The 288,358-nt window shown below is 45.0% G+C and overlaps 1 protein-coding gene across 2 annotated transcripts; it reads right to left on the bottom strand.

The window, feature by feature from the left end:
• Positions 1-32,805: 32,805 nt before the first annotated feature.
• On the bottom strand, positions 32,806-229,614 carry LOC122926611 (solute carrier organic anion transporter family member 1C1-like). 2 transcript variants are annotated; one of them, XM_044278035.1, is made up of 15 exons: positions 229,553-229,614; positions 167,287-167,417; positions 115,387-115,528; positions 115,176-115,308; positions 110,998-111,113; positions 110,158-110,304; positions 80,810-80,908; positions 59,958-60,173; positions 59,605-59,769; positions 51,351-51,546; positions 51,105-51,270; positions 38,464-38,648; positions 37,409-37,473; positions 35,964-36,082; positions 32,806-33,190 (listed from the first exon to the last, which is right to left on the bottom strand). In XM_044278035.1, exons 2-15 carry the CDS (start codon positions 167,401-167,403, stop codon positions 33,098-33,100), a joined length of 1,959 nt encoding a protein of 652 aa, XP_044133970.1. In that variant the 5' UTR covers positions 167,404-167,417; positions 229,553-229,614; the 3' UTR covers positions 32,806-33,097. The 2 variants fall into 2 exon arrangements, with proteins under 2 accessions (XP_044133970.1, XP_044133971.1); XM_044278036.1 differs by lacking the exon at positions 229,553-229,614 and adding an exon at positions 167,658-167,707.
• Between the last annotated feature and the right edge of the window lie 58,744 nt (positions 229,615-288,358).

A 288,358-nucleotide genomic window follows, 5' to 3' on the forward strand; every position in this document is an offset into this window, starting at 1 on the left:
TTTATAGAACAAACCTCTCCTTCCCCATGGGTCAATGTGCAAAGCGCAAATCGCCCAAAGATGTGGCGAAGTGCGTTATGCACTTTGTCCCATGTGAAAGGAGACGTTTGCAGCAGCAGTGAGTGAATGGGCCCTAATAGCCCTGTGTGCCTGTCCTGGTGAGATGATCCCTATGCTAATAGTGTACCTGTGAGTGGTACTTCCGGAAACACTCTCCAAAGCATAGGGCAGGGTGGTCCGGACAGTCAGGACAGAAATAGCGGGTGTCACGCCTTATTCCACTCCTGCTACAGACACGACATCTTTTTCGGGGTGACTGTTGGGTTGAGGTACCAGGAACGACATTGGGGGAATGTCGCTCGTGTAGACGGCTAACTACACTGGTGGTTGGGGCCACGGAACCTCCTGGATACAGGAGGTTCTCGATGATCTCTTCCTGAAATTTGAGGAAGGATCCAGTTCTCCCAGCCTTACTGTAGAGAACAAAACTATTGTACAGAGCCAATTGAATTAAATATACAGACACCTTCTTATACCAGCGTCTGGTGCGTCGGGAAACTAAATACGGAGACAACATCTGGTCATTGAAGTCGACCCCTCCCATGTGGAGGTTATAGTCATGGACTGAGAGGGGCTTTTCAATGACACGGGTTGCTCGCTCAATTTGTATTGTCGTGTCTGCGTGAATGGAGGAGAGCATGTAAACGTCACGCTTGTCTCTCCATTTCACCGCGAGCAGTTCTTCGTTACACAGTGCGGCCCTCTGCCCCCTTGCAAGACGGGTGGTAACGAGCCGTTGGGGGAAGCCCGCGCGACTAGTTCGCGCAGTACCACAGGCGCCAATCCGTTCTAGAAACAAATGCCTAAAGAGGGCCACACTTGTGTAAAAATTGTCGACATAAAGGTGGTACCCCTTGCCGAATAAGGGTGACACCAAGTCCCAAACTGTCTTCCCACTGCTCCCCAGGTAGTCAGGGCAACCGACCGGCTCCAGGGTCTGATCTTTTCCCTCATAGACCCGAAATTTGTGGGTATAGCCTGTGGCCCTTTCACAGAGCTTATACAATTTGACCCCATACCGGGCGCGCTTGCTTGGGATGTATTGTTTGAAGCCAAGGCGCCCGGTAAAATGTATCAGGGACTCGTCTATGCAGATGTTTTGCTCTGGGGTATAAATATCTGCAAATTTCTGGTTGAAATGGTCTATGAGGGGCCGAATTTTGTGGAGCCGGTCAAAAGCAGGGTGGCCCCTGGGACGGGAGGCGGTGTTGTCACTAAAGTGCAGGAACCGCAGGATGGCCTCAAAACGTGCCCTGGACATGGCAGCAGAGAACATGGGCATGTGATGAATCGGGTTCGTGGACCAATATGACCGCAATTCATGCTTTTTTGTCAGGCCCATGTTGAGGAGGAGGCCCAGAAAAGTTTTAAGTTCGGAAACTTGGACTGGTTTCCACCGGAAAGGCTGGGCATAAAAGCTTCCCGGGTTAGCGGTGATAAATTGTGTGGCATACCTGTTTGTTTCGGCCACAACTATGTCTAAAAGCTCTGCAGTCAAGAACAGCTCAAAAAATCCCAGGGCCGAACCGATCTGAGCCGTCTCAACCCGAACTCCAGACTGGGCAGTGAAAGGGAAAACTACAGGTGCGGCTGAAGTTGGGGACTGCCAATCAGGGTTTGCCAGCACCTCTGGGATTCTAGGGGCTCTACGGGCACGTCTTTGCGGTGGCTGCGACGGGGTCACTACTGCACGTGCCACCGTACCAGCTTTAACTGCCCTTCTGGTGCTCGCTACTTCACCAGGTTGTACGGCAGTGCTGGTACTAGGTCCAGGGAGGGCTGGGCTGCTGGTGTATGCCTCACCACGTAATCCGACAGCACCAGCCCCACTCTGCTGCTCTTGAAGCGGATCCTGCGCAACCTGCGGTCTAGCGACACGGGGCCGGGTACGCCTGGTGGTATCAGGGACCTCAGCCTCCTCGTCCGAACTTTGGGTCAGAGAGCCACTGCTTTCTACAGGTTCGTATTCTGACCCGCTGGATTCATCAGATGAGGGTTCCCACTCCTCATCCGACTGGGTCAGAAGCCTGTAGGCCTCTTCAGAGGAATACCCCCTGTTAGACATGTGGGCAACTAAATTTAGGGGTATTCCCTGAGACTACCCAAGAAAAAAAAAAGCAAGCCTGTCTTACAAAGGGGAGGCTAGCGAAGTACCGGAGGCCGCTGCGGTTGATAAAAAATATCAAAACTGATTTTTTTATCGCCGCAGTGCGTGTAAAGTGAATGTGCAGTGATCAAAAAAAAATTTTTTTTTGTCACTGCGGTGGGGCGGGTGTGGGCGAACGCATGTGTGGGCGACCGATCAGGCCTGATCGGGCAAACACTGCGTTTTGGGTGGAGGGCGAACTAAAGTGACACTAATACAATTATAGATCTGACCGTGATCAGTTTTGATCACTTCCAGATACTATAAAAGTACAAATGCTGATTAGCGATACGCTAATCAGCGAATAACGGACTGCGGTGCGGTGGGCTGGGCGCTAACTGATCGCTAACTACCTAACCAAGGGACCTAAACTATACCTAAAACCTAACGGTCAATAACAGTGAAAACTTGTGATTGACAGGGGTGATCAAAGGGGTGATCAAAGGGTTAATTGGGGTTCAGGGGGGTGATCAGGGGCTATAGTGTAGTGTTTGGTGTACTCACTGTGAAGCCTGCTCCTCTGCTGGATCCAACCGACGAAAAGAACCAGCAGAGGAGCAGGCAGCCATATAGCAGATCATATTTACTAATATGATCTGCTATCTGGCACTTTGATTGGATTTTTTAAAAATCAGCAACCTGCCAGCCATGATCATTGGCTGGCAGGTTGCTGACGAAATACTGCTGTGCGAAATGCCGGCGCGAACTGCGCATGCGCGCGCGCATATTCGCGTCATCTCGCGTCTCGCGAGTTGACGCGTATATGCGTGACTGTGCGCAGCGCTGCCACCTCCGGAACGCACATGTGCGTTAGGCGGTCCGGAGGTGGTTAAGGGGTTCTATATACCTGCTTCCACAAAATACTGATTGAGGAGTTTGATATACCTGCTTCCACAAAATACAGATTGAGGAGTGCGATATACCTGCTTCCACAAAATACCGATTAAGGGGTTTAATATACCTGCTTCCACAAAATACTGATTGAAGGGTTCGATATACCTGCTTCCACAAAATATTGATTCATGGGTTCTATATAACTGTTTCCACAAAATACTGATTGAGGGGTGCGATATTCCTGGTTCTACAAAATACTGATTAAGGGGTTCTATATACCTGCTTCCACAAAATACTGATTGAGGGCTGCGATACACCTGCTTCCACCAAATATTGGTTGATGTCTGCGATACACCGGCTTCCACAAAATACTGATTGAGGAAAGCAATATACCTGCTTCCATCAAATATTGATTCAGGTGTTCTATATACCTGTTTCCACAAAATACTGATTGAGGGTGCGATATACCTGCTTCCACAAAATACTGATTGAGGGGTGCGATATACCTGTTTCCATAAAATACTGATTAAGGAGTTCGATATACCTGCTTCCACAAAATATTGATTCAGGGGTTCTATATAACTGTTTCCACAAAATACTGATTGAGGGGTGCGATATTCCTGGTTCTACAAAATACTGATTAAGGGGTTCTATATACCTGCTTCCACAAAATACTGATTGAGGGCTGCGATACACCTGCTTCCACCAAATATTGGTTGATGTCTGCGATACACCGGCTTCCACAAAATACTGATTGAGGGGAGCAATATACCTGCTTCCATCAAATATTGATTCAGGTGTTCTATATACCTGTTTCCACAAAATACTGATTGAGGGTGCGATATACCTGCTTCCACAAAATACTGATTGAGGGGTGTGATATACCTGCTTCCACAAAATTCTGATTAAGGGGTTCGATATACCTGCTTCCAGCAAATATTGATTATGGGGTTCTATATAACTGTTTCCACAAAATACTGATTGAGGGGTGCGATATTCCTGGTTCTACAAAATACTGATTAAGGGGTTCTATATACCTGCTCCCACAAAATACTGATTGAGGACTTTTATATACCTGCTTCCACAAAATACAAATTGAGGGGTGCGATATACCTGCTTCCACAAAATACTGGTTAAGGGGTTTGATATACCTGCTTCCACAAAATACTCATTGAAGGGTTCGATATACCTGTTTCCACCAAATATTGATTCAGGGGTAGGGTTTAGCAAACCGAAACTGTAAAGTTCGGGTTCGTACCGAACTTTAGTATTTTCGATATACCTGCTTCCACAAAATACTGATTAAGGGGTGCAATATAACTGCTTCCACAAAATATTGATTCAAGGTTTCTATATGCCTGCTTCCACAAAATACTGATTGAGGGGTGAGATATACCTGCTTCCACCAAATATTGATTAATGGGTTCTATATACCTGTTTCCACAAATTACTGATTGAAGGGTTCAATATACCTGCTTCCACCAAATATTGATTCAGGGGTTCTATATAAATGTTTCTGCAAAATTCTAATTGAGGGGTGCGATATACCTGATTCCGCAAAATATTGATTAAGGGGTTTGATATACCTGCTTCCACAAAATACTGATTGAGGGGTGCGATATTCCTGGTTCTATAAAATACTGATTGAGGGGTGTGATATACCTGCTTCCTTCAAATATTGATTCAGGTGTTCTATATACCTGTTTCCACAAAATACTGATTGAGGGTGCGATATACCTGCTTCCACAAAATACTGATTGAGAGGTTCTGTATACCTGTTTCCACAAATTACTAATTAAGGGGTTCAATATACCTGCTTCCACCAAATATTGATTCAGGGGTTCTATATAACTGTTTCCTCAAAATACTGATTGAGGGGTGCGATATTCCTGGTTCTACAAAATACTGATTAAGGGGTTCTATATACCTGCTTTCACAAAATACTGATTGAGGGCTGCGATACACCTGCTTCCACCAAATATTGGTTGATGTCTGCGATACACCGGCTTCCACAAAATACTGATTGAGGGGTGCGATATACCTGCTTCCATCAAATATTGATTCAGGTGTTCTATATACCTGTTTCCACAAAAAACTGATTGAGGGTGCGATATACCTGCTTCCACAAAATACAGATTGAGGGGTGCGATATACCTGCTTCCACAAAATACTGATTAAGGGGTTTGATATACCTGCTTCCACAAAATACTGATTGAAGGGTTTGATATACCTGTTTCCACCAAATATTGATTCAGGGGTAGGGTTTAGCAAACCCGAACTGTAAAGTTCGGGTTCATACCGAACTTTAGTATTTTTGGACCCCGGACCTGAACCCAAACATTTCAGTAAAAATTTGGCTAGGGGTTTGGTGTTCGGCGATTTCTTGGCGCTTTTTGAAAGGCTGCAGAGCAGCCAATCAACAAGCGCTTAACTGTGTGCCCTTAGAAGCCATCACAGCCATGCCTACTAATGGCATGGCTGTGATTGGCCAGTGTGGAAAAAGTTGTGTTTTGCCAAGATATTTCTCTCACCCAGCATGGGTATATGTAAAATGACACCCCAAATCACATTCCCCAACTTCTCCTGAGTACGGCAATACCAGATGTGTGACACTTTTTTGACGCCTAGGTGGGCAAAGGGGCACACATTCCAAAGAGCACCTTTCGGATTTCACAGGTCATTTTTTACACATTTTGATTTCAAACTACTTACCACACATTAGGGCCCCTAGAATGCCAGGGGAGTATAACTACCCCACAAGTGACCCCATTTTGGAAAGAAAACACCCCAAGGTATTCCGTGAGGGGCATGGCGAGTTCCTCGAATTTTTTATTTTTTGTCACAAGTTAGCGGAAAATGATGATTTTTTTTTTCTTACAAAGTCTCATATTCCACTAAGTTGTGACAAAAATTAAAAAATTCTAGGAACTCACCATGCCCCTCACGGAATACCTTGGGGTGTTTCCTTTCCAAAATGGGGTCACTTGTGGGGTAGTTATACTGCCCTGGCAATTTAGGGGCCCATATGCGTGAGAAGTAGTTTGAAATCAAAATCTGTAAAAAATGGCTGGTGAAATCCTAAAGGAGCTCTTTGGAATGTGTGCCCCTTTGCCCACCTAGGCTGCAAAAAAGTGTCACACATCTGGTATCGCCGTACTCAGGAGAAGTTTTGGGGTGTCATTTTACATATACCCATGCTGGGTTAGAGAAATATCTTGTCAAAAGACAACATTTCCCATTTTTTTAATACAAAGTTGGCATTTGACCAAGATATTTATCTCACCCAGCATGGGTATATGTAAAATGACACCCCAAAACACATTCCCCAACTTCTCCTGAGTACGGCGATACCAGATGTGTGACACTTTTTTGCAGCCTAGGCTGGCAAAGGGGCACACATTCCAAAGAGCACCTTTCGGATATTACCAGTCATTTTTTACAGATTTTGATTGCAAACTACTTCTCATGCATATGGGCCCCTAAAATGCCAGGGCAGTATAACTACCCCACAAGTGACCCCATTTTGGAAAGAAGACACCTCAGGGTATTCCGTGAGGGGCATGGCGAGTTCCTAGAATTTTTTATTTTTGTAAGAAAAAAATAAAATAAAAAATAAATCATCATTTTCCGCTAACTTGTGACAAAAAATAAAAAGTTCTATGAACTCACTATGCCCATCAGTGAATACCTTAGGGTGTCTACTTTCCAAAATAGGGTCATTTGTGGGGTGTTTGTACTGTCTGGGCATTGTAGAACCTCAAAAAACATGACAGGTGCTCAGAAAGTCAGAGCTGTTTCAAAAAGCGGAAATTCACATTTTTGTACCATAGTTTGTAAACGCTATAACTTTTACCCAAACCATTTTTTTTTTTTGCCCACACATTTTTTTTATCAAAGACATGTATAACAATAAATTTAGTGAAAAATGTATATATGGATGTCGTTTTTTTAGCAAAATTTTACAACTTAAAGTGAAAAATTTCATTTTTTTGCAAAAAAATCGTTAAATTTTGATTAATAACAAAAAATTTCAGCAGCAATGAAATACCACCAAATGAAAGCTCTATTAGTGAGAAGAAAAGGAGGTAAAATTCATTTGGGTGGTAAGTTGCATGACCGAGCAATAAGCGGTGAAAGTAGTGTAGTGCAGAAGTGTAAAAAGTGGCCTGGTCATTAAGGGGGTTTTAGCTAGCGGGGTTGAAGTGGTTAAATACAGGGGTTCCATTCAGGTATTTGAAATACAGCCATTTTGGGCAAACAAATTTAATTGAGGCCTAGTCTAGTTCAGGGCGTGTGAGACACACCCTGTACATACTGTTGTTCTATTCTACTATTAATTAAACACCCATTTAGGGCAAGATCCTAAATTCGAGAAATATGAGGAGAGCGTCAAATAAGGAACGTGGCCCAGGTCGTGGTGGAGCTCCTTTTGCAGGAAGAAGACGTGGTCGATCTGTGCCAGCTACACGCACAAGTGAAACCACCTTAGGTGCGAGTAGGCGACAGAACTTGCAGCGGAATTCGGTCGGGCCTAATGCGGTTCTACGAATGGTGAGGCCTGAACAAGTACAGGCGATAGTAGATTGGGTTGCTGACAGTGGCTCCAGTTTATTCATATTGTCTCCTACCCAGTCTCCTGCTGAAATATCAGAGTTGGCACCTGCAGCCGATGTCCATCAGTCTTTCACCTCACCCCCTTGCAAATCAGCCAAGCAGTCTGAGCCCCAAGTCATGCAGCAGTCTCTTCTGCTTTTTGATGACTGTTAGCAGGGCTTCCCAGGGCCATCCACCTATACCTGCCCCAGAAGTGGAAGAGATTGAGTGCACCGATGCCCAACCACTTATGTTTCAAGATGAGTACATGGGAGGACCATCGCAGCACGTCTCGGATGATGATGAAACACAGGTGCCAAATGCTGGGGCTTTCGAAAGTGTGCAGACTGACAAGGAGGGCAGGGGTGAAGACTGGGTGGAAGATGATGTGGAGGACAATGAGGTCCTCGACCCCACATGAAATCAAGGTCATGCGGGTGTAGTTCGGAGGAAGAGGTGGTGGTCGCACAGAGCCACCAGAACAGCAGAAGAGTGAGCAGGGTGCAAAAGTGGAGCGGCCATTCCCTAGACTGTACGCCTGCTACTGCCCACTGCAGCAAGGGACTGAGCACACCAAAGCTAGCTCCAAGGAGTTCCCTGGCATGGCAGTTCTTCAGACAATGTGCTGACGACAAGACACAAGTGATTTGCACGCTGTGCAATCAGAGCCTGAAGCGAGGCATAAACGTTCTCAACCTGAGCACAACCTGCATGACCTGGCATTTAAGTGCAAAGCATGAGCTGCAGTAGAGTAGACACCTCAAAAACCAAGAAAGGTCTCTAGCTCCTCCTGCTTCCTCCTCTGCTGCAGTCTCGGCCTCTTCATCCACCTCTGGAGTGACAGCGTTTAGCTCTTCATCTCCCAAACACTGGAGCGGCAGAGGAATTACCCCCCTACCCACCCACGATCCCTGGCCCTGAATGACAGCATTTCTAAATTACTGGCCTTTGAAATGCTGTCATTACGTCTGGTGGAGACGGAGAGATTTAAAGGCCTTATGGCGGTGGCTGTCCCACAGTACGTCGTGCCCAGCCGCCACTACTTTTCCAGGCGAGCCATCCATTCCCTGCACAACCAAGTGGGGGACAAAATCAGGTGTGCACTGCGCAATGCCATCTGTGGCAAGGTGCACCTCACGACGGATACGTGGATCAGTAATCACGGTCAGGGACGTTATATCTCCATAACAGCACACTGGGTAAATGCAGTGGCGGCTGGGCCTAAAGGCGGATAGCAGTTTGGCGCATGTCCTTCCACCACCGAGGATTGCAGGGTGCTTTAGTTTGCCTCCTGTTGCTTCCTCCTCCTACTCCGCTTCCTCATCCTCTACCGGCTCTTTATCGGTCAGCGTAACACCTTCACCACCAACTTCAGCACAGCCAGGGGAAACGACAGCAGGCACTTTTAAAACTTATCTGTTTGGGGCGCAGGAGCTGTGGACGGGCCTTGAACAACAGACCGATGAGTGTTTTTTTGCCAGTCAGCCTGGTGTGCGATAATGGGCGAAATCTCATAGCAGCTCTGGGACTAGCCGGTTTGACGCACATCCCTTGCCTGGCGCATGTGCTGAATTTGGTGGTGCAGAGATTCCTTAAAAATTACCCCGATATGTCAGAGCTGCTGTATAAAGTGCGGGCAGTCTGTGCGCGCTTTCGGCGTTCTCACCCTGCTACTGCTCGCCTGGCAGCACTGCAGCGTAACTTTGGCTCCTCATATGCGACGTGCCCACAAGGTGGAACTCCACCTTGCACATGCTGGCCAGACTGTGCGAGCAGCAGCAGTCGATAGTGGGGTTTCAGCTGCAGCACGCATGGTGATTCATTCGGCGGAATAGCACCACTTCACCACCAATGACTGGGCCTCCATGCAAGACCTGTGTTCCTTGTTGCGCTGTTTCGAGTACTCCACCAACATGGCCAGTGCCGATAACGCCGTTCTCAGCGTAACTATCCCACTTCTATGCCTCCTTGAAAAAATGCTGCTGGCGATGATGGAAGAGGATGTGGCACAGGAGGAGGAAGAGAGATCATTTCGTAGGGTTTCCGACCAGTCATTCACGAGTGGCTCAAAGGGTGGGTTCCTTCTCCCACAAACAGCAGGTATACAATTGTCCTGCCAGGGCACAGTTCTGGAGGATGACGAGGTGGAGGGTGAGGAGGAGGACATTGAGGAGGAGGAGGAACCATGTTCACAGCAGGGTGGCACCCAGACCAGCTCATGGCCATCACTGGTGCGTGGCTGGGGGGATACAGAGGACATCAGAGACGATACACCACCCACAAAGAACAGCTTTTCGTTGCCTCTGGGCAGCCTGGCATACATGAGCGATTACATACTGCAGTGTCTCCGCAATGACCGCCGACTTGCCCACATTCTAACTTGTGCTGATTACTGGGTGGCCACGCTGCTGGATCCCCGTTACAAGGACAACATACCGTCCTTAATTCTGTCACTGGAGCGTGATTGTAAGATGCACGAGTACAAGCGCACGCTGGTTTCATTCCCACCTGACAGCGGGGGCACAGGGATGCAGAAGGCGTAGGCAGAGGAAGAGGTCGCCAACGCAGCTGGGGGACCGCCAGCACCTCAGAAGGCAGGTTTAGCATGGCCGAAATGTGGAAAAGCTTTGTCAACACGCCACAACAACCAGCACCACCAGCTGATATGGAACGTCTTAGCAGGAGGCAGCATTTCACCAACATGGTGGAGCAGTATGTGTGCACACGCCTACACGTACTGAATGACGGGTCTGCCCCCTTCAACTTCTGGGTCTCCAAATTGGGCACATGGCCTGAGCTTGCCCTTTACACCTTGGAGGTGCTGGCCTGCCCTGTACATTTTCTAGTAAAATTCTGCAATTTTTGGTTGTGATGTACCACTGCTATACTTATTAGAACGTTAAAAAAAAAATTGTCAGTTACATTTTCGGGTGAAATTCACCAATTTTTGGTTGTGACTTACCACTGCTATATACCTATCAGACTGGTAAAAAAATAAAATAAAATTGTCAGTTACATTTTCTGGTGAAATTCACCAATTTCTGGGTGTGATGTAACACTGTTATACCGAGTAGACAGGTAAAAAAAGAAAATCAATAATTTTTCTTTTATATTTTCAGGTGACAATAAACAATTTTTTTCTGTCATAGACCCCTGCTCTACCAAGTAAACAGTTTAATACATTTCTGTAATTTTTCTGTTACATTCTTGGGTTGACATTATACAATTTTAGATGTGAATAAACCCCTGCTCTGCATAGGTGACAGGGAATAAAATTTCTGAAATTCTTCTTTAATTGATGCGCACCACCTCCTTTGATTCAATGCTTAAAATTTAACAAGTTGTACCACATTTGCGCTTCAATAATTTGTCCCACATTTCAGCTTTACTCTTTTGTCCCACATTTGCGCTTCAATACTTTGTCCCACATTTGCGCTTCAATACTTTGTCCCACATTTGCGCCTCAATAACTTCTCCCATATTTCTGCTTTACTCATTTGTCCAACATTTGCGCTTCAATACTTTGTCCCACATTTCTGCTTTACTCTTTTGGTCAGCATTTGCGCTTCAATAATTTGTCCCGAATTTCCACTTTACTCTTTTGGCCAACATTTGCGCTTTAATACTTTGTCCCACATTTCCACTTCACTCTTTTGGCCCACATTTGGGCTTCTGTAATTTGTCCCACATTTGCGCCTCAATAACTTTTCCCATATTTTCGCTTTACTCTTTTGGCCCACATTTGGGCTTCTGTAATTTGTTCCACATTTGCGCCTTAATAACTTTTCCCATATTTCCGCTCGATCCAAAAAATGTTTTATAAATTTATCTCCCTTAAATTTGGTCTCTTTTTCTCACGCTCCCTCTCTGGCGTGGAACCCTGATTCGCTGATAACCGTGATCAACAAAGTAGGCTCAGAAAATAACATCGAAAGTTGATAGAGAAGATATTCAAATGGATGGTGGATGTCACTGGGGCACCTCTACATAGGTGACAGGAACATAAATGTAAAAAAATCGTCAATTACATTGTCAGGTGACATTTTTCAAATTTTGCCGGATAGAAACCCCTGCTCTGCATAGTTGACAGGGAATTAAATTTAATAAATTCTTCATTAATGAATGCGCGCCACAGCCTTTCATTCAATGCTTAAACTTTAAAAAGTTGTCCCACTTTTACGCTTTAATAATTTGTCCCATAATTCCGCTCTATAATTTTAAATTTGAAAAAATTAATCCTCCCTTGGATGTGGTCTTTCTTTCTCACGCTCCCTCTCCGGCGTGGAACCGTGATTCCCCGCCACCCGTGATCAACATGGTAGGCGCATAAAAGAACATTGTAAGTTGATGAAGTGCAGATATCAAATTGGATCGTAAACATCACGGGGATGTGCGACATGGTGGGGCAATAAGTGTGCACACGCCTACACAAATTGTCTGACAGGGGTCTGCCCCTGCAACTTCTGGGTCACATGGCCTTGCCCTTTACCCCTTGGAGGTGCTGGCTTACCCTGCAGCCAATGTTTTGTCTGAACGTGTGTTTAGCACGATGGGAGGGGGTTATCACAGGTTATATTTCCCAATGTTTTGGGATGTACCCTAATTTAAAAAAATAAAAATAAATTTAAAACCAAAAAGCAGTGTAGGCACCCTCCTCCTCCTCCTCCACCACTGCCTCTTCCACTTACACTGCCACATCTACCGCCTCCTCAACCTCCTACTCCATATGGCCCTCGTCCTCCTAGATCAAGATTTTATTAATTTTTTTACGTATTTTATGTTATTTAAAGTAATTTCCCTATCCACATTTGTTTGCAGAGCACTTGCCATGCTCTTAACCACATTTTGATGCCATTTGTAGCCCTCTAGCCCTTTCCATTACATTTTTACTGCCATTTTAGTGCTCAAAAGTTTGGGTCCCCATTGACTTCAATGGGGTTCGGGGTCAAGTTCGGGTCCTGAACTCGAACTTTTTTGTGAAGTTCGGCCGAACCCGTCGAACCCGAACATCCAGGTGTTCGCTCAACTCTAGTCATTTTCAAAATGATCCAAACATGAAGTAGACATATGGGGAATGTAAAGTAATAACTATTTTTGGAGGTATTACTATCTATTATAAAAGTTGAGAAATTGAAATATGGAAATTTGCTAATTTTTCCAAATTATTGGTAAATTTGGTATTTCTTTATAAATAAAAATGTAAATTTTTGACTCAATTTTACCACTGTCATGAAGTACAATGTGTGTCGAGAAAACATTCTCAGAATGGCCTGTATAATTAAAAGCATTTCAACGTTATTACCACATAAAGTGACACATGTCAGATTTGCTAAAAATGGCCTGGCAGAAAGGTGAAAAATGGCCCGGTCCTGAAGGGGTTAAGGGCACTGTTTAATTTACCATGTCTGTTTTGGGAAAATGGGGAAAAAAATCTTTGTGGGTTTAAATGGAAAAAAAAACCATACTATTCAAAGGTTTTTGCGGTTTTGACATCACAGCGTTAACTGTGCGCTAAAAATGACATAACTTCCTTATTCTGCAGCTCAATACGAATATGGCGATACCAAACTTTTTTTTTCTTACAACTTTAAAAAAAATTAAAACCTTTGAAAAAACAATATTTTCTTTGCATCACCATTTTCTGACAGCCATAACTATATGAGGGTTTGTTTTTTGCGGGACGAAATTTATATTTTATTGGTACCATTTTAGTGGCGTGTGTGATGTTTTAATCACTGTTATTAAATTTTTTGGGGACTAAAAGGTGACAAAAAATGGCAAATCCAGCGCACAGGAAAAAAATTTACAATATTTTCATAGTTCCGACATTTTCAGATTCAGCAATACCTAATGTTTTTTTTTATTGTTTATATATTTTTACATGTATAATGGGAAGCTTCAAAAGCGTCCAGACTGCCATGATAACCGATTGGATCCTCATAATTTCACTGCAAGGGCTCCGTTTGGAAGCCAGATGGAGCCGTATCCCTCTGCCTTACCTCACAGATGCTGCAATCAGTGTTGATCGCTGCTTCTGAAGAGTTAAGTGACAGGGATCGGCAGGATCACTGTCATGGTGGTTAAAGGGGTTAGATACTCACAGTTACTGCCACTGCGGCTGCTGCCACCACTCTCCCTGATTTATAGTGATTTGTGACAAATTAATTTGTAACAAATCAAATTTCTTGTCAAACTTCGGAGAATCAGCCGAATCTAATTTTTCAAAATTTTGCTCATCTCTAACTATGACGACTACCGTAACCCCTACATAGTAACTACTATTGAATAAAAACCAGTGCACAAGGACCAGTATTACCACCATATAATAATAACCATAACGTGGTAGATACAGTTCTGCCCAAATGATGTACAGATTTAATATATGATTACAGTACAACTAGAGTTGTTCAGTTTTCCTATCTTTTTGCATCTAGCATGCAGCACAGTGTTGCCAACCAGAGTTTTTCTTTTTTCTGGACAATTTATCCAGAAATCACGGACAGACATTTTTTTACGGACAAATTGGAAAAACCATTACGAATGATAAAAATGTTAGTAATCCATGTCTATAGCTCAATATACTGATAAGACGTCATTAACAGCATTTACTGTGAGTTGTAAAATGATGGTAATTACCACCAAAATAATCTAGTCAAGTAACACCAGCCTCAAAAAAATCACAGACACATCTATTTTTTTTCACATACACAGGAAAAAAAAGTCACCTATTTTTACAGACTTTCCAGAACTTTCTGGACGGTTGGCAACCCTGATGCAACGGTTTGTGTCCCGCTGATTCTCAGAATTTTTTTGCCAGATTGTGGTTAACATCATAGTTAATGGGGCCGGCAGGCATTCTGTTTGCATCCAGTAGTGCCGAATCCAGTGAATTCCAGCAGGTTGTTCTCTGCTGGAACAGCCTGCCAGAATCACTAACTCAGATGTGAAAGTAGCCTAATACAGTGCCACATATCTCTTACATCGAGCGAGGTCTCTTTTGATGTTGATGTTCTCTGTTCTCATCTTCACTAGAGTTGAGCGAACACCTGGATGTTCGGGTTCGAGAAGTTCGGCCGAACATCCCGGAAATGTTCGGGTTCGGGATCCGAACCCGATCCGAACTTCGTCCCGAACCCGAACCCCATTGAAGTCAATGGGGACCCGAACTTTTCGGCACTAAAAAGGCTGTAAAACAGCCCAGGAAAGAGCTAGAGGGCTGCAAAAGGCAGCAACATGTAGGTAAATCCCCTGCAAACAAATGTGGATAGGGAAATGAATTAAAATAAAAATTAAATAAATAAAAATTAACCAAAATCAATTGGAGAGAGGTTCCATAGCAGAGAATCTGGCTTCCCGTCACCCACCACTGGAACAGTCCATTCTCAGATATTTAGGCCCCGGCACCCAGGCAGAGGAGAGAGGTCCCGTAACAGAGAATCTGTCTTCATGTCAGCAGAGAATTAGTCTGCATGTCATAGCAGAGAATGAGGCTTCACGTCAGCCACCACTGCAACAGTCCATTGGCATATATTTAGGCCCAGCACCCAGGCAGAGGAGGGAGGTCCCGTAACAGAGAATCTGTCTTCATGTCAGCAGAGAATTAGTCTGCATGTCATAGCAGAGAATGAGGCTTCACGTCAGCCACCACTGCAACAGTCCATTGGCATATATTTAGGCCCAGCACACACACAGGCAGAGGAGAGAGGTCCCGTAACAGAGAATCTGGCTTCATGTCAGCAGAGAATCAGTCTGCATGTCATAGCAGAGAATGAGGCTTCACGTCAGCCACCACTGCAACAGTCCATTGGCATATATTTAGGCCCAGCACACACACAGGCAGAGGAGAGAGGTCCCGTAACAGAGAATCTGGCTTCATGTCAGCAGAGAATCAGTCTGCATGTCATAGCAGAGAATGAGGCTTCACGTCAGCCACCACTGCAACAGTCCATTGGCATATATTTAGGCCCAGCACCCAGGCAGAGGAGGGAGGTCCCGTAACAGAGAATCTGTCTTCATGTCAGCAGAGAATTAGTCTGCATGTCATAGCAGAGAATGAGGCTTCACGTCAGCCACCACTGCAACAGTCCATTGGCATATATTTAGGCCCAGCACACACACAGGCAGAGGAGAGAGGTCCCGTAACAGAGAATCTGGCTTCATGTCAGCAGAGAATCAGTCTGCATGTCATAGCAGAGAATGAGGCTTCACGTCAGCCACCACTGCAACAGTCCATTGGCATATATTTAGGCCCAGCACACACACAGGCAGAGGAGAGAGGTCCCGTAACAGAGAATCTGGCTTCATGTCAGCAGAGAATCAGTCTGCATGTCATAGCAGAGAATGAGGCTTCACGTCAGCCACCACTGCAACAGTCCATTGGCATATATTTAGGCCCAGCACCCAGGCAGAGGAGGGAGGTCCCGTAACAGAGAATCTGTCTTCATGTCAGCAGAGAATTAGTCTGCATGTCATAGCAGAGAATGAGGCTTCACGTCAGCCACCACTGCAACAGTCCATTGGCATATATTTAGGCCCAGCACCCAGGCAGAGGAGGGAGGTCCCGTAACAGAGAATCTGTCTTCATGTCAGCAGAGAATTAGTCTGCATGTCATAGCAGAGAATGAGGCTTCACGTCAGCCACCACTGGAACAGTCCATTCTCAGATATTTAGGCCCCGGCACCCAGGCAGAGGAGAGAGGTCCCGTAACAGAGAATCTGTCTTCATGTCAGCAGAGAATTAGTCTGCATGTCATAGCAGAGAATGAGGCTTCACGTCAGCCACCACTGCAACAGTCCATTGGCATATATTTAGGCCCAGCACCCAGGCAGAGGAGAGAGGTCCCGTAACAGACAATCTGGCTTCATGTCAGCAGAGAATCAGTCTGCATGTCATAGCAGAGAATCAGGCTTCACGTCACCCACCACTGCAACAGTCCATTGTCATAAATTTAGGCCCAGCACTAGTGTTGAGCGGCATGTCCCATATTCGAATTCGCGAAATTTTGTGAATATTCGAAAGAATATTCGTAAAATATTCGCGATTATTCAAATTCGTTATTATTTCGCATATGCGATAATTCGAATTATCGCATAATACATATGCTATGCAAAATTCACATGTGCGCTAATGAAATCGCCTTACGAAGATTCGCAACTCAATTCAATCACTAATGTATGAATGCAATGCCCTTTGCCTCTGTTCTGGGACAAGTGTAGATATTCGCATGTGCGCTAATAAAATCGCCTTACGAAGATTCGCACCTCAATCACTTTCTAGGGAATGTGAGACTTTTGGGAATCAATCGAGATACAGTGGGGGGTGATGACAGTAGTTGACAGAGTACAGATCAATGTAATCTGTAAGGTGGAAAGTAAAATAAAAAATACGAATATTCGTAAATCGAATTTTACGAAGTTCTACGTATTCGCGAATATGGTGCTATACTATATGAATGCACAGGCCTTTGCCTCTCTGTTCTGGGGACAAGTGTAGATATTTGCATTTGCGTTAATAAAATCGCCTTACGAAGATTCGCAGCTCAATTCAATCACTAATGTATGAATGCAAAGCCCTTTGCCTCTGTTCTGGGACAAGTGTAGATATTCGCATGTGCGCTAATAAAATCGCCTTACGAAGATTCGCAACTCAATTCACTAATGTATGAATGCAAAGCCCTTTGCCTCTGTTCTGGGACGTGCCGATATTCGCATGTGCGCTAATAAAATCGCCTTACGAAGATTCGCGCCTCAATCACTTTCTAGGCAATGTGAGTAAGATCTGAGCTGTTGGACCTTTGGGAAACAATCAATTATATGTGTACTGTAATTTTGTGGGGGGGGGGGGGGAAACAAAAAACGAATATTCGTTTTTACGAATATATAGCACTATATTCGAAATATTCGCGAAATCGCGAAGTTGCGATATTCGCGAAAAAAATTTGCTTTTCGAATATTCGCGCTCAACACTACCCAGCACCCAGGCAGAGGAGAGAGGTCCCGTAACAGAGAATCTGGCTTCATGTCAGCAGAGAATCAGTCTTCATATCATAGCAGAGAATCAGGCTTCACGTCACCCACCACTGTAAGAGTCAATTTTCATAAATTTAGGCCCAGAACCCAGGCAGAGGAGAAAGGTCCCGTAACAGACAATCTGGCTTCATGTCAGCAGAGAATCAGTCTTCATATCATAGCAGAGAATCAGGCTTCACGTCACCCACCACTGCAACAGTCAATTGTCATAAATTTAGGCCCAGCACCCAGGCAGAGGAGAGAGCTCCCGTAACAGAGGATCTGGCTTCATGTCAGCAGAGAATCAGTCTGCATGTCATAGCAGAGAATGAGGCTTCACGTCACCCACCACTGCAACAGTCCATTGGCATATATTTAGGCCTAGCACACAGGCAGAGCAGAGAGGTCCCGTAACAGACAATCTGGCTTCATGTCAGCAGAGAATCAGTCTGCATGTCATAGCAGAGAATGAGGCTTCACGTCACCCACCACTGCAACAGTCCATTGGCATATATTTAGGCCTAGCACACAGGCAGAGCAGAGAGGTCCCGTAACAGACAATCTGGCTTCATGTCAGCAGAGAATCAGTCTGCATGTCATAGCAGAGAATGAGGCTTCACGTCACCCACCACTGCAACAGTCCATTGGCATATATTTAGGCCTAGCACACAGGCAGAGCAGAGAGGTCCCGTAACAGACAATCTGGCTTCATGTCAGCAGAGAATCAGTCTGCATGTCATAGCAGAGAATGAGGCTTCACGTCACCCACCACTGCAACAGTCCATTGGCATATATTTAGGCCTAGCACACAGGCAGAGCAGAGAGGTCCCGTAACAGACAATCTGGCTTCATGTCAGCAGAGAATCAGTCTGCATGTCATAGCAGAGAATGAGGCTTCACGTCACCCACCACTGCAACAGTCCATTGGCATATATTTAGGCCTAGCACACAGGCAGAGCAGAGAGGTCCCGTAACAGACAATCTGGCTTCATGACAGCAGAGAATCAGTCTGCATGTCATAGCAGAGAATGAGGCTTCACGTCAGCCACCACTGCAACAGTCCATTGGCATATATTTAGGCCTAGCACACAGGCAGAGCAGAGAGGTCCCGTAACAGACAATCTGGCTTCATGACAGCAGAGAATCAGTCTGCATGTCATAGCAGAGAATCAGGCTTCACGTCAGCCACCACTGCAACAGTCCATTGTCATAAATTTAGGCCCAGCACCCAGGCAGAGGAGAGAGGTCCCGTAACAGAGAATCTGGCTTCATGTCAGCAGAGAATCAGTCTTCATATCATAGCAGAGAATCAGGCTTCACGTCACCCACCACTGTAAGAGTCAATTTTCATAAATTTAGGCCCAGAACCCAGGCAGAGGAGAAAGGTCCCGTAACAGACAATCTGGCTTCATGTCAGCAGAGAATCAGTCTTCATATCATAGCAGAGAATCAGGCTTCACGTCACCCACCACTGCAACAGTCAATTTTCATAAATTTAGGCCCAGAACCCAGGCAGAGGAGAAAGGTCCCGTAACAGACAATCTGGCTTCATGTCAGCAGAGAATCAGTCTTCATATCATAGCAGAGAATCAGGCTTCACGTCACCCACCACTGCAACAGTCAATTGTCATAAATTTAGGCCCAGCACCCAGGCAGAGGAGAGAGCTCCCGTAACAGAGGATCTGGCTTCATGTCAGCAGAGAATCAGTCTGCATGTCATAGCAGAGAATGAGGCTTCACGTCACCCACCACTGCAACAGTCCATTGGCATATATTTAGGCCTAGCACACAGGCAGAGGAGAGGTTCATTCAACTTTGGGTAGCCTCGCAATATAATGGTAAAATGAAAATAAAAATAGGATTGAATGAGGAAGTGCCCTGGAGTCCAATAATATATGGTTATGGGGAGGTAGTTAATGTCTAATCTGGACAAGGGACGGACAGGTCCTGTGGGATCCATGCCTGGTTCATTTTTATGAACGTCAGCTTGTCCACATTGGCTGTAGACAGGCGGCTGCGTTTGTCTGTAATGACGCCCCCTGCCGTGCTGAATACACGTTCAGACAAAACGCTGGCTGCCGGGCAGGCCAGCACCTCCAAGGCATAAAAGGCTAGCTCTGGCCACGTGGACAATTTAGAGACCCAGAAGTTGAATGGGGCCGAACCATCAGTCAGTACGTGGAGGGGTGTGCACACGTACTGTTCCACCATGTTAGTGAAATGTTGCCTCCTGCTAACACGTTGCGTATCAGGTGGTGGTGCAGTTAGCTGTGGCGTGTTGACAAAAGTTTTCCACATCTCTGCCATGCTAACCCTGCCCTCAGAGGAGCTGGCCGTGACACAGCTGCCTTGGCGACCTCTTGCTCCTCCTCTGCCTTGGCCTTGGGCTTCCACTTGTTCCCCTGTGACATTTGGGAATGCTCTCAGTAGCGTGTCTACCAACGTGCGCTTGTACTCGCGCATCTTCCTATCACGCTCCAGTGCAGGAAGTAAGGTGGGCACATTGTCTTTGTAGCGTGGATCCAGCAGGGTGGCAACCCAGTAGTCCGCACAGGTTAAAATGTGGGCAACTCTGCTGTCGTTGCGCAGGCACTGCAGCATGTAGTCGCTCATGTGTGCCAGGCTGCCCAGGGATAAGGACAAGCTGTCCTCTGTGGGAGGCGTATCGTCATCGTCCTGCCTTTCCCCCCAGCCACGCACCAGTGATGGACCCGAGCTGCGTTGGGTGCCACCCCGCTGTGACCATGCTTCATCCTCATCCTCCTCCACCTCCTCCTCATCCTCGTCCTCCTCGTCCTCCAGTAGTGGGCCCTGGCTGGCCACATTTGTACCTGGCCTCTGCTGTTGCCAAAAACCTCCCTCTGAGTCACTTCGAAGAGACTGGCCTGAAAGTGCTAAAAATGACCCCTCTTCCTCCTCCTCCTCCTCCTCCTCCTGGGCCACCTCCTCTTCCATCATCGCCCTAAGTGTTTTCTCAAGGAGACATAGAAGTGGTATTGTAACGCTGATAACGGTGTCATCGCCACTGGCCATGTTGGTGGAGTACTCGAAACAGCGCAACAGGGCACACAGGTCTCGCATGGAGGCCCAGTCATTGGTGGTGAAGTGGTGCTGTTCTGTAGTGCGACTGACCCGTGCGTGCTGCAGCTGAAACTCCACTATGGCCTGCTGCTGCTCGCACAGTCTGTCCAGCATGTGCAAGGTGGAGTTCCACCTGGTGGGCACGTCGCATATGAGGCGGTGAGCGGGAAGGCCGAAGTTACGCTGTAGCGCAGACAGGCGAGCAGCAGCAGGATGTGAACGCCGGAAGCGCGAACAGACGGCCCGCACTTTATGCAGCAGCTCTGACATGTCGGGGTAGTTGTGAATGAACTTCTGCACCACCAAATTCAGCACATGCGCCAAGCAAGGGATGTGCGTCAAATTGGCTAGTCCCAGAGCTGCAACGAGATTTCGCCCATTATCACACACCACCAGGCCGGGCTTGAGGCTCACCGGCAGCAACCACTCGTCGGTCTGTTGTTCTATACCCCGCCACAACTCCTGTGCGGTGTGGGGCCTGTCCCCCAAACATATGAGTTTCAGAATGGCCTGCTGACGTTTACCCCGGGCTGTGCTGAAGTTGGTGGTGAAGGTGTGTGGCTGACTGGATGAGCAGGTGGAAGAAGAGGAGGAGGAAGCCGAGAAGGAGGAGGTGGCAACAGGAGGCAAAGAATGTTGCCCTGCGATCCTTGGCGGCGGAAGGACGTGCGCCAAACAGCTCTCCGCCTGGGGCCCAGCTGCCACTACATTTACCCAGTGTGCAGTTAGGGAGATATAGCGTCCCTGGCCGTGCTTACTGGTCCACGTATCTGTGGTTAGGTGGACCTTGCTACAGATGGCGTTGCGCAGTGCACACTTGATTTTATCGGATACTTGGTTGTGCAGGGAAGGCACGGCTCTCTTGGAGAAGTAGTGCCGGCTGGGAACAACATACTGTGGGACAGCAAGCGACATGAGCTGTTTGAAGCTGTCTGTGTCCACCAGCCTAAATGACAGCATTTCATAGGCCAGTAGTTTAGAAATGCTGGCATTCAGGGCCAGGGATCGAGGGTGGCTAGGTGGGAATTTACGCTTTCTATCAAATGTTTGTGAGATGGAGAGCTGAACGCTGGCGTGTGACATGGTTGAGACGCTTGGTGACGGAGGTGGTGGTGGTGGTGTTGGTGGTACATCCCCTGTTTGCTGGGCGGCAGGTGCCAACGTTCCTCCAGAGGCGGAGGAAGAGGCCGAGGCGGCAGCAGCAGAATAGGCCGAGGCGGCAGCAGCAGAAGAGGTAGCAGGGGGAGCCTGAGTGACTTCCTTGGTTTTAAGGTGTTTACTCCACTGCAGTTCATGCTTTGCATGCAGGTGCCTGGTCATGCAGGTTGTGCTCAGGTTCAGAACGTTAATGCCTCGCTTCAGGCTCTGATGGCACAGCGTGCAAACCACTCGGGTCTTGTCGTCAGCACATTGTTTGAAGAAGTGCCATGCCAGGGAACTCCTTGAAGCTGCCTTTGGGGTGCTCGGTCCCAGATGGCGGCGGTCAGTAGCAGGCGGAGTCTCTTGGCGGCGGGTGTTCTGCTTTTGCCCACTGCTCCCTCTTTTGCTACGCTGTTGGCTCGGTCTCACCACTGCCTCTTCCTCCGAACTGTGAAAGTCAGTGGCACGACCTTCATTCCATGTGGGGTCTAGGACCTCATCGTCCCCTGCATCGTCTTCCACCCAGTCTTGATCCCTGACCTCCTGTTCAGTCTGCACACTGCAGAAAGACGCAGCAGTTGGCACCTGTGTTTCGTCATCATCAGAGACATGCTGAGGTGGTATTCCCATGTCCTCATCATCAGGAAACATAAGTGGTTGTGCGTCAGTGCATTCTATGTCTTTCACCGCTGGGGAAGGGCTAGGTGGATGCCCTTGGGAAACCCTGCCAGCGGAGTCTTCAAACAGCATAAGAGACTGCTGCATAACTTGAGGCTGAGACAGTTTCCCTGGTATGCATGGGGGTGATGTGACAGACTGATGGGGTTGGTTTTCAGGCGCCATCTGTGCGCTTTCTGCAGAAGACTGGGTGGGAGATAATGTGAACGTGCTGGATCCACTGTCGGCCACCCAATTGACTAATGCCTGTACCTGCTCAGGCCTTACCATCCTTAGAACGGCATTGGGCCCCACCATATATCGCTGTAAATTCTGGCGGCTACTGGGACCTGAGGTAGTTGGTACACTAGGACGTGTGGATGTGGCAGAACGGCCACGTCCTCTCCCAGCACCAGAGGGTCCACTAACACCACCACGACCATGTCCACGTCCGCGTCCCTTACTAGATGTTTTTCTCATTGTTATGGTTCACCACAACAACAAATATATTATTTGGCCCAATGTATTGTATTCAAATTCAGCGGGATATAAATTTGAGGCCTAGTATTTAGGCGCTGGGTGACCGGTATGGATTTAGTGACAGAATTAGACTTGGAAATGCACAGAAGCGTGTGTGTGTGAAGTTATTCTGAATGACCCAATGTGCACCTTGAATATTATATACCCTTTTAGGGATAGATTTCAAATAGCTCTGATATAGCAGAAACCACTAAATTATGAAATTGCTAAATTGGGAATTGTACTTCAACCCAGAACAAAAAATGTGCTTTGACGGACACTAAATATCTTGCCCAGCAACAACAGTACAACGGTGGGTAACGAGAGATTTAGAGGGAATTAAATTTGAGGCCTAGTATTTAGGCGCTGGGTCACCGGTATGGATTTAGTGACAGAATTAGACTTGGAAATACACAGTAGCGGGTGTGTGTGAAGTTATTCTGAATGACCCTATGTGCACCTTCAATATTATATACCCTTTTAGGGATAGATTTCAAATAGCTCTGATATAGCAGAAACCACTAAATTATGAAATTGCTAAATTGGGAATTGTACTTCAACCCAGAACAAAAAATGTGCTTTGACGGACACTAAATATCTTGCCCAGCAACAACAGTACAGCGGTGGGTAACGAGAGATTTAGAGGGAATTAAATTTGAGGCCTAGTATTTAGGCGCTGGGTCACCGGTATGGATTTAGTGACAGAATTAGACTTGGAAATGCACAGAAGCGTGTGTGTGAAGTTATTCTGAATGACCCAATGTGCACCTTCAATATTATATACCCTTTTTGGGATAGATTTCAAATAGCTCTGATATAGCAGGAACCACTAAATTATGAAATTGCTAAATTGGGAATTGTACTTCAACCCAGAACAAAAAATGTGCTTTGACGGGCACTAAATAACTTTCCCAGCTACAACAGGACAACGGTAACGAGAGATTTAGAGGGATTTAAATTTGAGGCCTAGTATTTAGGCGCTGGGTGACAGGTATGGGTTTAGTGACAGAATTAGACTTGGAAATACACAGTAGCGGGTGTGTGTGAAGTTATTCTGAATGACCCTATGTGCACCTTCAATATTATATACCCTTTTTGGGATAGATTTCAAATAGCTCTGATATAGCAGAAACCACTAAATTATGAAATTGCTAAATTGGGAATTGTACTTCAACCCAGAACAAAAAATGTGCTTTGACGGACACTAAATATCTTGCCCAGCAACAACAGTACAGCGGTGGGTAACGAGAGATTTAGAGGGAATTAAATTTGAGGCCTAGTATTTAGGCGCTGGGTCACCGGTATGGATTTAGTGACAGAATTAGACTTGGAAATACACAGTAGCGGGTGTGTGTGAAGTTACTCTGAATGACCCTATGTGCACCTTCAATATTATATACCCTTTTTGGGATAGATTTCAAAGAGCTCTGATATAGCAGGAACCACTAAATTATGAAATTGCTAAATTGGGAATTGTATTTCATCCCAGAACAAGAAATGTGCTTGAACGGACACTAAATAACTCGCCCAGCTACAGCACTAGGGACAGATTTAGCTGGATATAAATTTGAGGCCTAGTATTTAGGCGCTGGGTGACCGGTATGGATTTAGTGACAGAATTAGACTGGGATATGGCCAAAAAATGAACAGACTATTGCTGGTTAAATGCACTTGGTGTGACAGCTTCACCCTGATGTAGGCTTTAGCCAAAAAACAACCACACCATTGAGGGTTAAATGCACTTGGTGACAGGCGCAGCTTGCCCCTGATTTTGTATATGGCCAAAAAATGAACAGACTATTGCTGGTTAAATGCACTTGGTGTGACAGCTTCACCCTGATGTAGGCTTTAGCCAAAAAACAACCACACCATTGAGGGTTAAATGCACTTGGTGACAGGCGCAGCTTGCCCCTGATTTTGTATATGGCCAAAAAATGAACAGACTATTGCTGGTTAAATGCACTTGGTGTGACAGCTTCACCCTGATGTAGGCTTTAGCCAAAAAACAACCACACCATTGAGGGTTAAATGCACTTGGTGACAGGCGCAGCTTGCCCCTGATTTTGTATATGGCCAAAAAATGAACAGACTATTGCTGGTTAAATGCACTTGGTGTCACAGCTTCACCCTGATGTAGGCTTTAGCCAAAAAACAACCACACCATTGAGGGTTAAATGCACTTGGTCGCAGCTTGTGCTGGCGCACCACAAGACACAAAATGGCCGCCGATCACCCCAGAAAAATGAGACTGACAAACGGTCTGTGCAGCCTAAAAACAGTGAGCAATTGAGGATCAGCAGCTCAATGATCCACAGCTGCAGATCGATCAGTTAATCAAGTCCTTTGGAGGAGTTAATCTGCCTAATCTCGCCCTACTGTCGCAGCCGCAACCTCTCCCTACGCTAATCAGAGCAGAGTGACGGGCGGCGCTATGTGACTCCAGCTTAAATAGAGGCTGGGTCACATGGTGCTCTGGCCAATCACAGCCATGCCAATAGTAGGCATGGCTGTGATGGCCTCTTGGGGCAAGTAGTATGACGCTTGTTGATTGGCTGCTTTGCAGCCTTTCAAAAAGCGCCAAGAAAGCGTCACAAAAGCGCGAAGAAAGCGACGAACACCGAACCCGAACCCGGACTTTTACGAAAATGTCCGGGTTCGGGTCCGTGTCACGGACACCCCAAAATTCGGTACGAACCCGAACTATACAGTTCGGGTTCGCTCATCCCTAATCTTCACCTTTCATACCAGACCGCCATGATGATTTCTCTTCTCTTTGCAGAATTTGACAGACAGACATCTTAGTTTCCTACTTTTCCATCATCCTCCCACCTTCTGAACATTGCATCCTGCCACCCCCAATACTGTGCTCGCTGTGCTCCCTAATACTATCCTGCAGAAACAGTCCATCTGAAAAATTTCTAATTACACACAGATAGTACCACCTTCAGTAATTATTGGCATACAGAGACCTAAAAAAATAAAAACTGCACCCAGAAAATAGTGTCACTGACACTAATTCTGTAAACATAATGTTCCCCAAAAATAATTGTGCTAAGCTGATACTGGGCCATGGTGCCCCCCACAGTAATAATGCTCCCCAAAGTCCCACCAATATAAATAATTATCTGCAAAACTGTACGTAGTAGTAATAGTGCTCCTACAGTGCCCCCAACAGTAATAATGTCCCCACTGTGCCCCAAAGTAATAATGCTCTCATAGTGCCCATACTAGCATTCATGTTCCTCATAGTCCCCTAACTGTAATAAAGCCCACTATAATGCCCCCAGTAGTAATAATTCTCTTTATAATGTGTGACAGTAGAAAAATGCCTTCTTATAATGTGTGCCAGTACATAAAAATGCCCTGCTGTGTGGAAGTATAAAACAATACCTCCTCTTAGTACCCCCGGTAGAGCCAATATCCCCCATAGTGCTCTCATACTGTGTGCCAATGCCCCCCTACTGTCTGCCCCCCAAAAAACTCAAGGTACCCCCAGTATAAAATACTCCTATATTGTGCCCCATAGTGCTCCTCCCCTTGTCCTCATGGTGCCTGAGATAATGTTCCAGTATAAAATGCCCCCATAATGCTCCTCTCTCCCCTTTACCATAGTGCCCCCACAATGTGTGCCAGTTAATGCCACTATATAATGCCCTAATAGTGCTCCTCTGCCCCTTCTCCATAGTGCCCCCCATGTGTGCAAGTATATAAGATAGGGCCCCAATAGTGCTCCTCCCCCTCCATAGTGCATCCTATATAGTGCCCTCTCATATTTTATAGTGCTCCCCTCGTCCTATATAATGTCTCCTCATCTTATGTAGTGCGGCTTTCACATCTGCGCTTTCCCTTTCCACTATTGAGATCTGTCCTAGGATCTCAATAGCGGGGGGAAAATGCTTCCGTTTTGTCCCCATTCATTGTCAATGGGGACAAAACTGAACTGAATGAAACGGAGTGCAACAGAATGCATTACATTCCGTTTGGTTGTGTCCCCATCGTGGACAGAATAATGCTGCAAGCAGCGTTTATCTGTCCGCGATGTGGTGCGGATCAAGACAAATCTGTCATGACACGCAATTAGAGATTAGCAAATTTTTTTACAATTTGGTTTGCCAAATTTTCTGGGAAAAATTGGGTTCGATCCGAATATATTCGCGGCAAATTACGTTAAAAAACAGCTATTTCCTGGCTGCTGAGAGCCTTTATAGTGGTGTAGAACATTGTGCCTTGCAGTAACACGCATAGGGAGTCTGCTTTAGTAGTGAAACAATACTGTGAGTCCGTATGATATGCAGATGACAGGCGTTGCTCTTAGAATCACTACACACTTCACTTAACTGACCAAATAACTCAAGCACAGTATTAACTCAGCCTTACAGGTCGATGTTAGCGCCAAGAAGAAGCGCACTCCTTTTACAACGTCACCAGCTGATTCCACATAGATGTCTACAGAACCTGTTCTATTAAACGCGTATACAATTAGAGTCCCCCAGACAGAGTGGAGAGGGTGTCAGCAGTAAGTTTGTGTTGACGTCACTGATTAATTTGCCCTTTCTCTGATCTGTCAGAACAATAACCCACAAAAAATGGATCCTGTCTGTGGAGCATACGCCTTCACTCGATCAAGCATTTGCTCAATAATCCATCAGTATTTCTAATGCCCAAAAAAAACAGGAATGGATCTAAAACAGAGATGACAGGTGAAAGGAATATTTGCATGTCTTCTGTGTTTTGTACCCACTCCTGCTTTTGGCTACCAAATCATAAGCCAATTCTTATGGGACCATACAGGCCTTACAGCTGCTACACAGGCAGGATACGCTGTGCTTGTCATTTTTCCTTCCTTCTGACAGATCAGAAGAAAGGTCAAATAAATCATGATATCAGCCAGGCCGAAAGCCAAAATAGTGGACCAGTCATGAAGTGGGGAGGGTGGGAACAGCATGATAGGTCCATGATAGGACCTATGACATAGTGGTGAGCTGGAAGTAGTATGAGGAGGCCACTGAGTGGCACAATGTCAGAGTCTGGAGGTGGCAGCAGCATGAGGAGACCACAGAGTGGCACAATGTCAGAGTCTGGAGGTGGCAGCAGCATGAGGAGACCACAGAGTGGCACAATGACAGAGTCTGCAGGTGGCGGCAGCATCAGGTGGCCACAGAGTGGCACAATGACAGAGCCTGGAGGTGGCGGCAGCATCAGGAGGCCACAGAGCGGAAGAATGACAGAATCTGTAGATGGCGGCAGCATTAGGAGGCCACAGAGTGGCGCAATGACAGAGTTTGGAGGTGGCAGCAGTATGAGGAGGCCACCGAGTGGCACAATGACAGAGTCTGGAGTTGGCAGCAGTATGAGGAGGCCACCGAGTGGAACAATGACCAAGTCTGGAGTTGGCAGCAGCATGAGGAGACCACAGAATGGCATAATAACAGAGTCTGGAGGTGGCGACAGTAACAGCATCAGGAGGATACCACAGAGTGGCAAGGTGACATAGTGTGGAGATGGCAGCAGCTGCATCAGGAGACCACAAAGTGACTTGGTGGCGGAGTGGGGCAGTGGGTGGCAATACCAGTACCTGCTGACGAAGGTGGGTGAAAAAGGAGCACTTGGCATCAGGTGGGTGGCAGCATCAGAGTAGTAGCTGAGGTAGGTAGCCAGAAGAAAGTGTCAAAGTGTTGGTGTGGCACCATGGATGATCTAGTCTGGTGCATGAGGAATTGGTGGGTGGAAATCCTGGCCGATCCACGCCTGATTCATCTTGACAAAGGTCAGTCTCTCCACATTTTGGGTGGACAGGCGAGTTCTCCTTGGGGTAATTATGGCCCCTGCCACACTAAACACCCGCTCTGATGCCACACTACTGGCCGGGCAGGACAGCTTTTCCAGGGCAAACTCTGCTAGTTGCAGCCACAAATCCAGTTTGGCTGTCCAGTAGTCCAGCGAATCTTCTGTGGGTTGGCAGGGTGCTGTCCAAGTATGCCATCACCTGCTGGTTCAGGTCCTGCTCCAGGTCTACCTGCTGCTGCTGGTGAGTAGTTTTTTCACTATGCGGGTAAAGAAAGCTACTCATCAGCGACTGTAGACTCAAGATGCTGCTGATGGAGCTGGTACTGCTCCTGCCACCCCACCCCTCCCCAGCAGCTATGGCAGTGGAACGTGAGCGCAGAGGCCCCCCCCCCCCCCCCCGGTCAGACCTGCAAGATGATAGACGATGGCACAGATAGGCAGCGGCCAACTGACTACATGGGATGTCTCTATAGTAGTTCAGTTTATCCTCCCTCTCAGTGGGTGTAAAAAAGGCCCCCAGTAGAAAAAACACCCATTTCGCTACACATTGCCTGTGCTCCAATGTCCTTCTCCCCTTCTCCTCCTCTTCCAGTTCAGCCCCCACAGGGCTCATGTGGCCGTGAGATCTAGGCGCCATGTCTCCTGTCCCCTGACCAGCCATTGTCGCCACCATCTGTTACAGGACATGAAGCAGTGGAATGACGTCATTCATCCCGTAGTCCTGGTGACTGACAAATAACGTGGCGTCTTCAAAGGGCCTGAGCAAACAGCAGGTGTCACGTATGACCTGCCACTGGCTGACATGGAAGTTATACAGGGGAGTACTCCTATCCGCTTGCATCATCAATAAATTGTTGATGGCCTTTCTGTGTTCCTATAGTTGGTCCAACATATGGAGGGTGGAATTCCAACGGGTGGAATCATTGCATATCAGCAATGGGGATGCCAAGGACTGGCCCATCTTCTGTTCTACATATTTGTGCAGGGCTAGTACTGCCTTTTTGGCATAGAAATGACGGCTTGGGACTCTCCACCTCGGCTCGGCACAAGCCATCAGTTCTCTGAAAGGTGCAGAGTCCACCACTTAGAAAAGGAGGGACTGCAGCACAAGCAACTTGGACAGGAGCACGTTCAGCTTCTGCGCCGTTGAATGCATGCATGCATACTGCTGTCTCTTGGCAATCGCTTCGGTGATTGATTGCTGACGGAATGACTGATGAGGAGTAGAAGGAGGAGGAGCAGGAGCATCTGGACCAGCAGAAGATGGGAATGACATCTTGATTGGCTGAAAACAGGGGCATGCCACTGGGTGATGCAGCAATTGCTGCAGCAGGCTGCACCACCACATCGGAGCCACGGTTCTCCCAGGCCACTGTATGGCGATGCTGCATATGTTGACGCAGGGCCGTAGTGCCAACATTGGCACCCTGGCCACACCTCACCTTCTGCCCACAGATTCTACATATGGCCATGTTCACATCCTCTGGCGGCTTAACAAAAAAACTGCCACACCGCAGAGTAGGTGATTTTTCCCCTAACATTTCGCATTGACTGACTGCTACCGCCACTGCCTCCGTGAACCCCTGCACAACTTCCTGGGCAGATAGGTTGCTGCAAAGCAGGTGGTCTACCCCAGGCACGCTTGGCTCTCGTCCTCCCACTGCTACCACCCTGCTGACTCCCGGCCACCCTATCGACTTGCTGACTCCGCGGCTGGCTCACGGGCAAGCTGCTACCCTCTACTCCTGATTATGATGAAGCCCCTTCTGCACCCAGCTCCCAAGTGCGATCGGCTTCATCATCATCGAGTAGTGTCTGCACATCACTAATGTCCTCCTGAATGGTCTCTGGGTCATGAGCCTGACCGCTCGCAATACCACCTCCCACGCCACTCTCCTCATCACTACTTGCCCGCCTAGCGGAGGAAGTCGCTGCTAACTGTCCTCGCTGAAAAGTGGAGCAGAGCCCACAGCATATAATACTTCTCTGGGTGAGGGAACAGAAAAGGACAGAGGCAGGTTGAGGACAGGTAAGGGCACAGGGCCTGCTCCTGGGTCATGCCAACTAAAGGTTGTGTCTGACGAACCCACCGACTGTTGGCTGGGGTTGTCTGATGTCACTTGGGATGAAGTGGATGAACGAGTTAACCAAGAACCGCTGGGTTGCTGGTCAAGACACGACGGCTAGATGACACCGGGAACTCAGGCCTCTTGCTGCGACTCCTGCTGCCATGCCCCCTTACTCTGCTGCGACTTCTGCCTGCGCCAGAAACATTTATGCCTCTGCCACTCCTCTGTGCATGGCCTGGCACTTCTCTGTCTGACATACTTTTAGCAGAACTAAATAAATTAAAAGCAAATTAAAACACCCCTAAACACCCCTTTTTGTACTGAAATAGGACACTAAACACTTTTGCCACAAATAACTACACCAGTGAAGTGCGTATATATTTATCTTTCTGTACTGAAATAGGCCACTAAACGCTTTGACCAGAAATAACTGCACCTGTGCAGTGCATATATATATATTTCTGAAATAGGCCACTAAACGCTTTCAAAACATATACCTGCAGAAGTGAACTGAGAATATATTTTTATTTTTGTACTGAAATAGGCCACTAAAGGCTTCTCAACGTAGCACTTGCATCCCAAGAACAAATTGATGGCATGACAGAGCTGTATAATGGCTATTTGGATCCCCAAATAATCTTTCCCTGCACTTGCAAATCGCTTTTCTAGCACTGTCCCTAGTGCCTTCGGACAACTCTCCCTGCACTAAGATGCTGTGAAATGATTCCTCTCTATATTTTTCCTGCACTTATAAATCATTTTTTTAGTTTCTTTGTACACAATGAGGTCTTTCCTATTCCTGTCCCTAGCGCCTTCTCACGTCTGTCCCTGCACTCAGAACGCTGGAAAATGGCATAATCTAAAATGGCTGCCATATTTATAGGGCTGTGACTACACAGGGCTGACTGGCTGCATGCATGCATGTCAATCTGGGTGATCCCTCCTTCCCAGAGTTCCTTGCCCCATGTCCTCAGTCCTCACACGTGTAGCCACCATTTTAGGAAAAATTGCAATTCGTTAACACGAAGCGCAAGGAAATTCGCATTCATTGCGAATCTAATTTTTCCAGAATTTCGTATCGAATTCCACTTCGTCTGATTCAATTTGCTCATCTCTGCACGCAATGTAAGTCAATGGTGGCAGATCCGTTTTCTCGGGCACAAAAGAAAACTGATCCATCCCCCATTGACTTACAATGGTTTTAGAGACGGATCCGTCTTGGCTATTTTAGAGATTATGCAACCGGATCTGTTCAGATGTCATGCAGATGGTTGTATTATTATCATGGAAGCATTTTTGCTGATCCATGACAGAGCCAGCAAAAACGCAGGTGTGAAAAGAACCTTATATATTATAGTGCCTCCTCATATGTTATAGTGCCCCTTCATCCTTTGTAGTGCCTCCATAGAAAATAATAGATCTTTCTTAACTGAGCTTAATCCCCCAATGTGGTGCAACTGAGGCATATTCTGGCTTTTGGAGTCAGCTGTCAAATGCAGGTGTATGATGCAGTGATATTATTGTGCTTCCTCCTCTGGAACACTGACATTCTGGGTGCTATGCTGCAAATGTCCATGCTGCTGGTCTTAAGTTTTATGACTCCCTGGCCTTCCATATGTACCGGTATCTACTGGATCAGCATCCTGAGGATGCTGATACAGTTGAAAGTGACGTTTGGCTCTCACTGTCATTTAAGGGATCCAGGCAGGTATCCTGTTTTCTTCTTTTTTTCCAAACTGGATGATCTTTCAACAACTGGTTCGGGAGAACTGGCCAGATTCCTCCTCTACTCTTGCATGATATAAAGACTGGGGCTCCCCCACAGCTTCCACCATTACACATATTTACCTCTTGGAGTCCTTGGGGCATAACAACTACCAGGACTGAAGGAGGCACAAGGAACCTGTGGACTCCTGTGAAGTTTATTGGGACAATCTGTTAGAACATGTGATATCTTGAGTCATGTGACCATTAGACATAAGACAACTATTTTATCTACATCATCTCTCTACATGTACATCTGGGTAATGTCCTCATATCATTACACAACAATATTACAGATTCAGTGCCTCTCATGTACTACGAGATTGAACACTACATTAAAGTCTGTTTCTCTATTTCAGGAGTGTCGTATACTCCTTTTCTGCCATCTTCAGGGTGTGCTGGTTCCTTTGCGCCGTTTTCTTGCTCATTCCTTTTTTTCTCAGGAAACTTTTTCTTTACCATAAATATAAAGCAGAGAAATAAGATGACGGATGGGGCCCTTAACCCGGCGCTGAGGCCCAGGTAGGTGTTCCTGCAAGGAAAGAGGAGGCTGACAATTATGGAATGTCAAGTGATATAAGGACCCTACTTGCTCCCATGATCCTTCTTCATACCCTCCAACATGACCCCTCCAACCTTTATAATATACTCTGAACCCCTACTCCTCGCCCCTTTCATCATGAATCCCGCAACCTTGAAATTAGCACTCTGCCCCATTCATTACAGACACCCACCCCATGTGACGTCTTAACTTTATCCATAATACCCTACCCTCCAAATCCATCATGATGCTATAATGTATAATAGTATCCCATTCTTTACCAATTATTTTGCCCAACCCCTTTATTATGGCTGGATTTCATTCTATGGTTAGGAGATGTGCCTGGCTTAGATATATGATTCCCCCTGGCCACTCCCCTTTATTATAGACCTAGTGGATATATATATATATATATATGTATATATATATATATATATATATTGGATATATATATATATATATATATATATATATGTATATATGTATATATATATATATATATATATATATATATATATACATATATATATTACACCACAGTTAATCTTAGTCCACAGACCACCCCAAATTACATAAAATATATGTAGAATTTGAGGACAGTTATTATAAAAGTTATAGTTATTATTTAAAGCACAGGGTAGAGCTCTCCATAAAAGTGCAAGCAATGACAGCTAATACGCAAGTCAGTTTACTTACTTTACCAAATGCTCAAACGTAATATGCCAGTTTTCTAAGGGGAAATATATAGGCTAAAAATAAATAGTAGACAAAAGGGCTGGCACAACTAACAAATGCAGGGTGCTACATACCCTCACCATATGTATGTACATAAAAAAAGCTGAAGTACAGAGAACAAACACAACTTAATAAAAGCAACATATAGATACATTTTATACAGTATACATACAAAGAGCAAACATTAAAATTACCAAAAATGTGAAACATTATTAGGCACAACCCTAAAACCCCATAAAAATAAATTAATAGACTGCCGAGCAGGATAAGCTGATTATCAGAACATCAATGTAATAATACAGATCATGCAATCATGCAAGTACTGTGCATATGGGCAGACTGGGAAGTTGAGATTTGGGCCACAGCAAATTAATTCAGGAGGGCATGTGTAGTCGCTGGTCGGGTACAGAAGTACTCGATTCTCACTGCCTTCATTACTGCTCATTACTAGTGATGAGCGGCAGGGGTCATATTCAAATTCACAATATTTTGAGAATATGTTGTAGAATATTCATAGAATATTTGTGAATTCGAATATTCGTTATATTCTAAAAAAAAATTGACTCGCAAAATCGGAAAGGTAATGATCGCATAATATGCAAATATTACGCGATCAATACAGGTGTGGCTCAATAACGAATATATAGCACTATACAATTTAGTGCTATATATTAGTTTTTTAGAATATACGTCTTTTTTTCCATCTGAAGTCATGATTCCTCCCTGCTTAAGTTACTTAAGCAGGGATTCGCAGGGAGGAATCATGACTTCAGATGGAAAAAAAAAGACGAATATTCTAAAGATCAATATATTCGATATAGTGCCATGTATTTGTTTTTTTAAAATACTCGTAATATTCTTAAACAAGAATATATAGCAATATAGTGAATATAAAAAAAAAACGAATGTAGAGCAATTTAACTAATATAGTGCTATAATCTTTTTTTTTATAGTTGTAATTTTTTTCCAATCTGGACTTCAGATGAGAAAAAACTATTAGACTAAGAAGATTATAGCACTATATTAGCTAAATTGCTCTATATTTGTTTTTTCGAATATTCACTGTATTGCTATATATTCTTGTTTTAGAATATTACGAATATTCGAAAAAACAAATATATTCGATATAGTGCTGTATATTCTTTTTTTAGTATATTCTTTTTTTTCATCTAAAGTCATGATTCCTCCCTGCTTAAGTTACTTGTGGGCCAATGACTCATTGGCCCACAAGCAAGAACCAGGGAGGAATCATGTTTTTAGTAGTGATGAGCGGCAGGGGCAATATTCGAATTTGTGATATTTTGTGAATATTTGGGTGAATATTTGGCCATATATTTGCGAATTCGAGAACTCGTTATCTCCAGTCATTATTTTCTTGTTTGCGGAAATGGGCAATTGAAAAATGAAAATTTGCTATCAACACTACTCCTAAAGTCAAAGATACTGCAGCCTTCTCATTGGCCCACAAGCTGGAAGCAGGGAGGGATCATGTGTATTGATTAAAAAAAATATCGAATATTCTAAATTACGAATAGATATCACTATATTCTAAATATTTTCCAATTCTCGAAGTGCCGATATTCGCAATAAAATTTTGCAATTCGAATATTCGTGATCAACACTACTCATTACGTATCTGGCAGACGGCAGATAAGAGGGCTTGGGTGGCCCCCAGGGAAATTTCCCTGTATGGTCTATAGCTAGTCCACCCCTGGCTGAGAGATAAAGTGGTAGACCAAACAAAATAGCAAGGTAGTAAAAACTGCACAAAGTCAGATACAATCCTAAGAAGTAATTCAAAATACTACAAAAATAAAATAGAAATATACAGCCGAGCAAGGAGAGTGGCAGAAGTGCTCCACGTGTATCATCAATCAAGTTGGCTTAATGAGAGCTCTACCCTATGCTTTTAATCTATATATGATTATTTTTTAACTTTATCCATTAAAAGTTAAGCTTTATAGTAACTGTCCACCAATTCTATACACCCTTATTATGGGGTGTTTTATGTTTTATAAGTTCTCATTACCTGAAAGAGTAGGGTATCATACAAACGACACGCTCCCCTCCCTCCACAGACTGTTGTCCCCCACTTAAGACAGGTTCTGTCAATAAGAGCCCCAAAGTAAATCGGAGCTGGGATTCCAGCTGCAGAAGAACAAAATACAGTGTAAGATTAGAGCTGGTACTTTCTGAAATGGCCATACCCCTAAGTAGAGGGAAAGCTGTACCTCTTAAAGGGGTTGACCAGGTTCAGAGCTGCCTTAACCAGCTGATAAGAGCGATCAGCTGGGTATCAGACCCCCAGCAATCTGAAATTGATGACCTATCCTGAGGATAAGTCATCAATATTAAAATCCTGAAAACCCCCTTTAAGGGTCCATTCACACATCCGTTTTTTCTTTCCTGATCTGTTCCGTTTTTTGCGGAACAGATCAGGACCAGATCTGGACCCATTCATTTTCAATGGGTCCTGGAAAAAATCGGACCGCACAATGTGTGCTGTCCGTTTCCGTTGTTCCGTTCCGCATGTCCGTTTAAATATAAAACATGTCCTATTCTTTTCCGCAAAATTCGGAATCCTGGTACAATACAAAGTCAATGGATCTGCAAAAAACAGAAGACATTCGGATGTCATTCCGTATGTCATCCGTTTTATGCGGAATCCGTTCCTGGAAACACATAACAAATATTTTTCTTTTTTTTTCTATTTTTTTTCAAAGAAATCCAAACAACTTTATTTGCTTATTGAAATTTATACATGTTTCCGTTTTTTGCGGATCCGCAAAAAACGGATGACATACGGATGACATACGGAAACATTTTCAGGAACAACGGATCCACAAAAAACGGACCGAAAATCGGGATATAGGAAAATACTGACGTGTGAATGTAGCCTAAGGGTGTGCTAGGGCTGTCGCTGTTATCGGGGTACTGTGGATGTCACAGCTATGGGAGCTATGTGGCTGTTACTATTATGGGGTTCCGTGGCTGTCACTGTTATAAAGATACTGTGAATGTCATTCTTATGAGGCACTGTAGCTATCACTGTTATTGCAGCATTGTGGCTGTCACTGTTATGTGAGCATGGTTTCTCAATAATTACTGTAGGGGACCTGGGCTAAAATCTAGCCGAGGTCAACATCTGCATGGAGTTTGTATGTTCACCAAGTGTTTGTGTGGGTTTCCTCTGGGTACCCAGGTTTCCTCCCAAATTCCAAAAATGTATTTAGAGGCAAATTGGCTTCCTATGAAATTGACCATAGTGGATGTTGAGGATGAACGCTTATAGGGTAGCCACTGACTTCCCTGCCTCACAAGGATCCCTGCTCCCTTGTGTGAGAAAAGCACTTTACAAATGTTTGCCATTTGTTGTTGTGGCACTGTGGCTGTCATTGTTAACGGGCATTGTAGTTGTCACTCCTTTTCACAGGTATGTGACCTCCATTATTACCACTCATGACATCCACTTACCTATTACTCTGATCAGTAACATGTAGACACCGACAGCCAGAGACCGCAGTGCTGGAGATACGCACCTGTAGGGAAGCAGAGAGGAGTTAGAAGAGATATACATATTCCGCGGTCCCGGCCACCAGAGCGGTCTGCACTTTCTTATAGTGTGCAAGCACAACCACCACTGCTGGATCGCAGGGTGGTCGTAACTATGGAAATGAGCAGTGTATAATGTGATGGAAAAATTAATCAAGCCAGCAAATGAGACAATATGGACAGTCACAATACATTAGTAAGTGCCTTGCATTAATTTTGCCTACATGATAAATGCCATTTGCTGAGACACTCCTTTAAATGAGGAAGGCACAGATAGTACTGTCTTCCTTTCTTTTCCTCTCTCACTGTAAATGATGTAGGTACTGATTGTACTGCTTCCCTGTCATTCCTTGTAACTGATGTAGGTACTGATTGTACTGCCTCCCTGTCATTCCCTGAAAATTATGTACGGTAGGTACTGATTGTACTGCCTCCCTGTCATTCCTTGTAACTGATGTAGGCACTGATTGTACTGCCTCCCTGTCATTCCCTGTAACTGATGTATGCACTGATTGTACTGCCTTCCTGTCTTTCCCTGTAAATGATGTAGGTACTGATTGTACTGCCTCCATGTCATTCCCTGTAAATGATGTAGGTACTGATTGTACTGCCTCCATGTCATTCCCTGTAACTGATGTAGGTACTGAAAGCACTGCCACCCTGTCTCTCCTTATAAATAATGTAGGCACCGACAGTACTGCCTGCCTCTCGTTCTGTGTAAAAGATGTAGGTACTGATAGTACTGCCACTCAGTTTTTCCTGTAAATGATATACAGTATGTACAGATAGAACCACTTGTATCTTCCTGTAAATGGTGTAACACAGGCAGTACTGCCTGCCTATATTTCCTCGTAAATCATGTAGGTATGGTTAGTGCTACCTTTCCTTGTCTCCTGTAAATGAAGCAGGTACCAATAGTTTTTTTTTTTCCCATTCCAGTGACCAAGAAAATGTCCTTTATAAATGCTGAGACTCACCAGAGAATAATGACGAAGGTGGCACTTCCGCTGAATGACAATATAAAGGTAGTGAAGACTTGTGTGATCACATAGATGAGAAACATTGTGTCACAATTGTCACCACGAGGACACGAGCCAAGCTTCATGGATGAATTTACCGATGGGAAGCCCATGGATTCAATACACGAGCAGTTCTGATAAACCTGTAATAACCCAGAACATTATCATATACAGCACACAGTGTATTATGTACACCACCCTGATTATCGCACCTAGCAGACTGATTTGCACGTATCACACTGAATATTGTACACATCACACTCATTATATACATGATTAGTACATTATTCTATTATACACATAACTTTAATTATTACACACATCAAACAGTATTAAACACATCACAATGATTATTATGTACACCACACTGATCACACTGATTAGTACATCACTCTAATATTATGCATATAAAAAAAAAATCGCCTGTCATGTACTGAAGCCCTTTGAATATGCCAGTAGAGACATGTGCGGAATAAATTATTGCATTATCTTAGAACAGATGCTCATGCTGATGCAACAAGGGATAATGGTGAAAGAATCAAAGCTTTTGCATCTTGCTGGCTGCCCTGTAGCTCCATAATGAGAAAGTCCCAAGGATGATGAAGATGAGGATGAAGAGCTGCTACAGAAGGAGAAGAGAGAATCAATGGTGGAGGAGCAGGAGGAGGATAATGAGGTTGACAACACCTGCCACGATGGCCAATCATCTGAGTGGGGACTGGAGCCAGAAAGGAATGGGTCCTCAGACACACTGGCCAGAATAGCAAGTTGTATGACAGGCACATCATTCGCATGAAGAAGTCTGATGATTTCTGGATAGCAATGCTTTTGTACCCTCACTATCAAAGCAAAATGGGAGACTGTTTTCCTCTTGCAGAAAGGGAGCCCAAATTACTTTATTACCAGTAATAAGCAGTGGTAAGCAGACACTTGCCGTCTGCATGTCTGAGGCCCCTCTGCACCCCCTGCAGTGTCACATCTACACCTGTGTCACATCTGTGGTGCCACAAGCAGCAGAAGTCGTAGCAGCAGCCAGTTCAAGATCATCAATATGATGGATTCTTTCATGTGCTATGCAAGGCTGATTCAAATCAGCGAATAGAGATGTACCACCTTAATACCCAGGTTCAGTCTTACCTGGACTGGCCTTTCTCCAGCGCATTCTTTGTTTCCTGACCACATGAACTTCTGGGCAGGTAGACTGGAACACTGTCCCAAATTGACCCAGTATGCTCTCTATATTTCTCTTGTCCAGCCTTCAGTTTCATTTCAGAGAGGGTTTTCAGCACAGCACGGGCTGTGACACCAAAGAGGAAAAAGTTGTCCTCTGCCACTGTACAAAACATCACTATTGTCAAAATGAGTCATGGATCCATGAGGAGTTTCACACTACTCCGGCTGAGGGAGATGAATATATCTACCCTTCCTAATGGTGCCCTATCATGCCACTGCCTCTGTCTGTCTGCCCGATGTTTTGTATCATATGGCATATTTTTTAGCTGCTGCCACTACCTCCATAACTTTTATTCCCTACTGCTGATCCCCTACTGCCACTTATATTACCCCTACTACAACTACCATTTCTGCTACAGAGAGTTCACCACTACTACACTAAGACACACATAAATGACTTCCTTGTCTAGTCCATGCTGTGCTGCTGCTGCTGCTACTATAGTGGCCACATGCCACAATCATCCTACCATTTCGGCATCCACACTGTACTGCTGCTGCTCCCAATTAAAAGAGAGAATTTTCCAGGCTTGTTTAGAACAACACACTTTTTATTCTGACAATTAAAAGTTCTGAAAAAAATAAAATAAAAATGTATATATATATATATATATATATATATATATATATATATACAGTGCTGCCAATGATTATGCATACCCCTGGCAAAATTCACTAATTTGTCTGTTACATTTTCAGGTGAAATTCACCAATTCTGGGCTGTGATATACTCCTGCTCTACCTAGTAGACAGGTTAATAAAATTCACTAATTTGTCTCTTACATTGTCGGGTGAAATTCACAAATTTTTGGCAGTGAGTTACCCCTGCTCTACCTAGTAGACAGGTTAATAAATTTCACCAACTTGGAGTGGGGAAGCGTCAACTGGCCGTGCTGAAGCTGATATGTTTAGGGGACAAACAGCACACTGCCGCAGAGTTGTTGCAGGGTAAAAGAGACCAAACTGAGCTGTGGCTCTTGCCACTCATCCTACAACCAGGCATGGTTGTGTCTGAAAATGGCCGTAACTTGGTGGCGGCTTTGGAGCTCGGCAAGCTCCCATGCCTAGCCCACGTGTTAAACTTAGTGGTTCAGCGGTTTCTCAAAACCTACCCCAATTTGCCTGAGCTACTATTGAAGGTGCGCCGTGTATGTGCACATTTCCGCAAGTCATCGACAGCTTTAGCCGATCTGTCAACGCTGCAGCAGCACTTGAAATTGCCAGCTCACCGGCTTTTGTGCGACGTGAGCACGCACTGGAACTCCACGTGTTGGCCAGACTTTATGAGCAGTAGAGGGCAGTAGTGGAATACCAGCTGCAACATGGTCATCGCCTTTCCAGTCAGCTTCCGCTTCTGCTAATCAAAAGTGAGGAGTAGGCATGGATGTCTGACCTCTGTGAGGTTTTAAGAAACTTTGAGGAATTAACACAGATGGTGTGCGGCGATAACGCTATTATCAGCGTTACCATCCCACTTTTGTGTCTACTCAAACGCTCGCTGCTCACAATTAAGGATGACGCTTTGCATGTGGAAGAGGTGGAAATGGGAGAAGAAGACATTTCACAGGGTCATAGCCAGACCACCCTCCGTCCGTCTTCTCAGCACGAATTGGACGATGAAGAGGAGGGGAAGGAGGAGCAGGAGACGGTTGCCTCCGCTACAGAGGGTAGTACCCATGAAAGTTTATTTCCATTTGTTCAGCGTGGGTGGGCAGAAGAGGAGGAAGAGGATGAGGAGATGGACAGTCATCATCCTGATGACAACAGCGAAGTCTTGCCTGTTGGTACCCTGGCACACATGGCTGACTTCATGCTAGGCTGACTTTCCCGCGACCTGCGCGTTATACGCATTTTAGACAACACGGATTACTGGGTGTTCACCCTTCTCAACCCCCGCTACATCTCTTATTCCTCTGGTGGAGAGAACAAGCAAAACGGTGCAATACCAGAAGGTGTAATGACCGGCGTCACGCACAGGGAGGGAAAAGGGAAAGCCCTGCCCAAGGGAGAGGGAAAGGTGGTGACCCCTGACTCACCTTGCGGCTGGCACCTGACTGCCCTGACGTCCCTAGACGGGTTCCTCACCCGTGCGGCGATCACGTGCCTAAACCCTGGCTTTCCCTAAAATGAGCCCTAGATAGTGAACGGGATAGTGGGATCGCTAGCCCGCACCACTGACACTAAGAGGAAAACACCAGGGAGAGGACAGACAATACAGACAAACACATAAACCCAGGTGGGCGACCACAGCAGACCACCAAGGTCCAACAGGGATCCAGAGGGAAACGTTCTGGACCAACAACCAGAGAACGCAGCAACACAGCTCCACTGGGTCAGTATAGAAGTCCAGGCAGGAAGCTCTATATCTGGCAACCAGAGAAGTGTGAGAGGGGAATATAAGGAGGTTGGGAGTGCTGGACAAGGAACAGCTGAGGAGAAGGAGCTACGGATCCCTGAGTGAGCCAAAAAGGGTTGCACACTGGGTGATGGTACACTGGGTAAACGTTGTGGAGGCCTGGCTGCTGGCACCAGACTTGCCCTCCAATAGAAAGTGTACTCATTCCAATAACAGGGCCTTTTGTTATTTATCATCACTACTTTCCCGAGTCGTGAGTCGTGAGTGGGTAATTGCCACGCGCCTGCTGCCTTCCTTGGACACTTGTGCTTTAATAACTTGTCCCACCCTCTCTGGGTGGTTCACAATTAGAAAAAACAGCCAATCATATTTCAGACATTGTCCTCCCTTGGATGTGGTAGCCGTTTCTCAGGCTCCCTCTCCGGCATCAAACCCTGATTCCCATTGTAGGTTCAGAAAAGAACATCGAAAGTTGATAGGGCAGACATCCGAATGGATCGTCGCCGTCATGGGGACGGGCAATCGCCCAGAGGTTATCTAGAGTCACCAATGTGGCAGCAGGTCCTCGCCCCTAATGTTTTAGATGGTCAGATCAGCAGGCCCTTGCTCCAAATATTTTTAAGGGTCACCAGCAGGTCATCAACCCTAATTTTTCAAGGGCATATATGATGCCCTCCTTTATGTTTAACAAAGGGTGTTTTGGAGTGCCGGTTCCTTTTTGACAGCCCTTTCACTTAGTGCATAGGCTTTATGAGTGTAGGAATCCCACTACCTGAACAATTATACCACAATGTGATCGAGGCCCTCCATTATGTGATATACAGGTTGTATCGGAGTACCTCTTGCTTTGTAATTTTTGGAAGCACTTACACTTTATATACAACTAAATATACAGGAAAGAATGTTTTTTTTCCCCCGGTTTTGTGCGTATTATTGTCAGTCTGTAAAAGTGGCATACTACTCGGACAACATGGTTCCCAGCAGCAACCTGGGAGTCCAAGATGTATTGAGACATCCTCCCCATGCTGTTCCTGAACCATTTCGGTGGTGTTTCCATCAATTTCTGACCTTTACCTATGAACCAGGCACCCTCCTCTCTTCTGAGCAGGGGGTGCCTGGTTTAATGCTCGGGTTCTCCCATTGACTTCCATTATACTTGGGTGCTCAGTAGAGCACCCGAGCATCCCGATGTGTTCGGCCAGAGCACCCGTGCACTTTGGTGCTTGATCAGCACTAGTCCCAGCTTTAATAATGGCCCCAATGTAGGACCCCATCTTAAAAAATTTCCCCCATGGTTTAAATAATGCCCCCATAATGGCCCACCACAGTTAGTTTTTTGGGGATTTTCCCAATAAAAAAAGATTCAGGTCTGTACCGAACTTTGTGAGTTCGGGTGCCCGGACCCGAACCCAAACTTTGCAGCAAAAGTTCAGGTTCAAGTTCGGTGTTAGGGCATTTAATAAAGCTTGTTTGAAAGGCTGCAGGGCAGCGAATTTCAAAGCCATCACAGCCATGCCAAGTAATGGCATGGCTGTGATTGGCCGGTGCATCATGTGACCCGGCCTCTATGCAAGCTGAATCAAGTGTAGCACCGCCCATCAGCTCTGAGCAGTGCAGAGACAGGAAGCAGGCAGCTAAAGTAAGGGAGAGTATTAGGAATCTCATCTGTCTAGTTTTTCTGTGGGTGACCTATAGTGATTTTTTTGTGGGTGCAATGCACCATCTTTGCACATCTCACACAGAAATATAATAATTAATCTGGCTGTTAGTTTGGTGGGTGACATATACCCATTTTATGTGTAAGGTACACCTACACTGCATCCGTGACAGGGAAATTAATATAGTTATTCCATCTGTTAGATCGGTGGGTGACATATACCCATTTTTGGTGTGAGGTACACCTGTCTGCATATGTGACAGGAAAATTTATATAGTTAATCTGTCTGTTAGTTCAGTGGGTAACTTCAAAGAATGAGGAGAGCATCAAATAAAGGACGTGGCCCTGGTTGTGGTGTTGCTGGTGTTGGTGGAGCTCCTGTTGCAGGGAGAGGACGTGGTCAATCTGTGACAGCTACACACCCAAATGAAACACTTTCCTCAGGTGCACGCAAGCGACAGAACGTTCAGCGTTATTTTGTAGACCCGAATACCGGTGTACGAATGGTGAGGCCAGAACAAGTAGAGACGGTAGTATATTGGGTGGCTGACAGTGCCTCCAGTTCCTTCACATTGTCTCTCTCTCAGTCCCCTGCTGAAAGTGCATAGTTTGTTTTGATTACTCTGCTGGCAGGGTATCCGTGGGCCATCCACCTAGTCCTGCCCCAGAAGTGGAAGAGATTGAGTGCACTGATGCCCAACCACTTAGGTTTCAGGATGAGGACATGGGAACACCACCGCAGCACGTCTCTGATGATGAGTAAACACAGGTGCCAACTGCTGCGGCTTTCTGCAGTCTGCAGACCGACAAGGAGGGCAGGGGTAAAAAGTGGGTGGAAGATGATGTGGAGGATGATGAGGTCCCAGACCCCACATGGAATCAAGGTCATGCGAGTGACGTCTACAGTTCAGAGGAAGAGGTGGTGGTCAAATAGTGCCAGCCGCACAGCAAAAGAGGGAGCAGGGTGCAAAAGCAGAGTGGCCGTCCCCTAGCCAGTACGCCTGCTACTGCCCACCGCACCTAGGGACTGAGCACACCAAAGCCATCTCCAAGGAGTTCCCTGGTATGACAGTTCTTCAGACAATGTGCTGATGACAAGACGCAAGTGGTTTGCACGCTGTGCAATCGGAGCCTGAAGCAAGGCATAAATGTTCTAAACCTGAGCACCATCTGCATGACCAGGCATCTAAATGCAAAGCACAAGCTGCAGTGGAGTACACACCTCAAAAACCACAAAAGATCTCAGGCTCCTCTTGCTCCCTCTTCTGCTGCAGTCTCGGCCTCTTCCTCCCCCTCTTGAGTGATAGTGGCACCTGCAACCCCACAAATAGAGGATGTAGCAGCAACACCACCACCTCCACCACCGTCACCAAGCATCTACACACTGTCCCATGGAAACGTTTATCTGTCCATCTCCCAAACACTAGAGAGAAAGAGGAAGTACCGTCCTACCTACCAGCGATCCCTGGCCATGAAAGCCAGTATTTCAAAATTCCTGGCCTTTGAAATGCTATCATTCCGTCTGGTGGAGACGGAGACTTTTAAAAACCTTATGGCGGTGGCTTTCCCCCAGTACGTGGTTCCCAGCCGCCACTACTTTTCCAGACGAGCCATCCCTTCCCCGCACAACCAAGTGGTGGAAAAAATCAGGTGTGCACTGTGCAAAGCCATCTGTGGCAAGGTCCACATAACCACCGATACGTGGACCAGTGAGCATGGGCAGGGACGTTATATCTCCCTAACTGCACACTGGGTAAATGCAGTGGCGGCTGGGCCTGAGGCGGATAGCAGTTTGGCGCATGTCCTTCCGCCACCGAGGATTGCAGGACGATTCTTGTTGCCTCCTGTTGCCTGCCCCTCCTACTCCGCTTTCTCTTCTACCGCCTCCTCATCCGGTCAGCGTAACACCTGCACCCTGAACTTCAGCACAGCCAGGGGGAAACAACAGCAGGCTGTTTTGAAACTCATCTGTTTGAGGGAAAAAACCCACACTGCGCAGGAGCTGTGAATGGGCATGGAACAACAGACCGATGAGTGGCTGGTGCCACTGAGCATCAAGCCCGACCTGGTGGTGTGCGATAACTGGCAAAATCTTGTAGCAGCTCTGGGCCTAGCCGGTTTGACGCACATCCCTTGCCTGGCGCATATGCTAAATTTGGTGGTGCAGAGGTTCCAGAAAAAAATACTCTAATATGTCAGAGCTGTGTCAGAAAGTGCGGGCCGTCTGTGGGCACTTTCAGCGTTCTCATCCTGCTGCTGCTTGCATGTCTGCGCTGAAGCGTAACTTCTAACTTCTGTCTTCCCGTTCCCCGCCTCATATGCGACGTACCCACAAGGTGGAACTCCACCTTGCACATGCTGGAGAGACTGTGCGAGCAGCAGCAGGCGATAGTGGAGTTTCAGCTGCAGCACGCACGGGTGATTCGCTCTGCAGAACAGCACCACTTCACCACCGAGTGAGCCTCCATGCGGGACGTATGTGCCGTGTTGTGCTGTTTCGAGTACTCCATCAACATGGCCAGTGCCGATGACACCATCCTCAGCGTTACTATCCCACTTCTAGGTCTCCTTGAAAAAACGCTTTGGGCAATGATGGAAGAGGATGTGGCACAGGAGGAAGAAGAGGGATCATTTCTAACTAAGAGTTATCAGGCTAGTCATTCACAAGTGGCTCGGAGCCACGGTGGGTTCCTGCACCATCAGAGGCCAGGTACACAACTGTCCACCCAGGACACAGTTCTGGAGGAGGAGAAGGAGGAACAGTGTTCACAGCAGGGTGGCACCCAAAGCAGCTCATGGGTATCAATGGAGCATGGCTGGGGTGATACAGAGGACACAGACGATACACCTCCCACAGAGGACAGCTTGTCATTGCCTCTGGGCAGCCTGGCACACATAAGCGACTACATGCTGCAGTGCCTGCGCAACGACCGCCAAGTTGCCCACATTCTAACCAGTGCTGATAACCAGGTGGCCACCCTGCTGGATCCCCGCTACAAGGACAACGTGCCATCCTTAATCCCATAACTGGAACGTGATCGGAAGATGCGCGGGTAGAAGCGCATGATGGCAGACGTGCTACTTATGGCATTCCCACCTGACAGCGAAGGCTCAGTGGAAGCACAAAACAAAGGCAGAGGAAGAGGAAGAAGTCGCCAATGCAGCTGGGGCACCACCAGCACCTCAGAAGGGAGGGTTAGCATAGCCAAAATGTGGAAAAGCTTTGTCAGCATGTCCCAACAACCAGCACCACTAGCAACATGGTGGAGTAGTATGTGTGCACACACCTACACGTACTGGATGATGGGTCTGCCCCTTTCAACTTCTGGGTCTCCAAATTGAGCACGTGGCCTGAGCTTGCCCTTTAAGAGTTGGAGGTGCTGACCTACCCTGTGGCCAGTGTATTGTCCGAACATGTGTTTAGCACGGCGGGGAGATCAAGCACCATGTTCTTGAAACGTAGAAATCTGTACATTTTTCTTGGAAATGATGTAATTTTTGGCTCCTTTTTTCTGGCTTATTTACTCCCTTGTCATTGTACATATAAAAGGTCAAATTAGCCATATTGTAATAATGAAGATACACTATAGAAGTTATATAGCACATCTGGGAGGAAAGAGGAATTGTGAGGAGGAAGAAATAGGGTGAGAGAAAAGAAAAGTATAGAAAAAAATACAGGAAAAAAAGGTCATAAGAAATAAAGCATATGAGATACTAAGAGACATAAATCCACAATAACATATTTACTATCAACCCAACATGAAATAGAGGAAGCCATAGACACAGGAAGGTTCTCTACTCGCCCCCCTTGCCCCCCAATCTGGTTTAAAAGGAGACCTCCTAGAGTTTTAACAGTATAACAAAACAACCACTATATGACCTTGCATGAAATAAACATAACTACTAATTTGGTAGGAGACCAGCAAATATAGTATATAAAGACTGTTATATTAAGTGCCGTCACAAAGGAAAGCATAGTGTTAGGAACTATATGGCAGATATCCAGAAATTGAGCGTAAACTATATATCCATTTGAATTCAAAAGGCAATCAGGAACCATTAGGTAGGTACTGTAAGTGCATAGCCCCATCCAGGTCATCATGAGGACCACAGTATTTAGCCCCTTCAGGTGGCAGTAGTTGGAAGGTGTCTGCAGTGATCTCTCTGGCATTTAGGACTTGCTACTTGCTCTCTGTGCAGGGACAATGTGATGTAGAGAGGTATTAGTATGGAAGCTGTACTAAGGGTAATAACAGAGATCCCAAAATGACCTGAAGATTTCTGTTTTTTAACTGGCAATAAGTTGAAAGGGATAAGCCCTTTTTTAAATGCAGCAAGGAGTGGTTTCAGGGCCTTATGTAGTTATAAGGTATACTGTCTGGTCAGGTCTGGTAGGATGAGAATGAGTACACCCATAAACTGAAAAGCCCTACAAAAGATTGGTTTAATAAAGCATCTTTATCTTTAAAAAATGAATTCTGCAAGTTATGTCTTTGGGGTGGTTTGGGTCCGTAGTCTTGAGACCTAGAGCAGAAAATCCTATTTATTTTGATGGTATGAAATGCAGAGTGCTGGAGAAAGTCACAAAAAAACTTTTATTAGTGTTCAGCGCGAATATTCAAATTGCGAATTTTTTTCTCGAATATCGCAACTTCGAGATTTCTCGAATATTTAGAATATTGTTCTATATATTCGCGAAATCGAATATTCGTTTTTTTTTTTGTTTTTTTTTAAATTGTTATATTTTTTTCTTTCCCACTTCCCTAAAGTTGTTCTTACCTGTCCTTTGGATTCCTGGCTTCCTGGCTGCTCCAGTCAGTGCCCGTTGCTGCTTCTGCCGACTGCTGTGCTCATGGAGCGTCCCCATTACCATGGGAACGTCTCCATATACTAGAATGTACTGTCGGATTTGAGAATTACGTTGAAATCGCAATCCGATTCATTCAAGTTGTAATAATCGAATTGCGATTTCAACTTAACACTGCTATATTCCATATTTGTTAATTCTAGCCTAATATGGAATATAGCAGTGCTAAGTTGAAATCGCAATCCGATTAATTCAAGTTATAATAATCGAATTGCGATTTCAACTTTTTACGTATATTCTTAATATTGCTCTAACTTCGTCTTTTAGAATATTCGCAATATTCTAAAAGACGAAGTTAGAGCAATATTACGAATATTCTAAAAGACGAAGTTAGAGCAATATTACGAAATTTCGTAAAATACACATATTAGCCTAGCCATAGTCAATTAGTCATAGGAACGTTGCCTTATACTATCAAAAGAAAAAATCGCAATACGCGATTAATTAAATCGCATATTATTCGCAATAATTGGAATAATTACGAATATTCGATTTCAACGAATATAACACGAATATTCGCGAAATATCGCGAAATCGAATATGGCACCTCCTGCTCATCACTAACTTTTATGCACATGCTTCCAACTGAGAAAGTTCAATGTCCTCACACAGGCCCCTAATTTTGAGATTATTCCTCTTCTGGTGATTTTTGCTGAGGTGGGTGAGAAAGTCAGCAAATTGAGAGGAATGGGACTGAAGGACTAGCTTGTATAAGTCCTGAGTTTCAAGACTGTCTCCTAAGTGTCCTCCAGGTCAGCCACCTGATTGCTATGTGGTGAATGTCCTTTTGCAAAGCTTCCATGTGCCGTTTACTAGAGGCTTCTAAACAGTGAAAGAGGCCCTCCATTTCCTGTATTGTTTGGATGGCTTTAATGTGGGCCTTCTGATCACACTTATCCTCCTGAGTGGAGGACTGGGCTCATTTTCAGCCCCCATGGCTCTTCTTGGCCCCCAAAAGAAGGAAGTCCAAGATGGCATTGCACTTCCCAGTTCAAAATAAATTGTGTTGAAAGCGTTTCTACAGGGCCTACAGTTGCTATGTTAGCAGTGCTCCTGGGTGTACCTTTAGGAGATCCAGAGATGGCTGAGCTGGCTGCCAGTGAAGATTGTAAACTCTGAGAGTGACTGCTGCTGGATGACGGTGAATAGGCATTCATATGTTTTGCTGCAGGCTGTGCCCCAGATGGCTGAGATGAAGAAGCCATGAGAAACTGTTCAATTCTGTCAGGGTCACCTTCTACTGTCAACTTGGAGGTAGGGGTCATCTTTGCTGCACCATTACCCAGGCTGATTAGTTGAGTGCCTGGAAGTGCTGAATTAGCAGGGGGTTTTGAGTGCTCAGGAAACTAGCATCTCACCGCACCATCAGCACTTGTTATTATGTACATTACACTGATTATTAAAGATACGGTATCATCGGGTGTACATAGAAGTCAATGAGCCCCATAGCAAGAATTTGAACTGGGCCTCCATGCCCTGTTTCTAGCCCCTCCCACTATCTGCCCAGGCTTTTTCCCTGACATACCCCTTTTCACCATCAAGGAAAGAAATAAACGTACCATAAATAAACTAATCATAACCATATATCAGGCTGATTTTTAGACACATTACACTGATTATTATACAGGGTGGGCCATTTATATGGATACACCCTAATAAAATGGGAATGGTTGGTGATATAAACTTCCTGTTTGTGGCACATTAGTATATGTGAGGGGGGAAACTTTTCAAGATGGGTGGTGACCATGGCGGCCATTTTGAAGTCGGACATTTTGAATCCAACTTTTGTTTTTTCAATAGGAAGAGGGTCATGTGACACATTCAAACGTATCGGGAATTTCACAAGAAAAACAACGGTGTGCTTGGTTTTAACGTAACTTTATTCTTTCATGAGTTATTTACAAGTTTCTGACTACTTATAAAATGTGTTCAATGTGCTGCCCATTGTGTTGGATTGTCAATGCAACCCTCTTCTCCCACTCTTCACACACTGATAGCAACACTGCAGGAGAAATGCTAGCACAGGCTTCCAGTATCCGTAGTTTCAGGTGCTGCACATCTCGTATCATATGCTGTGCAGTACCTGAAACTACGGATACTGGAAGCCTGTGCTAGCATTTCTCCTTCAGTGTTGCTATCAGTGTGTGAAGAGTGGGAGAAATTCCCAATAAGAGTGATGTGTCACATGACCCTCTTCCTATTGAAAAAACAAAAATTGGATTCAAAATGTCTGACTTCAAAATAGCCGCCATGGTCACCACCCATCTTGAAAAGTTTCCCCCCTCACATATACTAATGTGCCACAAACAGGAAGTTAATATCACCAACCATTCCCATTTTATGAAGGTGTATCCATATAAATGGCCCACCCTGTACATTAATTATATACATTCACAGTGCTTTTTATAAATGACACTGATAATTATATACCTGAACACAGATAATAATTCATGCTGAACTGATTATTGCTATACATTTTTATCACTCACTATGCTCTTTCCAGATCCTGTGGACGATTTGCATCCGGCCAGACATGCCGACATGTAGGTGATATTATTCACTCCGCACACTGGATCCCACTGGCTGGTGGAGCAGCTACAGTCGCTGTTACAGTCGGAGATGAGCTGGTTGCCTCCTAATGTGTCCAGTTTGCTCCTAAGATACAGTAAAGGCGTCAGAGCCCAGCACCCCCTCATTATGTGCCCCCCCATCTTTACAATAACCCTGGAACCTACCCGTTATAAGACACGGTCATCCCCGCCACTTCAGGATTCTCACATCCAATAATGAAGTTAGTGAAAAACAAAATGAATGACCCAAGATAGGAAATAAAGACCAGCTTAGAGGCAGATAGCAATCCAAACTTATACTTCTTCATCAGCACACCACTCAGCAACATTCCCAGAGCTGCTGCTGGCAAACTGCTAACTCCTGCAAAAGGAAATGAGAGCACTTAAAGGAATTGTTTCAATCCCTCACCAGTTTTCAAGATTGCTGTGCAGGGGCAGACTGGCCATACACTCTACAGGGAAATTTCCCACTGGGCCAATGCCAGGGGGGGGGGGGGTTTAGGGGGCACCGTAGGCCTCCTCATGGCCTGTTGGTTACATAGAGATCTGGTACTTATGCATCAGGTTGGCAGAAGAAAGTGCCCTCCTGCATTCAACTGTATTGCTGTGCTCAGGGTTGAATGGAGGGGGAAGCAGTATTGTGCTGCACTGTGGTATTTGGTTTTGCTGGGGCAGTATATTGTGCTGCACTACACTGTTGCTGGCCCCATCTACTTATGTTGGGCCTACCTTCTGTCAATTTGGACACACCTATAACATCGGGCGCCATTTTTAGTTATTTTTTCCATGGTCACTTTATGTTCCCATTTTGCTGTGCATGTGCACATCCAGCCATAAGTAAACATTTGCAACCAACTTTTCCTTTGCACTCATACAGCTAAAATTACAAATGAAGCAACGGTGCAAATATTACTTTAAAAAAAAATAAAAAAAATAACCACCTGGTCCGTATGGAGCTCCACTGCAGATCTATGCATCGCCAATTTAACAGACTGCAAACAAACCTTGTATACAGTCTGATCCTGTAGTCAAGTTTCTCTACTCCCTAGTAAATGTACATTAGTAAATATAGGAAAGATGTAATTAAGTGTGACTGCAAGATTCTACACTATTTGGTTTGTTTGTATCCTGTTGCTATGGAGAGGTATACTTCTGCATAAGAGGTGTGGACATAAAATGGGAGGAGATTAATAATGAAGATTTTTTGCGCACAATTTTGTATCCATGTGCTACGGTATCTGCATTTTTGTTTTTACGGATGGCACACTGACCGATTAATTTCTACGGGGGCCATGCACACATCACATTGCGGAACAGATGCGGAACAGATGCGGGCCCATTGTAAAAAGCATAGATGTGGTAGGCAATAACAAGTGCTCGGCAGCACTAAATCAGGTGCTCGGCGGCACCAAATCAGAAACCATATGTCCTACCACAATCCGGGGGGTTCCAGTGCACATCCATGAATCCTGGAGGGAAAGCAAAAAACATCCATCCCTGGGCTAGATGATGATGTGGTATTGAAGGACAGGGTGGGCAAAGAACTATCCCTGATATTGCCCTACAGGGAGGTGCTATTATGGCCCTGATAGCCAATTTTACTAAAGGCCTGTACACATATAGGTCAAATACATATGTTTAAAAAAAACTAAAAATATAAAATTGGATTAAAAACATGGCTAACGAAATCCCCCCTCTTGAAAAAAAACCCTAATGATAATAGTTAAAACACGTGGTTGTCACAGGTGTTGAATTCCTCTGTGGCCCAAAACATAAGGCATTCACCAGACAGAAAAGGCCTTTTATACCGCTGTATTTACCTAAGACAGGGAACATTATTTCATTTGTTCTGGGCGGTGGTGGATATTTGTGGGCTGGCATAAGGAAATTCAATTACATGTGGTTATCACAGGTGTTGAATTCCTCTAAGATGAATGCCTCATTTATTTTTAGAAATGTGAGGTAGGCGAGTGTGCTTATCGGTCACGATCCCCCCTGCTGAGCCGAACGTCCTTTCGGACAGGACACCGAATGAGGGGCAAGCCAAGAGTTCCATGGCAAATTGTGCCAGCTCTGGCCACAGGTCAAGCCTGCACACACAGTAGTCATGGGGTTCCTCGCTTCTCAGAACATCCACATTGGCCGTTAACCTGATGTAGTCGGCCACCTGCCGGTCTAGACGTTCCGTGAGGCTGGATCCGAGGGCAGCTGTCGATGGGTTGGCTGCAAGAATGATCTCATATCCGAAGTGACCAACACATCTTCAAACCGCCCTCTTCTTGCATGCGCTGTTGGATTGGTGCCCGCAACTGTTTCTCTGTGAGTGGAAATTCCTCTGCCAGCACCCGCAAAAGCAAAATGCAGCATTTCTCGAAGCAAGGTCTGGAAGTGCTGCATTCTGACAGCCCTCTGTGATGCTGGTAATATGTCCGCCATTTTGTGTTTGTACCGGGGGGGTCTAAGTACGTTGCCACCCAGTACTGAACCTTTCCCTTCATTCTTTTTATATGGGGGTCCCTCATCAAACACTGGAGCATGATGACCCCCATTTTCACTAAACTAGAAGCAGTGGAGTGGCCTGGCTCCTGCTCATTGTCCAGGATAATGTCGTCCTCATTCTCCTCCCCCAGCCACAGACAACACCAGGGATCCCAGAAAGTTTTAAGCATGCCCTTCTTGCTCCTCCTCTGCCCCGGCACCATCCTCCTCTAACTCCTCTTCAGACTCCTGTTGACTTGTCTCAGATGGAGTAGCCCCCCCCCCCCCCGGGGGAATTCATCCAGCATTGCGACTTCCTCATCTTCCTGCTCCTTTACCTCGACAGCTTGATCAATTACACACAACGCAATGCAGGCTTCAGAAAGAAGGCGTAAGGTACGATGTCACTGATGGCACCCTGGCTGCGACTGATCAGTTTGGTGATCTCATCAAATGGCCGCAGAAGTCTGCATGTGATGCACATGAACAGCCACTGGCGTGGTGAAAAAAAAAAACAAGCTCCTCAGAATCTGTCCTGCTGCAGAGTTCATACAGGTAGTCGTTAACTGCACGTTTCTGCTGGAGCAGCCTATCAAGCATGTACAAGGTGGAGTTCCAGTGCATCGGGCAGTCACAAATCAGATGTCTGATGGGCAGGTGGTGTCGCCGCTGAACATCAGCAAGGCGACCCATGGCCATGTAAGATCTTCTAAAATGGCCAGAGATTTTCCTGGCCTGCCGCAAGATGTCCTGGACCCCAGGGTATTTGGCAACGAATCGCTGCATGACTAAGTTCAGGACGTGTGGCATGCACGACACGTGTGTCATTTTGCCCTGTTTCAGCGCCCTCAGCTTATTGGCACCGTTGTCGCATACCACTTTACCAACTGTCAAATTGAGCGGGGTTAGCCACTGATCGGCCTGTGACCGCAAAGCTTAAAGGAGTGCAGGATCGGTGTGGCTCTTGGCTTCCGGATACAACAGCCGCAGCACAGCATGGCAACGTCTCACCTGGCGCGTCGAATAGGTTCTGGGAAACTTAGGGGGCGCAGCGGAAGAGGCGGTAGCAGTGGAAAAGGAGGAGTCAGTCGAGGAGGAGAAGGAGGATGGAGTAGGAGGAGGAAAAGAAGAGGCAGGCCTGCATGCAATCCGTGGCGGTAACACCAAATCCACATGGGTGCCACGGGTTGCATACTTGACAGCCATCAGAAGGTTCACCCAGTGGGCAGTAAAAGTTATGTACCTTCCCTGCCCATGTTTGCTAGACCACGTGTCTGTGGTCAGATGTATCTTGGTACTGTGTGCCAGAGATACATTCACTTGCCGCTGAACATGGCCATATAGCTCTGGGATGCCCTTCTGGGAAAAATATTTCCTTCTGGGGACCTTCCATTGCGGTGTGCCAATAGCCACAAATTTTCTAAAGACCCCTGAGTCTACCAGTTTAAATGGCAGTCGTTGGCGTGCTAGCAGTTCCAACAAGCCAGCGGTCAGCCATTGGGCAAGAGGGTAATCCAGCATCATCATCTTTTTATGCTCGAACATTTGGGCCATGGAAGCCTGCCTTTTGCCAGATGAAAGCGACGACGGCATGGTGGAAGGTGGAGTGGAAGACAAATGGGAGGAGAGAGGAGAAGGAGAAGAGGCATGACGTGGAGTGGCACGAGTGTGGCTATGTGGGTTTTGACGGTGTTGCCCCCACTGGGCTCGGTGATGGGAGGCCAGGTGCCTTCTTAAGGCGGTTGTCCCTAGGTGAGTGTTGGGCCTACCGCAACTTATGCGTTGACAGCACAGGCTGCAGATGGCAACACTATTGTCAGCAGCGGACACATTTAAAAAAGTCCACACTGGGGAGCCATGTGTCGGCGTCCTGGGAGCACCAGATGTGACCCTGCATGGTGGATGGCTCATTCCAGATATATTAGCAGTCTGCTTTTTTCCTCCTGTGCACTGTAAGTTCTGCCTGCTTCTCCTCCTTCTCCTCCCTATCTGCTGCTCCGTTTCGCTCTCTGAGCTCCCCTCCTCTTCCTCTCTTGTGGGCACCCACGTGACATCCATCGATACGTCATCATCGTCACCTTTGCCACCACTGATTAGAAATCTCGTAGTAGTCAGCAACAGCGGGAACCACCCTCCTTGGGCTGATCTGGGTACTGTCGTCAGACTCCTGGGTGGCGACCATTGATACCTCCTCTTCCTGATCCGATGCCAAGAATGGCTGCGCATCGGTAAGGTCTTGGAATGGATGGGAAAATAATTCCTCTGACTCGAGCGGAGGGGATATGGTGGTGTCTTTGGGGGTGCACACAGCAGAGAGTGAAGAGGGTGCAAATAGACAGAATGAGGACGGTGCAGAAGCGGAAGGCTGAGTGAGCCACTCAACCAACTCTGAAGCGTTCTTTGACGTAATCGCACGCACCTTCTGCAACTTCTCACTTAGGCTCTGGCATGGTGCACCTGCCCGAACCCTACCACCCCTGAGGAATGGCCTGCCTCTTCCTCTGCCTGTCATTTTCAAAATGACCCTGTGATAAAAGTCCTTAAAAAAAAGCAGAATTTGTGGAAGAAGGTATATCACACCCCTTCCTCAATCAGTTTTTTTTTTTTGGGGGGGGGGGGCAACTGGTATATCACACCAGTAGAAATTATTTGTTCCAATAGCGTTTGTCACTCTGTGTAGCTGCGATAACAAGCAAAACCGCAAACAAATTATGCACTACCCAAATGCACTATATAGAAAGTATATTATTGGTATATAACACCCCTTCTTCAATCATTTTTTTTTTTTGCGTGGGAAACTGGTATATCACACCAGTTGAAATTATTTGTTCCAATAGCGTTTGTCACTCTGCGTAGCTGTGGTAACGCAGCAAAACCGCAAACAAATGCTGCACTACCCAAATGCACTATATAGAAAGTATATTATTGGTATATAACACCCCTGCTTCAATCACTGTTTTGGGGGGGCAACTGGTATATCACACCAGTAGAAATGATTTGTTCCAATAGCATTTGTCACTCAACGCACACAACTGCTGCACAATACAAATGCACTATAATATATTCTATGTTAGAAAGTATATGTTAAGTATATCACACCCCTCAGTAAGTTACACCTATCGATAGCACACCTATACCCAGGGGCGTAGCTATAGGGGAAGCAGGGGAAGCGGCTGCTTTGGGGCCCTGACCCAGAAGGGACCCATCAGGGGGCCCTAAAAGATTTTGTCAGGGCCCCCTGAACAGTATTACACAATGAAATTATATACAGTGACAGTATAGACAGTGTAGAAAATGGATGGAACAGCTGCCAGGCCTGAGAGAACGATTTTTACTAGCCACAGGAATGAGGCAGCATGAAAGGAAGGGGTTGCAAAAACATTACTGGGGGAGGGGGGCCCCATTCAAAAATTTGCTGTGGGGCCCAGTCATTTCTAGCTAAGCCACTGCCTATACCAGTCCTTAAAAGGACTTTTGTTGTCCTATTAGCTAGCGTTTGGTGTCTCTAACAGTCTGTCCCTGCTCCACACAGCAACCTCTCCCACTGGCAAAAGACAATGTAAAATGACGTCCAGATCGGGTTTATTTAAAAGGTATGGGATGTATCCATGTGCTGAAACGTCTTAATTGGCTGTCCTATACCACCTGATGGATGTGTCATGGGTCAAAGTTCTTCACAATGTAAAAGAATATGGCGCCAAAATGACCGTTGGGTGAACTGCAAGGCCATATCTACTGGGGAACAGGTTCAGATCAGACCCGGAGGCAGTACCTGGACAGAGCTGTCATCCTAAAATGGCACAAAGGGCCATCCATGACTTTTTAAGGGACAGACATTCTCATTGCAGTTAATGGTCATAATCTTTTATATATCTGACAATTGAAAGAAGTTTTTCAAATGTTGTGGGTTATTTACCAAAGAATGGTATTTCAAACACTAGTCTTAGAAAAAATATTGCTGAAGAAAGATCTGACCAATTAATGACAAGGCACATGTATCTTAAAAAAATTGTCATGACTTCTGTGGTCCATGTGCAGTAACTAAAATATACTCTATCCTGGAGCTGTACCAGATTTCTGGTCTAAGAAGCCCACATCCTGCACCTACAACCTGTGCACTTTTTGTAAAAGTGGTGAGGGTGTTGTCAAAAATTATCGCAAACAAAATTTGCAACTTTCCTGCTCCAGAAAACTGGTGTAGGGCTATATAAAATTAACCCAAAGCATATTAGTATATTTAATAAGGAGGTGGCTGTGGACATTATTTTTCCTTAGCCACACAGTGACCAGAGAGTCAAGATGGGGGAAGGTTTGTGGGTTGCACACAGCATGGTCCATGTAATGTATAATACCTATACAGGGAGTGCAGAATTATTAGGCAAGTTGTATTTTTGAGGATTCATTTTATTATTGAACAACAACCATGTTGTCAATGAAGCCAAAAAACTCATTAATATCAAAGCTGAATATTTTTGGAAGTAGATTTTAGTTTGTTTTTAGTTTTAGCTATTTTAGGGGGATATCTGTGTGTGCAGGTGACTATTATTGTGCATAATTATTAGGCAACTTAACAAAAAAACTAATATATACCCATTTCAATTATTTATTTTTACCAGTGAAACCAATATAACATCTCAACATTCACAAATATACATTTCTGACATTCAAAAACAAAACAAAAACAAATCAGTGACCAATATAGCCACCTTTCTTTGCAAGGACACTCAAAAGCCTGCCATCCATGGATTCTGTCAGTGTTTTGATCTGTTCACCATCAACATTGCGTGCAGCAGCAACCACAGCCTCCCAGACACTGTTCAGAGAGGTGTACTGTTTTCCCTCCTTGTAAATCTCACATTTGATGATGGACCACAGGTTCTCAATGGGGTTCAGATCAGGTGAACAAGGAGGCCATGTCATTAGATTTTCTTCTTTTACACCCTTTCTTGCCAGCCACGCTGTGGAGTACTTGGACGCGTGTGATGGAGCATTGTCCTGCGTGAAAATCATGTTTTTCTTGAAGGATGCAGACTTCTTCCTGTACCACTGCTTGAAGAAGGTGTCTTCCAGAAACTGGGAGTTGAGCTTGACTCCATCCTCAACCCGAAAAGGCCCCACAAGCTCATCTTTGATGATACCAGCCCAAACCAGTACTCCACCTCCACCTCCACCTTGCTGGCCTCATCAGTCCATAAAACCTTAGAAAAATCAGTCTTGAGATATTTCTTGGCCCAGTCTTGACGTTTCAGCTTGTGTGTCTTGGTCAGTGGTGGTCGTCTTTCAGCCTTTCTTACCTTGGCCATGTCTCTGAGTATTGCACACCTTGTGCTTTTGGGCACTCCAGTGATGTTGCAGCTCTGAAATATGGCCAAACTGGTGGCAAGTGGCATCTTGGCAGCTGCACGCTTGACTTTTCTCAGTTCATGGGCAGTTATTTTGCGCCTTGGTTTTTCCACGCGCTTCTTGCGACCCTGTTGACTATTTTGAATGAAACGCTTGATTGTTCGATGATCACGCTTAAGAAGCTTTGCAATTTTAAGAGTGCTGCATCCCTCTGCAAGATATCTCACTATTTTTGACTTTTCTGAGCCTGTCAAGTCCTTCTTTTGACCCATTTTGCCAAAGGAAAGGAAGTTGCCTAATAATTATGCACACCTGATATAGGGTGTTGATGTCATTAGACCACACCCCTTCTCATTACAGAGATGCACATCACCTAATATGCTTAATTGGTAGTAGGCTTTCGAGCCTATACAGCTTGGAGTAAAACAACATGCATAAAGAGGATGATGTGGTCAAAATACTCATTTGCCTAATAATTCTGCACTCCCTGTAGTCATGTGTATGGCCAGTTTCTCCCTGTAGTGAACTAGCTCCGTTATCCTATAATATAATGAAATAGGCATAATAAAAGTCCAAGAGAATTGAATTGCCAACTCACCAATTATAAAATTCACCTTTGAGGTAGACTGGTCATACTGTTGCTCCGCGTACTTGGGTATGTAAGTTATGGATCCAATAAAACTGCTGAGATTAAAAAGAATGGTTATAGTAGACATGACGTAGAATGGATTAGAAGCCAGAGCCTTCAGGGAGAGGAAGAAGCCTGCAGGAGAGAGAAGAAAGTCGGCGGTCACCAGGAATATTCATCAGGGTTACCACTTTCCCCCTTCATGTGATATTGTTATTTTCCCAATCACATAACACTTTTATCCCTGCCCCCTGCACATTTAGTTACCAATATGGACTTGCTTACACTTAAAGCATTCACTTACACATCCCCTGTGATCTCACCTTTTATTGTGGCTTTTTCATCGCACTCAGTGTGCGATGTCTCATTTTCTTTAAGCCGCTGTCCCTCATGGGAGGGATGTGCTTTTTTTCTTGTCATACTCTTAGGCAGAAAGCAGAAAGGGATTCCTGAAATTAGCATAAGGACTCCAGCCAACAGGAACCCAATCCACCAGGCGCCAACCCAACGTTTATCCTGTGGTGTAATAGTCACAGTGTCTAGAGGAGTGAAACACATTCAGGTTGTAAGGAGTTTAATTTCAGGGCTGTTACTATCTGTTCTTTATAGATTCTCTAGGTATAAACTGTATTCATTAAGTTTTCTTAACTATATTATTACAGAAACTGTGCAGAAGACCAGTCATTGTAAGCTTGAATACATACACAGTCAAGTCACATTATTATGGCCACCAGTTAATATCCAGAACAACAGCTATCTGCAACAGCAGCTAGAGGGCTGGGAGTGACTCAATAAATTACTTGGTAGGTTGTCCCAGTTATCTGGAGCCATGACTGCAGTGCATCCCACAGTTGTTGAAGCAGGGGTGCTTCTAGCCTTTCTGCTTCCTGAGGCAAAAACTGAAACGGCGTCCCAACCCCCCCAATGCTAATTTCTTAACCTAACCCCTTCCCTCCAGCCCTACTGCTAAAGACATTGGAAAACATAACATACAGCACTACAAAACATACAGGGTAATACACCGCCACATACTGTGCCCACTGTGCTTCCCAATACTATACTGCAGAAACAGATAATCCCACTTCTGCTGCCCCCCTCTTGCCCCTACCTGGTGCTGCCTGAGGCAATCACCTCGCTTCACCTTATTGGTGGTTTACCCCTGTGCTGAAGCGTACGTTGTTGAGGATGCATAGAAAAACGACAATCAAGGTGGTCCCACAAATGCTCAATTGGATTCAAGTCTGGGGAATTAGAGCGCCAGAGTAGTACAGTACTTGGAATTATTGCTTATGCTGTCCCAACCAGTGTCAGGCATTTTTAGCCATGTAGCATGTCACATTTTCTTGCTGAAATATCCCATTCATCCCAAGGAAAGACAATCAGCATGTATGTGATCTACAAGAATGGATTCATACCTGTGATGAGCGATCCTTTTGAGATTCAGTTCATTTCAAGTTCAGCCAATCTTTTAAAAAGTTCAGTTCAAACTAAAGTGGCATATAAACCTAAAAAAGCCTCTCTGTCTAACGCCAACAGTTATACACTCCAGCTGGGACAACACACAGTGTCATAACAAAAAAAACAAGTGGGACCAATTACTGAAGAATTATGACAACTTTATTTCAATAATATATATAAAATATGGTGAAAAAGGGCAAGATGGAAAAAGATATACAGAGAAGCGAGGGTCAAAACCTCATTGGACTGCCATGTTACTCCAAAGAACTGTGATAACAGTCTCCGGATAAAAGGCTACACCCTATGCCTCACCAAAAATTGTCAAAAATATGAAATGAATAAACAAGAAAAATTATAACAAAAATAATAATAATATACACAACCCACCCCTAAAAGGGATTATGTGTAAAACTCTTGCTGCAAAATAAGCTATGGCCACCATTTAATATGAGGCACACAGTATTAGGCCCAGTATAACTATGTATAAAATACAGAGTGGATGAGAAGTTACCAACATCCAACCTCAGTATGTAACATAGGTCTAGTATAGACAATGTGGCATAACGATATAACCATGATCACATTATACAAGGGACGAACCTGAAGACATGGTCTGACCAAAAGGAGGTGAAAAGCCCCAAGCGCAAGACCTCAACGTATGTTTCACCTTGAAGGCTTCGTCAGGAGGTACAAGAGATTTAAAATCAAGGGTATATATAGGGACCAATGAGTGGGTTTAATTGCCTAAATGTGGACACATGCGTTCTCACCAATTGGGCGCGATACCCCCATGATGTGCGCCACTATCCCTCCAGCGCGTCCGTACCGCACCACTTCGCAAGCGCGAGACCGTGATGACGACAATAGAGCAAGTCAGGATAAGGCCGGACAGCGCAAGCGGGGACCGCAACCCGGTCGAACACACGTGACCCGCAACCTGAGATGGCCGTACGCAAGACAGGGACATAAGCAATTATACTAACGGGCAACTAGATATAGAAAATTAAGATTCAATAAGGTAACTGCTGAACCTATATGCCACTATAATCTATACTACACCCAGTAATTGATAAAACAAAACAACAAAAAATAATGCCATAAAAAGTGATAAAGTGACAACCATGATTATACACATAATTAAAAACTGCAACAGTGACTAATATATTAAAATGCATGTTTATGTACACATCATATATCGCAGAAAGTGCAACAATGACTGATATATTGAAAGACATGTTCATGCACATACATTATGTGCAATCACATATCTCATACATCGCATATATTTTTTTAAATGCCAGGTACACTCATAAACTCATATTATACAAAACATTATATAAGACAGTGACAAAACTTAATACATATAATAAATATATTCAAAAACTATATTAATTCATACTACATCAAGCCCACACAGAGAAAGTGATAAAAAATAAAGTGCATCGTGTGTATATCTCGAACCATACTGAGATAAATAGTGCCAATGAGTGTGTAAACATAAAAAAATGGAACAGGGAAGGCCCAACCATAATATACAACAGGAGGGACAGAGAATGACCTACAAGGCCACCTTAGAATAACTAATGGCCAATTATCCACTCACACGGCCACCTTCGAGTAACTGATGGACAATTATCCACCAAAATGCCGCATTACAGTAACCAATGGATGATTATCTATTCCACCTTCACAATATCTCCTAATAATAGACCACTAGTAAGAGCCCAATTACTGCAAAGAGCTCCCTTCCCATATATTATCATCTTCTCATAAAGTACATCTTGTTTATCCCCAAAAAAGAATATAGCAATCCAATACTCCATCCCATATATAATATATTGTTGGAGAAAGAGTCCACTTGTATTCTTGATCTTTTTAGCTGTTCCATCTCTTTCATTTTCTTATCTAGAAGACTCCATCCCATGGCCACCTCGTTTCACCCTACACATCATGTCCCCCAAAAAATTGATAAGGTGTGAGGACCTCAAATAGAAAAAGAAACAACAAAGAATTAAATTAGTTCCTATACATAAAATAAGATTATATACCATGAATTAAAATTTGCAGAATTTTACAGAAAGGAATTGAAGCTGTTGGACTCATTCAGGCCACGAGGGACCATGGTGTCCACTATCCACCTGGTTTCTCTACGTAATAAAAGTTGTTTTATATTACCTCCCCTGGTCCACAATCTAACTCTGTCTATAGGCATGGTATTTGCGAAAGTGCTGTGGAACTTCTTGCAAAGTGTAAAGAGCTTTCTCAAGTACATCAGAGGCTGCATGGATCCTACTTACATGTTCTAATACACGGACCTTCAAGGCCCTTATAGTCATCCCAATACAGATAAGGTCACACGGGCACGTGATCAAATATACCACTGCCTCTGTGTTGCAGGTAATATTGTGAACTAGCTTTACATTTTTCTTCCCTGAGGAGTCACAAAAAGTAGTAGAGCAGACCATATATTTACATGCTGCGCATGTCCCACAGAAAAATGATCCCCATTTAGGGCCCTTACCTCCAAACATATTGCCTGCTGTCTGTGGTACATAATGGCTTTTAGTCAAGAGATTGCGTAAACTATGCAATCTTTTCCATGTAATTTGGGGGTAAGGAATAAAGGATGTTGCCAAATGCCCTTCTGTTTGGAGAACAGACCAGTGCTTCTGTATAATTTTCTGAATGAATCACCATTTATTACTAAATGGGGTGCTAAATCTCACCACAGAATCTCCACTATTGTCTCGTCTAACTTTGCTTAGTTACCAATAAATATTCTCGAGAGGTCTTTTTTGCTCTTTCATATCCTTGACAAATCATATTTGATTGATAGCCCCTCTCCAGAACCGTAGTGTCAAGAAGGATGATTGTTGTTCGAAGTTCTTGTTGTCAGAGCAAATCCTGTGTGTTCTTAAGAATTGCCCTGTTGATATTGCTTGTATGATCATTGGATAATGTGAGGATGAGGCATGAAGAAGGGAATTGACAGACGTCGTTTTTCTAAAGAGGTTGGTACATATAAACCCGTCAGATCCTTTCGCAATCACAATATCCATAAAATCGATCTTAGTCTGACTATAATTCCAGGTCAATCTAATATTGCGATCGTTCATGTTCAATTTCACCAAAAACTCCTCTAAAGCCAACACAGTACCCTGCCATAGAAATAATACATAGTCTATATACCTTGACCATAGGAGTGCGGCATCATACCCTGGAGTATTGTGGACAATCTCTCTCTCCCACAGCCCCAGGAACAAATTTGTATATGCGGGCACACAGGATACCCCCATTGCTGTCCCCTTGAGTTGTAGGAAGAGGCGGTCCTTAAAAAGAAAATTATTTAGTGTCAACATAAACTCCAACAGGGCCAGAGTGAACTCAACCACATTGTTGTCATAATCAGTCATAGACAAAAAGAATCTTGATGCCCGCACTCCCTGGTCGTGGCATATAGACGTGTATAGTGACTCAACGTCACAGGTGACTAAGAGAACAACCTCCTCCACATGAATACCATTCAACCGCCTCAACATATCTGTGGTGTCCTTAACAAATAATGGAAGGATCTCTACACTCTTTTTAAGAAAGAAATCAATAAACCTACCAACATTGGCGCATAATCCTTCAATCCCCCGGAGACGATAGGACGTCCCGGGGGATTAGTCATATGTTTATAAACCTTTGGAAGTAAGTATAATGTTGGCTTAATAGGGCAATCAATCATCAGTCCCTCCATCATTTTCAAACTAATAATACCTTGGTCATGTGCATCCAGCAGGATCCAATTTCTTCTTGTAGAGGGCCGTAGGGTCTCTTTCTATTTTCCCATAACATTGTCTATTATTTAATTGGCAAAATGCCTCTTTCTCCTACATCTGCACCGGCCATATCATGTTGCCCCCTTTGTCCGCTGGTTTAATAACCACTTCTTTAAGATTTTGTCATTCTTGCAGTGCCTGTCTCTGAAGTCTGGTCAGATTATCACCCCTAACATTCGGGGTTCCTCCAGCTAAGTCCCGTTTGACCAGTTTTACAAAGACATCCACAGCCGGACATAGGGATTTGGGGGGGGGGGGGGAACAACCGCGACCGCCGGTGCAGATGCACAGGAAACCTACTTACTTTATGGGTTCATGGAAAGGCAATTTTATTCATTAAAAATAACATAAATATGTAAGACAATAGATCTACTCCCACTTGCCCATAAAAATGGGATCTTCACATTGTAGAGTGGGAATAATGCAGCTTTGTTCCACCACAGTTTCGTTTGTCTCCTAAGAAAATCTCTAATCTTATGCTTCAACTCCTTACTATCACATTTCTCTGTATCATGTGCCGATTTTTCTCCAAAAACCGTTCCAAGCTGTGACAACTATTCCTTGTCACGTTTCCTAAAATCCATATACCGTATGAGGTATATCCTCAAAATATTCTATAATACGTATAAACCTACAAAAATTCTCTAACGCCGACAGCACTAAACTCCACCTGGGACAACACACAATGTCATAACAAAGAAACCAGTGGGACCAATTATCGAAAAATTAAAACAACTTTATTTCAATAATGTATATAAAATATGGAGAAAAAGGGCAGTATGGAAAAAGACTTACTAGCGGTCTATTGATAAGAGATATTGTGAAGGTGGGATAGATAATCATCCATTGGTTACTGTAATGCGGCAACATCGTTATATGGCCGGTGCAGATGTACGAAAAGGAGGCATTTCGCCAATTAAATAAAAGACAATGTTATGGGAAAATAGATAGAGACCCTACGGCCCTCTACAAGAAGGAATTGGATGAGATCCTGCTGGATGCACATAATCAAGGTATTATTGATTTGAAAATGATGGAGGGACTGATTGCCCTATTAAGCCGACATTATACTTACTTCCAAAAGTCCATAAAAATCAGACTAATCCCCCAGGACGTCCTATCGTCTCCGGGATTTGAGGATTATGCGCCAATATTGGTAGGTTTATTGATTTCTTTCTTAAAAAGAGTGTAGAGACCCTTCCATCAATTGTTAAGGACACCACAGATATGTTGAGGCGGTTGAATGGTATTCATGTGGATGAGGATGTTCTCTTGGTCACCTGTGACGTTGAGTCACTATACACGTCTATATGCAACGACCAGGGAGTGCGGGCATCAAGATTATTTTTGTCTATGACTGATTATGACAACGATGTGCTTGAGTTCACTGCCTCTGGCCCTATTGGAGTTTATGTTGACATATAATTATTTTCTTTTTAAGGACCGCCTCTTCCTACAGCTCCAGGGGACAGCAATGGGGGCGTCCTGTGCAGCCGCATATGCAAATTTGTTCCTGGGGCTGTGGGAGAGAGAGATTGTTCACAATACTCCAGGGTATGATGCCGCACTCCTATGGTCGAGATATATAGACAATGTATTCTTTCTATGGCAGGGTACCGTGTCGGCTTTAGAGGAGTTTTTGGTGAAATTGAACATGAATGATTGCAATATTAGATTGATCTGGAAATATAGTCAGACTAAGATCGATTTTTTGATTATTATGATTGCGAAAGGATCTGACGGGTTTATATCTACCAACCTCTTTGAAAAACGACGGCTGTCAATTCCGTTCTTCATGCCTCATCCTCCACCCGAAAACCATATAAGCAATACCAACAGGGCAATTCTTAAGAACACGCAGGATTTGCTCCAACAACAAGAACTTCGAACAACAATCACCCCTCTTGACACAATGGTTTTTGGAGAGGGGCTATCAATCAAATATGATTTGTCAAGGAAATGAAAGAGCAAAGAAGACCTCTAAAGATTCTTTATTGGTAAGAAAAGTTAGACGAGACAATAGTAGAGATTGTGTGGTGAGATTTATCACCCCATTTAGTAATAAATGGAGATTTATTCAGAAAATTATACAGAAGCACTGGTCTATTTCCAAACAGATGGGTCAATCCTTGACTCCTTACCCCCAAATTACATGGAAAAGATCGCATAATTTACGCGACCTCTTGACTAAGAGCCATTATGTACCACAGACATCAGGTAATATATTTGGCGGTAAGGGCCCTAAATGGGGATCATTTTCCTGTGGGACATGCGCGGCATGTAAATATATGGTCCGGTCTACTACTTTCTACTCCTCAGGGAAGAAAAATGTAATGATAGTTCACAATATTACCTGCAACACAGAGGCAGTGGTATATTTAATCAAATGCCCGTGTGATCTTATCTACATTGGGATGACTACAAGGGCCTTGAAGGTCCGTGTATTAGAACATGTAAGTAGGATCCATGCAGCCTCTGATGTACTTGAGAAAGACCTTGACACCTTTCAAGCAGATCCACAGCACTTTCGCAAATACCATGCCTGTGTCCCACGGGGCCTGAAAGTAGGAGGTATAGACAGAGTTAGATTGGGGTCTAGGGGAGATACTGTAATATAAAACAAGCTTTATTACGTAGAGAAACCAGGTGGATAGTAGTTCTGGACACCATGGTCCCTCGTGGCCTGAATGAGTCCAACAGCTTCAATTATTTTCTGTAAAATGGCGCGAATTTTAATTCAGGGTATATAATCTTATTTTATGTATAGGAACTATTTTCATTCTTTGTTGTTGTTGTTTTTATATTTCAGGTCATCACACCTTATTTTTTTTTTTTTTTGGGACATGACCTGTAGGGTTAAACGAGGTGATCATGGGATGTAGTCTTCTGGATAAGAAAATGAAAGAGATGGAACAGCTAAAAAGGCCAAGAATACAAGTGGACTCTTTCTCCAACAATATATTACAAACCGGATTCCAAAACAGTTGGGACACTAAACAAATTGTGAATAAAAACTGAATGCAATGATGTGGAGATGGCAAATGTCAATATTTTATTTGTAATAGAACGTAGATGACAGATCAAACGTTTAATCCGAGTAAATGTATCATTTTAAAGGAAAAATACGTTGATTAAGATTTTCACGGTGTCAACAAATCCCCAAAAATTTGTGACAAGTAGCAATAAGAGGCTGGAAAAAGTAAATTTGAGCATAACGAAGAGCTGGAAGACTAATTAGGTCAATTGGCAACATGATTGGGTATAAAAAGAGCTTCTCAGAGTGGCAGTGTCTCTCAGAAGCCAAGATGGGTAGAGGATCACCAATTCCCACAATGTTGCGCAGAAAGATAGTGGAGCAATATCAGAAAGGTGTTACCCAGCGAAAAATTGCAAAGACTTTGCATCTATTATCATCAACTGTGCATAACATCATCCGAAGATTCAGAGAATCTGGAACAATCTCTGTGCGTAAGGGTCAAGGCTGTAAAACCATACTGGATGCCTGTGATCTCCGGGCCCTTAAACGACACTGCACCACAAACAGGAATGCTACTGTAAAGGAAATCACAGAATGGCTCAGGAATACTTCCAGAAATCACTGTCAGTGAACACAATCCACCGTGCCCTCCGCCGTTGCCAGCTGAAACTCTACAGTGCAAAGAAGAAGCCATTTCTAAGATCCACAAGCTCAGGCGTTTTCACTGGGCCAGGGATCATTTAAAATGGAGTGTGGCAAAATGGAAGACTGTTCTGTAGTCAGACGAGTCACAATTCTAAGTTCTTTTTGGAAATCTGGGACGCCATGTCATCCGGACCAAAGAGGACAAGGACAACCCAAGTTGTTATCAACGCTCAGTTCAGAAGCCTGCATCTCTGATGGTATGGGGTTGCGTGAGTGCGTGTGGCATGAGCAGCTTGCATGTCTGGAAAGGCACCATCAATGCAGAAAAATATATTCAGGTTCTAGAACAACATATGCTCCCATCCAGACGTCATCTCTTTCAGGGAAGACCCTGCATTTTTCAACATGATAATGCCAGACCACATTCTGCATCAATCACAACATCATGGCTGCGTAGGAGAAGGATCCGGGTACTGAAATGGCCAGTCTGCAGTCCAGATCTTTCACCCATAGAGAACATTTGGCGCATCATAAAGAGGAAGGTGCAACAAAGAAGGCCCAAGACGATTGAACAGTTAAGCCTCGCTCACACTTCAGTGTTTAGTCAGTGATTTCCATCAGTGATTTGTGAGCCAAAACCAGGTGCAACTCTAAACACAGAACAGGAGCAGATCTTTCCCTTCTACCTCATGTCTGTGGAGGCTCCACTTCTGGTTTTGGCTCACAAATCACTGATGGAAATCACTGACCAAACACTGAAGTGTGAACGAGGCCTTAGAGGCCTGTATTAGACAAGAATGGGAGAGCATTCCTATTTCTAAACTTGAGAAACTGGTCTCCTCGGTCCCCAGACATCTGTTGAGTGTTGTAAGAAGAAGGGGAAATGCCACACAGTGGTAAAAAGGGCCTTGTCCCAACTTTTTGGGGATTTGATGACACCGTGAAACTCTGATTCAACATATTTTTCCCTTAAAATGGTACATTTTCTCAGTTTAAACTTTTGTTCCATGATTTATGTTCTATTCTGAATAGAATATTAGAAGTTGGCACCTCCACATCATTGCATTCAGTTTTTATTCACGATTTGTATAGTGTCCCAACTTTTTGGGAATCCGGTTTGTATATATGGGATGGAGTATTGGATTTCTATATTCTTTTTCGGGGATAAACAGGATATACTTTATGAGAAGATGATAATGTATGGGAAGGGAGCTCTTTGTAGTAATTGGGTAATATTACCACTACCCTATCATTTTGATAAGTGTAGACATAGAATCTCGCAGTTAAGATTCCAGGTCCTGGAACATGTGACGAGACCAAGGAGAGGAGGGGATATTCAAATCCGCCGTGAAGCCTATTGGATACATATGTTGGATACATTGTATCCAAAAGCTTTAAACCGTGATTATGAGGTTGCTAGACTGTAATTTATGGTATTATTAATGATATGTGTTTCTTTATTTCTTTCTTTTTCTATTTAGACACAGCAGATCCGCTGATTTCTATTCTCTGGCACTGGATATCATATACTCTCTGGTGCTTCTATACTCTCTGGTGCTCCTCTTGATGAATAGTAGGTGATCGATTGGTGGGTAGTGAATAGCCGCCTATTTGTGGGTGGATGACATCACTTGTACCTGTAATTGATCTGCCTAAATATATATCTATGTAACACATGTGGAATGTACTTGTTGATAAAGGCAGTGTGCCAAAACGCGTTATATATTGTTACTTCTTACATAATAAACAATAAAATAAGAAGATTCAGCATATTTAAGCAGTTGCCGGGATTTACTTTCACATTGTCTATACTAGGTAACTTCTCATCCACTCCGTATTTTATACATAGTTATACTGGGTCTTAGACTGTGTGCCTCATATTAAATGGTGGTCATCGCTTATTTTGCAGCAAGAGTTTTACACCGTAATTCCTTATAGGGGTGGGTGGTGTATATTATTATTATTATTTTTTGTTATAATTTTTCTTGTTTATTTATCTGTTCCTTCACTGGAGTAGTACACACTAAATAACGGTATGAGCTCTGTCAAGCTATTCCAGCAGCGAACAACCTGCCGGAGTTCTGTGGATCCAGCATTGCCAGTTGTTAATGCAATGCCTGCTAATCCCCTTTGACTATAATGGTGTCCAGCAGAGAGCCGTCAGCTACCTTGCAAATATTCTGGGATTCGGCCAGACAAAAAAAGTCGCATGCAGTGTTTTGTCTGGCCGAATCCCAACATATTTGCCTCTTTCACTAGGCATCCCCATAAAATGGCCATCAGCATGAAAACAAGGAATGGAAGGAAAAAAATAACATGCCCCAGCAACTCTAACTCCCTCCAGAAACACGGCGGGCACCATTTTGTAAATTTTAGTTTTCTCTCTGGTATCGTTTTTATGTGCTATTATTGGTTCTTTGTGTTGATAGATCTTAATAAAGATTAAGGGGGTAATTTACAAATAGATATGTGACTTCGTCCCCGCTCACGCCAGGTCGAAAAAGGGGGCATGGTGTGGAAGGGGATGGACCGGCAGGAAACTGTCTTACATTTAGAATTGGTGGTGGATACCCTTAGCTAAGTGGAGGCCAGCGCCTCTACATAACTTCAGCAATCCACTGCCAGCGCAGGAGCTTAAACACCAGTCTTAATAAATGTGCCCCTAAATATATTGTACTAGTGTTTATTTTATGGATGCATTAGTGCTAAGGAATTTGTAGGTGAGGCTCAGAAGGTACAGGACAAACCACCTAGACTCAGAGTATATGGTACAACACCCCCACACAGTAGAAGCTCACTGAAGTATAGCTGGTGCAGAGCATGGGAGTAGTAGTGGCCATGATGAAGTGTTGTGTCACTGTGACACTGTGGGTGATCGGCAGGGGCGGATTGGCAATAGACCTTACAGGGAAATTTCCCGGTGGGCTGATGCACAGTGGCCGTCTGGGCTCTCCTCATGGCTGGCCAGTGGAAGTTTTTTTGGTTGTATTTTGTGTTGCTAGCAGTATTTAGTGATTTTTATCAATTTGGATGCGACTACAAAACGGGGCCACTTTTTGTATTTTTTCCAGGGCCGCTTTAAGTTCCCAATCCGCCCCTGGTGATCGGGGACTGAGTTGTAGTCCCTCACCTTACAGCAGTATATATTATGCAAGTATTCAGCTGTTTGCTTTGCTGTCTAGTCTCTCAAGTATGTTCTTGAGGCTTGATAAAGTTGTTCTCGCTGTAGAACCTTTTCCAGGAGCAGGAGCTCTGCAGTGTGGTTCCCCTCTTCTGTGTCTGCACTGGAACTCCTGCTCCTGGCAGGAAGCAGGTCCAGCCCACTCCTACCAAAAGTGAAGGAACAGGGCGGTAAGCCTGACAATCATTTGCCATCCATTTCCTAAACAGCCAAACATGATAAATATAATACATTACAATAATGCAGCTTACTACATTATCTGCACTCTGTACATCAAGAAACATGACAAATATAATATTTGTCAATTGTGTAGCTTTATGAGCAGAATTTTGATAATGTAGTATCATGTACCAGTAGTTTTATGTAAAGCCATAGTGATCATTCTCTGTATAGATGTACTTTGTAATTATTATTAGCAGTCCTATGTAACACCACATATAACACAGGGATAGCAGGGGCCACTGAGGGCCAAAGGCTAGGGGTGGCCCACAGCCAGCAGCAATGTGATTGAACACTCAGGGCAGCCTAGCCAGGCTCCAGACTCTTGGAGCCATAAACTGCTCACTGCAGCATCAGCAGACTAGTGCCTGTAGAGTCGGTGTCCACTTTTACTGTCCTGAGACTCTCCTCCAGGGTCAGCCTTAGTTTAGAAGGCACCCTATGCAAGATGCATTATTGTTGCCCCACCACGATAAGATTTCAAAAACGAACATTAAACTGTCTATATATTAAACAATTAAAATCACACCATTTTGTTAACATTTCTGTACTTTGCTGGAAAAAAGCACAAGGGAGGAAGAGGGATGCTCACCTGACCTTGAGAGGAATTGAGGGGCGGAGGGCTTGCCCTGATTGGCTCACAAGCTGTCAGCCTGGATGAGAGAATCAGTGCTGCAGCAAGCACGGAGGTGGCCTTGCAGAACGAGCAGAAAATCATTCTGTGTTGGACTCTAAACGAGGGTGGAAGCGTGTAGCAGTGTCTGACAGAGTTGAACGGACACCTAGATGTTCAGATTCAACGGGTTCGTCCGAACTTCACCAAAAAGTTTGAGTTTGGGACCTGAACTTGACCCGAACTTGACCCCAAACCCGAACCCCATTGAAGTCAATGGGGACCCAGCCTTTTAAGCACTAAAACGGCTCTAAAAATGTAATGGAAAGGGCTAGAAGGCTGCAAATGTCAGCAAAATGTGGTTACGAGCATGGCAAGTGCTCTCCAAAAAAATGTGGATAGGGAAATGACTTTAAATAACATAAAATACGTAAAACTAAAAAATTATAATCTTGATCTAGAAGGATGAGGTCCATATGGAGTAGGAGGTTGATGAGGCAGTGGATGTAGCGGGGTAGGTGGAAGCGGTGGTGGAGGAGGAGGAGGTAGCCTACACTGGTTTTTGGTTTTAAATTTATTTTTATTCTTTTAAATTAGGGTACACCACAAAACATTGGGAAATACAACCTATGATAACCCCCTCCAGTCATGCTAAACACACGTTCAGACAATACACTGGCTGCAGGGAAGGCCAGCACCTCCAAGGCATAAAGGGCAAGCTCAGGCCATGTGCCTAATTTGGAGACCCAGAAGTTGAAGGGGGCAGACCCATCAGTCAGTTCGTGTAGGCATGTGCACACATACTGCTCCACCATGTTGCACATCCCAGTGATGTTCACGATCCAAATGGATATCTGCTCTATCAACTTTCGATGTTCTTTTCTGCGCCTACCATATTGATTAATATTAGCGGCGAATCAGGAGCGTGAGAAAGGGATGGCACATCCAAGGGAGATCAATGGATGAAATTTAATTGTGATTGGACGGAAATGTGGGAGAAGCTATTAAAACTGAAGAAGCGAAGGAAAGGAGGGGGCGTGCGGCAATAACCCACTCCCGACTCGGGGAGGTAGTGACGATAAATAACAATACAGGACTCACTTAAGATGCCCTGTTATTGGAATGATTAATAAAAAATTATAGGGAATGTCACTGGGGTATTTTGCCGCTTTGTTGACTCTAGATAACTTCTGCCTGATCGCACGTCCCCGTGACGTCCACGATCCATTTCGATATCTTCTCTATCATCTTTCGATGTTCTTTTCTGAGCCTACCATGTTGATTAAGGTTATCGGCAAATCAGGGTTCCACGCCGGAGATGGAGCGTGAGAAAGAGAGACCACATCCAGGTTAATTGTTTGAAATTAAATATGATTGAGTGGAAAAATGGGACAAATTATTGAAGCGCAAATGTGGGACAAGTTTAACAACTTAAGAATGTTTAAGCATTGAATGAAAGGAGGGGGTGCGCATCAATTAAAGAAGAATTTTTGAAATTGAATTCCTTGTTGTCACCTATGCAGAGCAGGTGTTTGTATATGACAAAATTGATAAAATGTCACCTGACAATGTAACAGACGATGCCGTGCAGAGCAGGGGTTTAATCACGGCAAAAATGGTCAAATGTCACCCAACAATGTAACAGACAAATTAGTGAAATGTTTTTACCTGTCTACAAGGTATAGCAGGGGTATATCACAGCCAAAAATTGGTGAATTTCACCCGAGAATGTAACAGACATATTAGTGAAATTTATTTACCTGTCTACTAGGTACAGCAGGGGTATATCACACCCCAAAATTTGTGAATTTCACCCAAATATGTAGTAGACAAATTAATGACTTTTTTTTGCCTGTCTACTAGGTATAGCAGTGGTATATGACACCCAAAAATTTGTGAATTTCACCGGAAAATGTAACGGACAAATTAGTGAAATGTTTTTACCTGTCTACTATGTATAGCAAGGGTATATCACAGCCAAAAATTGGTGAATTTCACCCGAGAATGTAACAGACAAATTAGTGATTTTTTTTTCCTGTCTACTAGGTATAGCAGTGGTATATCACACCCAAAAATTGGGGAATTTCACCCGAAAATATAACATACAGATTAGTGAAATGTTACCTGTCTACTAGGTAGAGCAGGGGTATATCACACCCAAAAATTGGTGAATTTTACCCGAATATGTAACAGACAAATTAGTGTGCACATATACTGCTCCACCATGTTGCTGAAATGCTGCCTCCTGCTAAGACGTTCCATATCAGCTGCTGGTGCTGGTTGTTGTGGCGTGCTCGCACAGTCTGGCCAGCATGTGCAAGGTGGAGTTCCACCTTGTGGGCACGTTGCATATGAGGCGGTGAGCAGGAAGGCCGAAGTTACGCTGCAGCACTGACAGGCGAGCAGCAGCAGGGTGAGAACGCCGAAAGCGCGCACAGACAGCCCGCACTTTATACAGCAGCTCTGACATATCGGGGTAATTTTTAAGGAACCTCTGCACCACTAAATTCAGCACATGTGCCGGGCAAGGGATGTGCGTCAAACCGGCTAGTCCCAGAGCTGCTACGAGATTTCGCCCATTATCGCACACCACCAGGATAGGCTTGAGGCTCACTGGCACCAACCACTAATCAGTCTGTTGTTCAAGGCCCATCCACAGCTCCTGTGGGCGGTGTGGGGTTTGTCCCCCAAACAGATATGTTTTAAAACTGCCTGCTGTCGTTTACCCCTGGCTGTGCTGAAGTTAGTGGTGAAGGTGTTACGCTGTCCGGATGAGGAGCCGGTAGAGGATGAGGAAGCGGAGTAGGAGGAGGAAGCAAAAAGAGGCAAAGAGAAGCGCCCTGCAATTCTCAGTGGTGGAAGGACATGTGCCAAACTGCTATCCGCCTCAGGCCCAGCCGCCACTGCATTTACCCACTGTTATGGAGATATAATGTCCCTGACCGTGCTTACTGGTCCACGTATTTGTAGTTAGGTGGACCTTGCCACAGATGGCGTTGCGCAGTGCACACCTGATTTTGTCCCCCACTTGGTTGTGCAGGGAAGGGATGGCACGCCTGGAAAAGTAGGCGGCTGGGCACGACGTACTGTGGGACAGCCACCGCCATAAGGCTTTTAAAACTCTCTGTCCCCACCAGATGGAATGACAGCATTTCAAAGGGCAGTAATTTTGAAATGCTGGCATTCAGGGCCAGGGATTGCAGGTGGGTAGGGGGGGTACTTCCTCTTCCGCTCCAGCTTTTGGGAGATGGAGAGCTGAACGCTTCCATGGGACATTGTGGAGATGCTTGGTGACCAAGGTGGTGGTGTTGCTGGCAGATCCTCTGTTTGTGGGGTGGCAGGTGGCACTGTCACTCCAGAGGTGGATGAAGAGGCCGAGATTGCAGCAGAAGAGGAAGCAGGAGGAGCCAGAGACCTTTCTTGGTTTTTGAGGTGTCTACTCCACTGCAGCTCGTGCTTTGCACTTAGATGCCTGGTCATGCAGGTTGTGCTCAGGTTGAGAATGTTTATGCCTCGCTTTAGGCTCTGATTGCACAGCGTGCAAACCACTCGTGTCTTGTCGTCAGCACATTGTCTGCCACACCAGAGAACTCCCTGGAGCTGGCTTTGGTGTGCTTGGTCCCTTGCTGCAGTGAGCAGTAGCAGGGATGGCTGCTCCGCTTTTGCACCCTGCTCCCTCTTCTGCTGTGCTGGTGGCTCTGTGCGACCACCACCTCTTTCTCCAAACTACACAGATCACTCGCATGACCTTGATTCCATGTGGGGTCGAGAACCTCATCGTCCTCTACATCATCTTCCATCCACTCTTCACCCCTGCCCTCCTTGTCGGTCTGCACACTTTCGAAAGCAACAGCAGTTGGCACCTGTGTTTCGTCATCATCCGAGATGTGCTGCAGTGGTCCTCCCATGTACTCATCTTGAAACATAAGTGGTTGGGCATCGGTGCACTCAATCTCTTCCACTTCTGGGGCAGGGTTAGGTGGATTGCCCTGGGAAACCCTGCTAGCAGAGTCATCAAAAAGCAGAAGAGACTGCTGCATGACTTGGGGCTCAGACTGCTTGGCTGATTTGCAAGGAAATGAGGAGAAAGACTGATGGACATTGGCTGCAGGTGCCAACTCTGATCTTTCAGCAGGAAACTGTGTGGGAGACAATGTAATGGAACTGGAGGCACTGTCAGCAACCCAATCTACTATCGCCTGTACTTGTTCTGGCCTCACCATTCGTAGAGCCTCATTAGGCCCAATCAAATACTGCTGAAGGTTCTGTCGCCTACTCGCACCTGAGGAAGGTGTTTCACTTGTGTATGTAGCTGGCACAGATCGACCACGTCCTCTCCCTGCAACAGAGCTCCACCAGCGGCACCACGGCCAGGGCCATGTCCCTTATTTGACGTTCTCCTCATATTTCTCAAATTTAGGATCTTGCCCAAAATGGGTGTTTTTTTAATAACAGAATAGAACAACAGTTTCTAACGCATGTATCTCACACTGACAGATGCAGCAAAGGCTGCCAAATATATTTTTTTTCCCAAAATAGGTGTTTTTTTTAATAACAGAATAGAACAGCAGTATCTAACGCATGTATCTCACACTGACAGATGCAGACAAGGCCGCAAATTTAGTATTTGGCCCAAAATTGGTGTTTTTTTTAAATAACAGAATAGAACAGCAGTATCTAACGCGTGTATCTCACACTGACAGATGCAACAAAGGCTGCCAAATTTAGTTTTTTGCCCAAAATAGGTGTTTTTTTAATAAAAGTATAGAACAGCAGTTTTCAACGCATGTATCTTACACTGACAGATGCAGCAAAGGCTGCAATATTAAGTACTTTGCCCAAAATTGGTGTTTTTTTTAACTCAGAATATTATTGCTGTATTTCAAGCTTGTATCTCACACTGACAGATGCAGACAAGGCTGCAAATTTAGTTTTTTGCCCAAAATGGGTGTTTTTTTAAAATAACAGAATAGAACACCAGTATCTAATGCGTGTATCTCACAATGACAGATGCAGCAAAGGCTTTAATATTAAGTACTTTGCCCAAAAAGGGTGTTTTTTTTATAACAGAATATGACAGCAGTATATACAGCTTGTATCTCACACTAACAGATGCAGACAAGGCCGCAAATTTAGTATTTGGCTCAAAATGGGTGTTTTTTTTTATAACAGAATAGAACACCAATATCTAACGCGTGTATCTCACAATGGCAGATGCAGAAAAGGCTGCAATATTAAGTACTTTGCCCAAAAAGGGTGTTTATTTAATAACAGAATATGACAGCAGTATATAATGCTTGTATTTCACACTGACAGATGCAACCAGGTCAAAAAAGGGTGTTTTTTAAAATCCAGAAAATTATTGCTGTATTTCTAGTTTAAATTGCACACTGACTAATGTGGCATAGGCCCAAGATGGAGGGTATTGCCAAAAATGGGTGATTTTTTTTAAAACCCAGAATATAATTGCAGTATTTGAAGCTTCTATTTGACTGTCATAAATGCACATGTGCTGTGCTGGTGCACAGAACTTGCATAAAATGGCCACCGCCGCCCACCTAACTAACAGACGGATAAAACTTATTTTTCTGGGTCACTGGGGTCAGGTCAGGGTAAAAAGATTGTGCACTGCACCCACAAAACAAAATCTAGGTAGATCGGTGAGTTAACAAGCACTTCAGATGAAAGATTCTGTCCTATTCTCTCCCTCACAGCAGCAGCATCCTATTCCTACACTAATCAGAGCAGAGTGACGCGTAGCGCTACGTGACTCCAGCTTATATAGAGGCTGGGTCACATGCTGCACTGGCCAATCACAACCATGCCATTGGTAGGCATGGCTGTGATGGCTTCTAAGAGCACATGAGTTAAAAGCTTGTTAATTGGCTGCTCTGCAGCCTTTTAAAAACGCCATTAACTCGCCGAACACCGAACCCGAACTTTTACTGAAAAGTTCGGGTTCGGGTCAGGGGTTCAAAAGTCCTAAAGTTCGGTACGAACCCGAACTTTACAGTTCGGGTTCGCTCAACCCTAGTCAAAATCAATAAACCTGATTGTCACGGCTGAGGATGGGGGAAACCCTCAGCCGTGAGATGCCGGGTGATGTAGTGGCTACTCGGCCATGAGAACAGGATAGGGAGCAGGTCACCTCCTACAGTGTCCCTACCCTGACCCTAACTCCTAACCTGCATGGGCCGACCTTGATGGTAGGAGGACCCATGCGCAGGAACCTCGGAGCACTGACTTACCCTCCGCAGGTCCCTGAGCTAGGAGCTGGGTAAGACGATCTACTCCTCCTAGGCACGGAGGAGCAGGAGTCTCAACAGCCAAGCTGTTGAGCAAAGGGGAACATAAACAGCCTTACGGGAATGGCAGGCGAACACCAAGTTCCACCAACCTGCCACAGCCTTGCTGACTGGATCCCTGAACTAACAGGAAACCAGAACCGTAAGCTGCACCAACATAGAAAGGTCCCAACAGAACAACATACCACACATAAAGACATCAACAACACGACAATACTTTAACATAGCAACAATACTTTATGACCACAGGGGTGGCTCTCACTGGCAAGGAAGATGGCGGTCACAGGAGGCTGCTCCAGCAAGCATGGCTGAAGCAACCTACTGAGCCATGCTAACACTCAGGCTATATAGGGCAAGAAGCCACACCCCACAGTCGGACACACCCAGTGACATCACACACACACTGGGAAGGGAGTTAACCCTTCCAGCACCACAGAAGGGAAACTCACAACTAAAAGGGGAAGTGTCCAAACAAATCACACTGTGGCTGTTACCGCAGGCAACGACATGGGTGGCAGCCGTCCTGGGAGACAGCCCGAAGGCCGGGACACTGCCACCACATGTACAACATACCAAACGTTGCCACGGGCAGCCACAGTGAAAGGAAAGTGTCAAAGTGCACACCCACACATACTACACAGAGTGCACACAGACATAACACAGTGCACACAACACACAGACACCTAACATAGAGGTTGCTAGGTGCAACCGCATGCACAGCAGGAAAGCTGCCACAAGACTAGGGTTGTCAGCGGCAACCACACGTGAGGCATATACCACTGCCCTCACCTGTAATTGACAACAAAACCAAACCGCTGACAATTGCATGCGGTTGAGAGTCACGGTCATAGCCATGGCCGTGACACTGATTCTGCTCAACATCCTGCAAGTCCCTCTGAAACTTTCCTATCTTTAGTTCTTTGATTTGTTTCTCCCAAATATCATATGCCTCCTCAATATCTTTCTTGAATAATTCAAGATCATAGGCATGGAGCTGTTGAATTAATTGTGCCTTCTTGTCTCTTTATCCACGACTTTCAGCATGGCATCATTTGCTGTAATCAGCAATTTCACAAAGACCAAGGAGCAGTTACTATAAGCCTCTTCCCATTTGGAACTAAGTTGATTTATCACTAGGCCACAAGAGGGAAACACTTGTAGACTTAACCCACGAGGGAAATTATTCAATACATACTGCTCGAAGTCCTATTATAGATTTCCTCAGCCTGGGTTTTCCATGAGGCTTCTCACGCCAAAAAATCCATTGTCATATGGAGTTAAATTTCAGTGTGTTTGTAGAAAAGGAAGGATATTTATTGCTACTCTGTCTTTAAGTTCTAAAAAAACTGACTTTTATGAAGGGGCAGAACTACACAAAGATGAGACATGTTTTACGGATATCTGGTCAAAAGTAATAATGCCATAGAGAAGTATAAAATTTGGGTGAAGGGGCGGAACTGTGGAACATTTAAAAATGAGACAAATTTTATGGACAGCTTGCCAGAAGTAATAAAGGGGTTCTCCGAGCTTTTGAGGACCGACATGCGGCACCCACACCGATCAGCTGTATGAAGGGAAAGTGTGTGCGTGCTATCTCCCTTCTCTCCTGCTCGCTGCTGCTGTCTAAGGTGAGCAGGAAGAGCGTGCCAGCCCCTTTATGGTCAAAATTAGCTGAATCCTTAAAGGCTTAATAGAAGCATTGGCTGACCAGAGGCTCAGCTACAAACAGCTGCAGACACCCCTGTATCAGGGAAATATTACAGTTGCTGCCCCACAAACCACTATTGCCACCTTTGTCGCATTGCATATTTGAGTTGACTTACTCGCTTCTTATAAAGATATATATATATATATATATATATATATATATATATATCTTTGCTTCTTTGCATCCTACATGATTTTTATGACAACACAATCAATGAAGATTTATAAATAATAATGGTAACTCACCTAGATCCACAAATCCGATATCTACGTAGAACCTAGCGAATAATGAGCTAACCATCAATCCAGCCATAGGGCCCAACAATGCCACAGTGTGCAGACAAGCTGAGGAGAAAAAAAAAATTACCAAAAAAACAGTATTGTCATAATGCAGTAATCACAAAACACAGATTTCCTTTTAAATCTGCCCCCTTCCACACTAGAGGCTAAACATCAGCACCACAAGGGTGACTCCAAGAATACAAGCTGATTATTAGAGTCCTGGCAGAGAAGAAGTTTCAAGGACTAGGCTTGTATACAGAAGTATGTACTGTAGCAAAGTTAGAAAAAAATTCGATTCGGACGCTTCGCCACATTTTTCCAAAAGATTTGATTCGATCCGAATTAATTTGTCACAAAGCACGTTATAAATCAGCTTTTTCTCGGCCTGCAGGGAGATTGTATTTTGGTGTACATCACTGTGCATTGCAGAAACATGCATAGCTAGTCCGCGGTGGTAGTGAAACGCTTACTATTACTACTACTCAATATGACAGGCAGGTGACAGGTGTCACTCTTAGACTCAGTTCATACTTCACTTATTTGGTCAGTTACTGGTCAAAAACTGGCCAAATAACTGAAGTGTGAACTCAGCCTTACAGGTCAATGTTAGTGTCAGGTATAATGTACTTAACCAAACAGTCGCCGAAGATTATACTATAGAGAGAAAGAGCGCACTCCTTTTACACTGTCTGCTGATTCCACATAGATTTATAGAGAATCTGTTCACACTGATACAAGTAGTGGGCCCATGACAGAGTGGAGAGGGTGTCAGCAGTAAGCTTGTGTCACTGTTCATTTTTCTGTTCTTCTGATCTAGCAAAAGAACAACCCCCAAAAAATTAATCCTGTCTTTTGAGCATCCGCCTTCACATGGTCAGTATTTGGTCAGTAATTGATCAGTATTGGTAAGGCAAAAAAAAAACAGGAGTGGGTCCAAAATAGAGATGACACGTGATGGGAAATTTTTTCCATGTCTTATGTGTTTTGTACCCACTCCTGCTTTTGGCTTCCAAATCATGAGCAAATCCTAATGCAAAATACTGACCGTATAATACAGGCTTTATGCCCAATTTGCATGAGTTTTGGATATTTGCCTCTGAAATCCATTTTTTTCAAGACTTTAATAGGCTCCATCACACAGTCAGTATTAGGTCAGTTTTTTGCTTAGTATTTACAAAAACTGCCCCCCCCCCCCCCCCAAAAAAAAGGAGATCCAAAACACTGATAACACATGATGGAAATATTTGCATGTCGTCTGTGTTTTGGGCCTACTCCTGCTTTTGGCTTTCAAATCATAAGCAAATCATGACGCAACCAGGTGATAGAGGCCTTATGGATACTCCAAAGACAGGATCTGGTGTGTTTTCAATTTTTTTAGTTCTTTTGACAGATCAAAAGAAGGGTAAAAAAAAGTGGTGAGGTCAACAATGCCAAACAGGGACACCAGTGACGCCGTCTCAGAGTGGTGAGGCTTTCAACAGCATGAGAAGTCAACATATTGGCCCGATCACAGAGTGGGGAGGTGGGGGTGGGGCAACAGCGGTGGAAGTAACAGCACAATATAGTGGCAGTAGGAGAAGATGGCAGCAGAGGCAGCACATGTGTGGCATCCAGCGGATGGCAGCATCAGAATAGTGGCTAAAACACGTGGTCAGAAATAACAGGCCATTTTTTACAATGTTTTGGTGTGGCTGCCAGAATGATCTAGTCTGATGCAACAGGCACTGGCGTGTGGAAACCCTGGCTGAGCCACACCTCATTCATCTTTAAAAAGGTTAGTCTCAGAACATTTTGCTTTGAAAGTCAAGTTCTCTTTGGGGTAACTATGTCCTCGTCGCACTAAATACCCATTCTGATGCCACACTACTGGCAGGCCAGGAAAGCTTGTCCAAGGCAAACTCGGTCAGTTGTAGCCACAAGTCAAGTTTGGCTGCCCAGTAGTCCAGGGGATCTTGGATCTGGGGTGGCAGGGTTCAGTCCAAATATGCTACCACCTGATGTTTCAGTCTATGGGCGATGGCGCACATAAGCAGCAACAAACTGACTACATAGGATGTCTCGATAGGAGTTTCGTTTAGCAGGTGGAAAAAAGGCCTCCATTTTGGAGCAGTAGTGAGAGTCTAACATGGTGGAGAGCCATTAGTCATCCCTTTGTACAAGGGAATCAGAGAGACTCCTTGCCTCCATCACCACTGCATACTACATGGTGTGTCGGGGTCATCTGCCTGCTCTTGCTCATCGCCCTCCAGCTCCTCCTGCTACTCTCCTGTCACCTCCTCCGCCAGTTGAGTTCCCACAGGGATCAGGTAGCCATCAGATGTAGGTGCCACATCTCCTGTCCTCTGGCCAGCCAGATTAATCAGCATATGCTAATAGGTTAGTGGCTTGAGGAAGTGCACTAGCGCAAAACGGTTGTTGCTGTTTGTCTTGACTGTGTGGCGCCCATGTTGCGCCTTATGGAAAAAAGATGTCGGACTTCGATGGTGAGTGCCAGCTGTATTTCTCTTTATGGATTTGATTTTATCAGCATATGCTCCAGGACATGAAGGAGTGGAATGACATTATTCATAGTCTTGTCGACTGACAAATAAAGTGGCCTCCTCAAAGGGCCTTAGCAAGTGGCAGGTGTCACACATGAGCTGCCACTGGCTAACGTCGAAGTTACTGTCATGGACGTACCGAGACATACGGGCGTCCTGGCGACAGTGACTGGCAGGAGATCTGTGAGACTGGGATAACGTGGTTTTATCTGACAGGTTTTCCTTGTGGATCAATAAGTGTCTATGTTGTTTCTGGTAATGGCCACACCCCTTGCCTCCAGGTGTTGATTATGCGGTAATTTAACCTTTCCTTATTTATAGTTGCTTCTCCCACTATGCTGTGCGGTTTATAGCTTCTGTGCCTGTGGATTGTTTGTGGTTGGATCTCGGCTCAGTTCCTGGTGCTTTCATAGCCTCTTTGGAGTTACGTCTTTCCTTTCCCTTTTGTATTTTGTTTGGGTTCTGTGTGTTGCATTTCCCTATTGTTTGTATTTGGACTGAAGTAGACTCCTGTTCGTCCTTCATTTTGGAGGAACAGGTAGTCTCGTCCCTGCAATTAGTACCAGGGTGCTATTGGGCTTGATAGGACTCTAGGTATTCCTGCGTATGAACTCACTACCTTTTGGGGTCTGTTCATACTGGTAGTCAGTCAGAATTTTGGTTAGGGTTTTCACCAGGAGGTGTCCATCTTTTTTCCCTAGTTCTCAGGCCTGATTCCCTGTTTCCCCCTTCCCTTCTATGCTTGGTGTGGTGTTTCACTCCCACACCGAAGCATGACAGTTAAACAGGGGAGTGCTTCTGTCCACTTGCATCATCAATAAATCATTCACGGCCTTCCTCTGCTCATTTAGTTGGTCCAACATGTGGAGGATGGAGTTCCTATGTGTGGAAACGTAGCATATTAGGCGATGTTGGGGAACACTATTCTGCCTTTGCAGCTTAAGGAGGGAATGTTTTGCAGTGTAAGAATGGCTGAAGTGCATGCACAGTTTCCTGGCCATTTTCAAGATGTTTTGCAGTCGGGTGGAAGACATCAGAAACCACTTTACATCCAGATTAAACACATGAGCCACGCAGTGTGCATGAGTCAGCCCTACTTGACGCAGCACCGACAGAATGTTCTTCCTGTTATCGGTGACCATGGTACCAACAATCTTCAGTTGGTGAGGAGACAGCCAGGATTCAATTTATTGTTGAAGGATGTGGAGCAGTTCCTCCCCTGTGTGACTCGGTTCTCCCAGGCAGGCCAGATGCAGAACAGCTTGACACCCCCATGCTCTGAATAGGTGGTATGTTGGAAGACCACTACGAATTGTGCCTACAGTGGAGGCTGAGGACAAGGTTTGAGGAGGCCGAGGAGGACATTCCCACTGGAATCACAGCTTGAGAACGCTGGAGGCGGTATTGCAGTCACATGGCCAAGTTGCTGGTGTGCCTTGAAAGGAACCACATTTATCAGTGGGCCGTAAAGAACAGATATTGTCCTTGACTATAGTTACAGCTACACACGTCGGCACTGCCGTGAAAAGTAGCAGACACAGACAGTCTCAAGGACTGGCCCGACTTCTGTTCAACATAGGTGTGCACGGCTGGTACAGCCTTTTTAGAGAAGTAAAGACGGCTTGGGACTCTCCACCTTGGCTTGGCACAAGCCATCAGTTCTCTGAAAGGTGCAAATTCAACCACATGGAAAGGGAGGGACTGTAGTACCAGCAACTTGACCAGGAGAACGTTCTGCTTCTGCGCCGTTGGATGACTGCACACATACTGTTGTCTTTTTGCAATTACCTCGGTGATCGATTGCTGGTGAAATGAGTGACTAAGAGGAGGAGGAGCATCAGGACCAGCAGACGATGGGAAGGAAGCACAGCTCCCTTCTGCTCAGGTGGTGGAGCCTTGACTGCTGGAAAAGGGTTGCAGGCCGCTAGGAGATGCCTCAGACTGTACCCCAACATTAAAGCCAGGGTTTTCCCAGTCTAGTTTATGGTGAGGCTCCATGTGGTGATGCAGTGCCATGGTGATCTCACACTGCTGCCACGCATACACCCTGCTGGCCCAGCCGCTGTCTCATGTGCAAACAGCCACCCTGACCCCCAATGATGATAATGATGAAGCCCTATCTTCACCCGACTCCCACATGCGATCGGCTGCATCATCATCCACTACTGTCTGCACATCACTAATGTCACCCTCTCCAGTCTCATGGCCGCGTCCCTGACCGTCCACATGATTTTCTCCCATGCGACTCTCATTATCGCTAATTGCCCGCCTACAGAAGGAAGCAGCGGATCTTTCCTCCAAATCTGGGATGGGAAGTAACTGCTAACTGTCCTCGATACGCTCATCCTTGCTGAAAAGCAAGCAGCATACAATACTTACTGCGAAGAAAATGAAAGCGGCAGGCACTGACTCCTGGCTGTGGCTGTCTGATGTCAGTTGAGATGATGTTGAAGACCGAGTCAACCATGAGTCAACCATTCAAGGACAGCTGGGTTGCTGGTCAAAACACGACCACTAGATGACACTGGCAGCTCTGGCCTATTGTTGCAACTGCTACTTTCACCCCACCCTTCTTCTCCTGCTACTTCTGCCATCTCCAGAAACATTTTTGCCACTGCCTGTTCTCTTAGAAGGCCCTGGCACCTGTCTGTTGGACATACTGTACAGTAACTGTAAGTGTAAAATAGCAGTAGTATTAGTCCGCTTTTTCACTCCAATTACAGAATGAAGGCCTAATGGAATTACTCATCTATAAAACAAGGTGGAAAAACAAATAACTGTAAAAATAAAGCACAATTTCACCCCAATTACAGAATTAAGGTGTTCTAGAATTACTTATGTATAAAACAATATGGACACCCGAATAGCAGTAGTATTAGACCACTTTTTAACTGCAAGTAGAGAATCAAGGCCTAATGGAATTACTTATCTATAAAACAAGGTGGAAAACAAAATAACTGAAAAAAAGAGGGCTTTTTCAACCAAATTACAGAATCAAGACGTTATAGAGTGACTTATTTATCACAATGTTGTAAGCCGTGTACCGGGGTAGGATCCCCAGGATACAGTGAAGTCACGAACAAGGAAAGCAACCCCAACACCAGCTTTTTGCCAAAACAGAATTTTACTTAAATGTGGCAATAAACACAACCACAAATGCTGGGAACATACAATACATTTACATACACTCAGCCCAAAGGCTGAGACCCTTGTCCTGCACCCTCCGATGGATGCAGGAGGAAAGTGCAGTAATTTACCAACTGGCGGGCACAACTAAACTGCCACACCTTACCTGTTATTACCTTAAAAAAACAAGAACCACTGTATGAGTGTGTTGTATGGGCTAGCCTGTGGTGCAGCACAACAGCTTGCAATCCTGCAAAGCTCTACAGTATTCCCCCTCACATAACTGGTCCTGTAGCACGTGCCTGAGTATTCCTACTGAGCAAAATGCCAGCCTGGCTTGAGTTTGTGGGAATTTTACCAGCTCTCTAATGTGAAATGTCACTTTAAGTTAAGGAGTCCTTGCAATGAACAGTAGTAACACTTGTGCCCTGACACAAACAGAGACCCTAACTAACTACAGGCCTGGTCTCAGTCTCTAGGTAATGAGGTGCGTACACGATCTTACTGACCTGGGTCTGCTCTGAATCCGCTGGTGACTCTGTACAGAACAAATGCCTCTCCAACAAGCATGCGGTACCGCAGTGTATGTTGCTTTGCTCTTCAGGTCTCATCAGCCTTCCTGGAAGCAATCCTCGTTCCTCTGGACAGGATCAGGGTCTTGAACATGATCAGCTTCACTTAGCTGCCGCTCTGGTCACTGAGAGATGCTCTCACAACTGGATGCCGTCGGATTCCCTGCTTACACAGTTCCTCAGTCTCAGCTTCCTCTAAGATGGCTGCTTCCTTTTCTTCCCTAGGCTCTGAAACTCCACCACTCATGAATATGAAAATATATGCAGTCTGTTAGCTGTGTATTCGGGGCAGGGACAACCCACCATTCCTCCTCCTCCTCTAAGATGATTTTCTCTGTACTCTGAGCAGGAGGAGGCATCTCCTCCACACACTCTGGCTCATCAAAATTACACCGCCTCAACATGTTACTGGGGTGGCAGGGTCTACCCTCCTCTTCACTGTGTATGGGACCGTCTCCCACCACCCATCCAACTTCCCAGACGGCCGCTTGGCTTTGAACATCACTCGATCACCCGGGGCATACCCATCCCTCTGCACTGGTCTTGGGTTAGGGTGTACCACTTTTCCCAGGCGCTCCCCAACAACCTTGTGGATCGCTCTCAGCCGGCGGCGGTGCTCTTGCACCCATGCGGTGGTATTTTTCGGTGGTGTCTCCATCGGATCGGGCATGTGGAGATCTTCAATCTCCTGTCCGGCTCTCCCAAACACGAGCATGTGTGGGGAATATCCGGTGGTACTGTGTACCCTGTTGTTATAGGCCCACATCAGTTAAGGTAGGTACTTGAGTAACCAAGCCTTTTCGCTGTCCTCCAAAGTCTGCAGCATCTGTCGCAAGGTGCCGTTGAACAGCTTGCACGCTCCGTTTTCCTGGGGGTGAGACGGGGTGGTGCGGGAAGGTTCGATCCCATACAGTTGGTACAGCTCATTCATTAGAGTACCCTGAAAACATGCCCCCTGGTCCGAATGTATCCTCTGTGGACACCCGAACACCTGTATAAAGTGTTTGCAGACTGCTTCAGTGGCCGACTCTGCCGTCTGGTCTAAGGTGGGTACAGCCAATGCATACTTTGTGACAGTACGAGTGTCCCAAGGTAGAGTACCCAATCTATACATAATCGATCATAAGGAGTTCTAGAGGCTCTGAGGTCCGGATGGCCTGGACAGGAGCCCGCTGTTCACTACTCTTACCAGCCCGCAGGGCCGACACTTAACCCCTTAGTGACCACCCATACGTGTTTTTACGGCGGTCACAAGGGGCCTTAGGCTGGACCGCTGCTTTTTTTTGGCGGCCCAGTCTAAGTTCTGCACGGGTCCCCTGTGCAGCGGGGAGCGGGGACCCGGCTCTCACATGAGAGCTGTGGCCCTGCTCTAACTGCCTGGACCAGCAGGACTGCCGATCTGGGCTGTTTAACACTTTACATGCTGCGGGCAATGGCGCCAGCTGCATGTAAAGCGGTGACAGAGGGAGTGAACTCCCTCTGTCTCCCATCGGCACGCCGCAAATGCGATCGCGGGGTGCCGATGTGTGTGGCTTCCTGGCTTCCGATGTAAACCCGGTCCGGGCTGCAGTAATTCCCAGGCGCAGCCTGCTGGTCAATGTTAAAATAGCATTGCCATTAAAATGCAATGCATTATAGGGATAATGCATTGCATTTTAAAAGCAATCAAAATACTGTCTGTTATAGTGTTCTTGTAGGACTATTAAGTGGTAAAAAAGGAAAAAAAATGTATTCATTAAAAAATTACGCTTTTTTTTCATTGAAAATACGCTTTTCAATGAAAAAAATGAAAAAAAAAATATTTCCATCATATGTTTGGTATTTCCGCATCCATAATGACCCGTACTACATAAATATCATGTAAATTATCTCCTACGGTGAACACCATAAAAAAAATAAAAAAAGACAGAATTGCTAATTTATTCTTAGTTACCACTAACAACTTAATAACAAGCAATCAAAAAGCGCCATTTACTCCAAAATGATACCAATGAAAATTACAAGTTGTCCTGCAAAAATCAAGCCCTCACGCAACTCCATAAAAAGAAAAAGAAAAAAGTTATGGGTCTTGGGAAGCAGCAATGTAAAAACATTTTGTTCTTTTAAAAAGGGGCTTTATTAGTAGTAAAACCTAAAAAAAACTATATGTATTTGGTATCATTGTTTTCATACTGACCCAGAGAATAAAGATATTATGTTATTTATACCAAAAAATGAACGCCATAAAATTTATAATGTAAAAATGCAGTGGCAGTTTTTCCCATCTCCCTCCCAGAAAGAGTTAACAAAAGTTCATCAGAAAGTTATGTGTACCCTAAAATGACGCCATTAAAAACTACAACTTGTCCCCCCAAAAAAAATCCCTCATAAAGCTATATAGACAGAAAAATAAAAAATTATAGCTCTTGAAACGCGACGATGAAAAAAGGAAGAAAAACGCTTGGTCAGTAAGGCCCAAAATAGGCTGGTCACTAAGGGGTTAAGACATGCCTCAGCCACCATGTCTGCCAAATCTGGACAGTATACCAGCCGTTGGAGCCAGTTGAACGTTTTATCGCTCCCAAAATGGGCACCCCGGGCAGCCTCTGGTCGCAATGACATGGGGATGACAATCTGTCGCCAGTACTGCAACTCTGATTGCAAGTATATGGTCCAACTGGGTAACAGTCAGCTTATCCCACTGCCTCAACAACTTTTGGCCCTCTGGAGTTAGACGAGCCTGCTCTTCTGGCCAAGGCCAGATCTTGGTCCAGACCCATTCTTTCACTTTCCACAGGTCCGGGCAGCCATTCTGGACCCTCTCCCAATCAGCCAACATCTTTCCTAGCACCACTGACATCCCAGACGCTACCCCACTTAAATGTGCCATGTTCTGGAACCTGGGTCAGGAGTTTCAGTGTCCTCTAGCTCCTCATCCGCAGTGTATGTAGCTTTGCTCCTCGGGTCTCATCAGCGTTCCTGGAAGCAATCCTCGTTCCTCTGGACAGGATCAGGGTCTTGAACATGATCAGCTTCACTTAGCTGCCGCTCTGGTCACTGAGAGATGCTCTCACAACTGGATGCCGTCGGATTCCCTGCTTACACAGTTCCTCAGTCTCAGCTTCCTCTAAGATGGCTGCTTCCTTTTCTTCCCTAGGCTCTGAAACTCAACCACTCATGAATATGAAAATATATGCAGTCTGTTAGCTGTGTATTCGGGGCAGGGACAACCCACCATTCCTCCTCCTCCTCTAAGATGATTTTCTCTGTACTCTGAGCAGGAGGAGGCATCTCCTCCACACACTCTGGCTCATCAAAATTACACCGCCTCAACATGTAACTGGGGTGGCAGGGTCTACCCTCCTCTTCACTGTGTATGGGACCGTCTCCCACCACATAATGTAAAAATGCAGTGGCAGTTTTTCCCATCTCCCTCCCAGAAAGAGTTAACAAAAGTTCATCAGAAAGTTATGTGTACCCTAAAATGACGCCATTAAAAACTACAACTTGTCCCCCCAAAAAAAATCCCTCATAAAGCTATATAGACAGAAAAATAAAAAATTATAGCTCTTGAAACGCGACGATGAAAAAAGGAAGAAAAACGCTTGGTCAGTAAGGCCCAAAATAGGCTGGTCACTAAGGGGTTAAGACATGCCTCAGCCACCATGTCTGCCAAATCTGGACAGTATACCAGCCGTTGGAGCCAGTTGAACGTTTTATCGCTCCCAAAATGGGCACCCCGGGCAGCCTCTGGTCGCAATGACATGGGGATGACAATCTGTCGCCAGTACTGCAACTCTGATTGCAAGTATATGGTCCAACTGGGTAACAGTCAGCTTATCCCACTGCCTCAACAACTTTTGGCCCTCTGGAGTTAGACGGGCCTGCTCTTCTGGCCAAGGCCAGATCTTGGTCCAGACCCATTCTTTCACTTTCCACAGGTCCGGGCAGCCATTCTGGACCCTCTCCCAATCAGCCAACATCTTTCCTAGCACCACTGACATCCCAGACGCTACCCCACTTAAATGTGCCATGTTCTGGAACCTGGGTCAGGAGTTTCAGTGTCCTCTAGCTCCTCATCCGCAGTGTATGTAGCTTTGCTCCTCGGGTCTCATCAGCGTTCCTGGAAGCAATCCTCGTTCCTCTGGACAGGATCAGGGTCTTGAACATGATCAGCTTCACTTAGCTGCCGCTCTGGTCACTGAGAGATGCTCTCACAACTGGATGCCGTCGGATTCCCTGCTTACACAGTTCCTCAGTCTCAGCTTCCTCTAAGATGGCTGCTTCCTTTTCTTCCCTAGGCTCTGAAACTCCACCACTCATGAATATGAAAATATATGCAGTCTGTTAGCTGTGTATTCGGGGCAGGGACAACCCACCATTCCTCCTCCTCCTCTAAGATGATTTTCTCTGTACTCTGAGCAGGAGGAGGCATCTCCTCCACACACTCTGGCTCATCAAAATTACACCGCCTCAACATGTAACTGGGGTGGCAGGGTCTACCCTCCTCTTCACTGTGTATGGGACCGTCTCCCACCACCCATCCAACTTCCCAGACGGCCGCTTGGCTTTGAACATCACTCGATCACCCGGGGCATACCCATCCCTCTGCACTGGTCTTGGGTTAGGGTGTACCACTTTTCCCAGGCGCTCCCCAACAACCTTGTGGATCGCTCTCAGCCGGCGGCGGTGCTCTTGCACCCATGCGGTGGTATTTTTCGGTGGTGTCTCCATCGGATCGGGCATGTGGAGATCTTCAATCTCCTGTCCGGCTCTCCCAAACACGAGCATGTGTGGGGAATATCCGGTGGTACTGTGTACCCTGTTGTTATAGGCCCACATCAGTTAAGGTAGGTACTTGAGTAACCAAGCCTTTTCGCTGTCCTCCAAAGTCTGCAGCATCTGTCGCAAGGTGCCGTTGAACAGCTTGCACGCTCCGTTTTCCTGGGGGTGAGACGGGGTGGTGCGGGAAGGTTCGATCCCATACAGTTGGTACAGCTCATTCATTAGAGTACCCTGAAAACATGCCCCCTGGTCCGAATGTATCCTCTGTGGACACCCGAACACCTGTATAAAGTGTTTGCAGACTGCTTCAGTGGCCGACTCTGCCGTCTGGTCTAAGGTGGGTACAGCCAATGCATACTTTGTGACAGTACGAGTGTCCCAAGGTAGAGTACCCAATCTATACATAATCGATCATAAGGAGTTCTAGAGGCTCTGAGGTCCGGATGGCCTGGACAGGAGCCCGCTGTTCACTACTCTTACCAGCCCGCAGGGCCGACACTTAACCCCTTAGTGACCACCCATACGTGTTTTTACGGCGGTCACAAGGGGCCTTAGGCTGGACCGCTGCTTTTTTTTGGCGGCCCAGTCTAAGTTCTGCACGGGTCCCCTGTGCAGCGGGGAGCGGGGACCCGGCTCTCACATGAGAGCTGTGGCCCTGCTCTAACTGCCTGGACCAGCAGGACTGCCGATCTGGGCTGTTTAACACTTTACATGCTGCGGGCAATGGCGCCAGCTGCATGTAAAGCGGTGACAGAGGGAGTGAACTCCCTCTGTCTCCCATCGGCACGCCGCAAATGCGATCGCGGGGTGCCGATGTGTGTGGCTTCCTGGCTTCCGATGTAAACCCGGTCCGGGCTGCAGTAATTCCCAGGCGCAGCCTGCTGGTCAATGTTAAAATAGCATTGCCATTAAAATGCAATGCATTATAGGGATAATGCATTGCATTTTAAAAGCAATCAAAATACTGTCTGTTATAGTGTTCTTGTAGGACTATTAAGTGGTAAAAAAGGAAAAAAAAATGTATTCATTAAAAAATTACGCTTTTTTTTCATTGAAAATACGCTTTTCAATGAAAAAAATGAAAAAAAAAATATTTCCATCATATGTTTGGTATTTCCGCATCCATAATGACCCGTACTACATAAATATCATGTAAATTATCTCCTACGGTGAACACCATAAAAAAAAAAAAAAAAAAGACAGAATTGCTAATTTATTCTTAGTTACCACTAACAACTTAATAACAAGCAATCAAAAAGCGCCATTTACTCCAAAATGATACCAATGAAAAATACAAGTTGTCCTGCAAAAATCAAGCCCTCACGCAACTCCATAAAAAGAAAAAGAAAAAAGTTATGGGTCTTGGGAAGCAGCAATGTAAAAACATTTTGTTCTTTTAAAAAGGGGCTTTATTAGTAGTAAAACCTAAAAAAAACTATATGTATTTGGTATCATTGTTTTCATACTGACCCAGAGAATAAAGATATTATGTTATTTATACCAAAAAATGAACGCCATAAAATTTATAATGTAAAAATGCAGTGGCAGTTTTTCCCATCTCCCTCCCAGAAAGAGTTAACAAAAGTTCATCAGAAAGTTATGTGTACCCTAAAATGACGCCATTAAAAACTACAACTTGTCCCCCCAAAAAAAATCCCTCATAAAGCTATATAGACAGAAAAATAAAAAATTATAGCTCTTGAAACGCGACGATGAAAAAAGGAAGAAAAACGCTTGGTCAGTAAGGCCCAAAATAGGCTGGTCACTAAGGGGTTAAGACATGCCTCAGCCACCATGTCTGCCAAATCTGGACAGTATACCAGCCGTTGGAGCCAGTTGAACGTTTTATCGCTCCCAAAATGGGCACCCCGGGCAGCCTCTGGTCGCAATGACATGGGGATGACAATCTGTCGCCAGTACTGCAACTCTGATTGCAAGTATATGGTCCAACTGGGTAACAGTCAGCTTATCCCACTGCCTCAACAACTTTTGGCCCTCTGGAGTTAGACGGGCCTGCTCTTCTGGCCAAGGCCAGATCTTGGTCCAGACCCATTCTTTCACTTTCCACAGGTCCGGGCAGCCATTCTGGACCCTCTCCCAATCAGCCAACATCTTTCCTAGCACCACTGACATCCCAGACGCTACCCCACTTAAATGTGCCATGTTCTGGAACCTGGGTCAGGAGTTTCAGTGTCCTCTAGCTCCTCATCCGCAGTGTATGTAGCTTTGCTCCTCGGGTCTCATCAGCGTTCCTGGAAGCAATCCTCATTCCTCTGGACAGGATCAGGGTCTTGAACACAATCAGCTTCACTTAGCTGCAGCTTTAGTCACTGAGGGATGATCTCACACCTGGATGCCATTGGATTCCCTGCTTACACAGTTCCTCAGTCTCAGCTTCCTCTAAGATGGCTGCTTCCTTTTCTTCCCCAGGGTCTGAAACTCCACCTCTCATGAATATGAAAATATATGTAGTCTGTTAGCTGTGTTTTGGAAACAGCAGCATCTTATGGCGAAACAGCAGAATGTCATTCCAGATCATTTAACTTAATCTACACAAACAGTGTTCAGACAATGAGAGCTGTTTCCTCATCTCACAATGTGAGCACCCCAAAATAAGTAGTATTAGAGCACTTTTTAACCCCAATTACAGAATCAAGGCATTTTACAATTGTTTATCTATTAACCAAGGAGGACACTGTTCAATTAGTTCCTGCACTCTCCTATGCTCTCCCTATACTGCGTAAAAAGTCTCCTATGATCTCCCTACACTGCCTCTGAACTCTCCCTTTCCAATATTTCACAATTAAAGGTTTTCTTAATCACTGTCCCTAGTGCCTGTCATTCATTTCACAGTAAAATGGTGAAAACCAGGTAGGATGAGGTTTTTTTAGGGCTGTGACATCCCAAGAGCTGACTAGCTGCTGATTTGCACGCTGCACTGCATTATGATTGATTTGTTACCCTAAAAGCGCGAGGAAAATTGTTGTGAATCAAATTTTTCCTATACTTCAAATCAAATTCCACTTCATCAGCTATGATTCGCTCAACACTAGTTACCACCTTTCCCAACAAAAAATATGGCTTAACACTGGGTGTTATTTGGCACCAATGGTTTGAGACTTATTTTTTTCCCTGTTGTGGACACCCCTGTGCATTTAACATCTATTAAGTCTTTATTTTAAAATTGTCTCTGCCGGGAATCAAACCAATGACCTTCTGCATTAACCCCTTCAAGACCAATCCAGTTTTCACAATAAGGACCGAGCCACATTTTGCAAATCTGACATGTTTCACTTTATGTGGTAATAACTCTGGAACGCTTTACTTATATAAGCGATTCTGAGATTGTTTTCTCATGACATATTATACTTCATGTTGGTGGTAAATTTGAGTCAATATGTTTCATCTTTATTTATAGTGATGAGCGGTAGGGGCGATATTCAAATTCGCAATATTTTGCTAATATTTGGTCGAATATTCGTCATATATTCGCAAATTTGAGATTATTTTCTTGATCGTGAAAAATTGACAATGTAATATTTGCATAATGCGTGCAAAATACGGGCGTGGGTCACTATAGCTACATTTTACAAGCTGCTAGAAGTTTCCTGAGACTGGAGAAAATGGTTGGCACGGCAGAACATTACAATAGCTTTATATGCAGATAGAGTGCTCCAATATATTTGCGATTGCGAAACTGGCACTAATGATGCAAATATTTTGGCGCAATATGTGCAACTTCACATTTTAACAGGTCTGACTACTTATTAGTGATTGGTGAACTAAGTATTGTTGTGAACTTGTGACATCACAGCACTATATATGTATGTATGTATGTAGCATAAATACATACATACAGCAATATGTTTGTAGCATGTATGTATGACAGCCGAACCTATCATCTACACTATATCACTATCTAACCTACGCTGACTATCTTCCACTAACTATCTGTATTATATAGATATATAAGCTATCTAACTAACTAACTATCTAATGTAATGACACAGGAAAGAAGAGAGCACAGCAATAACGCTGCTGTCTCTGTCAGATCTGCAAAATACTGCATACAAGGGCTGCTGGGGAGGTTCTTACAGTCAGGTCCATAAATATTGGGGCATCGACACAATTCTAACATTTTTGGCTCTATACACCACCACAATGGATTTGAAACAAAACAAGGTGTGCTTTAACTGCAGACTGTCAGCTTTAATTTGAGGGTATTTACATCCAAATCAGGTGAACGGTGTAGGAATTACAACAGTTTGCATATGTGCCTCCCACTTGTTGAGGGACCAAAAGTAATAGGACAGAATAAAAATCATAAATCAAAATTTTACTTTTTAATACTTGGTTGCAAATCCTTTGCAGTCAATCACAGCCTGAAGTCTGGAACGCATAGACATCACCAGACGCTGGGTTTCATCCCTGGTGATGCTCTGCCAGGCCTCTACTGCAACTGTCTTCAGTTCCTGCTTGTTCTTGGGGCATTTTCCCATCAGTTTTGTATTCAGCAGGTGAAATGCATGCTCAATTGGATTCAGGTCAGGTGATTGACTTAGCCATTGCATAACATCCACTTCTTTCCCTTAAAAAACTCTTTGGTTGCTTTTGCAGTATGCTTTGGGTCACTGTCCATCTGCACTGTGAAGCGCCGTCCAATGAGTTCTGAAGCATTTGGCTAAAAATGAGCAGATAATATTGCCCGAAACACTTCAGAATTCATCCTGCTGCTTTTGTCAGCAGTCACATCATCAAGAGAACCAGTTCCATTGGCAGCCATACATGCCCATGCCATGACACTATCACCACCATGCTTCACTGATGAGGTGGTATGCTTAGGATCATGAGCAGTTCCTTTCCTTCTCCATTCTGTTCTCTTCCCATCACTCTGGTACAAGTTAATCTTGGTGTCATCTGTCCATAGAATGTTGTTCCAGAACTGTGAAGGCTTTTTTAGATGTTGTTTGGCAAACTCTAATCTGGCCTTCCTGTTTTTGAGGCTCACCAATGGTTTACATCTTGTGGTGAACCCTCTGTATTCACTCTGGTGAAGTATTTTCTTGATTGTTGCCTTTACACACATACACCTACCTCCTGGAGAGTGTTCTTGATCTGGCCAACTGTTCGGCCATCCACCACAGTTGTTTTCCGTGGTCTTCCAGTTCTTTTGGTGTTGCTGAGCTCACTGGTGCGTTCCTTGTTTTTAAGAATGTTCCAAATAGTTGTTTTGGCCACTGCCTAATGTTTTTTGCTATGTCTCTTTACTGATAGTGACAGCTCTTTGCATCTCATCTTGAAGGTTGACAGCAACAGATTCCAAATGCAAATAGCACACTTGAAATGAACTCTGGGCCTTTTATCTGCTCATTGTAATTGGGATAGTGAGGGAATAACACACACCTGGCCATGGAACAGCTGAGAAGCAAATTGTCCTATTACTTTTGGTCCCTTAACAAGTGGGAGGCACATATGCAAATTGTTGTAATTCCTACACCGTTCACCTGATTTGGATGCAAATACCCTCAAATTAAAGCTGACAGTCTGCAGTTATAGCAAATTTTGTTTGTTTCATTAAAAATCCATTGTGGTGGTGTATAGAGCCAAAAATTTTAGAATTGTGTTGATGTCCGAATATTTATGGACCTGACTGTATATAGTAAGGGGTAGGAAACTTTCCTATTGGTTGCTAGGGATGTTGCTAAGCTCAGACAAAGACATTGCAGCCTGCTCATTGGCCCACAAGCAAGAAGGGAGGTTACTGATGAAGAAAAAATCTAGAATATTTGAAATTACGAATATATATCACTATATTCTAAATATTTGAGAATTCTCAAAGTGCTGATATTTGCGATTAATATTCGCTATTCGAATATTCGCGCCCAACACTATTTATTTATAAAAATTCCAAAATTTACAGAAAATTTTGAAAAACTCCCAATTTTTGAAATTTGAATGTCTCTGCTTTTAAAGCAGATGGTGATACCTCATAAAATAGTTGTTACTGTACATTTCCCAGATGTCTACTTCATGTTGGCATCATTTTGTAAATGTCAGTTTATTTTTTAGGACGTTAAAAGGCTTAGAATTTTAGAAGCAATTCTTTAATTTTTTTTGAAAATTTCCAAAACCCACTTTTTAAGGACCAGTTCAGTTATGAAGTCACTTTGTGGGGTTTACATAGTAGAAATCACCTATAAATGAACCCATTTTAGAAACTACACTTCCCAAGTTATTCAAAAATGATTTTACAAACTTTGTTAACCCTTTACGTGTGAAAGGAATGAAAGGAAAATGGAGGTGAAATTTCAAAACCCTCTTTTTTTGCAGATATTTCATTTTAATCTATTTTTCCCTGTAATATAGCAAGGGTTAACAGCCAAAGAAAACTCAATATTTATTACCCTGATTCTGCAGTTTACAGAAGCTCCCCACATGTGGTGATAAACTGCTGTATGGGCACATGTCAGGGCGCAGAGGGAAAGGAGCGCCATATGGATTTTGGAGAGCAGATGTCACTGGGATAATTTTAAGTTGCCATGTCACATTTGAAGACTAGTGATGAGCGGGAGGTGCCATATTCGATTTTGCGATATTTCGTGAATATTCGAGTGAATATTTGTGTTATATTCGTCTAAATCGAATATTCGCAATTATTCCAATTATAGCGAATAATATGCGATTTAATTAATCGCGTATTGCGATTATTTCTTTTGATAGTATAAGGCAACAGTCCTATGCTAATTGACTATGGCTAGGCTAATATGTGTATTTTCCTAAATTTCATAATATTGCTCTAACTTCGTCTTTTAGAATATTACGATACGAATATTCTAAAAGACGAAGTTAGCGCAATATTACGAATATTCTAAAAAAATAAGTTAGAGCAATATTACGAATATTCTAAAAGACGAAGTTAGAGCAATATTACGAAATTTCGTAAAATACACATATGGATTGTAATTTAGCTAATATAGTGCTATAATCCTTTTTTTTCTCTAATTTTTTTTGCCTCTTCTGAACTTAAGTTTTGTAAAATATGTACACTATTAAAAAAATTACTATAGCAGTATATTAGCTAAAATTTAAATTTCGTAATATTGCTCTAACTTCGTCTTTTAGAATATTCGTAATATTGCTCTAACTTCATCTTTTAGAATATTATGAATATTCTAAAAGACGAAGTTAGAGCAATATTAAGAATATTCTAAAAGACGAAGTTAGAGCAATATTACGAATATTCTAAAAGACGAAGTTAGAGCAATATTACGAATATTCTAAAAGACGAAGTTAGAGCAATATTACGAAATTTCGTAAAATATACATAGATTGTATTTTAGCTAATATGGAATATAGCAGTGCTAAGTTGAAATCGCCATGCGATTACTTCGAGTTATATTAATCGCATCGCGATTTCAACTTAATGCTATATTCCATATAGGTTAATTCTAGCCTAATAGGCTAGAATTAACGAATATGGAATATAGCAGTGTTAAGTTGAAATCGCAATTCGATTATTATAACTTGAATTAATCTAATTGCAATTTCAACGTAATACTCAAATCCGACAGTACATTCTAGTATATGGAGACGTTCCCATGGTGATGGGGACGCTCCATGAGAACGGAAGTCGGCAGAAGCGGCAACGGGCACTGACTGGAGCAGCCAGGAATACAAAGGACAGGTAAGAACAACTTTAGGGAAGTGGGAAAGAAAAAAATATTCTAAATATTCGCGAAATCTCGAAATTGCGATATTCGAGAAAAAAATTCGCAATTCGAATATTCACGCTCAACACTATTGAAGACCCCCTTATGCACCCCTAGAGTAGAAACTCCCAAAAAGTGACCCCATTTTGTAAACTGCGGGATGAGGTGACAGTTTTATTGGTACTATTTTGGGATACATATGATTTTTTGATTGCTCAATATTACGCTTTTTGTGAGGCAAGGTAACGAAAAAAATGGCTGTTGTGGCACAGTTTTTAATTTTTGTTTTTCAAGGAGTTCTCCTTACAGGATAGATCATGTGTTGCTTTTAAAGAGCAGGTTGATACGGACGCGACAGTACCAAATATGCAATTTTTTTGTTATTTCAGTTTTACATAGTAAAGCATTTTTTAAAACAAAATGTTTTTGTGTCTTCATTTTCTGAAAGCTACATTTCTTTTATTTTTCTGCCGATTGTCTTGTACAGGGGCTCTTTTTTTGCAGGATGAGCTGACATTTTTATTGTGTTTTATTTTTGTGTACATGTGATTTATTGATCATTCATTATGACACCTTTTTGGGGCAAGGTGATCAAAAAATGGCTATTTTGGCACAGTTATTCAACTGAGGGGCTAGATCATGTGATATTTTTAAATAGCAGGTCATTACGGATGTAGCATGCCTAATATGTAATTTTTTTTATACTTATTTCAGTTTTATACAATAAAAGTATTTGTGAAAAAATATCATGTTTTTTGGGTCACAATTTTCTAAAAGCTACATTTTTTTTATTCTTCTGCTGATCGTCTTGTATAGGGGCAATTTTTTGGGGAAAGAGGTGACGTTTTAATAGGTAGCATTTTTAAGTACATATGATTTTTTTTGATCACTCAATATTACACTATGTGGCAAAGTGACCAAAATTGTTTTTATTTTTATTTTTTTATTGAATTCATCTTAGGGGTTAGATTATGTGATATCTTTATAGAGCAGGTTGTTATGGACACGGCGATACCTAATATGTCAACTTTTTTATGTATTTCAGTTATACACTCGGTAACACTGACATGGAAAAGGATCTAGGAATTCTAATAAACAGCAAACTAAGCAGCAAAAACCAGTGTCAGGCAGCTGCTGCCAAGGCCAATAAGATAATGGGTTGCATCAGAAGGGGCATAGATGCCCGTGATAAGAACATAGTCTTACCACTTTACAAATCGCTAGTCAGACCACACATGGAGTACTGTGCACAGTTCTGGGCTCCTGTAAACAAGGCAGACATAGCAGAGCTGGAGAAGGTCCAGAGGAGGGCAACTAAAGTAATAACTGGAATGGGCAACTAGAGTACCCTGAAAGATTATCAAAATTAGGGTTATTCACTTTAGAAAAAAGATGACTGTGGGGAGATCTAATTAATATGTATAAATATATCAGGGGTCAGTACAGAGATCTATCCCATCATCTATTTATCCCCAGGACTGTTACTGTGACGAGGGGACATCCTCTGCGTCTGGAGGAAAGAAGGTTTGTACACAAACATAGAAGAGGATTCTTTACGGTAAGAGCAGTGAGACTATGGAACTCTCTGCCTGAGGAGGTGGTGATGGTGAGTAGAGATGAGCGAACTTCTGTTTTAAGTTCGGCGGAGTACAATAAAGGAATTTAAGAGGGGCCTGGATGTATTTCTGGAGCGTAATAATATTACAGGCTATAGCTACTAGAAAGGGGTTGTTGATCCAGGGAGTTATTCTGATTGCCTGACTGGAGTCGGGAAGGAATATTTTCTTCCCCTAAAGTGGGGAAAATGGGCTTTTACCTCACAGGTTTTTTTTTTTGCCTTCCTCTGGATCAACTTGCAGAATAACAGGCCAAATTGGATGGACAAATGTCTTTTTTCAGCCTTATGTACTATGTTACTATGTTACATAATAAAGGCATGTTTGATAAAAAATAAAATCATGTTTTAGCATCTCCATTTTCTGAAAGCCATAATTTTTTTCTTTTTTTGGGGGCGATTGTCTTATGTACGGGCTCATTTTTTGCAGGAAGAGATGATGGTTTGATTGGCACTATGACTTTTTGATCACTTGATATTACACTTTTTGTGATGAAAGATGACAAAAAATTGCATCTTTTGCAGTTTTTTTTTAAGGTGTTCACCTTAGGGGGTAATTCAATATAATATTTTTATAGAGCAGGTCATTACAGACGTGGAGATACCTAATATGTCAACTTTTTTTTTAATTGATTTAAGTTTTACACTATAAAAGCATTTTTGAAGGAAAAAAAATAATGTTTTAGTGTCTCGATTTTCTGAAAGCCATATTTTTGTAACCTTTTGGGCGATTGTCTTATGTATGGGCAAATTTTTTTTTTTGCGGGAAGAGATTACGGTTTAATTGGTACCATTATGGGGTGTGTATGACTTTTTGACTGCTTGGAATTATACTTTTTGTGATGAAGGTGACAAAAAAATGTAATTTTTGGCACAGTCTTTTTTTTTTTTACGACGTTCACCTGAGGGGGTAGATCATGTGATATTTTTATAGAGCAGGTTGTTATGGATGCGGTTATACCTAATATGTCTTTTTTTCAGTTTTACACTATAAAAGCATTTTTAAAGAAAAATCAAATCATGTTTTAGTGTCTCCATTTTCTGAAAGCCATATCTTATTTTTAACTTTTTGGCGATTGTCTTGTGTAGGGGCGGATTTTTTGTGGGAAGAGTTTAATTGTTACTACAAAAAAAAAACTGAGAAAAAATGGCATTTGTTTTTGTCACCTTACATCACAAAAAGTGGAATTCCAAGTGATCAAAAAGACACATGAACCCTCAGTTCATGTGTCTTTTTGATCACTTAGAATTCCACTTTTTGTGATGTAAGGTGACAAAAACAAATGTCATTTTTGCTCAGTTTTTTTTTTTTTATGGCATTCACCTGAGGTGGTAGATTATGTGACATTTTTATAGAGCACGTCGTTACGGACGCGGCGTTACCTAATATGTCTGTTTTATTTAGATTTTTTTTTAACACTATTTTAAGGTGAGGAGGATTTTTTTTTATACTTGAACATAATTTTTGGGATTACAAAAAAACTTTTTTACTATTTTTTTACTTTTTATTTTTGTCACCCTGTGGGTCTTCAACTTTTCAGGGTTTGATCCCTGTTTCAATTCAGTACAATACATTCTATATGGTACTGAATTGAACTGTCAGTATCTTACACAGTAATACTCTGACAGTTGCCTAGGAGACCCAGCCTGCAGGCTGGATCTCCTGGGCTTCTGTAGCTGGCAGGATACCATCTTGGCCTTTGCAACCATCGACTCCCTGTCACCCACTGCCGGGGGGGGGGGGCGATGGAATCAGCTCCTGCACCCACCTGATCACATCACGTACATGCAAGAAGCCGCATTCCTTCACATACATGTGTACGTGAGAATGCGTGAAGGGGTTAAATAAGTTTCCGGGGCTTTCACTATTGATGACCTATCCTCAGGATACAGGCAGGTCATCAATATCAGATCGGCGGGGTTCCGATACTCCCACCAATCAGCTGTATGAAAAGACAGCGCGTGCAGTGCGCACATGCCATCTCCCATCTCTCTTCCTGTCTGCTGCTGCCATCCCTGGTCCTTGTCTAGACAACCCAGTTAAAGGTAAAAACTTGAACCACTTATACATAGAGATCAATCCTAGCAAATGAAAGATTTTCTATAGATAAAAACCTCAGTAGTATTTTACCAACGTATTATGTATTCATATATAAAATGTACTGAAATCTAAAAAACTAAATTTGTTCCCTGTTGGGGACACTCTGTGTATTTTACATTTACGAAGTCTCTATTTTATGATGGTATCCATATTTAACGGACCTGCAGTTTGCAGATTTCTAAACAGATACAGTCTGTGTGGTCCATTAAGTGATGTTCATTACTGTCATTAGATGGAGACGACGTTTCCATGATTTTATTTGTTCTCCTTCATATAATGGACAGTTTTGTGATTATTTTAATTTATTTTGTGCTGTAAATGTTTTTGCAATTGCTAAAAAAAATATGAAATGTCCTGATATCTAGAAAACAAAACTCCCGTACAATGTCCTAGTATATCTAAAGTTATGGCCGGACTGGGTGGCGGAGCCTTTAGCGAAGGCCAACATGACGGGAGGTTTGGTTCAGGGAGACCCCGGGGGATAGGGATAGGGTCCTTTGGTTAGAGGGGTGGGGTTTAAGGAGTCTCTGGGGGGTAGAGATTTGCCGATTTGAGGGGTGTGGGTTAACGGGCTAAAATGCCGGAGTGGAAGGAATCCGCAGTGTAGGCGGAGCCCACGGCGTACATTTGCTCAGGTGCAGGAGAAGAAGGTGCCCCCCAGAGTGATCAGCATGTCGGGAGGCACAGAGCTGCTGCGTGTCCGGAGGCAGTGTGCAGCTGGCCCCCATCACCAAGCCTGCAGCAGGAGGTAAGCTCCGCCCCTATATCCATGTTGGGGAGCAGCATTAACATCCCTGGCTTGTGCTCAGCCAGGGGACAGTATGGGGAGGCGACTTCGTCTGAAGAAAGAAGGTCAGTGCAGAGGACTGAACGGCTGGACTTAGGATCTTCGGCTGATGCGGTCACAGCACCCAGGTGACCTTTTCCGCAGTTAGCGGCGGGTGATGGAGGTGCCAGGAGGCTATCCAATAGATTTAGGTAAGGGTTTAGGGCAGTTATTGGGAGGGTTAGCAGGCTTATTAGCTGGTTGGGGTATGGGGGGTACGTCCCCATTGCCGGCATAGGGGGTGACAGGGGGGCTCTAGGGGGTCCAGTATGGTGTGGGGGGGCAGGTTAGGAATAGGGAGTAGTGTGGCATCGGTGCAAACGCAGGCGGGTGGCACGGCAGATGATGAAATTGCGCAGTTAGATGACAAAGCGAGAGGGGAGGTATATGTATGCTTTTAGGGCCCTTTGGGGGCCCATTTAAAGCAGGAGATAAGGGAGCAAATTTGTAAGGGGAAATACGTTGAGATTTTTTATTTACTCCCGTTGGATAAGTTTAATCTGGATAGGGGGCGGAGGGACGATGGTAAGAAAGAGGAGGAGGAGAAGCGGAGGTATCATTTAATACCTGCAAACTTTCTCAAATTGGTTGCAGGCGTTTGCAATATTAGCAAGCGTGATAGGGGAGAAGACGCCAGAGTTCTGTTCGGCGCTGTTTTGCAACTTGGATGCAATCGGCGAGGCGTATCGGGTGTACGGGGGAATAGCATGGCTGCGTTACGATGAACAGTTCAGGCAGCGGAAGGCGGTGCGTCCAGAAATGAGATGGGATCACAAAGATATACTGTAGCTTTGTGGTTGAAGGTGTATGCACCTATTAGGTCGGGTCAGTCCTTTCAGGGGGAATCAGGAGGTGAGGGTCAATCCAATGTCGTGGCAGCCTCCGCGAAGGGATTGTGTTTCTCGTTCAATGACAGGGGCTGTAAATTCGGAGCTACGTGTACATTTAAACACAAATGCACCATATGTGGGGGGTCCCATGGGGATGCGCGATGCTTCAGGGGTAATAGACAAAGAGGGGGGACGCCGGTCCGTCTGGAAAGGATGGAGCTGTTTTTAGATAGATATCCGGATAGAGAGGTGGTGGCTTTGTTACAGGAGGGTTTTTTATTGGGTTTTAAAATTCTGTTAGTTTCAAGGGGGGCGGTGTTGTAAAAAGGAATTTGAGGTCGACTAGGGAACATCCGGAGGTAGTGGCAGAAAAACTTAAAGAAGAGGTTATGCTAGGTAGGATGGCGGGCCTATTTTCAGAACCACCATTAGTGAATTTGCGGGTGTCACCACTGGGTGTGGTTCCAAAACAGGAGAGGAATAAGTTCTGACTTATTCATCATCTGTCTATTCCAAGGGGATCGTCGGTCAATGACGGTATTGTATCCGGCCTTGTGTTCGGTGGTCTATACCTGATTTGACGTGGCAGTTGAGTAGCTTAAGAAGTTTGGAAAAGGGGCGTTGCTAGCAAAGACCGATATTGAGGCGGCGTTTAGGTTATTGCCAGTGCATCCAGATTGCATCTGTTGAGGTGTTTTTGGGATGGGGGATATTTTGTGGATCGGGGTTTGCCTATGGGTTGTTCTCTGTCATGTGCATACTTTGAAGCGTTTAGCTCGTCTTTGGAATGGCGGGTGGCGGATTGGTCAGGTTGTCAATCTGTCATTTACTACTTGGACGATTTTCTTTGTATTGGGCCCCCGAATTCTAGCGTGTGTGCGCTATTGTTGCACACATTGGGTACGTTGTTTGGGGCGTTTGGGGTTCCATTGGCAACAGGAAAGACAATGGGACTGGTCACGGAATTGAGTATTTTGGGAATAGTGATTGACACAATTAGGGTGGAATGTAAACTGCCTAAGTTGGTGGATTTAAAGGGAGAGGTAGCGAGGGCGAGTTGGTTAAAAAAGATTAAATTGAGTGAGCTTCAGTCACTTCTGGAAAAACTTAATTTTGCGTGCCAGATTATGCCCATGGAGAGGGTTTTTAGCAGACAGTTAGCAGGGTCGATGGCAGGTATAGTTGCACCACACCACTACATTCGGTTGGGGAATTAATTGAGAGCAGACTTGAAGGTTTGGAGTTCCTGTTTGGAGAATTATAATGATCGCTGGCTATTCATGGGGGAGGTGGAGAACTCTTTTGATTTTGAGTTATTTTGGGACGCGGCGGGCGGTTGTGGTTTTGGAGTTTACTGCAGGGGTCAATGGTGCGCTGGGGGATGGCCAGATAGTTGGGTGGAAAAAGGATGGGTTAAAAATGTTGCATTGTTGGAGCTTTTTACCATAGTGGTGGCAGTTAAGTTGTGGGGAAATGTTTTTCGGAAAAAAAAAGTTTGCTTCCACTGCGATAAATTGGGAGTGGTTCAGGCGATAAATGGGTTGTCGGCCTCGTCGCCATTAGTGGTGCGGCTGCTACAGCGTCTGGTATTGGAGTGTCTATCGCTTAATACTTGAGTGGTGGCGGTGCATGTGCTGATGCTCTCTCTCGTTCACAGTGGAATTGTTTCCAGCAGCTGACCCCAGAGGCAGAAGAGTTTGGGAGGGTGTGCCCGAGTTGTCCATGGGATGTTCTGGAGGGACCATAGCGGGGCTCATTCAGGCATCATTGGCGCCCGTGGGTGACATATATAAAAGCAATGCAGTACTGGGAGAACTGGTTTAATAGGTTGGGTGTTGGGAACGAAGAGTCTGAAGTTTCGCTGTTGTTGTTTGTGCATTGTAGAGAGGAGGGTTGGTCGGTGGCAAAGATGAATAGTTACATAGCAGGGTTGGCTTTTGGGTTCAAGTTGAGGAAAATTACAGACTTTACGAAGTCCTTTTTGGTTATGCGGGCGTTAAAAGGGGGGTGAAGGTTAAAGACAGGGCAAGATAGTAGGAGGCCGGTGTCTTTTGCTTTGCTTTTGGGGTTAGAAGAGTCAAAGTGTCTTTGTAGGTCTGCCTGGGAGAAGTGATTATTTAGATTAGCGTTTTTTGGGGTGTTATGCTTGGGGGAGTTAGTCTGTATGACGGTTAGCCGAGTGGGAGGTTTGCTCAGGGAGAACTTGGATTTGTTCCACGATAGGGTGGAATTCATCATCCGTCGTTCAAAGACGCATGTAGAAAAAGAGGGCGTAGAGTAGTACTGTTCGGCATTCCAGACTGTGCAATGTGTCCAGTACAATGTACAGTACAGACCAAAAGTTTGGACACACCCTCTCATTCAAAGAGTTTTCTTTATTTTCATGACTATGAAAATTGTAGATTCACACTGAAGGCATCAAACTATGAATTAACACATATGGAATTATATACATAACAAAAAAGTCTGAAACAACTGAAAATATGTCATATTCTAGGTTCTTCAAAGTAGCCACCTTTTGCTTTGATTACTGCTTTGCACACTCTTGGCATTCTCTTGATGAGCTTCAAGAGGTAGTCACCTGAAATGGTTTTCACTTCACAGGTGTGCCCTGTCAGGTTTAATAAGTGGGATTTCTTGCCTTATAAATGGGGTTGGGACCATCAGTTGCGTTGTGGAGAAGTCAGGTGGATACACATGAGTGGCCATCATTACTTTAAGAAATGAAGGTCAGTCAGTCTGAACAATTGGGAAAACTTTGAAAGTGCCCCCAAGTGCAGTCACAAAAACCATCAAGCGCTACAAAGAAACTGGCTCACATGTGGACCATGTAAGGGCTATTTGACCATGAAGGAGGGTGATGGGGTGCTGCGCCAGATGACCTGGCCTCCACAGTCACCGGACCTGAACCCAATCGAGATGGTTTGGGGTGAGCTGGACCGCAGAGTGAAGGCAAAAGGGCCGACAAGTGCTAAGCATCTCTGGTAACTCCATCAAGACTGTTAGAAGACCATTTCAGGTGACTACCTCTTGAAGCTCATCAAGAGAATGCCAAGAGTGTGCAAAGCAGTAATCAAAGCAAAAGGTGGCTACTTTGAAGAACCTAGAATATGACATATTTTCAGTTGTTTCACACTTTTTTGTTATGTATATAATTCCACATGTGTTAGTTCATAGTTTTGATGCCTTCAGTGTGAATCTACAATTTTCATAGTCATGAAAATAAAGAAAACTCTTTGAATGAGAAGGTGTGTCCAAACTTTTGGTCTGTACTGTATGTGGGAATATGGGGCAGAAATGAGGATGCAGGTTTTACCTTTGTTAGTGCATAATGATGGGTCTTTTCTATCCCGCTTTCAGTTTACTGCAGTTTTTTCAAAATGTTTACATCAGTTAGGGCTGAGTCAGGCATTCAAGTCATTTGTTTAGGATTGGAGCGGTGACGGAGGTCGGCTCGGTGGAGGTTGAGTGATGAGGTAATAAAGCGCATTGGGCGTTGGTAGTCCATTCGTTTTAGGTCTTATGTCCACTTAAATCGAATGTAATTTGAAGAAGTTGGGGAAATGTTTTTTTTTTTTGCAGGGGTAGTGTTTTTTTGACAGCAGTATTGTTCCTTGTTTTGGTTTTCTATCGTTACAGGTGCGGTATTGGCCCTTGTGTGGCTCCTTGGACATTCATATGTTTTTGGGGGGCTGTCCGGGCAGCGGTTCGCCTGGACGATCAGCAATTGGGCTTCTCGCAGTCGGCAGTGGTGGTAAGGTGGTTGGGTTGCAGGGGCATGGTATGGGCCTGGGTGTTGCCAGAAGTACATCAGTTTCTTAGGCAGGATAGTGTTGTGTTAGTGCTGCATGTGGGCAGCAACGATTTGGCAGCACGGACGTTTTGGGAACTACTTCGGAACCTTAAGTTTGATCTGTTGAGGTTATGGGCTTTGTTTCCAAATTTATTGACAGTATGGTCAGATATAGTCCCGAGGATGGTTTGGAGGGGTGCCAGATCAGTGGAGGGCGTGAACAGGTTGAGAGTTAAGGTAAACTGGGCGATTGGGGTTGGGGGATTTTGGAGGTCTGATGGTGTGCATTTAAATGCAGTCGGTTTAGATATGTGGAGTCTGGCGTTACAGAAAGGTATTGAGATGGCTTTGAAATCATGGAGGGATGCACAGACTTAAGGGGTCAAATCTGTGCGTTGGTGGTGGGGGAAGGTCCTTGAAGTTGGTTATATTCACAGGTGAGGATGATGGGAGGGCTTCTAAGCTGGTGGGCAATGGCTGGAGGCAAGATGGATCACCCCAGTGGGGTAATTTCAGTTATTTGGGGCTTCAAGGACCTCCCCCTGGAGGGAATTATCATTGTAAAGAGTTTATGGTATTTATATATATTGTATGTTAATAAAATGGCTGCTGCGGCCGATTCATTTCAGCTTGTTGTCCGAGTTTTATTAAGGTTAAAGGGGTGTTGAACACTGGGTTGGAAATGTATCGGTGGGGAGTGGGCCAGATAAGGGGCAGGTGAGTATTAGAGGGGTCAGACGGAAGGTAACCAATACCTCCGTCATGATATATATGTAGATTTCCGTCCATTTTACATCGGAATACATAATGTATGAGAAAAATACTGAATTTTTTAGCCATAGAAAATTTGCCCTATAGGTCAATGGTTGGGGTCTGTGCTTTCAATGCAAAAGGTTGTTGGTTTGATTTCTGGCAGAGAGGATTTAAAAACAGAGACTGAAGGACAGTTAAATAAATAAGGTTGTCCCCAGGCTTGGGGAATACCCAGCATCAGACTGGCCCACCGGAGTACCAGTAGATCTTCAGATGGACCCAGGCTCTGATAACATAATGGGTTCCAGTAGTCCAAGAGAACAAAAACATTTGGGGGAGCTGCCAATCACTTGCCAATAGGGTCCGTATTGAGGATATTAGAGTTGGGCCCTGAGAATAATTTTCTCTGGTGGACAGAAGGAACCCCAGTCCAACAGTGGGAATACCCCCCGCTTCAGGGCCATAGCACTTACTCCATAGTGGACACAGACAGTGACTCCCAGAAGCACAGACTCCATATATGGACAACACCGGTAAGTTAATGAGTTAGTAAAAAATAATAATACTGGTACCAATAGTCTTATCAAAATATTGGCTATGCTGGTGGAATACTGGCCAGGTGGCAACCCTAACTGTAGCTCCACGTACTCTTTATATCTTCTAACCTATAACATCACCATTACCTATATATAGTGCTGTGTTCTTTGGCTCAGCAAAATCATCAATGTAGGAAATTCCCAGGGGAGTAATGGGGGTCTCTCCGATACCTCGCAGCATATTCCCGACCAAGACGTAAACCCAAAAGTGAGAGCTTGTCTTCTTCACACACTCTGAAAACATAAACAGGTCACATGTAGCAGTAAAGATGTTGTAATCTTAGACCAACTGCCTAGACCTGCGCCAGATTTATCACAGGAGTTTAGACTGGATGATAAATGTAGTGTATTGCAGACACATTTCTTCAGCTCTATACCAACTATTGGTTGTCTTAGTTTGCAAAAAAAGTTTACACCAATATTGTGGTCCGCTTTTGTTGAAAAAAATCATATATAAGGGAACACAATCTGTGAAGCAATGCAGTCATGTTGTGATGTGTGGTTAATTTCTGTAAACCAAGATGCAACACGTTTTGGTGCAATTTATGTAAACATCTAGGTGCACTCACTTTAGTAAATGCAAGCTACAGTATTGTGTATAAAAATGGTGATACATATGACTACAGGTAACATCTACTACATTATCTGTGGAGTTATCACTGTGTGTTATCAGAAAATGTGCTGAGGGCTGACTATCCTGGAATATCTGGGAGGCACCTGGAAAAAGGCGAGATCTCCCATACTCCCAGAAGACCTAACAAATCTTCTGGGTGCTTTGTGGAGGGGTGCTTTCTCTTGGAGAGTGACCCTCCATGTACTTAACTGTGTGTGGTTGCTGTTTGACATGTGACAGTTCTTTTTCCCTTCTTTGTACTACATCCGTTTTTGTTATATTTTGATCACATGAGTCTGAGGTCAGTTACTTACCTGGTTTGATGTCCTCGGTTAATGTTGTGTTGGCCAGACATGGGGAGACACTATAGGTGGAGTCTGTAGAATTGATGGGCGAAGTCACTTGCACCTTCACTGCATCATACTTATAACTGTGAATATAAAAGCGTGTGCGTGAAATGATGGCGCCAGCAGGACACTGCCTCAGCCAGTTAGTGCTACGCTTGTTTTCTCCTCCAAGACATCATGCGGTCAGCAAAGCACAGCACACAAGCTATTGCTGGCTGCAAATAGAGAGACCTGTGTGCAATAGAAGAGCCCAACCTCAGGAGAACTCAGGCAGATTACCAACGTACCCCACAATGAAAATTTCTGGTGGGCCAATTACCTTTTGCAATGCAGTGGGCAACCTGACTGCTCCGTGTATTACAGTATGTAACACACATAACAGATCCCCTAGCCCTGCGGTGCTATGGGGATTTAAGGAGTCCTTTCTCTGAGAGTACCATGCTTAGCTGTATATGGCTACATTAGTTCCATGATGACTCCATATATGTCTCTTTCCATATATACTGTAAAGTCATCCCTGAGGGTATCCCAAAACACTGTTAGCATCATATATGGGGGTACCCCTGTATATTTGAAATTTATTCTGTCCCTACAATTGAATTACTGGCAGGTCTCAAACCCGGGGCGTTCTGTATGGGAGACTGACACACAAACCAGTAGGCTACAGAGCCCATTATTAGAAAGCTTTTCTAAAACAAATCTTCTTCCCTGCACATTAGAATGCTGAAGGCCCATACTTACCTGTGTGTAGATAGGACGGAAATTACTTGTATTTTAACCTGCTCACGTCCTCTCCTGTACATGTGCAAATGCTTTATTGCAAATATTTTGTATTTGTACTATATTTTGTATGTTTTTGGCTGTTTGTACCAGTTAAGGATGTAGATGGCAATGGTTGGCAAGGAACAGGGCTAACCAACCTGTTCCTCCCCCTTGGCTGGAGTGGGCTGGAGAGGAAGTTCCTGGGAAACCTTAGAGAGGAGAGGAAGCACACATCTAGGCTCCTGCTCCCGTGAAGGATTCTCCAGAGAGAACACCACAATCATATTCTCAAGTAAATCCTTGAGAAGTAAGAAGGCAGAGTGACCAGCGAACACCTGCATTAAAGACACTGCTGGAAGGTGAGGAACTACAGTTAAGGGTCCATTCAGACGTCTGTAGTGTTTTGCGGTCCACAAATTGCGGACTGCAAAACACGGACATCGCACATCGTCAGCACTATATAGAGAATTCTTATTCTTGTCCGCAGCTGCGGACAAGAATAGGACATGCTCTATTTTTTTGCCGGAAGTTTGGAGCCGCGGAATAGAAGAGGGGATGCGGACAGCATACTGTGTGCTGTCCGCATCTTTTCCGGCCCCATTGAAAATAAATGGGTCCACAACCGTTCCGCATAATTGCGGAACGGATCCGTGCCATTCATATGGACTTCTGAATGGACTCTTAGCCACCCATCAACCGGACTACTGCTAGGTCAGTTACTATAAAAGTTGAGGCTAGATCTGATAGTGCTTACAAGTGCTAAGTTGCAGCCATCCATAGTCTTTACTGATGCCAGAAAAAGTGCAGGTGGAATGGTTTTTCCATCACATCATACACTGCTCCTATCCAGGGGTTACAACCGCCCTGCAATTCAGCAGCGGTGGTTGTGCTTGCACACTGTAGGAAAAAGTGCTGGCCTATGCGTACTTCCATGGTTTGGCCACCAGAGAGGCTGATGCCTTTTCTTATACTGTGCAAGCACAGCCACCGCTACTAGAATGCAGGGTGGTCGCAACCCCTGAATGCGAGCAGCCTATAATGTGATGGAAAAATGAATCAATCCAGCAAAGAAGGCAATATGGACAATCACCATACATTAGTAAGTGCCTTGTATTAACTTTGTGTATATTGTTAAGTGCAATTTGCTGAAGTAAGACAACCCCTTTAATACAAAGGGCACCTCAAATACTATCAGGCAAGAGCCCCAACATCAGGGTGTGCCACTATGATTTACAGGTGAAACTCAAAAAATTTGAATATCGTGCAAAGTTCATTTATTTCAGTAATGCAACTTAAAAAGTGAAACTAACATATGAGAAAGACTCATTACATGCAAAGCGAGATATTTCAAGCCTTTATTTGTTATAATTTGGATGATTATGGCTTATAGTTTATGAAACCCCAAAGTCACAATCTCAGGTCCCCTTTGCTCAGGGGGTAAGGAGTAATTAGCCAACTAGAGTGTGACACTTTGAGCCTAGAATATTGAACCTTTTCACAAAATTCAAATTTTAAGCTGCATTAATGCAATTCTTTTAATTTGCATACTGAAATAAATGGACTTTTGCACTATATTCTAATTTTTCGAGTTTCACCTGTATATGAACTGTCATTTTGTCACTTCACCTCCCTGAAAAACTGACAAAAAGTGATCAAAAAACAATACACATGCCAAAATGGAATTAACAGAAACTAAAGATCACCCCACAAAAAAATGAGCCCTCACTCAATTCAGTAGAGTAACCAGCAAAAAGTTTTGGTGATGCAAAAAAAAAAATTTTGTCCAAAGTTTACATTTTTTTGTTTAAGTATTGAAACATTATAAAAACTATATAAATGTGGTATCGTTGTAATTGTACTGACCTAGAGAATGATGCTAACGCATCAGTTTTAACGCCTAGTGAAGACAGTAAAAACAAAACCCAGAAAACTATGTTATCCCCAGGACTGTGACTGTAACGAGGGGACATCCTCTGCGCCTGGAGGAAAGAAGGTTTGTACACAAACATAGAAAAGGATTCTTTACGGTAAGAGCAGTGAGAATATGGAACTCTCTGCCTGAGGAGGTGGTGATGGTGAGTACAATAAAGGAATTCAAGAGGGGCCTGGATGTATTTCTGGAGCTTAATAATATTACAGGCTATAGCTACTAGAGAGGGGTCTTCCTCTGGATCAACTTGCGGGATGACGGGCCGAACTGGATGGACAAATGTCTTTTTTCGGCCTTATGTACTATGTTACTATGTTACTATGTTACTATGTTGGAATTGTGTTATTTTTTCCAATTCCGCCCCATTTGGAAATTTTTCTCCAATTTCCTGCTACATCATATGCAATTAAATGGTGTCATTAGAAAGTACAACTTGACCTGCAAAAAAATTTAATACCTCATATGGCTATGTATATGGAAAAAAAAAAAATAAGTTATGGCTCCAAAAAAACAAAAAACAAAACAAAATAAAAAAGGCTCAAAAATACTATGTACCCCAAATGATACCAATGAAAACTACAGATGGTCTTGGAAAAATCCACCCTTCCTACAGCTCCGTAAAAATAAAAATAAAAAAGTTATGGTTCTTGGAATGCAAAAATCTTTTCTTTTTTTTTTTTTTTAAAAAAAAGGGTTTTTATTGTGCAAAGGTAGTAAAAAGCAAAAAAAAAAAAAAAAGTATATATTTGGTATCACAGTGATCGTACTGACTGTCACTTTTGCTGCAAAGTGAATGCTGCAAAATTTACATTGTGTTATGCTTTTCGGACTGGTCGTTCACATAATTGATGCATGTGCTCCATCCGCTAGTGTGCTGGCTTACTTGGCTTGGCCTGTCCTTCTACCATTTTCACTCCACCTACAACATGGGGCCGATTCTATGCTTTTTTCCAGGGCTCCTTTGAGTTGCCAATTGGCCCCTGGACTCAAGGTACTTGGGAATGGAGCTAGGTAGAAAAATACCCCCTACAGGGCTCCAGTGTCAGCTCCCTCTCCATGACAATAGCGCCCGCTCACCTCAGTGAGCGTATGGATGGTGGGGGTCTCCCCTCAGACAGTTTAGTGTCAAGTAGCATCTACCACATAATATGAATTCAGTGTGCATTATCTGTGGTGTTACATATGACTGCAGGTGATCAAGGCCCTACTACATCATCTGTACTTGCTGTGTTAAGTTGGGATTTCTTAAAACCGAATCCACTTTGCAGGTACGTAAACAATGTGGATTTGCCACCACACATTTGCTGCATTTTGTCCCATGTGGATGCGCCCTAATATTGCCATGTATCTATAGGGTTGGCCCACAGAATCAATTCCGCTAGTGGGTCGTTGGCACCCCATTCCGACAATCGCCAGAGCTCAGGGTCAGGATATAACACAGTGTGATACATACGGTCCCATGAAGAAATGTGGCATCGCTGTAAGGAAACCGCCCAGCGCCATGACCAAGCAGCCAGCAGCGATAATCCTTGGTCTATGAAGCTTTGCCCCAAAGTAACTGACAAAGGCAATCATCAGCAGGTTTCCTGTATGGAGAAAAAACAAAAAACAAAGATAAAATACCCCAGACATGAAGGTAAATTAAAGGTAATAATAATAATTACCAAACTCAAAGCTTCCGTCCACTATCCCGACTGTGGAGGAGGAAATGTCGAAGCGGCGCTCAATCTGTGTTATTGAGCTCTTCATGTAACTCCCAGCAAATGCCTTAGCGAAATAACAGAAAGAAAGAGCGACCAGGAAAGCCTGCAAAAGAGTGGAGGAGAAGGAGGATGACAACATTGCCTCCTAGAGTGCTACTACTGAAACACTGGAGAGTAGAGATGAGCAAATTTCTCAAAAATTCGATTCGGCCGCTTCACTGATTTTTTTATTCGGTTTAATACGAATTTATTTGCAGCAAATCACGTTAAAAAAGAGCTATTCCCTGGCTGCAGAGAGCCTGTATAGTGGTATAGAACAATGTGCCTTGCAGTAATGCGCATAGTGAGTCTGCTGTGGTAGCGAAACAGTACTGTGAGTCAGTATGACATGCAGATGACAGGTGTCGCTCTTAGAATCACTGCACACTTCACTTATTTGGGCAGTTATGGGGCCAAAACTGACCAAATAACTCAAGTGTGAACTTAACCTTACAGGTCAATGCTAGCGTCAAGAAGATGCGCACTACTTTTACAACGTCGGCAGCTGATTCCACATGGATGTCTACAGAACCTGTTCTAGCAAATGCTTATACAAGTAGAGCCCCCCCCCCCAACAGAGTGGAGAGGGTGTCAGCAGTGAGTTTGTGTTGACGTGCCCTTCCTCTGATCCATCAGAATAACCCCAAAAAAATGGATACTGTCTGTGGAGAATCCGCCTTCACTCAGTCAGCATTTGGTCAGTAATCCATCAGTATTGCCAATGCCAAAAAAACAAGGAGTGGATCCAAAACAGAGATGACACGTGAATGGAATATTTGCATGTCTTCTGTGTTTTGTACCCACTCCTGCTTTTGGCTACCAAATCATAAGCCAATTCTGGTGCAAAATAGGGACCATGTCATGATACATAGACAGGATCCGTTGTGCGTCTCATTTTTCCTTCCTTCTGACAGATCAGAAGAAGAGTCAAATAAATGATGATGCCAGCCAGGCCGAAAGGCAAAATAGTGGCCCAGTCATGAAGTGGGGAGTGTGGGAACAGAATGAGAAGTCCACAGAGTGGCCCTATAACATAGTGGTGAGGTGGAAGCAGCATAAGGAGACTAGTGATTAGCGGCATAGGCAATATTTGTTTTTGCGATATTTAGCGAATTTCTACAATTCGTGATATCATCATTTTTTTCGCGATTGCGCAAATCGGCACACTGAGTGGGCCTGGTGGGCCGAACTGCATATTGGAGATGCCACAACCTCTGCCGAACAGCTCAAAGGTATGTTGGACTTAGCCAAGGAGCATCATCAAGTTTTCAGCAAACACCCCCTGGACTATGGTCAAACTGGCTTAATAAAGCACACTATTCCAACTGGCACTCATGCTCCAATCAAAGAAAGATATAGGCCAGTGCCTCCAGCCCTATACCAGCAGGTGAAGAAGATAGTTCACGATATGAAGACAGCTAATGTCATCCAAGATAGTCACAGCCCCTGGGCTACCCCTCTGGTTCTAGTAAAAAAGAAGGAGGATGGAACCATCCGTTTCTGCGTGGATTATGGATTATCGCAAAATCAACAACATTACGCACAAGGACGCGTACCCCCTGCCATGAATTGAAGAGTCTCTAGCAGCCCTGGGATCTGTTGCTAGATTTTCCACCCTGGATCTAATGTCATGGAAGGTGTACAGGAAACAAGACAATGCAAAATGAATATATGACTCACTGGATCCAAAACTAAGGAACAAAAGGGAGACCCCTGCATAAGACCTGGCACTCTCCCTGACTGCTCAGCCTATGCGAAAATCCCAATGGTGGATGATCGCATATCCTCGTACCTCGACTATATACCACCTGAACACCCTACAATAGTGAGGGGACACGACCACCGGCTCCCTACACTAGACACAGAGGGAGTCAGGGTCACCTGGGATCCAGCAAACAGAAAATCACAAATAAATGTACAGCACTTAACTTGTAGAAGACTGGAAAATGGGATCAGCATGCACACACACTCCAGGAAGTTGTATAAGCCGCACACTAATGCATTATGGGGAGGAATTTAAAGGGATGCAATCAGTCCAACTACATGACAGCTGAGAGAGGCTAACGAGATGAGGAACTGAAAACCAAAACAAAGAAAACTCAAGGAGGAGGTTCTGAAAGGCTTCTGTCAGAGCTTCTCAGCTGGCTATTGGCAAGTCCCCATGGCACCGGAAGATAAAGGAAAAAACGCTTTCACTACCCCAATGGGTTTGTTCAATGTTCAATTACATGCCATTCGGGCTGTACAATGCCCCAGGGACATTCCGAAGACTCATGGAGAGATGTCTTGTACACAAAAACTTTGAGTCCATATTGATGATGTGATCGTCTTCTCCAAGACCTATGAAGAGTATTTACAGCACTTGGTGGAAGTGTTCCAGACTCTGACCCAGTATGGATTGAAAGTAAAACCTTCAAAGTGTCACTTACTGAAGCCCCGAGTGAAATATTTCGGACATGTGAGTGTGGAGGCTGTGAAAGCAGACCCTGATTAGATAGATGAAGTACAAAGCTGGCCCGCTCCTAAGACCGTCAAAGAAGTCAAGAGCTTTCTTGGATTTGCAAGTTACTATCGGAGATTTATCCCACACTTTGCCCAAATTGCAGAAATTATCCAGGAGCTTCTGAAGTGTCATCCCAAAGGTAGTCAGAATTCTAAGATACTGGTAGAGTGGAACGAAGAGCAAGAGACTGCTTTCAAACTGTTAAAAGACAAACTTACAGAGCCACTAGTTCTGGGCTACCCTGACTTTAGCCTGCCCTTCTGCCTCTATACTGATGCAAGTGAGAAAGATTTAGGAGCCGTACTACCTCAGACTCAAGCCGGAACTGAGAGAGTCATCGCCTATGCCAGCAGATCTTTATGAGAGCCGGAAAGGAATGACCACAATTATAGCTCATTCAAACTGGAATTCCTAGCCTTGGTATGGGTTGTGACTGAGAAGTTTAAGGATTATCTGGCAGCTACAGCTTTCACTGTCTACACCAATAACAATCCACTGGCTCACTTGAACACTGCACGTCTGGGAGCTCTAGACTGGCGAACTTCAACTTTACAATTAAGTACCGGAATGTAAAAGCGAATGCCAATGCCAATGCCTTGTCCAGGCTACCCGCCCAAAAAGAGCTAATTTCTAAAGATGATCAGTGGGAAGATGTGGAAATGCCAATGTTCTACTCCCGATTTGCCCGACAGGAAGCTCTACGCAATAAACACCAAGTCTCCGAAGCCACTAGTTCTACAAAGACCTGTGGTCCATCACCTCCAGTTAAGAAAGAGCTCTGGCTCCAACTAGAAGCAGAGAGTAGAGTTATCGGAGAACTGTTGGACTATTTTTCCAGTGGGCGTGTATCGGAGAGAATCCGGCAGCGGAGAACTGACTCGGTGCTAATTAGCCTCTGGCAACAACGGAGACTGCTTTTTCTACAGAGACATCTGCTCCTCAGGAGAACGCTTGATCCAGTCACTAGTGAGCGCCTCCATCAGATAGTGGTGCCCGAAGAGAAGCTAAGATGGTAATGGACATGTACCATAATAGGTCTGGTCATTTTGGAACCCAAAAAGCAGAAGCCACCATCAGGCGGCGTTTCTACTGGACTGGCATGAGAAGTGATATTGAAGCCTGTGGCCGGGAGTGTCCCACCTGTGCTGTGGCCAGAGGAGAAAAACATGATCAGTGGGCCCCCCTTCATCCAATAGTGAGTAAGAGTCCTCAGAAATCGTGGCTATCAATCACGTTAAAATAGAACCCAGCAGATCTGGATACACTTATGCTATGACAATCATAGACCACTACATCAAGTCCGTCGTGGCTGTGCCTGTAATGGACTTAACTGCTAAAACTACAGTAGCTGCCATATGAAAGACCTTCGTTCTGCCGTATGGGTGTCCTGACAAGATACTCACTGATCAAGATTCCGCATTCTAATCTCAGTTGTTCTATGAACTTTATGCACTGTACAACTGCAAAAAAACTGAGGACCACCGCATATCACCCACAGGGAAATGGACTGTGCGATAAGATAAATCAGACACTGATCAATATGCTCAAGGCAGTGCCAGGGCCGAGTGGCCTTCGCTTCTCCCTGAATTAGTGTACCTGCACAACAACAAAACCCACTGCTCCACTGGGTACAACCAGTGGTGTAGCATGGGGGGGCGTGGGGGCCATTGCCCCGGGTGCAAAATTGCAGGGGGCGCCAGGCAGCAAGCACTTCAAAGAGGGCCACGGGTGCCTATGGCTCCTGTACCCTTCAGGCTAGTGGCCTGAAGCCTATGAGGCATTAGAGTGACCGTATTGACTAGAATGGAGTTGCTCCTAGGAGGTATGATGTCAGGGGAAGAGGCGGAGTCTCATAATCCAGGGGGAGGGGCCTCAATATTTGCAGGAGATTCTACAGAGCACGTTGTTGGAAAGAGGAGCAGATGCTTCAGGTCAGTGTATGGAGGAGAATATTGACTGGTATGTTTACTTGGGGGGCTTTTTGCAGGGGCTGAAGGGAGGAGGAATAATCTTTGTACTGTATGTTAGAGGGGTCTGAAGAGAGGGTAGTCGGGGTGATAATATTTACATGGGACTGTATGCTGGAGGGGCTGAAGGCAGGAAGAGTGGTGAATTTTACATGGGACTGTTTGCAAGAAGGGCTGGAAGGCTGGAAGAGTGATGTATCTTATGGGACTGTATGCTGGAGGGGCTGAAGGTCATCGGCGAAGAGAGGGAGGGTGATATTATTTACATGGGCTGTATGCTGGAGGGGATGAAGGGAGGGGGAGTTTTGTATTTTACATGGGACTGTATTTTGAAGGGGCTAAGGCAGGGAAGTGATGTGTCTTACATGGGACTGAATGCTGGAGGGGCTGAAGGCGAGGGGTTGTATCTTACATGGGACTATATGCTGGAGGGCCTGAATGCAGGAAAGTGATGTATCTTACATGGGACTGTATGCTGGAGGAGCTGAAGGCAGGGGGAGTGATGCATTTTACATGGGACTGTATGCTGGAGGGATTGAAGGCAGGGGGAGTGATGCATTTTACATGGGACTTTTTGCAAGAAGGGCTGGAAGGCAGGGTGTGATGTATCTTACATGGGACTTGTGGCGAAACCAACCTCGCCACTGGGTTTTGGAGAGGGCTGTTTAAAAGCCTTTTGCCTCAGGATTATGGCCCATAGTAACTTTAAAGGAGAAAACAGACCGGCCGCACAGCTTAAATCTGTCTGTAGAATTGTATTTTATGTTATTATGCATTCGGTTAAATTGTATGTTATGTGAGGGCACCCAGATAGCTAATATTATTGTATTTGTGTATTCTGAGTGCCATTTACCTAATGATATGCACTCAGACTTGAGCTATCTGGGGATATGTTAAATGTCTGTGTTTGCTGTGGGGGTGTGCCATTGTGTGTTTAAATGGTGATGTCTGTCCTGTTGTCTCCACATGTGTATTGGTGATCTCCCTTTGTCCTGAGAGATAATTGGATTGCCTTCGGTTGTCTCTGGGACAGAGAGGAGGAAACCATGATGCATTGTGGGGATGTGTTGTATCTGTTCTGTATTTGCAAAACTGTAATAAAAACCAGGCTGGGTGTGCCAGCACATCAGACCACTCCTGACCCTCAAGACGGAGCCTTGTCTCGTTATTGGGGGGATTCCCTGTATGCTGTTGGAGACTGATTGCCAGGAGTGTAAGCTGACTGTACGCTTTTCCTGTTCGTCTGCTGACAGCTATTTGCGAGGTTCCAGTTTGGAGTGCTATTTTGTATCCAGTTCGAGAGGTAGTTGTTCCTGCCCCCCAGCAGCAGCATGTTTTTTTGGGAATTGGGAGCCTAGTCTCCATTCCCCAGCGGCAGTGTGAAGTGCAGGGAGGGGAGAGCAGCGGCCTCCCTCCCCAGCGGCAGGCTGAGTTACAGGGGGCAGAGGTAGTTGTTCCTGCCCCCCAGCAGCAGCATGATTTTTTGGGAATTGGGAGCCTAGTCTCCATTCCCCAGTGGCAGTGTGAAGTGCAGGGAGGTGTGAAGTGCAGGGAGGGGAGAGCAGCGGCCTCCCTCCCCAGCAGCAGGCTGAGTTACAGGGGGCAGAGGTAGTTGTTCCTGCCCCCCAGCAGCAGCATGATTTTTGGGGAATTGGGAGCCTAGTCTACATTCCCCAGCGGCCGTGTGATGTACAGGGAATTGGGAGCCGAGTCTCCATTCCCCAGCGGCAGGCGGAGTTACAGGGGGCAGAGACAGTCGGTCCTGTCCCCCAGCAGCAGCAGGATTTGTTGGGAACTGGGAGCCTAGTCTCCATTCCCCAGCGGCAGCTTAACGCACCAGGGGGAGACAGTAAGCCCCACAACTGTGCAGATGGGACCGTGGTCTCTGCACTCACAGCACAGGGGGTAGGGACAGTTGGTCCTGTCCCCCAGCAACAGGGCTGTTTAGCCAAAGAGGAGACAGTCGGTCTCCCCCTCAAACAACCAGATCTCCAGCCATCTCCGCAGGGATACCAGGAGGAGGAGGTAAGCGAGCCCTCCCCTTCCCAGCTACTTCCCAACCGAGTTCCGGGGGCAGGGGATGAGCCTGCAATACCCACTAATCCCTTCCCAGCGGAAGAGCTGGCATCAGGGCAGAGAGCCGCTAGCCTCTGCTCCACCAACCCCCTTGTTACAGGACTGGCTTGTACCCCCCTCACCCCAGCGGAAGAGCTGGCATCTGGGCAGAGCACAGTCGGCCTTTGCCCACCAAGTACCTACAGCTCCAAGCTGGAGAACCACAAAGCAAGGAGTAGCAGATGCACACTCAACAGCTGGGGACCTACAGAACAGAGCCAGGCCCCAAAATTCAACAGGTCCAGTATTGGGTTGTGGGTGGGCTGCCAGACTAACTCAGGTGCCGGCCGGCGTGAGGTCAGGTATCTGGTTAGTCTTCCCGGGGGGGGGGGGGGGAGATGTGTGGCGAAACCAACCTCGCCACTGGGTTTTGGAGAGGGCTGTTTAAAAGCCTCTTGCCTCAGGATTATGGCCCATAGTAACTTTAAAGGAGTAAACAGACCGGCTGCACAGCTTAAATCTGTCTGTAGAATTGTATTTTATGTTATTATGCGTTCGGTTAAATTGTATGTTATGTGAGGGCACCCAGATAGCTAATATTATTGTATTCGTGTATTCTGAGTGCCATTCACCTAATGATATGCACTCAGACTTGAGCTATCTGGGGATATGTTAAATGTCTGTGTTTGCTGTGGGGGTGTGCCATTGTGTGTTTAAATGGTGATGTCTGTCCTGTTGTCTCCACATGTGTATTGGTGATCTCCCTTTGTCCTGAGAGATAATTGGATTGCCTTCGGTTGTCTCTGGGACAGAAAGGAGGAAACCATGATGCATTGTGGGGATGTGTTGTATCTGTTCTATATTTGCAAAACTGTAATAAAAACCAGGCTGGGTGTGCCAGCACATCAGACCACTGCTGACCCTCAAGACGGAGCCTTGTCTCGTTATTGGGGGGATTCCCTGTATGCTGTTGGAGACTGATTGCCAGGAGTGTAAGCTGACTGTACGCTTTTCCTGTTCGTCTGCTGATAGCTATTTGCGAGGTTCCAGTTTGGAGTGCTATTTTGTATCCAGTTCGGGAGGTTGGTGTTCTGCAGTAGCTGTGCCTGTCTCTCAGACTGGGGCATATCGCCTAAACGGATCTTAACCCCTTGTCTGCGGAAACGGTCCGTTACAGGACTGTATGCTGAAGGGGCTGAAGGCAGATGGCAAAGAGAGGGAGTGTGATATTATTTACATGGGACTGTATACTGGAGCGGCTGAAGGCGGGGAGTGATGTATTTTACATGAGACTGTATGCTGGAGGGGCTGAAGGCAGGGAAGTGATGCATCTTACATGGGACTGTATGCTGGAGGGCCTGAAGGCAAGGAAATGATGTGTCTTACATGGGACTGTATGCTGAAGGGGCTGAAGGCAGGGGGAGGTTTGTATCTTACATGGGACTGTATGCTGGAGTGGCTGAAGGGTGGCATAATTATTACTATAATACTACAGAGGGGGCCATTATAATATTCATAATACTAATAATAAGTTATGAGCGCCCGTGACCAATTTATCCAAAACAAGTGGATACACAAAGTGTAACTTACCCCAGTGCGCCTGTACCATATGCATCAAATACCGGATCCTTCATGCTCGCGCTGCGGGGAATTAAGAGGGTCCCTATACCATATGATATGGACGTGCCCTGTTGTGCAGTCATACTGGGTGTTGTGTGCCGTTTCATTAACACTAAATTGGGTCTCCCGGGGATATGTGCGCCTATGATTTGCCTGTTGGGCCTGGTATCCGAGGTGATCCCCACCAAATGCGGCAGGAAATTGCTCCGGCTGTTGATGTTTTACGGTAGGAAAACAATTTTGATGAATTGGAAACCACCTAAATGCTCGACAATTGAAAAATGGTCACAACTTATAAATAAAGATCTTCAGATTGTGAGGCAGGGACATGCCTCATGGTTGTGAGGAGAGATATATGGCAGGATTTGCTGTGTCTTCCCTCAGAATCGACAGGTCTGAAGAAAGACCAGGTGCAGTAATCACCTGGGGATAAAGGAATCCTTAGAGTGAGAGGGGGTGGGAACTTGCACACCGAAGGCTGGAGTGGCTCTGTGTGGTCTGAGCCGAGAGGGCTGAGAGACCTCTATCCCCAAGGAGACATTGTTGTGGGAGCAGCCAGGAGGCTGTGGGACAATGGCTGACAAAGCCGCATGGGTTCACAGGGTGTGGACTGTGACTTAGGTGAGTCAGGAACGTCATGTTTAGTTAGAGCCCAGCCGGGCAGGTGTTTATTTTGTATTTATGGTTGGTTTGCTGAGGCGCAATAAATGCACTGTTTGGACCTGAAACCTGGTGTCCTGAAGCCGTATCTGTGAGAATGACCCCGAAGAAGAGCTAAACCCCCACAAGATGTATAAGACGTATGCGGCAAGAGGAGTGCCCGATCGTTTTGATAAGATTTGGGGAGTATAGGTGCAAGCCCAGTGTACACATGATAGGGGGGGCGACTGGCACATAAGGGGGGGCTACTGGCACATGATAGGGGGGGCGACTGGCACATAACGGGGCTACTGGCACATGATAGGGGGGCACTCTGGCTACTGGCACATGATTGGGGGGAATCTATGGGGGCTCTTATTACTGGCACATGATTGGGGGCATCTATAGGGGCATCTACTGAGGCTAAAAAGATGGGGTATTTTATATGGGGGGCTCTGTATAGGGGCATTTTATACTCACATTATAGTGGGTACTATGGGGAAGGGGGGAGAGGAGCACTATGAGGTCATCTACGGGGGCACTAAGAAGGGGTATTTTAAATTGGCACATTATGGGAACATTAGCTCAACTGGGGGCATTACAAGGGGGTATGTTTTGCACATTATAAGGAAAATTATTTCTACTGGGGGGGGGCATTATGGTGGGCTTTATTACTCCCCCATGGTATGACCCCCTAGTAGCAGCACAAGCTTCTCCCTGCTCTGCTATCCCTCTGCCCCTTCTCCAAATCCTTATTTTGAAATCTTCCTCATTATGATAAAGCACAACATTAGCTCCACTGAGCCCCCCAGCCAAAGTGCTGAAGTGGCATCCGAGATCCCCAAGGGCCAAGCCAAGTAATTGTAAGTTTCATGTGAAATATGTTTATGTTATGCACATATAGCATACACTGTGCCACACAATATACAGTATACCTCTACACTGTGCCCCACAATATACAGTATACCTCTACACTGTGCCACACAATATACAGTATACCTCTACACTGTGCCACACAGTATACCTCTACACTGTGTATGGGTTAAACTGTTTCTTGTACAGCATGGCACAGAGGTTATATTGTCCGACATGGTGTAACCTCCATACATTTTATGTACAGTATACAGCAATCCGCCTTGTCATCTATGCTTTGAATCTGGTTTTATATGTGACTTGTTTATTATACATTTACTTGCGTGTAGAGTTGAGCGAACACCTAGATGTTCGGGTTCGAGAAGTTCAGCCGAACTTCCCGGAAATGTTCGGGTTCCGAACTCGACCCGAACTTCGCCCCGAACCCGAACCTCATTGAAGTCAATGGGGACCCAAACTTTTCGGCACTAAAAAGGCTGTAAAACAGAGGGCTGCAAAAGGCAGCAAAATGTAGGTAAATCCCCTGCAAAAAAATGTGGATAAAGAAATTAATAAAAATAAAATAAATAAAATTTAACCAATATAAATTGGAGAGAGGTCCCATAGCAGAGAATCAGGCTTCATGTCACCCACCACTGGAACAGGCCACTGTCAGATATTTAGGCCCCGGCACCCAGACAGAGGAGAGAGGTCCCATTGCAGAGAATCAGGCTTCATGTTATAGCAGAGAATCAGGCTTCACGTCACCCACCACTGGAACAGACCATTGTCAGATATTTAGGCCCCAGCACCCAGACAGAGGAGAGAGGTCCCATAGCAGAGAATCAGGCTTCATGTCATAGCAGAGAATCAGGCTTCATATCATAGCAGAGAATCAGGCTTCATGTCATAGAAGAGAATGAGGCTTCACGTTACCCACCACTGGAACAGGCCATTGTCAGATATTTAGGCCCCGACACCCAGACAGAGGAGAGAGGTCCCATTGCAGAGAATCAGGCTTCATATCACCCACCACTGGAACAGGCCACTGTCAGATATTTTGGCCCCGCCACCCAGACAAAGGAGAGAGGTCGCATAGTAGAGAATCAGGCTTCATGTCATAGCAGAGAATCAGGCTTCACGTCACCCACCACTGGAACAGGCCATTGACAGATATTTAAGCCCCGTCACCCAGACAGAGGAGAGAGGTCCCATTGCAGAGAATCAGGCTTCATGTCACCCACCACTGGAACAGGCCACTGTCAGAAATTTAGGCCCCGGCAGCCAGACAGAGGAGAGAGGTCCCATTGCAGAGAATCAGGCTTCATGTCACCCACCACTGGAACAGGCCACTGTCAAATATTTAGGCCCCGGCACCCAGACAGAGGAGAGAGGTCCCATAGCAGAGAATCAGGCTTCATGTCATAGCAGAGAATCAGGCTTCACGTCACCCACCACTGGAACAGGCCACTGTCAGATATTTAGGCCCCGGCACCCAGACAGAGGAGAGAGGTCCGATTGCAGAGAATCAGGCTTCATGTCATAGCAGAGAATCAGGCTTCACGTCACCCACCACTGGAACAGGCCATTGTCAGATATTTAGGCACCGGCACCCAGACAGAGGAGAGAGGTCCCATTGCAGAGAATCAGGCTTCATGTCACCCACCACTGGAACAGGCCACTGTCAGATATTTAGGCCCCGGCAGCCAGACAGAGGAGAGAGGTCCCATTGCAGAGAATCAGGCTTCATGTCACCCACCACTGGAACAGACCACTGTCAGATATTTAGGCCCCGGCACCCAGACAGATGAGAAAGGTCCCATAGCAGAGAATCAGGCTTCATGTCATAGCTGAGAATCAGGCTTCATGTCATACTAGAGAATCAGGCTTCATGTCATAGCAGAGAATCAGGCTTCACGTCACCTACCACTGGAACAGGCCATTGTCAGATATTTAGGCCCCGACACCTAGACAGAGGAGAGAGGTCCCATTGCAGAGAATCAGGCTTCATATCACCCACCACTGGAACAGGCCACTGTAAGATATTTAGGCCCCGGCACCCAGACAGAGGAGAGAGGTCCCATAGAAGAGAATCAGGCTTCATGTCATAGCAGAAAAACAGGCTTCACGCCACCCACCACTAGAACAGGCCACTGTCAGATATTTAGGCCCCGGCACCCAGACAGAGGAGAGAGGTCCCATTGCAGAGAATCAGGCTTCATGTCATAGCAGAGAATCAGGCTTCACGTCACCCACCACTGGAACAGGCCATTGTCAGATATTTAGGCCCTGGCACCCAGACAGAGGAGAGAGGTTCCATAGCAGAGAATCAGGCTTCATGTCATAGCAGAGAATCAGGCTTCATGTCATAGCAGAGAATCAGGCTTCATGTCATAGCAGAGAATCAGGCTTCATGTCATAGCAGAGAATCAGGCTTCATGTCATAGCAGAGAATCAGGCTTCACGTCACCCACCACTGGAACAGGCCATTGTCAGATATTTAGCCAGCACCAGAGGGTCCACTAACACCACCACGACCATGTCCGCGTCCCTTACTAGATGTTTTCCTCATTGTTACCGTTCACCACAATAAGAAAACAATTATTTAGCCCAATGTATTGAATTCAAATTCAGGCCTTTTTTTACAGGCACCTAACACTATCTGGCTATCTATTTAGGTACCGTATTACACTAATACAGGCACAGCAGTAACCATAGATTTAGCTGAATATAAATTGTAGGCCTAGTATTTAGGCCCTGGACGACAGGTATCCCTTTTACGGACAGAATTAGACTTGGAAATGCACGGTAGCGTGTGAAGTTATTGAGGATGACCCTATCAGCACCTTCAATCTAATATACCCTTTTATGGATAGATTTTAACTTGGCCTGCTACAGCAGAAACCAGTGATTTAGGGAATTGCTAAGTTGGGAATTGTATTTCAACCCAGAACAAAAACTGTGCTTTGACAGACACTAAATAACTTTACCAGCCACAGCAGTAAACACAGATTTAGCTGAATATAAATTGTAGGCCTTTTATTTAGGCCCTGGATGACAGGTATCCCTTTTACGGACAGAATTAGACTTGGAAATGCACGGTAGCGTGTGAAGTTATTGAGGATGACCCTATCAGCACCTTCAATCTAATATACCCATTTATGGATAGATTTAAAGGGAACCTGTCACCAGTTTTATGTTGTCCTAACTAAGGGCAACATAAATAAGTGACTGATTCTCTTAGCAAAATGTTGGGTCACATTATTTAATTGACCCAGTCAATCTGCCAACATCTTGTATTGAAAAGCTCCAGCTCATAATGATGAGTCATGAATATTCATGAGCTCCTGACTCTCCCTGCCCACCTGCTGCTGAATGACAGTTTGTTTCCATAGGAATCAGCAGCAGGTGGGCAGGGGAGTGGCTATAGCTCTGAATTAAATATACGCTGGACTCAATGACATCACGCCGGACTCGAATCAGCTCATTAGCATGCGGCATCTTTGTGTGTATATTATGAGGTAACCATATGTCACACCAGTAAGTGAATACATCTAAGGTACTTTTTAGTAGTTAATGATTGTATATAATTAGTTAGATTATAATCAAATATCCACATGACAGGTTCCCTTTAAGGTGAAAATGAGCCCGATCCATAAGGGGTTAAGGAGCATATCTACAGTCAGCCAGGTAAGTATGTTATTTGAGGTTTTTGCACCAGTGGCACCACCCTCATGAGATGCCATCTCTTCTTTTGTATATCCACAGCTAAAAAACACATTTAGGAGCTCTGCCCTAAATAGTTGCCCTCATGTCCTGAAGTGTAGCACTCAACGCTTGGAAATTCACCTTTATCTATATTACATATATATATATATATATATATATATATATACACACACACACATATACAATTTATATATGGAAAATTTTGTCAGGAATAATGATACTTATACATTATACAACTCCATCAGAGAGAATTCTGATTGGCTCAAAATTTATTCTGTAGCAGAACAGGAACCCCAAACATAATGTCAATATCATTAAGAACTATCTTAATGGCCTCCACAAAGCTCCTGATTTAAACATCAAATCTGTCTGAGGACAGAAGGATCTGAACAAGCCTACATCCATAGAAGATCTGTTGTTAGTTCTCCAGGGTGCTTAGAATAAACTCACTGCTAAATTCCTTTAAAAAAACGTTATTCAAGTGTACCTAGAAAAACTGATGCTGTTTTGAAGACAAAGGGTGGTCACACCAAATATTGATTGAACTTAGATTTCACTTCGTATTTTATTAAAAAATAAACTACTTAAACACTTCTATTTTTCTTAATCTTATTCTGCAGCATTTTTCACACACCTGCCTAATATTTTTGTACAGTATTGTGTGTGTATATAACATATACATATATATATATATATATATATATATACATATATATATATATATATATATATATATAAAGATGATAAATAGATATATAGATACAAACCGGATTCCCAAAAATTTGGGACACTATACAAATTGTGAATAAAAACTGAATGCAATGATGTGGAGGTGCCAACTTCTAACATTGTATTCAGAATAGAACATAAATCCCGGAACAAAAGTTTAAACTGAGAAAATGTACCATTTTAAGGGAAAAATATGTTGAATCAGAATTTCATGGTGTCAACAAATCCCCAAAAAGTTGGGACAAGGCCATTTTCACCACTGTGTGGCATCTCCCCTTCTTCTTACAACACTCAACAGACGTCTGGGGACCAAGGAGACCAGTTTCTCAAGTTTAGAAATAGGAATGCTCTCCCATTCTTGTCTAATACAAGCCTCTAACTGTTCAATCGTCTTGGGCCTTCTTTGTTGCACCTTCCTCTTTATGATGTGCCAAATGTTCTCTATAGGTGAAAGATCTGGACTGCAGACTAGCCATTTCAGTACCCGGATCCTTCTCCTACGCAGCCATGATGTTGTGATTGATGCAGAATGTGGTCTGGCATTATCTTGTTGAAAAATGCAGGGTCTTCCCTGAAAGAGATGACGTCTGGATGGGAGCATATGTTGTTCTAGAACCTGAATATATTTTTCTGCATTGATGGTGCCTTTCCAGACATGCAAGCTGCCCATGCCACACGCACTCATGCAACCCCATACCATCAGAGATGCAGGCTTCTGAACTGAGCGTTGATAACAACTTGGGTTGTCCTTGTCCTCTTTGGTCCGGATGACATGGCGTCCCAGATTTCCAAAAAGAACTTCGAATCGTGACTCGTCTGACCACAGAACAGTCTTCCATTTTGCCACACTCCATTTTAAATGATCCCTGGCCCAGTGAAAACGCCTGAGCTTGTGGATCTTGCTTAGAAATGGCTTCTTCTTTGCACTGTAGAGTTTCAGCTGGCAACGGCGGATGGCACGGTGGATTGTGTTCACTGACAATGGTTTCTGGAAGTATTCCTGAGCCCATTCTGTGATTTCCTTTACAGTAGCATTCCTGTTTGTGGTGCAGTGTCGTTTAAGGGCCCGGAGATCACGGGCATCCAGTATAGTTTTTACGGCCTTGACCCTTACGCACAGAGATTGTTCCAGATTCTCTGAATCTTCGGATGATGTTATGCACAGTTGATGATAATAGATGCAAAGTCTTTGCAATTTTTCGCTGGGTAACACCTTTCTGATATTGCTCCACTATCTTTCTGCGCAACATTGTGGGAATTGGTGATCCTCTACCCATCTTGGCTTCTGAGAGACACTGTCACTCTGAGAAGCTTTTTTTATACCCAATCATGTTGCCAATTGACCTAACTAGTGTTAATTGGTCTTCCAGCTCTTCGTTATGCTCAAATTTACTTTTTCCAGCCTCTTATTGCTACTTGTCCCAACTTTTTGGGGATTTGTTGACACCGTGAAAATTTGAATCAACGTATTTTTCCTTTAAAATGATACATTTACTCGGATTAAACGTTTGATCTGTCATCTATGTTCTGTTACAAATAAAATATTGACATTTGCCATCTCCACATTATTGCATTCAGTTTTTATTCACAATTTGTTTAGTGTCCCAACTTTTTGGGAATCCGGTTTGTAGATACACATACATACAGAGAAGGAGAGAGGAAATCACAATTGTTGGTGATGTGTTTAGAAAAGGCACCATATTTGGTCGATGACATCACAAAGGCTGATGGGGTGTTCAGAAAAGGCACCATATTTGGTCGATGACATCACAATGGCTGGTGACATCACAGTGGCTACCTAGGCAGCTGCACAGGTAAGAATCTTTGCATTCACTTGCTGCAGCCAGCGGAGACACTTGTGAGCGCCATCCCTTGCGGATTTTATCTTCGATACTTTTGCCTATGCCAAAAAATGAAGGCAAAAAAGAAGAGAAAACATTTAGATGAAGGAGAGAAGAAGGAGGAAGAAAAGAATGGTGGTGATGATGTCCAGGAGAAGCCAGGTAAAGCTGAGAAACCAAGAAAGAACCGGTTCTTAGCGCGCCTGCAGAAAACCTGGGCAAGGATTGCTGGGCATAAGAGGAGAAGAACTTCCATCCAAGAAAAGAGAAGTTTAGATGAACTCCCGGGACCCAGCCAAATCATTATTGTGGACAGCACAGGTAGGAGGACATTGTGTACCTTCTTATATAATGCAACGGTATGGTCATTATTACAGTACCCCATGTTACTGACAAAATGATCCCAAAGCTATAGATACAAATTTATAGAAATAGTGAGGCAATTATCAAAAGTGGAGAAAAGTGGAGGAGTTGTCTATAGCAACTAGGGATCGACCGATTATCGGTTTTACCGATATTATCAAACGAGATTCAGGATTTTGACCGTTATCGGTATCTGCATCTATTTTGCCGATATTCTAAAAACTTATTGGGAACACAGATCGTGCTGCTGACAGCGCTCTCCATGTTCCCTCAGCAGCACAGGGGAGAAGGAAGCAGCGTCTCCCTTCCCCTGTGCTGCTGCTGCCGCTGCCGCCAATGAGAGGAGAGAAGACAAGATGAGGGGAGGGGCTGTGGCCACTGCGCCACCAATAAAGATAACTCTCTCATTAATTCATATACAGGAGGCGGGAGCTGGCTGCAGAATCACATAGCCGGCTCCCGACCTCTATGAGCAATACCTGCAATCTGCGATAGTTAACCTCTCAGGTGCCGCGGATCGCAGCTACCGCTCATAGCGGTCGGGAGCCGGCTATGTCATTCTGCAGCCAGCTCCCGCCTCCTGTACATAAATAAATGAGAGATTTATCTTCATTGATGGCGCCCCCCAAGCCCCCCAGTATTAATCATTGGTGGCGCAGCGTGCCCACCGCCCCAGTATTAAAAACATTGGTGGCGCAGTGCGCCCCCCCAGTATTAATCATTGGTGGCAGTGGCCACAGGATCCCCTCTTCCCCTGCTCCTCCGATCGGAGCCCCAACAGTGTAATCCTGGGCCTCCGATCGGTTACCATGGCAGCCAGGATGCTACTGAAGCCCTGGCTGTCATAGTTGGCTCCCTGCTGCTGTGTGCACAAAGCAGCAGGGACAGTGTGAGCTCCTATTCTCCCTATTCTTCCCTATCAGGGTGAATACGACAAGGGTTCTAGTCCCTAAGGGGGCTAAAAGTTAGTAAAAAAAAATATATATATATATATTAAGTATAAATTAAAAAGAAATATTAACAAAAAAAAAACATAAACATTAATTTTCAAAAAATCAATATCGGTCGATCCCTTATAGCAACCAACCAGATTCCAGCTCACATCTCTTACAACCATAAAATAATAATAAAAGCTATCTGAATGGTAGCTGCGAGCAACTTCTTCACTTTCCATCTGTACCACTTTCTAAAGAGCAATTGTGACATGTCATAGTGAATATAGTATGTATGATACCAATATATAAAGCAGCCTTCCAGGCTCTGATGTGACTACTTATCATCTATATATTTGTTTACAGTTGACATTCCACCAAAAGTGAAGGAAAAGATGGATCAAACGGAGGTAAATCAGATCATCATGGCTGATTACAAGGAGACAGAACTGGTGACAGACAATTTAGTGGAACAGGAAATGCTAGCAGAATACCATCAGATTCATGACCTGATCCACAACATGGAAGAACTCTACATCCAGTACTATGGTGGACAGGATAAAGAACAACAATATGAAGCTGAAATGCTAGCAGAATACCATCAGATTCATGACCTGATCCACAGGATGGAAGATCTGTACATCCAGTACTATGGTGGACAGGATGGAGAAGAACTGCAAAATGAGGATGGAAATAACAAGAAAGATGGAGAGGAGGGACTGGAGAATGCACAGAGAGCCAAGAAAAGCCAAAAAAGCCTGTTCTTAAACCGCCTACAGAAATCATGGGCGAGGATTGCTGGGTTTAAATGGAAGAGGACAAGTCCCATCAAAGAACAAAGTCCTTGTGAAATCCCAGGACCCAGTCACATCAGAGGTAGGAAATCATGAAACATCTGGATTTGGAAATGTTCATGGGAATAGTTCAGCACCTTTATAGGTTACACAGAGTTAGTGTGCATTCACACAATGCCTGAGGTATTATTTAGTGTAAGTTCCAGGTAGCTCATGGCATATACGGGAATGAGATCCAGAGCAACTCTCCGAATAAATAGAATTATAGCTTTTAGAGTACGTCTTACGGGGCGATTTTGAGCAAGACAAGTGTTGCGTGCCGGCGTGGTGCCTAAGATTTGCAAAGAGCAGGTCTACCATAGGAATGAATGGGGTTACAGTGTGACTCATATGTTTGCTACAACATATGAATTTCAAAATTCGGTGCATGGTGGTCGCAACAAACGTGCAAGTCGTGCTGTGACCCTATTCATTCCTAGGGCAGCCCCGCTACACTGGGATCTTTGGGCTCAAGTCGTACTCTTATTAAAGTCCTTTTAAAACTATCCACTAAGCAGTCTCCAAACATCATAAAGTGGAGTACAGCAGAAGCATTTAGGACAACATTAGTCCTTATTCATGACTAGTGTTGTCCGAAATGCGTCAACTGGGGGGAGGTTTTTCCTATTTATACCGTACATGCTTCTGCCACACCCCATTTTATAATATTTACACACTGCACACATGTTGCTTTAGGAGATTTGGTGATAATATCATTTAATATTTTATTACAGTGTTTAGCTCATGGCATATCTGGGAGATCTTCATATAACCTGTGCAAACACTAAGCGTGAATACACATTTTTGGGATCATGTATGACCAAATATATGCCACTTTTTTGTGTATATTTGGGGCAGATTTTGTCACAAAGGTGATTTGCAGCAAAATGTGTGACTTCTTAACCTACCACGCCACGTACGCCAGTTCTAAGAAAAAAGAGGAGTGTGGCGCGGGCGTGGAACAGGGCGGGCCGGCAGGCCCATCTCATTTATCATTTTCAATGGCAGTTTTTGGTGTTGAAATTTATCTAAATCTACGCCAGCATGTGTGCTGGTGTAAATTTAAGGCTGTTATATGCCGGCGCCTTAAATAGAACTTAGGCTTAGGATCAAGCGTAAGTGTAGGGTTATTAAGACTGGTGTCTGAAACGCCAGTCTTAGTGAATGACCCCATTTGTCTCTAATCATAGAAACACATAGGCCTCAGATTGGTATTTCAGTTTTTATTTAGGGTTTTATCCTGTACAGAATATAATGTAGGTTTTAGGTTCCATGAATGATCATATATGAACATATTTTGATGTGGGTTTTACTTGTATAAAATTCTACATAAATTGTTTCTTTCTTTTCTGCAAACAGACAAAGTGTCATCTAAAGGGAAGAAAAAGGAGGACGATAAAGGGGAAAATAAAAGCATGAAGGTCAGTGATAAGAGAAAAGATGATGGATCTGAAAAGTCAAGCAATAATAGCAGCTCTCTAATACAGGAGAAACCTGAGGAGCTCAGCAGATCTACCAAAACATCTCAGAGCAGCAGTAGCCATCAACAGAAAACTGGCAACTGTCTGGAGGAACCTGACCAGTCTGGCAAGAAAACACCTGCCACAGTACCCCTTTCATTACAGTCCTTCACTTTCCATCAGAAACTGGGAGCAGGAAGCTTTGGTCAAGTCTACTTGGCAAGAGATGTCATCCGCCAGGAATGTGTTGCCATTAAAGTGGCTGATAAACAGGATTTTACGGAGCGTGGATACAGTTTGGTAGAACGCCATATCCTACAACTATCCCACCAGAGTCCTTATCTAATTCATGGCCTGGCCGCCTTCCACACCCGAAACTTTGTCTATTATGTCATGGAATTGGCCACCAGAGGGGACCTATTTGTTTTTATGAGAAAGATCTTTCCTCTTGATACTGCCACCATACGATTCATCTTGGCAGAAGTGGTCTGTGGCACAGAGTTCCTGCACAACAAAGACATTCTACACAGGGACCTAAAGCCACTAAACATCCTTCTGACAGTAGACGGCCATGTAAAAATAACAGACTTTGGCATGGCAGCAATGGGTGTGCATCAGGGTCCCTCAAAGAGGTGCATAGGTACACCAGGATTCGCAGCCCCAGAACTGGTGAACGGCCACTCACATGGACGAGGGGTAGATTATTTTGCAATTGGCGTGATTCTGTACAAACTCTACACAAGAAAGGCTCCTTTTCCTGGAAAACATCCAATAGAAATTGAGCATTCTGTCCTCAACTGTCCTCCAGTCTCCCGAGAGTCTCTGACTCCTGAAGTAAACAACCTCTTACAAGGGCTGCTGTGTAAAAATCAGTTCCAGCGGCTAGGAGTGAAGGGAGACATAAAAAACCATCCATTTCTTGCAGACATCAGTTGGGAAGATGTAGAAGCCAGAAGAATGGCACCACCAGCGAGCATGATGGCAGCTCCTATTGACCTTAATATGAACCAAACTCTGGACTATGCTGAATCGCCAAACAAAATAAGATCTAAACACCAGAAGATCTTCAATCAGTTTAGCTTTGTATGTCCGGAGTGGTCAAGACAATATCATCCTGTCATCATGCAGAACCAAACTTGGATGGCCAAACTATTTTCTAAGAGGCCATTCAGTAAGAAATAAAAGTAACTGGTCTGTGGATAAAGCTGGTGGATGACCAAGTCAAACCAGAAGAGCCTATGAAATCCATCAATATTCTCCATCTCTGAATTCCACAATCTACTGTACCTGTCACCATGAAGCAGCTCCTGTAGAAGGCAGCCCTGCCAGCAATAATACCAGTAGATGCTACCATACCAGGTGAGTATGGAGTGAAGAGAAGATATTCCCCTCAAGATTTCATGTCAACTGAGAAGGCAATTGTTATATCTCTCATAGATGGTCAATCGACATTAGAAACAAATTGACTCATGCTTTATTTCTTTTTTCATAGGGGATTCTGCCTATTACAATGTCTTCATTACGGCCTGTGTCCTCCAGCTTACCACCATCATTTCTCATTAGATCTATTTTGCTGTCCACATAACACAGCGTAAACCACCCACCATTCCAATATGACAATGTAAGTATAACACCTTGTGAGATCCATAGTGTTATTATTGCTGTGTAACTATAGGGGGTAACTATCAAGACACATGAAGGCTGCGCCAAATATAAATGTGCAACTTTAGTAAGTGACTAGGGATTGTGTGATCATAGTAGTTTTTTCTTTTAGCCTAATATTTACCTCCATCCATTTAGTGGTTAAAAAGAATTAGGCCCAAGTCACACGACCATATTTTTGGTCCCCACCGGATCTAAATTTTGCAGATTGGATGCAGACTCATTCATTGCAATGGGTCCGAAAAATGTGGACAGCATCCGTATATTTATTTCACAATCCCACTGAAAATATAGAACAAGTCTTATTCTGGTCCGTTTTGCGGACAAGAATAGGCATTATTACAATGTATCTGCAAAAATAAAACGATGCAACACGCATCCGTATTTTTTGAGGACCGCAAAATATATACGGTCATGAGAATGCACCCTCAGACTATTTTTATCCAACCAAGCTATAACTATCCTTGAGTGACTAGTAGTGGTGATACTTGAGGAGCCCCACCAGGTCTACAGAATAAAGCCCCTATTAGACCCCACGATTATTGGTTTGTAGACTTCACAGGATAATTAACTTGTATAATCGAGCAGCCAATCAACAAGCATTTGCTTGTTCATCGGTCGATGGGCATCTTTTATCAGAATATAAGACGGTCGATTATCGGCAGCACATCTCTCTGTGTAATCAGGGTTGTGCTGCTGATAATGAATAGCCGGTAGCAGTCGCTCCTCCAGCATCCTGTTTGCATTGTTCTGTGTAATCAGGACGGTGTAACCAAGCACCAATTGATATGTTCTCCTCCATCGGCGCTTGCACTGCCTGTACTAATTTCACAGGATCCAGCACAACCTTCCAAATACAACTGTCACGATGAGGCAGTGTAATAGGACATTTAATGTGAAGATCTAACTGTCCTTGTAAAGATTACATGATGTGGAAAGTGTTTATTCTATCAGATACTGACCTAGACATGTATATCTGTCTTCTTACAGCAAACATCGGACAAGACAACTCAACCGGACTTTCCCTTTAACCGGATTTGACAAACCTACCGAGTGTCCACCACTGAACATCCACGTAGATTGGAGCACCAACAATCCAGGGTTTCATTCCGATCGCCATATTTGGGGTCAGGGAGGAATTTTTTCCCCTTATATGAGGACAACTAATATTCCTCAGGGGTTTTTCGCCTTCCTCTGGATCATCATAGCAAGTAAGTAAAGGTTGAAATTGAAGGACTTCTTTCAGCCATACTTGCTATGTAACCATCTACAATGTGGTGGCAGAGACAGAAGGAACCTGCAAAGATAGAAAGCAGATCCTTCACCTACCGGATGTGACAGAAGGAAGCTGCTATAATATAAAGCAGCTCCTTCACCTACTGGACGTGACAGAAGGAAGCTGCTAAGATATAGAGCAGCTCCTTCACCTACTGGATGTGACAGAAGGAAGCTGCTAAGATATAAAGCAGCTCCTTCACTTACCAGACATGATTGTAAGATCTTTCCTGAATTAATAAATATTAAAATCTATAGAGAGTTTGTCTTTATTATATCTATACACAACTACAATAAGTATGGTTTGACTTCACATTATGATGGGCTAAGATCAAGGCCAGATTGGGACAGAAATTCAGCCCTGGCATTTGAAAGCATACAGGCCCACCACAAAATGAAGGCTTCACAGAAACACATGTTGGGGTTGTCACCATCCCAGTAGGAGAGGGCATTCATGTGAATATTTCTTAGCTATTTGTGCATTTCTGGTTATTTTTCTAGTACGTGCTGATTGCAAGTTATATTCTTATATTATTTCTTTGGCATCATATCCTTCGCATGTTCACACAGAACAATGGTCGGGGACAAGTCTTTATGCTTCCAAGATAGCTAGATAGGGGATAAACAGATAGATTGGGAATGGATCGATAGATGATAGATGGGGAATAATGGATGGATGGGGGATGGATAGATGAGATAAATAAAGGTACATAACCATAAGGTGTGCAGAGATTATGGCTGCACCTGCGCCTCCCATGTGAATTCTAAGTGGTATAATGCTACCCCTATCGCTGCTAATCCCTGTTCTATACTTGTATAAAGGCTCACTACATCAAATGAGACTAATTGGTCGCCCTCAATTATGTCCACACATTTCATTTTAGATAAAAAGTCAGAAGTATCTCTAACAAATTAAGAAGCTTCGCTAGCAAATCCCTTGAGGACTTTGTCCAAAAAGGTAGCTGTCATGGTGCGGTTCACTGTGACAGTTGTGCTATGTAGGCTGGCTGCATGCTCTCTTGCATACTGGCTGCATTCTGAAACCTATGTATGCTGGTTGCTTGGGGCTGTGTGCTGGCTGCAGTGTTATATGTGAACTATTGCCCGTGTGTCTCCCCATATCCATATAACTGTGGTTCCTGTCACCGGTGCCATGCAGGCTGGCTGCATGCACTTTGTAAACTACTAGCTGTGGGTGTTCCCATGTATGCTGGTTCTGTGATGTGTGCTAGCTGCGGCCTTGAGTGTGATCTGCGTCTGAGTATGGATGCTGTGTGTGGTTCTGTCACTTGTTTAGGCTGGCTGCCTGTAATCGCGTACTGGCTACAATTTATCCTGTGTATGCTGGTTGTTGTTTGGGCGTGCTGGCTGCAGCATTCTGTGACTGTGTGAACTGAAACTTGTATAGTTTGTTCTATACTTCTTGTTACTCCTGGTGCTGGTGGGGTTAACATTCCCTGGTCTGTTCCTGGGCATGGTTTATCTGGTGCCCTCTTATGCAGCTATTTCTATCTGTGAGCTGTGGGGCTTGTGGTCAGTCTGTCTTGTGCCTTGCTGGGTGTTGCCCCTTGCTGCCAGGCAGTGCCTAACCGCTTTTGATCCTGTCTGTTCCATGTATAGCCTGGCAGTGCCCAACTGCTTATGATCCTGTCTGTTCCATGTATAGCCTGGCAGTGCCCAACTACTTCTGATCCTGTCTGCTCCATGTATAGCCTGGAAGTGCCCAACTGCTTATGATCCTGTCTGTTCCATGTGTAGCCTGGCAGTGCCCAACTGCTTCTGATCCTGTCTGTTCCATGTATAGCCTGGCAGCAAAACTGCTTCTGATCCTGTCTGTTCCATGTATAGCCTGGCAGTGCCCAAATGATTCTGATCCTGTCTGTTCCATGTATAGACTGGCAGTGCCCAACTGCTTATAATCTTGTCTGTTCCATGTATAGCCTGGCAGCAAAACTGCTTCTGATCCTGTCTGTTCCCTGTATAGCCTGGCAGTGCCCAACTGCTTCTGATCCCGTCTGTTCCATGTATAGCCTGACAGCAAAACTGCTTCTGATCCTGTCTGTTCCACGTATAGCCTGGCAGTGCCCAACTGCCATCTGATCATATCTGTTCCATGTATAGCCTGGCAGGGCCCAACTGCTTCTGATCCTGTCTGTTCCATGTATAGCCTGGCAATGAAACTGCTCCTGATCCTGTCTGTTCCATGTATAGCCTGGCAGCAAAACTGCTTCTGATCCTGTCTGTTCCATGTATAGCCTGGCAGTGCCCAAATGATTCTGATCCTGTCTGTTCCATGTATAGACTGGCAGTGCCCAACTGCTTCTGATCCCGTCTGTTCCATGTATAGCCTGACAGCAAAACTGCTTCTGATCCTGTCTGTTCCACGTATAGCCTGGCAGTGCCCAACTGCCATCTGATCATATCTGTTCCATGTATAGCCTGGCAGGGCCCAACTGCTTCTGATCCTGTCTGTTCCATGTATAGCCTGGCAATGAAACTGCTCCTGATCCTGTCTGTTTCATGTATAGCCTGGCTGTCCTTACTGCTTCTGTTTCTGGCCTCTGTTTTTTTGTTTCAAAAATGATATTATTGTGTAAAACCTAAATAAATAAAAAAGGTACACATATTAGGTATCGCCACGTCCGTAAGAACCTGCTCTGTAAAAATATCACATGATCTAACCTGTCAGATGAACGTTGTAAATAATAAAAACGGTGCCAAAACAGAAAATTTTTGGCTAATTTTCCATTTTAATCTATTTTTTCCCATAACAAAGCAAGGGTTAACAGTCAAACAAAACTCAATATTTATTGCTCTGATTCTGAAGTTTACAGAAATGCCCCATATGTACTTGTAAACTGCTGTATGGCCACATAGCAGGGCGCAGAAGGAAAGGAACGCCATATGGTTTTTGGAAAGCAGTTTTTGATGGACTGGTTTTTTGACACTATGTCCCATTTGAAGCCCCCTCTGATGCACCCCTAGAGTAGAAACTCCTAAAAGTGACCCCATTTAAGAAACGACACCACTCAAGGTATTCAAAACTGATTTTACAAACTTTGTTAGCCCTTTACGTGTTCCACAAGAGTTAAAAGGCTTCTGTCAGCCCACTAAACCGTTTTGTTGTTGTTTTTGTTTACTAATAATCCTTATACTGGGAGCTCTGCATGCATAAGTCCAATAATCATTTTGGTTCAGTAGAATTTGATAAAAAGCTATTTTTCAAATATGCAAATTACCTTACTACCAGCAAGTAGGGCGGCTACTTGCTGGTAGCAGCCGCATCCTCCGATCCTAAGCACGCCCCCTCTGCATTGTGATTGACAGGGCCAGGGAACGGAATCGTTCTCTGCTGACCCTGCCTGTTTGCAATCAAAATCCGGCGGCTGCGCCGCGGCCGTACCTATTTTCAATCTGCACAGGCGCACTGAGAGGCGGCCGCTCGCTCGGCCGCTCTATCCTCAATGCGCCTGCGCCGGGTGTAGATGTGACGTCATCGGCGCAGGCGCATTGAGGATGGAGCGGCCGAGCGAGCGACCGCCTCTCAGTGCGCCTGCGCAGAATGAAGATAGGTACGGCCGCGGCGCAGGCGCCGGATTTTGAATGCAAACAGGCAGGGCCAGCAGAGAACGATTCCGTTCCCTGGCCCTGTCAATCACAATCCGGAGGAGGCGTCATTAGGATCGGAGGATGCGGCTGCTACTAGCAAGTAGCCGCCCTACTTGCTGGTAGCAAGGTAATTTGCATATTTTAAAAATAGCTTTTTATCAAATTCAACTGAACCAAAATGATTATTGGACTATGCAGAGCTCGCAGTATAAGGATTATTAGTAAACAAAAAAAAAGAAAAACTGTTTAGTGGGCTGACAGAAGCTCTTTAATGGCAAATGGAGATGAAATTTCAGAATTTCTATTCTTTTTTTACTTTGCCTTACAAAAAGAGTAATGTAGAGCAATCAAAAATCATAGGTACCCTAAAATAGTACCAAAAAAACTGCCACCTTATCCAGTAGTTTCCAAAATAAGGGCAACGTTTTTTGAGTTTCTACTCTAGGGGTGCATCAGGGGGTTTCAAATATGACATGGTGTCTAAAAACCAATCCAGCTAAATCTGCCTTCCAAAAACCAAATGGCGTCCCTTTCTTTCTGCGCCCTGCTGTGTGCCCTTACAGCAGTTTACGACCGCATATAGGGTGTTTCTGTAAACTGCAGAATCAAAGTAATAAATGTTGAGTTTTGTTTGATTGTTAACCCTTGCTTTGTTACTGGCAAAAAGATTATTAAAACGGGGAATCTTCAAAAAAAGGTGAAATTCTGAAATGTTATCTCCATTTTTCATTCAATTTTATGGAACGCCTAAAGGGTTAATAAAGCTTGTAAATCAGTTTTGAATACCTCGAGGGGTGTAGTTTCTTAAATGGGGTCACTCTTTTGGAGTTTTTACTCTAGGGGTGCATCAGAGGGGGCTTCAAATGAGACATGGTGTAAAAAAAAAATAAAGCCATCAAAATCTGCCATCCAGAAACCATTCCTTGTGTGCCCTGCCGTTTGGTCATACAGCAGTTAACGACCACATATGGGGTGTTTCTATAAACTACAAAATTGGGCAATATATATTGAGTTTTGTTTGGCTTTTAACCCTTGCTTTGTTACTGGAAAAAAATGGATTAAAATGGAAAATTTGCCCAAAAATTTAAATTCTGAAATGTTATCTCCATTTGCCAATAACTCTTGTGGAACACCTAAAGGGTAAACAATGTTTGTAAAATCACCCCTTTGGGGGTGTAGTTTCCAAAATGGGGTCATTTTTGGGTGGTTTTTATTATGAAAGCCTCACAAAGTGACTTCAGACCTAAACTGATCATTAAAAACTGGGTTTTGGAAAATTTCGGAAAAATTTCAAGATTTGCTTCTAAACTTCTAAGCCTTGTTACGTCAGCCAAGTTTTATAATTGAATTTTTTTTACCCCATTTTACCAGTGTCATGAAGTACAATATGTGATGAAAAAACATTCTCAGAATGGCCTGGATAAGTAAAAGCGTTTTAAAGTTATTCACAAATAAAGAGACCCTGGTCAGATTTGCAAAAAATGGCCTGGTCCTTAAGGTGAAAATGAGCCCGGTCCATAAGGGGTTAAGGAGCATATCTACAGTCAGCCAGGTAAGTATGTTATTTGAGGTATTTACACCAGTGGCACCACCCTCATGAGATGCCATCTCTTCTTTTGCATATCCTAAAAAACACATTTAGGAGCTCTGCCTTCTCTTGATCCCCAGTGACCAACACCCCGTTACCATAATTTTGGGGCCGTACATGTCCTGACCTTGGGTTTTTGCATTTATATATTTAAATAATTTTTTGCGCTTGTTCTTACTTTCTTTGGCCACCTGTATTTCATTGTGTATTTTTGCAGATTTTATTACACCCTTAAATCATTTATTTAGTTGTTTATACTTTTTAAAGGCTACAGCTAACCCCTCAGATTTGTATTTCTTAATGACTCTCTTTTTGTCATTTATTGACCTTTTTACACTATTTGCAAGCCATGTGGGGTTTAATTTTATTAGTTTGTACTTGAATGTATTTACCAATATATTTATCCAAAGTAGATTTAAAGCAATTCCATTTAGCATTAATGTCATTATGTGACAATCGTTGCCCTCATGTCCTGAAGTGTAGCACTCAACGCTTGGAAATTCACCTTTATCTATATTACATATATATTTATATATATACACACATATACAATTTATATATGGAAAATTTTGTCAGGAATAATGATACTTATACATTACACAATTCCATCAGAGAGAATTCTGATTGGCTCAAAATTTATTCTGTAGCAGAACAGGAACCCCAAACATAATGTCAGTATCATTAAGAACTATCTTAATGGCCTCCACAAAGCTCCTGATTTCAACATCAAATCTGTCTGGGGACAGAAGGATCTGAACAAGCCTACATCCATAGAAGATCTGTTGTTAGTTCTCCAGGGTGCTTAGAATAAACTCACCGCCAAATTCCTTTTAAAAAAGGTTATTCAAGTGTACCTAGAAGAACTGATGCTGTTTTGAAGACAAAGGGTGGACACACCAAATATTGATTGGATTTAGATTTCACTTCGTATTTTATTGAAAATAAACTATTTAAAGGGACACTGACAGCCCAAAAAGCATATTTAGGGGTATATATGACAGTATAGGTCTTATAAAGGGTATTAGAATCATCTAAGTATCCCCCTGTCCACCTCATAAATACAGTAATCTGAAGTTTTATAACCTGCTTTCCTGGTGTTCAATCTGCCCAAGGGGCGGTGCTTCATATCAACTTGCGCCCAGCCAGCCTCGCCACAACTGCCGTTTGAAGCGCCGCCCAGCTCATCGATATTCACTGAGCTGGGCGGCTACTCTGAAGCGCTGTACTAGTGTCCCCGGCCATCTTCAGCGCATGTGCCCGACACCCTCACTGGCCGGGATCTCATCGCGCGTCTGCTTTATGCGCATGCGCCCGGCACCCTCACTGGCCTGGATCGCATCGCGCGTCTGCTTTATGCGCATGCGCCGGGCACAGCAGCGCCCAGCATGCGCATAAATCTGACGCGCGATGCGAGGCTGGCTGGGCGCAAGTTGATATGAAGCACCGCCCCTTGGGCAGATTGAACACCAGGAAAGCAGGTTATAAAACTTCAGATTACTGTATTTATGAGGTGGACAGGGGGGATACTTAGATGATTCTAATACCCTTTATAAGACCTATACTGTCATATATACCCCTAAATATGCTTTTTGGGCTGTCAGTGTCCCTTTAAACACTTCTATTTTTCTTAATCTTATTCTGCAGCATTCTTTACACACCTGCCTAATATTTTTGTACAGTATTGTGTGTGTATATATATATATATATATAAATATATATATATATATATATATATATAAAGATGATAAATAGATATATAGATAGATACACATACATACAGAGAAGGAGAGAAAAAAAAAAAACTGTCGATGACATCACAATTGTTGGTGACGTGATTAGAAAAGGCACCATATTTGGTCGATGACTTCACAATGGCTGGTGACATCACAATGGCTGGTGACATCACAGTGGCTACCTAGGCAGCTGCACAGGTAAGAATCTTTGCATTCACTTGCTGCAGCCAGCGGAGACACTTGTGAGCGCCATCCCTTGCGGATTTTATCTTCGATACTTTTGCCTATGCCAAAAAATGAAGGCAAAAAAGAAGAGAAAACATTTAGATGAAGGAGAGAAGAAGGAGGAAGAAAAGAATGGTGGTGATGATGTCCAGGAGAAGCCAGGTAAAGCTGAGAAACCAAGAAAGAACCGGTTCTTAGCGCGCCTGCAGAAAACCTGGGCAAGGATTGCTGGGCATAGGAGGAGAAGAACTTCCATCCAAGAAAAGAGAAGTTTAGATGAACTCCCGGGACCCAGCCAAATCATTATTGTGGACAGCACAGGTAGGAGGACATTGTGTACCTTCTTATATAATGCAACGGTATGGTCATTATTACAGTACCCCATGTTACTGACAAAATGATCCCAATGCTATAGATACAAATTTATAGAAATAGTGAGGGAATTATCAAAAGTGGAGAAAAGTGGAGGAGTTGTCTATAGCAACTAGGGATCGACCGATTATCGGTTTTACCGGATATTATCGGACGATATTCAGGATTTTGACCGTTATCGGTAACTTATTGGGAACACAGATCGCGCTGCTGACAGCGCTCTCCGTGTTCCCTCAGCAGAACAGGGGAGAAGGAAGCAGCGTCTCCCTCCCCCTGTGCTGCTGCTGCTGCTGCCGCCAATGCGAAGAGAGAAAACAAGATGAGGGGAGGGGCTGTGGCCACTGCACCACCAATGAAGATAACTCTCTCATTAATTCATATACAGGAGGTGGGAGCTGGCTGCAGAATCACATAGCCGGCTCCCGACCTCTATGAGCAATACCTGCGATCTGCGATAGTTAACCTCTCAGGTGCCGCGGATCGCAGCTACCGCTCATAGCGGTCGGGAGCCGGCTATGTCATTCTGCAGCCAGCTCCCGCCTCCTGTACATGAATAAATGAGAGATTTATCTTCATTGATGGCGCAGTGCGCCCCCCAAGCCCCCCCAGTATTAATCATTGGTGGCGCAGCGTGCCCCCCGCCCCAGTATTAAAAAAATTGGTGGCGCAGTGCGCCCCCCAGTATTAATCATTGGTGGCAGTGGCCACAGGATCCCCTCTTCCCCTGCTCCTCCGATCGGAGCCCCAACAGTGTAATCCTGGGCCTCCGATCGGTTACCATGGCAGCCAGGACGCTACTGAAGCCCTGGCTGCTATAGTTGGCTCCCTGCTGCTGTGTGCACAAAGCAGCAGGGACAGTGTGAGCTCCTATTCTCCCTATTCTTCCCTATCAGGGTGAATACGACAAGGGTAAAAAAAAAAAAAAAAAAAAATTAAGTATAAATTAAAAAGAAATATTTACAACAAAAAAAATTAAACATTAGCAATAAACATTAATTTTCAGCATTAATTTTTGTGTGGGAATTTTTTTATTTTAAAAAAAATGAAAATTCACAGAATATCGGTATAAATTATCAGCTATTGGTCTGAAAGTTCACAAACTATCGGTATCGGTCCTAAAAAATCAATATCGGTCGATCCCTAATAGCAACCAACCAGATTCCAGCTCACATCTCTTACAACCATAAAATAATAATAAAAGCTATCTGAATGGTAGCTGCGAGCAACTTCTTCACTTTCCATCTGTACCACTTTCTAAAGAGCAATTGTGACATGTCATAGTGAATATAGTATGTATGTTACCAATATATAAAGCAGCCTTCCAGGCTCTGATGTGACTACTTATCATCTATATATTTGTTTACAGTTGACATTCCACCAAAAGTGAAGGAAAAGATGGATCAAACGGAGGTAAATCAGATCATCATGGCTGATTACAAGGAGACAGAACTGGTGACAGACAATTTAGTGGAACAGGAAATGCTAGCAGAATACCATCAGATTCATGACCTGATCCACAACATGGAAGAACTCTACATCCAGTACTATGGTGGACAGGATAAAGAACAACAATATGAAGCTGAAATGCTAGCAGAATACCATCAGATTCATGACCTGATCCACAGGATGGAAGATCTGTACATCCAGTACTATGGTGGACAGGATGGAGAAGAACTGCAAAATGAGGATGGAAATAACAAGAAAGGTGGAGAGGAGGGAATGGAGAATGCACAGAGAGCCAAGAAAAGCCAAAAAAGCCTGTTCTTAAACCGCCTACAGAAATCATGGGCGAGGATTGCTGGGTTTAAATGGAAGAGGACAAGTCCCATCAAAGAACAAAGTCCTTGTGAAATCCCAGGAACCAGTCACATCAGAGGTAGGAAATCATGAAACATCTGGATTTGGAAATGTTCATGGGAATAGTTCAGAACCTTTATAGGTTACACAGAGTTAGGGTGCATTCACACTCAGGTATTATTTAGTGTATGTTCCAGGTAGCTCATGGCATATACGGGAATGAGATCCAGAGCAACACTCCGAATAAATAGAATTATAGCTTTTAGAGTACGTCTTACGGGGCGATTTTGAGCAAGACAAGTGTTGCGTGCCGGCGTGGTGCCTAAGATTTGCAGAGAGCAGGTCTACCATAGGAATGAATGGGGTTACAGTGTGACTCATATGTTTGCTACAACATGTGAATTTCAAAATTCGGTGCATGGTGGTCGCAACAAGTCCTTTTAAAACTATCCACTAAGCAGTCTCCAAACATCATAAAGTGGAGTACAGCAGAAGCATTTAGTACAACATTAGTCCTTATTCATGACTAGTGTTGTCCGAAATGCGTCAACTGGGGGGAGGTTTTTCCTATTTATACCGTACATGCTTCTGCCGCACCCCATTTTATAATATTTACACACTGCACACATGTTGCTTTAGGAGATTTGGTGATAATATCATTTAATATTTTATTACAGAGTTTAGCTCATGGCATATCTGGGAGATCTTCATATAACCTGTGCAAACACTAAGTGTGAATACACATTTTTGGGATCATGTATGACCAAATATATGCCACTTTTTTGTGTATATTTGGGGCAGATTTTGTGTGACTTCTTAACCTACCACGCCACGTACGCCAGTTCTAAGAAAAAAGAGGGGTGTGGCGCGGGCGTGGAACAGGGCAGGCCGGCAGGCCCATCTCATTTATCATTTTCTATGGCAGTTTTTGGCGTTGAAATTTATCTAAATCTACGCCAGCATGTGTGCTGGTGTAAATTTAAGGCTGTTATATGCCGGCGCCTTAAATAGAACTTAGGCTTAGGATCAAGCGTAAGTGTAGGGTTATTAAGACTGGTGTCTGAAACGCCAGTCTTAGTAAATGACCCCATTTGTCTCTAATCATAGAAACACATAGGCCTCAGATTGGTATTTCAGTTTTTATTTAGGGTTTTATCCTGTACAGAATATAATATAGGTTTTAGGTTCCATGAATGATCATATATGAACATATTTTGATGTGGGTTTTACTTGTATAAAATTCTACATAAATTGTTTCTTTCTTTTCTGCAAACAGACAAAGTGTCATCTAAAGGGAAGAAAAAGGAGGACGATAAAGGGGAAAATAAAAGCATGAAGGTCAGTGATAAGAGAAAAGATGATGGATCTGAAAAGTCAAGCAATAATAGCAGCTCTCTAATACAGGAGAAACCTGAGGAGCTCAGCAGATCTACCAAAACATCTCAGAGCAGCAGTAGCCATCAACAGAAAACTGGCAACTGTCTGGAGGAACCTGACCAGTCTGGCAAGAAAACACCTGCCACAGTACCCCTTTCATTACAGTCCTTCACTTTCCATCAGAAACTGGGAGCAGGAAGCTTTGGTCAAGTCTACTTGGCAAGAGATGTCATCCGCCAGGAATGTGTTGCCATTAAAGTGGCTGATAAACAGGATTTTACGGAGCGTGGATACAGTTTGGTAGAACGCCATATCCTACAACTATCCCACCAGAGTCCTTATCTAATTCATGGCCTGGCCGCCTTCCACACCCGAAACTTTGTCTATTATGTCATGGAATTGGCCACCAGAGGGGACCTATTTGTTTTTATGAGAAAGATCTTTCCTCTTGATACTGCCACCATACGATTCATCTTGGCAGAAGTGGTCTGTGGCACAGAGTTCCTGCACAACAAAGACATTCTACACAGGGACCTAAAGCCACTAAACATCCTTCTGACAGTAGACGGCCATGTAAAAATAACAGACTTTGGCATGGCAGCAATGGGTGTGCATCAGGGTCCCTCAAAGAGGTGCATAGGTACACCAGGATTCGCAGCCCCAGAACTGGTGAACGGCCACTCACATGGACGAGGGGTAGATTATTTTGCAATTGGCGTGATTCTGTACAAACTCTACACAAGAAAGGCTCCTTTTCCTGGAAAACATCCAATAGAAATTGAGCATTCTGTCCTCAACTGTCCTCCAGTCTCCCGAGAGTCTCTGACTCCTGAAGTAAACAACCTCTTACAAGGGCTGCTGTGTAAAAATCAGTTCCAGCGGCTAGGAGTGAAGGGAGACATAAAAAACCATCCATTTCTTGCAGACATCAGTTGGGAAGATGTAGAAGCCAGAAGAATGGCACCACCAGCGAGCATGATGGCAGCTCCTATTGACCTTAATATGAACCAAACTCTGGACTATGCTGAATCGCCAAACAAAATAAGATCTAAACACCAGAAGATCTTCAATCAGTTTAGCTTTGTATGTCCGGAGTGGTCAAGACAATATCATCCTGTCATCATGCAGAACCAAACTTGGATGGCCAAACTATTTTCTAAGAGGCCATTCAGTAAGAAATAAAAGTAACTGGTCTGTGGATAAAGCTGGTGGATGACCAAGTCAAACCAGAAGAGCCTATGAAATCCATCAATATTCTCCATCTCTGAATTCCACAATCTACTGTACCTGTCACCATGAAGCAGCTCCTGTAGAAGGCAGCCCTGCCAGCAATAATACCAGTAGATGCTACCATACCAGGTGAGTATGGAGTGAAGAGAAGATATTCCCCTCAAGATTTCATGTCAACTGAGAAGGCAATTGTTATATCTCTCATAGATGGTCAATCGACATTAGAAACAAATTGACTCATGCTTTATTTCTTTTTTCATAGGGGATTCTGCCTATTACAATGTCTTCATTACGGCCTGTGTCCTCCAGCTTACCACCATCATTTCTCATTAGATCTATTTTGCTGTCCACATAACACAGCGTAAACCACCCACCATTCCAATATGACAATGTAAGTATAACACCTTGTGAGATCCATAGTGTTATTATTGCTGTGTAACTATAGGGGGTAACTATCAAGACACATGAAGGCTGCGCCAAATATAAATGTGCAACTTTAGTAAGTGACTAGGGATTGTGTGATCATAGTAGTTTTTTCTTTTAGCCTAATATTTACCTCCATCCATTTAGTGGTTAAAAAGAATTAGGCCCAAGTCACACGACCATATTTTTGGTCCCCACCGGATCTAAATTTTGCAGATTGGATGCAGACTCATTCATTGCAATGGGTCCGAAAAATGTGGACAGCATCCGTATATTTATTTCACAATCCCACTGAAAATATAGAACAAGTCTTATTCTGGTCCGTTTTGCGGACAAGAATAGGCATTATTACAATGTATCTGCAAAAATAAAACGATGCAACACGCATCCGTATTTTTTGAGGACCGCAAAATATATACGGTCATGAGAATGCACCCTCAGACTATTTTTATCCAACCAAGCTATAACTATCCTTGAGTGACTAGTAGTGGTGATACTTGAGGAGCCCCACCAGGTCTACAGAATAAAGCCCCTATTAGACCCCACGATTATTGGTTTGTAGACTTCACAGGATAATTAACTTGTATAATCGAGCAGCCAATCAACAAGCATTTGCTTGTTCATCGGTCGATGGGCATCTTTTATCAGAATATAAGACGGTCGATTATCGGCAGCACATCTCTCTGTGTAATCAGGGTTGTGCTGCTGATAATGAATAGCCGGTAGCAGTCGCTCCTCCAGCATCCTGTTTGCATTGTTCTGTGTAATCAGGACGGTGTAACCAAGCACCAATTGATATGTTCTCCTCCATCGGCGCTTGCACTGCCTGTACTAATTTCACAGGATCCAGCACAACCTTCCAAATACAACTGTCACGATGAGGCAGTGTAATAGGACATTTAATGTGAAGATCTAACTGTCCTTGTAAAGATTACATGATGTGGAAAGTGTTTATTCTATCAGATACTGACCTAGACATGTATATCTGTCTTCTTACAGCAAACATCGGACAAGACAACTCAACCGGACTTTCCCTTTAACCGGATTTGACAAACCTACCGAGTGTCCACCACTGAACATCCACGTAGATTGGAGCACCAACAATCCAGGGTTTCATTCCGATCGCCATATTTGGGGTCAGGGAGGAATTTTTTCCCCTTATATGAGGACAACTAATATTCCTCAGGGGTTTTTCGCCTTCCTCTGGATCATCATAGCAAGTAAGTAAAGGTTGAAATTGAAGGACTTCTTTCAGCCATACTTGCTATGTAACCATCTACAATGTGGTGGCAGAGACAGAAGGAACCTGCAAAGATAGAAAGCAGATCCTTCACCTACCGGATGTGACAGAAGGAAGCTGCTATAATATAAAGCAGCTCCTTCACCTACTGGACGTGACAGAAGGAAGCTGCTAAGATATAGAGCAGCTCCTTCACCTACTGGATGTGACAGAAGGAAGCTGCTAAGATATAAAGCAGCTCCTTCACTTACCAGACATGATTGTAAGATCTTTCCTGAATTAATAAATATTAAAATCTATAGAGAGTTTGTCTTTATTATATCTATACACAACTACAATAAGTATGGTTTGACTTCACATTATGATGGGCTAAGATCAAGGCCAGATTGGGACAGAAATTCAGCCCTGGCATTTGAAAGCATACAGGCCCACCACAAAATGAAGGCTTCACAGAAACACATGTTGGGGTTGTCACCATCCCAGTAGGAGAGGGCATTCATGTGAATATTTCTTAGCTATTTGTGCATTTCTGGTTATTTTTCTAGTACGTGCTGATTGCAAGTTATATTCTTATATTATTTCTTTGGCATCATATCCTTCGCATGTTCACACAGAACAATGGTCGGGGACAAGTCTTTATGCTTCCAAGATAGCTAGATAGGGGATAAACAGATAGATTGGGAATGGATCGATAGATGATAGATGGGGAATAATGGATGGATGGGGGATGGATAGATGAGATAAATAAAGGTACATAACCATAAGGTGTGCAGAGATTATGGCTGCACCTGCGCCTCCCATGTGAATTCTAAGTGGTATAATGCTACCCCTATCGCTGCTAATCCCTGTTCTATACTTGTATAAAGGCTCACTACATCAAATGAGACTAATTGGTCGCCCTCAATTATGTCCACACATTTCATTTTAGATAAAAAGTCAGAAGTATCTCTAACAAATTAAGAAGCTTTGCTAGCAAATCCCTTGAGGACTTTGTCCAAAAAGGTAGCTGTCATGGTGCGGTTCTCTGTGACAGTTGTGCTATGTAGGCTGGCTGCATGCTCTCTTGCATACTGGCTGCATTCTGAAACCTATGTATGCTGGTTGCTTGGGGCTGTGTGCTGGCTGCAGTGTTATATGTGAACTATTGCCCGTGTGTGTCTCCCCATATCCATATCACTGTGGTTCCTGTCACCGGTACCATGCAGGCTGGCTGCATGCACTTTGTAAACTACTAGCTATGGGTCAGAGGCGTAACTAGAACTGACTGGGCCCCACAGCTATTTTTTGTACGGTGCCCCCCACACACACGCTTCTTCACAAACCGCCTCCTCCTGTGCAAACCTCTCTTATATGGCTATTTTGTGACTTTTTATTTACTGTATTTACTGTCATTTTTAGTATGACTTTATTTTTTAACATTTACAGTTGCTGACGGAGTTTAATTTCAACTTAACCCCTTTAAAACCTGCGCTGCAACTGTAATAGACCTGTCTGATTTACCTTTACATATCCACAAGTATTTTAGCCTCTGTACCTTTCATACTGCAGCCATGGACGTAGTTATACACGCACTCTCCACGTACATGGAGGCAGTCATACACGCACTCTCCACGTACATGGAGGCAGTCATACATGCACTCTCCACGTACATGGAGGCAGTCATACACGCACTCTCCACATACATGGACGCAGTCATACACGCACTCTCCACGTACATGGAGGCAGTCATACATGCACTCTCCACGTACATGGAGGCAGTCATACACGCACTCTCCACATACATGGATGCAGTCATACACGCACTCTCCACATACATGGAGGCAGTCATACATGCACTCTCCACATACATGGAGGCAGTCATACACGCACTCTCCACATACATGGATGCAGTCATACACGCACTCTCCACATACATGGAGGCAGTCATACATGCACTCTCCACATACATGGATGCAGTCATACACGCACTCTCCACATACATGGAGGCAGTCATGCACACACTCTCCACATACATGGACGCAGTCATACACGCACTCTCCACATACATGGACGCAGTCATACACGCACTCTCCACATACATGGATGCAGTCATACACGCACTCTCCACATACATGAACGCAGTCATACACACACTCTCCACATACATGGACGCAGTCATACACGCACTCTCCACATACATGGAGGCAGTCATACATGCACTCTCCACATACATGGAGGCAGTCATACACGCACTCTCCACGTACATGGATGCAGTCATACATGCACTCTCCACATACATGGAGGCAGTCATACATGCACTCTCCACATACACGGACGCAGTCATACACTCACTCTCCACATACACGGACGCAGTCATACATGCACTCTCCACATACATGGAGGCAGTCATACACGCACTCTCCACATACATGGAGGCAGTCATACACGCACTCTCCACATACATGAACGCAGTCATACACGCACTCTCCACGTACATGGAGGCAGTCATACATGCACTCTCCACGTACATGGAGGCAGTCATACACGCACTCTCCACATACATGGAGGCAGTCATACACGCACTCTCCACGTACATGAAGGCAGTCATACATGCACTCTCCACATACATGGACGCAGTTATACACGCACTCTCCACGTACATGAAGGCAGTCATACATGCACTCTCCACGTACATGGAGGCAGTCATACATGCACTCTCCACGTACATGGAGGCAGTTATACACGCACTCTCCACGTAGATGGAGGTAGTTATACATGCACTCTCCACGTACATGGAGGCAGTTATACACGCACTCTCCACGTACATGGAGGCAGTTATACACGCACTCTCCATGTACATGGATGCAGTCATACATGCACTCTCCACGTACATGGAGGCAGTTATACACACACTCTCCACGTACATGGACGCAGTCATATACGCACTCTCCACGTACATGGAGGCAGTCATACATGCACTCTCCACATACATGGAGGCAATCATACACACACTCTCCACGTACATGGAGGCAGTCATACATGCACTCTCCACATACATGGACGCAGTCATACACGCACTCTCCACATACATGGACGCAGTCTCCACATACATGGACGCAGTGATAGAAACACTCTCCACATACATAGACGCACACTCTCCACATACATGGACGCTGTCATACACGCACTCTCCACATACATGGAAGCAGTCATACATGCACTCTCCACATACATGGACGCAGTCATACACACACTCTCCACATACATGAACGCAGTCATACACACACTCTCCACATACATGGACGCAGTCATACACGCACTCTCCACATACATGGACGCAGTCATACACACACTCTCCACATACATGGACGCAGTGATAGATACACTCTCCACATACATAGACGCACTCTCCACTTACATGGACGCAGTCATACACACACTCTCCACATACATGGACGCACTCATACACGCACTCTCCACATACATGGACGCACTCATACACACACTCTCCACATACATGGATGCATTCATGCACACAGTCACCACATATATGGACGCACACATATACAATACACATATATAGACGGACACCCAGCTTTCCTGCTGTGCCTCTCCCCCATACTCTAATGTCCTCTGCACTTGTGCCATGCAGGATAGCATGGAAGCTGGATGACATTTGATGATATAATTCACTCAGCTTTCCTACTGTACTGCAGTCACATGTGCACAGTCTGGGAAAGCTGAATATAACCCCAGTTCCCCTGCCACTCACATCACTGGTGCAGTTGTGGCAATCCAACTGGTGTTCAGCATGCTGGGCAGGGAAGGTTCAACTTCAGGCAGCAGGAATCGCGGGTAGAAAAAGGGGCGTGGCTATTATAGCTCCGCTCACATCGGGCCATCCTGTTGCTGGTCACTGTCCATCATAAGAACTAAGGAGGGGAGAGGCGGAGCAATGTCACTGATGTCAGGTCAGTGACAGAGCAACTCAGATAGACATAGCGCTAATCTGACTGGTGCCAGTGCAGCAGCACTCCCTCTCCCTCCCTAGTCCCTCCACAACAGGTAACCCCATCCCCCCCCACGGCCTGGCCCGACCTGGCCTGGCCCCGCCCCCCCAATGACCCGGCCCCGCCCCCTCCTCGACCTAGCCCCGCCTCCTCTATGGCCTGGCCCCGCCCCCTTCACCACCTGAGTCCGCCTCCTCCTCCCTCTAGTTACCTACCTCTTCTGCTCGTGCGGCAGTGCGCCCCAGGCCCGCCTGCTTCAGCCTCCAGTCCTGACCTGACTACTCCTCCTTGCCTTCCCCCCAGCCAGGCCCGAGCCGCGGACCGCCCACGCCCCGCCCACTACACGGGGCGGGCGGTCGGGCCAGGCTGCCTGTGTGTTTTTACTGTGACTGTGTTAATAAAAAAATAAAAAAAATAAAAAAAATAAAAAGAATGCGGCCCGGGCGGGCCCCCAGTGGCGTAGGGCCCTATAGCCATTGCTATGGTTGCTATGGCGATCCCTACGCCACTGCTGTGGGTGTTCCCATGTATGCTGGTTCTGTGATGTGTGCTGGCTGCGGTGTTATATGTGAACTATTGCCCGTGTGTGTCTCCCCATATCCATATCACTGTGGTTCCTGTCACCGATGCCATGCAGGCTGGCTGCATGCACTTTGTAAACTACTAGCTGTGGGTGTTCCCATGTATGCTGGTTCTGTGATGTGTGCTAGCTGCGGCCTTGAGTGTGATCTGCGTCTGAGTATGGATGCTGTGTGTGGTTCTGTCACTTGTTTAGGCTGGCTGCCTGTAATCGCGTACTGGCTACAATTTATCCTGTGTATGCTGGTTGTTGTTTGGGCGTGCTGGCTGCAGCATTCTGTGACTGTGTGAACTGAAACTTGTATAGTTTGTTCTATACTTCTTGTTACTCCTGGTGCTGGTGGGGTTAACATTCCCTGGTCTGTTCCTGGGCATGGTTTATCTGGTGCCCTCTTATGCAGCTATTTCTATCTGTGAGCTGTGGGGCTTGTGGTCAGTCTGTCTTGTGCCTTGCTGGGTGTTGCCCCTTGCTGCCAGGCAGTGCCTAACCGCTTTTGATCCTGTCTGTTCCATGTATAGCCTGGCAGTGCCCAACTGCTTCTGATCCTGTCTGTTCCATGTATAGCCTGGTAGTGCCCAACTACTTCTGATCCTGTCTGCTCCGTGTATAGCCTGGAAGTGCCCAACTGCTTCTGATCCTGTCTGTTCCATGTATAGCCTGGCAGTGCCCAACTGCTTCTGATCCTGTCTGCTCCATGTATAGCCTGGCAGTTCCCAATTGCTTCTGATCCTGTCTATTCCATATATAGCCTGGCAGCAAAACTGCTTCTGATCCTGTCTGTTCCATGTATAGCCTGGCAGTGCCCAAATGATTCTGATCCTGTCTGTTCCATGTATAGACTGGCAGTGCCCAACTCCTTATGATCCTGTCTGTTCCATGTATAGCCTGGCAACAAAACTGCTTTTGATCCTGTCTGTTCCCTGTATAACTTAGCAGTGCCCAACTGCTCCTCATCCTGTCTGTTCCATATATAGACTGGCAGTGCCCAACTGCTTATGATCCTGTCTGTTCCATGTACAGCCTGGCAGCAAAACTGGTTCTGATCCTGTCTGTTCCCTGTATAGCCTGGCAGTGCCCAACTGCTTCTGATCCTGTCTGTTCCATGTATAGCCTGGCAGCAAAACTGCTTCTGATCCTGTCTGTTCCATGTATAGCCTGGCAGTGCCCAACTGCCATCTAATCCTGTCTGTTCCATGTATAGCCTGGCAGCGCCCAACTGCTTCTGATCCTGTCTGTTCCATGTATAGCCTGGTAATGAAACTGCTCCTGATTCTGTCTGTTCCATGTATAGCCGGGCAGTGCCTGTTTCTGATCCTATCTGTTTTATGTATAGCCTGTCAGCGCCCAACTGCTCCTGATTCTGTCTGTTTCATGTATAGCCTAGCTGTCCTTACTGCTACTGTTTCTGGCCTATGTTGTTTTGTTTCAAAAATGATATTATTGTGTAAAACCTAAATAAATAAAAAAAATGCACACATATTAGGTATCGCCACGTCCGTAATAACCTGCTCTATAAAAATATCACATGGTCTAACCTGTCAGATGAACGTTGTAAATAATAAAAAAAGGTGCCAAAACAGAAATTTTTTGACAAATTTTCAATTTTAATCAATTTTTTCCCGTAACAAAGCAAGGGTTAACAGCCAAACAAAACTCAATATTTATTGCTCTGATTCTGAAGTTTACAGAAATGCCCCATATTTGGTCGTAAACTGCTGTATGGCCACATGGCAGGGCGCAGAAGGAAAGGAACGCCATATGGTTTTTGGAAGGCAGTTTTTGATGGACTGGTTTTTTGACACCATGTCCCATTTGAAATCCCCTCTAAAGCACCCCAAGAGTAGAAACTCCTAAAAATGACCCCATTTAAGAAACTACACCCCTCACGGTATTCAAAACTGAATTTACAAACTTTGTTAACCCTTTACGTGTTCCACAAGAATTAATGGCAAATGGAGATGAAATTTCAGAATTTCTATTTTTTGCCTCACAAAAAGTGTAATGTAGAGCAACCAAAAATCATAGGCACCCTAAAATAGTACCAACAAAGCTGCCACCTTATCCAGTAGTTTCCAAAATGGGGTCACTTTTTGGGGGTTTTTACTCATGGGGTGCATCAGGGGGCTTCAAATGGGATATGGTGTCTAAAAACCAATCCAGTAAAATCTTCCTTCCAAAAACCAAATGGCGTTCCTTTCTTTCTGCACCCTGCTGTGTGCCCTTACAGCAGTTTACGACCACATATGGGGTGTTTCTGCAAACTGCAGAATCAGAGTAATAAATGTTGAGTTTTGTTTGATTGTTGACCCTTGCTTTGTTACTGGCAAAAAATTATTAAAATTGGAAATCTTCAAAAAAAAAAAGTGAAATTCAGAAATTTTTCATTCAATTTTATGGAACGCCTAAAGGGTTAATAAAGCTTGTAAATCAGTTTTGAATACCTTGAGGGGTGTAGTTTCTTAAATGGGGTCACTTTTTGGAGCTTCTACTCTAGGGGTGCATCAGAGGGGGCTTCAAATAAGACATGGTGTAAAAAAAAAAACCATCAAAATCTGCCTTCCAGAAACCATTTCTTGTGCGCCCTGCCGTTTGGTCATACAGCAGTTTACGACCACATATGGGGTGTTTCTATAAACTACAGAATCAGGGCAATAAATATTGAGTTTTGTTTGGCTTTTAACAGCTTGCTTTGTTACTGGAAAAATGGATTAAAATTGAAAATTTGCCCAAAAATTAAAATTCTGACATTTTATCTCCATTTGCCAATTACTCTTGTGGAACACCTAAAGGGTAAACAAAGTTTGTAAAATCACCCCTTTGGGGGTGTAGTTTCCAAAATGGGGTCATTTTTGGGTGGTTTCAATTATGTAAGCCTCACAAAGTAACTTCAGACCTGAACTGGTCATTAAAAAGTGGGTTTTGGAAAATTTCAGAAAAATTTCAAGATTTGCTTCTAAACTTCTAAGCCTTGTAACGTCAGCCAAGTTTTTTAATATAATTTATTTTACTCCATTTTACCAGTGCCATGAAGTACAATATGTGATGAAAAAACAATCTCAGAATGGCCTGGATAAGTAAAAGCGTTTTAAAGTTATTCACAAATAAAGTGACGCTGGTCAGATTTGCAAAAAATGGCCTGGTCCTTAAAGGGAACCTGTCACCAGTTTTATGGTGTCCTAACTAAGGGCAACATAAATAAGTGACTGATTCTCTTAGCAAAATGCTGGGTCACTTTCTTTAATTGACCCAGTCAATCTGCCAACATCTTGTATTGAAAATGACTCTCCCCCGCCCACCTGCTGCTGAATGACAGTTTGTTTCCATAGGAATCAGCAGCAGGTGGGCAGGGGAGTGGCTATAGCTCTGAATTAAATATACGCTGGACTCAATGACATCACGCCGGACTCGAATCAGCTCATTAGCATGCGGCATGTGGCATCTTTGTGTGTATATTATGAGGTAACCATCTGTCACACCAGTAAGTGAATACATCTAAGGAACTTTTTAGTAGTTAATGATTGTATATAATTAGTTAGATTATAATCAAATATCCACATGACAGGTTCCCTTTAAACTTGGCCTGATACAGCAGAAACCACTGATTTAGGGAATTGCTAAGTTGGGAATTGTATTTCAACCCAGAACAAAAACTGTGCTTTGACAGACACTAAATAACTTGACCAGTCACAGCAGTAAACACAGATTTAGCTGAATATAAATTGTAGGCCTATTATTTAGGCGCCGGATGACAGGTATACGTTTACGGACAGAATTAGACTTGGAAATGCACGGTAGCGTGTGAAGTTATTGAGGATGACCCTATCCGCATCTTCAATCTAATATACCCTTTTATGGATCGATTTAAACTTGGCCTGCTACAGCAGAAACCACTGATTTAGGGAATTGCTAAGTTGGGAATTGTAGTTCAACCCAGAAAAAAAATATGTCCTTTGCCAGTCAGCAGACAGTATTACAATTGGCTAGCCACAGCTGAAACACCAGATTCAGGGTACTGCTATTTTGGCAATTCTATTTCACCCCTCAATAAAATAGCAAGCACAGCCAAGCCCCTGATGTAGGATATAGCAAAAAAAAAAAAAAAAAACACTATTGATGGTTAAATGTACTTGGTGGCAGCTTGTGCTGGCGCACCACAAGACACAAAATGGCCACCGATCACCCCAGAAAAAAGTGACAGAAAAACGCTCTGGGCAGCCTATAAACAGTGAGCAATTAAATAGCAGATGTTGAATGATTCACAGCTGTAGATCGATCACTTCATTAAGTGTTTTTGAAGAGTAAATCACTGCCTAATCTGGCCCTAACAGCAGCAGCTGCATCCTCTCCCTACACTGATCAGAGCAGAGTGACGTGCGGCGCTACGTGACTCCAGCTTAAATAGAGGCTGGGTCACATGCTGCACTGGCCAATCACAGCCATGCCAATAGTAGGCATGACTGTGATGGCCTCTTGGGGCAAGTAGTATGACGCTTGTTAATTGGCTGCTTTGCAGCCTTTCAAAAAGCGCCAAGAAAGCGCCGAACACTGACTTTTATGTTCAGGTTCGGGTCCGTGTCACGAACACCCTAAAATTCGGTACGAACCCGAACTATACAGTTCGGGTTCGCTCATCCCTACTTGCGTGAGCTAGTTGAGATCTGCTGTGATTGGGTTTTAGTTAGTTATTAAATGCTAACATGACAGTTTTTTGGTTTTGCACATTATTGATGATTGTATTTCATGACTTCCTTTATACTGTAGTTCTCCTGTACCACTCTGCCTGTGACTTTTAGTAGTTTAAGCAGTAATTTTGATTTTCGTTTGCTCTCAATAAATCTTGTGTTGAGCATTATAAAATATATATATATATATATATATATATATATATGGTGAGACGGTTGCAAGTACTCTTCTCATATGATTTCATCGAGGAGTTTTGATGGGGTTGGGGGGGGGGAGTTTTTTTGACACTCGCCCTGAGAGAAGTTTTACCTAGAAACTGCACTGCTCCTGACCGTTGTGCACGTCTGATCTGCAACTACAGGAAACGTTTGGTTGAAATTACTGCTGCCAAAGGAGGTTCAACCAGTTATTAAATCCAAGGGTTCACATACTTTTTCCACCTGCACTGTGAATGTTTACATGGTGTGTTCAATAAAAACATGGTAATATTTAATTCTTTGTGTGTTATTAGTTTAAGCAGACTGTGATTGTCTATTGTTGTGACTTAGATGAAGATCAGATCACTTTTTATGACCAATTTGTGCAGAAATCAATATTATTCCAAAGGGTTCACATACTTTTTCTTGCATCTGTACATAGTTAATACCAGGCCTTTTTTTCTGGCGGAACGCCCCGGAACGGCGTTCCGCCACCTATTTTCTGCCGACTCGCCCTGCCCCCCTTTAGTTACTGGGCTCAGCCGGCCCGCTGCTTAGGCTGCTTACTTACAGTTTACATGATTGCTCAGTCCCTGCAGCCTCCGGCACCTCCGGCTCTCCACTGGCTCAGGCCCGCCCAGCACCCGCCCACCACTGACAGCGGCGGAGAGAGTGAGAGAGGAGACGCTGATTCTGTGGCCCCAAACCCCGCCCCCAGGCCGACTCCATTGCTGTCTGCGGCCCCAGACCCGGGACCCCCGCCTCCGGCTCCACTGACAGGCCCGCCCAGCAGGCAGGGCGGCTGCTGGATGCGCGGGCGGTAGTTTAGTGTCGTGGGTGTCGGCACGAGCAGGAGTCAGGAGGCAGAGCGGCACCAGGCAGGAAAATGAAACAAAAGGAAAAAGGTAATTTTTCATTTATTTCATTTTTAAATTAAAAAAGATTGAATTGGCCAATTAGGGGAACAGGGAAGGAAGGGGCCAGGCTGCGCTGCCCATGTGTGGACTAGGGCGGCGGCGGCCACGGGCACTGGCAGCCTGGCTGTCACGACCGTCACTGGCAATTTTACTTGCATCCCTGTTCTCTAAAGGGGCGGTTTTAGGGGGTGGTCCTAGGGGTGGGTAGGGGCATGGCCAGGGGAGGAGGGGTGAGTTCCACCACCTTTTCTCTGAGAAAAAAAACCCTGGTTAATACGGTTGAAAAAAGACAAACGTCCATCAAGTTCAACCAAGGAATAGGTGGGGACGCGAATCCCAGAAGAAAGTGAGACTCAGATTTCTACACGTTTTCATAAGCATTTATGTTTTTTACTTTTAAGAATTCGTCTAAACCCTTTTTGAAACAGTCCACTGTTCCTGCTGTGACCACGTCCTGAGGAAGTCTATTCCACAGATTCACAGTTCTTACAGTAAAGAAGCTTTGACGCTTCTGTAGACTGAACTTTTTCTTCTTCAGTCGGAGGCAGTGCCCCCTTGTCTTTTGAGCACATTTTACATGGAACAGCTTTTCGACGTATTTTTTGTATGGCCCATTTATATACTTGTACAGGTTAAAAATGTCCCCCCTTAGACATCTCTTCTCAAGACTAAATAAATTCCATTCTTTTAATCTTTCTTCATAAGTAAGACCCTCCATGCCCCTTATTGTTTTAGTGTCACGACCATGGTCATGGTCGTGACTCCTGTAACCGCATGCAGTTGCCTGCGGTCTTGGTTTTGTTGTCAATCACAGGTGAGGGCTAAAGTATGTTTCCTCACCTGTGGTTGCCGCTGGCAACATTGTTTATGTGGCAGCAGAGCAGCCTGAGCGGTGCTAGGCAGCTTGCTGCAATAGGTATGCGGTTGCACCTGGCAACCTGTCTTTGTTAGGTGTGCCTTTTATGTGTTTGGTGTGCACGAGGTTTAGGTGTGTGCACTGTGACATTTCCCTTCACTGGTGGCTGCCCGTAGCAACGTGTTCTATATTGTACATGTGGTGGCAGTGTCTCGGCCTTTTGGCTGACTCCCAGGACATGGTTGCCACGCATGTCGTTGCCTGCAGTAACAGCTCCAGTGTGTATGTGTGCACATTCCCTGTTTGGTGTGCACAGGGTTTGAGTTGCGTGCACTTCCCCTTTAAGTTGATGTCTTCCCTTCCCTGGTGTTGGAAGGGTTAACTTCCTTCCTAGTGTGTGTGTGCACTGGGTGTGACTACATGTGCTATAAAGCCTCAGTTAAGACCTGATGTCTGAGGGGTACTCCAGCCTTGTAGTAAGCTGGATGCACTCTCCTGGTCCCATATACAATCTGCCAGTGAGGGCCACCCTTGTGGTCAGAAATTGTGATACACGATGTGATGAGGATGTGTTTGTGTGTTATGCTTATTTATTGCAGCGTATGGTTTCCTGGCTTCCTGTGTGGTGTGTGTGCTCTGTCTCTTGTGTTATGGTGGACAGCAGCACTTATACTTGGGTTCCAGGCTCTGTGTCTGTGGCAGGTAGGTGTGGTACTAGTTGCACTTACCTGCCATTGCCATATGACTGTTTTTGTTCCCCTTTCTTTATAGCTTGGCCACTTTAGACTCCTGTTTCTCCGCGTCCAGGAGGAACAGGTTGTCTACCCAGCTCCTAGTCCAGGGCCACCCTGAGGGCTAGCATGGACTATTAGGTTCCGGTGTATGAGCCCTCCTACCATCAGGGTTGGCTCATACGGTTAGGAGTTTAGGGTCAGATTAGGGACGCAATAGGAGGTGACCTGCTCCCTATTTCTGTTGTTCTGGCTGAGTACCCATTAACATCTTCGGTCATCGCACGGCTGAGGGTTTTCCCCATCCTCAGCCGTGACATTTAGTCGCTCTCCTCTGTACTTTTTCCACTTGCAGTGCATCCTTTCTATGTACTGGTGCTCAGAACTGGACTGCGTATTCCAGATGAGGCCGCACCAGCGCTTTGTAAAGTGGTAGTATTACATCCCTGCCCCGCGAGTCCATGCCTCGTTTAATGCATGACAATATCCTGGTGGCCTTTGAAGCAGCTGATTGACATTGTATACTATAATTTAATCTACCATCCACAAGGACACCCAAATCCTTCTCTATAAGTGACTCTCCCAGTGCTACATCACCTAGGACATCTGAAGCACAGAGATTATTACTATGAAGATGCATAACTTTACATTTGTTCACATTGAACATCATTTGCCAAGTTGATGCCCAATCACTCAGAGTGTTCAAGTCAGCTTGTAGATTGTGGACCTCTTCCATAGACCATACAGTTGTACACAGTTTAGTGTCATCTGCAAAAATAGATATGGTGCTATTAATCCCATCCTCAATATCATTAATAAATAAATTTAATAATAAAGGGCCCAGCACTGAACCTTGGGGTACACGACTTTTAACCTGGGACCATTCGGAATAGGAATCATTGACCACAACTCTCTGGACACGGTCCTTAACCCAGTTTTCAATCCAATTACAAACTATACTTTCCAAGCCAATAGACCTTACTTTACTTATTAAGCATCTATGAGGAACAGTATCAAAAGCCTTTGCAAAATTCAGAAACACTACATCCACAGCCGCTCCTCTGTCCAGGCTACTACTCACCTCCTCGTAAAAACAAATGAGGTTAGTCTGACAACTTCTGTCCTTTGTAAACCCATGCTGGTTATCACTTATAATGTTATTTAAAGTCACATACTCCTGTATATAATCCCTTAAGATTCCTTCAAACATTTTTCCCACAACAGAAGTTAAACTTAACTGGTCTATAATTACCTGTGGAGGACATTGATCCTTTTTTGAATATGGGCACCACGTTTGCCTTGCGCCAATCACTTGGCACTGTACCAGTCCCTAGAGAATCCTTAAAAATTATAAACAGGGGCACAGCAATGACTGAAGGGAGCTCTTTAAGCACTCTTGGGTGTAATCCATCTGGACGTAAATGTTCAGCTACTTGTATAGTCATCAAGGTGACAAAGCGTGAAGCATCATTAGACCTTGGTGTTGGAAGAGAATACAGGATAAAGCCAACCTTCTATTTGCAGGTGTTTCATTGCATCGTGGTGGGATTACAGAGTGAAGACACCCCCATGCTTTCTTTGGTATTAGGATACTCAATACAAAAAAAAAAGAGCCAGGAATGAGCGCTTTTCGCACACTTGTTGGTTCTCTGGTTATTACCGAGAGGGAAACCCGTTTGTAAGACATCCTACTCATACGGAAAACAGACGCCCATCCCTGTGGGACTGAGCTCTCCCTAAAAGCCAAGCTAAGTAAGCTTGAAGCCAGGAAGAAGTTCCTAAGATTACAATAAGAGACACATAAATCCACACCTAAAGGGACATTATAGGCAACCCTTACACCACTCTGGCATTCCTACACCTGGGTTCCACTATCACCTTCTACATAAGTGGATTCATTCCCTCGTTGCTGAAATGCAACTGGCGTCACGAAAAACACTTTCCCCTTAAGGAATCCCAGGCCGCCGTACGGGCGTCGCACCTACATTATGGGAGCGGTCAGTAGCATGCGGGAGGCACATTGCTAGCTGTACTTACCTTCCCTGGTCTTCTTCCGGCCCCGCGCTGTGTCCTGACACGTACAGTGTCAGAATGTTGTGCACGTAGACGTGCACTATGACCTGACACTGTGCGCTGTCAGGTCACAGTACAGCGCAGCAGGAAGAAGACTAGGGAGGGTAAGTGGATCTCCCAAGTGGCAGTGTCATCTGGAGCTGAAGAGGTAAGTTTATTTTTGAATTTTTTAAGATGTCTGATCTGAGGTCTGATTGGGGCTGATCTGAGGGTGGAGAGGGTCTGATCTGGGTCTAATCTTAAGCTGGGGGGGTCTGATGGGGGCTGACCAGAGGCTGAGGGGGTCTGATGGGGCTGATCTGAGGCTGGGGGTCTGATAGGGATCTGATCTGAGGCTGAGGGGGCTATTGGGGGTCTGATCTGAGGCTGGGGGTCTGATGGGTCTGATCTGAGGCTGGGGGGTCTGATCTGAGGCTGGGGGTCTGGTTGGGGCTGATCTGAGGCTGAGGGTCTGATCTGAGGCTAGGGGTCTGATAGGGGTCTGATCTGAGGTTAGGGGCTATTGAGGGTCTGATCTGAGGCTGGGGGGTCTGATGGGGGTCTGATCTGAGGTTGAGGGTCTGATGAGGGTCTTATCTGAGGCTGATGTAGGTTGGAGTATCTGATAGGAGGCTGAATTGAGGCTGAGGTGAGGGTCAGATCTGAGGCTGAGAAACTGACAAAGGAAGGGACAGTGGCAGGGAGAATGAAAGCTGGGTGAACCCCTCTCTGGACCACTCTGGGTTTAGCTTGGCTGCCATTAATGCCAAATAAATAACTCAATACATAACATTCTCAACTTAAATATTAGACTGCTATATGTGGTCAAAATGGCGCCTGTACTATTTGTAATATATAATGCAGTTGCCATTTTGTGCTGCAAAAATACAGCGCTCTAGTTTTTTTTCATTGAAGTGCAATTTATGTAACTTACCCATAAGTCACTTATATGTTTGACCAAATATAGCCGTCAAATTTTTAAGTTGGGAATTTTGTATGGCCCCCGAACAATGTTACAAATATCCAAATGGCCCTCGGCAGCAAAAAGGTTCTCCGCCCATGTTCTAGATTTTCTCCAGCTGCATCTACTCTCTGGAATGTTCTTCCCTGGAATATCAGGTCAATTACCAACTTCCCTATTGTGGAGGACTATAATTTAACGAGTATAATGCCTTTGGGATTTCACCCATTTTAAACCCTAGATATGATATATGGGAAGACACCGGTCGACTATAACTATTCCAAGGATCCCCATTCTCTGTGTCCCTATGGTTTAGCCAATTCTAATAACTCACTTTTCACTACATTTATCCAGTAATCCGATGTGGTCCCGAGGTGGCTTATAAAGTCAAGTAATTTTGAGAGCTACTTTATAATTGTGGATCATCAATAAACAGGATAAGATCATCTGCAAAGAGTAGTACCTTCACAGTACCATTCCCTTACTGATATGCCTGTGTATAAGTTTGAAACTATTATGTCACTCCCTGGTTATAGGGCTAGATTGAATATAAGTGGGGATAGGGGCACCCCTGACGTTTCTCCATTGATATATTAGTTTTTAGTAAATAGTGACTTTCAGTCAAGAAATCAAAGCTTTGAACTTTTCACCCTTCACCTGGCTCTGTCCTCATCCTCTTATCCCCCGCAAACTTCAGGCCATCCCCAGGGGTAAAGTCTTTTTCCTCAGAGGGTCAGGTGTGAGTAGGGGTATTCTATTTTATTATCACTCCTGTAATAACCACCCATGAAAATGGTGTTACCTTTAGTGACGCACAGTCGGACACTTTCTTCTTCTGGAGGGCTGGGGCAGTCTCATCCTGGACGATTGTGCTGATGTTTAGATTGTTGAGCTCACTGCTTTCTTTCTCCACCGCCATGCTCCACGATTATCCTACACACCGATAAATATGAAGTAATAATCAGCATGTAAAAACAAGTGCAACATAATATTATCAATCCTCTCAGTTGCACCTATACTATGGTTAGACTAATTCTTATACTCCAGTTGCATTAATTATTCTGCTTTTATGATTTATACCCCAGTCACATCTAGTGCTGCACTAACAATCCTGCTTACGCCATGTCTTATACTTCAGTCACATCCTGTAATAGTATTAACACGATTGCTCACCTGCTATGTGGAATCATCAAGGTCTGGAAAGCAAGGTAGGAGTTCAGTGGCTGTGACAATTCAGATGGCTGGAGTTTACTGAAGCACGGTGTAGTAAAATAAGAGTCCTAGTTCGGTAACAGATGAATGGTAATAGTGGTAGCAAGAGGCAGAAGCATAGTGAGGTAACACGTTTTAGATGGAATAGAGGCTGGAAGCACAATAATCTGGCAAGGAGGAAGTGGCAAGGCCTGGCTTACATAGGAAGTCCAATGGTGAAGCTAATTGGGAAATCAAGGCAAAACTATCAAGAACCTCTTCATTAGATTCAGGAAAGGAGCTGTCCAGAATTGCCAGTAGGTCAGCGAGATGAGCTACTGCCTAGGACAAAAGAGTATCTGGGTTTAAATCCTGATAGTACTCCCCTTTTCCCAGGATGACCTATGGGCTTCGTAAAGGCTGGCTTGTCAGGGTCTAACTGATAAATTTCTTTGGCAAGTGGGGCGTGGCCTAGCCGGGAATGTGAGCGGACGCTGTACCTTGCTCTCCCGAACTCCGATCCTCTTAATCCTCCTGCATTCACCTGTATTCTGGGTGACAAGATCCCCTGGGGAAAGCCGCTGAGTTCCAGAGCCTGGGCAGCCTAAAAAAAGTAAAGTATGACGTGCCATCTAAGAAAGACAAGGAGGAGAAAGAGAGCGGGCCTGCAGTATGGGCGAAGCAAGATGGCACCAGCATGCTGGTGAAGGCACCGGAGGTTGCGGCGTGCCTGGAGCAATTTGCTAGAGTAGCTCCTACAAATGCCCCATCTGATCCTGATGCGCTGCAGAAAGGAGGTACTGTGCCCTGGCTGAACTCCTCTGTTAATGCCAACAGCAGGGAGAGTATGGAGGGTCTGGGGCTGCTAGGGAGGCCTCCCTAACCTGGCTGCAGCTGATAGTGAATGTAGCACAGCAGAGTCAAAGGCACAAAATGAGCCTACCATTAAAGATGTCTACACTGCAGTTACTAACTGCAGCAAAGCGCTTCTTTCCCTAAACACACAAAAGGGGAGCCTTTAAGAGAATATGTCTTTTATTAGAACAGATCTGAGGAAGGTCTCTGAGAGCATTAAAGAGGTATAAAGACTGGGTCGGCTGCTTGGAAGATCAGGTTCCTCATGTCAGAAAAGATATGGGAAAAGTGGTGCACGATGTTTCTTATTTGCTGAGCAAAGCCAATGACCTGTAAAACAGGCTCTGTAGAAATAATATACCTCTTGTGGGCATACCTGAAAAAGCAGAGAAAACAAATGCAGCGGTCTTTTTTAAGCAGTGGCTCACTGCGAAATTTGGAAAGGACACTCTCTCTAATCTATTTGCTATTGAAAGAGCCCACAGGGTGCCCTTCTGCTCTCCACCACTGGGGGCCCCTCCAAGGCCAGTTCTGATCAAGCTGCTGCTCTTCAAGGATAGAGACACTATATTGCGTAGAGCCAGAGACCACACAGATTTAATAATTGATGGCAGGAAGATATTCATCTTCCCTGATTTTTCAGCGGAAGTACAGAAGAAAATAATAAAATTTGTGGAGGTGAAACGACACCTGAGAGAACGCCAGTTGCCATATTCCATGCTATACCCATCGAAGCTGCGAGTAGTAGAGAACGGAGAAATTAATCTCTTTGACACATCTACGACAGCTGTGCAATGGCTGGAACCTACAGCTCCATCAGTAGAACCTGCAGCCTCAAATGGATGACAGCTTGGAGGTTAAGAAGCTATGTGGGCCAGCTTGTGCGGACGACTATGCTGGTGCCCTTGGTGATAAATATATTTTTGGGACTGTATGTAGAGATTATCGTGCGGTTAAATGTTCCGGGACTTTGGGACTGCATAATGGGTTTCTAGAGTTCATACGGGGGGGGGGGGGGGGAGAATATCATTGATCTGCATTACATTGTATTATGTTCTATTATATTGTACTACTTTTTGACTATGAAAGGATGCTTAATGGAAATGTATGTAAGGCGAGTTTGGGAGAGGAGTGGAATGGATGCGGTATAGCCTGGGTTATTTGTTGATCTTAAAGGCTACCTTTTTGCCGTCTGTATTCCATCACTCATCCCTAAGTCGGATCACCCAGGATGTTTTAAAGACACCATATGGGCTACAACTTCTGCTTATGTTTGCCGCACTGTTGGGCTGGGTGCCATATCACAGCCCCAACTCTCACTTGAGAGCCTCAGGAGTTAACACTTGTATAGTGGGGGGGAGGGGAAGGGATACCTCTGCATAGTGTCCACAGCTAATTTTTGTGAGGCGTTGAGGAATATAATCTCTTCTAGGGCAGCCATTGTGATGCTGGTTATAAGAGGGTTGTTTATTATTTTTCATATGGTACTTTGGGGACCGTATAATTTATCTCATGGAATGTCTGAGGAATGCGCGATGTTACTAAAAGATTTGCTCTCTTTAACTATCTTAAGAAACTTCCGCCATCAATAATTGGGATAGAAGAAACTCACATGACAATTGATACCTTACAATGGCTTCATAAGACGTGGATAGGAAGAGAGTATCGCTCTGTACACTCTGCATACTCCACGGGGGTGACCCTGCTTATCCATAAAAAATGTGCCTTTCTCCCCAATCAAGACTAAGATAGACAAGGAGGGGTGTTATGTGGCGGTAAAAGGTGTATTATTCAATGTAAAATTTATTATATGTTATTATAGGGGTGTATATACCCCCGCGAGTCTCGTACTCTGTGCTAAACTCTGCACTGAAGTTTACAGAGGACTGCCCGCACTTGTCCCTACTGATTATGGGAGATTTTAATAATTACTTAGAACTTAGATGTAGAGCTTGATAAATTTCCTGTTCGATCCCCGCTGCCGAACACTACAGAAACATCCTTTGGCAGAATGCTAGGGAAGTTGGGCTTACAAAACATATGGCGCCTTAGGAATCCATTAGCCCGAGAATACTCTTGTGCATTCTCTACTTACACCTCTCTATCCAGAATAGATTAAGCGCTGGGTATTTGGGTAATGACATACTGCCACTGGTCACTGGCTCCCAGTTCCTTCCCAGGTTGTTGTCGGATAATTCCCCACTAAAAGACACACTACAATTGAGGAGAGCTGGTTATGGGAGCCCCAGATTATGGCGCTTGAACCCTTTTTGGATGAAAATAATAGACTTGAATGAGATCCGAAGACAGCTGGAGAAGTCAGTTATCCGCCAGGAAAGCTGCATATACTACTGACCCATCGACGCCCACACTGGGCCACACGGGAAGCTCTTAACTCAAATATCTTGGAACAGGCTTCTAATAAACGTATTTTTCTGAAACAACAATATTATGAGGAGTGTGAAAAGGCTGGACACCTATTAGCAACAATAGCAAGAGCCCAACAGGCATCCTCATATGCACCATATATACAAACCACGTGTAACACGCCAGAGTTGTGTTACTACACGCCTCTACCCCGCTACTATCTCCTAAGAGCTTTATAATGTCATCTGATGTGATTTTGCTTATGTCCTCCAGAAATGTGCATATAAACCATGTTATATGTAATTGTTCCTGTAATTTGCCTAGTTACCAGTAGATGGCAGCAACACATTGGCAAGGTACAAGTCACAGTTTAGTGAATCTGAGCTGGAATGGATTATTCCAGCTAAGGCCTCTTTCACACTTGCGTTGTCCGGATCCGGCGTGTACTCCACTTGCCGGAATTACACGCCGGATCCGGAAAAACGCAAGTGTACTTAAAGCATTTGAAGACGGATCCGTCTTCAAAATGCTTTCAGTGTTACTATGGCATCCAGGACTTTAATAGCCATAGTAGAAGCGGGGAGCGTGGGATCGGTATACTTACAGTCCGCACGGCTCCCGGGGCGCTCCAGAGTGACGTCAGAGCGCCCCATGCGCATGGATGACGTGCCATGCGATCACGTTATCCATGCGCTCCCCACTACACTTTACCATGGCTGCCAGTACTTTAGCGTCCCGACAGCAATGGTAACCATTCAGAAAAAGCTAAACGTCGGATCCGGCAATGCGCCGAAACGACGTTTAGCTTAAGGCCGGATCCGGATCAATGCCTTTCAATGGGCATTCATTCCGGATCCGGCCTTGCGGCAAGTCTTCAGGATTTTGGGCCGGAGCAAAAAGCGCAGCATGCTGCGGTATTTTCTCCGGCCAAAAAACGTTCCGTTCCGGAACTGAAGACATCCTGATGCATCCTGAACGTATTTCACTCCATTCAGAATGCATTAGGATAAAACTGATCAGGATTCTTCCGGCATAGAGCCCCGACGACGGAACTCTATGCCGGAAGAAAAGAACGCAGGTGTGAAAGAGCCCTTAGCTCCCCCTCTGTGAAGAGAGTGGGCTGTTCCCACATCCTGCAGCATAGGTGGAGAAGGAAGTTAGAGTCAGTGTAGCCTCCCCCCTGCAAGGGGAAGGCTGTGTGATAGCGTTCAGGAGACCCCCCTGCAAAAGGAAGACAGCAAGACCTTGTTTAGGCTGAGACTTAGTCATATACCTGCAGCTCAGCTGGATGAAGAGAAGCAGAAACCACAGGCAATCTCCAGAATTCCAGGAAGAAAGCATCCCCTGTGAATAGGGGCAGACTGGCAAATCATGGGGCCCCCAGGCAATAGGAGATTATGGCGCCCTCGTGTCCCCGCCCACCCTCAAGCCGCACCCACACACATCCCCACCCACATATTGTGCCGCCCACATCACCTACACTTGGTACAGAATTTCTCTTCACTATGTTCAAAATAAAAGTTAATTATAGTTAATTGGGCCGGCGGGCATTCTTTCTGCATCCAGCAGTGCCAGATGCAGTAAATTCCGGCAGGCTGTTATCAGCTGGAACAGCCTGCCAGAATCACTAATACATATGTGAAAAGGCAACCTAATACAGCGCCACATACCTCTTACATCCAGTGACGTCTCCTTTGATGTAGATGTTTTCTTTCTTCATCTTCTCCATTCAGACCAGACCGCCATGATGATTTCTTTCAGCCATCACTCATCTCTGCAGAGTTTGACAGACAGACATCTTAGTTTCCTACTTTTCCTCCCACCTTCTCAACATCCCATCATGCACCCCCAATACTGAGATGCTGTGCCCCCCAAAACTATACTGTAGAAACAGATAAACCACCTGGAAATACTAGTTACACACAAATAGCGCCCCCTTCGATAATTATTGGAACACAATGCTCTAAAAAATAACTGCACCCAGCAAATAGTGCCCCTGACACTAATAATGTAACCATAATGTGCCCCAAAAATAACTGTGCTAAGCTGATACTGTGCCAGGGAGCCCCCACAGTAATAGTGCTCCCCAAAATCCCAGCAATAGTAATAATTCTGTGCCAGAGTGCACTTAGTAGTAATAGTGCTCCTACAGTTCCCCCAACAGTAATTGTGTCCCAGAAGTAATAATGCTCCCATAGTCCCCCAGTTGTAATAAAGCCCCTTCTAATGTGCACCAGTACAAAAAATGTCCTGTTGTGTGGCAGTAAAAAAAAAACTCCTCTTAGTGCCCTCATATGATCAAATGACCCGTACTGTGTGCCACTTCAAAAAAATACTTAGTGCCCCCAGTTGAGCTTAGGTGCCCATAGTGCCCCTATAATTTGTGCCAGTATAAAATACTCTTATATAGTGCCCCCAGAATTTGTCCCCATAGTGCTCATCCCCATCCTATATAGTGCCCCCAGAAGATGCCCCCATAGTGCTCCTCCCCGTCCCCATAGTGCCCTTCATAATGTGCCAGTATAAAATTTCCCTATAGACTGCCCCACATAGATGCCCCTATAATGCTTCTCTCCCCCTTCCCCATAGTGGCACCAAAATGGGTGCCAGTGTGAAATGCCCCTATATAATTCCCCCATAGTGCTCTTCTCCCCCACTTTTCCATAGTGCCCACCATAAGGCATGCCAGTATATAGGGCCCCCAGTAGATGCCCCCATAGTGCTCCTTTCTCCCACACTTCTCCATAGTGCCCCCCATAATTTGTTTCAGTATGTAGGGCCCCCAGTAGAGGCCCCCATAGTGCCCCCCATAATATTTGCCAGAATATAGGGCTCCCAGTAGATGCCCCCATTGTGATCCTTCCCCCCCTTCTCCATAGTGCCCCCCATAATGTGCTAGTATATAGAACCACCAGTATATGTCCCGATAGTGCTCCTCCCCCTTCTCCGTAGTGCCCCCCCATAATGTGCCAGTATATAGGGCCCTCATTAGATGCCCCCATAGTGCTCCTTCCCCCCTTTTTCATAGTGCCCCCCATAATGTGCCAGTATGTAGAGGGCCCCAATAGATGCCCCCATAGTGCCCCTCCTTAATGTGCCAGTATATAGGGCCCCCCAATAGATGCCCCCATAGTGCTCCTTCACTCCCCCTTCTCCATAGGGCCCCCCCCATAATGTGCCTGTATATATTTTAGGGGCCCCAAATAGATTCCCCCATAGTGCTCCCCCCTTCTCCATAGGGCCCCCATAATGTGTCAGTATATAGGGGCCCCAATAGATGCCCCATAGTGCTCCTTCCTCCCCTTCTCCATATTGCCCCACCATAATGTGCCAGTTTATAGGGGCCCCCATAGTGCTCCTTCACCCCCCTTCTTGCGATACTATACTAAAAATAATTAAAGCAATAAACACTTATACTTACCTCCATGACACTCTCAGTGATGCGATGCAGGCCTCTTCCGGACTGTGTCCCGCTCTGTACGACTCAGGTGGCGCAATGACGTTATCGTGCCGCCTGCACCAGCCTCTGATAGGCTGTAAGGCGTAGTGCCTGTAGCCTATCAGAGGAATGGGCAAGGGAGATGCCTCTCCCCTGCCCCCCATCGTTCATCTGTATCGCCATCCGGAGCACGGCGATACAGATGAATATAGACATGAGGGCTTCCACAATGGAAGCGCTCATCTCTCCCTGCCGCTTCCACCGCCGCCGGGCCCCCTAGTGGCCATGACCGAGTGCCCAAATGGTCAGTCCGCCCCTGTTTCTGTGAGTTAAGTCCAGAGACCTAGAAGGAGCCATTCCTCCTCAGCTAGTCTGTCCCCATACAGCAGAAGTTACAGAAAAGTGCAGAAGATTAATTCCTGTCACAATTACATTGCTACCAAGCAGACGACTTATCCTGCAAGCTCCGAATTTAAAGCAGAAGTATCTATTCCTGCCAATACTTGCCAAAACCTGCTGGGACTAAGAGACCAAAGCTGTATATTGCTTGGATGCAAGTTATTTCAAGTAAAGCAATGTTTGCACTTCATCTAAAGGTCTGGACATTATTTACTCTGCAAAATTCCTCTATTACTCTCACTATCACTACAAATTATGGCAAGCGAGCCAGGAGTCCGGCCGTACCCAGGTAGGAGACACCGTGACATAACTATCACTATCCTACAGAGACATTTTAGGCCATTACACCACCTTGGCATTCCTAATCTGGGATGTGCGTTATAACATTTTGGAAGGGCCCTGGGATAGTACCCTGCACACGCTGCAATTGGCGTCACTACAAATACAGAACTTTAGCAACCCGTATCCTGGCTATTGCACACGGAGGGAATTATGGTGGATAGCATGCCTGACATATTAGAGGAGTTCAAGAGATTTTATGAAGCGCTATATAGCAGTAGGGCCTCCTATACAGAACAGGATCCGGGGGAATATCTGGAAAGGGTGAGACTGCCGACACTATCTGCGGAGGAAAGAGATTGTCTGGAAGCCCCATCACACTGGAAGGATTACAGCAGGCAATGAATCCGATGCCAAATGAGAAAGCGCCTGGCCCAGAGGGGATCCCTATGGAAATATAAGGAATTTGGGGAAACTATGTTACCTAAACTATTAGAAGTTTACAAACAGGCTTTTGAAATGGGCAGTCTACCCCAATCTATGTATGAAGCTACGGTAGTGGTATTACCTAAACTGGAAAAGGAATCATACACTGCCTGAGTCTTATCGGTCTATCTCTCTCCTCTCGTCAAATATTAAAATCCTAGCTAAAGTGTTGGCAACTCAGTTTTTGCGGGTTGTCACATAAATAGTGCATCCTGACTAGGAATCGACCAATATTGATTTTTCGGTGAACGAGCCGATATCGATAATCGGTGAACTTTCAGGCCGATAGCCGATAATTTATACCGGTATTCTGTGCATTTTCATTTTTGAAAACAAAAAAATGCCTACACAAATCTGCTGAAAATGAACATGTTTATTGTTAATGTTTATCTTATTTTTTATAAATCAATTTTTTTCATTTATACTTAATATTTTTTTTTAACTAACTTTTCGCCCCCTTGGAGGCTAGAACCCTTGTCCTATTCACCCTGATAGATCTATATTAGGGTGAATAGGACTTCACACTCTCCCTGCTGCTCTGTGCTTTGTGCACACAGCAGCATGGAGCTGACTATGGCAGCCATGGCTTCAGTATAGAGTTGAGCGGACACCTGGATGTTCGACGGGTTCGGCTGAACTTCACAAAAAAGTTCAAGTTCGGGACCCAAACTTGACTCCGAACCCCATTGAAGTCAAAGGGGCCCTGAACTTTGGAGCACTAAAATGGCTCTAAAAAAGTCATGGAAAGGGCATCAAAATGTTGTTAAGAGCATAACAAGTGCTCTGAAAACAAATGTGGATAGGGAAATGACTAAATATAACATAAAAATACAGGGTTAATTGAATACACAGTGAAAAGTTGAAATAGGGCCACCAAGGTGATATTAATCACCACAATCCAATACTCCCCCAAAAAATAATACGACAGTTATTCTTTAAAATAACATAAAATACATTAAAAAAAATAAAAAAATCTTGATCTAGGAGGACGAGGCGGTGGATGTAGCAGTGTAGGTGGAAGCGGCGATGGAGAAGGAGGTAGGCTAAACTGGTTTTTGGTTTTAATTTTTATTTATTTGTTTAAATTAGGGTACACCCCAAAACATTGGGAAATATAACCTGTGATAAACCCCTCCAGCCGTGCTAAACAAATGTTCAGACAATACACTGGCTGCAGGGAAGGCCAGCACCTCCAGGTTGTAAAGCACAAGCTCAGGCGATGTGCCCAATTTGGAGACCCAGAAGTTGAAGGGGACAGACCCATCAGTCAGAACATGTAGGCGAAAGCACATATACTGCTCCACCATGTCACACGTCCCTGTGATGTCCATGATCCAATTGGATATCTGTTCTATCAACTTTCGATGTTCTTTTCTGCGCCTACCATGTGGATCACGGTTAGCAGCGAATGAGAGTTCCACGCCGGTGAGGGAGCATGAGAAAGGGATACTACATCCAAGGGAGGTTAATGTCTGCAATGTGATCGAGCTGAAATGTGGGACAAGTTATTAAAGCAGAAGGATCGAATGAAAGGGCCAATTAAAGACGAAATTTACAAATTTAAGTCCCTGTCAGCTATGCAGAGCAGGGGTTTTTCATAAGCAAAAATGGATTAATGTCACCCACCAATGAAACAGATGATTTTAAAAAATGTCAGGCCCTGTCACCTATGCAGAGCAGGGGTTTGTATACGGCAAAATTGGTAAAATGTCACCTGACAATGTAACAGACGATTTTTTTAAATTTAGGTCCCTGTCACCTATGCAGAGCAGGGTTTATTCACGGTAAAAATGGTAATATGTCACCCAAGAATGTAACAGACAAATTAGTGAAATGTATTTCCGTGTCCACTAGGTAGAGCAGGGGTATATCACAGACAAAAATTGGTGAATTTCACCCGACAATGTAACAGACAAATTAGTGAAATGTATTAACTGACCACTAGGTAAAGCAGGGGTATATCACAGCTAAAAATTGGTGTATGTCACCCAACTATGTAACAGAAAAATTATTAAAATTTATTAACCTGTCTACTAGGTAGAGCAGGGGTGTATTAGAGCCAAAAATTGAGGAATTTCACCCGACAATGTAACAGAGCAATTAGTGAAATTTATTAACCTGTCCACCAGGTAGAGCAGGGGTATATCACAGCCCAAAATTGATGTATGCCACCCAACTATGTAACAGACAAATTATTGAAATGTATTAACCTGTCCACTAGGTAGAGCAGGGGTATATCATAGCCCAAAAATTGGTGAATGTCACCCAACTATGTAACAGAAATTATTATTGAAATTTATTAACCTGTCTACTAGGTAGAACAGGGGTGTATCACAGCCAAAAATTGGTGAATTTCACCTGACAATGTAACAGACAAATTAGTGAAATTTATTATCTTGCCCAAAATGGGTGTTTTTTTAAAACCCAGATTATTAGTGCAGTTTTTCAAGCTTGTATTTTACTGTGACAAATGCAGAAAAGGCTGCAAATTTAGTATCTTGCCCAAAAAGGGAGTTTTTTTAAACCCAGAATATTATTGCAGTATATCAAGCTTTTATTTCACTGTGACAAATGCAGCAAAGGTCACAAATTTAGTATCTTGCCCAAAATGTTTTTTTTTTATGCAAGAATATAACAGCCATATCTAATGCTTGTATTTTACTATTGACAAATGCAGCAAAGGCCGCAAATTTATTATCTTGCCCAAAATGGGTGTTTTTTTTTATAATAGAATATAACAGCAGTATCTAACGCTTGCATTTCACTGTGACAAATGCAGCAAAGGCTGCAAATGTTGTATCTTGCCCAAAATGGGTGTTTTTTTATAACAGAATATAACAGCAGTTATCTAACACTTGTATTTCAATGTGACAAATGCAGCAAAGGCTGCAAATTTAGTATCTTGCCCAAAATGGGTGTTTTTTTAATACCAGAATATAACTGCAGTATCTAACGCTGGTATTTCACTGTGACAAATGCAGCAAAGGCCCCAGATGTAGGGTATTGCAAAAAATGGGTGTTTTTTTTTTTTTTTAACACAGAATATTATTGCAGTATTTAAAGCTTGGATTTCACAGTGACAAATGCAGCAAAGACCTCAGATGTAGGGTGTTGCCCAAAAAGTTTTTTTTTTTAAACCCAGAATATAATTGCAGTATTTCAAGTTTGTATTTCACTGTGACATATGCAGCAAAGGCCCCAGATGTATGTTATTGCCAAAAATTGGCATTTTTGTAAACCCAGAATATTATTGCAGTATTTAAAGCTTGTATTTCACTGTGACAAATGCAGCAAAGGCCGCAAATGTAATATCTTGCCCAAAATGGGTGTTTTTTTTAATAATAGAATATAACAGCAGTATCTAACGCTTGTATTTCACTGTGACAAATGCAGCAAAGGCCGCAGATGTACAGTATTGCCAAAAATGGGTGTTTTTTTAAACCCACAATATTATTGCAGTATTTCAATCTTGTATTTCACTGTGACAAATGCAGCAAAGGTGACAGATGTAGGGTATTGCAAAAAATGGGTGTTTTTTTTAACCCAGAATATTATTGCAGTATTTAAAGCTTGTATTTCACAGTGACAAATGCAGCAAAGGCCACAGATGTAGAGTATTGCCAAAAATGGGTGTTTTTTAAACCCAGAATATTATTGCAGTATTTCAAGCTTGTATTTCACTGTGACAAATGCAGAATAGGCCCCAGATGTAGGGTATTGCAAAAATTGGTGTTTTTTTAAAACCCAGAATAGTATTGCAGTATTTCAAGCTTGTACTTGACTGGCACAAATGCACATATGCTGTGCTGGTGCACCGAACTTGCATAAAATGGCCTCCGACGCCCACCTAACTAACAGACGGATACAAATTATTTTTCTGTGTCACTGGGCTCAGGGCAGGGTAAAAAAATTGTGCACTGCACCCACAAAACAAAATCACTGTAGATGGCTTAGGTTAACAAGCACTTCTGATAAAATATTCTTTAGTATTCTCTCCCTCACAGCAGCAGCATCCTATCCCTACACTAATAAGAGCAGAGTGACGTGCAACGCTACTTGACTCCATCTTATATAGAGGCTGGGTCACATGCTGCACTGGCCAATCAGAGCCATGCCATTAGTAGGCATGGCTGTGATGGCTTCTAAGGGCACACAAGGTAAACGCTTGTTTACTGGCTGCTTTGAAAGCACCATTAACTCGCCGAACACCGAAGCATAAAAATATAATATGCCTTTAAGATTCATTTTGTAATGTAAGGTAAGCTCAGTGATACAGCAGAAACAACTGAAAGTATAGTGTTAATCTGTTGTTGCTGGGCAGAAGTCTAGACCAATCACAGCCAGCTTCTGACACAGCAAGAGTTTTCACCAATCACAGCCAGCCTCACAGACAGCCTGTCTGGGAATTCCCCTAGCAGGAGCTGCTGGAATCATTACTCACCAGAGAAATGAGCTGAACAGACACACAGCTCCAGTCAGAGTCCAGTTTTATGGGAACAAGAGGCCAAAATAGGTATTTAGAACTGTTATATAATGTCCATATTGTTAGTATTGTATTAGTATTCTGATTAGAACCGTATACTGAACTAGATATATATGTGTGTTTACGTACAGTTCCACCAATTGCAAATACAAATCAAACTACAATTGCAGCCGTATCAATTGCAAATACAAACTCTAATCAAATTCAAATTGCCAAATACAAATCGCAAGCTACAAATTGCAGGCATACAATTGCAAGCATTCAGATGCCATATTGCAATCCAAATAACATACAACCATACCAGATCATACTCAACCAATCTGCAAATAGTCACTGCTAACTGCATACTGCAAGTAGAGCTATTAGTTAGACCTCAGATATACCTCTCAGAGAGATCATAAAGTGCTTAAATAAGTTAAAGTGAGAGTACAGATGCTCAAGAGAGAAATATATCCACCATTTTATGTTGAATGACAAGATTGAACAGTTGAACCACCATCTTATGCATACCACCATTTTATGATACTTTATTCAAGACATGTTATGTACATAGACTATCTGCCGCGGAGGTGGCAGTGTTATATGAAGAAAAGCTGAAGTTAATAAAGAAGTTATTTCAAGCATTTGGTGTGCTCTTTAAACCTACTGCTTCCATAGAACGGCGCTAGAGGAATTGCAGAGTAACAGACAGTCTGGTTAGACTAAAAGTCAGAGATATCAAAATTCTTCTAATGCCACAGAGCAAAAGGCACTTCATAGTGTTGCGCCTGCCACAGTGGAACTATTTCCCTCACAGGGCAAAGTGATAGCGCTCCTCAACTTGCACAGTAAAGAACGCATTAGAGCAGCAGAGCGCCAGCATATACCGCCGCGCAGCAACTGTTCCCTGAGTGAGCAAGCAAAGACATCTCAGTGGAGCTATCATAAAGGCCAAAGAACGTGTGCATTAGTCAAACTGCAGCTGAATCTTAAAGTGGCAGAACAGCAAAGGCAAGATAATCAGAGAAAGAGTGCCAACCCTCCTGCGATCCCTAGAGAGAGAAAGAGACTCATGGTGGGAGCCCAAAGTCCAGAACTAAAGTGCCTGCACCGCTATCCACGGAGAGACCACGTATTACAGTCAGCTAGTTTTCCACCACTAGGCCTAAAGCCTGCAGCAGCGTATCCAAGCCAGCTCATCGCAAGTCAGCGCAGAGCATCTCAAGTCTGAACAGAGCATTGCAAGTCAACGCAGAGCATTGCAAGTCAGCGCAGAGCATTGCAAGTCAACGCAGAGCATTGCAAGACAGCGCAGAGCATCGTATCACATCAAGAAAAGACAAGTCTCTTTTAAGACAGACATTTATTCCAGCAACCTTCAGATCGCAGTATCCTGCTCTTCAGAATAAGGTCAGAGCTTTACTTTTATTACTTATCATTGCATATAGGTTTTGGCATAAAGAGATATTTTTTGTGTTTAGTAATAAGAGACTTTAAATAAAAACAAAGGACAGTTTGTCATACACGGACTCTAAAGCATTTAACCCCTTAGGGACCCATGACATACCGGTACGGCATGGTTCCGAGTCCTTAAGTACCCATGATGTACCGGTACGTCATGTGTTGTTCCGACCTAACCCCTCAGATAAACACTGTAAAAAATAAAAAATAAATACTGCGCTAAATAAACCATTTTTTTGGCACCTTACATCACAAAAAGTACAACAGCAAGCGATCAAAAAGGCGATTGCCCACCAAAATCGTACCAATCTAACCGTCACCTCATCCTGCAAAAAATTAGCCCCACCTGAGACAATCGCCCAAAAAAATAAAAAAAATGGCTCAGAATATGGAGACACTAAAACATTTTTTTTGTTTTAAAAAAGCTGTTATTGTGTAAATCTTACATAATTAAAAGAAGTACACATATTTGGTATCGCCGCGTTCGTATCGACCATCTCTATAATAATATCACATGACCTAACCCTTCAGATGAACACCGTAAAAAAAAAAAAAAAACTGTGCTAAATAAACAATTTTTTGTCACCTTACATCACAAAAAGTGTAATAGCAAGCAATCAAAAAGTCATATGCACCCCAAAATAGTGCCAATAAAACCGTCGTCTCATCCTGCAAAAAATGAGACCCTACCTAAGATAATCGCCCAAAAACTGAAACAACTATGGCTCTCAGAATATGGAGACACTAAAACATGATTTATTTTGTTTCAAAAATGATATTATTGTGTAAAACTTACATAAATAAAAAAAAAGTATACATATTGGGTATCGCCGCGTCCGTATCGACCGGCTCTATAAAAATATCACATGACCTAACCCCTCAGATGAACACCGTAAAAAATGTTAAAAAAAACTGTGCTAAATAAACAATTTTTTGTCACCTTACATCACAAAAAGTGTAATAGCAAGCGATCAAAAAGTCGCACACACCCCAAAATAGTGCCAATAAAACAGTCATCTCATCCTGCAAAAATCATACCCTACACAAGGTAATCGCCCAAAAACTAAAAAAATTATGTCTCGCAGACTATGGAAACATTAAAACATGACTTTTTTTTTGTCTTCAAAAATGAAATCATTGTGTAAAACTTACATAAATAAATAAAAAGTAAACATATTAGGTATCACCGCATCCGTGAAAACCTGGTCTATAAAAATACCACATGATCTAACTTGTCAGATGAATGTTGTAAATAACAAAAAATAAAAACTGTGCCAAAACAGCTATTTCTTGTTATCTTGCCTCACAAAAAGTGCAATATAGAGCAACCAAAAATCATATGTACCCTAAACTAGTACCAACAATACTACCACCCATTTCTAAAATGAGGCCACTTTTTTGGAGTTTCTACTCTAGGGGTGCATCAGGGGGGCTTCAAATGGGACATGGTGCAAAAAAAAACAGTCCAGCAAAATCTGCCTTACAAAAACCGCATGGCATTCCTTTCCTTCTGCGCCCTGCCGTGTGCCTGTACAGCTATTTACGACCACATATGGGGTGTTTCTGTAAACTACAGAATCACGGCCATAAATATTGAGTTTTGTTTGGCTGTTAACCCTTGCTTTGTAAAAGTAAAAAAAATATTAAAATGGAAAATCTGCCAAAAAAGTGACATTTTTAAACCCTTGCTTTGTTACTGGGAAAAATGGATTAAAATGGAAAATTTGCCCAAAAATTGAAATTCTGAAATGTCATCTCCATTTGCCAATAACTCTTGTGGAACACCTAAAGGGTTATCAACATTTGTAAAATCTGTTTTGAATACCTTGAGGGGTGTAGTTTCTTAGATGGGGTCACTTTTATGGAGTTTCTACTCTAGGGCTGCATCAGGGGGGCTTCAAATGGGACATGGTGTCAAAAAACAGTCCAGCAAAATCTGCCTTCCAAAAACCGTATGGCATTCCTTTCCTTCTGCGCCCTGCCGTGTGCCCGTACAGTAGTTTGCAACCACATATGTGGTGTTTCTATAAACTACAGAATCAGGGCCATAAATATTGAGTTTTATTTGGCTGTTAACCCTTGCTTTGTAAAAGTAAAAAAAATATTAAAATGGTAAATCTGCCAAAAAAGTGACATTTTTAAATTGTATCTCTATTTTCCATTAATTCTTGTGGAACACCTAAAGGGTTAATAAAGCTTGTAAAATCCGTTTTGAATACCTTGAGGGGTGAAGTTTCTTAGATGGTGTCACTTTTATGGAGTTTCTACTCTAAGGGTGCACCAGGGGGGCTTCAAATGGGACATGGTGTCCAAAAAACCAGTCCAGCAAAATCTGCCTTCCAAAAACCGTATGACATTCCTTTCCTTCTGCTCCCTGCCTTGTGCCCGTACAGTAGTTTACGACCACATATGGGGGTTTTCTGTAAACTACAGAATCAGGGCCGTAAACATTGAGTTTGGTTTGGCTATTAACCCTTGCTTTGTAACTGGAAAAAAAAAATTAAAATCTGCCCAAAAAGTGAAATTTTGAAATTGTATCTCTATTTTCCATTAATTCTTGTGGAACACCTAAAGGGTTAACAAAGTTTGTAAAATCAGTTTTAAATACCTTTAGGGGTGTAGTTTCTAGAATGGGGTCATTTTTGGGTGGTTTTTATTATGTAAGCCTCTTAAAGTGACTTCAGACCTGAACTGGTATCTAAAAATTGGGTTTTTGAAAATTTTTTGCTTCTAACCTTCTAATCCTTGTAACATCCCCAAAAAATAAAATATTATTCCCAAAATGATCCAAACATGAAGTAGACATATGGGGAGTGTAAAGTAATAACTATTTTGGGAGGTATTACTATGTATTATAGAAGTAGATAAATTGAAACTTAGTAATTTGCAATTGTTTACAAATTTTTGGTAAATTTAGTATTTTTTTATAAATAAAAAAGATTTTTTTTACTTCATTTTAGCAGTGTCATGAAGTACAATATGTGACGAAAAAACAATCTCAAAATGGCCTGGATAAGTAAAAGTATTTTAAAGTTATCAGCACTTAAAGTGACACTGGTCAGATTTGCAAAAAATGGCCAAGTCCAGAAGGTGAAATTGGGCCGAGTCCTTAGAGGGTTAAAGTGAAAGTCATTTATTGCCTGCATTTATTGCTGTTGTATTTAAAGTGACAGTAATTTTTTTCTGTATGTCAGTATTGCGTTTAAAGTGAAAGGACTCTTAATATTCGTATACCTAGTATAACCTAGTATAACTATGCCACTGTTAGAGTAGAGAGGGAAGAGCAAGGGAACCTGTCTGAGGTAGAAGAGTCTGATGCAGTATTACACTACGTGCAGAATTATTAGGCAAATGAGTATTTTGACCACATTATCCTCTTTATGCATGTTGTATTACTCCAAGCTGTATAGGCTCGAAAGCCTACTACCAATTAAGCATATTAGGTGATGTGCATCTCTGTAATGAGAAGGGGTGTGGTCTAATGACATCAACACCCTATATCAGGTGTGCATAATTATTAGGCAACTTCCTTTCCTTTGGCAAAATGGGTCAAAAGAAGGACTTGACAGGCTCAGAAAAGTCAAAAATAGTGAGATATATTGCAGAGGGATGCAGCACTCTTAAAATTGCAAAGCTTCTGAAGCGTGATCATCGAACAATCAAGCGTTTCATTCAAAATAGTCAACAGGGTTGCAAGAAGCGTGTGGAAAAACCAAGGCGCAAAATAACTGCAGAAAAGTCAAGCGTGCAGCTGCCAAGATGCCACTTGCCATCAGTTTGGCCATATTTCAGAGCTGCAACATCACTGGAGTGCCCAAAAGCACAAGGTGTGCAATACTCAGAGACATGGCCAAGGTAAGAAAGGCTGAAAGACGACCACCACTGAACAAGACACACAAGCTGAAACGTCAAGACTGGGCCAAGAAATATCTCAAGACTGATTTTTCTAAGGTTTTATGGACTGATGAAATGAGAGTGAGTCTTGATGGGCCAGATGGATGGGCCCGTGGCTGGATTGGTAAAGAGCAGAGAGCTCCAGTCCGACTCAGACGCCAGCAAGGTGGAGGTGGAGTACTGGTTTGGGCTGGTATCATCAAAGATGAGCTTGTGGGGCCTTTTCGGGTTGAGGATGGAGTCAAGCTCAACTCCCAGTCCTACTGCCAGTTTCTGGAAGACACCTTCTTCAAGCAGTGGTACAGGAAGAAGTCTGCATCCTTCAAGAAAAACATGATTTTCATGCAGGACATTGCTCCATCACACGCGTCCAAGTACTCCACAGCGTGGCTGGCAAGAAAGGGTATAAAAGAAGAAAATCTAATGACATGGCCTCCTTGTTCACCTGATCTGAACCCCATTGAGAACCTGTGGTCCATCATCAAATGTGAGATTTACAAGGAGGGAAAACAGTACACCTCTCTGAACAGTGTCTGGGAGGCTGTGGTTGCTGCTGCACGCAATGTTGATGGTGAACAGATCAAAACACGGACAGAATCCATGGATGGCAGGCTTTTGAGTGTCCTTGCAAAGAAAGGTGGCTATATTGGTCACTGATTTGTTTTTGTTTTGTTTTTGAATGTCAGAAATGTATATTTGTGAATGTTGAGATGTTATATTGGTTTCACTGGTAAAAATAAATAATTGAAATGGGTATATATTTGTTTTTTGTTAAGTTGCCTAATAATTATGCACAGTAATAGTCACCTGCACACACAGATATCCCCCTAAAATAGCTAAAACTAAAAACAAACTAAAAACTACTTCCAAAAATATTCAGCTTTGATATTAATGAGTTTTTTGGGTTCATTGAGAACATGGTTGTTGTTCAATAATAAAATTAATCCTCAAAAATACAACTTGCCTAATAATTCTGCACTCCCTGTAGTATTGCCTCAAACAAATATAGCCCAAGCAGATGAACTAAGACGTTCATCACGTGCCAGAAAACTGACCCCAAAGATACTGGGAAATTTGGAGCAAGAAATAGCACTGAAAGGAAAAAAGTTTGCCAGAATGCATGATAAATGGAAATTATACATTAAAGATATTCGTAAAAATCTAAAGCAAGAAAGTATAAAAGGGATCTTGAGTTATATGGTAGAGACAGTAGAAAAATCTGAATCAGAGCCAGGGGCGTACACAAAAATCATTGGGCCCCATAGCAAGATTCAGAATTGGGCCCCCTAACTCCGCCCATTACCCACCCCTGGCTCCTCCCAACCATTTGCTAATAAATAAAGAAAAACAATCTATAAATAACCCTTTGAAACTGAAACAGAGACATTATATCCTATGTGACTGATACAGGGGCGGACTGAGAACCCTCAGGGCCCCCGGGAAAAATAAATCAAGGGCCCCCTTACAGGCCCCACCCATGTTCTGGGGCTCTGTGGATGACACTGTTGTGGGGATCTGTGGATGACACTGTTATGGGGGGGGATCTGTGGATGGCACTGTTATGGGGGATCTGTGGATGGCACTTATGGAGGGATCTGTGGATGGCACTGTTATGGGGGGATCTGTGGATGGAAATGTTATAGGGGGATCTGTGGATGGCACTGTTATGGGGGATCTGTGGATGGCACTTATGGAGGGATCTGTGGATGGCACTGTTATGGGGGACCTGTGGATGGCACTGTTATGGGGGGATCTGTGGATGGCACTGTTATGGGGGGATCTGTGGATGGCACTTATGGAGGGGCTCTGTGGAAGGCATTGTTATGGGGGGATCTGTGGATGGCACTGTTATGAGGGATCTGTGGATGGCACTGTTATGGCGGCTCTGTGGATGGCACTGTTATGGCGGCTCTGTGGATGGCACTGTTATGGGGGCTCTGTGGATGGCACTGTTATGGGGATCTGTGGATGACACTGTTGTGGGGGGGGATCTGTGGATGGCACTGTTGTGGGGGGGATCTGTGGATGGCACTGTTATGGGGGCTCTGTGGATGGCACTGTTATGGGGGCTCTGTGGATGGCACTGTTATGGGGGCTCTGTGGATGGCACTGTTATGGGGGCTCTGTGGATGGCACTGTTATGGGGGCTCTGTGAATGGCACTGTTATGGGGGCTCTGTGGATGGCACTGTTATGGGGGCTCTGTGGATGGCACTGTTATGGGGGCTCTGTGGATGGCACTGTTGTGGGGATCTGTGGATGACACTGTTGTGGGGAGGGATCTGTGGGTGACACATATATAGCACCTTATGCTATATATGTGTCATCCACATATCCCCCCATAACAGTGTCCCTGTGAGTGAATGATCCCCAATACAGGGACTGGGGGCCGGCATCTGGTGTTGTATTGGCAGCGGGGCTCGGTGCAGTCACTGTATTCTATTACACCGGGCCCCGCTCACTGTAATACTAATATTCATATGTGAACAACTTGAAATCCTCTGCGATCCTCTCCCTCCCATAGCAAGATTCAGAATTGGGCCCCCTAACTCCGCCCATTACCCACCCCTGGCTCCTCCCAACCATTTGCTAATAAATAAAGAAAAACAATCTATAAATAACCCTTTGAAACTGAAACAGAGACATTATATCCTATGTGACTGATACAGGGGCGGACTGAGAACCCTCAGGGCCCCCGGGAAAAATAAATCAAGGGCCCCCTTACAGGCCCCACCCATGTTCTGGGGCTCTGTGGATGACACTGTTGTGGGGATCTGTGGATGACACTGTTATGGGGGGGGATCTGTGGATGGCACTGTTATGGGGGATCTGTGGATGGCACTTATGGAGGGATCTGTGGATGGCACTGTTATGGGGGGATCTGTGGATGGAAATGTTATAGGGGGATCTGTGGATGGCACTGTTATGGGGGATCTGTGGATGGCACTTATGGAGGGATCTGTGGATGGCACTGTTATGGGGGATCTGTGGATGGCACTGTTATGGGGGATCTGTGGATGGCACTGTTATGGGGGGATCTGTGGATGGCACTGTTATGGGGGGATCTGTGGATGGCACTGTTATGGGGGGATCTGTGGATGCCACTAAAGTGGGGGCTCTGTGGAAGCCATGGTTATGGGGGGATCTGTGGATGGCACTGTTATGAGGGATCTGTGGATGGCACTGTTATGGCGGCTCTGTGGATGGCACTGTTATGGCGGCTCTGTGGATGGCACTGTTATGGGGGCTCTGTGGATGGCACTGTTATGGGGATCTGTGGATGACACTGTTGTGGGGGGGGATCTGTGGATGGCACTGTTGTGGGGGGATCTGTGGATGGCACTGTTATGGGGGCTCTGTGGATGGCACTGTTATGGGGGCTCTGTGGATGGCACTGTTATGGGGGCTCTGTGGATGGCACTGTTATGGGGGCTCTGTGGATGGCACTGTTATGGGGGCTCTGTGGATGGCACTGTTGTGGGGATCTGTGGATGACACTGTTGTGGGGAGGGATCTGTGGGTGACACATATATAGCACCTTATGCTATATATGTGTCATCCACATATCCCCCCATAACAGTGTCCCTGTGAGTGAATGATCCCCAATACAGGGACTGGGGGCCGGCATCTGGTGTTGTATTGGCAGCGGGGCTCGGTGCAGTCACTGTATTCTATTACACCGGGCCCCGCTCACTGTAATACTAATATTCATATGTGAACAACTTGAAATCCTCTGCGATCCTCTCCCTCTGAGCTCTCTGTACTCACAAACTCAGTAGCAGGCAACTGGGAGGAGCAGGCGCGTGACGTCAGTGAGTTGCGCTGCCGCCCGGCCTGCAACTGTCTTTGTGAGTACAGAGAGGGAGAGGATCGCAGAGGATTTCAAGTTGCAGGCCAGCCGGGCCCTCGGACCATGTCCGAAGTGCCCGACCGGTCAGTCCGCCTCAGGACTGATATCAGCCGCTCCTCTTATAATGCTCCAGTGCTGATATAACCTCCAGAGACATTACATCCTATTTGACTGATATCAGCCACTCCTCTTGTAATGCTCCAGTACTGATATAACCTCCAAAGACATCACATCCTATGTGACTGATATCAGCCGCTCCTCTTATAACACTCCAGTGCTGATATAACCTTCAGAGACATTACATCCTATGTGACTGATATCAGCCGCTCCTCTTATAATGCTCCAGTGCTGATATAACCTCAGAGACATTACATCCTATGTGACTCATATCAGCCGCTCCTCTTATAACGCTCTAGTGCTGATATAACCTCCAGAGATATTACATCATATGTGACTGATATCAGCCGCTCCTCTTATAACGCTCCAGTGCTAATATAACCTCCAGAGACATTACATCATATGTGACTGATATCAGCCGCTCCTCTTATAACGCTCCAGTACTGATATAACCTCCAGAGACATTACATCATATGTGACCGATATCAGCCGCTCCTCTTATAACGCTCCAGTGCTCATATAACCTCCAGAGACATTACATCATATGTGACTGATATCAGCCGCTCCTCTTATAACGCTCTAGTGCTGATATAACCTCCAGAGACATTACATCATATGTGACTGATATCAGCCGCTCCTCTTATAACGCTCTAGTGCTGATATAACCTCCAGAGACATTACATCATATGTGACTGATATCAGCCGCTCCTCTTATAACACTCCAGTGCTGATATAACCTCCAGAGACATTACATCCTATGTGACTGATATCAGCCACTCCTCTTATAACGCTCCAGTGCTGATTATAACCTCCAGAGACATTATATCCTATGTGACTGATATCAGCCGCTCCTCTTATAACGCTCCAGTACTGATCTAACCTTTAAACATTACATCCTATGTGACTGATATCAGCCGCTCCTCTTATAACGCTCCAGTGCTTATTATAACCTCCAGAGACATTACATACTATGTGATTGATATCAGGTGCTCCTCATATAATGCTCCAGTGCTGATATAACCTCCAAACATTAAATCCTATGTGACTAATATCAGCCGATCCGCTTATAACTCTCCAGTGATGATTATAACCTCCACAGACATTACATCCTATGTCAATGATATCAGGCGCTTCTCTTATAATGCTCCAGTACTGATATAACCTTCAAACATTACATCCTATGTGACTGATATCAGCCGCTCCTCTATAAAGCTCCAATGGTGATTATAACCTCCAGAGACATTACGTCCTATGCGACTGATATCAGCCGCTCCTCTTATAACGCTCTAGTGCTGATATAACCTCCAGAGACATTACATCCTATGTGACTGATATCAGCCGCTCCTCTTATAACGCTCCAGTGCTGATTATAACCTCCAAAGACATTACATCCTATGTGACTGATATCAGCCGCTCCTCTTATAATCCTCCAGTGCTGATATAACCTCCAGAGACATTACATCCTATGTGACTGATATCAGCCGCTCCTCATAACGCTCCAGTGCTGATTATAACCTCCAGAGACATTACATCCTATGTGACTGATATCAGCCGCTCCTCTTATAATCCTCCAGTACGGATATAACCTCCAGAGACATTACATCATATGTGACTGATATCAGCCGCTCCTCTTATAACGCTCCAGCACTGATATAACCTCCAGGGACATTACATCCTATGTGACTGATATCAGCTGCTCCTCTTATAATGCTCCAGTGCTGATATAACCTCCAGAGACATTACATCATACATAGGGGGATGAGGCTGGGAAAATTGGGAAAATTTGAAATGCCACTGATGGGGGAGGGGGTGGTCACTGGGAGACATAACTTTTTGCTCTGCATGAAGTATAGGTGAGAAAGTCAGTGGGCAGAGGTCTGTGAGGGGCTGGAACAACAGGGACACAAGATGTGCAGGGGCAGTAGTTTCAGGACTCTAACTTCCCTCCCACAGTAACTTACCCCATTACTGCTGTGTAGGAGGACCAGTGAGGGACTGAACTTTATACTGGAGGCAAAGTGACACAGGAGGTCAGAGAGTGGGGCCTCCATTATCTCCTGCTGCTGCCTCCGCTCCTCTGGCTCCGCCCCCTCCTCACACATGAAGGAATATCCCACTGCAGAGAGGGGGGGGGCGTCTGCTCATGTTGGGTCGGTGAAGTTTACTTTGGAGAAAGGAACAAGCCCTGCAAGGTACTGTGCTGTCCCTTTCACCAAAGTAAAACTAAATGCAGTCCAGCAGCAGAGAAGAGAGGGTGGTGGTAGCTGGTAGCCGGCCCTTGCTTCCATGCACTCCGGGCCCCCCTCCCACGGGCCCCATAGCAGCTGCGTGGTCTGCCTATACTGGCAGTACGCCACTGATCAGAGCTTATGGCAGCATATGTCAAACTGCCGTCATTTACGACGCCTTCCCAGGATATTGTACAGAACATGGACACATGTACTGCGGTCACTAAAGATTTGGTAAAGCTCATGAGAGAACTATCATCTGCAGAAAACTATGATGGAGGTAAAGCAAGAAGTAGAATGAATTAGCTTTTTATGAGAGACTATGCTAGGTCCTTAGGTGGTACCACAATCTCAAGTGTGACTTCCTTCGCTAGCAGAAGTGCCACCCGTATATTAGAGTCTTCAAATACTTCAGCCAAAAGAAAGGAATTAGCTGAACAACTTGCTGTCAAGAGAGCAGAAATTAAAATAGAAGCTGTTATCGAGGCACAGCGTCAACTGATGGCTGAAAAGGAAGCTGAAAAGGATACACAACGCCAGAAAGAAGTTAAGATCATAGAAGCCAGACTCAGAGTACATGAGGAGGATATGAGTCAGAGTAGTCATAGGTTCAAATCTGTACGTGGAGAAACAGACTCCTACTTTCCTTCATATGCCCAGGAGAATGGAAGGAAATCTCCAGCATGTAGTGAAGACATTGGTTATTATCCTTCCATCCCTGCTCATAAAAAAAAAAGAGAAGCCTAGTCCAGTGTTCGGAAAAAGGTGTGAATTTACACTCTATCTCTACCGGAAAAGATGTAGAAAAGGACTCACCTAATTCAGAAGTAAGTGAGAATATATAACCGGATGATTCTATTCCTAGATGCCATGGCAATGCTTAGGAGAGTGTTACAACCATTGTCCCAGCAAGACCACAGAGAACAGTCCTAGCTAGACTTCCCGTTCCGGGACCCACTGTATTTTCAGGAGACGTTCTGAAGTTCAGTGGAAGGCAAGTTTTGAAATGATCATTAAGCATAATTGCTTCAGTCCAGTTGACAAGGGTTTCTACCTTCAGAGATATGTTGGTGGAGAAGCCAAGGAAGTTCTTGAAGGTAACTTCTATAGAAAAGACAATGAAGCCTACAAACAAGTTTGGGAAAAATTGAATGCAAGATATGGTCATCCTTTCTTAGTACAAAGAGCCTTTAGAGAGAAACTGAATAACTGGCCTAAAATAGGTCCTAAAGAACACTTCAGACTCCAAAAGTATGGTGACTTCCTGCAAGCATGCAGCAATGCCATCAAACATGTTCAAAGACTGGAAGTACTGAATGACTATCTAGAAAACCACAGGATGCTAACTAAGCTACCTGAAGAAGTGGCTTCTAGATGGAATTGCTATATGACTAAACAGTTAGATCTAGGTAAGAACTCCCCAAGTTTTAAAAAGTTCTCTGAGTTTGTCAATAAGGAAGCACAGATAGCATGTAATCCAGTAACATCATCTTACGTCTTAAAATCCTTATAAGAAAGGCCTGCAAGAGAGATAACTAGCTTTGCAACCAACACAGCAGCTAAAGGTCCAGATACCTACGAGAGGAAGTTCAAAGTCACTACTGGGATCAGTAGAGAGACAGAACTGACAAATCTTCAGACTACCTTTAGGTGTATGTTCTGTGGAGAGAACCACTCGATACATAAGTGCCAACAATTGAAGGCAAAGTCCCCAGAAGAAAAGAAAAAAAATTGTGCTGGATAACCAACTGTGTTTCGGATGCTTAAAAAAAAGGCCATGTTACTAAGTGTAAGAAACATGCCACATGCAGCGTTTGCAAAGGATGCCATCCTACACCACTACATGAAGAACATCCAAACAAAGATAAATCCTCAATACCTAAAGATACTGAGGAAAGAAAGAAAGTATCGGTATTCTCTTGCAGAGTGAGGGAAGGAGAAAGCCATGGCACACCAATGGTTGTTCCAGTGTGCATATTAAATCCTAAAAGGAGGAAAAAGAAGGTATACACCTATGCACTACTGGATGCCCAGAGTGATGTCACCTTCATTGATCATGAAATCTGCAAGAAATTACAAGTGGCTACAGAACCAGTGAAGCTCAATCTCACCACAATGACGGGGAGAGACACATTAGTGAACAGTAGGGGTCAAAGGACTGATAGTTAGAGGACTTAATTCAAACTGCACAATGAATTTACCTCCAGCTTATACAAAAGACAAAATACAATTGCAAGAAAAAGTATGTGAACCCTTTGGAATTATATAGATTTCTGCACAAATTGGTCATAAAATGTGATCTGATCTTCATCTAAGTCACATTAATAGACAATCACAGTCTGCTTAAACTAATAACACAGAAAAAAAATTAATGTTACCATGTTTTTATTGAACAAACCATGTAAACATTCACAGTGCAGGTGGAAAAAGTATGTGAACCCCTAGACTAATGACATCTCCAAGAGACAATTGAAGTGAGGTGTCAGCCTACTGGAGTCCAATTAATGAGATGAGATTGGAGGTTTCGGTTACAGCTGCCATGCCCTATAAAAAACAAACACCAGTTCTGGGTTTGCTTTTCACAAGAAGCATTGCCTGATGTGAATGATGCTTCGCACAAAAGACCTCTCAGAATACCTACGATTAAGAATTGTTGACTTGCATGAAGCTGGAAAGGGTTATAAAAGTATCTCCAAAAGCCTTGCTGAATATCAGTCCACGGTAAGACAAATTGTCTACAAATGGAGAAAGTTCAGCACTGCTGCTACTCTCCCTAGGAGCGACCGTCCTATAAAGATGACTGCAAGAGCACAGCGCAGACTGCTCAATGAAGTGAAGAAGAATCCTACAGTGTCAGCTAAAGACTAACAAATGTCTCTGGCATATGTTAACATCCCTGTTAGCGAATCTACGATACGTAAGACACTAAACAAGAATGGATTTCATGGGAGGATACTACTGCTGTCCAAAAAAAACATTGCTGCACGTTTACAGTTTGCACAAGAGCACCTGGATGTTCCACAGCAGTACTGGCAAAATATTCTGTGGACAGATAAAACCAAAGTTGAGTTGTTTGGAAGAAACACACAACACTATGTGTGGAGAAAAAGAGGCACAGCGCACCAACATTAAAACCTCCCAACTGTGAAGTATGGTGGTGGGGGCATCATGGTTTGGGGCTGCTTTGCTGCGTCAGGGCCTGGACGGATTGCTATCATCGAAGGAAAAATTAATTCCCAAATTTATCAAGACATTTTGCAGGAGAACTTAAGGCCATCTGTCAACCAGCTGAAGATCAACAGAGGATGGGTGTTGCAACAGGACAACGACCCAAAGCATAGAAGTAAATCAACAACAGAATGGCTTAAACAGAAGAAAATATGCCTTCTGGAGTGGCCCAGTCAGAGTCGTGACCTCAACCCGATTGAGATGCAGTGGCATGACCTTAAGAAAGCGATTCACACCAGACATCCCAAGAATATTGCTGAACTGAAATAGTTTTGTAAAGAGTAATGGTCAAGAATTACTCCTGACCATTGTGCACGTCTGATCTGCAACTACAGGCAACGTTTGGTTGAAGTTATTGCTGCCAAAGGAGGCTCAACAAGTTATTAAATCCAAGGGTTCACATACTTTTTCCACCTGCACTGTGAATGTTTACATGGTGTGTTCAATAAAAACATGGTAACAGTTCATTCTTTGTGAGTTATTAGTTTAAGCAGACTGTGATTGTCAATTGTTGTGAAGATCAGATCACATTTTATGACCAACTTGTGCAGAAATCCATATCATTCCAAAGGGTTCACATACTTTTTCTTGCAACTGTATGGTGGAAAGATGGAGATACATATACAGAGCCAGCAGAATACAGAATTAAAGTACACTTGTTTGGAGCATCATCATCTCCAGGTTGCACCAATTATGGTATGAAGTACCTGGCTAATCAGAATGAAAAGAATTTCCCATCAGCAGCAAATTTTCTGAAGAAAAACTTTTATGTAGATGATGGTCTTATAATTCTAGAGTCCACAGAATCTGCAATCAAACTAGTGAAAGAAAGCCAAGAGTTATGCGCAAGAGGAAACCTGCGTCTTTACAAATTAATCTCAAACAACAGAGAGGTACTGGAATCCATCAGTGACTCTGAACTTGCAGCAACAATGAAGAATGTAGATCTCAATTATGATCATCGTACTTGAATTAGGATGGAATGTAGAGAACGGCAAGTTCTTCTTTGAAGTATCTATTGAAGAGAAAGTTGCAACTAGACGAATCAATATTTCCGCAGTGGCTTCTATATTTGATCAATTGGGATTCTTGGCCCCAGTAATCCTCAGAGCAAAAGAAATACTGCAAGAATTATGAGCCCATACCTGAAAATGTTAGGCCAAGGTGGGAGAGTTGGATAAGTGACTTGCAAAACTTGAGAGAAGTTCGAATACCCAGATGTTTTGTACCTCGTGATTTAGAAAAGTGCAAGAAAATAGAACTTCATCATTTTTCAGATGCCAGTAGTTATGGTTATGGTCAGTACTCCTACATCGGAGTAATAGGAGAATAAAAGATACACTGTGCCCTGGTTATGGGGAAGACCAGAGTTGCACCTACCAGTATTCAGACAATATCAAGACCTGAACTGACAGCAGCCGTTGTTTTAGCATTAGTAAGCAAGTTTCTGAGAGAAGAATTTGAATTGAAAATATATGAAGAATATTTTTGGACAGACTCACAAGTTGTCCTAGGATAAATAAACAACAAAGCTGAAAGAGGCCATATATGTGTCACCAACAGAGTTAACAAAATTCAGTAAATAAATAATCTGGAACATTGGCATCACATTGACACAAAGCATAACCCAGCAGATCATGCTTCAAGAGGCCCGAATGTAACAGAATTGAAAAATTCTAACTGGTTCACCGGTCCAAAGTTACTTTGGGAAAAAGAAATCATGCCCAGTAAAGGTTACACAGAATTGTCAATGGGTGATCCAGAAGTAAAAGTTGTACAAACATTGAGCACTGCTGCCAAGTGTCAATAATTAATTGAAGAAAGCTCTAAAAGAGATCGATAAAGAAAAAGTAACTGAGTATTTGTTAGAGAGACAGTGTGATTTTCATATTAATGCTCCACATGCAAGCCATACAGGAGGACTTTGGGAAAAACAAATCAGAACTGTGAGAAATGTGTTAAGTTCAGTGTTGAAAAGGAACGCCAGAAGAATAGCTGATGCTTTACTTAGGACCCTTTTCTATAAAGTAATGTCTATTGTTAACAGTCGTCCAACAAGTTTGAACCCTTTAACTTCCAACCATCTACTTCACCTTAAGTCTGATTACATACAGCCACTGCCTGGCAAGTTCACCAATGAGGATTTATATTCCAGAAGGAGATAGCGAAGAGTTCAATATCTATCAGAACAGTTTTGGAATAGATGGAGGAAAGAGTACTTAGCCAATCTTATGCTAAGAAGTAAATGGCAAACACCCAGAAGAAATGTCCAAGTTGGTGACATAGTGTTAGTGAAAGAAGAAGATTTATCTAGAAGTCAATGGAAATTGTCCAACGTTCTAGAAGTTCAAAAGGATGAAGACAGACTAGTAAGAAGAGTGTTGTAACAAACAAGAGAATCAAAACTTGACAAAAAAGGAAAACGTCTCACTACTCCAATCAAGTTGCAACGCCCTATACAGAAGTTAGTTGTTCTACTTGAAAGTGATAAAAGACAAAATAAAAAAAGAGGTGAGAACCTGATGGAAAATTCCTCAAATTCATGTTCAGGTCCTACCACTAAGAACATAGAATTATAGGTAATTTTGGTGGGAGTGTAGCTGGCCAGCTAAGACCTGTCCAAGGTTGCTAGTATAGCCTTATATGTGTATACAGCTAAACCTGCTAATAACCTTAATACAGTTCCTATGTTTATGTGTGAAAGACAAAAGCAGAGTTATTTACTGTGACATCATGTTGAGCATGAATATTCGAATAGCGAATTTTTATGGTGAATATCGCAACTTCGAGAATTCGCAAATATTTCCCATCTGAACACATGCTTCCATCCGGCTTCTTCCTTGTGGGCCAATAAGTCATTGGCCCTCAAGCAACTTAAGCAGGGAGAAATCATGACTTTAGATGGGAAAAATGACAAATATAAAAAAAAAACTAATATATAGCACTATATCGAATATAGTAGTTTTTTTAGAATATTCATCTTTTTTTTTTCAATCTGTACAATTGTTCCACTTCGGCACACTCCTCCCCAACAAGCGTCCCCGTCACCATGGGAATGCCTGGGGGTTAGAATATACCATCGGATCTGAGTTTTCACGATCTCACTGAGATCGTGAAAACTCAGATCCGATGGTGTATTCTAACCCCCAAGCTTTCCCATGGTGACGGGGACGCTTGTCAGGGAGGAGTATGCGGAAGTGGAACAACTGTACAGATTGAAAAAAAGAAAAGACGAATATTCTAAAAAAACTAATATATATTCGATATAGTGCTACATTTTCGTTTTTTTAGCATATTCGTAATATTCTAAAAGAAGAATATATAGTAATATAGCGAATATTCGAAAAAACAAATGTAGAGCAATTTAGCTAATACAGTGCTATAATCTTCTTTGTCTAATGGTTGTAATTTTTTTCTCATCTGAAGTCCAGATTTAAAAAAAATGACGACTATAAAAAAAGATTATAGCACTATATTAGCTAAATTGCACTATATTCGTTTCTTTTCGAATATTCGCTTTATTGCTATATATTCTTGTTTTAGAATATTACAAATATTCTGAAAAACGAATATAGCGCTATATTAGCTATATTGCTCTATATATTCGTTTTTTAGAATATTCACCTTTTTTTTTCAATCTGAAGTCATGATTCCTCCCTGCTTAAAGAGGACCTTTCACCAGAATAAAACTTCTAAAGCAACTATACAGGCATGTAGAGCGGCGCCCAGGGACCCCCCCTGCACTTACTGTTATACCTGGGCGCCGCTCTGTTCTCCCGTTATTGCCTCCGGTATCTTCACAGTTAGGCTCCACCCAGGGGAACCTGCCGGCGCTTCCTTCTCCCATGCTGTAGCGCTGGCCAATCACAGCGTTCAGCTCATAGCCTGAGAGGCTTTTTTCTCTCTCAGGCTATGAGCTGTGATTGGCCAGCGCTACAGCATGGGAGAATGAGCCGACGGCAGGTTCCCCTGGGTGGAGCCTAACTGTAAAGATACCGGAGGCAATAACGGGAGAACGGAGCGGCGCCCAGGTATAACAGTAAGTGCAGGGGGGTCCCTGGGCGCCATATAACATGTTCTGTGTGGTCGCGGATATGTGTGGGCTGGCAAGAGAAAATTCAATTACACATGGTTATCACAGGTGTTGAATTCCTCCGAGAATCATGCCTCATTCATTTTTAAAAATTTGAGGTAGTCCACAGTCGTGAGCTAGGTGAGTGCGCTTATCGGTCACGATCCCCCCTGCTGCACTGAACATACTTTTGGACACGATACTCGACGAGGGGCAAGCCAAGAGTTCCATGGAAAATTGTGGCAGCTCTGGCCACAGGTCAAGCCTGCACACCCAGTAGTCCAGGTGTTCCTCACTTCTCAGAATGTCCACAATGGCCGTTAACCCGAAGTAGTCGGACACCTGTCGGTCTAAGCATTCCCTGAGGCTGTATACGGAGGACAGCTTTCGATGGGTTGGCTGCAAGAATAATCTCATATCCGAAGTGACCAACACATCTTCAACCTTCCCTCTTTTTGCAGGCGTGGCAGGATTGGTACCCACACCTGTTTCGCTGTGGATGGAAATTCCTCTGCCAGTGCCCGCCACAGCAGAATGCAACATCTCTGGCAGCAAGGCCTGGAAATGCTGCATTCTGAGAGCCCTCTGTGATGCTGGTAACATGTCCGCCATTTTGTGTTTGTACCAGGGATCTAAGTACGTTGTAACCAAGTACAGGTCCTTGACTTTAATGCTTTTTATACAGGGGTCCCTCTTCAAACACTGGAGCATGATGACCCCCACTTGCACTAAATTGGAAGCAGTGGAGCACCCTGGCTCCTGCTTATCACCCAGGGGAATGTTGTCCTCGGTCTCCTCCCCCCAGCCACGGACAACACCATGGATCCCCGAAAAGTTTAAAGCCTGCACTTCTTGCTCCTCTTCCTCCTCCTCCTCCCCCCAGCCACCATCCTCCTCTGACTCTTATTCAAACTCCTGCTGACTTGTCTCAGATGGAGTAGCCCCCCCTGGGAATTCATTCAACATTGCGACTTCCTCATCTTCTAGCTCCTGCTCCTCGACGGCTTGATCAATGACACGACACAATGCACGCTCCAGAAAGAAGGCGTAAGGTACGATGTCACTGATTGCGCCCTGGCTGCGACTGACCAGTTTGGTGATCTCATCAAATGGCCGCAGAAGTCTGCATGTGTCGTGCATGAGCAGCCACTGGCATGGTGAAAAAAAAAACAAGCTCCCCAGAACCTGTCCGGCCGCAGAGTTCTTACAGGTAGTCATTAACGGCACGTTTCTACTAGAGCAGCCTATCAAGCATATACAAGGTGGAGTCACAAATCAGACGTCTGACAGGCAAGTGGTGTCACCGCTGAACTTCAGCAAGGCGAGCCATGGCCGTGTAAGATATTCTAAAATGGCCAGAGATTTTCCTGGCCTGCTGCAAGACGTCCTGGACCCCGGGGTATTTGGCAACAAATCGCTGCACGACAAAATTCAGGACGTGTGCCATGCATTTTTCCCTGTTTCAGCACGTTCAGCAGATTGCCAGCATTGTCGCATACCACTTTACCAACTGTCAAATTGAGCGGGTCTAGCCACTGATTGGCCTGCAACCGCATAGCTGAAAGCAGTGCAGGACCAGTGTGGCTCTTGGCTTACAGGCACAACAGCTGCAGCACAGCATGACAACGTCTCACCTGGCACATCGAATAGGTTCTGGGGAGCTTGGGGGGTGCAGCGGAAGAGGCGGGAGCAGTGGAAAAGGAGAAGTCAACCAAGGAGAAGAGGCAGGATGGAGTAGGAAAAGAAGAGGCCAGCCTGCATGCAATTTGTGGCGGTAACACCAAATCCACACGGGTGCCACGGGTTACATGCTTGATGGCCGTCAGAAGGTACACCCAGTGGGCAGTAAAAGTTATGTACCTTTTCTGCCCATGTTTGCCAGACTTCATGTCTGTGGTCAGATGTATCTTGGCACCGACACTGTGTGCCAGAGATACATTAACTTGCCGCTGAACGTGGCCATATAGTTCAGGGATTTCCTTCCGGGGACCTTCCATTGCAGCGAGCCAATGGCCACACATTTTTTAAAGGCCTCTGAGTCCACTAATTTATATGGCAGTAGTTGGCAGACTAGCAGTTCTGACAAGCCAGTGGTCAGCCATTGGGCAAGTGGATTATCCGGCATCATCAGGTTTTTTGCGCTCGAAAATTTCTGAGGCCTGCCTTGTGCCAGATGAAGGCGACGACGGCACAGTGGAAGGTGGAGTGGAGGACAAATGGGAGGAGAGAGGAGAAGAGGCAGGACGTGAAGCGCCGGGAGTGTGGCTTTGTGGGTTCTGATGGTGTTGCTCCCACTGGGCTCAGTGATGGGAGGCCAGGTGCCTTCTTAAGGCGGTCATCCCTCGGTGAGTGTTGGGCTTACCACGACTTATGCGTTGACAGCACAGGCTGCAGATGGCAATATTATTGTCTGCAGCTGACACATTAAAAAAAGCCCACACTGTGGAGCCATGTGCCGGCTTCCTGGGAGCGCAAGATGTGACCGCGCATGGTGGATGGCTCGCTTCAGATACATTTGCAGTCTGCTTTTTGCCTCCTGTGCACTGTAAATTCTGCCTGCTTCTCCTCCTTCTCCTCCTATCTGCTGCTCCGTCTCTCCTTCTGAACTCCCCTTCTCTTCCTCTCTTGTGGGCACTTACGTGACGTCCATCGACATGTCATCATTGTCACCTTTACCACCACCGACATTAGAGATCTCGGAGTAGGCAGCAACAGCGGGGACCCCCCTCCTTGGGCTGATCTGGGTCCTGTCGTCTCACGGCTGGGTGGCGGCCGTTCCTACCTCCTCATCCGATACCAAGAATGGCTGCATATCGGTAAGGTCTGGGAATGGATGGGAAAATTATTCGAGTGGAGGTGCTATGGTAGTAGTGGTGGTGGTGGTGTCTTTGGGGGTGCACAGAGCAGAGAGTGAGGAGGGTGCAGATACAGAGGATGAGGAGGGTGCAGAAGCGGAAGGCTGAGTGAGCCACTCAACCAACTCTGGTGCGTCCTTTGACGTAATCGCACGCACCTTCTCCAACTTCCCACTTAGGCTCCGGCCTGGTGCACCTGTCCGACCCCTAACACCCCTGCGGAACGGCCTGCCTTTTCCTCTGCCTGTCATTTTCAAAATGACCCTGTGACAAAGTCTCTAGAGAAGAGCAATATTTTTGGAAGCTGATATATGACAGGCCGCAATCAGTTGTTAGTTAAAGCTGATATATCACCTTCAAGCAGTAATTTCACAATCACTATTTCGTGGAAGCTGATAGATCGCAGCCTTCAAATCAGTATTTTCTGGAAGCATACAAATGCACTATAATATACTTTCTACGTTAGAAAGTATATTATAAGTATATCACACCCCTCTGTGTATCACAACTATCGATAGCACAACATTACCAGTGCTTAGGGTGCAATGTGTATGTAAGATAACTATATGACAATTGTTAATACAGCCGTTGTTGATATTCTGTGAAGTTTTTCTATATTTCATAAGTCATGCCCCTTTTTAGGCAGATCTTCTGTGTTGTCCACACAGAGGTCCTGTCCATAAAATGGACGCTGTGACTCCACGTGATGTATCCTGCAGTTAAACACACTGCACCTGCACTAAACTCCCAACAGTGCAAATTGGGATGGCAAGTCCAGTGTATTTAAACAGAGGTGTCATCACATGGATGTGATTTGCTTGGTCACATGACCCTCCATCAGCAGCCATTTTATGGACTAGACCTCTGTGTAGACAGCACAAAAGACTTGGTAAACAAAGGGTGCATACCTTATGAAATATAGAAAATCGTGCAGAATTGCAACTAAGGCCATATTAGTAATTGCCATCATCTTTTTTAAATATTGGTCAATAGAAACCAGAAAGTAAATGACCCACTATCTTACTATGTTACACTAACAGAAGGAATCTCCTCCCGCTATTGTAGAACCAGAGAACACAGAGAGGCTGACGAGCCGAGTGCACAAGCACAGACTTCTGTAGCAAGCAGATCATTCTCAGGAGATCAAGAACACACAGATTATACCAAGAGGCACTGCAAAGGTCCCTTCATGACAAACGCCTGCTCGTCAGTGGAGGTGGCCACTAATGCCATTGCTCATCCCCATACAGAATTATTGTTTGTTGGCAGCAGAATGCTGTTTAGAAAGCACAATCTGCTGCCCACAAATGATAATTTAGACGACCCCACCAATAATCTATATTACCTGATCAGCCATAAGGGCATTGTCTTGTACGAAAACTTCCGTATTATTAAACTATAACAATATAAATGCCATACAGTGAATGATGTAACAGAAAAAAAAACTGCCAATTCGAAATTTTTTGTCACTTCTCAAATTTCTTTTATAAAAAGTGATCAAAAAGTCATACACACCTCAAAATGGGGTAAAAAGTACATGCCCTCACACAGCTCCGTACACATAACTACAAAAAAGTTATTGTGGTCAAAATATGGTGATGATATTTTTTTCAGTATTAAAACATAATAACAAGTGTGTTCCCTTACGTCCTACCAGCAGCACAGATGGGGGTTAACCACCCCGTGGACTGGTAGGACCGGCGGAATATTTAATGAGCCCAAGCATAATAACTCAATTTAACAATTAAGTATCCCCTTAAAGGGAGGGAGTTAACCCCCAGCCCACCGTGTTTTTTTCTGTCCTCTCGGACAGGTGGACTAGGAGGTTGTTCCCCCCCCCCCCCCCCCTTTCTCTTGAAAGTGCAGGGATCCTTTTTCTCTTTGGGTAACGTTGTTGCCCTTTTTTTCTTATGTACCTCGTTAGTTGGCCGGCAGCTTATCTGCTGCCAGGCCCCGTGATTTGTGCCTGGCTGAGGTAGGTTGGTGGCGTCATCGTTCCAGATTTTCAGTCCCTGGGCGCAGCCATCTTCCGGAAGTGATGCGGGGATTCTCTGTCGCGTCACTTTCGGGTATTTCGTTCGATGTGATTTTTTCACGTTCTCTCACGCAAATTTTATTAATTTTTTCGCATGTTGGAAGATTTTCAGTGACCTCTCCTTCTATAGGGATTTTTAGTTAAATCTATAGATTTTTCCTCTGGGGGCGGGGGGGGGGGGGGGGCTTGGCTGAGCCATCCCCTTCCCCTATTTAAGGAAGCAGTGTGCACCAGTTCAGTCTCTGGCTGCACATGCTTTCAAGCTAGTGACCAGAGCCCTGAGCTTGGTGTTGTTCCACTTGTAGTGTCTTTTTCCTCCGATCCTTATTCGCAGCTGCCTCCAGTCAGTTTTTTCTACCTTTCTCGCATATGCTTTCAAGCTAGTGACCAGAGCCCTGAGCTTGGTGTTGTTCCACTTGTAGTGTCTTTTTCCTCCGGTCCTTATTCGCAGCTGCCTCCGGTCAGTTTTTTCTACCTTTCTCACTGAGATAGACAATTTACAAATGTCTTATTTGTCCTTTTTTTCCCGCAGTGATGTCGTCTCCGCGGGATTCGGAAGGCAAGAAATTGAGTTCCAAGAGGAAGCATCTAGCCTGCTACGATTGTAGCGCCCTGCTGGAGGACAGCTGTCCCTACTCCAGATGTGACAGCTGTCGTTCGAGGGTTCAGCCCTCTAGTAAACCTACGATGCATGAGATGTATCAGTGGGTGAAGACTTATGTGGATGGCTCTATTAAGGGAGTCATAGGCCTGCTGCATGAAAGGCTTCCTTTGCCTGCCTAGGCCACTATGGAGACCTCTGTCCCGGTGGAGAGACCTTCTGTGGGCTCCTTAGGTTCTTCCTCCTCAGATGAGGAGGAGCAGACGTTGTGTTTTTTCCCTCTGAAAAGACACAGAAATTGCTCAAGTCCATCCGGTCAGGGGACCATGATGTTGACCCTGGGGAGTCTTCTGATCCTGCTAGTCGGGCACCTTGTGTCTTTAAAGCAGATGAGACCCTCCTCTCTGTCATGCGTACAGAGTGGAAATAAATGGAGAAAGATCTGGTTTTAACAAAGAAGTTTAAATCTATATTCCCGATGGGTAAACCCTTGGTGGATTCATGGGAGTCCATTCCCAAGGTAGACATGGCTATTGCCAAGTTGTCCAAGCGCACTCTGGGTCTAGTCTGCAGGATCCCCATGACAGGAGAACAGAGTGCACCCTAAGACGGGGTTATACGGCAGCTGCGGATTCCGCTTCCACAGCCATAGCGGCTTCTGAGGTCTCTACTTTCCTCCGGTCTCGCCTGAATCAAATCCAAGTCGACGTGGACCAGAGGGTTTCCCGGGACGACATACTGGCTGCCTTCAAGACGATCAACCTGGCTACAGACTTTTTGTGCGATACCACAAAGCTCCAGTTGAAGCTAGCGGCCAAATCCATGGCCCTGGTGTCGGCGGCCTGTAGGCCTTTATGGCTCAAGCCTTGGGTCAATTCCTCAAAATATAGCTTATGTGGCCTCCCATTTGAGCCCAACCGTCTATTCGGTTCGTAGCTGGATAAAATCCTGGAGGGCCTTTCAGACAAGAAGGGGAAGAGCCTTCCCCAGCAGTCCTTTTGAGTCCTTTCGAGAGCAAGGTCTCGAAGGGACCGGAGAGCGCAGCGAAGGGGTTCGAGGCGTTATCGTGGAGGAGCCAAAGATGGAAAATCCACCTCCTGACTACGGGCCTCTTTGAGGCTCTTGGATAAGTCCTGTTACTCCTGCCATGCTGCCAGTAAGCTTCCCCATTCCTATGTTTCATGTACTTGTCGGGGGTCGTCTCTCCCACTTCAGGGATGAGTGGATCCGAAAGATCTCGGATCCCTGGCTCCTGAACATCATTTCCGAGGGATATTTAATCAACCTCACCTCTATTCCTCTGGACAGGTTTGTCAAGACCAACCTTCTACAAGCTACCAGGCAGGTGATCCTGGAGTCCTACATTCAGGACTACATCTGCAAGGGGGCTCTGGAGGAGGTTCTGGCAGGAGAACGGGGCCTAGGAATCTATTCACCAGTTTTTCTGGTTCCCAAAGCTTTAGGAGATCTCTGGATGATTATCGATCTGAGGTATTTCAGTCGGTTCATAAGGAAGGTGAAGTTTTGTATGGAAACTGTCGGGTCAGTAGTTAACGTCCTCAATCCTGGGGACGTGATGACAACCCTGGACCTCAAGGTTGTGTATCTGCACATTCCGATCCATCCTGCTTCCAGGAAGTATCTCAGGATCGCGGTCCAGGTTATTGGGATCGTCAGGCATCTTCAATTTGTTGCCCTTCCCTTTGGCATTTCTTCTGTCCCTCACACTTTTATCAAGGTGGTTGTTTCTGTGGTGGCGGCTTTGAGACTTCAAGGACTGACCATCATTTCTTATCTGGACGACTGGCTTTTGAAAGCCTCTTCTCTAACAGTCCTTACTCAACATCTTCAGGTAGCAATCTCCTTTCTGTTCCGCCTAGGTTGGATCGTTAATTAGCAAAAGTCGAATGTGAGCCCGTCAACTTCAGTAAGATATCTAGGGTTCATAATTGACTCCGCTAGGATGTCTCTCCAGTTGACCCCAGAAAGAAGATCCCGGATTCAGAACACGGCAGAGTTCCTTTCCGTTCCCCGGTGAGTCCCAATCCGGACTCTCATGAAAATGTTGGGGCTCATGTCAGCGTCTGCGGAAGCAGTCCCTTGGGCTCTAAGGCACCTCAGTCCTCTACAGTCAGAGGTCCTCTCCAAATGGGATGGCAGCCCTGCCGGGTTAAACTCCCTGTGCTCCCTGTCTTGGCGAACTCGGTATTCTCTCAGATGACGTTCCATATTTTAGATGGGAAGTCTATCACCCAGCCAACCTGGATCATATTGACTACGGATGCGTCCCAAGTAGGCTGGGGCGCTCACCTAGACGACACTCCAGTTCACAGAACCTGGTCTCCTCAGGAGCAACTCCTCTCATCCAAACTCCACGAGATTCGAGCAATCCGGCTAGCCCTCCTTCACTTCGCCCCTCAGATCCGGGGCAAAGCGGTGAAAGTCCAGTCAGACAATATGAATGCGGTGCTTTACATCAACAAGCAGGGAGGCACAAGATGATTTCCCCTCCTATCAGAGATCGGGTTGATTCTGGATTGGGCAGAGTCTAACCTTTCCCACTCATCTGCGATCCACATTCGACGCTCCCTCTATATTATAGCGGATCGGCTGAGCCGCGGTTTTCCGACGGTGGAGTGATTTTTACATCTGGAGAAATTCAAGCAGATAGTCCTCAAGTGGGGGATGCCAGAGGTGGATCTCATGGCAACAAGGTTCAAGGCCAAGGTGGAGAGGTTTTGCTCCCTTTACAGGGAGGACAACCCCCTGGCGATAGACGCTCTCTCAATATCCTGGAGGTTCAGGCTGGCTTACATCTTCCCTCCGTTTTCCATGATTCTGAGGGTATTGATGAAAATCCATCAGAATCAGGCCTCAGTGATAGCCCTCATACTGCTTTGGCTGAAAAGATCCTGGTTTACCTAGCTCACCCAGATGAGTTGAGGACAATATTGGAGGCTTCCCCTGCAGCAGACCCTGGTGTTGTGGAATACTCACCTCTGCTCAGATCTGCATAGATTCAACCTGACAGCCTGGAGGTTGATCAGTCCCTTCCCGGAGTAGAAGGGCTTTCAGAGTCGGTCCTGAGAACGCTGTCTCATTCTAGAGCGGACTCTACGAAGAGAGACTAATTTCGTATTATGAGGATATTCTCATCCTGGTGTACCTCAAAGGAGGTGCAGTCTGAAGATCCGCCTCTTTCTGCTATCCTTCAGTTCCTGCAAGACGGCCTTAATAGAGGCCTTGCTCCTTCTACTCTGAGGGGTCAAGTCTCAGACATCTCAGCTTGCCTCAACAGGCCTTTTCTCAGGACCGGCTCATCAAACGGTTCCTTAAAGGAGCTGAAAGATTAAAGCCTACAGTACTGAGACCCATTCCTCAATGGGATTTATCAGTAGTTTTCAGGGGGTAAGCATCTCCCTCCTTTGAACGTTAGAGGAGGTGGATTTCAAGTACGTCACTTGGAAACTTGTATTTCTCCTTGCAGTGACTTCGGCTAAGAGGGTCTCTGAGCTTTAAGCTCTCTCAGCACATGAGCCCTATACGATCTTTTTACATGACCGGGTCCTTCTTAGATTCATCCCATATTTTAGGCCTAAAGTTTCTTCCTTCCAGAACATCAACCAGGTGATTTCCCTCCCGGTTCTGTTGACATCTTCCACCTCCTCCGAGGAACCTGCTAGACATCCGCTAGACGTCTCGAGATGTCTCCGGATCTATATGGATAGATCAAAAGAGTTCAGGAAAGATGAAAATCTTTTAATCCTGTTTGCCGGTAAGTTTAAAGGCTGTAAGGCATCCAAACCTTCCATCAGTCGGTGGATTAGGGAGGCTATTAGGGAAGCCTTTGTTTACCAATCTCTGGATCCTCCAGAGTTTGTGAAGGCCCACTCTACTAGAGCTGTGGCTACTTCTTTTGCCGAGAGGAGTCTTCTGCCTCTCGACATGATTTGTAAAGCTGCCTCCTGGAGCTCTGAATCGACATTCATCTTCCATTATACAGTAGACTAGATGCCAGACTAGCTGAGTTTTCGGCCTTTAGGCAGACTATTCTTAGTTCTGCCAGGCAGGAAGGCCATCCCTAGAGGTTTCTTGCTATCTCCCCATCTGTGCTGCTGGTAGAAAGTAAGGGAATCGTTAATTTCTAACGATAATTTGTTTTCCCTTAGTCTTAACAGCAGCACACAAATATCCCACCCTAGTAAGTCTAGTTTTTTCTTGCTATAAACACAGTGGGCTGGGGGTTGACTAGCTCCTTTTAAGGGGATACTTAATTGTTAAATTGAGTTATTATGCTTGAGCTCATTAAACATTCCGCCGGTCCTACCATTCCACGGGGGGGGGGGGGGGGGTTAACCTCCATCTATGCTGCTGTTAGGACTAAGGGAAAATAAATTAGCGTTAGAAATTAGCGAGTATTGTTGTAATCGTACTGACCTGGAGAATGAAGGTAACAGGTAAATTTTACCACACAGTGAACTCCGTAAAAAAAATAATAATAATTATATATATATATATATATATATGTGGCACAATTGTGTTTTTTTCCAATTCCACACCATACTACACTGTATACAACCGTAAATTGTGACATTAGAAAGTATAACTTGTCCCGCAAAAAAGAAGCCCTCATAAGGCTATGTGAATGATAACTTTTAACATTTTTCAGTCTGGGAATTCAGGGAGTGAAAACTAAAAACATAAAAGGCCCCCTAAGGTCGAACGCTCAATAATCTGCCACTTTTGGGACCTTTTTGAACATCTATTTAGGTAATCGATTGGTGATCAATAACAAGGGGACAATTCAGCTACAGGGCATTTTACATTATCTTCTATTCCTTTGGACTGAACTCTACTATAACATTTTACCCTATATGGCTTATATGGAAATTTCATTGATTTAATTTATATGTGTGTGTGTGTAACTTCATGTCTTTATTTTATACACTCTATTTGTTTATGCCTATTCTTCGAGTGCATTTAATGTACCATAAATATATTGAATTTCCCAGTGTATGTCTTGAGAACCTACCATTTATTTAATTACTAGCAGAAGGACCTGGCTTCGCATGGGTATATTTCATCTATTTCATTTAATGTTTGTGTGTGTCGTTAAAAAATATTGACAGTATCCCCCATAACAGTGACCTCTACAGCACCCTGCCCCTTTAACAGTGAACGCCACAGTCTCCCATCCCTTAACACTGGCCCCGCCACTTTAAAATGTGACCTCCACAGCAGCCCATCCCCTTAACTTTGACCTTCACAGCAGCCCGCCCCTTTAACAGTGAGTTTCACAGCACCCCACTCCCTTGACAGTGACCTCATCAGGGGCCTGCCCCCTTAACAGTGACCTCAACAGTACCCTGCTGCCTTAACAGTAATCTTACAGTACCCTGCTGCCTTAACAGTGACCTCCACAGCAGTTGCCCCTTTAATAGGGGCCCCTGCCCCCTTAACAGTGACCTCCACAGTGTCCACCCCTTAACAGTAACATCCACAGTGAACACCTCTTTAACAGCGACCTCCACAGTGCCCGCCCCTTTAACAGCGCCCTGCCCCTTTAATTTTAGGGTTACACGACGACATGTGTCGTGCGACATTTGGTCTCAACAATTTTTATAATGATAGGCTATGGTGTCGCACTGCGACATGTGACATGCTGCGACTGCGACGCGACCATTGCAAAAAATCCAGCCAATATGGATTTTTTTGCGACTGTCGCAGTCGCAGCATGTCACATGTCGCAGCTCAACACCATAGACTATCATTATGAAAATTGCCGCGCGACATTGGTGCGACACATGTAGCAGTGTAGTTGCGCCCTATGTGTCATGTGACATATTTTGCGCAACACATGTCGTCGTGTAGCCCTAGCCTAAAGCTGACCTACAGCAGTGAAGAAAAATGGTTGGGTTGTTATGGAAACCTGGAGTAAAACTGTGTGTATATGGAGACTAAGTGCCTGCGAGCTTCTATTGTCTAATAAGGGACATGTGACCGTGTGTATGACAGTTGGGATATGAAGAGAAAGACTTGTATTGGCTAATGAAGGTCATTTTTGGGAATATCTCAAGGACAGTGCATACTAGAGACGTGCTGAAGAGGTTACAATTTGCCAAAGAACACTTTGACTGGCCTAAAGAGACATTTTGTGGACTGATGAAAGTAAGATTGTTCTTTTTGGGTCTAGTGGCCGGAGACAGTTTGTCAGACGACCCCCAAACACTGAATTCAAGCCACAGTACACTGTGAAGACAGTGAAGCATGGTGGCACAAGCATCGTGATATGGGGATGTTTCTCATACTACAGTGTTGGGCCTATTTATCACAGACCAGGGATCATGGATCAGTTTGAATACATCAGAATACTTGAAGAAGTCATGCTGCCTTATGCTGAAGAGGAAATGCCCTTGAAATGGGTGTTCCAACAAGACAACGACCCCAAACACACCAGTAAACGTGCAACATCTTGGTTCCAGACCAACAAGATTGACGTTATGGAGTGGTCAGCCCAATCCCCGGATCTTAATCCAATAGAAAACATGTGGGGTGACATCAAAAATGCAGTTTCTGAGGCAAAACCAAGAAATTAAAGGGATTATTTCACCTCGTTTTCGGTTATAGAGCTGCGGACATGCACGGCTAGATCACCGCTAGCATGTCCGCAATATACCGCAATATACCTATAGGGCTGTGTGCTTTTATTATGTTTCAAAAATTATTTTAGAGATATGTTAATGAGCCTTGTAAGGTGCCCATGGGGCTGTACTAACCTTCTTAGTGCCCAGCCACGCTCCCTGTGTAGGAGCCCAGCACCGCCTATGTCCTCCGAATCTCCTCCTTTCGACACATTTCAATTGCCGTAATCTCGCGATACACGAGCTCGCGCATGTGCAGTGCCGGAATAGTGTTCCTTCCCTGTGCTGGCATCAGCCTCAGGGAAGGAACTGCGTCAAACTGTGTCGAAAGGAGGAGATTTGGAGGACATAGGCGGTGCTGGGCTCCTTCACAGGGGGCGTGGCTGGGCACTAAGAAGGTTAGTACAGCCCCATGGGCACCTTACAAGGCTCATTTACATATCTCTAAAATCATTTTTTAAACAAAATAAAAGCACACAGCTCTATAGGACCGGTTTATTGCGGACATGCTAGCGGCGATCTAGCCATGCATGTCCGCATCTCTATAACAGTGAACTATGGAATGTAGTCCAATCATCCTGGGCTGGAATACATGTTCACATGTGACAGAAGTTGGTGCCAGAAGTTGGTTGCAACACAGATGTACAGCAGAAACAGTGATTATACAACTAAATATTAGTTAAGTGATTCAAAGGAAAGCAAAATCTTCAAACATGTTTCAGTTTATATAGTGAATGTTTGCATTTGTAAAGAAGAATACAAACACTGCTATTTTTTTGAACAGTTTAATATTCACTTTTCTTAAATTTTTTTAGAGGAACAAATACAATTTTAATACATAAAGTGAATCAACAAGGTAGAAGAGGAGAGAATATTTAAAATAAGAAAAACTGCTACAAGAGGACATAGTTTTAAAAGTAATATCAGGAAGTATTACTTTACTGAGAGAGTAGTGGATGCATGGAATAGCCTTCCTGCAGAAGTGGTAGCTGCAAATACAGCGGAGGAGTTTAAGCATGCATGGGATAGGCATAAGGCTATCCTTCATATAAGATAGGGCCAGGGGCTATTCATAGTATTCAGTATATTGGGCAGACTAGATGGGCCAAATGGTTCTTATCTGCCGACACATTCTAGGTTTCTACGTAACAACACAAATTTGATATAATTTTTCTTTATGTTTTGATTTGGAATAGAATGTGTAGTGTTCCAAATGCATTTGTGTGTATGGAAATAAAAGCTATTAGGAAGGATTTTGAGCTTTATTAACTTTTTTAAACACACTTCTATTATTTTGAACACAACTGTATGTCCTTCTTTTTATATATATATATTTCATTGTGGTGTAAAGGTACCGGACTGGTTAGAGCAGTAGACATACTCACATTGATTTGGCTTACTATGATTAGGCTGGGCATCTAATAAAAGAGAGTTATGAGCAAACAGGTAATAATGGATGTGGATCCACTGTGCCTCATGGACAGATTTGGCTTGAGGTGTTTTTCTGGCATCCCCCCTGTCCTTCACCCTTTAAGGCCCCTTTCACACGGGCGTTGCGGGAAAATGTGCGGGTGTGTTACGGGACACCCGCAATTTTTCTGCGCGAGTGCAAAACATTGTATTGCGTTTTGCACTCACGTGAAAATAATCGCGCATGTTTGGTACCCAAACCCGAACTTCTTCACATAAGTTCGGGTTTGGGATCAGTGTTCTATAGATTGTATCATTTTCCCTTATAACATGGTTATAAGAGAAAATAATAGCTTTCTGAATACAGAATGCATAGTAAAACAGCGCTGGAGGGGTTAAAAAAATAATAATAATTTAACTCACCTTAGTCCACTTGATCGCGAAGCCCGGCATCTCCTTCTGTCTCCTTTGTTGAATAGGACCTGTGGTGAGCATTAAATACAGGTAAAGGACCTTTGATGACGTCACTCCGGTCATCACATGGTACATCACATGATCTTTTACCATGGTGAATCACCATGGAAAAAGACCATGTGATCACTGGAGTGATGTCATCAAAGGTCCTTTAGCTGTATTTAATGCTCACCCCAGGTCCTATTCAACAAAGGAGACAGAAGGAGATGCCGGGCTTCGCGATCAAGTGGACTAAGGTGAGTTAAATTATATTTTATTTTTTTAACCCCTCCAGCGCTGTTTTACTATGCATTCTGTATTCATAATGCTATTATTTTCCCTTATAACCATGTTATAAGGGAAAATAATAATGATCGGGTCTCCTAGCAACCGTGCGTGAAAATCGCACCGCATCCGCACTTGCTTGCGGATGCTTGTGATTTTCACGCAACCCCATTCATTTCTATGGGGCCTGCGTTACGTGAAAAACAGAATATAGAACATGCTGCGATTTTCACGCGATTTTCACGCAACGCAAAAGTGATGCGTGAAAATCACCGCTCATGTGAACAGCCCCATAGAAATGAATGGGTCGGTATTCAGTGCGGGTGCAATGCGTTCAACTCACGCATCGCATCCGCGCGGAATACTCGCCCATGTGAAAGGGGCCTAACTTCTATACAGGAATCTGGACTTCAATGCAGGGGAACCACCAGGCTGGAGTAGTCTCAGTTCAGTGGACAGCTGACCCAGGAGACACTAATACAAAGCACTAAGGAGTCAGGCTAACCAGTAGGCAAGGAAAAGCAGAGGTCAGGACAGGCAGAGTTTGCAAAATTCAAAGTCAGCCCCATGCCCCATAACCATTCTGGATCCAGCGGGACATTCCTGAATTCCCAAATCTCATACAGTTGTAGTGGTTGTAGTTCACAGTGGTGAAGAAGGGATCTGTCAGTTCCGTGCTCCACCATTCCACTACTACCAGTGGTTTGGCACAGGTTACATGCCTGATGAGCTGAGCCACAGACACCATAAACTGGAGACCACAGCAGAACACCGCTCATCGTGTAAACATGGGATAGGTGACTATTCAAACTAACGGGGCATGGCTGTGCACGGGAACATTTATGGGGCCTCCTAGTGTATAGGATGGCACTTATGGGACCTCAGAATGTGTGAGGTGCCACTTATGGTGGCTTCATGCTGTGTGTGGGATATTTATAGATATATATATGGGCCACAAACTGTATGGGGACACTTAACGTATCACAGGTAGGAAATATATAGCCATTTTTTTGGCCAGTAGGACACTATTAGTTATTAATAGTCAATATGATTTAACTGAGTTAGGCTACTTTCACACTTGCATTTTTGCTGGATCAGGCAGGGTTCAGCAAAAACGCTTCCGTTACTGATAATACAACCGTCTGCATCCGTTATGAACAGATCTGGTTGTATTATCTTTAACATAGCCAAGACGGATCCGTCATGAACTCCATGAAAGTAAATGGAGGACGGATCTGTTTTATATTGTGGCAGATTGTGGCAGAGAAAACGGATCCGTCCCCATTGACTTGCATTGGGGGTCATGCTGGATCCGTCTTGCTCCGCATCCCAGGACGGAAAGCAAACTACAACATGTTGCGGTTCGCTCTCCGGTATGGGAACGCAAATAAACGGAAAGTAGTGCGTTCTGTTCAGTTTTGTCCCCATTGACAAGGAATGGGGACAACACTGAAGCGTTTTTTTTCCGGTATTGAGCCCCTATAATGGATCTTAATACCGGAAAACTAAAACGCTAGTGTGAAAGTAGCCTAAGTAGCCTAAATAGTTCAGAGTGTCTACTAAGAAGTAACTTTTATTAACTCTGGTTAAAAACTGATGATACCCTATGTTTCACAGACACGAAAAGATAATAGTTACCATAAAAAGGGCACTGCTGGTTGGAATGGAAGAAGGACGGATACTATGCCTTCCAGTTGCTGGTCGTCACTGATGGATGGGCTACACTTTACCTACTCTTTACCTGCTCTAATTGCCTTTACACCTAGAGGCTCTGCACTTTTATTGACAGGGGCAGGCAAGGTAAAGGTGATCACGCCTGCCTGGCCCTGTCAATCAAAGTGCAGTGGGCGCAACAGTTGCACAGAGAGTACGGCCTCTAGGTGTAATGGCAACGACCCTGTTGCCCCTAGAGGCTCATTTCCATATATGAAAACTTAGGGCTCATTCACACAACGTTGGTGTTCCGTTCCCGTATTGCGGATCGCATTTGCGGATCCGCAATACACGAGCACCAATCTGTTGTCATTCCGCATCATGGATTCGGACCCATTTATTTCAATGGGTCCTCAAATCCGGAGATGCGGAACGGAAGCACGGAACGGAACACTACGGAAGCGCTACAGAGTGCTTACAGGTTCTGCTTCCACACAGCAAAAAGCTAGAACATGCTCTGTCTTTTTGCGGAACGAAGGGATCGTGCACCCTTCAAGTGAATGGGTCAGCGATCCTCATGCGCCTGCCCCACGGAAGGTGCCCGTGCATTGCGGACCGCAATTTGCGGTTCACAACATCGGCACGGACACCAACGGTCATGTGAATGAGCCCTTAATGTTCAGCTGCCAAGCGCACATGCAACAGGTCAGCCAGTTTCATAGGTACAAATCTGCTGACAGATGCCTTTTAAATGTTTCAATCCTGTCCCCCCTTTATGTCTTTCCTCAAGGCTGTACGATTTTATACATATGCAAATTAACATAAAGGAGTCATATCTTACTTGTGTGACCAGAGAAGAGTCATATTTTCAAGCTCTGACTCATCTCAGGATAATTTGCATATGTATCAAATCGTTTTTTTTACACAATAAAAGCACACAGAGCTATGGGGACTGGGTATTGCGGATGTGCTAGCGGCCATCTAGCAACCCATGTCCTCAGCTCTATACCCAAAATCCAGGTGACAGGTTCCCTTTAAATTATTTTAGTCTCTGCTAATATTTAACGCTTCCACCCTCCACCACTTTTGTAGCCCACCTCCGCACCTGTTTCATTTTATCCATATGTTTTTGTAGATGGGGTCTCCAGAACTGGATACAGAATTCCTGATGTGGCCGCCCTAGAGCTCTATACAGTGGGATCACAATTAGAGTTGAGCGAACACCTGGATGTTCGGGTTCGAGAAGTTCGGCCGAACATCCCGGAAATGTTCGGGTTCGGGATCCGAACCCGATCCGAACTTCGTCCCGAACCCGAACCCCATTGAAGTCAATGGGGACCCGAACTTTTCGGCACTAAAAAGGCTGTAAAACAGCCCAGGAAAGAGCTAGAGGGCTGCAAAAGGCAGCAACATGTAGGTAAATCCCCTGCAAACAAATGTGGATAGGGAAATGAATTAAAATAAAAATTAAATAAATAAAAATTAACCAAAATCAATTGGAGAGAGGTTCCATAGCAGAGAATCTGGCTTCCCGTCACCCACCACTGGAACAGTCCATTCTCAGATATTTAGGCCCCGGCACCCAGGCAGAGGAGAGAGGTCCCGTAACAGAGAATCTGTCTTCATGTCAGCAGAGAATTAGTCTGCATGTCATAGCAGAGAATGAGGCTTCACGTCAGCCACCACTGCAACAGTCCATTGGCATATATTTAGGCCCAGCACACACACAGGCAGAGGAGAGAGGTCCCGTAACAGACAATCTGGCTTCATGTCAGCAGAGAATCAGTCTGCATGTCATAGCAGAGAATCAGGCTTCACGTCAGCCACCACTGCAACAGTCCATTGGCATATATTTAGGCCCAGCACACACACAGGCAGAGGAGAGAGGTCCCGTAACAGAGAATCTGGCTTCATGTCAGCAGAGAATCAGTCTGCATGTCATAGCAGAGAATGAGGCTTCACGTCACCCACCACTGCAACAGTCCATTGGCATATATTTAGGCCTAGCACACAGGCAGAGCAGAGAGGTCCCGTAACAGACAATCTGGCTTCATGTCAGCAGAGAATCAGTCTGCATGTCATAGCAGAGAATGAGGCTTCACGTCAGCCACCACTGCAACAGTCCATTGGCATATATTTAGGCCTAGCACACAGGCAGAGCAGAGAGGTCCCGTAACAGACAATCTGGCTTCATGTCAGCAGAGAATCAGTCTGCATGTCATAGCAGAGAATCAGGCTTCACGTCAGCCACCACTGCAACAGTCCATTGTCATAAATTTAGGCCCAGCACCCAGGCAGAGGAGAGAGGTCCCGTAACAGACAATCTGGCTTCATGTCAGCAGAGAATTAGTCTGCATGTCATAGCAGAGAATCAGGCTTCATGTCAGCCACCACTGCAACAGTCCATTGGCATATATTTAGGCCCAGCACCCAGGCAGAGGAGGGAGGTCCCGTAACAGAGAATCTGTCTTCATGTCAGCAGAGAATCAGTCTGCATGTCATAGCAGAGAATGAGGCTTCACGTCACCCACCACTGCAACAGTCCATTGGCATATATTTAGGCCTAGCACACAGGCAGAGCAGAGAGGTCCCGTAACAGACAATCTGGCTTCATGTCAGCAGAGAATCAGTCTGCATGTCATAGCAGAGAATCAGGCTTCACGTCAGCCACCACTGCAACAGTCCATTGGCATATATTTAGGCCTAGCACACAGGCAGAGCAGAGAGGTCCCGTAACAGACAATCTGGCTTCATGTCAGCAGAGAATCAGTCTGCATGTCATAGCAGAGAATGAGGCTTCACGTCAGCCACCACTGCAACAGTCCATTGGCATATATTTAGGCCTAGCACACAGGCAGAGCAGAGAGGTCCCGTAACAGACAATCTGGCTTCATGTCAGCAGAGAATCAGTCTGCATGTCATAGCAGAGAATCAGGCTTCACGTCAGCCACCACTGCAACAGTCCATTGTCATAAATTTAGGCCCAGCACCCAGGCAGAGGAGAGAGGTCCCGTAACAGACAATCTGGCTTCATGTCAGCAGAGAATTAGTCTGCATGTCATAGCAGAGAATCAGGCTTCATGTCAGCCACCACTGCAACAGTCCATTGGCATATATTTAGGCCCAGCACCCAGGCAGAGGAGGGAGGTCCCGTAACAGAGAATCTGTCTTCATGTCAGCAGAGAATCAGTCTGCATGTCATAGCAGAGAATGAGGCTTCACGTCAGCCACCACTGCAACAGTCCATTGGCATATATTTAGGCCTAGCACACAGGCAGAGGAGAGGTTCATTCAACTTTGGGTAGCCTCGCAATATAATGGTAAAATGAAAATAAAAATAGGATTGAATGAGGAAGTGCCCTGGAGTCCAATAATATATGGTTATGGGGAGGTAGTTAATGTCTAATCTGGACAAGGGACGGACAGGTCCTGTGGGATCCATGCCTGGTTCATTTTTATGAACGTCAGCTTGTCCACATTGGCTGTAGACAGGCGGCTGCGTTTGTCTGTAATGACGCCCCCTGCCGTGCTGAATACACGTTCAGACAAAACGCTGGCTGCCGGGCAGGCCAGCACCTCCAAGGCATAAAAGGCTAGCTCTGGCCACGTGGACAATTTAGAGACCCAGAAGTTGAATGGGGCCGAACCATCAGTCAGTACGTGGAGGGGTGTGCACACGTACTGTTCCACCATGTTAGTGAAATGTTGCCTCCTGCTAACACGTTGCGTATCAGGTGGTGGTGCAGTTAGCTGTGGCGTGTTGACAAAAGTTTTCCACATCTCTGCCATGCTAACCCTGCCCTCAGAGGAGCTGGCCGTGACACAGCTGCCTTGGCGACCTCTTGCTCCTCCTCTGCCTTGGCCTTGGGCTTCCACTTGTTCCCCTGTGACATTTGGGAATGCTCTCAGTAGCGCGTCTACCAACGTGCGCTTGTACTCGCGCATCTTCCTATCACGCTCCAGTGCAGGAAGTAAGGTGGGCACATTGTCTTTGTAGCGTGGATCCAGCAGGGTGGCAACCCAGTAGTCCGCACAGGTTAAAATGTGGGCAACTCTGCTGTCGTTGCGCAGGCACTGCAGCATGTAGTCGCTCATGTGTGCCAGGCTGCCCAGGGGTAAGGACAAGCTGTCCTCTGTGGGAGGCGTATCGTCATCGTCCTGCCTTTCCCCCCAGCCACGCACCAGTGATGGACCCGAGCTGCGTTGGGTGCCACCCCGCTGTGACCATGCTTCATCCTCATCCTCCTCCACCTCCTCCTCATCCTCGTCCTCCTCGTCCTCCAGTAGTGGGCCCTGGCTGGCCACATTTGTACCTGGCCTCTGCTGTTGCCAAAAACCTCCCTCTGAGTCACTTCGAAGAGACTGGCCTGAAAGTGCTAAAAATGACCCCTCTTCCTCCTCCTCCTCCTCCTCCTCCTGGGCCACCTCCTCTTCCATCATCGCCCTAAGTGTTTTCTCAAGGAGACATAGAAGTGGTATTGTAACGCTGATAACGGTGTCATCGCCACTGGCCATGTTGGTGGAGTACTCGAAACAGCGCAACAGGGCACACAGGTCTCGCATGGAGGCCCAGTCATTGGTGGTGAAGTGGTGCTGTTCTGTAGTGCGACTGACCCGTGCGTGCTGCAGCTGAAACTCCACTATGGCCTGCTGCTGCTCGCACAGTCTGTCCAGCATGTGCAAGGTGGAGTTCCACCTGGTGGGCACGTCGCATATGAGGCGGTGAGCGGGAAGGCCGAAGTTACGCTGTAGCGCAGACAGGCGAGCAGCAGCAGGATGTGAACGCCGGAAGCGCGAACAGACGGCCCGCACTTTATGCAGCAGCTCTGACATGTCGGGGTAGTTGTGAATGAACTTCTGCACCACCAAATTCAGCACATGCGCCAAGCAAGGGATGTGCGTCAAATTGGCTAGTCCCAGAGCTGCAACGAGATTTCGCCCATTATCACACACCACCAGGCCGGGCTTGAGGCTCACCGGCAGCAACCACTCGTCGGTCTGTTGTTCTATACCCCGCCACAACTCCTGTGCGGTGTGGGGCCTGTCCCCCAAACATATGAGTTTCAGAATGGCCTGCTGACGTTTACCCCGGGCTGTGCTGAAGTTGGTGGTGAAGGTGTGTGGCTGACTGGATGAGCAGGTGGAAGAAGAGGAGGAGGAAGCCGAGAAGGAGGAGGTGGCAACAGGAGGCAAAGAATGTTGCCCTGCGATCCTTGGCGGCGGAAGGACGTGCGCCAAACAGCTCTCCGCCTGGGGCCCAGCTGCCACTACATTTACCCAGTGTGCAGTTAGGGAGATATAGCGTCCCTGGCCGTGCTTACTGGTCCACGTATCTGTGGTTAGGTGGACCTTGCCACAGATGGCGTTGCGCAGTGCACACTTGATTTTATCGGATACTTGGTTGTGCAGGGAAGGCACGGCTCTCTTGGAGAAGTAGTGCCGGCTGGGAACAACATACTGTGGGACAGCAAGCGACATGAGCTGTTTGAAGCTGTCTGTGTCCACCAGCCTAAATGACAGCATTTCATAGGCCAGTAGTTTAGAAATGCTGGCATTCAGGGCCAGGGATCGAGGGTGGCTAGGTGGGAATTTACGCTTTCTATCAAATGTTTGTGAGATGGAGAGCTGAACGCTGGCGTGTGACATGGTTGAGACGCTTGGTGACGGAGGTGGTGGTGTTGGTGGTACATCCCCTGTTTGCTGGGCGGCAGGTGCCAACGTTCCTCCAGAGGCGGAGGAAGAGGCCGAGGCGGCAGCAGCAGAATAGGCCGAGGCGGCAGCAGCAGAAGAGGTAGCAGGGGGAGCCTGAGTGACTTCCTTGGTTTTAAGGTGTTTACTCCACTGCAGTTCATGCTTTGCATGCAGGTGCCTGGTCATGCAGGTTGTGCTCAGGTTCAGAACGTTAATGCCTCGCTTCAGGCTCTGATGGCACAGCGTGCAAACCACTCGGGTCTTGTCGTCAGCACATTGTTTGAAGAAGTGCCATGCCAGGGAACTCCTTGAAGCTGCCTTTGGGGTGCTCGGTCCCAGATGGCGGCGGTCAGTAGCAGGCGGAGTCTCTTGGCGGCGGGTGTTCTGCTTTTGCCCACTGCTCCCTCTTTTGCTACGCTGTTGGCTCGGTCTCACCACTGCCTCTTCCTCCGAACTGTGAAAGTCAGTGGCACGACCTTCATTCCATGTGGGGTCTAGGACCTCATCGTCCCCTGCATCGTCTTCCACCCAGTCTTGATCCCTGACCTCCTGTTCAGTCTGCACACTGCAGAAAGACGCAGCAGTTGGCACCTGTGTTTCGTCATCATCAGAGACATGCTGAGGTGGTATTCCCATGTCCTCATCATCAGGAAACATAAGTGGTTGTGCGTCAGTGCATTCTATGTCTTTCACCGCTGGGGAAGGGCTAGGTGGATGCCCTTGGGAAACCCTGCCAGCGGAGTCTTCAAACAGCATAAGAGACTGCTGCATAACTTGAGGCTGAGACAGTTTCCCTGGTATGCATGGGGGTGATGTGACAGACTGATGGGGTTGGTTTTCAGGCGCCATCTGTGCGCTTTCTGCAGAAGACTGGGTGGGAGATAATGTGAACGTGCTGGATCCACTGTCGGCCACCCAATTGACTAATGCCTGTACCTGCTCAGGCCTTACCATCCTTAGAACGGCATTGGGCCCCACCATATATCGCTGTAAATTCTGGCGGCTACTGGGACCTGAGGTAGTTGGTACACTAGGACGTGTGGATGTGGCAGAACGGCCACGTCCTCTCCCAGCACCAGAGGGTCCACTAACACCACCACGACCATGTCCACGTCCGCGTCCCTTACTAGATGTTTTTCTCATTGTTATGGTTCACCACAACAACAAATATATTATTTGGCCCAATGTATTGTATTCAAATTCAGCGGGATATAAATTTGAGGCCTAGTATTTAGGCGCTGGGTGACCGGTATGGATTTAGTGACAGAATTAGACTTGGAAATGCACAGAAGCGTGTGTGTGAAGTTATTCTGAATGACCCTATGTGCACCTTCAATATGATCTACCCTTTTAGGGATAGATTTCAAATAGCTCTGATATAGCAGAAACGACTAAATTATGAAATTGCTAAATTGGGAATTGTATTTCAACCCAGAACAAAAAATGTGCTTTGACGGACACTAAATAACTTTCCCAGCCACAACAGGACAGCGGTAACGAGAGATTTAGCGGGATATAAATTTGAGGCCTAGTATTTAGGCGCTGGGTGACAGGTATGGGTTTAGTGACAGAATTAGATTTGGAAATGCACAGTAGCGGGTGTGTGAAGTTATTCTGAATGACCCTATGTGCACCTTGAATATTATATACCCTTTTAGGGATAGATTTCAAATAGCTCTGATATAGCAGAAACCACTAAATTATGAAATTGCTAAATTGGGAATTGTATTTCAACCCAGAACAAGAAATGTGCTTGAACGGACACTAAATAACTCGCCCAGCTACAGCACTAGGGACAGATTTAGCGGGATATAAATTTGAGGCCTAGTATTTAGGCGCTGGGTGACAGGTATGGGTTTAGTGACAGAATTAGATTTGGAAATGCACAGTAGCGGGTGTGTGAAGTTATTCTGAATGACCCTATGTGCACCTTGAATATTATATACCCTTTTAGGGATAGATTTCAAATAGCTCTGATATAGCAGAAACCACTAAATTATGAAATTGCTAAATTGGGAATTGTATTTCAACCCAGAACAAGAAATGTGCTTGAACGGACACTAAATAACTCGCCCAGCTACAGCACTAGGGACAGATTTAGCGGGATATAAATTTGAGGCCTAGTATTTAGGCGCTGGGTGACAGGTATGGGTTTAGTGCCAGAATTAGACTTGGAAATACACAGTAGCGGGTGTGTGTGAAGTTATTCTGAATGACCCAATGTGCACCTTGAATATTATATACCCTTTTAGGGATAGATTTCAAATAGCTCTGATATAGCAGAAACCACTAAATTATGAAATTGCTAAATTGGGAATTGTATTTCAACCCAGAACAAGAAATGTGCTTGAACGGACACTAAATAACTCGCCCAGCTACAGCACTAAGGACAGATTTAGCGGGATATAAATTTGAGGCCTAGTATTTAGGCGCTGGGTGACAGGTATGGGTTTAGTGCCAGAATTAGACTTGGAAATACACAGTAGCGGGTGTGTGTGAAGTTATTCTGAATGACCCAATGTGCACCTTGAATATTATATACCCTTTTAGGGATAGATTTCAAATAGCTCTGATATAGCAGAAACCACTAAATTATGAAATTGCTAAATTGGGAATTGTATTTCAACCCAGAACAAGAAATGTGCTTGAACGGACACTAAATAACTCGCCCAGCTACAGCACTAAGGACAGATTTAGCGGGATATAAATTTGAGGCCTAGTATTTAGGCGCTGGGTGACAGGTATGGGTTTAGTGCCAGAATTAGACTTGGAAATACACAGTAGCGGGTGTGTGTGAAGTTATTCTGAATGACCCAATGTGCACCTTGAATATTATATACCCTTTTAGGGATAGATTTCAAATAGCTCTGATATAGCAGAAACCACTAAATTATGAAATTGCTAAATTGGGAATTGTATTTCAACCCAGAACAAGAAATGTGCTTGAACGGACACTAAATAACTCGCCCAGCTACAGCACTAAGGACAGATTTAGCGGGATATAAATTTGAGGCCTAGTATTTAGGCGCTGGGTGACAGGTATGGGTTTAGTGCCAGAATTAGACTTGGAAATACACAGTAGCGGGTGTGTGTGAAGTTATTCTGAATGACCCAATGTGCACCTTGAATATTATATACCCTTTTAGGGATAGATTTCAAATAGCTCTGATATAGCAGAAACCACTAAATTATGAAATTGCTAAATTGGGAATTGTATTTCAACCCAGAACAAGAAATGTGCTTGAACGGACACTAAATAACTCGCCCAGCTACAGCACTAAGGACAGATTTAGCGGGATATAAATTTGAGGCCTAGTATTTAGGCGCTGGGTGACAGGTATGGGTTTAGTGCCAGAATTAGACTTGGAAATACACAGTAGCGGGTGTGTGTGAAGTTATTCTGAATGACCCAATGTGCACCTTGAATATTATATACCCTTTTAGGGATAGATTTCAAATAGCTCTGATATAGCAGAAACCACTAAATTATGAAATTGCTAAATTGGGAATTGTATTTCAACCCAGAACAAGAAATGTGCTTGAACGGACACTAAATAACTCGCCCAGCTACAGCACTAAGGACAGATTTAGCGGGATATAAATTTGAGGCCTAGTATTTAGGCGCTGGGTGACAGGTATGGGTTTAGTGCCAGAATTAGACTTGGAAATACACAGTAGCGGGTGTGTGTGAAGTTATTCTGAATGACCCAATGTGCACCTTGAATATTATATACCCTTTTAGGGATAGATTTCAAATAGCTCTGATATAGCAGAAACCACTAAATTATGAAATTGCTAAATTGGGAATTGTATTTCAACCCAGAACAAGAAATGTGCTTGAACGGACACTAAATAACTCGCCCAGCTACAGCACTAGGGACAGATTTAGCTGGATATAAATTTGAGGCCTAGTATTTAGGCGCTGGGTGACAGGTATGGGTTTAGTGCCAGAATTAGACTTGGAAATACACAGTAGCGGGTGTGTGTGAAGTTATTCTGAATGACCCAATGTGCACCTTGAATATTATATACCCTTTTAGGGATAGATTTCAAATAGCTCTGATATAGCAGAAACCACTAAATTATGAAATTGCTAAATTGGGAATTGTATTTCAACCCAGAACAAGAAATGTACTTGAACGGACACTAAATAACTCGCCCAGCTACAGCACTAAGGACAGATTTAGCGGGATATAAATTTGAGGCCTAGTATTTAGGCGCTGGGTGACAGGTATGGGTTTAGTGCCAGAATTAGACTTGGAAATACACAGTAGCGGGTGTGTGTGAAGTTATTCTGAATGACCCAATGTGCACCTTGAATATTATATACCCTTTTAGGGATAGATTTCAAATAGCTCTGATATAGCAGAAACCACTAAATTATGAAATTGCTAAATTGGGAATTGTATTTCAACCCAGAACAAGAAATGTGCTTGAACGGACACTAAATAACTCGCCCAGCTACAGCACTAAGGACAGATTTAGCGGGATATAAATTTGAGGCCTAGTATTTAAGCGCTGGGTGACCGGTATGGATTTAGTGACAGAATTAGACTGGGATATGGCCAAAAAATAAACAGACTATTGCTGGTTAAATGCACTTGGTGTGACAGCTTCACCCTGATGTAGGCTTTAGCCAAAAAACAACCACACCATTGAGGGTTAAATGCACTTGGTGACAGGCGCAGCTTGCCCCTGATTTAGTATATGGCCAAAAAATGAACAGACTATTGCTGGTTAAATGCACTTGGTGTGACAGCTTCACCCTGATGTAGGCTTTAGCCAAAAAACAACCACACCATTGAGGGTTAAATGCACTTGGTGACAGGCGCAGCTTGCCCCTGATTTTGTATATGGCCAAAAAATGAACAGACTATTGCTGGTTAAATGCACTTGGTGTGACAGCTTCACCCTGATGTAGGCTTTAGCCAAAAAACAACCACACCATTGAGGGTTAAATGCACTTGGTCGCAGCTTGTGCTGGCGCACCACAAGACACAAAATGGCCGCCGATCACCCCAGAAAAATGTGACTGACAAACGGTCTGGGCAGCCTAAAAACAGTGAGCAATTGAGGATCAGCAGCTCAATGATCCACAGCTGCAGATCGATCAGTTAATCAAGTCCTTTGGAGGAGTTAATCTGCCTAATCTCGCCCTACTGTCGCAGCCGCAACCTCTCCCTACGCTAATCAGAGCAGAGTGACGGGCGGCGCTATGTGACTCCAGCTTAAATAGAGGCTGGGTCACATGGTGCTCTGGCCAATCACAGCCATGCCAATAGTAGGCATGGCTGTGATGGCCTCTTGGGGCAAGTAGTATGACGCTTGTTGATTGGCTGCTTTGCAGCCTTTCAAAAAGCGCCAAGAAAGCGTCACAAAAGCGCGAAGAAAGCGACGAACACCGAACCCGAACCCGGACTTTTACGAAAATGTCCGGGTTCGGGTCCGTGTCACGGACACCCCAAAATTCGGTACGAACCCGAACTATACAGTTCGAGTTCGCTCATCCCTAATCACAATCTCTCTCTTCCTACTAGTTACACCTCTAGCTATACAGCCAAGCATCCTTCTTGCTTTCCCTGCCGTTTGTCCACACTGTGAACTCATTTTGAAGCTGTCTGATATCAGGACACCTAAATCCTTCTCTCCTGAAGTCCTTGCTAACAAAGAGCTGCCAATACGATACTCAGACTCAGGGTTTCTTCTCCCCCACTGCATTCATTTTAATTTGGAAACATTGAACAGCAGTTTCCTTTATTTAGACCATTTACCCAGGGAAGCAAAATAATTTTCCATGCTACAAATCCCTCCAGAAATGTTAACCCTGTTAGGCCTCTTTCACACTTGCGTTGTCCGGATCCGGCGTGTACTCCACTTGCCGGAATTACACCCCGGATCCAGAAAAACGCAAGTGTACTGAAAGCATTTGAAGACGGATCCGTCTTCAAAATGCTTTCAGTGTTACTATGGCAGCCAGGACGCTATTAAAGTCCTGGTTGCCATAGTAGTAGTGGGGAGCGGGGGAGCAGCATACTTACCATCCGTGCGGCTCCCGGGGCGCTCCAGAGTGACGTCAGAGCGCCCCATGCGCATGGATCATGTGATCCATGCGATCACGTCATCCATGCGCCTGGGGCGCCCTGACGTCACTCTGGAGCGCCCCGGGAGCCGCACGGATGGTAAGTATGCTGCTCCCCGCTCCCCACTACAGTTTACCATGGCTGCCAGGACTTTAGTGTCCCGGCAGCCATGGTAACCATTGAGAAAAAGCTAAACGTCGCATCCGGCAATGCGCCGAAACGACGTTTAGCTTAAGGCCGGATCCGGATCAATGCCTTTCAATGGGCATTCATTCCGGATCCGGCCTTGCGGCAAGTGTTCCGGATTTTTGGCCGGAGCAAAAAGCGCAGCATGCTGCGCTATTTGCTGCGGCCAAAAAACGTTCCGTTCCGGAACGGAAGACATCCTGATGCATCCTGAAGGACGGACTGTCCATTCAGAATGCATTAGGAAAATCCTGATCAGTATTCTTCCGGCATAGAGCCCCGACGACGGAACTCTATGCCGGAAGACTATAACGCAGGTGTGAAAGAGCCCTTACACACTTTTGTGTCGTCGGCAAACAGACATTACCTACCAAGCCTTCTCTTATGTCAATATTAAAATGAATAGGATCCAGGACAGACCCTTTACACTACTTGTAACTAGGGATGAGCGACCTTTGTTTTCAAGTTTGGCGTACAAGGTTCGGGTTTGGGTTATCTAAGAATTCCATTATGGATTCCGCTACCACGGACCATAAGTTCGCTCAACACTACTTGTAACTTGTCTTTCCTAAGAATACAGACCATTTACAACTCGATCACTAAACTGTGAATCCACTGAACTATCCAGTGGTTTACAGTATCGGCTCTATATGTGGCACTGGATTCATCGCTTTGGTAAAATCCAGGAAGGCAATATCCATGGTGTCACCTTTGTCCAACACTTTTGTGGCAGTCAAATAAATCAGTAAGATTAGTTCAACATGATCTTCTCTCAGTAAAGCCGTGCTGTTTTGGATCTAAAAATGTGCTTGTTTTTATGTGTCTGCTATCTTCTTTTTCAGTCCTTTTGCAATCCTGCACAAGAAGTTCTCCGTTCTCTATTTTGTATTTTATACTTGAAATCTTATAATTATTCCACATTTCTATCATTGCCCTTTCCTTTCCACAATTGTCTAAAAACTAATAACATCTAAAAACAAACGTACTGCAGTATGGGACAGAGAGAGCTCAGGACATCTCCAGTAAGGGCTCATGCACATGTCCGCAGTTTCTGTCCACATTGAATCTGCGTGTTTTACGGATCAGATGCAGACCCATTCATCTCAAAGGAGGCCTCAAAAGATGCAGAGAGCAGACCCATGTGGTGCCTGCATCTGCAAGTCTGTTCCATGGCCCCACAAAACAATATTCTTGCCTGTTTTGCGCACAAGGATAGGACATTTCTGCAGGAGTGCATGAGCCCCAAATGTAAGACATGTAACTCCTCTACACAGACCCTTCCATGTAACATAATAGACAGTAGGAAGCTGCTTTTGAGGTAACAGTGCCTCTCCCCACCTAATATGGGCACCTGCATATGGCACGTCCATACACACCTTACAGTCAGGTCAATAAATATTGGGACACCGACACAATTCTAACATTTTTGGCTCTATACACCACCACAGGTGAACGGTGTAGGAATTACAACAGTTTGCATATGTGCCTCCCACTTTTTAAGGGACCAAAAGTAATGGGTAAGAATAATAATCATAAATTAAACTTTCACTTTTTAATACTTTGTTGCAGAGACATCACCAGATGCTGGATTTCATCCCTGGTGATGCTCTGCCAGGCCTCTACTGCAACTGTCTTCAGTTCCTGCTTGTTCTTGGGGCATTTTCCCTTCAGTTTTGTCTTCAGCAAGTGAAATCCATGCTCAATTGGATTCAGGTCCGGTGATAGTCTTGGCCATTGCATAACATTCCACTTCTTTCCAAACTCTTTGGTTGCTTTTTGCAGTATGCTTTGGGTCACTGTCCATCTGCACTGTGAAGCGCCGTCCAATGAGTTCTGAAGCATTTGGCTGAATATGAGCAGATAATATTGCCCGAAACACTTCAGAATTCATCCTGCTGCTTTTGTCAGCAGTCACATCATCAATAAATCATCATCATCAATAAATACAAGAGAACCATGCTTCACTGATGTGGTGGTATGCTTCCCATCACTCTGGTACAAGTTGATCTTGGTCTCATCTGTCCATAGGATGTTGTTTCAGAACTGTGAAGGCTTTTTTAGATGTCGTTTAGATGCCTTCCTGTTTTTGAGGATCACCAATGGTTTACATCTTGTGGTGAACCCTCTGTATTCACTCTGGTGAAGTATTCTCTTGATTGTTGACTTTGCCACACATACACCTACCTCCTGGAGAATGTTATTCATCTGGCCAACTGTTTTGAAGGGTGTTTTCTTCACCAGGGAAAGAATTCTTCGGTCATCCACCACAGTTGTCTGTCGTGGTCTTCCAGGTCTGTTGGTATTGCTGAGCTCACCGGTGCGTTCCTTTTTAAGGATGTTCCAAACAGTTGTTTAATGCCTAATGTTTCTGCTATCTCTCTGATGGGTTTGTTTTGTTTTTTTCAGCCTAATGATGGCTTGCTTCACTGATAGTGACAGCTCTTTGGATCACATCTTGAGAATTGACAGCAACAGATTCCAAATGTAAATAGCACACTTGAATTTTGAACCTTTTATCTGCTCATTGTAATTGGGATAATGAGAGAATAACTCACACCTGGCCATGGAACAGCTGAGAAGCCAATTGTCCCATTACTTTTGGTCCCTTAACAAGTTGGAGGCACATATGCAAACAGTTGTGATTCCTGCACCATTCACCTGATTTGGATGTAAATACCCTCAAATTAAAGCTGACAGTCAGCAGTTAAAGCACATCTTGTTTGTTTCATTTAAAATCCATTGTGGTGGTGTATAGAACCAAAAATCTTAGAATTGTGTTGAATATCCCAATATTTATGGACCTGACTGTATATGAAGTTTTCATAGTCTCATAAATAAGGACAAGTCTTACCTGAACACCTGTGCTTGCTCAATGCAGCGTCTACACCAGGACAAGACACTCCAGAGCTGTTGTAGTCAGATATCAGCAATGATTAACTCATCAGAGAGCTGCCTCATAAATGACTCCTTTTTGGGATTGTTTTATTTGTCTTTCTCAGTTATTGATCAGTGAAAACAAAGGGTCCAAGACAACATGGTATTATATAACTGATGAAATCAGTGTGCAACTTCCCTCCTGGACTGAAAAAAGTAAAGAAAGGTAAAATAATATGTTAAAAAAGCAAAAATGATTTATTATGTCACAAAATAAAAAAGTACACATAATTGGTATCATCACATCCATAACAACCTCTATATAATGATCAAGTCATGAAAAAAATTAATGTCATGAAAAAAATAAAAACATTTTGGTCACTTTGCCCTCCATACAATGGAATAAAAAGCAAAAGCCATATTCTCAATAAAATTGTGGTCAGGGCTAGGACAACGTCGGCGTACGCAGAGAGACCTGCCCTGAACATAGTGGCTGAATTGTGCCGGAAGCCACGGACGCGGGCACACCAGTGAGAAAAAGGGGGCAAAAAACAACAGATAGGTACAACACTTTTATTTACAAATTACAAAGCCAGTGATTGAAAGGCGTGAGATATCTCGACTTGAGGATCGGGTATATATCGGGTAAAGCAGGAGGACCGCCACCGCCCCATGGACCGGATGACGTGTGCCGGCACCCGATGTCGAGAAGCGGCAGAGGCCGCCCCTATGCGAAAGGAGTGTCCTGAAATAACCTTGGGGTCATGGCCTAGTCCCTGGGCGAGGGCGCGGATGTAGGAGATAAATTGAGAGGTGCTGAGTGGCTTGCCTGCATGCGGCAAGAGTGGGCTGTCGGGCAATGAACCTCGGGTGAGTGCCGTCAGTTGATGCAGCACTTGAACGGGGCACCATTTGTTCAAAGTTGGGTAGAACTTGACTTGAGTGGGGGGACCCGTCTGATTGGTTTTGGTGGAAGGTAGGGAGAGTGTGTAGTGGCCCTGGCCCCATGACAAATGTTGCTTCAGAGGATGATTAGTACGATTTGGACCGGCCAAAACCTCTCCGGGCCGAAGGAACCCATAAAAAGTGAGAAACATGGCCGCTTTCAGAATCAGGCTAATGGAGGGCCCAAAAGGATTACCATCCAATGTCGAGGAGAGATCCCTGAATAATTTGCTGGACACTGGTTGCCTATGGCTCGCAGACCCCTTCCCCTCCTTTTGAATGCCCCGAAGGGTGGCTTTAATAGCTTGGACGGAAAAAAAGGACCTGTGATGAGGAGTGGCCAGCATGGCATGATGTTGAAGTCCGGCTAAATAAAGTCTGATGGTACCATGCGATAGAGAGAGATGCGAATGACAATAGGCCAGGAAAGCCATGATGTGGGAGATTTCGGAGTGTTGACCCCTCGGATGACTCTGAGAGAATCTATCAAACGCTCTTAGGCCGGCCCGATAATTTCTCGCCGTGTTGTGTGACAGCGATTTGGTGACCAGACCCTTGGCCTCCTCTAAGAGTGAGTCTAAACTAGAACGAGGGTGCTGAATTGGGGCACCGGCGTGCCTGAGCGATCCGCGTCGGGCATTTCCTGGAAGAAAAGCGCAAAATTAGCACGGGAAAGCGCGTCCGCAGCCCTATTCTGTTCGCCTGGGATGTGCACGCAGCGCATGTGAAAATTGTGATGGAGGGATAACCACACTTGCTTGCGCAACAACGCCATGATCCTGGGGGACTGGGCCCTGCCCTTGTTGACAATGTCTACCAAGGTCTGACTATCTGTGATGAACGTCACCGAAGTGTTGGACCAGTGGTGACCCCAGACCTGAGCAGCCGCCACAACAGGGTAAAGTTCCAAAAGGGGGGAGGATTTTAGGGCTGCGGAGTCTGAGGCTAGTTCTGACGGCCATCCGGCAGCCAGCCAATGAGACCTGAAGATGGCAGCGAACCCGAAGGAACCAGCGGCGTCAGAAAAAACCATGGGAGAAGAGGAATCCCACTGCGGAACGAACAAAGAAATGCCATTCCAGTCAGAGAGAAAACCGCTCCACATGTCAAGATCTGCAATGGCCTGGCTGTCCAAATGGATGACAGAATCTTGCTCCGGGGCGGAGGGCAGGAGACATAGCAACCTGGAAAGGAAGGTCCTGCCTTGGGGCATAATTCTGGAGGCAAAATTGAGCATCCCCAGCAAGGATTGGAGCTCCGCCCTGGTCAGAGAGTGACACTGAACTGCCCGGGAGATGGCTGAGCGAATCCTGAGCAACTTCTCGCTGGGGAGGCTAGCCTCCATTTTAACGGTATCTAGGATGATGCCCAGGAAGGTGACTGTGGTGGCCGGACCCTCAGTCTTGGCTGTGGCCACGGGGACCTGGAGTCGGGAAAAAATATCCAGAAGTGACTGGGGAATGGAAGGGACCTGGCTGGGCCTTTCAATGAGGAGAAAGTCGTCCAAGTAGTGAACGACCATGGATAAGCCACCGTGATGGTTGAGAATCCAGTGCAGGACCTTAGCAAGTTGTTCAAAAAGCCAGGGGCTGCTCTTAGAGCCAAAAGTAAGCCGGTTGGCAAAGTAAAATTTATCTGCCCACTGGATGCCGTAGTACTTCCAAAGCTGCGGGTGTATTGGAAGCAGCTTGAAAGCATCGGCAATGTCTACCTTGGCCAACCAAGCCCCAACACCTGCTTGAAGAATGTACTGGATGGCCTCGTCAACTGAGGAGTACTGCATGGAATACTCCTCAGAAGTAATAAGTGAATTAAGACTGGGAATGGAGGACATATGAGGCGCGGACAGATCATAAATAAGACGTTTTTTATTTGAGGATAACTTTGTGACCAGGCCGATAGGGTTGATGCGCCATGACTGGAACGGGATTTTAAGGAAAGGACCGATGACGAACCCTTTGTCAACCTCTGCCTGAATGAGGGTGGTCACCGCCTCAGGATCACCAGAGGCGGATAGTAGATTGGGGCCCATCCAGCAGCCCTGGGGGCGCGTGATAATGCCGGTGTGAAACCCCTCTCTGCACCCGTCCAATAAAAAGGTGACAAAGGAACGATCTGGGTGGCCTTGCAGGAGTGCAGCCAGCAATTCCAAATTGAGGTCGGCTAGTCAGGAGTCCCTGGCTGACTTCCTGGGACAAGAAGGACGAGGGTGAGCCCGAAAACAAAGGGAGCAGATGTGCAGTGCTCGGCATGCGTTGAACGCACAGCCCTTGGCATTAAAGTTATTGCACACCTGGCTACTGCCGAGGTACACAATAGGCCTACCCAGTTTATCCAATGACGAGGAAGACCTGGAGGATCCGGAGGGACCTGGAGTGGGTGCTGACCGAGGCTCTTGTACCGGATTAGGGCACCATTCCGTGGAATGAAAGATGGATTGGCAGATGGCACACAGGGGAGCCTTCAGACCTGCGAAGTGCCGGCAAAATAACTCCATGTCCAAGTCTGCCCAGTTGGACATGAACTGAAATTGATTCAGGGCTGCGGCGGCTTTGGCAGAAAACGAACGGTGATAGTCGTAAAATGCCGAGCCGCCGTACTTGTGCCCCAAATCCGTAATCCGGTACAAGTAGGTGTCTAATTCTTCCCTGCGATTGGGGTGAGCGGAGCACAGTACGTCCCTGTAGAGGCTGAAGGCCAGGACAAACTCAGAAACCGACAACTTCCTGTTTAGCCGAGCGTCCTTGGCCTTCAACACCACGGAAACCTCTCCGCAATTGATCACCCGGTTTTCGGAAATATCCTGGGAGGCAATCAAAATGGATGCCAAATTAACATCCTTGCCTGCCAGGATATCCTTCTTGATGTGCTCCGGAACGAAATGGGAAGGAGCAATCTGGGGGGTGGTAGAAGGCCTACCTGCAACGTCCGGAGGGATGGCAGAAGTGACTGCCGACCCAGGATATTGCGGCGAGGCTGCTGGCCTGGTTTCTAAGACCGCGACCCTATTCTGGATGTCCGTGACTGAGCTGACGAGTCCGGCGATGGATGACTGGATCTGGGCTAGTGCCAGCCGGACGGAGTCGTTGTTGGATCGCTCAGCTGTCGGACCCGGAGTGGTCATCAGGAGCCGGTATAATTCGGCCTTGCGGGCAGTCGCGGGATGCCGAATTCCCCTGCGGTTGAGTTCGGCAAGCAACCTTGGCACGGTCCAACTTCTTAAAGAAGTGTTGCTATGATGCCCCGAAACGGATGATCCTGGCATGGAGAGGTTGTCCTCTATATCGGATATGTGAGACATGATGACCTGGGAAAAAGGGGGAATTTGTATCTGTCGGAAACAAGAAGCACAAACGGAATCGGATATAGCGGCCGGAAGAAAGTGAAAGACTGAAGCGTGAAAGTGATCAGCGGAAGCACCTACCTGACGAAATGCGAACAGATCTGAAAAGATGATTTCCAAAAACAAATCCCCAATCGTTTGAGAGGAACTAATAAAAAGAACGGACTTGAGTATCAAACTGACAGTTAACCCTGCCTCAGTGACCGTCTCTAAGCCGACTTACCTGGAAGTGCCTCGAGATTCCTAGATGACACGAAGGAGAGGAGAAATGAAAATAACAACTGCCCAATCTAAGAGAAGGAACAACCGACATCAGAATAGATGTAACACCCTAGGATAAAGGGGACAAAACCTGGGCGATCCAGGAACACTGACAACCTGGGCGATCCAGGAACACTGACAACCTGGGCGATCCAGGAACACTGACAACCTGGGCGATCCAGGAACACTGACAACCTGGGCGATCCAGGAACACTGACAACCTGGGCGATCCAGGGACACTGACAACCTGGGCGATCCAGAGACACTGACAACCTGGGCGATCCAGGGACACTGACAACCTGGGCGATCCAGAGACACTGACAACCTGGGCGATCCAGGGACACTGACAACCTGGGCGATCCAGGGACACTGACAACCTGGGCGATCCAGGGACACTGACAACCTGGGCGATCCAGGGACACTGACAACCTGGGCGATCCAGGAACGCTGACAACCTGGGCGATCCAGGAACGCTGACAACCTGGGCGATCCAGGAACGCTGACAACCTGGGCGATCCAGGGACACTGACAACCTGGGCGATCCAGGGACGGAGAGGTTGTCCTCTATATCGGATATGTGAGACATGATGACCTGGGAAAAAGGGGGAATTTGTATCTGTCGGAAACAAGAAGCACAAACGGAATCGGATATAGCGGCCGGAAGAAAGTGAAAGACTGAAGCGTGAAAGTGATCAGCGGAAGCACCTACCTGACGAAATGCGAACAGATCTGAAAAGATGATTTCCAAAAACAAATCCCCAATCGTTTGAGAGGAACTAATAAAAAGAACGGACTTGAGTATCAAACTGACAGTTAACCCTGCCTCATTGACCGTCTCTAAGCCGACTTACCTGGAAGTGCCTCGAGATTCCTAGATGACACGAAGGAGAGGAGAAATGAAAATAACAACTGCCCAATCTAAGAGAAGGAACAACCGACATCAGAATAGATGTAACACCCTAGGATAAAGGGGACAAAACCTGGGCGATCCAGGAACACTGACAACCTGGGCGATCCAGGGACACTGACAACCTGGGCGATCCAGAGACACTGACAACCTGGGCGATCCAGGAACACTGACAACCTGGGCGATCCAGGAACACTGACAACCTGGGCGATCCAGGGACACTGACAACCTGGGCGATCCAGAGACACTGACAACCTGGGCGATCCAGGGACACTGACAACCTGGGCGATCCAGGGACACTGACAACCTGGGCGATCCAGGAACGCTGACAACCTGGGCGATCCAGGAACGCTGACAACCTGGGCGATCCAGGGACGCTGACCACCTGGGCGATCCAGGAACGCTGACCACCTGGGCGATCCAGGGACGCTGACCACCTGGGTGATCCAGGAACACTGACAACCTGGGCGATCCAGAGACACTGACAACCTGGGCGATCCAGAGACACTGACAACCTGGGCGATCCAGGGACACTGACAACCTGGGCGATCCAGGGACACTGACAACCTGGGCGATCCAGGGACACTGACAACCTGGGCGATCCAGGGACACTGACAACCTGGGCGATCCAGGAACGCTGACAACCTGGGCGATCCAGGAACGCTGACAACCTGGGCGATCCAGGAACGCTGACAACCTGGGCGATCCAGGGACGCTGACCACCTGGGCGATCCAGGAACGCTGACCACCTGGGCGATCCAGGGACGCTGACCACCTGGGTGATCCAGGAACGCTGACAACCTGGGCGATCCAGGGACGCTGACAACCTGGGCGATCCAGGGACGCTGACCACCTGGGCGATCCAGAAACGCTGACCACCTGGGCGAACCAGGGACGCTGACCACCTGGGCGATCCAGGAACGCTGACAACCTGGGTGATCCAGGGACACTGACCACCTGGGCGATCCAGGGACACTGACAACCTGGGCGATCCAGAGACACTGACAACCTGGGCGATCCAGGGACACTGACAACCTGGGCGATCCAGGGACACTGACAACCTGGGCGATCCAGGGACACTGACAACCTGGGCGATCCAGGGACACTGACAACCTGGGCGATCCAGGGACACTGACAACCTGGGCGATCCAGGGACACTGACAACCTGGGCGATCCAGGGACATGAAACGAAAAACCCGCTGACTTAAAACAGGAAAGTAAAAGTTCCCCCACCTGGACCGCAAATTCTGGTACTATGATGCTTAATTCTGCTATATGTGAATGAAAACATACATATACACACACATATATACACATAGATATATGTATACGTGCATACGTACACAAACACGTATGCACATATCCATACTATACGCATTTCTCTTTTTTTTTTTTTTTTTATCCAGCCTATGTAACGCTGCCCTGAGCTCTGAACGGGCACATGCACTGTGTTTTAACCCGCCGGAAACCCGCTGGAGGGGTTGGGGAGCCCAAACGAAGCTGCGACCCCCCCAGAAAACAGGAGTACCCCTGCAACATAGAGCCAGAATTTGCCGACACCTCCTGCGCTGGAAGCACGGTTGAGACTTAATTACCAGTCTCAAAATTGCCTCACACTGGCTCTGCCACTAACTGAGCTGTACCCCCCTCCTGACACCTGTCCTGAGCGGCATGTGACCTGAAGGGCACGAGGCTAGGACACCGCTCCCCCAGCCCAGCCGCCTGTAATTGCGTGGGCGGAGCATGCTGGGGGGGAGAGCGGCATCTCAACCCCGCACCACCGGACCCAGACCCGGCCGGACGCGATATGCAGTTGGAGCGGGGCGAGCTGCGCTCCGATTACCTGGCTGGCGTGAGGCGAGACTGACGTCGGCGGCACGTGACCACAGTACCCGGAAGTGACGATACTGACCGGAGTAGGAAGGCGATGTCGCAGTACTGCGTGAGGCTCGGGCGCCTGGCTGAGCGAAGGGGAGGCGAATATATGCCAGACGCCCCTCCCACAAATGCAGGCTGGTCACAGCCTTATAATTAGTTCCAGTGAAAATATCAACTCATGGCACAAAAAAGTCCTTACACAGCTCAATTGATAGAAAAATACAGAAGTTGATAGACACAAAAACTTTTTTTTCAAAAAACTATATAGATCACCCTAAGGCCTTTTTCACACAACCGTTTTTTCCCCCCCGTTTACGGGCCGTTTTTTTCATTCCATATACAGTCCGTATACGTAACCATTCATTTCAATGGTTCTGCAAAAAAAAGGTATGTACTCCATATGCATTCCGTTTCCATATTTCCATTCCGTTGAAAGATAAAATATGTTCTATTATTGCCCGCAAATCACGTTCCCTGGCTCCATTTAAGTCAATGGGTCCGCAAAAAAAAAACGGAGCACATGCGGAAATGCATCTGTATGTCTTCCGTATCCATTCAGTTTTTGCAGAATCATCTATTGAAAATGTTATGCACAGCTGAATTTTTTCTATGCAATGACTGTATACTGTCTATGCCAAACGGAAAAACAGAACGGAAAACCGAAACAGAAACACAGCGGGAACTAAAGACGGAACAACGGATCCGTGAAAAACGGATCGCAAAACACTGAAAAAGCCATACAGTCGTGTGAAAGAGGCATTACTCTGTAATTCCTCTAGCGCCGTTCTATGGAAACAGTAGGTTTAAAGAGCACACCAAATGCTTGAAATTACTTCTTTATTAACTTCAACTGTTCTTCATATATAACACTGCCGCCTCTGCAGCAGATAGTCCATGTACATAGCATGTGTTGAAAAGAGATCACAAAATGTCGGTATGTATAAGATGGTGGTTCAACTGTTCAATCTTGTCATTCAACATAAAATGGTGGATATATTTCTCTCTTGAGTATCTGTACTCTCACTTTAAGTTATTTAAGCACTTTATGATCTCTCTGAAAGGTATATCTGAGGTCTAACTAATAGTTCTACTTGCTGAATTTGGTCGCAATTTGCAGTTAGCAGTAACTATTTGCAGATTGGTTGAGTATGATCTGGTATGATTGTATACAATTTTGATTGCAATATGGAATTTGAATTTGCAATTGTGAACTTTGTAGTTTGCAATTGGTGGAACTGTAAGTAAAAACATATATAACTGGTTTAGTATACAGTTCTAATCACTATATTAACAGTAGGAACATTATATAACTGTTTTAAATACCTATTTTGGCCTCTCTGCTTCCATAAAACACAGCTCTTAGGCTACTTTCACACTTGCGTTTGATCGGATCCGTTCTGAACGGATCCGATCATATTAATGCAGACGGAGGCTCCGTTCAGTACGGATCCGTCTGCATTAATAACTTAGAAAAAATTCTAAGTGTGAAAGCAGCCTGAGTGGATCCGTTCAGACTTTCAATGTAAAGTCAATGGGGGACGGATCCGCTTGAAGATTGAGCCATATGGTGACCTCTTCAAGCGGATCCGTTCCCATTGACTTACATTGTAAGTCTGAACGGATCCGCACGGCCAGGCGGACAGCTGAGCGCTGCAAGCAGCGTTCAGCTGTCCGCCTGTCCGTGCGGAGGCGAGCGGAGCGGAGGCTAAACGCCGCCAGACTGATGCAGTCTGAGCGGATCCGCTCCATTCAGACTGCATCATGGCTGGACGGAGGCGTTTGGGTCCGCTCGTGAGCTCCTTCAAACGGAGCTCACGAACGGACCCATGAACGCTAGTGTGAAAGTAGCCTTAGTGGAATGAATGTCTGTTCAGTTTCTCTCCTCTGGTGTAATGAATCTAGCAGCTCCTGCTAGGGGAATTTCCCACACATGCTGTGTGTGAGGCTAGTTGTGATTGGTCAAAACTCTTTCTGTGTGTGAGGCTAGCTGTGATTGGTCAAAACTCCTGCCTAGCAACAACAGTTTAACTCTATGCTTTCTGTTGTTTCTGCTGTGTCATTGAACTTACCTTACATTATATAATGAATCTTAAAGGCATATTATCTTTTCTTAGACAGTGTATGGAATAGAAATATTTATTATGGGCTGGCTGGTTATGCCAGGAGGTGATGATAAAAGGAATATATAAGAAAATACAGTAAAATACAATGTAGGAGATGAGCCTTCAATTAGATACTCCTAGTAAAATCAAATAGACATAATACATATGAAGATAAAATACCGTATTGTATAGGTAGTGAACAAAATAATCAAATTAAAAATAATTAAAAAAAATTTAAATAGAAAAATAGAAACTCTTTAAATGTAAAAGTCTGAGGTAGTGGTATGGTCAGAGTTCTGTAAACGTACTGGAGATAAGTGTAGGTAACTGATCCAATGATATCCCCAAAGTAGAATAGATAAGTCAATTAGGTCGGTAGGTAGGGACCTCTTTTAGGAGGTATAGTAGTGTTATGTTCTGCCCTTTTGTCCCGGGTATATAAGGTGTACACCTATAATTTAAGGGTTAATCCAATATTGGTACTGGTCATTCTTGTTCTCAGATGGATAGAAAAAGTTTCTTATTGGTATCTTGTTTACTTAGGTAGAGAGTGGTCCAGTAGTCATAGATTGATTTGTATATACTGCTTGATTAGCGGGTACATTACCCTCCTTCGATCGGCTGGTGAGTGGCTCCCGGCAGGCGTGCGGCGTCCACGTGTGTTGTTCCCGCTCGCAGGGCGGGATGCTCTGCCTATTCGTTCCTGCAGGTGTTCGTCACTTCCGGTGACGTCACCTATACTCACTCGCCTTCCCGCTTGTTTCTCGTTGGCGTTCCACGTGGGGGCCGGTTGGCGGGAAAAGTTTGAATTTTCTAGTAGTTGTTGTACTCCGGAGTTTTGTGGTTTTTAGGATCCTTATTTCTTTCTAGCTAGATTGACTTGGGTATGGCTACCGCAAAAAAAACCATACGCGTTTCGGAGCTTGCTGCTCCTTCTTCAGTGGGAATGGGTAGCCTCTCTTGTTTGGACCAGATATAGGGTCCTAATTGGGTCCAATTAGTAATTGGGGGAGTGGTCTCGAATGTTGTACCTTGGTGCTTGGTAACATCTGGCATTGATCAGTGGATCAGGAGAATAAAGTTGATTTATTTCAAAAGAATCTGATCGATAATATTCTCAGTTTTGGAGTGGATATCAAATATATATGAGAGAGATGTGGAATAGATGAAAATAATATATGCTAGAATAGAATATAATAATCCAAGATGAGGGTTACAGATACAGTGGAGATGAAAACAATATTAATAATATTCATAATTATTTCATGAGAGGCAGTATAAGCCTAGTGGCTTCTTAGGGACATCATGGCAAGTGAAGGATAAATTACTGAGCATATGTATTTCCATAGTTATAGATCTCAGTAATAGACACAAGGATATTAAACGTAAGAAATCCCTAAGGGCCATGCGGGATGATCTTCAGTTGTGGCTTTGTTCTAATTGTTTTTTGCCTATGTGATGGTGTATGGGAGGGTCCAGGTTATGGATCAATATTCATAAGATGGAGAAAATAGTAATAATAGTAGTAGTAGTAAGGGAAATAATATTAGTAGTATTCAATATTATTAACGATATTGATAGTAGAGATAGTATTTGGAGGGAGTTGATAGGGGAAGGGGGGGGGGGGACCTGCCCGGGAGGAGGGGTCGGAGTGCTGGTAGACAGCCGGACTACGATCCCAGATCCCAAATCCCAAGGGGGGCACCCCACCCAATATGTAGGTCATATTCATAAAAAAACAAAGATTTCCATTTCCGCATTTAATCCATTCGGGATGATCGTGTTAAACTCGAATATTCTTCTAGATTCGGACCTTGACATTGCTGCTATATGATTGCTGCCTCTCCATTGGCGTGTGATTTTTTTCTATAGCTGTGTAGGTGAGTGATGACGGGTCGCAGTTATGTTTTTCTTTGCAGTGTCTAGAGACAGAATGTAGTTCATAGCCTTTCTTAATGTTCGATATGTGTTCCGATATTCGTGTTTTCAGAAGTCTTTTTGTACGTCCAATGTATTGTTTAGAACAGGGGCATTGGAGAACATAGATGACGTCGCTGGAACAACATGATAGGTGTTCTTGAATCTGGTGTATGTGTGTACTATGTGTCGCATTTACTGTGGTCGTCTTTCTCGGAGAATTAGTAATTTTGCAGTTGCGGCATTTACCACATCTAAAAAACCCTTTTAATGTTAACCAATTTGGATTATGTTTTGGTGTAGTCTTCTTTATTTTTGGTGCCACTTTTAATCCAAGATTGGGGGCTCTAGTGTAAGTGTAGGTGATCTGTGGTTTGTCGGGTAATATCTGACCAATGATTTTGTCTCTTAGGATATGGTGCCAGTGCTTATGGATGCTTGTTTCTAGTTTTTTATAGTGTGCGTTGTATGGTAGAATGATTCTGGGGGTTTCTTCTTTTTTGATCATGTTTGTGGTGGTTTGGTGAAAGAATGTTGTTCTATCCATTGCCCTTACTTTGTCCAATGATCTGTCTATTATTGTTAGTGGATAGTCCTTGGCTAGAAATTGTGTTTTCAAGTTTTCTGCTTCTAATTCAAATTGTGTGTCTAATGTGCAGTTCCTCTTAAGTCTAAATTGACTGGTCGGGATATTTAATAGCCAACTAGGTAAGTGGCAGCTTGAGTGTAAAATAAAGTTGTTTTTCATTACTGGCTTCTGATATGTACTACAGTGAAGTTTGTTTTCCGTTATTTTAATTAGTAGATCAAGGAATTCAACTTGTGTTTCACTTATGTTTGTTGTAAGTGTTATGTTTCTATCATTATCATTGATGTCCTCCAGAAATTTGTCTAATTTGTTCCTTGTGTCACTTCAAATAAAAATTATGTCATCTATGTACCTCCGCCATAGTACCAGGCTCGTCCCCAGTAGGGGGGTAATGTAATCTTGTTCCCACTGGGCCATGAAGATGTTGGCATAGCTGGGGCGAGCCTGGTACCCATGGCGGTGCCACGCTGTTGTAGATAAAATGATGAATCAAACATGAAATAGTTGTGTGTTAGGATGAAGAGTACACTCTCTATTATAAAATCGATCTGATCTATGTGTAAGGTCCCATAATGGTTCAATTGCTCTCTCAGGGCAGCAGTTCCGTGGTTGTGGTTGATGATAGTGTAAAGTGAATTCACATCCATTGTACATAGAAGCCAGTGTTTTTGATATTCTATCTGTTCTAAGGTCTTCACTATGTCTGTTGTATCTTTAATGTAAGACGGTATTAGTTTTACTGCCTCTCATGAAATAATTAAAAATAATTATTCATTATTAATACCGTTTGTATCTCTAGGGCTCATACTGCCACTCATGAAATAATTATGAATATTATTAATATTGTTTTCATCTCCACTGTATCTGTAACCCTCATCTTGGATTATTATATCTCTAGCATATATTATTTTCATCTATTCCACATCTCTCTCATATATATTTGATATCCACTCCAAAACTGAGAATATTATCGATCAGATTCTTTTGAAATAAATCAACTTTATTCTCCTGATCCACTGATCCATGCCAGATGTTACCAAGCACCAAGGTACAACATTCGAGACCACTCCCCCAATTACTAATTGGACCCAATTAGGACCCTATATCTGGTCCAAACAAGAGAGGCTACCCATTCCCACTGAAGAAGGAGCAGCAAGCTCTGAAACGCGTATGGGGTTTTTTGCGGCAGCCATACCCAAGTCAATCTAGCTAGAAAGAAATAAGGATCCTAAAAACCACAAAACTCCGGAGTACAACACCTACTAGAAAATTCTAACTTTTCCCGCCAACCGGCCCCCACGTGGAACGCCAACGAGAAACAAGCGGGAAGGCGAGTGAGTATAGGTGACGTCACCGGAAGTGACGAACACCTGCAGGAACGAATAGGCAGAGCATCCCGCCCTGCGAGCGGGAGCAACACACGTGGACGCCGCACGCCTGCCGGGAGCCACTCACCAGCCGATCGAAGGAGGGTAATGTACCTGCTAATTAAGCAGTATATACAAATCAATCTATGACTACTGGACCACTCTCTACCTAAGTAAACAAGATACCAATGAGAAACTTTTTCTATCCATCTGAGAACAAGAATGACCAGTACCAATATTGGATTAACCCTTAAATTATAGGTGTACACCTTATATACCCGGGACAAAAGGGCAGAACATAACAGTACTATACCTCCTAAAAGAGGTCCCTACCTACCAACCTAATTGACTTATCTATTCTACTTTGGGGATACCATTGGATCAGTTACCTACACTTATCTCCAGTACGTTTACAGAACTCTGACCATACCACTACCTCAGACTTTTACATTTAAAGAGTTTCTATTTTTCTATTTTAATTTTTTTAATTATTTTTCATTTGATTATTTTGTTCACTACCTATACAATACGGTATTTTATCTTCATATGTATTATGTCTATTTGATTTTACTAGGAGTATCTAATTGAAGGCTCATCTCCTACATTGTATTTTACTGTATTTTATTATATATTCCTTTTATCATCACCTCCTGGCATAACCAGCCAGCCCATAATAAATATTTCTATTCCATACACTGTCTATGACTAGAGTGCCATCCCTCTATCCTAACTCTCTTACTCCTATCACGAGCGTTGGGTACGCTCTGTTTGGATTGAGCACCTTATTCCATTTTTTGGGTTGCAGTGAGCCGCCCCACCATAACCTTCAATATTATCTTTTCTGCTTCTGTGAACAAAATATATATAACAGTTATATGACATCCAAACATTAAGTTAATGTAAATAACTCTGCTTTTGTCTTTAACTCCTTAGCGCAAAAAGCTGTGAATGTACGGTGGGGGATGCATTGCCAGAATGCATTCCGCCGTACATGCACGGCGAGCTAATCGGGCGAGCACCGGAGCTGTGTGCGCCTGATTACTGCAGGGGTCCGGCAGTCCCTGGTAGCCGGGCCCCTGCTGTATCCGCCGGCATCGCTGGAAAGGTTATGCTGGCAACTTAACCCCTTCTGTGCCGCAGTCCGCGCTGACCGCGACATAGAAGTAGTTTGTGGCGGTTGAAGGAGCACATCAAGTCCCCGTGCTGCTGTGGTGGGGACTCGATGTGTCAGAAGGCAGCCCAATGCCGTTCGGAGGCTGCCCAATGCCTTGCACGGCATTGAGACCTGCCTTCTACAGGTGCCAAGGAGTACACAAACAGGCAATGCATTATAATAGAGATGTATTGTAATGACTTGCAGAGGGGATCAGACCCCCAAAAGTTAAAGTCCCAGAGTGGGACAGAAATAAAGTTAAAATAAAAAGAAAAAAAAACGCCCCTTTCCCCTGATTTTATAATAAAAAATAGAAAAAAAAGGAAAAAACACACATACTAGGTATCGCCGCGTCCATAACGACCGGCTCTATAAATATATCACATGATCCATCCAGTTCTGTGACCTGACATCACTAAAAGTGCAACATCAAGCAATCAAAAAGACATATGCCCCCAAAAATAGTACCAATCTAACCATAACCTCATCCCGCAAAAAATTAGCCCCTACATAGGACAATTGCCCAAAAAAATATAAATAAATATGGCTCTCAGACTATGGAGACACTAAAACATGATTTATTTTGTTTCAAAAATGCTTTTATTGTGTTAAATGTAAAAAAAAATAACAAAGTATACATATTAGGTATCGCCGCGTCCATAACAACCTGCTCTATAATAATACCCCATGAACTAACCCCTCAGGTGAACACTGTAAAAAAAAGTGTCAAAAAAGCAATTTTTTTGTCACCTTACATCTTAAAAAGTGTAATAGCAAGCGATGAAAAAGTCATATGCACCCCAAAATTGTACCAATCAAACCGTAATTTCATCCCCAAAAAATGATATCCTACCTAAGAGAATCACCCAAAAATAAAAAACTATGGCTCTCAGACTATGGTGACACTAAAACATGATTTTTTTTGTTTAAAAAAATGATATTAGGATATAAAACTTAAATAAATAGAAAAAGTATACATATTAGGTATCGCCACATCCGTAATGACCTGCTCTATAAAAAAAATCACATGATTTAACCCCTTAGGTGAATACCGTAAATAAAATCTAATAAAAATGGTATCAAAAAGCCATTTTGTCACTTTACATAAAAAAAAAGTGTAATAGCAAGTGATCAGTCATACGCACCCCAAAATAGTACCAATCAAACCGTCATCTCATACTGAAAAATATGAGCCCCTACATAAGACAGTCACCCAAAAAAATAAAATAAACTATGGTTTTCAGAATATGGAGACACTAAAAAAATATTTTTTTTCAGAAATCCTTTATTATGTAAAACTGAAACAAACAGCAACAAAAAGTAGTCATATTTGGTATTGTCACGTTCATAACAACCTGCTCTATAAAAATAGCTCATGATCTAACTTGTCAGATGAACGCTGTAAATAAAAAATAAAATAAAAAACTGTGCCAAAACAGCAATTTTTTTGTTACCTTGCCTCACAAAAAGTGTAATATAGAGCAACCAAAAATCATCTGTACCCTAAAATAGTACCAACAAAACTGCCACCTTATCCCGTAGTTTCCAAAATGGGGTAACTTTTTTGCACTTTCTACTCTAGGGGTGCAACAGGGGCTCTTCAAATGTGACATGGCAAGTTAAAATTATCCCAGTGAAATCTGTCCTCCAAAAACCATATGGCGTTCCTTTCCTTCTGCGCCCTGCCGTGTGCCCATACAGCAGCTGACTACCACATATGGGATGTTTCTGTAAACTACAGAATCAGGGCAATAAATATAGAGTTTTGTTTGGCTGTTAATCCTTGCTTTGTTAGCGGGAAAAAATGATTAAAATGGAAAATCTGACAAAAAAGTGAAATTCTGAAATATCATATCCATTTTCTATTAATTCTTGTGGAACACCGAAAGGGTTAACAATGTTTGTAAAATCAGTTTTTAATACCTTGAGGGTGTAGTTAATAAAATGGCGTCATTTTTGGGTGGTTTCTATTATGTAAGCCTCACAAAGTGACTTCAGACCTGAACTGGTCCTTTAAAAGTGGGTTTTGGAAATTTTCTGAAAAATTTCAAGATTTGCTTCTAAACTTATAAGTCTTCTAACGTCCCCAAAAAATAAAATGGTATTCACAAAATGATCCAAACATGAATTAGACATATGGGAAATGTAAAGTAATCACTAATATATGAGGTATCACTATCTGTTTTAAAAGCAGAGTAATTGAAATTTGGTACAAACCGGATTCCAAAAAAGTTGGGACACTAAACAAATTGTGAATAAAAACTGAATGCAATGATGTGGAGATGGCAAATGTCAATATTTTATTTGTAATAGAACGTAGATGACAGATCAAAAGTTTAATCCGAGTAAATGTATCATTTTAAAGGAAAAATACGTTCATTCAAATTTTCACGGTGTCAACAAATCCCAAAAAAGTTGGGACAAGTAGCAATAAGAGGCTGGAAAAAGTAAATTTGAGCATAACAAAGAGCTGGAAGACCAATTAACACTAATTAGGTCAATTGGCAACATGATTGGGTATAAAAAGAGCTTCTCAGAGTGGCAGTGTCTCTCAGAAGCCAAGATGGGTAGAGGATCACCAATTCCCACAATGTTGCGCAGAAAGATAGTAGAGCAATATCAGAAAGGTGTTACCCAGCGAAAAATTGCAAAGACTTTGTATATATCATCATCAACTGTGCATAACATCATCCGAAGATTCAGATAATCTGGAACAATCTCTGTGCGTAAGGGTCAAGGCCGTAAAACCATACTGGATGCCCGTGATCTCCGGGCCCTTAAACGACACTGCACCACAAACAGGAATGCTACTGTAAAGGAAATCACAGAATGGGCTCAGGAATACTTCCAGAAACCATTGTCAGTGAACACAATCCACCGTGCCATCCGCCGTTGCCAGCTGAAACTCTACAGTGCAAAGAAGAAGCCATTTCTAAGCAAGATCCACAAGCTCAGGCGTTCTCACTGGGCCAGGGATCATTTAAAATGGAGTGTGGCAAAATGGAAGACTGTTCTGTGGTCAGACGAGTCACGATTTGAAGTTCTTTTTGGAAATCTGGGACGCCATGTCATCTGGACCAAAGAGGACAAGGACAACCCAAGTTGTTATCAACGCTCAGTTCAGAAGCCTGCATCTCTGATGGTATGGGGTTGCATGAGTGCGTGTGGCATGGGCAGCTTGCATGTCTGGAAAGGCACCATCAATGCAGAAAAATATATTCAGGTTCTAGAACAACATATGCTCCCATCCAGACTTCATCTCTTTCAGGGAAGACCCTGCATTTTTCAACACGATAATGCCAGACCACATTCTGCATCAATCACAACATCATGGTTGCGTAGGAGAAGGATCCGGGTACTGAAATGGCCAGTCTGCAGTCCAGATCTTTCACCTATAGAGAACATTTGGTGCATCATAAAGAGGAAGGTGCAACAAAGAAGGCCCAAGACGATTGAACAGTTAGAGGCCTGTATTAGACAAGAATGGGAGAGCATTCCTATTTCTAAACTTGAGAAACTGGTCTTCTCGGTCCCCAGACATCTGTTGAGTGTTATAAGAAGAAGGGGAGATGCCACACAGTGGTGAAAATGGCCTTGTTCCAACTTTTTGGGGATTTGTTGACACCATGAAATTCTGATTCAACATATTTTTCCCTTAAAATGGTAAATTTTCTCAGTTTAAACTTTTGTTACGTGATTTATGTTCTATTCTGAATAAAATATTAGAAGTTGGCACCTCCACATCATTGCATTCAGTTTTTATTCACGATTTGTATAGTGTCCCAACTTTTTTGGAATCCGGTTTGTATTTTTTTATAAATAAAAATGAAATATTTTGATTCAAATTTACTACTGTCATGAAGTACAATATGTGACGAGAAAACAATCTCAGAATGGCCTGGATATGTAAAAGCGTTTTAAAGTTATCACCAGATAAAGTGATACATGTCAGATTAAGGGGTTAACACACAAACATAGGAACTGCATTAAGGTTATTGGCAGGTTATTGCCAGAGAGACAGATAGACAAATAGAGACATATGTGCACTAGTGTTGAGCGAAGTTGTTTTTTAAGTTTGGTGTCCAAAGTTCGGGTTGGGGTTAATGAAGAATTCCGTTATGGATTCCAAATTCCATTATGGTCCGTAGTAGCGGAATCCATAACGGGATTCTTCGATAACCCGAACCTGAACTTTGGATGCAGAACTTAAAACACAAGTTCGTTCAACACTAATGTGCACGCATCCCCATTTTACACGTATCTATTTTGCAGGCTGCAAGTGTGTGAAGGGGCCTATAGAGAGTTAAAATCTTGAAAAAACTGATGAAGAGGGGGTGTTGCTAGGGTTTTACCCCCCCTGAGCCTTCTGTTCCTAGCTCTGTTAGCTGCCTCCACCTCCCTCTATGTCCCGACTGCTGCTTGTGAAATTAGGCAGGCAAGTCTGGGACACTAGGAATAAGTGATGAGCACTGCATAATCTGTGAGCTGGGCTGTAAAAAACTCATCCAGTCTCCTCCACAGAGGTCCTGAAGATGGAGGGTGGGGTCTGTGTCCTCATCATAAGAAGCCATAGCTTCCTGCACTGAACACGGGGACACAAGTTCAGTTCCTCCTTTTACTAATTAATAATACATAAAAACACTGGACAAACATTTGGCATAAATATTAGCTGTTTATTTTGGGTTACCATATAAATAATCAAAATATCAAATAATTTAATTAATATTAGAAACCAAGTTAGGCTACTTTCACACTAGTGTTTTTGCCGGATCCGGCAGGGTTCACCAAAAACTCTTCCGTTACTGAAAATACAACCATCTGCATCCATTATGAACGATCCGGTTGTATTATCTTTAACATAGCCAAGACGGATCCGTCATGAACTCCATTGAAAGTCAATGGGGGATGGATCTGTTTTCTATTATGGCAGATTGTGTCAGAGAAAATGGATCCAGTCCCATTGACTTGCACTGTGGGTGATGACGGATCCGTCTTGCTCTGCATCCCAGGACGGAAAGCAAACCGCAGCTTGCTGCAGTTTTCTCTCCCGTATGAGAACAGATCAGAATGCATTTTGGAGAATTCCGTTCTGTACAGGTCTGTTTTGTCCCCATTGACAATTAATTGAAAAAAACGCTTCTGTTTTGTTCCTGGTATTGAGACCCTATGACGGATCTCAATACCGGAAAATATTAACACTAGTGTGAAAGTAGCCCTAAAACCTACTACAGAAGTAATTTTCATGAACCAAGTCCACCCAGCACAAGCTGGCCGCCAACACCGCAACAAATAAACATTGCCACAAGCTAAAGAAAAGGACATTTTCCCACAGCTGCCACCATTCTGCCAATTTACATTTTAATAACCTTCCCACTGCTGCAGAAAACACCAACGAGTTGCCCCCAGCAATTGCATCGCGACAGAGGAAGATTACGGGACCCTACCCATACTGCAACACAGTGGACCTTGAGATGATCCAAAGGTACCTCATTCCTGAAAGAAACATGAAGAGACAAGGGGAGGGGGAGAAAAAACTGCAGAACAAACCTTATAACATTAACCATGAAGAGACTGTGTTACCATGTGTCCCCCAAACTATGATGCTCTGGGGGGCCCTTAACATTCTGCAGCACTGTGTGAGATGCTGCCAGCACCCGCAGGGAGAAAACAAGCGGCACTCCGGGCTCCCTGGCGGCTGGTGGAAGCAGTGTCCAGCCCCAGTAAGTAACAGCCAACATGCATCTTCAGCCGCAAGCAGATATTCACTGACAGCAGAGCCCAGCAGAATTCAGTGGAAGTCTCTTTCTGCATGTCACTAATGTCTCATTCACACAGTCAGTGTTCGCTCAGTGATTTTAAGCCAAAACCAGAATTGGAACCTCCACAGACATACCTGTGAGGCCGAATGCACACGGCCGTTTTTCACAGCCGTGAGCAGTCCGTGGAACCACGGCCTGGATTCCTGCTGAGAGCAGGAGCGCATTGCGTCATTGGTTGCTATGACGCCGTGCGCTCCCTGCTGCCGGCACAGTACAGTAATACACTGGTATAGATCATACCATGGTATTACTGTATTGTGGCGGCAGCAGGGAGCGCACGGCGTCATAGCAACCAATGACTCCGTGTGCTCCTGCTCTCAGCAGGAATCCAGGCCATGGTTCCACGGACTGCTCACGGCTGTGTGCATTCAGCCTAAGGGAGACAATTATCCAGTACCTAGAAGTTACAGCACCCTTTAGGAAGGATAATAATCTGGTAATTCAGTTCTCTGGAAAATAAAATAGAGGGAAAAAGCTTTCCAAAACATCCATAGGGCGTTGGCTAAAAACAACTATTGTTGCTATAATTTATTAGGTCAGGCATGTCCTATGGGTATTAAGGCACACTCGACTAGAGCTATGGCCTCCTCTTGGGCAGAAAAGTCTGGGGTATCTCTCGATCAAATATTCAGGGCTGCAACCTGGTCTAGCATTAATACTTTCATTAGACACTACCGTCTGAACTTTTCTGCTGCAGCAGATTTGGCGTTTGGCCAAAGAGCGTTGCAAGCAGTTGCCCTCCCACCCCCCCTTACTTAGTAATCTGTTTGTTCTCATCCGTAGCCGTCATGGTGGATGAAATGAAAAAACAGTAATTAGACTTACCGGTAATTCTGTTTCCTTGAATCCACCATGACGGCTCATATATTTCCTCACATAAAAGTTTAGTAGATATTATGAGTATAATAAAAAAAAATATATATATATAAAAATAAATAAATATTGTGAAACTACATTAAACGCGTATATATACCCACTTGGTATCTGGTACACACTGAGGGTGAGAGTGTGTGGGGGCTTCTAAAACTCTCTCTCTGTGTATTTCCTGCCCCTATAGAGGTCAAGAGGTCAATCTCATCCATAGCCGTCATGGTGGATTCAAGGAAACATAATTACCGGTAAGTCTAATTGCGGTTTTTTTCACCTTGGCTCACAAAAAGTGTAATACCAAGTGATGAAAAAGTCTTATGTACCCCAAAATAAAAAAAAAATGGGCTCTCAGAAAGTGGCAACACAAAAACAAGATTTTATTTTGCTCAAAAATGATTTCACTGTGTAAAACTTAACAAAAATAAAAATGATAGACATATTGGGTATTGTCGCATACGTAACAGGTGAATGCTGTAAAAAAAACCTTTTTTTTTAAACTTTGTCAAAACAGCCATTTTTTTCACCTTGCCTCACAAAAGGTGTAATACCAAGCGATCAAAAAGTCTTACGTACCCCAAAATGATACCAATCAAACTGTCACCTCATCCCGCAGAAAATGAGCCCCCAATAAAAACCAATAGCACCCATAAACCTATCCATCAAAATCTGCGCCGCAAAGGCCATATGGCGCTCCTACCGTTCTGACACATGTCAGATTTGCAAAAATCGGCCTGGGATTCAAGGTGAAAAGTTTCCCTCTACTGAAAGGCTTAAATGCCCAGTATGTGTAAATGAAGACATGTAAATGCCCCAACTATAAACACGGCACTGGCACACATCAGAACCTATCAACTCAACAGCGATGGCCGGTTAATACACTTTTTTACAGCGGTCACTAAGGGGCCTTTTCACAGTGGTCCAGTCTAAGCGCTGCACAGATCTCTCATACAACGGGCTCTCCCATGAGAATCACACTACTGACAGGGAAGAGAAATGAAAATGCGAAAATGAAAAATCCTCCTGGACCCAAAGGGTTAAAAAATACATCTATTTTTTTTTAATTCCAATTTCTATTATAAAAAATGATACAAAATAAACATAAGTAGTATTGCAATCCGAAAATGTCTGAAATATTAAATATCACATCATTTATCTTACGTGGTGAATACTGTACAAAATATCCCACTTTCATAACTGTCGTTGTTTGGTCACCTCATCTCACCCCAAAAAATACAATAGAATGATCAAAAAGTTCTATGTACCAATAAAACTAGAGCTCAGCTACCAAAAAACAAAACAAAAAAAAACATAAAAACAGACCTCACAAAGCTCCAGTTTATGGTGTCACAAAGCTATTTTTTGAAAGGTTTATATTTTTATAAAAGTAATAAGATGTAACACAATCTATGACATGTGGTGTGCCATAATAGTGTTGAGCTGAATAATAAGGTCATAATTCTTACTGCATAGTGAACGCCATAAGAACAAAGCCCCAAAAAACATGGAGGAATTGGGTATTTTCTTCCTTCATTCCACAAATCATGTTTTAAGAGTTTCACTATAATTTATATGGGACATTAAATGCTGTCATTAAAAAGTATAACTCATCACACAAAAAAATTAAAAAAAATATGATTGTCGACAGAAAAATACAAAAGTTATGTGTCTTCGAAGGAGGAAAGGACATATTGACAACTGGCTTCAGTGGGATACGGTTAATCTCCAATTTAGTTTTGAGTGAATCGGACTTTGATCCAAATTTCAGGAAAAATTTTAAATTTGCTACAAAGCCGAATTTCCTCATGCTTTGTGGTAACGAATACATTTTTCCTGAAATGGCGGTAAAAAAAACTAACATACTCACCTCATCCATTTGAGGAAGAAGAGGCTGTTGCGGCCATCTTGATCTAAGAAGCTGCGCTAAATCACGCATGCGGTGATGTGTGACGTCATCATGTCAGCGAGCTAGCTGACGTCACCGTGCCTGGCAAGCATGATGATGTCATCATGTCGCTGCATGCGAGATTTCGTGTGGTTTCTATCCAGTTGGCCACAATGGCCTCTGCTCGAACAAATGGATGAGGTGAGTATAGTTTTTTCTTTAACCCCTGAAAAGCCTTACTGTTACTGTCAGATGCCTCAGACAGTGTTGAACGCGGCATCTGAGGGGGGCGGCACAATTTCCGTTACTTGTCAGTGCGCCCTCTACATACAATGGAATGCACAACAAATCCAATTTCTTTGTGAAATTCGGTGAAGCAGCTAAATCTAATTTTTGATAACTTAACCTATCTCTTTCTCCAATAATACAAATGGTCCCCTACAACATGACCCCAGATGAATTCAGACCACACATCAAACCCCTAAAGAAATACAGGCCATGTACCAGACGCCTCACCTGAAGATACAGACCCCAGGGCATCCCGACATTTCATATAGATGTAGTCTCCACTAGGACACTACAAGGGGGTAAAGAGAAAGATTTCTGCTGTTTGACGTCTTATTGTATCTCTACCTTTGCAGGAGAAGCTCCAGTGTTTTATACTGTTTTTACCGTCTAGTAGAAGTGAGAATATTGTCTGTGAGAAGAATTCTTTGGATACAGGAGGAGAGAGATTCAACATTTTTTAAAGCAGATTCCCTTCTTTACGTGCAGAGTGCCTTTTTTACCTCCAAAATACAAAGGATTAGTGTTCTTTGCACCAATACAATATTGAATTCAAGTCACATAAATACAGCACCAGAACCAAGCTCATCAAACACTGGGCCCCCCATAAATCAGTGTCACACATAGTGCCCATATACAGCACAGACCAAAAGTTTGGACACACCTTCTCATTCATAGAGTTTTCTTTATTTTCATGACTATGAAAAGTGTAGATTCACACTGAAGGCATCAAAACTATGAATTAACACATGTGGAATTATATACTTAGCAAAAAAGTATGAAACAACTGAAAATATGTCATATTCTAGGTTCTTCAAAGTAGCCACCTTCTACTTTGATTACTGCTTTGCACACTCTTGGCATTCTCTTGATAAGCTTCAAGAGGTAGTCATCTGAAATGGTCTTCACTTCACAGGTGTGCCCTGTCAGTTTCAATAAGTGGGATTTTTTGCCTTATAAATGGGGTTGGGACCATCAGTTGCGTTGTGGAGAAGTCAGGTGGACACGACAGCTGATAGTCCTACTGAATAGACTGTTAGAATTTGTATTATGGCAAGAAAAAAGCAGCTAAGTAAAGAAAAACGAGTGGCCATCATTACTTTAAGAAATTAAGGTCAGTCAGTCCCAAAAATTGGGAAAACTTTGAAAGTGTCCCCAAGTGTAGTCACAAAAACTATCAAGCGCTACAAAGAAACTGGCTCACATGCAGACCGCTCCAGGAAAGGAAGACCAAGGGTCACCTCTGCTGCGGAGGATAAGTTCATTCGAGTCACCAGCCTCAGAAATCGCAGGTTAACAGCAGCTCAGATTAGAGACCAGGTCAATGCCACACAGAGTTCTGGCAGCAGACACATCTCTAGAACAACTGTTAAGAGGAGACTGTGTGAATCGGGCCTTCATGGTAGAATATCTGCTAGGAAACCACTGCTAAGGTCAGGCAACAAGCAGAAGAGACTTGTTTGGGATAAAGAAAACAAGGAATGGACATTAGACCAGTGGAAATCTGTGCTTTGGTCTGATGAGTCCAAATTTGAGATCTTTGGTTCCAACCACTGTGTCTTTGTGCGACGCAGAAAAGGTGAACGGATGGACTCTACATGCCTGATTCCCACTGTGAAGCATGGAGGAGGAGGTGTGATGGTGTGGGGGTGCTATGCTGGTCACACTGTTGGGGATTTATTCAAAATTGAAGGCATATTGAACCAGCATGGCTACCACAGCATCTTGCAGCGGCATGCTATTCCATCCGGTTTGCGTTTAGTTGGACCATCATTTATTTTTCAATAGGACAATGACCCCAAACACACCTCCAGGCTGTGTAAGGGTTATTTGACCGTGAAGGAGAGTGATGGGGTGCTGCGCCAGATGACCTGGCCTCCACAGTCACTGGACCTGAACCCAATCGAGATGGTTTGGGGTGAGCTGGACCGCAGAGTGAAGGCAAAAGGGCCAACAAGTGCTAAGCATCTCTGGGAACTCCTTCAAGACTGTTGGAAGACCATTTCAGGTGACTACCTCTTGAAGCTCATCAAGAGAATGCCAAGAGTGTGCAAAGCAGTAATCAAAGCAAAAGGTGGCTACTTTGAAGAACCTAGAATATGACATATTTTCAGTTGTTACTTTTTTGATAAGTATATAATTCCACATGTGTTAAATCATAGTTTTATATGATCCATATAGATCAGTGCCACATAATGTGCTCCCAATTACAGTATGCAGTTGAACAGAGACGGTGGTGTCAGCAGTGCGACAGAGAGGTAAGTACTGAGGAACCTATCTTGCCTACACAGGTCAGAAATCTGCTGGATTTTCAGAAAAGCTCAGAGAACCCCTTTAGTGTAAATCAACACCCATGTAATAAATGATTATCAGAACCAGGCTTGTCTAGGGTTTTCTATTCCTTTTATTACATAATTTCTGCACTGTGGTCTCTTCCAGGAAAATGAAAGTAGAATTGAAGCTACTAAGGCGATTCCGCAGGCGGAGGTCACTGGGATAATGCTGAAGACATTGCTCTAGTAGACTCCATGGAACTCTTCTTTCCTATAAGACAGAAGACACATAAACCCATTCCTCTCTGCTGGTTCTGGCACATCAGTCTGACCGTGTAGCCTGACCCTTACCATCATGTCTCGTCTATGTACATCAGACCTAACACATAGATATTGAGGTCTATCTGAATAAGAAATGCAGGTTATTACCGGTTTTGTGTCACTGGGTCGATGGAAATGCTTGTAAAGTCCATTTTCAGTTTCTTGTAGGCCATGAACTGCAGGGCTCCATTTGATGTTCCCAGCAGGCCTGGTACAAACCCTACAGATATAAGACATGAAGGTTACTGATGGTAAAGCCTGACATCTATGATGATTGTAGGACATTATAGAGACACTGATTACCTTGTGCAGGAATTACTTCCTGCCCATACATTGTAGTAAGAGCATGGAACATGTCCTTGTATCATGAAGGGTTAACACCAGCATTGTACTGAAGAACAAGACGAGTAAAAAAGGGTTAAGGCATCTGCATGAAAGAAATGATGCAAGAAATGACTCTCACAAGGAACAAACCCAAGACAACAATTATGTTCTGAACAGTGTAAGGCTACTTTCACACTAGCGTTCGATCGGATCCGTTCTGAACGGATCCGATCATAATAATGCAGACAGAGGCTCCGTTCAGAACGGATCCGTCTGCATTATATTGGCAAAAAAAAGCTAAGTGTGAAATTAGCCTGAGCGGATCCGTCCAGACTTTTACATTGAAAGTCAATGGGGGACGGATCCGCTTGAAGATTGAGCCATATTGTGTCATCTTCAAACGGATCCGTCCCCATTGACTTACATTGTAAGTCTGGACGGATCCGCACACCTCCGCACGGCCAGGCGGACACCCGAACGCTGCAAGCTGAGCGGAGGCTGAACGCCGCCAGACTGATGCAGTCTGAGCGGATCCGCATCCATTCAGACTGCATCAGGGCTGGACGGAAGCGTTCGGGTCCGCTCGTGAGCCCCTTCAAACGGAGCTCACGAGCGGACAGCCGAACGCTAGTGTGAAACTAGCCTAAGTATGGCGGTGCAGTAGTTAACACTTGTACCTTGTTGCCCTGTGGCCGTAGGTGAAAACTGGACCAGGACTACACCTGCATCATGTTCTCCTGGGGTATATTCACATGTGGCAGATTTGTTGCACATGATAGACTTATATCTTCCATTCATCTACTCACATCAATGGAACTGATTTAACCCATAATATACCGCAGTAAGAGGCACACTCACCCTGTACGTATGGCGCTCGGTCTGAATACACAATGCAGGGGGTGCTGCGTTCTAGTGAATATAGCAGCCCACGTTATGGATCACAGAGGCTAGGCTCCCCACAGCCTACAATGGAGAGGCAGCTGGCAATGAAAAGGCGGCTATTCCAGGTTATAGGGAGTACCACCTCCATGATCCAGTGACCATGGGGCATGGCTCGTCCATGCCAAAGGTGGGATCCCGCACCATAAATGTATATGACGGAAATACCCCTTTAAGCTCTATTCCATCCTTTTACTCGTATTCTTATAGTAATAGCACTACAAAATGTATGACTACAGTACAATGGAGGGAAAGCAGGCTGACAATCAATGTGACCACTTTTATAGCACCCAGCAAGGTTGTCACCCCAGGTTTCCATGCACTGATGCCACCCACCCCATCTGGTACTGCTGAATAACTAAATGAGTTTACCTTTAGAAGCCTTGGAAAGATGAGTATCATCTACTGTAGGAACAGCAATGGCCGCCAAATTAATCAGCAGAGCAGATTTATATCTAATGACAGGTCACCACATCTTCAGTCCAGTCCTGTCTTGGGGTGGGAGTTGGGTGACAGAAGCCCCTGCCTTTCTCCAATCAGATGAGACTATAAAGATATCAGTGTTTTCATGTAATGTTCTCTTACAAGAAGTAAAGCCTCACCTCACAGATTTGGGGTAAGCCCCTAAGTCTCTGCCTTAATTTACTAACAGGAGCAGAGATCTGGAAAATGGTGAGGAACTTCACTACAAAGCATATTTGAAAGCTACATTTGGTATAATTAAATTGTTAGGGGTACTACAACCCCCAGCTTGCCCAGCATACATGTACATAAACATTACATAGAGGCAGTAATGGATCATATAAGCCCTGTGGTTGTACCTGTAAAGCAGATCTTGACCAGGTCCTGCGGGTGTAGTAACAAGGTACAGATGAAGTCTGCTGAGGCCGGCCATCAGGTTCTCGTACTGGCCATTTCTGAAGAGCTGTCTCACTATTGTGACCGGGGAGGAGGTGGGCAGTGCTGGCTCAACGGCTGGTCCGAATGAGGTGGCCATGTGGATGTCCTGATGTTGGCACTGTACACATATTACATCTAGGGCCCGAGTGGGCTTGAAATGCAGCCCTGGCAAACATACCACGGTGCAACACAACATTCTTGCCCATTGGTGCCGGACAAACACCACATTACAGAATATCTCCCCAGAAATGCCAATCACCACAGTGCAGCAACATTGTACTCCCTCCAGACCCTACCCTCCCAAAGCTTTTCCCCCCTCCCGGGGAAAATAATGACACGGTGGAAGTGATGGAAATGGGGAAAACTAATGGCATGGAGGAAATTGATGGAACTGAGGGGAACTGATGGCACTGGGGTCAGATGGCATGGGGGGAATTGATGGCACTGGGGAAAGATGGCATGGGGAGGCTGATGCCAATGGGGATGGATGTTATGGAGGGACGGATGGCATGGGGGACTGATAACATGGAGGGCTTATGGCACTAACAACGGATGGCATGGTGGACTGACTTGAGAATATTTTATTATGAAACCAATCGATAGCTGCAGCGATACCCGCTTTCCACCCCTCCAGCACTGGCCGAAGCATTTCCTTTTACCACCCCTCCCCAATTGGCTGAAGCATTTCCTCTTCCCACCTTTCCCCCATTAGCCAAAGCATTTCCCCCTTCCCACCTCTCCCCCATTGGCCGAAGAATTTCCCCCTTCCCAACCCTCCCCCATTGGCCGAAGCATTTCCTCCTTCCCACCCCTCCCCCATTGGCCGAAGCATTTCCCCCTTCCCACCCCTCCCCCATTGGCCGAAGCATTTCCCCCTTCCCACCCCTCCCCCATTGGCCGAAGCATTTCCCCCTTCCCACCCCTCCCCCATTGGCCGAAGCATTTCCCCCTTCCCACCCCTCCCCCATTGGCCGAACCGAAGTATTTCCCCCTTCCCACCCTTCCCCCATTGGCTGAAGCATTTCCCCCTTCCCACCCCTCCCCCATTGGCCAAAGCATTTCCCCCTTCCCACCCCTCCCCCTTTGGCCGAAGCATTTCCCCCTTCCCACCCCTCCCCCATTGGCCGAAGCATTTCCCCCTTCCCACCCCTCCCCCATTGGCCGAAGCATTTCCCCCTTCCCACCCCTCCCCCATTGGCCGAAGCATTTCCCCCTTCCCACCCCTCCCCCATTGGCCGAAGCATTTCCCCCTTCCCACCCCTCCCCCATTGGCCGAAGCATTTCCTACTTTTCACCCTTTCCCCATTGCCCGGCGCATTTTCCCATTACCACCCCTCCCCCATTGGCCGTAGCATTTTCCCCTTCCCCATTGGCCATTTTTCTGTTCCCACTGGCATCTGAATTTTTACCTTCCTACTCCTTTCCTGCTGACTTCAGAATTTACCCCCTTCTCACTGACATCAGAACTGTCCCCCTCCCACCCCTCCCACCCCTCCCACACTGACAGCAGCACTGTCCTTCTTCTCACTTCTCCACCGCTGACAGCAACACTTTCCTCCTTCCCACCCCTTTCCCGCTGACAGAGGCATTTCCTACATCTTACGTCTCCCCCACTAACAGCAACATTCTTCTCCAAAGTACCCCTCCCCACTGTCAGCAGGACTCTCCCCATTCCCACCCCTCCAAAACTAGCAGAGATGATGGAGGTGAAAGGGAGATTGTCAGGTCCTTCAGTTCTTGACGCCACAGAAACTGCAATGGTTTTGTCACCTTTACCATGGTAGGCGGCCCCCTGACTGACCAGCCCACTGGGAATCTGTCACGTGGGGGAAATTACAAGTCCAAGCTGGGTTACTGGCCTAAGTCTCTGCCTGCCATCAAAAATGGTGCTGCCATTACCTATGTGAACTATGGTCAGGAAACAAATATATTCTGAGTAAACCAGAGTAAATGTGCATGTAGTATGCAGACCATTCAATTCCAGTTCAGGGAGATCCCACCATAGTTCTGTCCATTATGGTTAAGGTGTGCAGAAATCCCAGTATATGAGGCACTGAAAGGGATCTACCCAGAGGTGAGGCCGGGAGAGAGGCAGACTGTCCTGCAGTCATTTACAGTAAGGTACCAAATCGGCAGGCAGGAGAGTAGTCAAAAACAGTCCGGGTCAGGGCAGGCAGCAAGCAATCGTGGTCCAAAAACAGGCCGCGGTCAGGGCAGGCAGCAAACAATCATAGTCTAAAAAAACAGGCCGAGGTCAGGGCAGGCAGCAAACAATCGTTGTCCAAAAACAGGCCGAGGTCGGGGCAGGCAGCAAACAATCACAGTCCAAAAACAGTCTGGGGTCAGGGCAGGCGGCAGTAAAAACACAATCCATTAGTCAAGCCAAGGTCAAAACCGAAAAGTCAATCCGAAAAGCAGCTGTGCGCTAAGATGGTACTCACGCTCTGCAGGGGACTCCACCACTACCTTTTTTTGCGGCAGAAGGAGATTTTCCCGTGGTATTCCCGGTAGTGGAAGATGACATCACGGGTAAAGGTGTACCTGAGATATTCTCCCTCATGCGTCACATAGGAGTCCCGCACGTCCACCAATGGTCTGGTCAGCATGGCTATCATGTTCTTCCGAGACGCATAACTGACAGGGAGCCATTGTGGGAAGTTATTCAGCGGTCTCGCAGTGACCTTAATACGCGGTGGTAAGGCGGCAGGCACACTGCGGACTCTAGATGTTTCTGCTGCTCCTCTCGGGGATGGTGTTTTCCCGGCAGATGGTCTACTGGGCAATGAGGGATAGGTCTGCTCCTCACCTGGTGTTATGGTGGGCTGTGGTACCCGATGTTCGTCTATCTCTACTTCTGCCGCACAGGTGTTATCGGCAGGTGGTGGTGCCGGAGGTAGTGGGGGTCCTCCCTGCAGTCGAAGGTATCGGCCAGGTTCCTCCTGTCTAGGTATATCAAACAGTGTTTTAAAATCTGGCACGATACCTTCTAATCCAGCTGTAAGATGGTTATAGCCAGGTCTTCTTGGCTTCCGGCTGTACGGGGGCCTCCGGGCAGGATGGAGATGTCTCCGGGGCTGGAGTTTTCCTCCAGCCCCCGTAGCAGCCATTTGGCTGCCTCTCCCACAACACACCTAGAAAAAGTGTGAGGGGTGGGGGGGGGCAGACAAACAAAAAAAAAAAACGGAAAAAAAATATAAATAAAGGTAAATAAGCAAATCGCTCGCTCTGCACAAGTCTCAACAGCTCCTCTCTCCACGAACCTCAACTCACTCTGACCGTTCTGACAGTTGGAGGTCTCCAGGGCGACGCATCTGTGATGTCATGCTCGGTCTGCAGGGCGACGCGTCTGTGATGTCATGCTTGGTCTCCAGGGTGACGCGTCTGTGATGTCATGCTCGGCAACGGGGGCTAATGCAAGGAAACAGTGGTGTTGCCCATGGCAACCAAAGCCATCCTAGCTGTGTAGGCTAGAAAATAGTAATCTGTATGGATTGTTATGGAGCATAGTGTAGATTTTCAGAGACAGTGAACCTAATGTAGGAGGGCATGCTGGGATCTGTAGTGCATATGAGCTGTGCTGATGACAGTTGTAATGTAAAATAACGGTGGTTTTCTTCCAGTGAGGGGGATGGGAGAGAAGTGCTGGTCTTGTCCTTAATATGGCCACAGAACCAGCACTACTTCCAGCTGTGACTCGGGCGCTGTCAGTGAGGAGGAGGCAGAGTACTGCTCCTCCATGCTGTCCCCTCCTCCTCTGAGATCCGCAGGACAGGCACACCATTTGCCAGTACTGCCTCTTGTTTTCTATTGGCTGCAGCCTCCTATGACACGTGCCGCCAGCCAATGACAGGGATCCTGGACTAGATGTTGGGCACACCCCCTGTGTATTAGTCACAGGGCAGGCCCCGCCCACCAGCACCGAGCTTTTCTGGAGCAGGCGGCTGCTTGTGAATACAACCCGAGCTCTGCAGTCTGCACTGACAGGGAAGGAGGGCAGAGGGACCCGGTGTCTGACTGTTCTCTGCCCCCTGGAGCTGCTGGGACAGGGAGTAATGGCCCCTTCTTCTCCACACTGCCTGCCAGGCCTGCTGTTCCTCTGCTGCTCCAACAGGTTACATACTATGTAATGTAGTGGTACAGGTGACAGCAGGGGGATGGGAGGAGTAGTGATACAGGTGACAGCAGGGGGATGGGAGGAGTAGTGACAGCAGGGGGATGGGAGGAGTAGTGACAGCAGGAGGATGGGAGGAGTAGTGACAGCAGGTAGATGGGAGAGTAGTGGTACAGGTGACATCAGGGGGATGGGAGGAGTAGTGGTACAGGTGACATCAGGGGGATGGGAGGAGTAGTGATACAGGTGACAGCAGGGGGATGGGAGGAGGAGTGACAGCAGGGGGATGGGAGGAGTAGTGGTACAGGTGACAGCAGGGGGATGGGAGGAGTAGTGACAGCATGGGGATGGGAGGAGTAGTGATACAGGTGACAGAAGAGGGATGGGAGAAGTAGTGGTACAGGTGACAGAAGAGGGATGGGAAGAGTAGTTGTACAGGTGACAGCAGGGGGATGGCAGTAGTAGTAACAGCAGGGGGATGGGAGTAGTAGTGGTACAGGTGACAGCAGGGGGATGGGAGGAGTAGTGACAGCAGGAGGATGGGAGGAGTAGTGACATCAGGGGGATGGGAGGAGTAGTGACAGCAGGGGGATGGGAGGAGTAGTGATACAGGTGACAGCAGGGGGATGGCAGTAGTAGTAACAGCAGGGGGATGGGAGTAGTAGTGGTACAGGTGACAGCAGGGGGATGGGAGGAGTAGTGACAGCAGGAGGATGGGAGGAGTAGTGACATCAGGGGGATGGCAGGAGTAGTGACAGCAGGGGGATGGGAGGAGTAGTGATACAGGTGACAGCAGGGGGATGGGAGGAGTAGTGGTACAGGTGACATCAAGAGGATGGGAGGAATAGTGACAGAAGGGGGATGGGAGGAGTAGTGGTACAGGTGACAGCAGGGGGATGGGAGGAGGAGTAACAGAAGGGGGATAGGAGGAGAAGTGACATCAGGGGGATGGGAGTAGTAGTGGTACAGGTGACAGAAGAGGGATGGGAGGAGTAGTGGTACAGGTGACAGCAGGAGGATGGGAGGAGTAGTGGTACAGGTGACAGCAGGGGGATGGGAGGAGTAGTAACATCAGTGGGATGGGAGGAGTAGTGACAGCAGGGGGATGGGAGGAGTAGTGACAGCAGGGGGATGGGAGAAGTAGTAACATCAGGGGGATGGGAGTAACAGCGATACAGGTGAAAGCAGGGGGATGGGAGTAGTAGTAACATCAGTGGGATGGGAAGAGTAGTGGTACAGGTGACAGGGGGATGAGAGTAACAGTGATACAGGTGACAATAGCAGGATGGGAGTAGTAGTGGTACAGGTGACAGAAGAGGGATGGGAGGAGTAGTGATGCAGGTGACAGCAGGGGGATGGGAGTAGTAGTAATACAGGTGATAGTAGAAGGATGGGAGTAGTAGTGGTACAGGTGATAGCAGAGGGATGGGAGTAGTAGTAGCATCAGTTGGATGGGAGGAGTAGTGGTACAGGTGACATCAGGGGGATGGGAGTAACAGTGATACAGGTGACAGTAGAAGGATGGGAGGAGTAGTGGTACAGGTGACAGAAGAGGGATGGGAGGAGTAGTGGTACAGGTGACAGCAGGGGGATGGGAGTAGTAGTGATACAGGTGACAGTAGACAGATGGGAGTAGTAGTGGTAACAGGTGAGCGGAGGGATAGGGACAGGTGACATCAGGGGAGGGAGTAGTAGTGGTACAGGTGACAGCAGAGGGATGGGAGTAGAATGGTACAGGTGACGCAGAGGAGTAGTGATGAGTAGGTGGCAGCAGGAGGATGGGAGTAGTAGTGTACAGGTGACAGCAGAGGGATGGGAGTAGTAGTGTACAGGTGACAGTAAAGGATGGGAGAGTAGTAGTATAGTTACAGTTGACAGAGGTATGAGTGGATGGGAGGATAGTGTTACAGTGACAGCAGAGGTATGGAGGAGTAGTGGTACAGTGAAAGCAGGGAGGGTGAAACACGGATGGAGTAGAGTGTGATACAGGTGATAACAGAGGGATGGGAGTAGTAGTGGTTCAGTCAACAGAAGAGGGATGGGAGTAGTAGTGGTACAGGTGACAGCAGAGGGATGGGAGGAGTAGAGATACAGATGACAGCAGAAGGATGGGAGTAGTAGTGACACAGGTGACAGCAGAGAAATGGGAGGAGTAGTTACAGCACAGGGATGGGAGTAGTAGTGGTACAGGTACATCAGGGGGATTGGAGTAGTAGTAATACAGATGACAGCAGAGGGATGGGAGTAGTAGTGACAGAGATGACAGCAGAGGAATGGGAGGAGTAGTTACAGCACGGGGATGGGAGTAGCAGTGGTACAGGTGACACCAGGGGGATGGGAGTAGTAGTGATACAGGTGACAGTAGCAGGAAGGGTGTAGTAGTGGTACAGGTGACAGCAGGGGGTGGGAGTAGTAGTTATACAGGCGACAGCAGAGGGAGGGGAGTAGTAGTGGTACACGTGACAGTAGAAGGATGGGAGTAGTAGTGGTACAGGTGACAGCAAAGGGATGGGAGGCGTAGTGGTACAGTTGACAACAGAGGAATGAGAGGAGTAGTGGTACAGGTGACATCAGTAGGGATGAGAGTAGTAGTGATACAGATGACAGTAGAGGGATGGGAGGAGTAGTGGTACAGGTGACATCAGGGGTATGGGAGTAGTAGTGATACAGGTGACAGTAGCAGGATGGGAGTAGTAGTGGTACAGGTGACAGCAGGGGGTGGGAGTAGTAGTAATACAGCTGACAGCAGAGGGATGGGAGTAGTAGTGGTACAGGTGACAGCAGAAGGATGGGAGTAGTAGTGGTACAGGTGACAGCAGAGAGATGGGAGTAGTAGTGGTACAGGTGACAGAATAGGGATGGTAGAAGTAGTGATACAGGTGAAAGCAGAGGGATGGGAGGAGTAATGGTACAGATGACAGCAGATTGATGGGAGGAGTAGTGACACAGGTGACAGCAGAGGAATGGGAGGAGTAGTTGCAGCACGGGGTTGGGAGTAGTAGTGGTACAGGTGACAGCATAAGGATGGGAGTAGTAGTGATACAGGTGACAGCAGAGGGATGGGAGGAGTAGTGGTACAGATGTCAGCAGAGGGATGGGGGAAAGATCCACACCTGTTCTGTGTTTAGAGCTGCACCTGGTTTGGGCTCAAAATCACTGACCAAACTCTGACGTGTGATTGAGGCATAAGGGTGATGTTACACAGTGCAGTTCTGATATGCAGTTAGGACGTAGTTTTCAATTTAGACAGTTTAGCAGCCTTGTTAAACCCTGGTGTTCTGCATTGTGGGAATGATTTAATTAATTTCAGCTAGCTACAATAAAAAAACTGCATTCTAACTGCATGTCAGAACTGAACTGTGTGCCATCACCCTAGGGGCTTCTGATGCTGCTGATCAGCTGACATGACATTGTAGACATCAGTAGACATGACATTGAGAGATAACTATAACTCCTGGCATTTATAGGATGTTATTATAGGCATTACAAAGAGGGCATTACAAACAGTGAGTATAAGGAAATAACTACAACTCCCAGTATTTGATACGTATTTAAAATGGAAGAAAAACCACTAACCTCCTCTCTACACACAGTACATATCACATAGTTGTGACATCACACAGGTCCTTCACCACTTCTCTGCACTGCTGAGCTCTCTCTTTCTGCATTGGTCACATGACGACCAGTGGTGTGCGTCTGACTACAGCATGTGCTTTTCGATAGAGTTCTGGTCACATGAAAATGACATCACTCAGGCCCTTCTCTACTGTACCTCCTATCTGCTCTGCACAGCCAGACTTATGGCCCTGAACATACTGCTCAATTATATTTGCGTCCTGTGGACGCAGATACACTTGAGTACAGGGGCGTCCGGAAACCAGGTGAATCAACCTGGTTACCGAAAAAGGGGACCATCTGACACTTCTTTTAGGAGTCCGGAGTGGTCTGCCCTGAGTGATCGCAAATGTTGCACAGTTCCTAGGCCAGCCCCTATTAGGGTTTCAAAAACAAACTCCCCCTCCCACAGGTATTATGTCTGTACAGATGACCTGCCAAGCCTATGCTTTTCTGGACACTGGTGCAATAACTTTTCTCTAGCGTCAGTCTTTAAGTCACAGTTTTATATGGGCCGAAACACAGGGCAGTTACCAGGAATGAACCATTTAGCTGTATTCATATGTAGCAATCATCTACTCTGTATGGAGATGAATGATAGCTACTGAGCATTTGTATGAGTGTTCGTTCCCGATAATTAACTCTATCCTCGGTCTGTGTGAAATGGGTCTAAATGTGCCACTATAAATGTTATTTTAATATAATTCAACATGAAAAACTAGTTACTTTTGTAATTTAGTTTCCATTACAATAATGCTCCAGTTGTAAGATATTCTCTTTACTTCATTATAATAGCGCCCTCGGTGTAACGTGAACGTCTGCCTACTAAGGTAATCGCACATGCTCAGTTCCATCCTTCATCTGCCATATCTACTATTAGAAGTTGTGACAGCAAAGGAACAGAGCTGTAGCAGAAAGGACGCACTCCCTAAAATAGCATGGAATGAGCCCCTGAGAAGCCGATACAGGGGATAAGCAGTGGTCTTGATGAGATGTGTCATTGTGTCCTCCCTCAGAATGTTGTTCCCTGGGGATTTGTGCAATGGAAATGTAGTTTTGAAGAATGAGGTCAGAAGTAAACGTATAACTGTCTCTTTTAAACATCAGGCATATTTAATAGCAGCGGATTCCAAGTGCTGCAATTTAGCACTTGTAAGTGTAGATGTCCACTATCAGATGTAAACTTGTATTTTAACTGGCCTAGTGGTAATCTGGATGATGGGTGTCTTAGCTGTAGTCCCTCACCTCACAGCAGTGTATTTTAATGCTAATAGTAGCTAGTCACTCTGCTGTCTGACTTCTGTGGATGTGATTTTAGTTGTTCTCTGTTGAAAATCCTTCACAGGAGCAGGAGCTCTGCAGTGTGCTTCCTCCCCTTAGCGTCTCTGGACATGAACTCCTCCGCCTGGCAGGATGCAGGACCAGCCCACTCCTACCAAGATGGGAGAAACAGGGTGGCTAGCCCTGTTCCTGCCAACTATTGCTAACCATAACGTTACTGTAAGTAATGGCCAAAACATGAAAAATACAGTATAATTCAATAACTATTCACAACTGGTTGAAGATACCCCCAGGTCTGGGGTACTGTGGCACCCCCTGATCTGTGAAAGGGAGAAAGCTGCAGCAGAAAGGACATTCCATCTGAGCTGTGATAGGGAGAGAGCTGCAGCAGATGAGCAATGCCCTCTGAGAAAGGACACACCCCTTGAGATGCCTGCTTAAATAGAATCTAGCAGAGCAATTGGAGCAAAGATTTGGGAAAGCTCTGGATCCATTGAGTTAAAGGGCTGGTTCTAGATTTGTTAGAAACAGATTGTCATGTACTACATGATGTCTTTGATTTATCTTTTTTATATCAATCATGGCATAACCCTTTAAAGTGAAAGCACTGAGAAACTAAGTGAGAGAGTTCTGAATAAGTCAGAGTTCTGCGGTGCTTATCAGTTTTTAGTTTGTTGTGCTACGGATTCCTCTTTCTGAACATTAAACATTCACAGTGTTTGCTGCTGATAACATGGCGCAAGGAGGTTGGAGGTCGGCATGCACTGCTTTATTTACTTACATAGTTACATAGTTGATACAGTTGAAAAAAGACATAGGTCCATCAAGTTCAACCAAAGGGTAGGTGGGGACGCTAATCCCAGAAGGAAGTGAGACTCAGATTTCTGCACGTTTTCATAATCATTAATGTTGTTTACTTTTAAGAATTCATCTAAACCCTTTTTAAAACGGTCCACTGTTCCTGCTGTGACCATGTCCTGAGGAAGTCTATTCCACAGATTCACAGTTCTTACAGTACAGAAGCTTTGACGCTTCTAGAGACTGAACTTTTTCTTCTCCAGTCAGAGGCAGTGCCCCCTTGTCTTTTGAGGGCATTTTACATGGAACAGTTTTTCACCATATTTTTTGTATGGCCCATTTATATATTTGTATAGGTTAATTATGTCCCCCCCTTAGACATCTCTTCTCAAGACTAAATCAATGCAATTCTTTTAATTTTTCTTCATAACTAAGACCCTCCATGCCCCTTATCAGTTTAGTCGCTCTTCTTTCTACTTTTTCCAGTTCCAAAGCATCCTTTCTATGGACTGGTGCCCAGAACTGAACTGCATATTCCAGATAAGGATGCACCAACGCTTTGTAAAGTGATAATATTACATCCCTGCCCCGCGAGTCTATGCCTCGTTTAATGCATGACAATATGCTGGTAGCCTTAGAAGCAGCTGATTGACATTGTATGCTGTTATTTAATCTACCATCTACAAGGACATCCAAATCCTTCTCTATAAGTGTCTCTCCCAGTGTTACATCACCTAGGACATATGAATCACAGAGATTATTACTACCAAGATGCATAACGTTACATTTATCCACATTGAACCTCATTTGCCAAGTTGATGCCCAATCACTCAGAGTGTTCAAGTCAGCTTGTATTTTATGGACATCTTCTATAGACTGTACGGTACTACATAGCTTAGTGTCATCTGCAAAAATTGAAATGGTGCTATTAATCCCATCCTCGATATCATTAATAAATACATAAAATAATAGAAAGCCCAGCACTGAACCTTGGGGTACACCACTTATAACCTGGGACCATTCTGAATAGCAATCGTTGACCGCAACTCTCTGGACATGGTCCTTCAGCCAGTTTTCAATCCAATTACAAACTATACTTTTCAAGCCAATAGACCTTACTTTACCTATTAAACGTCTATCAGGGACAGTATCAAAAGCCTTTGCAAAATCCAGAAACACTACATCCACAGCCGCCCCTCTGTCCAGGCTAATACTCACCTCTTCATAAAAACAAATCAGGTTAGTCTGACAACTTCTATCCTTGGTAAAACCATGTTGGTTATCATTTATAATATTATTTACAGTCACATTCTCCTGTATATAGTCCCTTAAGAGTCCTTCAAACGTTTTTACCACAACAGAAGTTAAACTAGTCTATAATTACCTGTGGAAGACCTAGATCTTTTTTAGAATATGGGCACCACATTTGCCTTGCGCCAATCACTTGGCACTGTACCAGTACCTAGAGAATCTTGAAAAATTATAAACAGGGAGGGAGCATGCGTGTGGCTCACGAGGAGGACATGCTTCAGTTAGCTCCGCACCGCAAGCCGAAATAGCCCTTATATCAGCGCCTTTATCGGGCTCCACTAAGTCCAATGCAAGGGACCCCGAAGATGACCCGCACCAAGGGGAGATCTAGAATACCGGGGGGTATTCCTCTTTCACAGATTTTACCAGAACTTTTCCAGCAGACCAGGCAAACTGTCATGGCGGACGCAACTACAGAACCAGCCAGCCCTGCCTCCTCGTGTGATGGCGGGCCCTCGCCAGACATTGCTGAACGCTGCACAGGTCAGGAGGACTTATATAACAATATAGCAGCCCTGTTTTGATCAGAGTTATCCCAAGCAGATTCAAGATCTAGGGAACAGAGTCTCGGAACTAGAGACAAGAACCGATGACATCTCAGGTGCCTTGGGCCGTAACAGGGAATACATTAATTCCCATGAGGCACAGCTGGCAGACTTGGTACTCAAAATAGAGGACCTTGAGAACAGGTCCAGGAGAGGAAACCTATGGGTCAGAGGCCTCCCTGAGTCGTTCCTTGATCTGCAATCTACCCTATCCGTCCTGTTTACAACCTTACTGCCACACACGGAGTTGAAACTCCTGAAGATGGACCGGGTTCACAGGGCTCTGGGGAAGCCGCGCAATTCAGATTTGCCAAGTTCCACCATCCAGAAACGAGAGATAAAATCCTAACAGCTACCAGAGGTCTCTCCGATTTACTGGGACTGTGTCACGACCCTTGGACATGGTCGTGACTCCTAGAGCCGCATGCAGTTGCCAGCGGCCAGGTTGGTTGTTTACCACAGGTGAGGGCTGTTAGTTGGTAGCCTCACTTGCGGTTGCCGCTGGCAACGTGGTGTTGTTGGCAGTGTAGCAGCCTGAGCTTGTTGCTCACTGTCAATGCATACAGTTGCCTTTGGCAACATGTGTTTATATGTGTGCACATTGCCTGTTTGGTGTGCACAGGGTTTGAGTTGTATGCACTTCCCCTTTAAGTTTATGTCTTCCCTTCCCTGGTGTTGGAAGGGTTAACTTCCTTCCTAAGGTGTGTCTGGTAGGTGTGGTGGATGTGACCTCAGGCCTATGTTGGAGTGGTGGAGCCTGAAGGTCAGTTTGATTTTTGTTGTCAGCTTGGTGTGGAGCTCTGCTCCTGGGCTGCTTGTGATTACGTCTGTGTGAGTCACCCTTATTTATTATTCTGTTTCCTTTGCTGTGTCTGTTGTCCCCTCCGGTGTGTTTCTGTCATTCCTCCCCCACCTGGTGTATGTAGTCATGGAAGGGGCGTGCTTTCCCAGAGGGGTTAAGCGAAGGCAAGACTGTGGGTTTCCCAGCCTGGAGCCTCCGTCCATCTCGGCTGCGGCAGGTAAGTGTTGATAGCATTGTTATGTTGCTGTGGGACTTACCTGCCGTACTGCTTCACCCATACTCTTGTATCCTGTCTGCTACTGGGCCTCTGGAGACGCCTTTCATCCGTGTTGTGGATGCACAGGTAGTCTCTGTCCTGTCATTAGGCTTAGGGCGTAGCAGGGATAGCAGGGTCATAGGTTGGTGAGCATGAGCCCCCATACCTTCTGAGATGACTCTTGCGCTAGGAGTCTAGGGAGAGCTCAGGGTTACGCTAGGAGGTGACCTGCTCCCTGTTCCTTGCTATCTGGCGTTGCAGCCGCAGCTATTGCACGGTGGGGGGTTTTCCCCACTCCCCACCGTGACAGACTGCCTACTTCAGTCCACCTTTATCCATCTACACTCCGCAGAAGGCGAGAGATGAGACCAGTTACCCAGGCCCTACAGAAAGCGCAAATAAGGTACAGATGGGGATTCCCCTTCAACTTAACTTTCCAGTTAAATTCACGCTCTCATACGGTCCACTCACCGTCAGAGGGACTTGAAGCACTGCAGGGGCTGGGATACACTGTGACCTTCAAGCATCATCAACTTCTTTGCCGAAGCCGCAACGACCAGCAAGAGTCTGGACCAAAGTTACTCCAGCCTCTAACGGTTCGAGCAGACCAAGGATCACCTGAACTTCCCATATTTCATGCATCACACCCAACATGTTAACGGGGCCATTTGCCTCTCTAATGATCTAAACCTTGAGGGTCTCTTATAGCGTGACCTAGAAATGTTCACAAGGCTATGTTAGTTTATTACAGGGAATCGGCGATGCAGATTTTCATGTTGACCCCAACCCTAGGTTTATGTGGAAGGGTATTGTTGGCCACCTTATGGCTGATTCTCTCCCCACCTTTACCATCTACATGTGTTATTTGTTCTGGGCTTAACAGCTCATTATACCTTTTTATGTTCAATTATGTCCTTTTTACGTTTGTTTATATTATAGTTTTTTTCTTGGAGACTATACATGTGAATATCACTTGGAATACTGTGACGGTACAGATCATTGAGCGGGAGGCTTGTCTGGAAACGGATGGCGTTGGGCGTTTTCCTAACAGTAAGAACACCCTCCTAAATCTTCACTATGTGTAAACTATTAACTCATAAAGTGAGGGGTTTCAATTCCCCTAGGAAAAGAAAAACAGCTTTTTCTATATACCTTAAACATACGCCTGACGTCATCTGTTTGCAGGAAACGCATTTCACCCCTACTTCCCACCCAAAGTACTTCCACCCACAATATATAAGCTATTACTCATCTACCTTCACATCAAAATGCAGAGGAGTGATCACGTTGCTAAAAAAAACGCCTTCCCCCTAATTGTCACTCACTCACATATTGATCCAAATGGGAGATATGTTATTTTAGTGGGAACTTACAAGGGGGAAGCTCTGTATCTGGTTAATACGTACGTTCCTACTGAGGATCCGATTACCTTTTTGCAGAGCATGAGTAGGGTAATCGAATCACTTCACTCTCAGGGTGGAGACTTCAATTTTGTTCTCCACCCTGTATTAGATCGCTCAGCTCCCTCCACCACTCCACGTCCTAGGGCCTAGGCAAACAAGATTAACCACCTCCCGACCGCTGTACGCACCGATGCGTCCGGGAGGTGGTTGACTTACTCCTCCTGGACGCATCGGCTCGTCATCTCGCGATAGCCGAGATTTCCTGTGAACGCGCGCACACAGGCGGCGCGCTCACAGGAACGGAAGGTAAGCGAGTGGATCTCCAGCCTGCCAGCGGTGATCGCTCGCTGGCAGGCTGGAGATGTGATTTTTTTAACCCCTAACAGGTATATTAGACGCTGTTTTGATAACAGCGTCTAATATACCTGCTACCTGGTCCTCTGGTGGTCCCTTTTGTTAGGATCGACCACCAGAGGACACAGGTAGCTGTGTAAAGTAGCACCAAACACCACACTACACTACACCCCCCCTGTCACTTATTAACCCTTTATGAACCACTGATCACCCCATATAGACTCCCTAATCACCCCCCTGTCATTGATCACCCCCCTGTCATTGATCACCCCCCTGTAAGGCTCCATTCCGAGTTCCTTATGATTTTTACGGATCCACAGATACATGGATCGGATCCGCAAAACGCATACGGATGTCTGAATGGAGCCTTACAGTGGGGTGATCAATGACAAGGGGGTGATCACACATATAGACTTCCTGATCACTTCCCTGTCATTGATCACCCCCCTGTCATTGATCACCCCCCTGTAAGGCTCCATTCAGACGTCCGTATGATTTTTACGGATACATGGATCGGATCCGCAAAACACATACGGACGTCTGAATGGAGCCTTACAGGGGGGTGATCAATGACAGGGAGGTGATCACCCATATAGATTCCCTGATCACCCCCTGTCATTGATCACCCCCCTGTCATTGATCACCCCCCTGTAAAGCTCCATTCAGACGTCCGTATGATTTTTACGGATCCACTGATACATGGATCGGATCCGCAAAACGCATACGGACGTCTGAATGGAGCCTTACAAGGGGGTGATCAATGACAAGGGGGTGATCACCCATATAGATTCCCTGATCACCCCCCTGTCATTGATCACCCCCCTGTCATTGATCACCCCCTTGTAAGGCTCCATTCAGACGTCCGTATGATTTTTACGGATCCACTGATACATGGATCGGATCCGCAAAACACATATGGACGTCTGAATGGATCCTTACAGGGGGGTGATCAATGACAGGGAGGTGATCACCCATATAGATTCCCTGATCACCCCTCTGTCATTGATCACCCCCCTGTAAGGCTCCATTCAGACGTCCGTATGATTTTTACGGATCCACTGATACATGGATCGGATCCGCAAAACACATACGGACGTCTGAATGGAGCCTTACAGGGTGGTGATCAATGACAGGGAGGTGATCACCCATATAGATTCCCTGATCACCCCCCTGTCATTGATCAGCCCCCTGTCATTGATCACCCCCCTGTAAGGCTCCATTCAGACGTCTGTATGATTTTTACGGATCCACTGATACATGGATCGGATCCGCAAAACGCATACACAAGAGGACACCGTTTTAAATTAGAGGGGCAAAGGTTTAAAAGTAATATAAGGAAGTATTACTTTACTGAGAGAGTAGTGGATGCATGGAATAGCCTTCCTGCAGAAGTGGTAGCGGCAAATACAGTGAAGGAGTTTAAGCATGCATGGGATAGGCATAAGGCTATCCTTCATATAAGATAGGGCCAGGGACTATTCATAGGATTCAGATATATTGGGCAGACTAGATGGGCCAAATGGTTCTTATCTGCCGACACATTCTATGTTTCTATGTTTCTATGCATACGGACGTCTGAATGGAGCCTTACAGGGGGGTGATCAATGACAAGGGGGTGATCACGCATATAGACTTCCTGATCACTTCCCTGTCATTGATCACCCCCCTGTCATTGATCACCCCCCTGTAAGGCTCCATTCAGACGTCCGTATGTGTTTTGCGGATCCGATCCATGTATCAGTGGAACCGTAAAAATCATACGGACGTCTGAATGGAGCCTTACAAGGGGGTGATCAATGACAGGGGGGTGATCAATGACAGGGGGGTGATCAATGACAGGGAAGTGATCAGGAAGTCTATATGCGTGATCACCCCCTTGTCATTGATCACCCCCCTGTAAGGCTCCATTCAGACGTCCGTATGCGTTTTTCGGATTCGATCCATGTATCAGTGGATCCGTAAAAATCATACGGACGTCTGAATGGAGCCTTACAGGGGGGTGATCAATGACAGGGGGGTGATCAGGGAGTCTATATGGATGATCACCCCCCTGTCATTGATCACCCCCCTGTAAGGCTCCATTCAGACGTCCGTATGCGTTTTACGGATCCGATCCATGTATCAGTGGATCCGTAAAAATCATACGGACGTCTGAATGGAGCCTTACAGGGGGGTGATCAATGACAGGGGTGTGATCAATGACAGGGGGATGATCAGGGAGTCTATATGGGTGATCACCCCCCTGTCATTGATCACCCCCCCCTGTAAGGCTCCATTCAGACATTTTTTTGGCCCAAGTTAGCGGAAATTGTTTTTTTTTTAGTTTTTTCTTACAAAGTCTCATATTCCACTAACTTGTGTCAAAAAATAAAATCTCACATGAACTCACCATACCCCTCACGGAATCCAAATGCGTAAAATTTTTTAGACATTTATATTCCAGACTTCTTCTCACGCTTTAGGGCCCCTAAAATGCCAAGGCAGTATAAATACCCCACATGTGACCCCATTTCGGAAAGAAGACACCCCAAGGTATTCCGTGAGGGGCATATTGAGTCAATGAAAGATTTACATTTTTGTCCCAAGTTAGCGGAAAGGGAGACTTTGTGAGAAAAAACAAAAAAAAAATCAATTTCCACTAACTTGTGCCCAAAAAAAAAAATTATATGAACTCGAACTTAAATACCTTGGGGTGTCTTCTTTCCAAAATGGGATCACATGTGGGGTATTTATACTGCCCTGGCTTTTTAGGGGCCCTAAAGCGTGAGAAGAAGTCTGGGATCCAAATGTCTAAAAATGCCCCCCTAAAAGGAATTTGGGCCCCTTTGCGCATCTAGGCTGCAAAAAAGTGTCACACATGTGGTATCGCCGTACTCAGGAGAAGTTGGGGAATGTGTTTTGGGGTGTCATTTTACATATACCCATGCTGGGTGAGAGAAATATCTTGGTCAAATGCCAACTTTGTATAAAAAAATGGGAAAAGTTGTCTTTTGCCAAGATATTTCTCTCACCCAGCATGGGTATATGTAAAATGACACCCCAAAACACATTCCCCAACTTCTCCTGAGTACGGCGATACCACATGTGTGACACTTTTTTGCCGCCTAGGTGGGCAAAGGGGCACACATTCCAAAGAGCACCTTTAGGATTTCACCGTCCATTTTTTACACATTTTGATTTCAAACTACTTACCACACATATGGGCCCCTAAATTGCCAGGGCAGTATAACTACCCCACAAGTGACCCCATTTTGGAAAGAAGACACCCCAAGGTATTCCGTGACGGGCATGGTGAGTTCCTAGAATGTTTTATTTTTTTGTCGCAAGTTAGTGGAATATGAGACTTTGTAAGGAAAAAAGAAGAAAAAATCATCATTTTCCGCTAACTTGTGACAAAAAATAAAAAATTCTAGGAACTCGCCGTGCCCGTCACGGAATACCTTGGGGTGTCTTCTTTCCAAAATGGGGTCACTTGTGGCGTAGTTATACTGCCCTGGCAATTTAGGGGCCCAAATGTGTGAGAAGTACTTTGCAATCAAAATGTGTAAAAAATGGCCTGCGAAATCCGAAAGGTGCACTTTGGAATATGTGCCCCTTTGCCCACCTTGGCTGCAAAAAAGTGTCATACATCTGGTATCGCCGTACTCAGGAGAAGTTGGGGAATGTGTTTTGGGGTGTCATTTTACATATACCCATGCTGGGTGAGAAAAATATCTTGGTCAAATGCCAACTTTGTATAAAAAAATTGGAAAAGTTGTCTTTTGCTAAGATATTTCTCTCACCCAGCATGGGTATATGTAAAATGACACCCTAAAACACATTCCCCAACTTCTAAAAAGTGGCCTGGTCATGAAGGGGGTTTCAGCTAGCGGGGTTGAAGTGGTTAATCAAGTCTTACAATCCCTCTTTTAGCTGATACCTGGAGGGAATAAAAATGGACCGCAAAGGAGTTATACATAATACTCTCCAGCCCATCAACTTTACTCCCGTATTGACATGATTCTAGCATCCACATCCCTCCTCCCTTATTTGTCTTATTCCAGACATATAGTGTTTTCCTGGTCAGACCATGATATGGTCATTTCGGATTTTACAGTCCCCAATCAAAGCTACACTCCGCCACCCTGGAGATTAAATGAATCCCTCCTGACTCACCCTACTATACTCACCCAATTACAGGGTGAGTATAGTAGGGTGAGTATAGTAGGCATATATTAGGGGCAAATTGATAAGTATTGCTTCTAGACGAAAACGGGAACGAACCCAGACCCAAGTTGGCCTAGAATCAAAATTGAGTAAGCTGGTATGGGCTCACCAGAGATCTCCGTCACTATGTATATCTCTTAAGGCTACTTTCACACTTGCGTTCGCAATTCAAACGGAGCTCACGAGCGGACGCGAACGCCTCCGTCCAGCCCTGATGCAGTCTGCATCAGTCTGGCGGCGTTCAGCCTCCGCTCCGCTCGCCTCCTGCACGGACAGCGGACAGCTGAACGCTGCTTGCAGCGTTCAGCTGTCCGCCTGGCCGTGCGGAGGCGTGCGGATCCATTCAGACTTACAATGTAAGTCAATGGGAACGGATCCGCTTGAAGATGAGCCCATATGGCTCAATCTTCAAGCAGATCCATCCCCCATTGACTTTACATTGAAAGTCTGAACGGATCCGCTCAGGCTACTTGCGAACTTAGAAATTTTTCTAAGTTATTAATGCAGACGGATCCGTACTGAACGGAGCCCCCGTCTGCATTAATATGATCGGATCCGTTCAGAACGGATCCGATCAAGCGCAAGTGTGAAAGTAGCCTAAAAGCCATAAAAGATGTAAAACAACAACTAAATATGATCCTCACCAACAATACGGAGAAAGCCCTTCGCTGGACAGGTTCCTACTATTATAGATATGCCAACAAACCAGATAAATTCCTAGCTAGCCAACTTAAATCAAAGCAAAGGATTAACCACGTATTCCAATTACGCACCCAATCAGGTTGAGTCACCTCTAATTCAAATTCCATCTATAAAGCATTCCACAAATATTATGAACAACTCTATTCTGCCCCTAGAGTGAACTCTGACTCTCAGGATGATGGCTTCCTATCATCAATAAGATTACCTGTATTGACCCCAGAAACAGAGTCGGATTTGTGCAGTAGAGGAAGTGGAAAACGCCATTAAAGGGATTCTGTCACCTCCCCTAAGCCAAAAAACTATTTTAAAGCAGCCATGCAGCACAGCTTACCTGGATTAGGCTGTGCTCTTTTATCTTGAAATCCGTCCAGCAGTTACTGCAAAAAACGACTTTGATTGATATGTAAATGTGTCCTGAATGTGCCCAGAGGGGCGTTTTTTTCTTCTTAGAGAGCCCAGTACCGCCCCTCTTTCAGTGCCCAGCCCGCCTTCCTTGTACTGTCTATCCGCCCCCAGCCTGTCACAGCCTCTCATCCCTCTCCTCCACCTCCCTCACGCTGAACGAACTCTCGCACAGGCGCAGTACCCACTGAGGGCTGCGCCTGTGCGATCAGCAGGAGACTGAGGGCAGGAGCTTCATCCTCGTCACTGGGCATGCGCTGAGCCCAGTGACGTCCGATGCTCGCTCTACCCTCAGTGGGTACTGCGCCTGTGCGAAAGTTCGTTCGGCGTGAGGGAGGGGGAGGAGAGGCTGTGGCAGGCTGGGGGCGGCGGTTAGACAGTACAAGGAAGGCGGGCTGGGCACTGAAAGAGGGGCGGTACTGGGCTCTCTAAGAAGAAAAAAACGCCCCTCTGGGCACATTCAGGACACATTTACATATCAATCAAAGTCGTTTTTTTTGCAGTAACTGCTGGACGGATTTCAGATAAAAGAGCACAGCCTAATCCAGGTAAGCTGTGCTGCATGGCTGCTTTAAAATAGTTTTTTGGCTTAGGGGAGGTGACAGAATCCCTTTAAGTCCCTCAAATTGGGCAAGGCCCCAGGACCAGACGGATACACTGCCCTCTACTATAAGAAACTGGCCCCCATACTTACTCCCCTTATTACAAATTACTGCAACCAACTAATGCAGGAGTCCGCACCCCCTGAAGAATTCCTTAAAGCCACAATTATGGTTATACCCAAGCCTAGATTTAACTGTGGAATAGATTTTGCGTATATATATATGAAGTCTGTATTTAACTGCCTGAATAAACGCTTAAAAAGAACTTTATTTAGGTATTTATTAAAATCGTGGCAATCTACCACATGGTGAAGTATGAATAGTAGTGATTGGGATAGATAAGTAGCGGGTGAGAGCTTTTTTTATTTAAGCTCTACTTACAACCCTGCTTCTCTTAACCTCTAATATCCCATCACTATCTCAAAAAAGGTGGACTGTCCCTGCCTATTCATGCGTCTGCTCGACGCCTTTCTATATCACTGTACTATCAGTGACATGTCTTCAGGAGCAGAGTTACAATAAGCATTAGTGCAGTTCATCTAATCTATTTCTCAGAACTTGCACTATGCTTGCTAGTAGGAGAACGCTGCACGGTCCTGTTTGCGCACGTGCAGCTCAAGAGACACAGCCTCCGGCACTTGTTTGCGGCAGTCGCGTGGCCGCGTGGCCGCCGATCTCATATTAACCTCCTCCCGACCGCCTAACGCACGGATGCGTCCTGAAGGCGGTCGATTAATTCCTCCTGGATGCATCCGTGCATCATCTCGCGAGAGGCGAGATTTCCTGTGAACGCGCGCACACAGGCGCGCACGTTCACAGGAACGGAAGGTAAGAGACTGGATCTGCAGCCTGCCAGCGGCCATCGTTCGCTGGCAGGCTGTAGATGCGATTTTTCTAACCCCTAACAGGTATATTAGATGCTGTTTTGATAACAGCGTCTAATATACCTGCTACCTGTGTAGTGTCCCACTAGGTAGGGGTGGGCACTACACAAGGGTCAATTGGTGTGCGCGTTACTCCTACTCACAAGGGACAGAAATGTTATATTTAATTGTGCATTTAATGTATGTTCTAATGTGTTTTTATATGCAATGTTCCCCTGTATGATGCAATAGCAGGCCTAGTTGGGTGTAGTTAGACATCCCAGACACTAGAGGGAGATAGGGAGCCCCTAGTATAAATGTCCAGGCCCAGACAGGGAGAGTTAGTGCAGAGTCAGGAGTCTGAGAAGACAGAAGCTAGAAGGCATCAGCCAGAGATATGCTGAGGGCCTCCTCCTGACATGCAGCTTGATAGCCCCGGCTGCTAGCTATGACCAGGAGGCTAGTGAGGAGACCTAGCCTGCCTGAAGCCAAGAGAGCCTTAGTTAGCTCTGAAGTCACCCCAGTAGCAGGACAGAACCTCCTGGGAGAAACCCACGGTCATTCACCAGACAAGTAAGGATATCACAGGCAAAGATAAGTAACCCTGATGGGCAGATGCATTAGAAAGTAAAGCAAGGATCTAATACCAGAGGAAGATATAGTTTTTACCAAGGATTTAAGCCACCATTTAGGCATCCGGGCCTTGGGATAGAAAGCCAGACAGGAGTTCTAGAAAGAACAGTGTACACTATTTCTGAGGAAAGGTACAACCTGATTCTGAGTGCATTGTGGATTTACCCTCTGAGTATCTTGCATAATCAATACCTGCCATCTTGTGGAATAAGCCTGCTTGTAAAGCTGTTATCTAAGAGACTGTGTTACCATCTGATGTATAAAGTTGGACTGTTAAGTAAAGCAACGTTTGGTTCACTATACCACCTGTGTACCTCACTTATTCCAACTATCCACCGGTGTGCCACCGTCAAAGGCACTGGCGTCATGAACCTTAAAGGGACCTTGCCCCAGGCACTCAAAATACCCGTAACATCCAGGGCACCTCATCCACCATCAGGCCTGGTCCCTACATACAGAGTGTGCCCCAGAGGAACCGTGTCTACCTCTCCTTCACTGCCACATGCCTGCCCAGGGTTTTCCAATACAGTGAGCAACCCTTGTTTGCCTATAACCGTGACCTCACTTCGCTATACCCTGTAGGTCTGGCGTGTTGCATAAATTGGCATCACGAACAGGATACGAACATTCCTGCGCCATTGCGGATACAAAAACTGTGTGCTGTAAATTGCCTTAAAGTGACAAGCCCTAATTGCTTTATTGAAAATTGCTGGGCCAAAGTGAACTGTAATAATTGCGGTGTGAAGATTTTGCTATCTGGACTGTTTTCTGCTTATTTAAGCCACCGCTTGCTGTCAGTGAATAGACAGCGATTTTGCACAAAGATGGCCGCTTAGCTTGTCTGGATTTGTTTGCTGCGTCATCTTCATACTGAATTGGCGGTAAAAATTGGCGCCTTCTGCTGAAAAGTGCGGGAAGGCTATATGCTGGCGCCACCGCCCTGTCTGGACATTTGCATGTCTGCTGAAATGGACTCCGCCTCCCCCATACTGGAGTACCTGGGGGGCGGCCTCCCAGTGCAATGGGAGGATCTGTCTGCAATTCTGGGCGCCACCCTGTCGCTCTCCAGAGAAGGATTGAGCATGTTGAGGAGTGAGGACTGCTCTGCTGAGATGTCTGCGCCTGATCTGTTAACAATGAACAATGTTGGTGTAGAGCAAGAGGAAGCTCCACCGGCCTACTCTCCGGGACCGGAGAGACCCGCCTGCCCGCCACCGAGGACGCAACCGGAGACCTACTATGGCTCCTGGAGAGACTTTTTCCAGCCCTCGTTTAAGTGGTCAGCGTTGATGGCAGAGATCCGGGAGGCCGCAATAAAGAAGAAAACCAAGACTAAAATATATTATGAAGAACTGGCAAAGACCGTTCACGAGTTCCACACTGACACCCAACCCCGCCTGGAAAGGAGAATGGGGTTGGTTGTGGCCTTTGACACGGACGAGGCTTCGGTTTCATCAAGGACTATCTTACTGGCAGAGACTTATATGTTAATCGGAGGTCCGTCAAGCGGAGCTACCTCCCAGAGCATCTGCATAACCTCCTGTCACGGCTGTTTAAGGGTAACAAGAGTATACACAGTAAAAAGAGCTACTGACCGGACCCCAAACTAGGGAAGAGAAAGGGTGACCCCTGTCAGACCCTCAACACTCTCCCTATGCTGCTAAAGCACATGCCCGGATCCAAATGGTGGAACGAGGCATGCCCGCGTACCTTAGACTGATGAGCCCTGTAACCCCTACAATAGTGGAAGGGGCACGGCCACCGATGCCCTGCACAGAATATGGAGGGAACCGGGGCCACCTCGGATCCAGTCAGGAAATCACCAGGTACATAACAAAGTCTGCACACTTAGCTGATGGAGCTGCAGCCGCAGAGAAGACGGATCCAAGGACCGCTGGCAATATCCGGAGTGCTTGCAGCAGCAGAACACAGGTCCAGAGAACTAGTAGCTAAAGGAGTGAAGATACTCAAGGCAGAGCTACAACTGAAAAGAGAAATATAATCCACGCCCTGCAATAGGAGGAGGGGTGATTTAAAGGCAGAGAAATCAAACGCAGGAGAGACAGCTGGGAGTAAGACCTAATCACAGGGGCGGAGAAACAGAACAGTGAGAAAACCTCCAACCCTAAGTGACATCATCACAGGGGTGGAGACACAGAGCTTTGAGAACGTCTCAAAGCTCTGGTAGTGACAGTACCCCCCCTTCTACGGGTGGACTCCGGACACCCAGGACCCACCTTCCCAGGATGAGCCCTATGAAATGCCCTGATAAGGCGAGTGGCTTTAATGTCCGACATCGGAACCCACATCCTCTCCTCAGGACCATAACCCTTCCAATGAACGAGGTACTGAAGAGAACCGCGGACAATGCGAGAGTCCACAATTCTGGAAACCTCAAACTCCAGATAGCCATCAACCAAAATCGGAGGAGGAGGCAAAGAGGAGGGTACCGTGGGCTGGACATATGGTTTTAAGAGAGATCTGTGAAAAACATTATGTATCTTCCAAACCCGTGGAAGATCAAGGCGGAAGGCAACAGGATTGATGACTGACAAAATTTTATAAGGCCCAATAAACTTGGGACCCAATTTCCAGGAGGGAACCTTCAGTTTAATATTTCTTGTAGACAACCACACCAGATCACCCACATTCAGGTCCGGACCAGGCACACGTCTCTTATCAGCCACACGCTTATACTTCTCACTCATCTTTCTGAGATTACTCTGAATCTTTTGCCAAATGGTAGACAAAGACGAGGAAAATCTCTCCTCCTCAGGTAAACCAGAAAGAGCCCCTCCCGAGAATGTCCCAAACTGCGGATGGAACCCATATGCACCAAAAAATGGTGACTTATCAGAAGATTCCTGACGACGGTTGTTCAAAGCAAACTCAGCAAGAGGGAGAAATGAACACCAATCCTCCTGGTTCTCTGCCACAAAACAGCGCAAATATGTCTCCAGATTCTGATTGAGGCGCTCAGTCTGACCATTCGACTGCGGGTGAAAAGCAGAAGAGAAGGACAGCCGAACCCCCAGGCGAGAACAGAAAGCCTTCCAGAACCTGGACACAAACTGCGTGCCTCTATCGGAAACAATCTCAGAGGGAATGCCGTGCAATTTAACAATATGATCGACAAAAGCTTGCGCCAACGTTTTAGCATTAGGTAAACCAGGGAAAGGGACGAAATGAGCCATCTTGCTAAAACGGTCCACGACCACCAGGATCACCGACTTCCCCGAGGAACGAGGAAGATCCGTGATAAAGTCCATGGACAGGTGTGTCCAAGGACGGGAAGGTATGGGTAACGGGAGAAGGGAACCTGAAGGTCGTGAACGAGGGACCTTAGCGCGAGCGCACGTCTCACAAGCCGCCACAAAACCCTCCACAGACTTACGAAGAGCCGGCCACCAAAATCTCCGAGCAATGAGATCTACCGTGGCTCTACTCCCGGGGTGACCAGCAAGAACTGTATCATGATGTTCCTTAAAGAGTTTGTGACGTAGCTCAGGAGGCACGAACAACTTCCCGGAGGGACAACGGGCAGGTGCCTCAGACTGGGCAGCCTGGACCTCGGCCTCCAAATCGGAATATAGAGCAGAAACAACTACCCCCTCCGCCAAAATGGGACCCGGGTCCTCGGAGTTTCCTCCTCCCGGAAAACAGCGAGAGAGAGCATCAGCCTTCACATTCTTGATCCCAGGGCGGAAAGTAACAACAAAATTAAATCTGGAGAAGAACAGAGACCATCTGGCCTGTCTCGGATTCATACGCCTGGCCGACTCCAGGTACGCCAGATTCTTATGGTCGGTAAAAACGGTGATAGGGTGCCTGGCCCCCTCCAACCAATGGCGCCATTCCTCGAAAGCCAACTTGATGGCCAACAACTCCCTATCTCCCACATCATAGTTTCTCTCTGCCGGGGAGAGTTTTCTAGAGAAAAAGGCACATGGTCGCCATTTGGCAGGAGAGGGGCCCTGGGACAAAACTGCACCCACACCCACCTCGGAAGCATCCACCTCAACAATAAAAGGTAAGGAAACATCGGGATGCACCAAGATGGGAGCAGACGCAAAACTCTCTTTAATCTTAGAAAAGGCTGCAAGCGCCTCCTCCGACCAAGAGGAAAAATCCGTCCCCTTTTTTGTCATGTCAGTAAGGGGTTTGACAATAGAGGAATAATTCAAAATGAACTTTCTGTAGTAGTTAGCAAAACCCAGAAAGCGCATCAATGCCTTCTGATTTTCAGGAAGCTCCCACTCCAGCACAGCACGGACCTTCTCCGGATCCATGCGAAAACCAGAAGCAGAGAGGAGAAAACCCAGAAATTGAATCTCTGATACCATAAAAAGACATTTCTCCAGCTTGGCATACAGTTTATTTTCCCGCAGTATCTGCAGGACCTGAAAAAGATGATCCTGATGAGTCTGAACATCAGGGGAAAAAATCAAAATATCATCAAGATACACCAATACAAATTTCCCCATTAAATGATAGAAAATACTATTAACAAAATGCTGAAAGACGGCCGGAGCATTCATCAGGCCGAAAGGCATAACGAGATTCTCGAAATGCCCGTTAGGGGTATTAAAGGCCGTTTTCCATTCATCCCCCTCTCTGACCCTGACCAGGTTGTACGCGCCTCTCAGATCCAATTTGGAAAACACCTTGGCCCCAACAATTTGGTTGAAGAGGTCCGGGATCAGAGGAAGGGGATAGGGATCGCGAATCGTGATACGGTTCAGCTCCCTAAAATCTAAGCAAGGTCTCAGAGAGCCATCTTTTTTTTTAACAAAAAAAAAACCCGCGGCAACAGGCGACTTTGAGGGACGAATATGCCCCTTCTCGAGACTCTCAGAGATATAGGTTCGCATTGCGAGTCTCTCCGGTTGTGAGAGATTGTAGAGGCGTGCCTTTGGCAGCTTGGCGCCGGGAATGAGGTTAATGGGACAGTCAAACTCCCGGTGAGGAGGTAGCTCCTGAACACCGCTCTCGGAAAACACATCCGAGAAATCAGAGAGAAATGATGGCAGAGTTTTAGTAGACACCTCTGCAAGAGTGGCTGTGAGACAATTCTCTCTACAAAAGTCACTCCACTCATTTATTTGCCTTCCTTGCCAATCAATAGTGGGGTTATGTCTAGTGAGCCAGGGTAGCCCCAAAACTAGAGGAGAAGGCAATCCGTTAAGGACAAAACAAGATATCTCCTCCACATGAGTGTCACCTACAGCTAGCCGGATATTGTGAACAATGCCTTTCAGAGATCTCTGCGAGAGTGGGGCAGAGTCAATAGCAAAAACAGGTATATCCTTTTCTAATGTACAAACCTGAAAACCATGCAAGGCTACAAATTGAGTGTCAATAAGATTGACGGCCGCTCCACTATCGACAAAAATCTCACAAGGAATGACCTTGCTCTCTAGCGCCACCCTGGCAGACAGGAGAAAACGGGAACTGCAGGTCAGAGGAAAAGCATCAATTCCCACATCAACTTTGCCCAAAGTAGCAGATGAAGCAGAACTTGATGATCTACCTCTTGAGGTTTTTCTCTTATTATCGCTCTTAGTACAGTTCAGGAATCTCCTAGACGGACAAACATTTGCCAAATGACCTATGCCCCCACAACAAAAACACACCATATTCTGAGGACTAAATCCTCTTTTATCAGGGGCAAGTCGGCCTAGCTGCATGGGCTCCTCCTCAGAGGGGAGCGAGACAGGATGAGACCCCTGCATACTGAATGAGTCCGCACCATTGCCCCTAGACTGACAATGACTGGACAGAGAGGTCTTGTTTCTTTCCCTTAGACGCCTGTCAAGGCGTACCGCCAATGACATGGCAGACTCTAAGGATGTTGGTCTCTCATGGAAAGCAAAGGCATCTTTCAAATCCTCTGAGAGACCATGACAGAACTGACTTCGGAGTGCAGCATCATTCCAGCCTGAATCAGCTGCCCATCTCCGAAATTCAGAACAATAAAGCTCCGCAGACAGTTTGTTCTGGCATAGAACACGTAAGTTCGATTCTGCCAGAGCAACACGATCCGGGTCATCATATATCTGCCCCAGGGCCACAAAAAACCTCTCCACGGATCGCAGGGAAGGATCCCCTGATGGCAGCGAAAAAGCCCAAGTCTGAGCATTACCTCTGAGCAGGGAGATGACAATCCTCACCCTCTGTTCCTCATTACCAGAGGAGTGGGGACACAAACAAAAATGGAGTTTACATGCCTCTCTGAAGCGAACAAAATTCTCACTGCCCCCGGAGAACGTTTCCGGAAGTGAGACCTTTGGCTCGCAACAGACTCCATGAGCCGGAGCAGAGCCCAATGCTTGTAGCTGAGTCAGAGATTGACGGAGATCCGCTACTTCCAAAGAAAGACCCTGCATGCGGTCAACCAGGTCAGAAAGCGGATCCATGTCAACAAGGACGGTTTTGGTGGATTATAATGTCACGGCTGTTTAAGGGTAACAAGAGTATACACAGTAAAAAGAGCTACTGACCGGACCCCAAACTAGGGAAGAGAAAGGGTGACCCCTGTCAGACCCTCAACACTCTCCCTATGCTGCTAAAGCACATGCCCGGATCCAAATGGTGGAACGAGGCATGCCCGCGTACCTTAGACTGATGAGCCCTGTAACCCCTACAATAGTGGAAGGGGCACGGCCACCGATGCCCTGCACAGAATATGGAGGGAACCGGGGCCACCTCGGATCCAGTCAGGAAATCACCAGGTACATAACAAAGTCTGCACACTTAGCTGATGGAGCTGCAGCCGCAGAGAAGACGGATCCAAGGACCGCTGGCAATATCCGGAGTGCTTGCAGCAGCAGAACACAGGTCCAGAGAACTAGTAGCTAAAGGAGTGAAGATACTCAAGGCAGAGCTACAACTGAAAAGAGAAATATAATCCACGCCCTGCAATAGGAGGAGGGGTGATTTAAAGGCAGAGAAATCAAACGCAGGAGAGACAGCTGGGAGTAAGACCTAATCACAGGGGCGGAGAAACAGAACAGTGAGAAAACCTCCAACCCTAAGTGACATCATCACAGGGGTGGAGACACAGAGCTTTGAGAACGTCTCAAAGCTCTGGTAGTGACACCTCCGCGAGGGAGAGGAGGTCGAGTTCACCCCTGCTGAGAGCCTGCGAGGCCCCTACGCCACTGCCGTGTCCCATCCCAAAAAGAAATCGGAGGACTGGGACCTTGATGAGGACCACCCTGGCTGCGAGCGCGAACCTGTGCGCTCTCCAGAACCGGCCCATCATGCCTTTCAAGAACGGGGCTCCTTCATTGGCCCGAATGTCTTTTGGCAACCAACAGTGGTGGAGAAGAGGGTAAGCCCATGGCCCTCACCTGAGCTGCCTCGCAGGGAGAAAACTGTCCGTGAACTTCAAGATGCCGAGAGATTCTGTGCTGCCCTGGAGAACATCCGAAGAGGAAGAAAAGCGGACGCCTCACCTGAACCTGCAGCGGCTGCGCAGGACGTGCCACCCACCTTACAAGTGCCAGCGGCGACAGTGGAGGACAGCGATCCCGACTCCGAAAGCCTGGACGACCAGATCGTGCGGCTGGAGACGAAACTACGGGAGCTGCGCCAGATTGCCTCCGCCAGGATCCAGACTCCACCTGACCTGAAAGAGAAAGGACTTAAGGACTCGGACGTCTCCGGGTCTGAGGTGAGAGTACCTGTCCCTTCCAGCCGGCCCTCCTTAGTATCGGCACCTGCGGTGAGGTCTTCCTACGCTGTGCACCGGCGCACAGAGACAGTCGTCCAGGAACCCACCGGACCGCTTGCAGCAGCGGTACCCAGGCCAGTGCAGCAGCCCACTATTGTCATGCCTGCACCGGAGCAGTCAGCAACTTTGATTACCCCTAGGCCTATGGGGCCTATACCTATTAGGGGTCCATTCATGCTGCAGTTGCCCCCCAATACTGTGTTGTGGGCACATCCGTCTGTTGATCCTCAGTACAGGCCCAATATACAAATGGAGCCAGGGAGCACCACTGAGATGCCTAGTGGATATGACTTGCCCCTGTGAATTGGCCTGCTAGGCCCTTGATTTGATTTCTTTTTGCTAAGGGACCCTATCAAAGAGGATTTAACCCCTTTAGGACAGGAGTCCTTCGTTGTTTTGGCCCTCTGTTGCTGCTGCCAGTTACCCACGGCTCAGTGGAGGCGGCAAACCACTGAAATACCAAGTGCAGCAAGGCCATATTGTTTGCAGGACCTCCTGCCTGCTTCTGCAGTATTTGAACCCAGTTGTGCCTGTTTGCGTATGTTGCACCTTTAACCCTTTCACCCCCTTTTCAGGTTGATTAAGAGTATTACAGCACTTATTTTTTATGTATGCCATTTAAATAATGTGGACTATTTTATGTGCTGTCACTTTTATTATGCAACGCAAATATTGAAAGGAAATGCGCCCAGGGATAGGTTCTAATGTACCAGAGCCTTTGAGATTTTGCTACTACTTCAAAGAAATGTGCCCAGAGATGGACTCCACCATATGAGAGCCTCTGTGATCTTGTACTTCTGCCCTTGTTATCTGTCACTTTTACTGAATAATTTTACAAGAAAGGAACCTGGGTACGGACTCATGTTTGTTCTTTGAGCCTCCAAGAATTGTTATTTAATGTTTTTACATTTTCTATGGACTACAACTGTTCTATCATGGACAATTTGCACTTGAAAGTATTATTATGGACTATCCTGGTATTTATTGTTACGCTGTGCCAGGTCAGCGCCCCTGTTCCCTTACATGATCCTGAGAGAAGAGAACGACGCCCCTTTTCACCGAACTTGCTCCTTAGCCAGTGGAACTGCC

The sequence above is a fragment of the Bufo gargarizans genome, chromosome 2 (assembly GCF_014858855.1).
Source record: "Bufo gargarizans isolate SCDJY-AF-19 chromosome 2, ASM1485885v1, whole genome shotgun sequence".
Taxonomy (NCBI): Eukaryota; Metazoa; Chordata; class Amphibia; order Anura; family Bufonidae; genus Bufo; species Bufo gargarizans.

Excerpts from the sequence above, each read along its gene's own strand:
- LOC122926611 (XM_044278035.1), bottom strand. The coding sequence starts at position 167,403 with ATGGCGGTGGAGAAAGAAAGCAGTGAGCTCAACAATCTAAACATCAGC. Across the intron at positions 60,174-80,809 it reads TATCGGATTTGTGGATCTAG|ACACTGTGACTATTACACCA; the intron begins GTGAGTTACCAT and ends TCACTCCTCTAG. Across the intron at positions 51,547-59,604 it reads AAAGGTGAATTTTATAATTG|GAGTTAGCAGTTTGCCAGCA; the intron begins GTGAGTTGGCAA and ends TTCCTTTTGCAG.